Genomic DNA, 288358 nt, shown 5'->3' with positions numbered 1-288358 from the left:
GCTGACATTGGCTGGGCTGGCTGACCAGTGAGCTCCTAGAATCTGTCTGAATCTGTCTCCTAAATGAACATGCTATTCCATCCTACTTCTTAGATGGGTTATTAGAATCAAACTCATAGCCTGAAGCTGTGTGGTAGCAAGCCCTTTATCAAGTGAGCTATCTCCCCTCTTCACAGGCTTCTTTTTTTTTTTTTTTTAATTTGAACAAAGACATCCATAAGAAATGCAAAGCTTTGGCATCTGCGTAAAGCAGGTGGGGCACCTTGTTTGGGTTGCAGACTCCTTCCTCATAGAGCTGAAGTTCTTACTCCCAAGACCCCAAACCTAGGTGCCAAGCATTGCATGGAGATCACACACAGACGAAATCTCAGACAGCTACCAAGTCCTTTGGCCCATCCTCCCCTAAGACATTCTAGTGCTGTTCTCCAAGGCTGCCTCTTTGTTGGAAGCATCTAACCAGTGCATGCATAAATCACAACTGGAGGAGAGGTGCGCTCTGTTGCCCCTCCTCGACTCATTCATGCATGGAGTTCCTTCCATGCATCTGTCGCTGCCATTCCAGAACCTTCAATGTGGAAGCATCCTTCAAGGTCAAGGTTGGGGGAGAGAGACCAACTACAGCCACAATAATGCTTCAGGCATATGAGCGTCGAGGATCACACAGAGCAGAGCCAAGAGTGCATCCTCTGCCTTGGCTCATGGTCCCATGCCTGGATATGGTAGACATATGGAGGAGATGTTTTGGGCCTAAGACTTAACTCTCTCTCTCTCTGTCATACACACACACACACACACACACACACACACACACACACACACACACAGGGCAGGGGATATGTATTACAGCATATATGTGGAGACCAGACTACAACCTGTAAGAGTTAGTTCTTTCCTTCTAGCACATGGGTTCCTGGGATGGAAACTTGCCTGGTTGTCAGACTTGGTGACAAGTGCCTTTACCCACTGAGCCATCTGGCCAGCTCCATTGCCTAAGTTCGTACTCATGAGACTGTCAGAAATGCTGCTGGGGACCCTTTCCTTGTCACCTTCCCATGAAGGATTCTGAGCCTCCTGTGGGCTGCCTGCTCCCCTAGGACCAATACAAAAGTGGTACCTTCGCTTATCCTCTTCCCTTACTGCAGGGTCTGGGGAAGGGAAGGGAGAAGGTTTGTCAGAGAATAGAGAAATAAAAAATGGGTATTGCAATAAGGGCTTCCCAAAGCTCGGTGCTTCTCATCCTAAGAAAAAGTCACTGGTGAGGTGTGGTCAGTGCCAGGGATACTGGGCACTTGTGCCCAGTTGGGAACAGGCTTGGTTTGTTTGGTTTCAGTAATAAATGTGACTAGGGTGGGCACACAGCAAGCTTGCTTGTTTCCTTTAAAATGTACTCTGTTGTTCTTTGATGTGCTTCTGTGGTGGTGTGTACCTCTTCAAAGCACCCCGACAAGCAAGCGCAGGTAGACTTCTCATAAGCTCTGCCTTCATCGCTAAGAGGCCCACCTCTTCAGAGACTGCTTTCCATACACTGTAGCAGCTTTACACTCAGCAAGCCAAAGATCCTGCCAGCTTCTCTGCATTCTATTAGTGTCTTGTGATCCCTTTGGGGGAGGTTGCTTGACTTCCCTGAGAGAGTCTCTCTTCTGAGGATACAAGTAGTGTCTTAGCAAAAAGTTTCCTTCCGTCTGCTAGTTTTGAATTCAGATGCATCAAGTGCACCAGGAAATAACTCGGTGTAACCAAGGAGGAAAATCACCCAAGGGACGGCTGTCATCACCGTGACTTCATGCCTGTAAACCGAGGCCTAGCCAGTTGATCCAGCATTACGGGTGTGTGCCAGTTGGAGTTCCCAAGGAACAATGCCCTTCACTGTGCTGGGTGCACATGGGAAACCGGCTTGTTTTTGTTTTCTTTTATGTCATTCCGGGGTATAAAACATGATGCTCTGTTCTTTATCTGAATGCCACGGGACAGCAAAGAACTCTCCTTGGTCACAACTATATACCTATTATTTCCAAAGCTATGCAAAAATCCAATTACGTTCTTGAACCTCTATCCCGCAGTCATTGTGCTGATGGCCTTTTCTTTCATAGGCAAGAAAAGCAGGTTTTCTCTGTGAAGAGGAGGTAGACTTCAGGAAGTTCCCAGAGCCATTTGACAGTTGCTGGAATGGAGAGGAAGAGGAGATAAGAAAGGGTGTATTGGGTGAAACACAGAATAAGATGCATACACACCCTGGGTGTGTGAAAAAAAATGAAAAGAACCAGTGTCAGTCCAAAGGCTCTGCAGGTCTACCTGCACGAATCAAAGGCACACAGGTCATAAAAAACTTTCTGTGCTCAACTCACCATTGTGTTAGAATTTCTCCAGTCTACTTAACACCATGAAAGTGTCTAGGGCTAAGGAAAATATTTTCATTTGAGTTAACTGCAAATGGCTTCAATTGCTGGAATTTGGTGGCTGTGGAGAAAATAGCTACATTTTACAAAATCTGATTTAAATCGCCTGTTCTATCAATTCCATAACTACACTCCCATAATCCTTGACCAATTATGGGAGGAAAACTTTGGCCTATTTAGGGCATGGTGAGAGTTTAATGAAAAACAGTGAAAGATTAACCTGATCTAGAACTTGACTATAGCATAGGCTACATTTGCTCAACAGACTCATTTTTTAAGGGTTTCTAGCTATTACTTTTTAGTCTTGTTCCTGTGTGTCAGAACCATATTGGCAGTGAGAATTTAAACATTTCCTGGATCTTACATAAGTACTTTGGCATGAGGTGGAGGCATAGGAAGGGCAGATACTTTTTCAAATACTGTGCCAGTTCATTTCTTCATACAGACACCATGGTGGTCCTGTCTCTTGAGGACACACGTGTCTCCTGGTGGGTTTTGACACACTCATTGTTTAATAAAAATGAACCTGACTGCTCAGTGCAAGAGAGAGGAGCTAAGTGTGGTATGTTTTCTATTTGTTGTCATGACACACCAACCACAGACACAGGTAACACCTAGCCCTACCCTTCCATGCATGAGAGGTCACAAAAGGCATCCCTACTGAGATTGCAATTATCCCAAGTCACAGGAGCCCAGAAAATTATTAAACGTAATTGGTAGCATAGCTCTTTAAAGATGTTGACATAAGGGCCGGTGTCCAGTGGAAAAGAAAGGGTTAAGTGCTGTGGCAGAGACTTGGGAGCATACTCATCACCACTGTAAGAATTCTGTGTTCCCCTCCCACGTTTTCTCTGTTCCCTGGAGTTAAGTGTGTGTGCTGCTGTCCCCCTGTATTTGGTTTGGTTGATTTGTGAGGCTAGCTCTCAAAGGAGCCAGCCAGGAACTCACTATGTGAACCAGTCTAGCCAGCAACTTGAAGCAACTCTCTACCTCTGCCTTCTGAATACGAGTTACAGGTAGACAGTGCCACACCTGTCTGCTAGTCTATATTCTTAACATCTTACATTCTCTCTTCCTTCTGTTGTTGGCAGTGAGGAAAAACTGTATGAGTGGAGTGACCTGGATGTCTCAGACAGCAAGTACGTGAAGAATTGTTCAGGAGAGTGGCCCAGCCCTTCCTTGTTAGGCTGTGAAGGTAGGGTTAAATACATAATGCTGTATTAAAACAGTAAGATTGAGAATTAGGAGGTGGGGTTACTTTTGACTCGGTTTTAGAAAGCCATCTCTGGCACTCTTTGTATAATAATACATTTAAAAAAAATAATGTGGGTGGCATGGCAATTTGGTGTTTTAGAGACATCTCAGGGTTAGTACAGTACAATCAGCCCTGCTATTAATAATACAATTTTAATGGATTATGATATTAAACTTAGAAATGCTGGTGTATTTAAGTGTGTGAGAGGTTTCCCCAGGGCTCGTGATTGAACTCAGGTTTCAAGGGAATGCCTGTTATACAGAAAAATTATTTGACCATAGATAGAATGTTTAACTAAATCTTCAGTTTGATAATAAAAGAAAAGGAAGCTGTATAACTGAAAAAAGCAATGGCTTAATGTACTCTGAAGCTATGGCCACAGGAACCATATAGAAGAACAACCTCACACCTAAAAACAGGCATAAGTGCTGCATAGGAAAATGTTTGCTTGTAGAAGAGTAGCAAAGAAAAATCAAGAAATGGTCTTCATCCTAAATAGAAAGGCCTCAACATTTGCCTGGGAGGGTTTCAGAACTGCCATGGGCCAGTGATTGAAGCGAGCTTCCCCATTGTTGTTTCTGGATGAGTTTATTGCAAATATTCTGTCCCTTTTAGACAATAAATAGAGTGTGCATGTTCTGCAAAAGAGACAGATAACTTCAGCGGCTTATGAACCTGTGAGGAGCCATGTTTGTAACTTACTGAGAGTCAACTAGCAGACGTCACCGTGGAGTTGTTGTTCAAGGTGAACACTGCCGGGACCTTGAGAGGGAATGAATACATTGATATCCACAATGACAGGTGACAACCAAGGTCGTTTGTGCTCAGCAAGTAGTTTACATGTTCTTTATTTCCCAACTTCCACTGAAATTGGCCTGCGGAGATGTAGCTAGTTCTGGCCAGTCGAGTATGAGTGGACGTGAAATATGTGAGTTTGGGTTCAAAGCAGTTAAGAACGTTCTATACCTGCATATAAAGAACCACAAAATGACAGAGAAGTAAAATAGGAGCCCTGAGGCAGGTACAAGAGCTACACACTAATATTTGATTGGCTTGAGCTGTGACAGGGGCAAGAAATAAATACATTGTTTGTTATATTAAACCTCTGAGCTCTTAAAGCATGGCTTTAAGAAGTTGTTTTTAATAGTCTTACTAATAAATACAATATTACCGTCTCTACTGATACCCTGGCTCAAGGAAAATGTTCATTTTATTTCCACAGAAATTTCTATATCATTCAGGCTCCTAACCACATACTTCTGGAGCCATAGTCTATGACATGCAAAGATGATCAGGGAATGTTCTTTTCCCCTCCTCTCTAAAATTTCACAGTCCTGTTCTCTCGTCTGCTTCCCTATGTGACAGCAGATGATGACACCACTGTTCAGGCCTTCTGAGGTTGCACCCAACTAGTGTCTAGGAAAGCTTTGGGTGTCTGAGTAATGAAGTGCCGTGCACCCTCCTGTTTTGCATTGGGACTTTTGAAAAGATCACTGATAAGCACAGTTTAACTGAGCAACAAGAAGCTACCTGTTCAACCAGAGCTTCAAAACGTCTCTCTCCTTGGTGATGAGATCTGTCTTCCTTAATATACTGTTCTACCATGGCTGAATCCAATGGATAAAAACTAGTTTGTTGTTGTTGTTATTCTAATCTTTCTTGGCCTCTATGTAGCAACTGAATAGTTGTCTTTTAAGACTCTACTTCTATCTCTCTGTCTCTCATTCATTTTTATGATCTTCCACTCTCCATTTCACTAAGAGGTAGGGATAGACTAAACTAAATCCCACTGAAGACCAAATCAATGCCTCTAAAATTTACTGTCACAACCTCTGTAGTCTTATTTTTTATTCAGTGCTGCTTAGAATAAAGCACTCATAACTATCTGTCTCTCTGCTCTAACTTATTAAAATTATTTTGATAAGTTAAGTTAATGAGGTTAGTTTTGAATATCTTGATAAAAACTGCCAACCAAGTTTGATGCATATAAGGACATACCACATACGTATAAAGTAGATAACTGGGTGAATTGATGCAAATCCAAAGGGGATCATTTGAGATGTAGACACAGAGAACTGGAGGGAGGGGATGCTAAGATGCTCTTCAAGTCCACGAATGAACATGAGCTCAGCTACAAAAAGCAGATGGGTCAAGAAGGAAAGTGGTCTAGGAGTAGATCACCAATATTTATGAAATGGAGGGGAATTATTGCCAAGACTTTTGAAGCTGATGTTCAGAAAAATGAAAGGAACATTACAAGAGTAGAAGTTCATGCTGCATAGAAGCCAAGTAAAAGAAGAACAAAAACTGGTTTTGTCCATTGCTTTTAGCATGGAAGATGCCACTGATGCACTGATGAATGTTAGAATAGTCTCAGTAAGGCCATATGTCTGAGTCTCTAAAGGGTAAGAAGTGAGGGATGGGAGTAGACAACAGTATTCCAGAAATGTGATAGCAAAAGAAAGAGAGACAGAGAGACAGAGATGAAGAGGGAGAGAGAGAGAGAGAGAGAGAGAGAGAGAGAGAGAGAGAGAGAGAGAGAGAGAGCTAAAAATCCTTCTTCTACTTCACCATCTATCTAGCTTGTATTATAAATCTTCATATCTGTATTTGTGCCTCCACTGACTATACAGCCTCTCTTAGTTAGGGCTACTATTGCTGTGATGAAACACCGAGATCAAAGAAATTCATGGAGGTAAGGGTTTATGTGACTTACACTTCTCCATCACAATCCATCACTGAAGGAAGTCAGGACAGGAACTCAAACAGGGCAGGAACCTGGAGGCAAGAGCTGATGATGTAGAGGCCAGGGCACAGTTCTTCCTAGTGGCTTGCTACTTCTAGCTTGCTCAGCCTTCTTTCTTCTAGAACCTTGGACCAGCTTCGCAGAGATGGCTCTACTGACAATGGGATGGACCCTCCCCCATCAATCACAAATTAGGAAAATGTTCTACAGGCTTGTCTACAGCCTGATCTTGTGGTGGCTTCTTCTCAGCAGAAGCTCCCTCTTCTCTGCTGACTCTAGCCTGAGTCAAGTTGACATAAAACTAGACAGGACACATAACCTGCTACAATCAACTTGCTATTTGTCTTTTACATAAAGTCAATAGCTCTGTGCTTTTTGGACACTGCTCACTTCCCTTATAATCTACTGAACTAGTTTTTAAAATGTCTTGGCTGGGAATTTTCCCATTCACATAATCATGAATTGATCAATAAAATGTAAGTAAGTTAAAGAGAACCTTTCAAAGTTCATCCAGGGCACCGAGTTAAGACTCCATATATAAGATGATATACTTTATACAATATGGATTATGTTTGATACATACGGTGCTCAACACAGCATCTATTGCTGTGTACTCGTTACATGTTTGATGAAGAGTTAACTATCAACACACAAAGACTATTGAGAATATGGACCAATGAACATAGGACACTACCTGAGTAGGAAAAAATTAAGACAGAAATTCCTAGGAGGAAGCCCACAAGTCCATATGACAATAAGTCGTTTAATTCAGATGGAGTGTCATGCTCATTTGTGGAATATCAAAAAGCAAGAGAAGCAGCCAATACATCCAAGGGATCCCAGAACAAGGCAATAAAAAAAGTGATAACTTCCTTTAAAAGTATTTTCTATAAAGTGGTATCTCTGTACCTGCTCCACACCAATCTCCTTTGTGTTTTATTTAGCTTATCATCCTGAGTAAATATATTTGTACAGGTGAGGTTTCAAAAATAAAACAGAAGGCAGCAAAATAAGGTAAACTTACAGCAGTTAACACATTATTTTCTGTATATTGCTTTTCATTTCAATTGCTAGCCATGCCAAAAAAAAAAAAAAAAAAAATAGAAATGCATAGTCAAAGATGAACATTTAGAGCAAGGAATTCAAACTTTTAAAATGTTCCAGTCTCTGTGTGATAGAAGTGCTGGTTGTTCTTTGCCTGGTGATGTGAACATTGTTCCAGGATATTAACTTACCTTCAAGATTTTTAATTTTTTAAAAGATACATTTATTTTTAATTTTATGTGTGTGAGTGTTTTGTCTGCATGAAAGTCTATGTACCACGCACATGTCTTGTGCACTCAGAGGCCAGAAGAAAGTGTAAGATCCCCTGAAATTGGCATCACAGAGGGCTAGGAACCACTATGTGGGTGCTGTGTGGTGAACCCATATTCTCTGTGAGAACAGCAAGTGCTTGTAATCAGTGAATGAGCTGTCCCTATAGCTCCATGTTGAAGACTTAAACTCATGAATAATGTTGAGAGAAAGCAATTTTAAATATACTTCTTGGACATTTCTGAAAGACAAACAGTTTCAGTGATGACTAGGAACATACTTCTTGGTCTGTTTTAAGGGAGACATGTAAAAGAATGGTGGGGGAGGGGAGGGGCTTGTTACCTAGAACCTTTTACCAGAAAAAAAAATCCCAGGACTCGAAACTCACTTAGAAATTTCAGATCTTAAATACAATTAGAAATTTATCCAACTAAGGCAGCATGATAATATTCTTTTTAACTATCTTAATGTTTAGAGTGCTTCTCTGCCTCTTTTCCATCTGTCCCATCTTTTGTCTTCAGACCCACAGCTGCTGTAGCCGCAAAGCTCTCTGCAGTATTCCCTGCTCAAGACAATAAAGCCAGGAAAGGGAAGAATGGAACTCTCTAGATGTGTGTGACAAATTCAGTTATAATTCCAGCACGCTTTCCAAGGAAGAAATTTCTCTCTGGTCTTGGTAGCATGGCCCACTGGCAATTTAAATGGATGAGATCAACTATCATAAAACCTTTATGCAGCTCATCAAAGACACTAAAACAGATTGCTGTGTGTTTGGCATATATACTGAATGCACGCTGATAGTACAGCCTAAGTTCTGGGATAAAAGAACTACAGCAGTATTTTTACATTTAAAATCTCTTAACTTAATATTCACATTTATTAAAACAACATGTGTTAATATTATAGTAAAATAATATAAAATAATAATCTATTTTACATAAAATATTTTGTCCTTTGTCTATCCCTACTTATGCATTACTTCCATATTCAAGGCAAATATTTTCATGTTTGATTTTTTTACTGGAGGAATAGTCTTGATTTCAGTCACTTATATGTAAGGCCTTTTAGTTGATTTTATAGCAAGCATAACCATGGTCTTTCTGAAATTTCATCAGAAATTCCATTATGATATTCTCAAGTTGAATATGGGGGGGGGGCGGGTGAACAAAATCATTCTTTGTCACTTTGGTTTGCTAGAACAGTTTGGATGAGGACAAAGATGTGGGTAAGTTAATCAAGTAAAATCCAGTCTGACTCATCTCCACAATTAATGGTAAGCAGTCACATCATCCTTTCAGAGAGCACAGCATGACTTCTATTTCCCAGAAGGCCACTGCCAACATTCCAGGATTCAGCAGTGCATACTGTAGCTTTTTTGAAACAAATATTTAAATGATCAAGGTTGGGAGTTGAGTGGCTACAAATGATCAAGGATGAAGTAGAGGTTTATGATTTTCCTGCAATGATATAGTTTCAAAGGTTTGTATTTCTTTCTTTTTTTTTTATTTATGTTATTACCTATACAGTGTTCTGCCTGCATGTACACCTGCACACCAGAAGGAGGCACCAAATCTCATGATAGATGGTTATGAGCCACTATGTGGCTGCTGGGAATTGAACTCAGGACCTCTGGAAGAACAAATGGTGCTCTTAACTGCTGAGCCATCTCTCCAGCACCAGGTTTGCATTTCTATAGCTACCTCAGCACCAGAATTTATCTATTAAACACAAACAGGTTATTCAAGTGAGTAAAGAGGGCTTCTACCATCTCTGTGCTGAATTCTTAGCTAAATAGAGTAACTAAGACAGCACCATAAGAGTTAACAACACCGTCCACAGTTCATCATGTGGAATTGCATGACTACGATTCTAATGCAATTCCCACAGGTGACACTTCATAGATGTGGTGCCTGGCTCCATCTATTCGATAGTATACCCATAGCATATACATCTGCATATAAGTTGATCTATCAACAACTATTAAATTTGTTTTAAAGTTTTATAAATGTGTTGAACAGGCCAACCTCATAACAACAAAACACATGCATTTAAAATACCAAATTACTAACCCAAGAATGTCATCAGTGCCGTAAGCTAAAATGATAATTTTGAAAAGTGTTAAGAGTTGGAATTATGTTGACTATTGGCTGTAGAAAGCCTTATTTGAATCGCCCATGTATGTAGCACTTCACTCTCTTTTGTAAATAAGAAAGTATATAAACAATGTGTAGCACAGGACATGAGAATTATTAACAAGGGACATGCACCATTTATCCGTTCATCACATTTCCAAACAGTTTACGTCAGTAGAGTCTGATTCCAAGGGATAATTTATTCACAAAGCTTGTTCTCTTAATTCATTTTTATTATACTGTATTTAAAACCTTGGACATCTGAATTTTGATTGACATAAATGTTTATGATTACAAATGGCACAATATCCAAATGATGCTGTAGGACATTGAGGATCAGTCCAGACAGACAGACAGATAATAGTTCATAGATATTTTAAAAATAAAAGATTTATATGCATACAAAATTTGAAATATTTGTATATATGAAGTTTTTAAGACCCTAAGAGTTCGGATAATGGGCTAGTGCACTAGAACTGTGTACTGTTATTCTTTAGTAGCAATATGTGATTTTAATTTTTTTCAATATGTGATTTTATAAGTTTCCACCAAAACTAGGATGAAATGAACAGTAAGACAAGAAGTCAGACACACTAAGGACATTTTAAAAAGTAGTCAGGACCACAACAATTTAGGATGCTGTGAATGCTCAAGTATTTAGAGGCTAGTCTCTGGCAGCGTGAGGTGAGTTATGAGATAGGTCTATGACATAACAAGATTGCCTCACATGTGACAGAAACTTCAGCAAAACATGATAAGTGGGAGCAAGAATGAAGTCTTTCCCTACTATACAGACAAAGAGCTGGGCATCTTTTTTTTTTTTTTTTTTTTTTAATCTAAACAAGTACTGGATCTAAGGAAACAAGATGTGGGCCACAGACATATAAAGGAAATGCCTGTGAATGTTTGGGAAAATCCACTGAACCCTTATATATTTGTTAAAGTAAGAATTGCACAAAGTGTGCTCTGAATAATGTCTCTTTCACTAGAACACAACAGAATATTGTTGACAAAACTTATAGACCATTGAAAGATAGAAAATAGATGGTTGTAAGGTAATCCAACTCCCCTTACTATAAAAATAAAATGAAGGTTTAAATTCCAGGAATACTATAGAATTTTCAAAACTACATATCAGGGTTTATACCAGATTTCAATCGAATTGGATCCTCAGTCATCTTTTCATTCCTTGGATGACCACTGAGTGAAGGTACTTCAGGCAGAGTCAACTTTATATATACTTCAAAGGTGCCCAAATTGCTTAACTACTGAAGGATTGCTATGGTTTATATGTGTCAAATTAACATGTTGAAATCCAAATCCTCAAGGCGATGGTTTTAGGCAGTAGAGCTTTTGAGAGATGAGAAGTTCATGAGGGTGAAGCTCTCACAAAGCCAATAGATACTTGGTTTAATCAGACTTTGAGCCACTGAGACAAATGCCTGAGAAAAACAACTTTTAAGAAAGGACTATGTATTTTTGCCTCATGGCTTCAGAGATTACCAATCTGTAGCCCTCAGTTCCACTGGTTTAGAGACAGGGATGAGACAGAACCTCACAGTGGCAGAAGCCTGTGGCAGAGGTCAGTCATCTCATAGACACTAGCTAACATGAAAGGGAGAGAATGTTGTCATTAAGAAATTTGCCACAACATATTTAATGTTAGGAAAGTTTGTTAGAAAGGGAGGAGGGTAAACAGAGATGGGGCACCCCAGAAAAGAGAGAAACTGAGAGAGTCAGAGAGAAAGAGCCAGAGAGAGAGAGAGAGAGAGAGAGAGAGAGAGAGAGAGAGAGAGAGAGAGAGAGAGAGAGAGAGAGAGAGAGAGAGAATAGTGGTTGGTCCTTTTATTCTTTTATTTCTGGGGCACAGCTGAAATGTGTCTGGCACACACCTGATGGCAAATGATGATGTCAGAGGTTGGTAAGCAGCCTAAAGGCAGGCTAATGGATCTGCTTTTGAACTAACACAGTAGATGGGAAGGAATAGGCTATAATCAAGGACTCATCCCTAGTGACTTCATTGTACCTAATTCCTCCAGCTAGCCCAGCCTTCTAAAGTTTCCATCACCTTTCAAAATAGATCCACCTTCCAGGTGTTCAGGTACCTGAAACTTTAGGAGACATTTCATATTTAAACCACAACAATGTCTTTAGAAAAGAGACCCCACAAACATCCCTTATGTCTTTCTTCCATGTGAAGTGAGAAGGAGGGGGAGTAGATTATAGTCTATTAGGAAGCCAGACTATCATGAAACATGGATTCTGATAATGCCCTATTCTTAGACCTGCCATCCTTCAGAGCAATGGCAAATAAATTTCTGTTGTTTATAAGGCTGCCTACTCTGTGATATTTTCTTATAGCATCCTGCAAGGCTAAAATAAGGGTTGAGATAAGAACTGACTGACTCATCAAAAGCTGCAGAGCCTCAAGCAGTTTCCAAGGAATCTAAAGCAGGTTCCATAAACATTTTGTATAACCCAGTGTGGTCCCCAGTTTTCAGTTTTACCGTCTCGATCTCCCAAGTGCTAGCATCATTAGTGCGTACCATCATGTCTGACTCACGCCACTACTACTTTCTGAGCTTAATTTATCTAGAGTCTGCTTTTTTCCCCCCAGTCTATAGAGGGAAGTATGGAGACATGAGGATTCAATGTCATCATAAGTGAGGAACCAGAATACATAGTGAAATACTAACTTCTCTTTCTCTCTGTGGTGCATTCCACATAGTGTCTTAAGAAGCCATGGGGAAATGGAGCCTCAGTTGCTTACAATGAAAGCCTGATCATTAGTGTACAATCTATTACAGCCTTTCCTCCCTTTCCTATTCACATACATGTGTGTTCTGTGATCACATGACAGGTAGTAAACCATTTACTCAAAGTCTCTGTCTGCACTGTAGACCACCCAAGCTAATATGCAACAAATAAAGGCTAGCCGCTCCCCCCCCAAAAAGAAAAAGCCGTTTCTTTTCTCCTTTTTCTCTTCTCCCACCTCTGCCTCAGGAAGATGTACCTTGTATAAGTCATTTCATAGCTATTGACTTTGAACTTTGATTTTAAAAGAACTTATTACCTGCATTTTACAGACAGGAAGAAACAGATGTCTGTGGATTGTCTCTGTGATGTTTTAGGACAACTGCTTCTCCCCAGATACAAAAAGGCTACACAGTGGGAAAGAATACACCTTTAGCATTTCCCCCAGGTGCTATGGGAAACTCTGGTGCCAAGTATTGACCTTGTATTATGTAATATTTAAGAAAACAAGCATGAGAGACCAGAATGCAAATATACTTATAATATAAACTATGTTTTCAATGAGGCTAAATTTGTCATCTGGGCAACTTTTATACCTAAATTAAAGTATGCGGATATGTTTGGTGAGCTGTGAGTAGCTCATGACTGTACACCTAAGCACCTAAGGTGTACAGTCATCTGGGCGTGTAACCTAGATATTTGCTGAGATGCTCTGCTGTTGTAGTGCAACCAGACATTATTAATCATAGCTGAGTGACAGGGAGACTGTACCATATAAGACCACCCTCAGTGAAGCCATAATAACCCTGAGGACTAGCCTGGTTTACAACTGCTCTGTTGCAATTAATCATTACATTGTGCGCAGTGTACAATCTTCCACAGCTCTGTCTGATATTGTCCAATTTACTAACATGACTTAGGGACCCTGGGACATAAATTATATTTGTTGTTCTTAGATAACTAGGAAAAAAAATAAGGAAATGTGTCACCCAGGTTCATAGGAACTATAGGTAAATATATATATTTGTTGTCAGCTAGCTACAGAAGGAATATAGTATTGAGAGTTCAGAGGCTTCATAGATTCTAAGCCTTCTGGGTCTCTAGAACTCTGTTGAACATTATATAGTCCATAGAGTACAGCAGCTGTCAGCCTGGGCTCCATAGAGAGGGTCAGTAAAAGAAGAAAAAAAAGAAAAAAAAAAAAAGAAAAGAAAAGAAAAATAAAGCAAACATGCAAATGAAACCAATAGTTATACATCCTTGGACTATTTAGTTTCTGATAAACAGTAACGCTGAGAAAAATAAGTTATGAAGAGTAAAAGATGTGGTAATTACCACTTCATAATTAAAACAATACAAAGTATGTTCTCTAACAAAACAATCTTCACGGTCACGTGAATCCCGTCACATAGATGCTGAGAATATATCTAAGTCATACGTTTAGGAGAACTGCATAAAAACCAAGAATCACCGAATCACCAGAAATATTTGCTTGGGAAACTGAGTAATATTGGAAGTTAGACGCAAGGCATTCAAGTCAGGATCCAGACCTAGAGATGGCTGTTTGAACACAGGCTGGCCAGACATGATTTAGGTCAGCAGTTCTCGACCTGTGGGTCTCGACCCCTTTGAGGTCGAAAGACTCTTTTACAAGTGTCACGTGTAAGACGTCCTGCATATCAGATAATGGCCTTACAATTCATAACAGCAGCAAAATTACAGTTATGAAGCAGCAATGAAAATAATTTTATGGTTGCGTCACCACAACATGAGGAACTGGATTGGCGGAATGCAGCATCAAGAAGGTTGAGAGCCACTGGTTTAGGTGATTCTGCGTATGTGGTGTTCCATGTAATTTTTCCAATAAATATTTCGCTGTATTTTCAAGCTAGTAATTGAAACCTGGTATGCCAAAGGCATTGAACCTGCCTAGTGTTTAAACATTTAAAAGGATAAAATAGAGGGCTGTGTTGCTATTTTTACTGTTGTTGAAACTCTGGCATGAAAAGACGATGGTGGCTCTGTGCTCCACATCACAAAGAGAGGTGCACTGTATCAGCCATAAAGGGTAGAAACTCTGAACTTCGTTTTTGTATTTAACTCAGAGAGATAATGCCACTTGGATTCTAGATTTCAGTCATTTAAACTTGAATTCTACAAAAGTTTCCTTTTTTAAACTTTGACTTCTTGGGAGTTTGAGAAAGGAAGGAGAGTTATATGCAAATTCTGCACTTTTACATTTCCTTGACATCTTACTGCTAGTATATATGTAACTTGTTTTTATGAGCCTCATTAAAAATGTGGGCATTCCCAACTTGGAACAGTTGGAGGAGAGGGTGAAGATGCTGCCTTGAGTACAGCCTCTGAGTTAATTTAGTTCAATTAGTGGCTGCTCTGAACCAGTTGATGTTTGACTATTGGAAGTTTCGTGGACATAAAGAGATTACTGGGTGGTACAATCGCCCCCTTATGTGAGGTGGACACATTTCAAGACAGTGGATGTTTGCAGTCATGGAGAGTACAAAGCCTTGGGTAAACATTTTTACAATTCGTACATAGCTAACATAAATTTTAATTAGTGATTAGACTCAGTATAGATTTAAGAAGAATTATTATTACAAAGTGCCTTAATAAAAGATTTTCAAAATAGTTTTAATATAGGAATTATTTCTCAAATGTGCGCACGCATGTGTGTGTGTGTGTGTGTATGGTACACATGTATGTTCATGTTGTGGCAAGCATGCATGTGAGTATATAAACAGACCTATCAGCCCAGATTTTCTTTTCTTTCCTTTCCTTCTTTTTTCTTTCTTTCTTTTTTTTTTTTAGGCAGGTGGTAGGGATCTAACTCAAGTCCTTATACTCGCATGGCAGGTACTCTGACAAGTGAGCCATCTCCTCAGCTTCTATGTCTATCTTTTCAGACCACATTGGGTGACAGGTGACTGAAAGTATACAAATGAGCTGCAGCTTGGGAGGGAGTTCTGTGCTGTGGAAATGGACCACGCCGATCAGGGGACTTTCCTCACACACCGCTCACCTTCGTGTCTAGTAGAACAGCTCCCATCTAGATATGCTGTGAGGAATGCACAGCGATTCTCTCCAGTTTCCTTTCCAACAGACTTGCTTTTATGCAGCGGGCCGGGCACCACACCCTTATTTCTTCCCAAGAAGGTTGAACAGTTCTACCGCTGGGCCACATTGTTCAGTATCTTTCTTTCTTTTTTATATTTTATTAATTTATTCATATCACATCTCAGTTGTTATCCCATCCCTTGTATCCTCCCACCATTCCTCTCTCCCTCCCATTTTTCCCCTTACTCCCCTCCTCCTGTATATGCTTATAGGATATCAAGTCTCTTCTTGGTAGCCTGCTATCCTTCCTCTGAGTGCCACCAGGTCTCCCCATCCAGGGGATGTGCTCAAATATGGGGCACCAGAGTTCGTGTGAAAGTCAAACCCCACTCTCCACTCAACTGTGGAGAATGTCTTGTCCATCAGCTAGATCTGGGTAGGGGTTTAAAGTTTAATGCATGTATTGTCCTTGGCTAGTGCCATAGTTTGAGCAGGACTCCTGGGCCCAGATCTGCCTATCATAATGTTCTTCTTGTAGATTTCTAGGACCCTCTGGATCCTTCTATTTCCCCATTCTCCCATGTTTCTCTCACCTAGAGTCCCAATAGGATGTCCTCCCCTCTGTCCCACTTTCTTGATAAGTGAAGACTTTCATGGGACATATCCCTTGGGCTAGTGTCCAGATATACGTGAGTATATACCATTTGCCTCTTTCTGCTTCTGGGTTAACTCACTCATTATGATCATTTCTAGTTCAATCCATGTGTCCACAAATTTTTGGAATTCCTTGTTTATAATAGCTGAGTAGTATTCCATAGTGTGAATGTACCACAGTTTCTTTATCCATTCTTCTACTGAGGGACATTTAGGCTGTTTTCAGGTTCTGGCTATTATTATGAGTAAGGCTGCTATGAACATGGTTGAGCAAATTTTCTTGTTGTGTGCTGGAGCATCTTCTGGGTATATTCTAAGGAGTGGAATAGCTGGGTCTTGAGGAAGCCTATTCCCAGTTCTCTGATATAGCGCCAGATAGATTTCCAAAGTGGCTGTACTAGTTTGCATTCCCACCAGCAATGAAAGAGTGTTCCTCTCTCTCCATATCCTTGCCAGCATGTGGTGTCACTTGAATTTTTTATCTTAGCCATTCTGATAGGTGTAAGATGGAATCTCAGAGTTGTTTTGATTTGCATTTCTCTGATGAGAAAGAACATTGAACATTTCTTAAAGTGTTTCTCAGCCATTCGATATTCCTCTGTTGAGAATTCTCTGCTTAGTTCTGAGCCCCATTTCTCAATTGGGTTATTTGGTTTGGTGGTGTTTAATTTCTTGAGTTCTTTATATATTTTGGATATTAGACCTTTGTCAGATGTAGAATTGGTGAAGATCTTTTCCCAGTCTGTAGGCTGTCGCTTTGTTCTCTTGACAGTGTCTCCTGCCTTACAGAAGCTTCTCAGCCTCATGAGGTCCCATTTATTAATTGCTGACCTTAAGGCCTAGACGGTTGGTGTTCTGTTCAGGAAATTGTCTCCTGTGCCAATGTGTTCCAGACTCTTCCCCACTTTTTCTTCTAACTGACTTAGTGTCTCTGGTTTTAAGTTGAGGTCTTTGATCCACTTGGATTTGAGTTTTGTGCATGGTGACAAATATGGATCCAATTGCATTTTTTACACGTAGACGTCCAGTTAGACCAGCACCATTTGCTGAAGATGTTATCCTTTTTCCATTGAATAGATTTGGCCTCTTTGTCAAAAATCAAGTGACCATATGTGTGTGGATTCATATCTGGGTCTTCAATTCGATTCCATTAATCAACCAGTCTATTGCTGTGCCAGTACCATGCTGTTTTAATTACTGTTGCACTATAGTACAGCTTGAGATCAGGTATGGCGATTCCTCCGGAGCACCTTTTATTGTACAAGATTGTGTTAGTCTTAACAGCACACCAACCTTTCCTGTGGTAACAAACAATGCTAATGAATCAATGGCTATGATTATGGACAGGGACTTTGCCAAGCCAGTCTGAACTGGGCAATTCCCCAGTGGATCTCCTTCGCCCCAGGTGACTCTTGTATCAGGTTGGTAACAGAAACTAGAATACTGCAGTTGTGAAAGTAACCTACTGCTCTTTTTTAAAAGTTGCTTCTTTTGTTTTCAGATGGTTGTTTTGAATATTCACTCATTTCTTTTGTGGGATGCAGTGACACGGGCATGCATATTTATCAGTGCGAATGAACATGTGCCCTGGTGCATGTGCAGAGATGAGACACTATCTTCCGGGAGTCAGTTCTCTTTCCACCATGTGGACCCCAGGGATCGGAACTCCGGCTAACTTTACCTGTGAAGCCATCTCTCCTGCCCAGGCTACTTTGTTTGATTCATTTGAATTTAAAATCACTGTGTCTAAGTCTATTAGTCTGATTTCTGTTGCTGAGATAGAATACCATGCTCCCCCCCCCCCCCCCCCCCGCCACACACACAAATAACATAGAGAAGAAAGGGCTTATTTTGGCTTTCAGTTCCAAAATGATACAGTCCATAATAATAAGCAAAGCATGATAACAAAAGCATGAGGCCCGCCTGACAATCAGGAAGCCGAAAAAGATGATGCTTCAGAACAAGAAGTGGAGATGAGATTTAAATTCTCAGAATCCAACGCCCAGTGACATACTTCCTCCAGGAAGCCCTGACCTCCTGTAGGTTCTAGAACTTTCCCAAACAGCACCACCAGCTGGGTATTATTCTATTATTTGTTTCTATGGGGGCATTTCTCACTGAAATCATCACATTCTGCTCCTGCTCCCATTGGCTCCTGGCCATCTCATGATGCAAAACACATTCAGCCCAACTTCTAAAGGACCTATCATATGTTCACATTCTCAATGCCTTCCACAAGTCTGAAGTCCAGTGTCTCTTCTGAGACTCAAACCAGTCTCTAGGCTATGATGCCCTCCATGTTTGATATCTGGGGTTCAGGCTCAGTGGGACTAAATGACTCTGCCCCTTCTTGCTTTGTTCTCTGCAACATCCATGATGTCTCTCAGGCTGGTTCTTCTCCGTGTGTGCAGTTCTTCTTGGCAAATGTCCACCATTCTGGTATCTACAACATCTTGGGGTCTCCCCTAAACCCCAGGCTTCCTGTAGTGGACTCTCAGGACTTGCTCACAGGGACTTTGACCCAGTGCCTGGTCTCAGTAGCTCTCTGGAACCACAAAGGAAAAACCCATGATCTCCACTGCCATGCCTCTTTCTTGTCTCCAAATCCAATGCCAAATTAGCAGGGTCCAGAGTTTAGAGCAGCTTGGGCGAGAATGACTTCTCTGAAGAACCATCATTTAAGGTAAAGATTGGACACTGAGTAAGAACTAGAGAAGAAGCCACATCACATGGTCCACGCAACAGCAGCACCCGGAAGGTAGCAATGGGAGAATAACCGTGGGTTTGAGTCTAGCCTGTTCAAAGTTCCAGGGTGTTCGGGATTTAGACCCAGGTCCTCAGGCTGGTTCTGTAAGCACACCTCCAGCAGCACCATTTCTCTATCCACATGTTTAACTTGAGGGATAATAAATCAATTGTAAATGCTTCACTATTTAGGGAAAAAAATGGATCAGAGATGAGCCAGTCACTTCTCTTATTGCTATGGCAAAATGACTGGCAGAACAACAGAAGGGTGGTTTATTTTGGCCCAGTTTACAGGAATTTTAGCCCATCAGGCCAGGGAAGGCAACAGAAAGTTAATGCCCAATAAAACACACACACACACGTGCATTAAGAATGCTATTTACAGGCTCTTGTCACTATGGAGGGTCTAAATAGTTTATTATGTCTGCAAAGGTTTGGGGCACAGCATAAAGTAAAGGTTTAAAAGAGTTGATTTTGATAGCTCAATATTTTTCCATTTTGTGTTTGTAATAAAGCCATGAAAACAGACAATACACGAACTTACTGCAACACAATAAGAGTAAACTATAAAAAAAACTTGCCTATTCGTGTTAACAATGAACACAAATTGGAACTGGGCCATCTTTTTATAATCTTTTGTTGGTTTAGGCACAGAAGCTGGAATTTATCAACATTCTTGTTGACAATGAATGCTTGTCATTTATATTACCATAACGACAACAAAGCCATTATAGAACATTATCAAACATATACAGAAAAGAAAAAAATATTAATGTCACATCAATGAATACATGTGATGCTTGAGTCTTGCATAAGATGTGTGAATACTGCAGCAAATAATTAATCTTCACATAAATTCTTCCTTAAGTTTACATTCCCTAAAACTCACACATATTTCCCTCTGCTTGGCATTAGCTATATTATATATGAATCCTGAGCAAACACCATCCCATCAATTTTTTTTGTATAATATTCTTCTTTTAATATTTCACATCTCATTTCCTTCTTAGTAGATAAAAATATTTGAGCAGAAAAACACAAATTAACATGTGTTTAGAATACTTGATTATAAACTTTTCTCAACATTGCCTGTTAAACTGTGAAAAGAGTTGCCAAAGAAAGAAAGGAAGAAGGGAAGGAAGGAAAGAAAAAGGAAAGGACAAAAGGAAGAAAGGAAGGAAGGAAGGAAGGAAGGAAGGAAGGAACTATCTGGGGAGATGGCCCAGTTGATGAAGAGCTTGCAAGGAGGATCTGAGCTCAGTTCCCAGAATCCATAGGAACACAGGTTAGGGGTATCCGCTCCCAGCACTGGGGACCCAGAGACAGGCAGATCCCTGGGACTACTGATTGGTCCCACATCTAACTTCCAGGCCAATGAGAAACACTGTCTCAAAAACAAATCAACAGAGAGGGTGGCTAGGACTGGAAGGATGATAGCCAGGGTTGTCCTCTGGCCTACACACATACTTGCATGAAGACGAAAGAAAGTCTCTCCAAAAAGGTTAATTAACAAGTACATTGGTTTGAGTTAATCATGACCTCCAAACTCCTGAGGCCAGATTCAGTGTCAGGAGTTTCTAGGTTTTAAGCCACTTAGTCCCCTTCTTGTTATAAGTCCAATTTAGTCCCCTTCCTAAACTAGTATATGTACTATCTCTATAAAGACATCCCTGGCACATAGTAGGTCTTTAGTCAGTGTTGGCTCTACTGTGGACATCAACTTTTATTTTTATTAAAACAGACAAAAATACAGAGAAAACAAATGCAGGCATGCACTATTGTGGTTTTAAAAGCAGAAAGAAAAATGTATGAGAGACTTTATTTTTATTGCCTTAAGCAGGAACATTATAGGGTTTTTTATTTCATGCTATGCCTTTCCTGAATGGGAATCAAGCACTGTGTTGCATAGGTGCTAGCATTTACCCATGTTAGTAATCACCAAAGAGGCCAGACAATGTATTTCAGCTGGGTTATCTTGCATTAGAGAGCTGCAGGTGTGGGGCCTAAACTGCCCTGAGAAGGAAATGGCATTTCCACTTAACTCTAGGTCTCGTGGGTCTAATCCCTTGGGGATTACAGTGCTTCTCTCTGGACCCAGCACCGCAAACACCTTTTTGCTTTGTGTTTATGGCTAATGGCTAACAACATCCAAACGGAACTCAGTCAGGTACAGTATCCTGACTGTGTTGTGTGCCAGACTACCACTGGAATTCTTCATCTCTGTCCTTATAGCTTAGAGCAGTTAGTCTGCACTGGTAATGAGGTCTGTCGCCAAAACGGCCTGACGTCTAGGTAGGCACAAGAGCAGAAGGGACCATCCACTGGAACAGCTAAAGCATTTACGACACAGCTACAGAAGCTAGAAGCTGCCTCTTCTGAAAGGGAAGTAAACCTTCAAATGAGGACTGCTCCTTACCTCGGACCTCATAGCACACAAAAGCTGTTATTAATTACTCCATTGTATTGTAATGATTTGAATTCCTAAGTCCCCTGCTAGACCTTGTACCATAAACATTGCATCTTTCTATCCCGAGCATTCAGGATTGTGCATGGAATCTCTTTAAAATGGTTGAAGGCTGCGCCCCCAGCCCTCATATCAGCAAATACATTTGAATTCTTCAGGCCTAAGTTTTCCATGGGTAAGCAACTGAATGCAAACCCCTGAGATGTACTTACTCTTAAATTCCCAGAGCAACAGGTTATAATTTGCATGCAGGTATGGGCGGGTGGAGGAAAGAGAATGTTTTGTTTTGATACCTTTGCAAGATAAAGAAATTGTCTAGACTTAATTTGAATATTCTTTTAGTTGCTTTTTAGAGAGTTCATATATCTGCAAAATTGCACACAAAGGTAGACTTAAGAGAAACACAGGTTTCCTTCTTTCCTTTTTTTTTTTTTTTTTTAATTTATTAGATTTACATCCCACTCTTAGCCCCTTTCCTCCCAGCCTCACTCTTCCTCCCTCCTGCCCCCTCTTCCTCTCCTGTAGTTCTCACTAGTGTTTTAGAATCAGGCATGTCCAAACTAGAAAAGAACCTGGTCTCTACTTTTTATGTACTTCGAGAATCCAGATGAGAGAAAAATAAAGTTGTAAAGTAGAAACAAACACATTGAAGTTCTTGTCATACAAGTTGTTCACTTGCTAGAGTTACACCAAGATATTTTATATTATTTGTGCCTATTGTGAAGGGTGATTTTCCCGTAATTTCTTTCTCAGCCTGTTTATCTCTTGTATAAAGGAGGGCTACTGATTTTTTTTTTAAAGTTAATTTTGTATCCAGCCACATTGCTGAAGATGTGTATGAGCCGTGAGAGTTCTCTGGTATAATTTTGGGGGTCGCTTGTGTATACTACCACATACACCATCTGAGAATAGAGATATTTTGACTTCTTCCTTTCCAATTAGTATCCTCTTGGTCTCCTTTAGTTGTCTTATTGCATTGCTTAGAACTTCAAGTACTAAACTGAATAGATACGGAGATAGTGAGCAGCCTTGTCTTGTTCCTGACTTTAGTTGACTCGCTTTAAGTTTTTCTTTATTTAATTTGATGTTGGCTATTGGCTTGCTGTATATTGCCTTTGTTGTGTTTGGATATGTGCCTTGTATCCCTGATCTCTCTAAGACCTTTAACATGAAGGAGTGTTGGATTTTGTCAAAGGCATCTTTAGCATCTAATGAAATGATAAGTGTGTGTGTGTGTGTGTGTGTGTGTGTGTGTGTGTGTGTGTGTGTTTTCTTTCAGTTTGTTTGTATGGTAGAAAAGGAAATAAAATAGACACCTGAAGTAAATGGAGAAAGAAAACTGGGCTGGGAGAGGGGGCGGGGAGGGTAGCAAGGATGGGGATCAGGTGTGTGGTGGGGACCAGGAGAGAGAACAGAAATTGGTATGGGCATCTCAGGGTAGCTCCTAGACAGGGGAGTCCTAGATGAGACTCCTTGCAACAGAGGTTAAAGAGCCTGAAGTTGCCACTTCCTGTAGCCAGGTGAGACTTCCAGAGTAGAGAATGGGACATCAACCCACCCATAAAAATCTTCAACCACAAATTTGTCTTGCCTAAAAAAAAGTTTAAGGATAAAGATGGAACCAAGATTAAGGGAATGACAAATCAATGACTGGCCTAACTTGAGACCCACCATATGGGAGAGAGTCAACCCTTGTCACTATTAATGATACTTTGCTATGCTTGTAGACAGGAGCCTAGCGTAACTGTCTTCTGAGAGGCTTCAACCAGGAGATGATGGAAACAGATGCAGAGACCCACAACCAAACAATAGGCCAAGCTTGAGAAGTTTTGTGGAAGAGTGAGAGAAAGGATAGAGGGAGCCAGAGAGGTCAAGGAAACCACAAGAAGGCTTACAAAGTAAACTAACCTAGGCCCATGGAGGCCCACAGAGACTGAACCACCAACCAAAGAGCATACGCAGACTGGACTAGACTCCCTACATATATGTAGCACATATGTAGTTTGTTCTTCCTGTGGCTCCCCTAACAATGGGAGTAAGGGCTGTCTCTGCCTCTGTTGCCTGCTGCTGGATCCCTTTCCTAGCTGGGCTGCCTTGTCAGGCCTCAGTGAGAGAGGAAACACTTAGTCCTGTTGTGACTTGAGGTGCCAGGGTGGGTTGGTTCCCCTTGAGGGCCTCCCTTTCTCTGAGAAAAAGGAGAGGGAGAAATGGGAGGAAGTGGACATGAGGGTGGGACTTGGAGGAGAGGTGGGAGGGGGCTAGAATCAGGCTGTAAAGTGATTAAATAAATAAATAAACAAATAATAGGGAAAAACACACATTGACCATTGCAGTGAATCTTCTGCCACTCGGGGAATCCTGACCCGGTTCCTATTGTTGCTATTGTTTTTAATTGACTCATTCCTACATTTCTGATACTACATTTTGCTAGATCCAAGAGGGGTTTTGGCTTTCCAGTTTGCCTCCTCTCTGAGGCTGCAGCAGAATTGCCTGTTCCTTTCAGCCTAGATCCTTATCCCTAACTCCTAGTCTCTCGTGTGGACATTCCTGACTTCAGAGATGACTTTGGATAAAAAGAGATATAGTTTGGGGGATAAAGAAAAGTGAAGTTGATTCATTTGCTGTAGAATTTTCTTACTTTTTTCTACTACTACTACTAATAATAATACTAATCATAATCATAATTCTTTTCTGTTTTCACAGTGGGCTTATTACCATTTCATCATACTATCAAAGTCATCTTTTTCTGCCCTCATTAAGGAGGGCACTTTTCCCAACTCAGTAAAAGAATGTTCTCTTAGGTTTTTTTTTTTTCCTCTCTCTGCTATGTTTAATTCCTACCTAAATAAATAATAGGAACCACAAGGTCAGTCCTTGAGTGCCTGGGATCGAGCAGGTGACTTCTAACAGCAGTGAACCCAACGACTAAGTTGGGAAGCTGGAAACAGAGAGGACAATCCTGTTCTGTGCTCTGATGTGTACAAGGGGTTACCGTGATGTCGTTCTCTGCTGCTACTGATTTTATATAGATATCATTCGAACAAAAGCGCAATGAATAGTTTCTCTATGACTCAGTCCACTTGCACATTCATCTTTGTGTACAACCATAGCTAGTTGATGATGTCTGCATCACTTTAGGGTAATGTTAGTTCTCTAGCTCAATGGGTCATGGTTACGTACAGCTCAGGTGATAACTCCTTTGCACACAGACATTCCAGTAGCTTCAGTGCAGTCTCTAATTTTGTAAATAGTTATGGAAACTGTTGATGAATCTCACAAAAGATGTCACTTTATTTGATCAAATTTCCCCAAATTTCATTTTCTCTTTTTCCAATCTCCGATTGCTGCAATTGATGTCTTCCAAGGACACTGTTCTAAAACACAGTTTGGGAGCTTCTCGGTGTTTAGGTAGGCTCCGCACTATCCTGAATGAGGTTGGTTGTCACACCCCTTTGAAACGGGACGTGCAAGTATTTGGCAAGGATCACGTCTACTTGGTAGAAAATACCTTGCCCACATCAGGGCTGCCTCCAGACTCCCACAGCCCATTCTACTGCCTCACTGTTTTCTCACCAGGTTAGGTCTACGAGAAATGAGAATTTATACATATAGGACAAGTGAAAAGTGACAATTATAAACTGACCAAATCGATGTCGATCAGTGAGTGCCTGGGAGAATATGGTCTGGGCTTTGAAGAAAAAAAATCTTGCCATCACCCTCCTGTCTGAGGCAGCTCTTGTGCTGTGGTCCCTATCAGAGTGTATCCAATACATATTACCTTATAGTAAAACCATCCTAAGCCACGTAGAGCTTGTTCTGGCCTCTGGATAAGGTACATATGCTATCAATAAAGGTGGATAACATATATCCACTAGCAAGCATTGCTGAGAGAAAACCTAAGTAGCATCAGTGGGACCTTTCAGTGTGGAAATCCACCATCCTTAATAAAAATGGTGTGATTCTTATTTCCAAATCTCTCATTTTCATATTATGTTCGGTACCTAGAAACTCTGCACACCATCCTGTTTATCGTGGTCAGACCTCACAATGTATCAAGGTATGCTATGACAAACCAATAATTCCTTCTATATTAAGGGTCATGCTTTAGTGTTGGAGGAGTAATTTTACAGTATATGTTAATATGGACGAAGTATATCTCCTGGATATGGCTCAGGGAATGTCCTTAAGTAGCAGGGTGCTAGAGCCCACTCACCATGGTACCATCCTATATACATCTTGAGTCATGTCTGGGTACATAACAGATGAAGTCTTGACAGTATATGAAGATGCATATGATAGCAGTTAGCAGTGTGTGTGTGTGTGTGTGTGTGTGTGTGTGCCTGTGTGTGTGGTTATTGCTTTAAGCTTATAGTATTTCCACTTCAAAAGATGTAAAGAGCTCATGAGTTCGCTCCCTTTATCCTTGTCACAAGTTCAATATGCAGATTATGAGAGTGAGGTTAGGCAAGCCTAAGTAATTACTAAAGGCCCGCAGATGGGCTGTGGCTAGCCAGCACTGCAATGTAAGTAGCCCACCTCCCAAGGAACCAGGCATCTTCAAGTGTAGCCATCTACCGCTTCTTGCCTTAGTTTTTTTTCTCTCTGCATATTTATAGTAAGACAAGAGCCAGGCAGGCAGATATGAGAACTGTGGCCAGAGTTAGTTCTGGCCAGATGTTTCTCAAAATCATGCTTTCTGCTAACTGGCTAACCTGGCTTTATGAAAGACAGGAGCTAAGAAATGACCTGAGACAGGGGTGTTGACACAGTCGAGAGAGGCTGGCTTGCTGGCGCTGCTTGTCCTTACTTCTTCTGAACTCTGTGCTGACTGACCTCATGCTGGTAGTTTCAAATCAACTGTAATGGGAGTATGTGCAAGAGAAATCAGAAAATGCTGCAAGGTAGGCTTCCTCCCGACAGATGTTTAAGGCTTATCTGCCCAACCTGCTCTTGGGTCCTTCCTACCATTAAGATGGAAACTTGACACCTGTCCAAGGGTTTCCAGACCACACTACCTCCCTAAGCAAACTTTAGAAGGTTTGGTCCCTACTCTGTCATCCATAAAAGAAGAGAGAGGAACACGGGGATGTTCTCCAGGATGCTCAGAAGTACCTTCAGAACATTTAGCCTAATTCTTACTTCGTAGTCACTCCAGCATGCAAAGAGAAGAAACGATGCATCCTTTCGCTTTGCACAGTAAGTGAGGCTGAGGGAGAAGAGACTGCTGTGGGCAAGTCTCCAGCACTCGTCCTTGTATGGCTGAGACCTTTTCCCTTGTAGACGAACCCCCAAGGCAGTACGACCACCACCACCACCCACCCCCAGCATCTCATTCTAGCTGGTTCAGCATTCGCTTAAAAAGGCCTGGCTGGGTTCTCTTACGAGGGAACCTGTCTTCATCCTGGTTTTGGTTTGTCTTTCTGGTTGTTCCTAGGGCAAGCCATAAGGCAGCAACAGCAGCCACAAACTCCTTATTGTGTATATTCAACAAGAAGTAAACAACTTGAAAACCAGTAGTGACAGCCACCATGCCAGTGGCTCTTCTGGCCAAACCTGTCTGGGAACAGAGCCTGGGGGTTTTCTAGCCTCAACCCTCCTCCACCCAGCACAAGGCCCTCAACTACCAGCCAGTGCTCAACATCCTTGGCTTTATGGTTTGTCTATAGTACATTTCAGGCCCAAGCTATCTTTTAAGTATTTTACATATAAGTACCACACATTTGTCTTCTTTTCTGCTTTCAGATCATCAAAGCAGAGAAAGCTAGTGATATTATTATTATTATTATTATTATTATTATTATTATTATTATTATTATTATTAAAACTGACCTTAAATAACCTTGCCAGGCATGCTATTTTACAGATAAATGTGCTGACACAGAGATGTGAGGTGATTAATCTAAGATCTCAGAGTGAGGGAACAGAGTCACAGCCAGGATCCAGGACATCCTCACTAAAAACCTATGCCGAGCACAAATGAAGCCTGGCCTCCTCATCGTCTCTCAAACCCACCTAGAAAGGCTTCCCTCTTCGTTCCTTAGGACCAATGTACCACCATCAAATCTTGTGTATCATTAGTGCATTCTGTCTTTCACTACAATTGCCTTTAAAAAAAAAAAAACTATTTTTTCTTCCCACTATAATAAATATCTCTTGAACTGGACACACACCTTTCCTCTTCCCCCAGCAGCTGCTATCTTAGGGCCTTGAACTTGAGGCGTGCTTAGTAATTATTTACTAAATGGAATTGGATCGACTTGAGCTTTGAGTGTACTGTGGTGTTGGTGGCTCTTAGCTGCGTGTGGGTCAGAAGAAGCTAGAATGTTTACTGGAATACAGATGCAAGAATTCTAGAGAGGGTAAAAGGACATGCATTCTCACCAAGCCAATCAGTCCTGAAGTGCCGGTGAATTCGGGCTCTTTCCCATCTCTAGTCTGATGAACAAAGATTCGGGGTGTCTTCAAGTTTTGAAAACTGCACAAAGTTCCCAGTCCACCCCAGGAATCATTAACAAAGCCTTAGCTTCGTTAGTAGAAGTATCCAACTCAAAAGTACTCAAATTAACCATCGGGGAAAGAATCAAATTCTTCAGGTCAGTGCGGTTCTCCTTAAAACTCTGCATCTCCAACTGAGGTCATACTCTGCAGGAGGGCAGAAGACAAGCAGTAACCATGAATCAGTTGGATTCCATAGGCATGCAGACAGGCATTTTAGAAGGAAGTAAAGCGTTTGGAGACTTCCTTACCACAGACTATCTTTTTTTTTTTTTTTTTTTCATTTAATCCAAGTTTGCACATAAGCAGCAGAGTCATTTCAGATTGTATCTACCCAAGGCTCCCCTTTCAGGGGCTCAAAGTGACGCACAGGCAGGGGACCCAATTCTTGGCTCACTAGTTTAGAGGAGTGTTCAGATTAGCTGGGGGAGTGTTAGAGCTGTAGTAAAGGAGGGTTCTGAGGGGCTGGTATTTTGATAGTTCTGGGTAGGGAAAGATTATAGACACTTGTCTGGTTCCGGGATGCATGGCCGATCCACTGTGCTAACCTACCATCTGTCTACAGTGCTGTCTGCAGTGTGTGCATTTGTTTATGTCTGTCTCTTGTACGAGACTGTAAATCCTTCAGCAGAAGATGAGTCTTTTAGCCTTGTATTATCTGGCCCTTTGCCAGCTCTCAAGTCTGCATCCAGGCAGCTTTCTCTCTCCCTCCCCAGCCTCCTGCCAAACTGCTCTTTCTTTTACTAAGGTGCACCACATACCAAGTTTATTCTGTCCTCTAGGCCTTCTGTGTGTAGGCATCACAGGGCTGCCATATTTTCACTGTTCAAATTTCATATCTGCTATCATCTCAAGTGACTCTGACCACTTTTACCTAAATGTGACATTTCCTGGTCACTCTTTCCCTACTTCTTCATTTGTTTATTTTATCCAATAGGCTTCTTTTTGAAATATATTTTTATTAATTCTTTGAGAACTTTATACCATGGATTTTGATCACATTTGCTCCTCTCTCCTCTCTTTCTCCCTAACTCCTTTCAGACTCATCCCACACGTCAACACCAGCCCCAACTTCATGTCCTCTTTGCTAAAAATAGCCCTTTGATTCTAACTTGTGCTTCCCATATATTCATGGGTGTGGATCTGTTGGTACCTGGTGGACCCAGTAGGGACCACATCCTTAAAGAACATTGATTGTCTCTTCCCCAGAAGGCAAATGTCAGGATATCCTCAGGTAAGGGTGAGGACACAGAGAACCCCTCCCCTCTCTGTGCTAGAGTACTGGCTGCTTTGTGCAGGTCTTTTTCAGGCCATCACAGCTGCTTGAGATTCTGAGTACATCATTCCTGGCCCGACCAGAATACATTGCTCTACTTTGGCCCTCCCAGACCTCTGGCTCTTACGGTCTTTCTGCACACTCTTCTGAAATGGTCGTTGAGCTTGGGGGTAGGAGGGTGGTATGATGCAGTTGTCCTACTTGCGTGCTAGTGCAACACTGACACTCATCTCTGCGCTTGCGAGTTTCCACGTTAAGCAGCACCCACTGCACAGATAAACTTCTCTGAGGTCTGGAAGCTGGACTAACCTGTCGGTACATATGCAAGTGTGATGCTACATTCATTTAGCACAGTAATGGTAGTAGGTTCACCCCTGGGGCTTATGAGCTCCATTCCCAATCATGAGTTCTTGGTTAGACTTACAGTAGCAAACATGCATTTTCTTCGTTGGAACAGAAATCAGAAATCAGTTGGTTACTTCCCACCCATAGCATTCACGCCACCATTTTATCCATGAACCTTCTATCACTGTGACAGCTGACTGGGCAGGGAGGAAGTGTCCTGTTCTGTAGCAATTTGACCTCTACACTTCCTACGGCCAATGTGTGTAGTATCTTATAGAATGGGATCGTATCACTGAGTTCTGGTGAACGGAAAAGGGCAGTGGCAGTTGCCTATGTTATTTGGGGGACAGTGTCTCTCGGATGTCCCTGACCATCAAGTCAGGGGAAGTATGCCACACCCCGAGTCATTCTGAATCACTCTGCAGTAGGATTGCCTGTGCATGAGTACAAGAGCTATGGATTTAGCTAACTAAAGTTGTACAAGGAGATATATATCTTGTCCACTAAACCATTGCAGAATTTTTCAAAATTCATTTATTTTTACTTATGTCTTACCATTTGAATGGAATGGTGATATTCATTTTCTTTCTTTCTTATTTATTTCTAGTTACTCCTTCACAGCCTATAATGAGCTTCTTAAGGGTAGGTAATGTATCTTCTGTATTTACCACCCTAACTCTAGTGACTGGAAGATTATAAGTGTTCAATAAAAAAAAAATCACTAACAAAATTACTAGTTACTCCAGTGTCTCATACAATGTTTAATAAGTACTTATAAAATGAAGGAATGCTCAAACAGCTGTAGGATGTAACAGCACACGCTGATGCTTCTGGAAAAATTGTTAGAGAGAGAGAGAGAGAGAGAGAGAGAGAGAGAGAGAGAGAGAGAGAATGTGGACTTATATGAGCTGTGGCACATGTGTGAGGGTCAGGAGAACATTACATTTGAGTTAGTTATTTTTACTGAACTCAGGTTATCAGCCTTGGTTGCAAGCTCCTTTACTCACTGAACCATCTCATCAGCCCCACTCAAGAGGAATTCTTTACTCCACTAAATTTTTGGTTGGTCCTTCATTCAAAAACCATGATAATTTAGATTAACGCACTTCAATAATGATGTACATATGTTTTTGTTCTACTTACAATTGACAAAACACAGTCAGAAGCATTATCTAGTTAAATAGTTCAATAAGGCATTTGCATATAAAAATTAATAACTCAAATGACCCTAATAAAGACAGAGAATAAAAAGAAAAACATGAAGCACTCTCAATAGAACTCTGAATTTTTTAAAGGCAAGAGCTGGCTAACAGTGGCTCAGACTGACAGTTACCGTGAGCAAATGAAATTTTGTGTTATCTGCATATTCTATTTAAAGAGAATAGCCAAATGCTTCTATTTTACAATTAGTTTTTAAATATTGATAAGTAACCCTCTAGCCAACTTCTAAAACAAAAGTAGACCAGGTTCAGCTAGCTGCAATGACTTTGCAGTTTCTGGCATAAACCACCAATCTTGCACTCCTTACTATCTGTTAGCCTATAGTAGCAGTCCTCTTCAGGCATTCTCATTTTTCTTTTGTATTTTTTTCTTGTTTATTTCTCTTTCTTTTACCCCAGAGGAAACAAATCTATTCTATATTTTAGCTCCACAATAAACACTCTTTTCTGCTTCTTGAACAAGTACCACAATATCTTCATGAATCCCACCAAATTACACAACCACCCCTGAGCATATTTCTACTCATGTAACTTCATGGGGCTTCCCGCTGTGGTTACATCTATATCTTGTGTTATTCTTCCTGTGACGTTAACTCAGAGGACCACGGAAGGGTTTATTTGAAAGGTTACCTTTTAGAGCTGCTTATCAACATGATGTTGGCTCGGATACAAAAAGGATTTCAGATGAGGTTTTCTATTTTATGCTGTTTAGAAAAAATGATTTTCATTATTTCTTTTTCTTTTCCTCGGTATCAGATTAGTGTAAAATGTTCATCATGTTGATCTCAAGTTTATCGTAGAAAATACTTCTGCATTTTACTAACAAAGCTCAAAGCACCATAATAAATGGACCTGGAGTTGGAAGGCTCTTGACAGTGTCACCATGGCTATTCTAATATGCTCACTATAAAAACCACAGCTCCCATACCTTCCTGTCTCTAATCTGATTTTTCTCTCTTCTCTAACACTCCCTTATGACTTTCACTGGGTTTACAAGTGACACACCTTCCGTCTGTGCCAGCCTTCCCTCACTGTACCCATGTACAAAAGCAGGGCCCCTTTGATGCTGTCTATTGTATTATTCCAAGACTGTGAACTTGATACACTCACCAAAGGCCACACCTTCCCTGGCAAAGCTAAGGTCCTAGGCTGTGAGCAAAGACTGGAGTGGAAGCTGCTTAGATGAGAGCATGCCAGCCTGTCTTAACAGCCTGTTAACAGGGTAAGGGAAACTGCAGAACACTTTAGTTGGTGAAGTAAAGAGACCAACCTAAGCTGCCAAGTTGCCCACATTAGAAGAGGTGTGTGTGTGTGTGTGTGTGTGTGTGTGTGTGTGTGTGTGTGTGTGTAAAGATTCTTCTCCCCACCTGTACTTCCCCCCATCCTGACCCCTAAAGGGGGAAAAAACCCCAAATCTCCTCTCACAACTGATCAGTTTTCTATTATCCATATAGTTAATGCTAAAAATCAATACTCAGAAATGTGACTGCACAGACAGGGCTCCATCCTGAGAGTAGTCGCTAGGTAATTTATTTATTTATTTTTAATTTTAAAAAGGTGTTCGTTTCCTTTCCTGGGAGTGTGTAAGAACGTTAGCAGGGTGAGCAAATGTCACCGTTATGGCATTCTCTAGAAAGGCACAAAGGTGCCTAGAACGCTTTGAGGCCTCTTATTTAAACAACGGTCATGGCGAGACATTTTTAAAGGTTCCTCAATAAACAGGCTAGAAACAATTTCTCACATTTGTTCTGTGTCACTGCTCAAGCCCCAGCTTTTCTAGATAGATGGGTAGGCTAAGGCTAATTTTTCAAAATAATGCACCATCCTTGTTCCAGCCTAAGTTCTTCAGACAAAGCCTTCCTCTAAAAATGAAACTTCCTTCTGGGTCACCAAGTGCTGTGCAAAGAACAGTATTAAACCTCTAGGAGGCAAGCTATCCTAAATACATGGAGGAAACCAAGAACAGGAAACTTTGCCCACATGTATAAAATGACACGGCCTCCCTGCTGTGCAGAGGTTGGTGTGTGGTAAAAGAAATTATAAAGGGAAGCGATCTCATGCACAGGGAAAGAAAAGTGTGTAGACCTGAGGGACCCTATCCACGGGGAAGGAAAAGGACATAGAATTGAGGAACCACATTTACAGCAAAAGAAGAGAGTATAAGAGGTGAGGCATCTTGTTCACAGGGAAGGAAAAGAGTTAGAGGTGAGGACCCTAATCCATAGGGAGGAAGACAGTGTAGAGGTGAGGGATATCACCCACAGGGAGAGAAGCGGGTGCGTCCAAAAAGTGATTTTAGTCTGTACTCCCAGAATTATCTGTTTTCACTTTCAATTCCAAGAAAGACTATGAGTGATAGGACTCCACAGTCACTTAGTAAATATCAGAAAACAGGGATCTTGGTTATTTGAGCAAAGAAATCATATGATCATTGCTTTAATATAAGAATAGTCACCATTCCTCTAAAGAAAATAATGAGAAAATTTATGCCAAAAAGCCCATGTATCTACACACTCGAAATATGTATGTGATTGTGGTTTTTCTCATTAGTATGTTGTGCATGACCAATGAACATACTTGTCAATTCTCAACTAAGTAACGTATTTACCTACAGTCTACCAAGTTACCTTTGTTGTATGCAGTTCTTTGTAGCAGCTCCCATTGCCCCTTACTCAGTTATCTACCTGGGCAGTGTTTCTCAGATAACAAGTGAGCTGGAATCCCCTGAGGATCTGACTGAAATGTGGGTTCAGACTGAGTAGGCCTTGCTTGGGTGGGGCCTGAGAATCTATGTTCCTAACTCCCAGGTGTCATAACCGCAGGTTGAGTAACAAACACTGTAGTTAGCTTACACCTTGTGTTTGGTTCAAGTTGTCAGGTTTTCTTTAACCATCCTTTCTAGTCTGCCCATTTGCTCCCACTTCTTTCTGGCCTATTCCGGAGAGCACCTCTTTTCTAGAGAGATGCCTTGCTCTGCCCAGGTTTCTACTTCTATCGTTTTTGTCAAATCCTTTGGCTTCACTCCTGTATTTTGTTACCCACTAAACCTTGGGTGTGCCCCTATGCCACAGGCAATGTCTGTATCTAATTAGGAAGCTTTCCAGTCTTCCAGAGCTCTTTCATTGCATGTGCTACAGGTATCTAACTCATTAGCATGTCCCTTCCTGAGCAAGTTCAAGCGGTTCATTTCCCTAAGACATTTTCCTGGATCCCTTGTCTTCCTCCTACAACTATCCCTCTCCCTTGGAAGTGCACTGATTGTCAACCACAGTTCTCTGACCTTTCCAAAAGGGGTCATGCCTCCTGGAGCATCATTCCTAAGAACAGACCATTTCCTTCCTAACGGGGAAGGCAGCTCGGAGTCACATTTCTATTCACTATGTATGGAGAGCAATGTATCTCATAAAGCTCAACTATGCTTCCTCTTTCAAGTAATGTTGATAGTATTTACTAATTGGGTCTTTTCCTTCCCAAATGAAGACAATTGGCTGGTTAGTCATAGCAACCAATTGCTATGTCATTGACTTTTATTTATGTGAATTATAAACTCACCAAGATAGGAAAAGAAAAATTTCAAGGTTGGCAAATACAAATAGGCAAAAGGCTATGACTGTAACATTTATATAATTACTAATTATTTCATGGTCCTTCTTACTCTATGTAATAATATAAATGTATGTGTAAAATTTAAAAAAATTTAAATTCTTCTTACGGGAAATAGGGATGTGTACATCATTTACAGTAGAATCTTTATGTTTATCTTGGATAATGCCAAAACGATCTTTGAGTACTGATATAAAACTCCTTGGGAGAAAGTACCAACCAAGGACAATGCATGCAGCAAACCTAGACCCCCTATTCAGATCTAGCCAATGGACAGCACATTCTCCACAGTTGTGTGGAGAGTGGGGACTGCCTTTGACATGAACTCTAGTTCCCCCTATTTGACCACTTCCCCTTGGTGGGGAGACCTGGTGGCACACAGAAGAAGGGGAAGAAGACTATCCGGATGAGACCTGATAGGCAGTGATCATATGGTGGGGAAGGAGGTCCCCTCTGTCACTGGCTTAGGGGAAGGGAATAGAGTGAAAGAGGGAGGGGGGGACAGGAAGATACAAGTGAGGGGATAACAATCGGGATATAATTTGAATAAATTATTTAAAAAATAAAAAAATTTTAGAAATAAATAAAATAAAGGGAAAAATAATGGGAACTATGTTACATGCCCTTTTCCATCTTACTGCATCTGTGTCATACACTTAGCAGCTGCCAATGAAATGTATCTGCTTTAGAAAGACAAGCTAAATAGTGAGTATATCAAATTAAACCAATGTCCATATCCATGCAGCATTATTTATAATAAGATTCTGCATCTGTATATCCACCAGTGGATGTATAGATAAGGAAAATATGGTGCCCATATTCAGTGGAATGCTTCAGTCTCTTAAAAAGAAGATTGCCCTGTTATTGATGACAGCAACAGATAAAACCAGATGACATTACAATAAGTAAAATGTGGTAGGCACAGAAACATAAGTGCTCCACCATCTCACACACCTGTGGAATTTTTTTTCAGTGGTCTCATGGAAACAGAGAGTGCAATGGTAATTACAAGGGATGAGACTACAGAGTGGATTTGCTTAGGGGAAATGCCAGCCACGCATGTATGCACATGTGTACACTCATACACACACCATAAGTATTTGAGATAAATCACATGTATGTTAGTCCAGTTTAGCCATTCCACATACACATATATTTCAGAATATGTTTCATATGATAAATCTTGCTAGTTAAAAAGTAATTAAGAAAGAGGTTAAGGTTATTCTGCCTTCTTTATGCCTACGCTGGAACCTGAGCAGATACCAAATAATGTATTAAATAAATTTTATTGGATGTTGACATTGAAAATATCATTACGTTGAATATCTGTACCATATCATCTTCCTTTTAAAACACTTGCTTTCCTATACACACACACATACACACACACACACACACACACACACACACACACACACACACACACATTGGCAAGGACTATATTACTTTTTATCACTTTGAGGGTTTTCTGACTGTTTTTGCCCAGTTTATTTTACAGGCTTAGAGTAAGCTCTATTCTAGGGGCAACTCTTAGCCTCATCTGTAGAAAGTTCCAGGTGCTGAGCAAAGTTCCTTCACAATGGATGTGAATTTAAACATCTCCAGCCTGGTTGAAAGCACGGGTCTAGTTCTTTGCTTGGCCTCATGGATCTTCATGCCATTCATGCATAGGCTAATATTCAGTCAAAACTGCAAAAATGTAACTGAGATCCCTTCAGAAAATTCCAGGCTTGAAGTGGAGATGGAGCGTGGGTGCTAAAAAACTGACAATCTTAAAATCATACTTTCTGGCCTGTATTTCCTCTTTTCTATTACCTTGATTCTGTTGTGAGCAATACAGAGACAAATTGAGAATGTCTCCCTAACCATCCCAAACTATAAATAAATTCGGTATTCTCTTTTCTTCTTTCTCTATATTAATATGTAGAGTTTTATATAGTTATACATTATGTCATTTCCTCTAAACATGGACAAGCTTTTATTCTAAAAGCTAGGCTTTCTAATCTTGGGTTCTGATTATAAAACCTTATTCTTTCCTATTTCTGATCTGTTATTTTATGTGTGTTATATTCCTATCTGCTTCATAAATCTTCATTATTCTGTTTGTTCTCTGCTCAACAATCAGCTTCCTTATTAGGCATCAATGCTCTATTTAGTTTCTATTTTTGTGCTTGGTTATATGGTGCAGAAATCTATACTGACAGCAAAGCATATTTTGATTATGGTGTCAATGATTAGGGTCTTGTACTACCAACATGGCCATCTTTCTTCTTAGTTTTGTGGTTATTAATATCAAGAGAGTGAGTCCAGTACACATTATTAACTCATGTCCAGAGACAAAATTTTTATTATCAACCATAATAACTCTGCAGTGGAAGAATCCATCATTTCAGAACCCAAAGAAGTGAAGTAGAAATGTTTTTCACCTTTAAAAAAACATAACATTATGTTAGTATACCAGATTTATTTCCATCATATTTAATAGCCTTATAAAATAGACACTATAGGGGTGGAAGAGATAGTTCTGTGGTTAAGAGTGTGTTCTTCTCTGGAGAACGCAAATTCAACTCATAGCAGCCATGTGGGTGGCTCACAACCACTTGTCACCCCAGCTCTAGGGAAGGTCCAATGCCTCTGGCACCCCTCCCAACACAGGCACCTGCACTCATGTGCACATACCCACATACATAAACATACACATATTTTTAATTTTTAAAATATCCACAAAAGTTTTTAGAAGAAGCCATATGTTCTTACACAGACCTGAAAGGCTCTGGTCATTTGCATGTTAAAAATAAAATGTATGGGCCTGAAGGGTTAGCTCATTCTGTAATGTGCTTGCTATAAACCTGGGGACCTAAATTCACCATCAGCAACCACATAAAAAGTGCATAACAGCAAGCTCCAGCAAGCCTAGCACAAAACTGTAATCCTAGCTCTGGAAAAGTAAGGAAATGCCATTCCTTGGGATTTACTGGATGGCTGATATAGCAGAATCAATGGACTCCAGTCCCAGAGATAGCCTGTCTCAACAAATATGGTATTGAGAGGTCAAGGAAAAGACTAGAGACTGACTCCTGGCCTCCACCTGTATACAACAGCTCACACACACACACAAACAAACATATATACAAATATATACAATAAAAATAAGTAAGTAAATAAACAAATAGTTATGCCAAGAGTCCCTGGTGTCCTTCTATGGGAGACTGTCATAAGGCACACCTCAGCTGCATTTAGGAATTCTAACTTGAATGTCTTTCAGAAATTGTCCTTCGGAAAGAAATAGCTAATTTTATCTCTGACTTCCTCTACAGACTCACTCCATTTCTGTACGGTTTCTTTCTACATGCAAATAAATGAACTCACCCTGTGCCCAGGTGTGGGAAGAGAACTTCAGGTCCCCACTCCCAAGAGTCTGCCTTTCAGGTGAACAGAGGTTAAATGATGCAAGTGGGTCGGGAGAGGCAAAGGTTGTTTGCCGGGTTCCAAGTGCCCTCATCACTCACCACGTCTAAATGTGAATCAGCATTGTTTGGTCTGCCCTGGGTTCTTTTTCATGGAGTTCATAGTATCCTGAAGATAGCATTGTTTCTCTCGGTGGAAGGGCCTAAGGAGAGAAATGGACATAAAAAGTGAAAAAGACAAAACAGAACAGCATATCTAGGCCTCTCTAGTAAAGAACCCAAGCTGTTTAAACAGCCCTTTCTTAGCACACACCAGCCCTTTAAAAACAGAGATGAACTGAAAGTCCACCAGGGCACTTGAGCTTTGGGCCTGGAGTGGTGGCTGACATCACTGTGATAGAAGGACACAGGGGCATGAGTGCTTTACTTTCTGCATCGGTAATCTCTCTTCAGGCAAAGGGCCAACTGATTACGATCCTTCTCGAACATTATTTGAAAACTTCAAATTCACATCTCTAGACTTTGTCCTAAGCACTGAGGTGGCTGGCTTTAAGAGCCTACACGGAATGAGTCATGTGCTTGAGGTGATCCTGCTGGGAAGCCCACTAGGCATGCTCCTGAGTTACCTGACAGGCTGGTGAGCAACAACCAAGAAAAGCACCTAAAAATGAAGGGCTCACCGATTTCAGGCCATCTAGAACTCCAAAAGGCTTTTAATTAACTAAAGATTAATTGGCAACTAGGGAGGGGGGGTTAAGTGGTCAAGGGTCGCATGAATGGCATGGAGGCATCATTAGGATCCAGTGCCCTGAGTAAGGCCCTTAACAATATCTCTTGTTCCTCTATATGTAGGTATCATAGAGGTACAAGATGTCCTAGTCTGTACAGCATAGTCTCTAATATGTCTACAGTGGCTGCATATGAGGTTGTTTGAATGTACATGTTACATGCATGGACATACACAGCACTAAAACTGCCTTCCAAGAAATGGTATATCTGTGCAGATAACATGACGGTTCTTCCGTTTTCTCTGGGTTATGACCACTTATTTACATCGTGACAACAAAGCGAGATGTTCCTCTAACCCCCAAATGGCAAAATGGGGTTATTCAAGAATGGAAAATTATTATTATTTTTTTTTTTAACTCAAGAATTGTTAGCTGGAAAGAAATGGTACAGAGTCTATGGGAAGGAGAAACAGAAATGGAGAAAGGACTGCTTGATTGACTTAGAACGTCTCCGAGCCTTTGCTTAGGTCTGACCCAACTTCAAGTCAGTCCTCCTGGTCTTTGAGTTGTTAGCCCATTCCTGAAATTTTGCACAGGCATTTACTTTGGGCACTGTCAACTACACAAGAAAAGCTCTCTTGTTCCTCAGTGTCCAGCCCGTTGTTACCTTACCAAACGTTCTGTTGTTCTCCGTCAGTGTTTGGTATTCAACTGTGAAACACATTCATTTTTTTCCCCCTCCAACTGCCTTCCCAGGAGGAGAGAAACCTACTATTTGTGTTCTCCAGGAAGCGACCCATCATAAATCCAGCAGAAGATTCGGGCCTCTCATGAAAAGAGGTTCCATTTCCATATTATAAAGGCTTGGAATGGGAACCAAGCCTTCCAGAGCACCAAAGTTTTTCACATAGGAAATGTAAAAAGAGTGGAGGCACAGAGGCCCTGTTAGGAATCTTTTAACCTGGATTTCTAAATGCTAATCTGTAGACACTCTAGTCCCTGGACACTGTGATTATAAACAATAAAAAAGCATACGTTTTTAGGAGAATATTTGTCTTTATTTGGATTTGCTATTCTAAAGAGAACCACATTAAAAAGTTCAGGAAGCTGTAATGATGGGAAAGATGGAACCCAAGCACTCTTTCATTCATTCAGTCCCTAACCAAATAAGAACTACACTACTAAAAGTTATATTATAGAATGGTATTTAATAATATGGAAATCATATATATGTATATATGCAAATAAACATATGTATAGTTGTTAAATGGAATAGGTAGGGTGATAGTTATTTTAGATACAGATAAATTATTTGAAATAATATACACCAAAATTTAAGTGCTGTTATTGACTTTTATTTTCTTCCTTCATTGTAGAAAAATTATAAATTTTGTATTTGGAAATGTCATAAAATTCTATGACGTTATTGTAATTGGTGTTTTAATTCTGTCAGGTCTATCTCTTTTCCACAAAATCTTACATGTCTTACTTTCATTTTCTTTCTAAATTATAGCAGTGACAATGGGTATCCTTATGGTATGTATGTCTGTGTGCAAAGGGATATGCTTGTTCATGTTGTACATGCGTCTATGCATGCATGTAGAGGCATAGGTTGTCACTGTTCTAGCCTTCTCCACCTGATTCTTTGAGACAGGGTTTCTCACTGAACCTGACTCCCACTCATTAGTCTAAACTATCTAGTTATTAAGCACCAGGGTTCTGCCCGACTCGGTCCTCCAGGGCTGGTATCCAGATGTGTGCTGCATATACAGACTTTATGATTACTAGGGGCGTAAACTCAGATCCACACTTATGTGCCAAGCACTTTACACATCGAGTCATCTCCCTAACCCTGCTCCTCTTATTTTATTTAATCTTACAGGAGTAACTGTTGATGTGTTACAAAGTTTGAACTCTTCCATAGGTTCTGGATATACTTTTATAGAGCTTGAAAAAAATATGTGCCTTTCCCCTAGGTCTTAAACTATGAGTAGATTTTATACCTAAACACTTTCTCTGACTATAATAAGAAAATCCCATCCTCAACCCCAAATTCATGTGTCACAATGCATTCCATGAGGCACAAGTGTGTTTCATGTTAATAAAAGCTCCTGGCTAAATGAATGGAAGAATAGTTCTAAGAACAGAGACTGTTGCAGATCATAGAGACTTCCCCTTGGCTGAACAACTATTTAAGATCCATGAAAACTGATAGAAAATTGTGTATAATTTCACAAACTCTTAGGCCCATTGGGAAATTATTGTTAGTCATGACCCACAAAAGGATTTTTATTAAGGAATATAGACATTATTACTTAAGCTTCCACACTATTCTCCTGAGAGCAAAATGCTTTTGGGAATGATGATAATTTTAAGAAGAAATGAGCTGATATCACTTAGCTGTTCATTTGTCAAATAATATTCATTGATCTGTAGGAGAGACTCCATCCCTGCCCTTGGAACTGAATCTTATAAACCACTGGTAGAAGGAGTATTATCTAAGAGGTTACAAAAATAAGAACTTAATTTAAATGTTTGAAAATGTTTAGAGATTATAATAGTAGGGGAAATTTATCTACCTGGGGCCCAGTCAAAGTCAAAGATGGAGACACTTGTCCCAGAGGAAGACCAATGTGAGTAAAGTAAGTTCAAAAGAATTTCATGATTTTTAAACTATTTATTTTATGTGTGTATATGTACACACACACAAACACACACACACACACACACACACACACACACACCAGAAGAAATTAGAGAGCTTATCAGCTGTGAAGTGCTCATAGGACCTAGTTGATATTATATTTGTCTCCCATAGTGTCTCATGCTGGAGACACTCAGGAACGAAGCAGAAATCACTGCAGGATTTTGTTCCTTACTTAATCTAAACTAAACTTAGCCCTTGACTTAGCTCTGAGACTATGGATGGAAGCAATGGATCTTAGAATTAGTAGGCTTTCACTCCAAGAAGGAATGCTAATATTCCAACCTAAGCCAAGACTACTTCATAAATTGCCTTTCTCTTGAGCAAAACGTGCATGTAGATGTTATCTAGTTAATTGAACAGCAGCTTTTTCAGAGAGTGGAGTCACTATTTTGGCTAGGGAGGACCATCCAGCTTTAATTGTGTATCTCTAAGATTTATCAGGCTGATGTATCTTCTTCGGTGTTTACCTTTCAGTGTGTGTACATCACAAATAAGAGATCAGTCATCTCTTAAGAGATTATTGGGTGCTTTTTATGGAGGTGACACAAGTAGAAATTCACCTTATTTAGGTCTTCAAGCAATAAGTAGGTTACTTAAATATCTTACAAAAGTGTGAAGGTGCTAAAAATAACATACCTTGCCAACTTCCTAAGCTGACAGAATCCCCGTTGCCCAGCAAGCACCTTGACTGTAGAAGAAGCGGTAAAGAAGACTAGAGACTCACTGAAAAGACACATTCTTCAGTCAGGAGTCCACAGAGTGCATGCTTCTGTCCTGACAAACTTAGAAGCCACTCCAGGGAATTCTCTACTTTTTAACTCAAGGAGTCTCGACTACCTAACCTCTACATCTGGAATCATAGAGATCACTTTAGGATTTCTTCTTTCCCTAACCACCTCATTACCTTCAGCTAGTTTTTTTTTTTTAATAATGAAAATTCTTGATTTTATATTTCATCTAAATAAATAAGACTTGAAATCTCTATCAAATTTCTCTTCTCAGCTGTAAACATTAATTTTTCACATAGAATATTTTAACTGTCTTCAAAGCCAGTCATCTGACCTTGGGCTTTGGAGAGGTCTCTTGCCAAGACAGCAGCTTGATGCCAATCTGGATTGCTAATCACCTCTAATTCCTGCCCAGTTGTGTTCCACATTTTAGCTCAAGTTAAAGGTCCTTCATGACTGTCTTCACCACCCTCACCTTCTGTAGATCTCTTTTGACTACCGTTTCAGTGGTGAGCTATGTTCTTTGTCAGCGCATGCTGTTTGGTGACTGTCATTTCTTCGTTGTTGTTGTAGATGATACCTATAGCATAGCTCCTATTCATCTTTCAAGGACAACCTCAGGTAGTATCTCTGGAGGAAGAGCTCCCCTGACTCCTCCAAACTGGGCTGGGTGAGAGCTCCTAGGCTCTCATGGATTCCTGGGGGCATGCCTCGGCTAGTTGTTTCTGAAGCTGCATTGACGGGACACACACACACACACACACACACACACACACACACACACACACACACACACAAACACACACTATTCTCACCAGGGGTTGTAGTGAATGTGTCAAAGTCAGGTCTTTGCTGTCCTGCATCCCTAGCACTGCACTGGAACCAGCTGTAGTGCATAGTTACTGAATAAGACTAAGACAAATGTATGCTGAAGATGTTCAACAGAAGTGAACCAAAGGTCCAACGTGGCTATATATATATATATGAAACATTTAAGGACCTTTTACAGATACAGACGCCATAATTCACTCCAGCCCATTCAAATCAGCAGCCTAGGAGGTGAGAGGGTATCTGAGTATTCAGACAATCTTAAGTGGTATGTATGCCTGAGGCTAGGACCCAATGGCTCTGGGTTCAATGGGCAACAATTTGCTGGCACATCAGGCAGATAAAGCATTGATGCTGACGGCACCTCTATTCACGAAACTCAATGTGATTGCTGCTTTTGTGCTTGTGTTTTTCTCAAGCTGCACTCCCCTCTCCCCCATCGTAAAGGTTTTTTCATTCTGTATGCATACGACTTGGCCTACCAGCCAAGACCTAGACCATGGTCCCATTGCTTTAATGTTCATGAGAGAGCATCCACTAAACAAGCACATGCATGCACTATGAGAGAACCCTAGCAAGTGGAGGGAGAGAAGGGTGTTCAGCTTTCATGAATATGCACAGCACTAGGATTGAAAGTCTTTTCTTCAAATCCTTCCTGATTCTCTTGAAATCTGACTTTTGATATTCAAGCTATTCTTGTCTCTTTGTCTATGCTGATCACAGCAATGAACACTGAGAATAAACAACATAGTGTGTTTGTGTGTGTGTGTGTGTGTGTGTGTGTGTGTGAGAGAGAGAGAGAGAGAGAGAGAGAGAGAGAGAGAGAGAGAGAGAGAGAGAGAGAGACTTACATAATTTTATATGTCTTACACTGAATGGGAAAGGTTAGTTTGGAATTACTATTATCAAAATTACTAGCATTTGTGGGAGGAGTAAGAGACTAAAGTTTTCCCTTTAAGGGTACTTTTTAAAGCTAGGTGCAGTCATTAGTTCCTATAAGCAGGAGAATTTTTACATTTTTACACAATGAGACCCTTTTCAAAAAAATAGTAAAGAGATGGGGAAGGAGGATTTGTAAGTGATGAACCAAATGTCAGGAGAAAAATGCCCTGAAGTATTGAGACTTCAAAACTGATATTTGAACTCAAACGCAATCTCTTTTTTAAAAAAAAAATTTAATGAGCTATAAAATAAATAACATTTAAATATTAAATAAATTATTTACAACATGAAAAAATACTTTATCTCCACACATCTCTTTAGGTACAGAAATAAGACTATCATGAAAAGTGACAACTGAAAATCTGAAGCAATCAGAAGGCTCTGCTTCCTTCGCGGAAAAGGAGGACCAATGCGTCACTTCCGGTGAGACTTGGCAGTGACTCCGCTGTTATCCTGGGAGGAGAGAAAAGTGTCAGAGAAAAGTTGACGTCCAATGTGGCTTTAAGAAAATTTCTAAGAGTTAGGATTTCTGTCGGCTTCTTTCCGCCCCCCCCCCCCCCCCCCGGGATGCCCTATGAGACACACTAACTATTCTCAAAGAAAACCGCCACTTTTGCTTGACTCTATCTTTCATTCCTTCTTAGAAAATTATCGATGTGGAAAACTACAAATGCTCATGCCATTTACAATCCTGCTTAATAAAAAAGCAACTGTAGTCAAGAAAAAATAGTTTTCCCAACCAAATACATGCTGTTAGACAAAATGGAAACCTAAGATTATGTGTCTCAGTATTTATGATATACAGTTAATTTAGGATAATTAGTACCAGGGGTATAATAATAGTAGCTACCAGCTAATAGGCAGCCACCACATGCCCACACAGCACATTTATATCCTATCCCATCTGTACTCATGCATTGAGTCTTAGCCTAAGTACAGTAAGCTGATGTATTTTATTTCTAAGATTTAATGAATACTGAGTATAACATTGGCATGCACAGTTACGCATTTCATGAGTTATGCACAGTTACCCATTTCATGAGTTATAACCATTTGGAATGTTTATTAAAAATAAAACCTCCAATTGGGTAGACTTAGGGTATATATTGGAATTTATATTTAACAATCATCTCATGGAACTATTAACTCCAGTAAGTTAGGAATACAACATTATCTTTCCTAAATGTCTGAAGACATGATTTTTTTTTTTGGACTGGACCAATTTTCATTGTGTCCCTCTCCCTACCCAGCCCCCACTTCCCTTAACATCTTCTTCATTAACTCTTTATCATGTGCCTTTTACCTACAACATGCTTATGTCTTCCTACTTAAAAATGAAACTATAGATGTATACCAAACTTCTCTCAAGTGTGTGTCCCTTCATTTCTTTAAAGGAGCATTCACACTCTTGTCACACGTCCTCTTTTTTCATGTGATAAGCTAGCCTTGGCCCTCCACCCTGTCATTACTGTTTTGTTTCATCCAACAGTCACTGGAACCAGGCCATTTCTGTTTCTAAAGTGACCTGTTCACCTCCCAGTATTGCCAATTTTCATAATTGCTCTCCCAACTTTCAAGTTCTTCCCTGCGCACAAGGTCATGCTGGGTACATGACCTCTCTCAGCTCCTAAGAGCATCCAACGGATTTCTCCCATTTTTTGGGAATGTTTTCCCTCCCATCCCATCAGTTTCTTTCTTACTATACATATTTTACTTCCCTCAATAATTTGATTGCTTGTAGTTTCCCTCTATCTATTAAGCGTTATGTTCTTTGAGAACCAGTCTGGAGTTCCCCACATCTACATCCCTTCTACAAAACCGAAGGCGATCTTCCTCCAAAAATAACATTTCCCTAAAACAGCCATCCATGCTCATTCATAAATAAGGCTACATTTCCTCCTTTGCCTCGAGATAAGTGTTTCTGTTTTTCAAAATTATAGCATCTAACTGGGAGCTGAACTTTTAAAGCCCAAACCTGCACTGTCTTCAGCTAGGCTATGGCACGCACGTTCCCAGTTTCTTGTCGAAGCGTCCTTCTTTCCTCCGCTTCTCCTTCATATTTCCTTAAGTGTCGTTTCCGAAGCCTTTGGAGAACACAGAATGCCACTGTTAGCAAGTCCTACCCACCTGTGCAATGGGGGTTTTCATGAAGATGAGGATTTCTTCCTGTGGCTTTGTATAGACAGCCACCACACGTTAGTTGGTTGCACCAAACCAAAACCCAAACCCAACTGCAAAAACTTGCCAATATTCTTGCTCAGGGGTACAAGCAATCTGCCACTAGGTAAACACATTTCTAGCACATTAAAATGCAAGTGCAAACTTTCACACAATGTGGAACTGGAATGAATAATTAACTGTTGGAGGCAATGATGTACAATAAAAGGCCTCCATACATATAACTGAACCTATATGAATAAACTTAAATTTCTACCGAGTGAATTTAAATTATTAGACTTTTAAGAACTGTTTACAAAACAACTTGTGTTTTGTTTGTTTCCAAATATAAATGCTTACTTCTAATTTTATTTATCACTGCAGTCTATTTTTAAAACCCCATAGGATAAAATTTCAGGGATGCTGTCTGTTATTTTCAGTGACTCCTGAGTTAGTCCACCACACAGCATCGCTAAATCCCAAAGAACTTTTGTCATGTTTAAAGAAAAATATTCATGTCGATTATCAAAAAATTTCAGTAATTGTGGCTTAAGATTATTGTTGATTATGTTTCACATGCAATAAGAATTTGAGAGAAAATAGGGGGAAAAAGTCACTTCTTAAAAGTGACAGAATTGAGCTGGGCCTGGTAGCACAAGCTTATAATCCTAGGCCAAGACAGGTGATCAAAATTCAAGGAGAGCCTGGGAAAGTTGGATCCTGTCTCAGAAAGTAAAAGCAGCTAGAGGTGTAATGTAGCTCTGCCTCTAAGTACTTGACCAGCCTGTATGAGGTTCTGAGTTCAATCCCCAGCACTGCCACAAAGAAAAGAGTACCAACATAAAACAATAGTCATTCTACATTCTTCCAGAGGCCTAGAGCATTGAAAGCCAAAAAACTACAAGTTCACTTAGCTCACATTCCTTTCCTTTTCATGTCATCTTCCTAACTACATTTGCGTGCCTGGCTTGAGGCACTGGAAGGAACTCCAGGTGTGCAAAACACATTTAAACTGCATGGCAGCAAACTTCATGAGCACAATAAAATAAAATAAAATAAATAATAAAATAAAATAAAATAAAACAAAACAGCTTTTATGTGTCATTTTATCGCTATCTGATTTGAATTTAAGATTGCAGTAAACAATGGCAGTAGAAAAGTTCTGTATCCCCGAAGTGAGGGGTCATGTACATGATCCAGTTGTTGAAAGCAATTTACCAAGACCTAAAATTAGAATAATGAATCCACCGTTTCTTCAAGCCCTGGTAACAGTGAGTCATCCTGCAGCCACGCAGGCCCTCCTCCGGCTTCCCCTACCCACTGGCTTTTGACTGACAGACAATACCATCCTGATGCACCCATCAGTGTCTATGACCTACAACAGTGTAGTGTGGGCATTCTTTGGTCCTGAAGCGAGGCGTGGGATCTGCTGTTGCCCAGGGAAGATGGGAAGATGCTGTGGGAGGACCACAGTAACAGAGTTTGTCCTTGCTGCCTACGCCATGCCACCGGGAGGAAATACTTCGCTTTGTTTCTCAATTACGTTCCCACACTATTATACTCTCGATGAGCACAAAAATAGGTCGAAACTATAAAGCAACCAGCACCATGCCTTCATGTTATAAGCGCAGAACTCTGCATAAGACTAGGGTGGTGGTGGTGTTATTTATTTGCTTTTGATTTTAATGGCAAAGAAGCACGTTTAGTGCCCATGAGCTTAATATTATCGTAATTAGTTTCTGAGAAGTTTTACACTTAAGTTTAAAAGTGTTCACAGAAAATGCTAGCACTTTCTGAGTTTCAGGAATAGCTATCATCAAAAATATAACATGATCAAAATATCAATTTTTTAAGCTAAAAACCATTCTATGTCTGAAAGATGGCTTTGAACGACATTTCAGTGGTAGTCAAAGTGATATAGTTTTTTATTCTATTCTGCTCGTGGTTCACATGCCACAAAATAACTCTTGAAAAATATGACAGTAGCGCCTGATGGGAGTATTAACAAGAGTTAAATTCTCAAGTTGTGCTGTACTTACCGGACTGTGATAGCAATGCCAATAGCTGCGAGGCTTACAACAGAGACGAAGATAGCTACAGCTGCCAATGTGATCTTAGATAGGTCACTGTCATCCCCGCTGTGAGTCTTCATGGATTTTCCTCCACACCGTTCACCAAAGTAATCATGGTGACATCTGTAACACACATTTCATAAATACAATTGCTGGGAAGGTCCCCTACGTACGTCTCTAGCTCACTACTTTTAACGAAGCAGCCATGGCTTAATTTCATTTAGAAAGGCCACATCATTGCCTGTACTGCAAAGTCACGAGACAGTGGAATGCATTCTAGTCAAAGATCTTTAAGAACAAGTTGGGATTAGTTTGGGTGTGAATATGATGGTCCAAGAAGACACAGTGAGTCACTCTTTGTGTTCCTTTAGGACCGACTGATGACTTCAGTGTCTGCTATCACAGTTAATACATTCCACTGTCATCTAGTTTAGTGTTAGTGGCTTGGGAGGGTTTGGGGACAGTAGAACAACACAAAAGGTTCTGTGATAAATACTTAAAGGTTCTTTTTTATTTTAAGACTTAAAATAAATGTATTGGCATATGTATGTACACACACACACACACACATACACACACACACACATTAGATAATAAAATGATGCTTTTACTCCAGTAGTTAAAAACTATAGTCTGTTTGCCCTACTGTTTTCAGCCTTCAAGCTAAGAACCTTTTTTTTTTTCTAGTTTTACGGGCTGGCATTTTAATCAGGTGTACAGAGATGATGTTGGCTCACAAAGCCTACATATTTCTGGCCCTTGGTTTACACACTGGAAAAGTCAATGGTTTTCTGTAGGTGGGAGTTCCAGACATAGTGTAGGAAATTGGGAATTTAATGTTGTGCTAAACCTACTTGCATGTCACCCTTTCCAGATCCTCGATGTATTTGCATTCACCATGGATGCAATAATTCTGAAACTCGGCAGTACACGGATTCTTCTTCTTCTTTTTATTTCTTCTACCTTTTCCACTTTTGCCTCCCTTTTTCTTTCTTTTGGGTTTTTCTGAGGTCTTTTCTCCTTCTGTCTTGTTTCTCTTGGGCTTAATGACCTGTTCAACTGGAGAAAAAGAAGTTTGACAAGTTCAAGTCAGACTGTCAACATTCTCTTTTCCTCTTCAAAGTTATTTGCAGTACAGGAGCCACAGAAGTCACAGCCCTGAGAACTACCTTTGCATCGTTACTTAATAGGAGACACACATGCCAAACCTGCAAAGAATATCTACATCAGAAAGTACCTTAGCAATCCTTGTCACAAGCCACTTTATTTTACCTACATATGGATATTTAGATGTACTGTAGTGTACCTCACATGATGTAGAGGTAAATAAATAGCTCAGTAAAGGCCAGAAACAAGTCCTAGGACAAGCAGCTGGAAACCACAGTGCTGGCATGTATGAACCTGTTTTGTTGGTTTGTTTTCCCATTATATCATTGTCTTTTTAAGAAAGGCAATGCCATTGATTAAGATGTGGTGTGAGACAAATTGGCTGATTTTACTTCCCCACACATGTCTCAGGCTCACTAAGTTGGAAGCTAGTGGGCACTACTTGAGGGCAGAGAAAGCTGGAAAATACTTACTACTGAAAATAATAATGACATTCTCCATGGTTGTGTGGAGAGCGGGGACTGCCTCTGACATGAATTCTGGTGCCCCCTATTTGACCATTTCCCCTTGGTGGGGAAGCCTGGTGGCACTCAGAGGAAGGGGAAACAGGCTATCCAGATTGGATTAGACCTGATAGGCTGTGATTACATGGCGACGGAGGAGGTCCCCTCTGTCACAGGTCTAGCGAATGGGAATAGAGTGGAAAAGAGAGGGAGGGGAGAATGGGAAGATACATGTGGGGGAAAATAACAATTGGGGTGTAATCTGAATAAATTATTTAAAAAGTAAAAATTAAAAAAAAAACCAAAAATAACAAATACCTTTTGGGGGGCACTCGTTTTTGTGTTCAATCTATTTAAAATAGTGCTGAAATACCTGTCCCTGATGCCTCAGACGGTCACCTCAACTTATCAGATCTAGAGTCTTCGGACTACAAAAGGTATAGTTAATTACATGCTAAAAGACAGGGAGGCAAAGGGCTGACTTGTTTAATGCTGTGCACTCTGTTGTGTTGATCCTTGAAGAGGTGTGTATGGCAGAGTATTTAGCAAACAGAGAGCACTGAGAAGAGAAAACACCACTAGTCCCAAAGGCTTTGCAAGCGCCCATCACCCAGAACACAGCAGAAATGTTAACAGAAGGCTAACAGGGGTGACAAAGATAGGTCTTAAGAACAGGACAAATATGAGGAATGGTTTTAGTGGGTGACTTTAATTGCATTAACAAAAGCTGAATTGGAAGTAATGTTAAATAAATGGCCATGCGGTGTTTTATACAGAGACTTTCTTCTGATTATTATAAAGTGCAAGTTAGAATAAGCCCCCTAGGGAACCTGTTTGAAATGAATATCGCTACACGTTATGAGGTAGATGAAGTCCAAGCTAAATATCAGGCTCCAGTGCTGAAGAGTTGCAACGGCCAGAACACCCCTGGGTATTAGCAAACAGCCGTTCAGATGCGTTCAACCAACAGTCTCAGCTTAATACACAGAGCAGCAATTCTAAGCACTAGCCACTTGCTCCACTAACAATTTATTTGACTTCCAGAAGTGTTAATAACCTCACATGTTTTTAAGAGACCGGATGCTAGACACCTTGATGGTCCAATCTAATCCTCTTTTCCTCTACTTACATTAACAGCAACAAGAAGAACCAGAAGCAAGGCAGTGAAGCAGAATGCTCACTGAGGTTTGTTTTTCTGTTGCTTACCCCAGTCTAGGTCCCTGTCCCTCACTCACTCGTCCTCAGCTCTGGGAGACTCCAAAAGAGGAAGAGTCAGGGAAGCTGCTAGGAAAGCCTTAAGGGACCTTAAAGAACTCTGAGATCGCTTTGCCTGCCTCCTAGATCTGACTATCACTGCTCTCTTCTTCCCTTGAAATGCGAAGTGAACCAGGGGGTAGTGAGCTTTTCATCTCTCTCTCTCTGTCTCTCTCTGTCTCTCTCTCTCTCTCTCTGGATCTCATTTCAAAGAAAAGGTGTATATTTTTAAAAGATCTGTCTGATAAGAGCAAAAGGGGGAAAAAACTTGGGTGACTAGTTTGGATAAAAATAAAATCTACATGTGCTCCTTTAACATTTCCAGAGGTTGGTTATCATTTCTACTGTTCCCTTATTTGTGTTAAAATGCAATTCTTTGAAGACAGGTAGGGTGGGGGAGGGGACACTACAAGGCCCACAGGAATGGTTAATGACTGACTACCTCTGCTCCCGGAATGGAAGCCATGTGGCACACGGGGAAAGAACACAGTCCTTGGAACCAAGGATTGAGGATCGAATTCTGACTCAACTACTTGTTCCCAGGGCCAGAGTCGCAAAAGTCAGACATACTCAGGAGACTTTAGTTAATGCCTTAAACCTATAAGATGCAACCTACACACAGCTCTTAAGGGGATCTGCAACAGTCACACCTCTTTGCTCAGATACACCCACATCTCACAGACATTTTCATCTCCTCCACTCACCTCTGACTGAATCATCTATAACATAGCTGGGTATTTGAGGCTCATTATCATGCTCGTCTGAGTAGTCATAGTCCCCAGTGGAGAGTTCACTGCCAGAAGGCATTTCACTGATGGTAGAGACCTCGCTTCCTGCAGAAACCGCAAGTCCACCAGCATTGTGGTCCCCCAAAAATGGTCCTCCTTTTCCAGAGGTGGTGCCATTGAGCTCCAGCCCAGCTGCATAGTGGCCTGCAGGGGAGAGAGACTTAAGAGATGAGCCTGTGTGTCTCCTCGTATCAAAGTATCAAAGTAGCCATTGGACATGTGTTATCGGGCTTTGTTTTGTTTTGTTTTTTTGACTGAGTCACTCATAAAAGCAACTTCACGGCTTGCCAAGAGACAAACTCAGCTGCTCCAGTTACAGAGTTCCTTTCATCTGGATTTTCTTTTCCACAGATAGCCTACGTGAATTTCCACCGTTCAAAAAGTCCTGCCAAGTCAAGGCAGTAGAATCTCTTAACAGGCTATGTCTTAAGTTGCCTCTCCCTTCAGGTCTGATTTGCTTGTGTTTGTCCCTATGCTCTCCTGCCTCCTTTTAAAGGGGCGGAGTGTCAGGTTGGGGGGGGGGGGAGGCTGATACATTTTAACATTTGTTTACAACTGCTCTTAAATCTGTACATAAAATGCAAAAACGACTGCCAAAGCAACTACTTTTCATTGTCTTTATCCATTATTATTATTATCACATAGAGAAAAAGTTCAGCACCCAGTAACCTTTGGGGAGCCCTGAGTACCAGTCCTTGATTTCTCTTGATTTTTAAAATTCGCTCAAAACAGCATTGGCAGTAGCAGTGCTGTCAATCTCTCTCTCTCTCTGTCTCTCTCTCTCTGTCTCTCTCTCTCTCTCTCTCTCTCTCTCTCTCTCTCTCTCTCTCTCTCTCTCTCTCTCTCTCCTGCTTTGAGTCTGCTTTAGGAAGGTAAAAATAAAATTACTAGATAGAAGAATGGAGTCAGAAGATAAAAGAACCCTCAAGTCCTCCTGGAAGGAGGAGACTTCTGTGGAAATTACTTCACCCGTCTGGACTTCGGTTTCCTTAGGTGTCAAAGGAAAGGCTGGGCTAAAATGACCTCTTAGGTCTCCATCAGCTGAAGTTTAGTGTAGGTATTCTCCAACAGCCTGATCCTTGAGTCATGCTAGAGAGTCCCATCTGCTTTTCTCACCCTCCTAGCATGAGCAACTTCAGGGGAGGGAGCTAAGGGGATCCACTCCACCACCACCCGCCTGACTGTCGGACAAATTTCCAGACGTCAAAAGGAGTGACAGCCCAGGCGCCTGCTGGAGACTGCCAGTGCTCACCTGAGCCTATGCTCAGCAGCAACAGCACCAGGAGCGCCCACAGTGGCAGCGGAGCTCTCATTGGTCCCGCGGTCCGACGGCGTCCGGGTCTCTGAGGCAACACGACGGCGGCTCCTGGCAGCAGGAGCAGCGGGTTCGCGGAGCAGCCGCAAAGCGCCGGCGCGGGGAAGCCCAGCCCGCCGGGCTCCAGGCGGCGGGAGCGGCCAGCGCCTCGGGCTCGGTTCAGGATGTCGACGTCGGGGCGGCGGCCGTAGGTCAGGAGGGAGCAGCGGAGCGAGCGGGGCCGAGGGTGCAGCGAGTACCTGCTGCTTTATAGGCCCGCTGGAGCCACCGCCCGTGACGTCATGGTCGGGCTGTGGGTGGAGGCGGGCGGGAGGTTACTACTCCAAACCCCAGCAGATAGCAGCCGGGAGGAAGTGGGAATCCAGCACTGGCGACAGTGAGGGAGAAAGTTTCCCACTCGTGTTCTAAGCTCGAGTGGTGCTGGGAGGTTGACAAAGTCCCAGTGTCACAGGGCCTGAAAAACTTCTGCATATATGGTTGATGTTAGCAGGACAACAAGCCAGAAGATTAAGTAGCTAAGTCCCATGTTAGGATATAGAGCTTTAAGGAACATCTGTGGCTTAGCTTACGTAGTATGAGGACTTCACTGAGACCATGCCTCCACAAAAAAAGCCTCTTGACTGATTTCTGGGTTTGCTGTGACAGCCTAGGGCCCTTTCCCACCTGGGCTCTAAAAGGCTCCAAATGGCAGGGGGTAAGGAGTAAGGAGGATGTCAATCAAACACTCTCTCCAGGGCCTAGGGCCTTTTTTCCCCACCTGAATTCTAAAACACTAATGACCCAATTATAAGACACCCTCGGGGCGGAGGGGGGGGGGGGGGGGGGGGGGGGGTTGGAGGAGGCGGGCAGGTGGTCTTCCTCAAGGCAGTATTTGCAGGCCATTTTACCAATGTCAAATTAGGAGCTTAAGACTTTAGCCAAACTGGCACGTAGGAGGCTAAAGTGAAAGTTGTAGGAAGAAGTCCACCTGGGCTCTGAGACCAAAAACCAAGCAAAGTGTAAAAAGCTAACATTCGGCTAAAATTCTGCCACTGGGCAGAATGAACACTTCAGACACACACACACACACACACACACACACACACACACACACACACACACACACACACACACACACGCCCTTTTCCACAGTGATAAAGAGATAGAGGACTGGAGTGACCTTTGAGAAGAGGGCTGCTGGGCAGAAGAAAGTTTCACTGAAGGGGAAAGCGGGCAAGGTGATGTAGGTGGGCGGGGCCTCTGCTGTTCAAATGAAAAGAGTCCAGTGAGGCATCACTTCCAGCCCAAGAGGAAACCGTAATGATGACACATCCATGACTCTGGCGCCCAGGCTAGAGGATCTTGACTTCCAGGCCCACTTTAGACTACAGAGCAAATGTGAGGTCTATATGGACCAGCAGAAAGGCAACTCAAACAAAGAAAAAAAACCAACAAAAACAAACAAACAAACCAAAAACAAACAAACAAACAAACAAACCAAAACAAACAAACAAACAAACTAAAAGAAACAAAAGGAAAAACAAGAAAACAGCAATGGGAAACCGGGAGGGCACTTAATTAGGATAAAAATGAAGGGAGGGGTGGTTGGTTCGTTTAACTAACTTTCATGTTCTAGTAGCTCAGAAATGGATTTGTCTCGGTTTGATGAAAACCAGGAAGACTTTCTCTAAACTGTTACCCTGACCTGGAGATATACCTGACTCTCTGATTGTGCCCCAAATAGCCTTTTTGGGATGTCAGTTGCCATGTCTTTTTCCTGATGCTGGGAAATGTTTTTAATTCTTAAAAACAACCAAACAACCCAAAACCCCAACATTATCACAGGGAGTGGGTTAAATGCTAACACAGGCTTGCTTGGATGAATGAAATACAGGCACCTTCGCTCCTATTCAATGTTTGGTGAAGGGGTATTTTGTGGAAATGGTGATTTCCTTTTGTATAGAGAAGAAGATTTGGTAGTGGTGAGCCGCTCCTTGTTTGTTAAGAGCCCAGTAGTGTAGGCCACATATGATTAAGTAATTCTACCAAATCAGATAAAAGGAATTGATTCACAGTGCCCTGGGAAAGGAGGTGGCAGGTAGTTTAGTTTGGCCTGTAGGTATCACAGACTGCCCTGGGGGTAGGTGGGGGGATGGGAAGGGCCCAGGGAGGCCTTCTGAGCAGGATGGAAAGAAGGTACGCTTTAGGGTGGCCAAGCCTGACCGATGAAGGCAAAGATGCTTCCAACCATTCTGGGGTGGGATGGGAGCCTGTTCTTTCTCTTTTAGTGGATGTGCTGTTTGTGACTAAGAACGATTTAGTCTTCTTGTCCACAGAGCTCAGAAGTCCTCCTACAGGGCTACACAGGTTCCTAGTCTCAAAGGTTTTCATTTCTGTTGTTGCTCTAGCTCTATTACATTCTACTGTTTTTTTACATTTTCTTTTAATTTTCAATTAACCAGTACATATCACTTTTATATACAGTGTACAACAATAACTTGATCATGCCTAAAAGGCAGCCAGGGCAAGTGTCTTTACATATCTTTACTTCCTGTTTTCTTAGTTATTCTTTTTCTTAAATTTATTATTTATTTCTTTTACACTAATGGGTGTTTCATTATGTATATTTGTGCGACAGGTCTGTGCCTTGTGCTCGGTGCCTGGTGCCTACAGTGGCCAAAAAAGAACACTGAATTTCCTGGAATGGGGGAAACGAACAGTTTTGAGCTGCTATGGGGTTGCTGGGAATTGAACATGGGTAGCTAGCGCTCTTACCTTCTGAACCATCTCTCCAGCCCCTTACTTTGTCTTAAGGTCTATACAAGTTTTGGATACCTGTCGTCAGAACCAATTTGCTTTCTGTTTGGAGTAGAAGTTGGCTGTTTCCATGGGAATTCCTTGGTCATTTTCTGTGGTTGATTATATAATTGGAATGAGCTAATGGCGAGGAAGCGGTATATATAAATGCAGGTTTATTGAAAGCAATGTGGGAGGGAAAGAAAAGAATAGAGGGCAGGGAGGTGAGCAAAGGGCAAAGGGCAGTAGAACCAAAATGTCTGATTTATATAGTGAGTCTCTGAAAGAGAGAGAGCCAGACTTAGGTAGAGGGCAGGCCATGCTAGCCGCACCCTACAGGAGAGCCTAACATTCTGATTTGAAATTCTGGAAGGAGTCATTTATATTTCTGCCATATAACCTAGTTGTAGCTCTCGTAATAAATCTAGGTTTTCATACTTTAATTCTACGACATGCTAAGTTAGGTAGTATTTTAAGACCCTCTTCTGAAGACAGGAGTAAAACACCGAGTTTTTTGTTCAATAGATTCATGACTGAAAGAGTGAGTAGGATGAGGGCCTAGTATGCCTGGAGTGTTTAGTACAGCCTAGCCTAGATCTTATGATGGTCACTTTAAAGCCTATTGAAAAACAGAGCTCATCACAGGGCACGCATAGTAACTACCCTCAGGATTTTCAATCGGTGAACTTTGCACTAGTTCCCATGGAGACATTTGGGGCAGCTCAGAGTGTTTTGAGGTGTCATACCGGCACGGCAAAGCAGCACCCATTGATGTGTCAACATTCTGGGTCATCTGCATGAGTAGGAAACCAATTCTGTGTCATGTAAGACTCTGCGTTCTGCAAAGTAGGCTGATGTCAACAGATTTGAAGTTTCCCTTAAGTTGTGTGAGGTTTAAGGACAGTCCTGGGGCAGATGCTCCCAACCAACCACACCCATTAGTGTCGACTATCTGAATCCCATTGCAGGTGGGTAAGAAAGAGTTTAGTTGATTCTACTGAAAGATCCCCTATAAAACCAAAAGTCTCATGTGCTTGTACATGAAGCTGATACTGAGTTTGTATAGGTAGGGCTGAGAGCTATTCTGAGTCAACATGAGATGACTACAGTTCTCCAATGTAAATAACATTTCATATATTATAGCACACACCTTGGCTCCATCTAGATATCCTTTAATTTGCCACTCTTTGTCCCAAAATTTGTTCAGGCCAAAGAATATATCATTTCTATTTCCTTAAAAGCAGTCAAGATCTGGCCTGAAGATTAGAGTTGAACATCTTAACAAGCAAGTAAAGTGAAATGATCATCCTTTACCACTGTTACGTCATGCTTTTGAAAAACCAAGGACTAGAAAGTGGGACTGAGTGTAACAGGTAATTTGACAACCCAGAAACAACAATAACAACCAGAAATATAATATACAAATACTTAACAGGTCCAAATTATGGCAGTTAGACAAAATCAAGGATTTCCCAGGACTCTATGAAGCCAGCTCCCCTTTACCAAAGAAGCCATTCCCTTTACCACTGGCAGAAGCAAGGAACTGCTCTCTGTGGTGGCTGTTAGCATACCAAAGAGCATGCTGGCCTCTTGGTTCCCTCAGTGTCATAAATGCCTGTTGCACTTTTCAAAGTCCATGCTGGCATTCTGGCTCCTCTCAGCTCTTCTCAGCCCACTCCTAACCCTAAACTGCTTCCCTCCCTTGGCTTCTTACACCTCTTACAACCCTGATATTTTGGCTATTCCCTCTCTCCCTCTCTTTCCCTTCCTCCCTTCCTTCCTCCTTCCCCCATCTCTCCTCTCTCTTCCTTCTCTTCTCTCTCTCTCTCTCTCTCTCTCTCTCTCTCTCTCTCTCTCTCTCTCTCCTCTCTCCCCTCTCTCCCTCTCTCTCCCTTCTTCTCTTCCCTTCCTTCCTCCTTCCCCCATCTCTCCTCTCTCTCTCCCCTCTCTTCTTTCTCTCTCTCCTTCCTTGCCCCCTCTCGTCTTCCTTTCTTGGTCCCTCCCTTGCCCTCTCTTGGTCTTCTTTGCCTGCAAGCTCTCTCGCTCTAGCTCTACCTCTCTTTTCATGACCCAGTTTAGTCTACTGGTCATGTTCAGTCTACTGCTTTCCCTCTCAACTCCAGACACTTCCAGCTGCCTCTGTCTGTTCTCTCTCTCATATATATCTACAATAAAAACATTAAAACTTCCCCTCAACCATACATTGGAGAGGCCATTTACATAAAAATTGACTTTTTTATGTTGTTCATGGAGCAGTATTCTGGGCATAGAGGCTAGAACTTCAAGTAACTCATAGTGTCCTTGCGTTTAAGGGCATTTTGTTCAGGGAAAATAGCCAAGCCACAGATAAACAGTATGTAAAAATCTTGAGTAATGAAACATTTTCTACATGATGTAGAAGAATTCAGATGGGGGTATGATCCAGAGGCACAGACAGCAGAAGGCCAGGAGGCCACTGGGAAGTGTAGGTCTTAGATTGGACTTCTAGGCAGTGGAGAGTTTCAGGACACTGGACTTAGACATTTATTTCGGTAAAATTTCTACTCACTGTTTCTAAGCATCACTAGCCAAGGCTTTCTTTAGTGTGTAGTTAAAAAAGTGAGCTGTTGGACTCAGTGAGAGTGCTTCAAACGGTACACTCAATTCTCCCTTCTGCCCAAGCGCTGTCCAAGTCTGTGCACTTAAAAAAAAAAATAGGCCTTGCACAAAAATTGAGACTGCAGCTAAGTGCTATCAGTCACCCACCATGCATGGGTTCAGTATTCAGCACCAGAGGGGGAAAGTAGAAACAAAGAGAGAAGAAAGGAAGAAAGGAAGAAAAGAAGGAAGGAAGGAAGAAAGGATGGATGGATGGAAGGAAAAAGCTACAACTGATGTATGTACAACAAAGAATCAGTCCACTAATAGAACGCAGATGGGGGATGGGAGTCAACGTTTCTGCAAGCAGAGAGATCACAAGCTGGCAAGGCTGCACACCCACATGTGTGCAAGTTTTGTTTGAATGGCGAGGGGGAAGGATGAAGAAATTGCAACAGGAAGCCCAAACTGATTGCAGCAGCAAATGATCCAAGTACAGAAAGGCACAGATAACCTCAGAAACATGCCGTGAAATGACTGCTTTTGAACACATGAGGAAAACCCACCATTACATATGATTCTTTGAGAATGAATAAGTCAAGCTGAATATGATGGCACAGCCCCTTAATCTCTGCACTCAGCAGGTGGAGAACAGTTGATTTCTGTGGTTCAAGGCAAGTCTGGTCTACACAGTGACTTCCGGGTTGGCCATGGCTACATAAAGAGACTCTCTCTCAAGACAAATTATAATCTACCAATTACAATCATTAAACACTTCTATGCTTTCTACTTTTATTTCCAAAAAAAAAAAAAAAACAAAAACAAAAAAAACCCCACTTCTTATGTACTTGGCTTTTCCATAGTGTGTTTACATGTTTCTTGTTTTCTTAGGGTTTTTCTTAACAGTTTATCCCTCTGCTTACCGCACAATCTAGTATTGTGTTGTGACCAGTCTTTCATAGTTGCTGAAAAACTCCTATTGGCTTTTTTCTTAAAAGTTGACAGGAACAAAAGGCCAATAAGGGGTATGTTGTAGTTGCCTGAATGAGCTGCAGTCACTGCATTTCTGCAGTATGGGTGTGAGTGTTCTCTTTCACATTTGTGTACCTAAACTTTCTTGTTTCCAGATTTTACTGTGCTCCCAGTGGGCTTTTGTTTCAGTATCCAATGAGAATGGCAATGTTGTAACATTATAATAAATAAATGACTAATTTGGTTATGGAAGCCATTCCTGTCTCTCAAGCAGGAACAGTTTAAACCACAGTAGAAATGGCCTCTGTGTGCTTCTACAGCCCAAAGCTTCCTGGCTGTGTGCTGAGAAACCACAAGAGAACACACAAACTATGTGTGTATAACTCAAGGCAAAGGATAAATCCAGAGGCAGGTTATGAAGTCTGCAAGCACCCTTGTATGACACAATATTCTTCCTAAGATAGATAGTTTTAGTTTAGACATGAAATTAAGCAGTCAGCAATGACTTTGGCAGTTCTAATAGCTCTAAGTTCAGTCCTAGATTTGTTTTATACCTTTTATTATGTTTTGTTCACTTAAAAAATATTTACTACCTTTATTTCTGCGTGTGTGTGTATGTGTGTGTATGTGTGCACATGAATGTATACATCTGCATTTACGTGCCACAACATGCATGTGGGAGCAGAGAGCACTTTTAGGGAATCTACTATCCTTTCACTATGTGGGTCCTAGGACCATGTAGGACCTAAGTATTAAACTCAAACCATTGGTTGTGGCACCATGTAGCTCGCCAATCATCTCACCAACCCAGTCTTGGTTTACTTCTGAAGATATCAAATATACTGCACAATACTTTTTAACATCAAGTTGCTAGAAACACTAGGAAACTCAAGCACCACCCTTGGAAAATTTCAGAAAAAGTTGACTTTTCATAGTGCATTAGCTGAACTAGTCTGGGTATCGTGACAGAGATCCTACATAGATGATGGACAACACTTTTAAACAGTTTTAATGAAATATAAATTTAATCAAATAATGAAAATAATGTTCATACTTATTGAAATAGAAATATGGATGCCTCAAAGATACATTTTGCTTAAAACTGTGCTGCAGTTTTTACTCAGAAATTTGATGCAGTTTATACTCAGAAATTTATCATAACCATGAGAGATCTGGGGTGACTTATAAACACACCATATTAAACCCCATCTTTCTAAATCTACCTAATTTGGGAACATCTTTGAAAATGGCCTATGCAGTACTAATTTGAAAGGTAGAATTCATTTTTATTTTTCTGACAATGCTGTAGCCTATAGTATATATTATTAGTTTTGATCATACTTTCCAGGGTGAAGCTGAATCTATGTCATTATTTCCATGTTTATAGTTTTGAGGGTAATCACACTATCAGGATGAAAGAGAAAATGACAGTATGTAAATAAGTTGTACATTAAAAATATATATGGTATTTTAAAGAGTAAAACAAGGAAAGACAGGGAAAAGGCATAGATGTATGTTAACTGACATTAAAGAAATTTATCATATTCCTCATAGTTGTTACACAAAACTTTTAAAAACATGCATCTATAATATGAAACAACATTTATAAATACCTATATACACAATGTGCATATGTAAGATGTCTAGGCATAGAGAAAATCAGAAATGATGTGTAAAATATTAATGATCTTATCTTTCACTTAAGAAATTGCTTTCCTCTGTATGTCCTAATATTTGCATAGCGGTTGAGTTTTACTTGTATTTTTTATGGCTGAAAGCCCAAACAAGATGAGCTGAGACCAAGTGGCTCTGTCTAATTCCAGTTGATCCATCACTCTCTCTGTTTTTTTTTTTTTTTTTTTTTTTTTTTTTTTTTTTTTGAGAGAAAATGACCTCGGTGTCACCTACTTTTCTTACACTAGGAGAGTGGCCCACCAGTCTGTGCTGTCATTCTCTGAGTGTAGCATGTGGTCAAGCCAGCAGGATCCAGATTTTAGTATGACTGTGTTCCCTTTATCACCCAGGATAAATTACTTGAATGCTTTGTGGCTGTAGCCTTTTCACCTCCAGAAGATGATGATAAGGGTCCACACCAGAGGGACCTTGTGGGGCTCAAATGGAATTGTGTGTATAAAACGCTTGTACTGCTGTCCGATATTTTAGTATTATTCCAAATACCCAAAGCATTTTTACTATCATTAATACTGAATCTGAAAAAAAGCCCTGTGGATTCAAAGGAACACTTTCCCAGTGGGTATCTGTAGAATAAGACAAATAAAGTACAGTATTTTATAGCTTGAGTACATCTGCTTCTTGTGAAAAATAAGCCTGTGAGAACTCTAAGCTGTTTAGAGTGCTAAAGGCAACAGGTGTGAGCCCTGTCATTAGCATCCTGTCCCAAACAACTCCCATGGCATGGCGCATGGCTGGCATTCCCCCAGCATCCTTGCTTCAAGCACCACACTCCACACAGGGGTGCCTTTTTCCATGCCTCTTGTTCCACTGTGCAAGATGCTTCCTACTGTGACGTCATCATGTCATTATTTCTACTAAACCAGGTCATTTCTGCTATGAATGCAGTCTTTTGGTAGTGAATATGTTTTTGTGATAAACCGACATGGTCTGCACTCAAAGGGAAAAGCGAGGTTTCTTTGTTAGTTTGATTTTTCACACCTATACAAATTAACATGTGCACACTTCTTTTAAGTATGTGTTTTATCTCTTTCCTTAGTAATCAAGTCCTGGTATTATGCCCACTATCAAGGTGCTTGGCTAACAAACATTATATTTTCCAGAATTTCTTGTGGTCGATGTGACCGGTGTGACTAAATATTGTTCGTTAACTGCATGGAGCTTGCAGAATTGATGGTATAATTTCCCTAAAGGTCTACTGAAGGGTACTGTTGCAGGTGTGGAGCACACTCCCCTTGGCTTCCCTCTCAGGCCCTTTCCAGCTACCTAGCAGAAAGAACATCTGGCTGAATCTCCATAAGCCATGTTAGGCTATGCAATGACCCTCAGTCTGCAAGGCGCAGGTTAGGTTGGTGGGAAAAAAAGGAAAGAGCTGGAATTCCTGACCTGAAACAGACACTCCAGCTGTATGTATATACATATTTTACCCTTAGACTTAACGTAAAACATTTTATTCACATAAGAGAAAAACTTCTGTCTTGGGAATTCCATTGTTACCTAAGATTTTATAATTAGTGCTGCTGAGGCCAGTGGCAGATAACCAATCTAGTAGCCAGCTGTCTGTGTTGTATCCAGTGATACATTCCATCTACACTAATGTCCTCCAGGCAGAGACCACCAGGAGCCCATCTAAAGGAGGCATTAAGAAAGACTCTCTGTGCAGTGCCATGGTTGTTTGTGAGGTCATTTGAGTTTGTGCTTGCTGGCACCAAGAGGTTTTGGGGGAATTTGCTTCTGATTGGCTGCTACGAGGATGCTGACATATTTCTCTTACCAAGACATATGTAGATTGATAGGCCAAGAGAGGCTAAAACTATAGTAATCAAGACCCATCAGCCACTCGTAAGTCAGGTGAATGGGATGTTTGGGGAAGGTGGTGGTTTGGACAATGATCCTGTTTACCAATGTCCAGTCATGAGTATGGTGATCTTACCCTTGCCATAATCCTCCATGGCCTCAAATGGCCTCTGTGGTGTTAGTGGGTCAGAGAAATTGTCCTTGGTGGTAGAACATAAGGACTTGGGCAGTAGTGCCCGGTTACTTTGAGGACCAGGAGCTGGTTTTTCTTGCTCAACTCTCAGGGTGCTCAGAGCACCGAATGAACCAAACAGCAAGTACTTAGTAAACAAACCAAGAACACTGAATTATGATGTTTATTCCACAGATACTATTTGAATCAATTTATATTCATTATATTGTCTTTATTTCATTGTTATCATTTGAATTAGTTTATGTCCTTGTCAAAGACAAATTTACATGAAAAGATTATATAGTAACAGTATTACATATTTAATGTAATTATCAGAGCTATGGGAAAAGATACCTGGAAAACTACTAAGAATGAAAATTAACCATATACAAGTAGGAATAACATGCAAAAATAGAATCAGGGAATATTTTATCTATTTGTTCATCACCCTTATTTCCAAGGTCCATTTTAAATGCACTGGTATACTTAGTCAATAATATTATCTATCGTGCAGTTCCATTATTTACTATACTATAAAATAATTCATAATTTACTGTCAATTCTGAAACTAGCAGCTTGGGTTTACATTCACTTTACAGTAAGTGGTTTCTCTGGCTGGAAAGAATCTCTTTAACTAGTAGAGGTTATCATACAATTGAGATAACATTTATGAGCAGCCATGCTCTAAGCATTTGATCCATTTGCCTCCTGTGAGCATCTGTAAAGCCCTGTACGGCTACTTTCAGTCCTGTCTCACACAGGAAATCAGGCAATGAAGTAGTTTTCTTGGAGTCACGTGGATCTTGCAGAGAAGTTGTTTCTAAGCCCAGACCTCTTGCTGCCCCAAACCTGATGCATTTGATCCCTATGAAATAATACAGCTAGCACAGCAAGAGGCATACAGTAGGTGCTCAAAAGTGTTTTTAAACTGGAAGCTAAAGCCGGATAAATTGTTGGCAGTATAGACAGACTGGCATGAGTCCATGACTAATAGAGAAGAGTAAAGTCAACGCTGCACCCAGGTCTAAAACACTTAACAAATTGAAGGGCAGATGTGAGCACAGCTGTGCAGTCATCACTAATCAGGATCGTCTCCTAAAGAAGCTCTCTGCTATTGCATCATTAATGAATAGAGCACCCAGCTCACACAGACCTACAGACTTTCCATTGGAGTTTGTCTTTATTGGTTGACCTAGGTTCATGCAAGCTAGACACATTCTTACATCCAGGCCTCCCCAAAGCCATCATTCTGGCCAAAAGTCTCTAAGGTAGGTTATTTCAGTCCTTTTGTATGTGAGTCTGATTGGATGCTTCTGGAAGTCAGCTTTCCTATCCCCAAAAGACTGTGTTGAGTTCCTCACCTCCATTCACTGGGTATGTATTCAAACACCCGTTACACCAGGCACAGAGGAAGACATAGGAATAAGTAGAGAATAAGACAATACTTTGTTTTTTGAGACTTCTGAATATATACCATATTATTTCAGACCATAAGACACACTTTTTTCCCCCAAAAAATATGGAGGCAGGGATTAGGGTGCCCCTTATAGTCCAATTGCATTTTTACTGTTTTTTCTTGCTGTAAAACTGGGTGTGTCCTATGGTCAGGTGCATCTTATAGTCTGAAAAATATGGTACATCATCCGCCTACATTCCCCTCCTTCCAACTGCCCACTCCTCCAACTCCTTCTAAACTTTATGGTTTCCTAATCTTTAATTGCTATTGCCATATATGTGAATTTATAAATACAACCTGATGAGTTCATTTAGTATATGTCTGTAAGGCTGACCACTTAGAATTGGACAACATATCAAGGAGCTTGTCCCTGGAAAATACTGATTCTTCTTCGGTCATCAGTTGCTTGCAGCTTTATAGTTCTGGGTGGGGTCTTGTGAGATTGCTCCCAACTACACTGACATGTCAGCTGGCATTGTCATTTTTTTTTTTTTTTAGTTTTTATTTAGGCAGCCATATTGTTGTAATTTCTTGAGTGGAGCCTTTTTTTGTTAACATCTTGCAGTGCAGAAATAGATACAAATGAGAAGACTGCATTTTGTTAGTATAGAGGATTAGATGACCTTGTAAATACATTTAGTGGAAGCAGAAGGAAGGAAGATGCTAGTATCCCAGGCAAAGGGAATCACACTGGCAAAGGCCTATATTCAGTGAACAGCTAGGCATTAGCAGCTGGACCGCAGCCAGTAACCTGACCAAGTATAAGAAAATGCACCTCCTTTATAAGGCAGATCTGAAGTCTCATCCTCACAGCAGCGAATGTTCTTCTTTGGTGACATCTCTTCTGTATAATAGATCTCACACAGACCTGGGAAGCCTTGCCCAAGCAGTGAGCGAAGGTTCTCTAGTCCTCATCATTTGACATCTTGCTCTTGTTTCTTCATGTTTGCAGAAAGACTGTTTCCTACCAAGAACTGTGATTATGGAGGTTCGGTGAGACATGACTTATTTCAGAGACAGCCATGTGTAGCACCCTTCCCACAAATGTCAACATGTGTTAAGAGTCACTGTGTGTCCTGGTCACAGATTACCCACAATCCATGGATTTGGATTTGAGATTATTTGGAAACTTACACTGTTTATATGTATACGTTCATGCAAAGAACCAAGAAACGATTTCCCTAGAGCCAGCTGAAGAGAACATTCTAAGAATTTTAACACAGAAATTGTTGAGATATAAAAGAGACAACTGTAGAATAGAATTAATAAAAAAAAAAATAGCTGAGGATCTTGAACCTAAAGACAGCATGTCTTACATATGGAAGCTGATGGGCCGCCACTGTGAGGCAGTTTCTTTTGTGAAGAACCATTCCATCATGGAGGGAAGCTCCTTCAGAACCATGGTGTTCTAGTCTGGAGGCCCCTTAAAATTCAGGAAGTTCACAACCTGACACATTTCAGGAAATCCCTGACACTTACTAGATGCTCTAGGTCCCTCCATGCACAGCGTTGAGCTGTCTGGAAGAAACAGATGAGCCCCGCTGTCCGGGAAAGGCTTGATTAGGACAATTGAGCTACTTGAAAATGACAAATCTCTGACCTGTGGAGCTGCCCGCAAGTCATATAGTGAGTGAGTTACACTGTTCCCGCTTCTGTGACCATCACCCACGCTGGGGTGGGCTTTTTGGGATTCATCTGTTTTAAGACATTTTTTTCCTCTTCTAAATAACACCCCACCCATACTGCTGTAAGTAGTCCCAATAAATTCATTTGCACAGCATTTGGACTTGGGTGGTATTGTTACTTTAGTCTGTCAACTTTAGTCTATCAAGGATGAGTAGACATTTGTCCTTCCCAGTAATAGTGTTGTACAACTCTATTAGCACCCAAATAAGTACTGACAGAACAAAAGATGATGACTCTGAAAAGAAGCGTGACTGCATGATCCTAGGCGTGGACAGCAAAGCCTGAAACTAAGGCTGAATAGCCTGAGGATGGAGCATTCTGGGGGGAAGGTTCCTACCTGGCTACCTCTTCCTCTATGATAAGGAATCATGTGCCTTCTTGCTATGTCAGACTTGCTATGTCAGATTTGCAGGGTACAAACGATGTGTGCCAAGACATATAACGGAGGCTGAATCCTCTCTCAAGAAGGAAACTGCTGATGGGGATTCCATGAAAGAGAGTGATCCTCGTAGCATGGAGTGACCTGCCTGCTTAATGATTCAAGTCTGTACAACGAGTACAGTACTCTAAGAACAGGTGGAAGTTTAGAACAAATTTTTTTGGTTCATGAAAGTAATATAGAAGGGATGATAGTACAAACAGGCTGCCATAGAGGTTATATGGCCATAGCTATATGTAAAGACAAGTGTGTCTAAGGCTAATACAGCTCTTCACTGGGAATGTGCTTGTGCAAGAGCGGATGAGGGGATGTTGCCTTCCTATTTCTTACGGTTGTCAGTGAACAAAGACAAGCCTGCTAGTTTTATATGTGCTGAAGAGCCTGTCCTTGGATCCAAAGCATGGAGGCCATTGAAAGAGTTGGACAGTAAAGAGAAAAAAACAACAAAAACAAAACAAAACAAACAAAAAACAACAATGTGAGTAATGATTAACACAACAACAAGCCCCTCCCCCCAAAGAATCATGTTGTTTGTTGTCCAGATTGCTACTGTCCGAAGGGTCAAGACAAGGGCTGATGTATCACGGTCTTGGGCTAAGCTGGAGCTCTCACGTTAGGTTGTGGTCTTTGTAAAGTCAGAGAGACTGTAGCAAGGCTGCATGGCTTTGATCAGCATATGAACTGGTTCTACCAGGTGCTAAAAGCCGCCGTCAAAACAGATTAGAGGTGCAGACATCTCCACTGCACCCCCACTCCTCCCTCAGGGTGGAAAGCTCCCCAGCTACTTTTCTAACAGAGTTGGCTAGTTGTCCTTGTCCCTCAAAGTGAGGGTCATGCAGGGTGACTGAAATCTCCATATTAACTTGCAGATTTATTGTTGTTCATTTTAATTAGTGTTAAAAAAAAAAAAAAAAAAAAGGTTTTGGGCTTTGGTGGGTCCTGGAAGCAGGTATGTTTTGTTTTCTGATGGACCCTATGAGAGTCAGGCTGAAAATCAAATCTGTTGGCGGACATAACATAAAATGATATATGTTAAAAGGACTAAGCTTGTCCCTGGGGTGGGCTATACCTTCCTCATGGATAGAGGGTATATATTTCTTGACTACATAGGAACTTTGGGGCGTGGGGGTATATCACTGGGACATCATTTGAGAGTTTCTCCTGAGGATCGGAACTGGGAATGTAGTCATCTGTGCTTGGGAAAAATAGAAATTGAGTCCTAGTAGAGTGGTGAATATCAAATAGTGTCAACTGCCTCTCTCTCTGTCTCTCTGTCTCTCTGTCTCTGTTTTTGTCTCTGTCTCTGTCTCTCTCTCTCTCTCTCTCTCTCTCTCTCTCTCTCTCTCTGTCTCTCTCTCTCTCTCTCTCTCTCTCTCTCTCTCTCTCTCTCTCTCTCTGTGTGTGTGTGTGTGTGTGTGTGTGTGTGTGTGTGTGTGTGTGTGTGTGACAAAATTGCAAAAAACACCAAGGAGTCAAAACAGGTAGAGATTAGTTCTCCAGCCTACAGACCTTTCAGCAGTCTACTGTGATCTGTGAAAAGTTGGCTGCTACTGTCTACTGGTGCATGTTGTCTGACACTTCCACTATGAAAAAAATAGAACCCAGAACCCACGCCTGAGTAGAATTTGGGGCTATAATTCCCTCTGTCACCCTTAGTAGCGCCTAGTATAGTATTGTAGCAGCTAGCCTTCAGGAAGGAGATACTTTTTGCTTAATTATACCCTTATTTCTGCAAGTCCTGCAACCAAAGCATAGGGCATCTTCAGCTATAAGATTTTATATTCATAGCTTCTTGGCCTGTTGGTTAAGATCAAGTACAAATTTAACATTCACTTCTGGAATATAGCCAGCACCAATAGCCTTTATTAAGTTGGGAGCCTTTAGGTTCTTCTATGGCCAACAACTAGAGAGGTGAACAACCCTTAGCACTGGGATTTGTAGTTACAGATCTTGTTGCTTTAGGAAACTGTTAGTTTTACTTTTTTAACATTTATACACCAAAGATATTGTGGCATTTTTCAGTCACCTTGTTAGTTATCGTATGTGTCCCTGGGAGAGACAAAGAAATATGACTATTTCTTTTAAAACTCTACCAGAGAACCAAACATTGACATCTCTTTATTTCTGTTTCCAGAACATAGCTGGTGATGACTCTTGGTGAAACTTTCTGTTATAGAGGGGAAAAAAAAAAAGACAGAAAATGTGAAACAGAAAAATTGCCAATGAGACACTGACAGCTCCTGGGATGGGGGTATGGTAACCATCCACTAGAAAGACTAAGTAAAGTAGTTTCCTTTATTCACACCACAGTGTTCACACCGCATTGTTCACACCACAGTGTTCATACCACAGTGTTCATACCACACTGTGCCACATTTCTCTTTTTACTGAGCAGTAGAAAAAAGTGATGAGATCTTGTACAACATTAGATGTTCCTGACGTTTCTTTTATGGTGTCCCCTTAGCTACTCGATTCCATCTGACACTTGCTCAGCGTAGATGAGAGTGGACTGTCAGAGTACTTCAGCAAGGTTATCTTCATAACCCCTATTCAGCACAGGATGGTGGCCCAGGCTTCACAGTGTCCTGCTCATCCTCTACAAAAAGGGTTTCATTATGTGCAGAAAACAAATTGCTCTAAGTATTTATAGAGTTAGACCAAAAAATTTATACCTTTATGAGATATGATTAACTTACAAAGGGTACAGGAGCCAGATGTAGCTGTGAAATTATTGGTAATTTTAAGTCAGGTAAGACAAAGATGCTCCTTAAGACTCAGAATGTTCTGAAAGGAGGACTTTTAAATCAACAAATAAACAACTCCAAAGCTTCAGGAAGTTTCCAAAACTGACCAGATGCATTAGGTCCCTCCTATCCCAAGTCTAAACAGTAAGGACTGCTGAGAGTCCTGCTTGGACCAGCCAGGCTGCCTGGAAGAGGTAGATAGATCAGCTAAAGTTCTTAGAAAAGCCTCAGACTGACTGAACTGCTTGGAAAAGACTATCTCCAACTTGTTGAGGCGCCTGCAAGCTGTCTGTGAGCTCCAGGATTCCAGCTTTTGTAAATTGTTATCCATGCTGTCTTTATGACCATGCTACTGGCCGTGTCTCATTGGCAATTTCTGTTTCACGTTTTCTGTCTTTTCTTTCTCTGTAACAGGAAAATTCCACCAAGATTCACCACCAGCTATGTTCTGGAAACAGAAATAAAGAGACGTCAGCGTATGGCTCTCTAGTAGAGTTTAAAAAAAATAATCATATTTCTTTGTCTCCCCCTTTGAAGGTGCAAAAATATTACTTAAGAGAGAGCAGAAAGAATCTAAGAGTTGCAGGAAGGGGTAAAGTAGTGTGTGGCAATTTCCTCTGAGATAAAACCTTCCATCTTACAGGGAATCTCGTTCTTATATTTGGACATTTGTAGCTCATGCAGCCTCGAGCTCTGGTGGGACCAGACAGTATTGTGAGTTCAGGCCTCTGCAGGATCAGAGAGCAAGGAAAAGTGACAGGAACCTTAAGGGGTCAAGGGGTGGTGGACATAATTAAACCATCTCATATGCATGTTAGAATGTTGTAACAAAAGCCATGGTTTTGTACAATTATTGTATTCACAAAATAAACAGGAAATAATAAGCACTTGTGTGTTCATTTTCCAGTTTCAGTACAAAGGATTGTGACCTGTTAGAACATAGCCTGAGGTGGATTCGCATCAGATGTAACAATCCTTTCTCTTGAACAATTGTCATTTCCACCTCGCCCATTGCATGTATTGTTTTCTCCTCCATGTTTCTTAATTCATTTTCATCACAGGGAGCTTTACCTGACTTCAAAAGGAGGAACTATGTGGGATTCAAAGAAAGAGCCAGCCTTGGATTTCTATAAACATGGCTTGTATTGTGTCTGAGTCATGGCCATACTGTTGACTGTTTACTCTCTCTGTTGTCAGCACTATGGCACTAGGACCAATGACTGGGAAGTGAGCTGCCTGCTATTCTTAGGTTGTTACAACCAGCTCTTGATGACTTGGGGACTCATTGTGTATTATGTGGAGCTTTATTTTTTAAACCACAATGTACCCTAGGAAATGGTCTCATACTGGAGCATTAAGCTCTTTAAAACCAGAACTTTTATCATGCTATCAGAGCATAAATGAACGGAAAGAGAATGTAAGTGGGCTGTCTGTTGAGGTTAAAATAGTTGCACAGTCTTTGAGGGTAGAATTCTGTAACTTCTATGGTATCTTCTAACCCCTGAAGATTTCAGTGATATTATTAAGTGAGAAATTTTAAGCACTTATTTCATTTTTGTGGATGACAGTTTGTAGTAAAGTTAAGAAAAATCTCTATTTGAGAACAAACATCCCACTAGTAAGCATTTACCAAAGACCATGTACAGTCTAGGCATCACCTTCTTCCCCACAATGACCCTGAACTGAACAAATCTCAAATGTACATTCAACACCCGAGTATGAAAACAAATTGTGGTGCAGTTCTACAATTGACTAGCATCCAGAAAGAAGAATGATCTATCGGTGACAGATCAACTCTCACATGCCGTGAAAACAGACCAGAAACTCAGAAACACCAAGTGGAGCAATTCACCCAGTGCCTATTATGGTAGCTGAGGGAAGTGGGAAACTGATTGGGAAGCAGTCTGGAGGGCTTTCTGAGGTGGCAAAATCTATTTTGTGATGGTTTTAGAGTCATGGTTGCATGGGTGCACTGTCTATTTCAAATTTTTTCACTCTGAGATTGGAGTCCAAGACTAAGACTAAATGGGAATGCATTGCAAACAGACTCAGCTTCCCAGTAGGGTGAGTAGAGACGTCTCTGACTCTTAGAACTATGTAAGCTCATGTTTACGGTATCACAGCGGGATCAAGGAATGCACTGCTCAGAGAAGAGCCAGCCCTACTCATGGCTGAAGTTGATTTACCACACAGGTCGCCACTAACACTTAATTATTATTTTTTAAATGTTTGAATATTTTCATACACATAATTATTTATTGGGGGGGTGTGGTACACACACATAGAGGCTAGAGGACAACTTGTAGGCATCAGTTTTCTCCTTCAACCATGAGAGTTCTAGAGATCAACTCAAGACACCAGTCTTGGTAGCAATTTCCCTTGACCCACCATGTCTTCTTGCGGGCCCCGCTGACACTGTAAATTCCCTCAACACCACTAGAAGCACAGCTAGTCCAGGAAGCTGGAGCAGGAATGGGACTGTTGGGGAAAGGACAATGAGAGCCACAGCCAGGCACACTGGACTGAGGTACAGATCCAGGCCTAGCTTATTCTCTTGCTGTGGGCTGAGCTCATGAACGGACAGGATTACACTATCTCCTCCTTTCATGGCTTCTGCTTACAATCAACTCCCATCTCTTCTTTTTCTCATCCCATCTCCACACTGCATACCCCAGCTTGTAGGCTGCCTAGCTTCCTGGTGTATATTCCCTTTAAAAGGTATAGTGATTAGTCAATAAATGGGCATGTTTCCACCCATGTTCCCATCTTCTCTGTGGTTTTTAGGCCATCATGTGTGAATGTGATATGAAGCACACAATAAGGGGCAGAGAAAATGCTAATGGGGCTGGCTTTACTTTCCCTTCGTCATTGTCCATATGGAATGTCATTAAGCCTGGAATAAAAATCAGTTTTAATTTTAAGTTATGTGATCTTAGGGTAATTGGAACCCATTCTCATTAAATGATGTTATGGAGTGTTCAATAGGGTTGTTTCTTGGAGCAGTGATTACAATACATCCACGGCAGATATCACTGAAAGTTAGTTCCTTTCACACACTGTATTCTACATACACTGTTTATGTCTATGATTCAAGCACGGATAACCACTGATTTTCTCATAAAGTAGAGCTCAGGGAGTTTTGTACAAGAGTGGGAGAAAGGCTTGAGGGAGATGGAGGGGTCAAGGACACCATAAGAAGACCTACAGAGTAAACTAACCTGGGCCTAGAGGGGCCCACAGAGACTGAGCCACCAACCAAAGAACATGCAGAGGCTGGACCTAGATCCCCTACACATATATAGCAGATGTGCATCTTGATCATTATGTGGGTTCCCTAACAATAGGAGAAGGGGTTGTTTCTGACTCTGTTGTCTGCCTTTGGTTCCCTTTCCCCCAGCTGGGCTGTCTTGTTTGGCCTCAATGGGAGAGGATGCACCTAATCCTGCTTTGACTTGATGTAGCAGGGTGCATGCGTTGGTACCTATGGGGGCCTCCCTTTCTCTGAGAAGTAAATAAACAAACAAAAGAATGAATGAATGAACGAACAAACAAATAAATAAACAAATGGAAGCAGAAAGAAGGACAGTGGGCCTGGGTTGGATAAGATGATTTAGTTCTTTTCATGTAAACATGAGGACCTGAGTTCATCATCCTGACAAAGCTGGTCACAGCTGCACATGCTTGTAATCCTAGCATTGGAAACGAAGAGCAAGATTCCTCAGGCCTGATGGCTGGTGGATCTAACAAATTCAATTCCAGTGAGAGACCATGTCTCAAATTATAAGGTTGAAGGTGACGAAGGCAGACATTCAACATAGACTTCAGGCCTCTAGATACACACATGTGCTCATTGTATTCACACCTGTGCATGTACACACACACACACACACACACACACACACACACACACACAATGAATTAAGATGGTTCCTGGTGATGCAAATAAAAATATTTTCTCTGGAGAAGAGAAAAGAGTAAGCAGTCCAAAGAGACACTCCTCAGAGCTTACTCATCTTCTGAGTTTTAGCTAATAAAACGGCCAAGCCACTTTGACTCACTTCATGTTTTCTCCTCACATCTGTGGCAGCCTTCCACAGAACGGTCATATCGTGGCAACACATAAGCCCTCTTTGTGGCTTCCAATAAAATAATGGCATCAGGCATAATCTCCAATCACATGCAATCGTCCCTTACATCGCGTTTGTTCCACGCATACAATGACGCAATACAACATCAGCTTAGTACCTATTCTGTGCAAGGAGCTTTTACAGATGGAGATAAGCTGTGGGATAGACACATATTGTATGGACAATGAAAAAGTAAATAGAGACATTTAGTTCAACTGGTGATAAGACCGAAAAGATCAAGCGATTGGCAGGCTGAGGTGAGGGTGATTGTGTGTGCTGCTGTGGAAAGGGTAGCTCTCACTGGAGCTGCCTGAAGAGTACCAGGGAGACAGCTGCTCTGTGAAGGTTTACAGGGGACAACATTCAAGGTGGAGAGAGTCGCAGATGCAGAGCTCTGAGCACAAGGTTGCGTCTGTGTATGTTGTGGTTTCCTAGAACACATTACAAGCATGCAGGTGTGGAATCAGTAAACATGAGATTATACAATGAGTGGAAAAGGTGGTGTTGCCAACATGTCTACCTGCACCAGATAAAAAGGTTGAGCGAGACCCCTTCAGAGGCCAGTGAGCAGTCTCCTCACAGTTCCCCATAAGCACGTTGGTAAATCGGTTAGTGCAGAGGGTTCTAGCATGTTGTGTCATGTGGTTTTCCCTAGCACTTAAGGAAGAACCCCAGAAATGCAGGGATGGGGGGGTTCTGTTCATAGATCCTCCTTTGTCCTCACCCGCCGGCGGCCTTCCTGCCTCACTCTCTGCTGAGGCAGCTGTGACATTCTTCATGGAAAAGGAAATGACATCCACCTTCTACGCCCACCTGGGAACACTGTGATTCCATTGGCTCCAGTTGTTTTGTTTTTAATCTCACCCCTACTCCAGTCTCTGGTCCTGCCCACCCAGGATGAGAACACAGAAACTCATTTTGGAAAATGTGATCTTTGTGATCCCTAGAGCTAACTTTGCTTATCTCTGGGTCATTTTTTTTTTGTTTTGTTTTGTTTTTTTTGTTTTTTGTTTTCTTCCCTGTATGTAGCTGTGCTCTTATTTTCAAAACCAATATAAAAAAATTTTAGTTTCTTATTAACATGTGGTTAATCCCAGAAGTAGATAAATCAGAAAATAACTATCATTTCCCCCAGAGAGGAACCTCATTACTACATGCTAAGAGAGGAACACTTGGCATTTCAGGTGCCCCAGAAGCCTTGTCTACTACAGACATACCCATGTTGGCAAATGGCATTGGTAAAAGCCTTTACTCCATAAGACAGTGGGTAGGTAGAATAACTCTTTACTTCATTTTCCTTATTGTAAAGCATCCTTCCAAGGACTGTCCTCATTACAAAGATGATACTGTGCATTTAAAGTTAATTTGATTCAGTGACACAGTTAATGGCATCTCTCTCATACAAAGGGAATTAGACTGGCTGGGTGCATCATGGACCCAGGGATAAGATAAACAGTTTTGGAAAGGGATATGATATCACTCTTCTCTTTAGGAAAGCATCTCTCTGTCTTGGAGTGAGAGCTCCAGGCAGAGGAAATGGGAAGGTGGGGGAAACATGGACCAGATCCAGGGGAGCCGGTGGCTTCGGGAGAAAGAATGAGTCAACTGGCATCAGAGGGCATGCTGCCAAGGGATTGGGGGAGAGGGGGGAAAAGCAAGGCATGGAGCTTTTAAACCATCTCACTCCCACACCCATGGATACACACCAAGCTTTGGGGTAACAGAAACAGTTCTGTGTCCTAACAGAGTGGCTGTGTTCCCTAAGCACTAAACCATGGCTAGAAACTGGCTTGGTGCTGGAGGAGAGTCCAACATACCGAAGCCAGGGGAAGAAGAAAACACAGGAGCAATTCAGGCTAAAGAGCATTGTTCCTTGTCAGCACTTAGGACTCCTAGTTAGAAAGGATAGGAAGGAAGAAGTTGTCAATGGGAGAAAAGAAATACAAAGTGTATACAGCACTAAGTTAGCTGTAAGCCAAAAGTTGCCTCTTCAAATTAGCTATGGAATGCAGTCTTGGTTAGTTGCTTCCGGAGACCCGAAGTCTCTCTGTATCTTGTGTGAACCATTTCAGTTTTTAGTGGACACACACTGGAAAAGTTTCCCCCAAAGAGTCACTTCTGCACATCAACCCTTTTTCGCACACATGACATTTTCCCTAATTTTTTATTCTATGTGAATTCAAAGTTACCTCTTCAGGGTTAGAAATTCTTTGAATTTTTATGTTATGCTTTCTATCTAGAAGATACTGAAACTATAGAAGAATAAAATGATTAGTGCATATTAATCATATATGATAATGGTTTCCCTATGATGTTCTGCAAATCTAGGTAATGCACTTTGGTGGTGCTCACTTTCCACTCCCTCCTCTTGTTGTTTGTCCTACTGTTGCCCACTCCTTCCTTTTCCCAGTGAGCCCCACTTCCACATTCCTGCCTCTTTTCACGTGCACATGACCCAGTGAGTTTCCTTTGGGGTTGCCTTCATGGCCAGGGGCATCTTAGCAGTTGCTACCTCACTAAAGGAAGTGTCTCCCCCGCCCCATTGACTATTCTCTGAGTATAAGTCCTCAGGGAGAGGTGGAGTCCCAAGAGGCCCTCTCCCTAAAGGATTTTTAAGTGTTCTGCTCCCGTGTTTTAAATTAAAACTCACAGCAACACAATGTGAGTTCACGAGAGCGGTGTTCAGTAGCTCAGCAGTGTGTGTCCACGTCAAATAAATAAATGAGTAAGACAACATAGGGTCCCAGTCTTCCTCAAGTTAACAACTGTCATTTAGAACACCTATTTAAAATTAGCATGCAAGGTACGATATATCACTGTGGCATTTCGAAACAGAGTATGCTTTATTGAGTTCCCTTCTTCCTCACTTCCCCCTCCTTCCTGCAGCCCCACCACCCACCACCCAACTGCCCCTGAATCCCTCCTGCCTTCTCTCTTCCTTTCCTTTTCCGTGACCAGCATCTTTCCTTAGATGCTAATATTATCCTATCTTGGCCTCCTTTTGTCCCCTAGTTTTTTGGTTTTGCCCACAATTAGAACCATTTGCCTGTATCCGAGTATACTTTATAGTCTTAGATCATCATATAAAAGAAAATATGTCTGTCTTATCTTTCTGAATTCAGGCTACCTCAGTTCATGTATTTTCTGGATCCACCCATGCACAATAACAAGAAAATGGGACCAACTTATGATGTCCATTAGTGGATGAGTAGATAATGAAAATACGGTGTTAGGCACGATGGGATTATTTATTTATTTTTTTCAGTTTCAATATCTGTTTTTTATAAAATGTTTGCTCTAAAGAAACTCAAAAGTACTTGGAAATAAAATAAAAACAACTTGGTTTCAAAATGTGCATTTACAATCTCCAGAAACATCTATTATACTATAACTGGGATTGTGTCGCTCTAGTTACTCGGAGACTTTTCTACAGGAAGAAACAATGACATTTTAACAGTAAGATTGGGTGTGATTTGGCTTCTAACTGAGCACACTAAAGTGGATGCCACAGAGCCCCGTTACTCCCCAGAAGTATTGGTGAAAGTAAGTGAGCTCGTCACACAACCCTGTCTTTACCTTTTAGTCCCTTTCTTCTATTTTCACTACTCATTAGCTACACTGGCTACCTTCCATAGTCAGGAGGGAGTCACACCTTTTCGGGTCTCTGATCCCCACCAAAGGCATCCCTTCTGCCAGAAAATAACGTTTCTCCCTTCATTTAGTTAAGATGCGTACCCCCTTCAAATACGCTGCAATTGCCGTCTGCACTTCCTCATTGCACACCCGTGGATCTCCTCCCCGGCACTGTTCATCGCTTAGGGCACAATTTTGAATTCTATAGCTACACTCCAGAGATGACCTATCTGCTGCTGCATCATGTGTTGGAGTATTGGCTACTGTTAAGGAGGTGGTAGCTTCAAGTGTGGCCTCTGCTTATAATCCCAGCACCTGAGAGGTTTTACAGAGGAGGCCTCCATGAGTTCAGGCCCAGTCTGGACTACAATATGACCAAAAAAAAAAAAAAAAAACATTTTTTCAAGATGAGTAAAAAAAATGGGGGGGGGCAGGGGGGAAGGAAAAAAGCAAGCAAGAGAGACACAGAAAGGAAGGTACGGTGTGCAGTGCGAAGTAGTTCCACTATTGGGGTGATAGCCTTAATGCTGACCCTTTGGCGTATTCTTTTTTGTCATTAGATGGGGGTTCCAAATATTTGGTCCTTTATTCATATGACTCACCTACTACTTCGTACCTCTGTGCCTGTTGTGACACAGACAGTGCAGCCAAACAGGACAGATGGGGTTACTTGACCTTAGATTTTAATCTCCACAATATTCTTTATAGAATATTCAGCCCCAGTATTTTGTTATCAAGACAGAACGTCTGACACCTAATGCAGTTTCCTCACTATCTGTTCCCACGCCCCTGAGACAAGGCATTGGCTGCTCTTCAGCGGATTACCACTGCAGGACTGTGCATGCACTGACGTGTCTGTCTCCAAACGAAAGTCTCGAACATGGTAGACCCCCAGTGTGTCTTTCTTATAAATGAAGAGTTCAGTTACCCGACCCTCGCCTGAGCTCTTGGTCTCCGTAAACCACTGTATTCTGGCTCACAACCCGATACCATCAGCACTGGCTACAGCCAGAAAAAAGGCCGAACCCACTGAATCACACACAATGAGCTGTCTGACAAGATACACAGGAAGTTCCAATTATACTTATAATTAAAGTCTAATTGCTCTAACTGGGTGTATATTTACCTAATAGGCCTGGAAAAATTAAAAACTAAATGACGACTCATATTCTTTACTTCTGAACGAGCTACTTACTTTTTTTTTCCCTGAGACAGGGTTTCTCTGTGTAGCCTTGGCTGCTCCGGACTCACTTTGTAGACCAGGCTGGCCTCGAACTCACAAAGATCAGCCTGTCTCTGCATGCCTGAGTGCTGGGATTACAGGGGTGCACCACTGCGCCCCAGCTCACTAATAACTACTTTTAATGAAAAAAAAATGTTGGGAATTCTCGGTTATTCTAAACTTCTCAAATGTTATCCTTTTTCTTGAAGATTGTGTAGAAGAAAAAATGTTAATTTCATCATTCACAAAGCTTGTAATTTCCCGTCTGGCACAGGGTCCTAATCTAAGCAAGGAATATCAGAATTGGATATAACCTAAAACAAACAGAGAAACACAGAGTGCAAAAACTCCACAGTGATTTCAGAATAAACATAGTTGTTCTATGCATTAATGGTTAGAGCTGGAGCTGTGACGTCAGTTGGTACAATGCTTGCCTATCATTCTGGAAGCCCTGGGTTTGATTTTCAGTCTGCATTAACTGGAGAGGAGGCACACTCCTATATGACCTGCACTCGGAGGAAAGGCAAGGGATCTAGAAGAAGTTCAAGGTCATCCTCAGCTACATAGCAAGTTAAAAGCCCTCTTGGGTTCATAATCAGAGGCAAAACCATAGTGATAGTTAATGAACTCATTCACATTGGTGACTCACTTTTAACCCATGTCTTCAAAGGAGCAGTGGACTTTCACACAGAAAGAATTTTGGCCTTTCACTGACTTCAAAAATTAGTTTCCTGTTAATCAAGACTATAAACTTCACCTGGGGTTTACTTTAGCACAGACTAGGACAACTTAGAAGAACCCAGGCCAGTATGCGGAATGCTGGAGCAAGCTGTGAACTTTGATTCAAAGCAAATAATGCCATAAATTCTATAGCTGATCCGGCTTTCTCAAGGGCTGAGAGCTACCTTATCGGCCTGAGGGAAGGCAGAGAGAGCAGACTCGGGGTACATGCGAAGGCATGTCTAAGCCTTGCACTTCAAGTGCCAAGGCAAGTGTGACACATTAAAGAGAGAGATCTGCAGCTGCCGTTGTGGTCATTAGAATTGTGGACTCAGAGCACTGGGAAAATAAAGTAAGACATGGTTTGTCCCATAAGGCCCTAAAGCTGGGACTGAGAAAGAAAAGGCCTTTTAAGTGTTACGTAATTGAATTTGTGATATTTGGATAAATCAGCTTGTTTCCAAAGACCTCTTAAACAAAAAATAAGAACAAACTCTGGAATTCCCAAGAATGCTTGGAAGCACTCAAATCTTCAAGAAGGAAGGGAGACTTAAGGGGCTCTGGTATGGAGAGTGGTCCAATGAGAAGCCATAGAATCCATCACATATCCTGGCTCCCAACGTGGGCAGTGCACCCTATTCGTGGCTAAATAATAGTAGTTATCTCAGAAAGGACTAAGTCAAATAAGCAGATAGTGCTTGAGGGTTATAATTAATGATGGAATGAGAAAAACTAATAAAAAATGTTTTTAAAATGCATCACATGGTCTAGGATTTCAAAAGCACTCATAACTGTACATAGTAAATGATTTATCACCCTTTTCCTGGAGTTCTCTTGAGAGAGTCATTTCATTCAGACACTGTGTCTTGATTGACTGACTATATTTTGTAATTATTATTGACATAAAAATAACATGCAGATCCTATAAAACAAAACTCAAGTGTTCAGTTTAAAACAATAATTGTGCCACAAAGGTAAATGGACTGCCGTAAATGCTCTGGAATGTTCCTTAAAAGTGTTTCAAAGAGAGCCAGTCTACATGTCCGAGTCCGGGGAGGCTTCTGAGAAAACCCGGTATAGTAGCTTTGACTTGAAGACTGAACAGGAGTCACCATGGCAGGGTCAAGGGAACAGTTCAGAACAGATAGATGTGGCTTTGTGTCTGGTAGTTTGCCTGAGTGAAGAAGATGATCAAGCAAAGATCAAAGTGGCAAGAGTTCAGGTGGAGCCACACCATGCAAAGGCCTGAGGATCTTTTGTCTAGGATGCCAAGGGCTATGTTGAAGGGCTGGGACAAGATGAATAATATGATGTCACCACCTGGCTCAGTCACCAGCATGGGCCAGAGCAGAGACCATTTTTTTTGAGCTGTCTTACAGTTTCGGGTCCAAGTTTACCTGCTAAAGTCACCTTGTTGAGGCATGAAAAGTATGGGGTGAGTTGGGGTTTTACGACATCACATTTTAGTTCCCACTCATATCACCTAAAAATATGTGCGTACTGAGGGATGAACTAATAGCCATGGATGTCAGCTCATACACTCTGAGCAAGCACTTGCCAAGATTTCTCATGTCTCCATGACCATCCTTTCAGTACCTGGAATAGAGCAAGGAGCCGAACATGTTGCTGTCATTGGTTGAATACTCTGGTGGGGAAGGGAAATTAAGCATGTATATAAATATATAAAATGTAAGATGTCCATGGAGAAAAAAAATCTAAACAAGAGAGAAAGGGAGGGGTATAGCTGTGGGGTAGTCAGAGAAGCACCTTCAGATGGGACAGAAATGAAAGCCATGCCATTATAAATCCTCACAGAAAAGGCTGGAGATGCTCAGTGGTCACGGAGATTAGCTACTCCTCTGGAGGATGCAGGTTTATTTCCAGCACCCTTGTCACAGCTCACAACCATCTGTGACTCTAGTTCCAGGGGATCAGATGTCCTCTTATGGCTTCTTTGGGCACCAGGCACACACATGGTATATAGGCATACTTGTTGGGAAAACATCTAAATACATAAAATAAAAGATTAAAAAAATAAATCTCCGTAGTGATAATTTTGGACAGATTGAACATGAAGGTCTGTTAGAGGCCTTTGAAACCAGAGATTCAAGAAACCTTAACAGGTCAACATTCCTGTAACCCTGGCAGGTATGGTGGCACAGATTTATAATGCAAGCACTCAGGGAGCTGCTATCGGAAGAGCTTAGGATTGAGACAGCTTGGGCTATATTGAGAGTCCCTGCTTCAGAAAATAGCATTTAATATGATTCAATCATCATTATCAGCACACTGCCACCATGTATCTGTGGAAATGTTGCTTAATCCTTCTGATAGATACTCTATTGATGTTTTTTCCAAAGAGACAATTACGTTAGATCCTCCCAAATCTAAGTATGGCCTACTTCTGCTTGCCATAAAAAGTTAAGAAAAATTTAGTATTTAATATTATCAACAATCAATGAAGTACTTGTCAAAAATGTTCAATGCCCTTTCAAATTTGACTCCTTGGACCTAAGCTGGACTCCAGTTACCTGCCTTTGCAACAATACCCTAACTGACTTCTTGCTTAGTGAAAACGACCTGATCTGCTTTGAGAACAGTGTCATTGTAATGCTTGTCAATGCTTGTAATGATTGGGGCTTAAGACTCATGGGCTTATTTTCACTTTCACAACAGCACATTTGTGTTTCAACCTAAAACATCTCTAAAATAGAATTTTCTAAATTATAAAAAGCACATTCAAGCCTAGAAGAAGAAATGCTAGCGAGAAACGCTCTAATTCTGGGAAACTAGTGACATGAGACCAGTGAGTTGAAATCCATTGCCGTATAATGACAACATTTTGTCCAATAAAATTTACTTCTTTATTTGGTCTCCAGGTCTAATCTTTTTCCATTCTGCTAATAAAATTTCAGGAGCATCACTTCAAATGCATGCAGTTTATGAGGAATCTGGTGTCCGGTACTCCTAGGGAATAGCATCATTGTATGAAGAAAAAATAGTTTGTATAAATATTAATATAGGTATTTGAGTATACAAATATAGACATTAAAGCTAATTACTGACCATGTTTCAATATTGCAATGTTGCAGTAATAAATGATGATTGTACTTCTTCCGGAAATGTTCAGAAGTGCTTCGTGACAAAGCATTCTGGTTTGTAATACACAGGCCATTAGGGAACAGAAAGAACTATACTTCTACCTTCAAGTACCAATGCTGCCAATAGAGATCTGTTTCCCTTTCAGTACAAACTGTTGCAGCTTTGTTTCAAGTATCAGTTGGCATCATTATCTTAACAACACGGCAGCAGCTGAATTCTCCTTCTCTGTTTGCATGCCAAGATGAGTATGTCCTCTTAGTCGGTTTTCCAGGCTTTCAAAAAAGCTGCTGGATCACCATCCTGTTCCTCCTCAGAAAAGGAAAGTGATACCCAATGTGTGCCCGCTCTTAGATTACATAGGGTTTCTGCCCCCTTCCCCCGCAATCATCACTTTTTATTACCTCATTCGAAAGGACAATGTGAGATTGATGTGGATGGACTTTGAGAAACATATAACCTAAGATTGGCATTTGTAGAACAGCAAAGAATATTAACAAACAAAACACTAATTTTAGATTGGACTCTGAGATTCTAACTATAGCAATTCAGCTGGAGGATTTGCTGTGATGAATTTTCCAAGGCACCTTTTAAAGTAATTACGGTCATTATGATAAATAACTTGAGTTAGAAGTAGAACTTGAAAGTAGACTAATACTTTCCCGTTCTTATAAATGGTGTTTAGATTTGGACAAAAGACTCACACTAACTCCCACCCCACCCCCCAACCTCCCCACATACACTGGGTCCCAACATGACACTATTAGTCACTATTCTATTGCTGTAAAGAGACACTATGACCAAAGCAACTCTTATAAGAGAAAGTATTTAACTGGGGACTTGCTTATTGTGTTTCAGAGATTTAGTAATTATCATTGTGCAGGGAACATGGTGACATGAAGACAGACATAGTGCTTGAAAAGTAACAGAGCTGCCTCCCAATCCACAGACAGAGAGAGAGCCTCTTGGTTTGACATGGGCTCATGCAATCTCAAAGCCCACCCCCCAGTAACATACATCCTCTAACAATCCCATGCCCCCTAATCCTTCTAATCCTTTCAAACAGTGCCATACCTGGTAACTAAGCATTAAAATCCGTTCCTATTGAAACCCCCAAACAGTCTTTCTTCAGTCAGCTGTTGTAAAGGAATTATCTTTGTTTCACACCAAGAACAACTATTTCCACACATATTCTCCTCCATTGCCCAGTTACCTAGTTAGTATTCCTAAAGAATGTTTGGTCACAAAACCAGTAACATTAGATTCTAAAATTCAAAGTAGAAATGTGTCCTCTACAAGTAAATTTACTTTGGCTAAGCTCTCTGAGTCTACCACACATGTAGACCTTAGTGAACAAGGATGTGAGCTGAGGAAGGCAGGGGGCCTGGTGGTCGGTCGTTCCTTCTTTATCTCATTCCTTTCCAAGGATAGTCTTGGAATGAGAAGGGTAGTGAGGCTGCCTGTTAGATGGCCTATCTTCAGATGCAGCTATCATTGTCACAGGCCTCAAGGAGGCCTTATTTTACCTAAAGATGGAGTGCACACTCATCTGTTCTTTACCTTAAAGAATGACATAACGTCTGACACCACATCAGTTTAGAGGAGGGAAAAAGTTGAGATTTTCAGGCTTTTCCTGACCCCTTCTTTCGTTTCGGTATAACCTCAAGGAAGGCCATCTTTGTTTCCCCAGAAGATGCCATTGAGAGATCCTCCCTTCTCTCTCTCTCTCTCGCTCTCTCTCTCTCTCTCTCACACACACACACACACACCACAAATACACACAATTTTATTTTAGTCAGTTTTTAAACTCCTCCTCCTCTAGGGATATCTTCCGTACATTGGATATATACATCCATATTAAATATTGCAAGTGGAAGGCAATTGTACACACAGAATATCCATAGTTCCTCTAATGGGGAAATTATTGGTTTACATGGTTATCTGACCAAGGCATTTGTAGCGTTTACTAAGATAGTAAGTTTCTGAAGTTTTGTATTGCCAGTGCCTTCCCATGATTGTGCGACTTGAGTTCATTATAAGAGGAAGCTCGCAGGATTGCAGCAACCTCAGGCAGGCTGGCTCTTGATTGCTCATTTGACAGGGCAAGGCTCCTGTATATTTTGGCTCTCAGCAGTCCTGGAGCTCTGCTGAGGCACATTTCTGCTGAGGTGAGGTGTGGAGTCACCCCAGAAGCGGAGATCCGAGTGTCTAATTCATTTCCTTGAGTAGAAGCTCCTTGCACATAAGTTCATTGTGCCCACAGTGCCAGGGACATATGGGGCACGGAGGAGTTGCCCAAAAGAATTCACTGAAGCAAACCTAATGACTCAAGACGTTTGCTCAGGTTACAGCATTTATTTAACACGTCTAGGAAGTATGAAGGCAAATAAGACACAAGAATTAACATACGGAACTTTTGCTTTATCTGAGGAAAGTTAAAATTACCAGTAGATATAAGGAAGTGATAGAATTGCTTTTAGTTTGCAAAGTATTTCCATAATGATTATTCAATATGATACAAAGCTGTGAAAATGTTGAAACCTATGGCATAATAAATAAATATAAAATATTTATATGAGCCAAAGAAAAAGCAAAGTATGTACACTAAATATATGTGAATGGTTGTTATAAATAATTGTTCTGTCCTTCAGGATATTCAATGTCTACCTCAGCCACTGCTCCCTTGGAGCCTACAGGCCCTTAAACAGATGAGGCAGGGAATCTGTGAAGTCATCTTTTCTGCCTGGCTGCACAAAGAAACAACAGCAGGATTTTTTTTAAGTCACCACACACAGGCCAGGCTTCAGATCATTGCATTCTCATATCAGTTGCCTGGATGTGGACTCTAGACATTTCTCTTTTATTCTGTGACTCTGTGGGCGGGGCCATTGTTCTCAGCCCTCTTATCATCGTTACGAGGAACTTCTAAATAATGAGTTTTACCCCAGGAAATTCTTGACTAACTTTCTTAATTCAAGCAATGTGTGGTCAGGATGGACATGCGCTAAGTTAAGGGGTAAAACATTTATGCTCAGTTATGTGGGAAGTACGGCAAGAAATGCTATCTATGTTTGTGATTGGCTGTTCCTCTTATCTTGTGGCATCTAAGTCATAGTCACTTTAATGGGCTGTTTGGTTTAACTAAAATTTCCCAGTTGTAGATGTTTATAAAGACGACAAGAGAAGGTTTTGATCCCTGAGCATCTGACATCTTGAGCCTGGACAGGAAAGAACACTCTTCTGGAATTCTTGATCACATGAGCTTCTGAGGTCACTCTGAGTCATTCCCTTCCTGTGGAAAAAGCCTAGGCACAGACAGCATAGCGTGCAAGGGTGCATAATTTCAACACATGCAAGCATTCGTACAAACCACCTTCAAAGGGGGCAGATTGAGTTGCCTCAAGCACATCTCACAGGATTTGAACAAAACACTGTTATTTCAACCCGCCTTGAAAAATACTTCTAAAGTGTGTTAAATCCCTTGGCATGTTAGTTTCGCAGAAATTTGGAGGTAAATAGATCTTTCTGATAGACTTCTATCAGCTGTTCATTTAAAAAGTATGGAAGATTCTGCTCCCTCGCAGCAGACATAAAATTATAAACTTCAATGTCGAAAAGACTAAATAGTGATAACACTGGTATTACAACTGGAGAAAATTTGTGTGTGCTTTGGGATTCAGTCAGAACAAAGACTTCTCGGAAGAGGCCAGGTGTAAACAAAGGCTAAAGAAACTACAAGCCCGACCCAGCTGGGTGCTATCAGCAGCAACCCAGGTGTTTGGGAGAACAGACCCATTCTCCTCCATTCATTTTTTATGGATCTCTTTGTAGAGAAGTCCTTATGCCTCCACATAATGTCATTTCCTCTCAGATGAATCCCATAAACAGTAGCTGAGGGAGGGCATTGGTTTCCCTAAAATTATCTTTGTTTGTTTTAAGCTTAGGTCCATCAGGCAGAGCCAAACAAATGCTCATAGGCTGAAGGCCAACCACAAGGATCGCCTTTGGAAGAACAGTTTTCACTCACTGGTCCATTGCTTAACATTCTTGCGTATCTTCTAATTGGTCACAGCCTAGAGCACCAGCTGAACTGTTGGCCCATCAGGGATGAAGTCTACATCTGGCTGAAGGCAAGAGGGGCTGGGGGCTGAACAGCTGCTTGCCATGTAGAAGACCTAGGGCCATTCACAGCAGCAAATACACAACAGCTTGAAGACAATGAAAAAGGAACATAGGCTCAGCCTATCTGGCTCCTCCAAGGACAGCCTCCTTTTTGGTAGAAGGGAAGACAACACGCAGATGCCAAATAGCTACGGAATATAATATCATGTTCTTCTCCCGACAGTCATAGACCTTCGGGAGAGGGATGATGTTCATTTCAAAACCTACCGAACAAAAGTGACTTGAAGTAACATTAAGTTTAAAATATTTTCACAAGTTATTTCTTTTGCAAAAATGAGAATAATTTGAGAAACAATTATCTGTGTTTTTGACTACTTAAGTGTACTTTGCTGGTCACCAGCCTACTAAATTACTTAGAAAGAAAGGTAAATTGCTGACAATGCCAAAACAACAAAAGAATAAACAATAACACACAAAAAGGAAAAAAAAACTCCAAAACCTATAATATATTAGACTTAAATCAAAACCTAAAGTCTAATGTGAATGCAAAAGCACAAGCCAAACATACAACTTACATTCCTCGATCTAGAATTTTGCCAAGTGAACTTTCTTACAGATAAGGCTCCAGCTGTCCACTCCTACCCCTTACCCCATCTTTCTACCTCCCTTCTCCCAGCCCCACCAGCATGAGGCACAAATTAGCAACTTGCAAACATATAAAACTAAAAAACTCCAAACTCTTTCACAATCATTTGTAGTTTGTGAGAGAGTCAAGACTTTAAAAGAAGAAAATTTAAATTTAAAGTCTTCTTTAAACGAAGAAATTTTAATCAAGTCCCTAATGAGATTGTCCAGCAGTGGTCCCTATAAATTGTGCCGGACGAGGACAGGTACAGACATTGCTAGAGTGTTCTATTTTCAAAACATGGTCCCAAATCCTGAGTAGGGTCTTCTGGTCCCGTGGAATTTGCCTGCTCGGACTTCAGTGTGACCACCCACCTTCTGCTCCTTTCAGTCTAGACAGGCCAAGCAGAAATTCTTCTAGAACTTCAAATCTTACTTGCTGCCCTCTAAGGTTCTTTCTCAAATTCTCTTCTCTACCCAGATAGGACCTGCTTAGCCGAACTGTATCAAGGTTCAGTTTAAATATTTCTTGCTCTGGGTCACTTCCCTATCTTCCCGGAATTGTTTGAGTCTCTCTAATGCGCACCAGCATTGAACTCTATGGCTCCTCTTGTAACATTTCACACCTCTGTGGATTCCTCAACACCTGTCACTTCTAGTTATAATGATACATATAATCAATTAATGCTTGCTCAATATCGGCAGCGGCTTCCCGGGGGAGCCTTACTATTCCCATTTCCTGTTAGCTTAAGTGAGAATTGGTTGTATTGATTAGCTAACCCAGGGAGACAGTAAGTAATAAAGGCAAGAGTCTGGCCCAGGCACTGTGAACCATGCTACCTGAGCTGGTCCGGTCCTGTCTGTCTTGTTTTCCATTCTACGTCTTCATCTCAAATGATTCTACATGCACCTGAAACTCTGACATAGCTGTTGAGGGTAGGAAGAGGTAACCTACGAAACTAAGAATAGGATTAAAATTAAAAGACCTTTGCAGCTGGCAGCTAGGCTCTGGCATTCCCCCACTGAACAGAAATGATACTCAGAGAAAACTCGGCGGGGGGGCGGGAGGGACCATCCATGAGCAGAGTGAAGCATGGCAAAAATAAGCCACTTCCCCAAAATGCGAACACAAGACAAGGCTGCGGTGCCATCCCAAAAATCATCAAACACCGTCTTCTTCTCTCAGCTCATGTAAGCGACTTTAAAATGTCCCGTTCTCTGTTATTATGCTGGTACCCAGTATGGAGCAAATCTTTCTTCTTTAAATTGTTCCCCCAAATAACCGAGCTCAGGCTCAACCCCCGTAACAAACCCTTGCTAACAGTTATTTTTCCCAGAAATATTCCATCTGACTGTTTTTTGTGGCAAACACAGGGCTTTGCCGAACTCCACCTGTTCCTACTGGCCTTTCCCTGGGAGGAGGGAGAACTGACCAGGTCAGATGGTGTTTGCTTACCAGTGCCCCCTATGAGGTAGTGCTAATGTTCTTATTTGTCAATTAGGTTGGTTGTTTCATTTTACTCAGTTCTCTTAGGCCTGTGCGGGCCAATGAACTACTATCAGCTTCGGTTTATCACAGGAGGATTCTCCACTTTCAATTGACATAGCTTGAGAACTGACTTAAAATACAAAAAGCCAAAAAGGCCCAATCCTATTCCTACTGTTGTTGCCCTTTGGGAAGGTTCTCCTGAGCTGCTAGAAGGACAAATGTTTCAAACAAGAATGTCCTATGGCTGGATGGCTTTATAAATTCTGTCCCATGAGGTATAGAATTTTCTGATGTTTGGGAAAATTTGCAAACAAGGCAACCACTGTGAGTTGCTGCCTTCCTCATCTTCATAATATGCCCTATTTCTATGCACTGCCTCCCTGCTGGCCTTCCAAACCTTTCCCTGTCTCTACATATACACTCTAGCATGCTATCTAGGGTGCTCATCTTCCATAGTGTTCCAGGGTCCTTATTTTCCCATCATTCAGTCCTCTCCTGAAAAAACTCCTTCAACTCAGGGCAATCTTTCTTTCATATGATACCCAAATGTATGTTAAGGGAGTGGAGCCACTAACACACTGGCCATTTAAGAGGAATTCGTTGTCTTCTTTCCAAGATTTGTAAAAGGGAAAGCCTTTCATTTAGTTCCTGCCAGCCACGTACTGTTAACAGAATCTGCTAATTCTATGAGTACATGCTTATACAATTATGCTGCGTTACAGAAGTGTTGCCGTCCGGGAAACCTCCTCTTGAAAATGTGCCTGCACTTTACGGAGACAAAGGAAAAGTGTGATGCAAAAGCGAGTCAGCTTTACCTGCTGCCAAGTGGAATTAGGCATCACGGGCCTCCACATGTGTCTTCAGGCAAGTGTTCCACTGTCTGTTTGGCTTTACTTTGGGGGTGCATTAGGAGCATGGGTCATTGTACAGTAAGAGTGATTCATCCAACATGTGCGCAGAACTGCTTATATACTACTATCCATAGAAGTGAAAGATAAAGCAGCCAACCAAGATGGAAGAACTGTAGATTCCATAGGCTGAAGATAAATAACAGTGTTTGAATGCATCTCACTTAATTTAGGAAAAGAATGGGTGCTTGTTGGGAAACTTAAAGGTTAAACGAGGTTGAAAGTATGGCTGATGAAACATTTCTAGTAAATCTCAGATGACTCACAGACCCAAAGGTTGTTGGATGTTAAACAGTATCAAAGAGGAAGGTGACATGGAGTGTTCTGAGAGCAGTGCTAGGACTCAGCGTTTTCTCTCACTCTTGCTGGCAAGTTCATCTTTCCTGGGCTGAGGTATTCCTTCACTCCTATCAGAACTACTTGTTCGGGGTTCTAGTGTAAACTGAAGACCGCTGAGACATCCTAACTCATGGACTGAACAAAATCTTGATTCTTGGACTTTCCATTGAGAGACAACCATTGCTGAGCTAGCCTGATCACCTCCTGTAAACCATTCTATTAAATCCCCTTCTACTATATATAGGTAAATTCTATAATATATATATATATATACATATATATATACATGTATATATATATAAAATGTGTGTGTATGTGTATGTAAACACACACACACACACACACACACACACACACACACACACACCCTTTTTAAAAGAGAATCCAGACTGGTAAAATTTCTTAATTTTGATTTTAAAAGGCAACTTCTTATCCTAAAACAGTTCTAAACGTTCATTGAGATGTTAGGCGACCATTTACCGACTCTTCAGTTTCCTCCGCTAATTCTTGAAGAGTTGTCTGGAGAGCAGTGGCGCCTGGGACTCTCTGTGGTACACAGATCAACTGAAGCCATTTGAAAGGATTGATTTAAGAGTGGCAAGTATATTATTTTTGTGTTTCTCTAGCAAGTTTCTCTCATTGTGAAAGTGCAAAATTCATTTGTAGAAATTTGTAAAATACATGAATGCTTACAAAATTGATATTCTCACAATCCAGAGATAATCATTAGCCCTGTTTTTTACATATTTGTCTAGCCCACTCTCTCTCTCTCCCTCCCTCCCTCCCTCTCTCTCTCTCTCTCTCACACACACACACACACACACACACACACACACACACACACTTTCTTCTGTGCCTTTCTGGATCACTTTTTTTCTCTCTCAGCAATAGTATCACAAGCTTTTACACAGCAAGAAGACACCCCAATAAAACCTCTCTTCAAGAAACAATTTGCCCATGAGCTGTGTAGAAGGAGGAGGCCAGCACTTCTTAAAGTCTTTCCACTCAAATTCTTTTCTGTCCAAGAGATTTTTACATGACTCCTGATGTACAGGTAAATACACAAACGGAGCAATTACTGATACAAATCATGAAGACATTTATCTTGAAGCAATTATTTATCATATAAATAACTTGCCATTTATTAAAGATGAAAACAAATTTGCACTCTAGTAAATTGGACTCGCTTATTTCTTTCACATAAAGAATTAGATCTTGGCTCATTTGCAGCGTTTTTCAGAGTTCATCAACGTTTTAATTTTATAATCATCAATGATGAGATCACTTGCATAATATATACATGACTGGAGGCTCTATATTAATCCCAAGACAATGTTCGTTTAATGATTTTTCAGTTGAACTCATGTCAACAACTCAAACAGAAACTCTAAAAATCAAACATCTAACACAATACAATTCCAAGACATACTAATTTGATATTTACATGCCACAAAATGATGGCAAGAAAATATTAAATATGCTGTTATCCTATAATTGAATCATTATATTTGTAAGCTGTGTGTATTCAGTGAAAAACTGCAGTTAATATCATACCATAGTCTCTGATCTGAGTCAAGGCATTTTACACAGCAGGAATGGATCTCAGTGATTTGATGGCTAGTGCAGTGCCAAATGAGCCTTTGTGTGTTTGAAACCAAGGCTACAAAGAGTCACATGATGTCAACAACTAGGCAGCCATTACTGTAAACACTCTGGATTCATTACATGTGTGAAGTTGGATTGATTTTTGCTGACTGTGCCATGAGAGCCTTTCCCTATGGCCACCTATTTGAAGGCCTGCGTTCAGTTACATGATTCTCCACTAAAACCCACCTTTGAAGACGCTGGGAGTTACGCATCATCTTCTTCACATCCCCTGTCGTCAGGTCCCTCTTGGTAATGACTGAGCAAAAGCCAATAGTACATAGGTTATTCTGGCCAAACCAGATTCTCTCCTGGTAACCCCTGTGCCAGCTTGCCTGTTGGCCAAGATTTTCCGACAGCTGAGCCCCAATCTGAAGTTCCTCTTACCCAACACCCTTTATATTTAATTTAGTCCATAGCAATCAAAATAAATGAATGAACCTCTAGGAAAAGTTATTTCTTAGAGAAGCATGCCAAATAAGAAATATCGAAGAAAGGATGGATTAGAAAGAACTGTAGGTGACTATTGAATGCACAGGGTAACATGTCAATGAGAAAGTATTTATGTTTTCTAGAAACAGCTTCCTACATGTTAGTCATTGACTATAAGGAGAAAAAGTGGTAGGCTTCCAGCACTCCTGACTTAACCTGACAATCAAAATTAAAATCACAGCATTGGGACAAATTGACATTTTGTGGCTTTTAATATATTATTATTATGATATCATATCTGGTGAATAATTTAGCTCAGCATATTCTTTGTAAAGGAAATCAATTTTATCATAAAACAAACTCAAAGAAGCACCAAACATAGGACATTTCAGAAATATGTTGTAGTGTAACCTTTACAAATGAACATCAAGACCCAAAAATGAAGAGAAATGCTAAAGAGCTTTCCAGATTAATGTAAACTAAAGAATCTTGACAATTGAACTAAACAGGATTTTATTCTGCTTATGAGTTTATTGATAGTGCTGGGTGCTGAACCAAAAGCCTTGAACAAGCTAAGCAAGTACTCAAACACTCAGTAAAAAAGAAGAAGTAAGATAAAAATAAGAAAGCTGATAATATTTTAATGTGGAATAAACATCTGATTTTGATTTTTATTGATAACCTACAACATAATATCAATAAGAAATAAACATCACAGGAAGAAGAGATGGGTCAGCAGTTAAGAGCACTGATAACTCTTCCAGAGAGCCCAAGCTCAAGTCCCAGCATCTACATGGCTCCAATTCCAGGGGATCTGAGGCCTTCTAGCCTCAGTGAATACCAGGCATGGATGTGGTATACAGGCATACATCTAGGAAAAACACTCATATATATATAATTAAAGTAAAAAAAACTAAATGAAACAAACACTGAAGTACTCAGAGACAAGGCTATACAATATCTAAAATTGTCTCAAGTTCTTTGGTGAGAAAGAATGAAAATAATGTAACAAGAGGACGAAAGGCTTCAGAGAAAACCTCTGGAATAAAACGTTTGCCACTGCCTCCTTAGGATTAGTATTGGCATGATTTTATGTTCAATTCTGTCATTCTGAATTTAAAAGAATTACTAAAAATTGTATCAATAACAAAATTTTATACATTCCTTGCTCTGGTCTGGTTATTTATTCTGAGGAAATAATCAGCGATATTGATATAGGTGAATTCATCAAAACTTCCACACAACTATGGAAAACTGAAAACAAACTATATACCCAGTGTGGTATTGTTTTAAGATTAGGCCACAGAGCCAACTAACTAGGACCCTAAGGAGTCTGAAGCAACAACCAAGGACCGTATATGGACTGGACCTTGGTCCTCTACGTAGATGTAGCCAATGGGCAGCTCAGGCTTCATGTGGAGCCCCTAGTAAAGAGAATATGTACTGTCCCTAACATGGACTCTGTTGCTTACTTTTTGGTCACTTTCCCCTGGTGTGGCTGTCTTGTCAGGCCACAGGGGAAAAGGATGAGCTCAGTCCTGAAGTGACTTGATGAGCTGCAATGGGTGGGTAGGAGGACTCCCATTTTCTGAGGAATAGGGAAGGGGGATGAGGAAGGAAGGGTGGGACTGGGAGGAGAGGAGGGAGGGGGCTAAGACTGGGATATAAAGTGAATAAATAAATTAATTAATAATGAGAAAATAAAGTCATGTAGGGCCTATCTGGATCCCCTTATTTAGGATTGGGCATATATCATATATCAATATATAACTTTAAAGCATCTTTTAATTATTTACATCACATATTTAGGATTTTCTAAAGTCACTTATCTGTTTATATTTTACGTAGTCTTTGGTGTTTGCATGTGACAATAAAGTTTTTCTCTCAAAAATATCATTAAATGCTACTAAATGATATTTAATGTCATGAAATGTTGTTGCTGAGTGATGACAAGAAAACGCAGCATTGTGCATATAGAATGACTCCCTTCTGTGAAACCTGGGCATTGAGATGAACCAGTGACCACATGGGAAACACTGCAGGTGACAGAAAAGGGTGGCAAAACTCTTAAACTTATTTTTATTCTGCAACATTTCAAAACCTTGCTGAAACAAATCTTCAAGTAAGTAATTATAAAGTAATAATTATCCGGAAATTTGCATAATTATAAAATAATAATTTAAAATGTATTTTTCAAGAAAAGATGCCTAGACAGCAATATGTTTTATGGAACACTCAGTTTCTTGTCCCCCCAGCCCCCAGCTCCCAACACACACACACCCCATAGCTACAACTCTTCTACATTGGTGCAGAGTTTTGCTCCTATGGGCAAGCACACTTACATTTCAACTCCCAGTTTCTCCCACTATGAAGGGTACACCTAAGAAACCCTGCTGCACACCCTGCTGTGTGGCCTCTGAGATTTGTCTCATAGGAAAGTATCTCAAGCCTAAAGCCAAAGGCTAAATGCTGTGGCCAAAAATAACGCACTAGGCCTGACCAGCATCTGTAGCAAAGCATTCTTAGGTAGCAGGCTGCATTTATGTCAAGGACTTCAGAACAATTCAGTTTTTCCCTCTATGATTTAGTTTCCAAAGCCAGTTTCTCCCACATTATTTTAGGACCCAAAGTTCAGACGGGGGGGGGGGTGGTGGTAGATCCATATAAGATTTCTTCGTTTGAGATTTTATTATAATGTAGGTTGGCATTGTAAGGCAAAGTTATTATCATGTTGGTCATAAATGGTAAATTCTTCCACTATGTATCATAGAGTGGCAAATAGTAAGAACTCACACACACACACACACACACACACACACACACACACACACACACACACACACACACAATTAGCTATGAAGTACTGGGCGTTAGGTCCCAAACCATAGAACACAACACTGGAGGGTGTAGACCTGTTGGAGAGTTGTAAATGACACGAATTTAAAAGACAGGAAGTTGTGGACCAGCATCTTGTTACCTCTTGTCTCAATCATAAAAGCCAGCTAAGATTTGTGTCCACTAATCCAAACTGTCCTTTCATGGCTCAATGTGTGTGGCCCAGGAGCCACCGTGGGTTCCGGAAGAAATAAAGTTTCAGTGCTGCTCCTGTGCATGATCTGCGGGTCAGCTTTCTGTTCCACTGCCCAACCCATGTATACAGAGGCCCCGCCCACTGATAAGGGACGTATTTACATTCCCACAGCCAGGTTCTCCCACCGTAATCTAGATGGCATCTTATGTATGCACATGACTCACACTCACCAGTCCCTTTCCTGAAACTCAGGGACAGAGCCAGCTCTCAGATACCTGTGACAGGAGTGTCAGAGACCAGAGAAGAGTGATCCAGTGGCTTTCCTCATCATTTCAATCAACAATTTTCACCTCTGAAGTCTTTTCTTGACTATCAATTTTATTTATTTATTTTATTCTTTCTTTATTCTTTATTTTAGTTAACTTTTTATTTTTTTACATATATATTTATATCATTTCGCATATACACAATAAACTACCTACAGCAAGAAGAACCATGACACAATCAGGAATTATATGAATGTTACAACCTTAGTGTTTTGGCTATTTGTATTTGGCTTTCAATTTTAATAAGCACAGAAAAAGTCTGAGAAAAGCAGAGGGTCTGGTTAATAATAATGCTGGATAATGTGCAACAGAACTGTGGGGAGCCTGCCCTTCGTTCTTCTGATTCTGGATATATATATATATATATATATATATTCTGGATATTATATATCTATATATATATATCTTATATATTATATATATTCTGGATATATATATATATTATATTCTTATATATATTTGGATTATTATATATATATATATATATATATATATATATATTCTGGATATATATATATATATATATTATATGTTAGCAGTAGCCATTACCACATCCTTTAAACTAGTGCAATCTGGCCTCCACCTTCCTGATCAACTGAAATACTCTTCCAGACTCAGAACACGCATAAATCAAACCAGTGAACCTTTTTTTTTTTTTCCTTCCTGTTTCTTCTCCTAATTAATTTTGTACTTGACTGGTTACTGCTGAAAATCATGCAATATTTTTTTTTTCTCCTGAGTTTCGTATCATGTTTCCTTAGGTGTCTTCTTGTGTATGCCCATCAGGAAGTCCTCCCGACTTAAAGTAGTCACTACCTACGTCCCAAACTCACTGTTTATTATCATCATCATTATTACATTCATCATTGCTTACTCTCGCTGTTATCTTTGCCCTAGCCATATGACAACCTAGGGTGCGCTTAAATTGCTCCCAGCTTACTTATCAGGTTTGAGTCTCATTCTTTTTAGTCTGTTTCCACAAAGTGATTAGACTAGCTATTTTTTTTTCTTTCTGAAGTGTAAATGACATGGCTACCCTATCTATAACCCTGTCATGATTTCAAACTGAATGCTTACTGAAAGACAAAGTACTTTTCGAAGCTTGTATCCTGTAAATTTCTACTTGACTGTACCTTTGATTCTTGTGCTACTGTTTATAGAACATTCTCTGGCCCACAAGTGATCTCACTGTCCATGAACTTTAGAGCTCTTACTATCCCGGTAAGAAGCAGGAGGAACACTTGGCTCTATAAGTTGGTTTGGCCACATCTGTCTCTCTGTGTCTGTGCTCGTACGTTATCTCCATAGAGACGCGTCTCTGAGTAGCTGAGATAATGCAGTCTCAAGTCACAGCATGCTCTGCAGCATTACCTTATTCATCACTATGCAGGAAAACCTGGGTACATTATGCTTGGTCTCCACATCCCCGTCTATGGAAATAATCACCTCATCAAATGGCTCAAACGCTATTTTAAGCAAGTTATATTGTTATAACTTTTATTTTGAAAGATTGGTAGTGTTTGCTGCTATTATTGGCATGAATATTTATATTCTCTTTTCTCTCATTAGAATATAAATTCCAAGTTTTAACTGTTATTGCTTAGCCCTAAGATGTGGTAAAAGTAAGACGCATAAAGAAATCTTAATATTTGAATTCTTGAATGAAATGATGAATATATGTTTCTTTTCTTTGTCTTTAAGAACTTTATTATTATTATTATTATTATTATTATTATTATTATTATTATTATTATTATATCATCATCATCATCATCATCATCATCATCATCATCATCATCATCATTGGTTTGGGTGTTTCTCTGTATAGCCCTGGCTGTCCTGGACTCTTTGTAGACCAGGCTGGCCTCAAACTCACAGAGATCTGCCTGCCTCTGCCTCCCTAGTGCTGGGATTAAAGATGTGCATCACCACCAGAGGGATTCTTTTCTTTACCAAATTCTTTAGGACTTTTCTTTGGATGCCAGTGTTTATTTGCTTGTTTTGTTTTGTGTGTTTCCACTGGCTTCCTTCCCTGGAAGTGTTTCTCTGGCTTCAACAGTCGTCACTATGATGGGATTCCCACCTTCCTAACTTTATTCCACACCAAAGCTCCGTCATGAAGGAAAACATAAGCTCTTCTTTGGGAGGAGGTCTTGGAATTGCAAGGGACACTGGGTAAGTTCGTGACTTTGCAAATCACAACCTATTCCTCCATTTGTGTTTTGTCTTGTTCTGGTGCCTGGCACTGATCCGAGTGCTAAGTGAGTGCTACCACCCCAGCCCAGTCCTCTGATAGGTCATAATTACCTCTGTCTACCTGTCTTCTCGGTGTGTGCAGGTAAAGAGTCAGTAGATGTAAACGTGGCTTGTAAAGTCACAATTGGACATATAATTTCGAGAGTCTTTCAAATACAGCCAGCATGCTCTTTCTGCCTGTTACGTTAGATTAAACATATTCAAACTAGATTAGTCTCCTTATTTTCTGTTGCTTTGTTCCAAACTTCGTTGTTTTTTTTCTCATTTTTATATCAAACCACTTTAAACATTTGACTTTCCTTCTGTGCTTTGTATAAAAGTCCCCTTTATTGTTCATTCCCTCAGACAGTACCTGTCTAGTTTTGCTCAGTTTATCCTCAACACATTACAAAACTCCATTGGCAGGTCTCATCGTCTTTCTCTTAGACACTGTTCTCAAAGAATTACTCTGAATCTTCCCTAAACAGCAATTGGGTTAGATGTTAACTAGTTGTCATGATTTCCCATAAATTGACTTAGTGACTTAAGCAACTCAATTTATCATCTTACAGGTCTGCACCTCAGAAATCTTATATAGGCCCCACTGGTTAAATCAAGTTTTTGTACAAAGAATAAGAATAAGAATAAGAATAAGAATAAGAATAAGAATAAGAATAAGAATGAGAATGAGAATGAGAATGAGAATGAGAATGAGAAGGAGAAGGAGAAGGAGAAGAAGAAGAAATCAAGGTCTTACTGGGCCCCACCCTTTTCTAGAGATGTTATGGGAGAATCTGCTTCCTTTCTTTTTTGAACTTGCATTGGTCACCAGTACTTCTTGGCCCATGGCCCCCTCTTTCGCCAGAATTGCCATAAAGTTCTCAGATCGCATCTCAGATCACACTTCTCTGACCACAACTGAAATGGCTCCTCAATTTCAGATACTCAGATTATTAGATTTTATCTAATTAGATAATCCAGAATTATTCACACTTGTGTATGTGTGTGTGTTATATGTGTGTGTGTGTGTGTGTGTGTGTGCGGCTGCGTGTGGGTGCATGTACATTAGTGTACTTCTGTATATAGAGGTCAATGTCAGGCATCTGCCTCTATTGTATTGCACCTTATTTTTTATGCCAGAGCTCACACAGAACCTGAAAACTACCAATTTGTTAAGTCAAGCTGGGCAGAGAGCTTGAGAGATTTCCCCTCTCTACCTCCCCAGCACCAGAATCACAGGTGTACACCACCATTACTGGACTTTTATGGTGGTGCTGGGGATCCGACTGAGGTCCTCAGGCTTGCTTGCAAAGTGCTTTACTACCTGAGCCTACCTCCCCAGCCCCCTAGTCCAGAATTCTACAAACCTTATGCACTTTTGTAAATTCATACTAGATATTTGTTGTTCATTTGCTTAGTGCCTATCCAGTCTTCTCTAGAATTAGCACTATATCTTTCCTTTGGGGAATATTAATTAACCAGTTTGCTTGTTTTATAGTAGATTAAAAAGCCGTTTCTTTGCTCAAGTAAAATGTTCTTCCTTGGCAAAAGAGTAAAACTGTATGTTCCAAGTGGGGCACCATGCTCCGCCCTGCTAAACCCCTGGTACCACAGATGTAAAATGGGTGGAGTTTACTCTTTGCTTTACAAGTCACAAGAACTGCCCTCTTCTCTGGCTTTTTTTTTTTCTTCAAGTTGATGGAATCTTGTGCATCCCTCCTACAGATCATTGAACTTGGCAGTTGCCTTGTGACTGTGGAAGGTGACAAATTAGGTACATGGTGGGACATATTCAGCTGGAACTAGCAGAGGTATGTAGGCTGAGAAAAATCACTGCATGATGGCAGTCAATGACACAGGGCCACATGGCCTGAAATACATGACGGTAGCTATGTACAGAAAATGGTCTGGGTGTACTCCAGGGTCAGGGCTTACACATCCACCATGAAGAATGAAAAGATATGGAAGAAGACACAGCTAGAGACCAGCTGAAGGTAATGTTCTGGTAGCCAAGAGGTAAAAGTGTTTCTAGTTTTTCCCTTTGCCCTGAAGCCTGTCAGACTTTTTGAGTCAGTCTGCTGGTTCTGTGGCATCTCAAGAAAGCTAATTTACAAGAATTCTTGCCCCCTCCCCTGCAAAATACCCATCTGAACTACATTGAGACCAACTCTCCACCGAGTTCTGTTGTCTCTGACATGGTCAGAACTGCTGTGACTTCAGGGTCATGAGGCCTATTTCTCAGGGTAGCTGCCTCACTATGCTCCGGCTAGTAAAGTCTCAGGGAGGTCAGAAATGAAAAAGACCTCTACAGGGTATCCATGTGTGTGGCTTAGCAGCAAAGTATCCATTTAGTACATTTAGTACATTTGACTCCTAGAACTACAAAAACAAAACAGAACGTGTCCTGGAAGTCGTTGAAGCCACATACAAGGAAGAGGATGTAGCTTAGTTACTGTTTTCTGCTCTGCAGAGCCAGGAAACTGAGCCTTGGGGCATATGTTAAGAAATCCTGAGACAATCCTGGCCAACAGAGCTCTTCAAAACCCACTTGTCATAGGGCACATCGAAATGTTCTCTGAAAATATTATAATGTCTAGAATTTCATAATCGCTAGGAAATTCAAAACTTTAATATATCAGCCTTTAAAATGAGGCATATGTATGGGATCCTTCCCGAACTAAGAGCATTGTGTTTTATATTGCCACACACTATAGCTGTGATGCCACCCTGTGTCCCCTTCTCCTCCTTGTAGCAGCCAGCCTGTTGCTAGGCTTGGGGGAGAGAAGCTTAGCTGGGCCCTATGGGTGCAGTGCAGGGCCTTGGTCAGCAATGAGTGCACAGGCAAAGAACACGCACACCTGGAGACAGCTTCAAAGACTGGTTCAGCTTATGGGGAAGGAACAAAGGGAGGGCCTTTATGTCCCTGGGGAGGTGGACATGGTCTCTGGGGCAAGGTTTGTTTGGCCATGTACAATTGACCAAGACCAAGATTTGACCCTGTATTAACCCTATAGGGTCAGACAAGGATTGAGGCCTGATAACTGTTAGGGTAGTAAATTCTTACTGAGGCTGATGGTGCGGGGTGGGGGGGTGGGGGGGGATGGGCGACTTTCTGGCACCAGGTTGGGAAAGAGGAAGGAGCCAATACCTGCTGCCCTGAACTGAGGTGTCCAGGGTTGAAGCTCTCCTCTACCCTGCCTCCTTAATCCTGGGCCATTATCATCCCAAACCGTGACCCTGTTTCAACCACCCTAATGTACTAGGACACAAATAGGATAGAGAAATAGGAAGAGAGACATCAGACTCTTTATGTATTGCACTTTTATTTTTCCATAGTGATCTTTGTCAATTCCTAACAAAAATAAATAAAAACTGACAACAACTTGTAAATTATAGTCTCCTTCACTATGTTAAGGTACATAAACTATCAAAACTGATATTAACTGCAAACAAATTGATACAATTCAGAACCCTGATACAATTCGTTGTCCAATCAGTTTTAGGGTGAACACACTACAACGTTATGCTCCATTAGAATCTTTAATAGAAACTTTACACGAGTGGTTCTTCAGACTCACAAAGTGCGATTACAGAGTGCAAAAACAGCACAAAGAACAGCGGGCTGTAGTTCTTTCGAGAACATCAGGTTTGTATAACAGAGACACCATCGAAACAAGCATCCTTCAGGTCCAGCATTACCATGTACCCCAGAAGTGCCGTGTGTGCTCCCCTTCCTCCCATAACATTGAAAACATTTAAAAATATTGAGCAGCAAAGCAGACTTTTTTTAAAAAAAAAAATTTACAAAGTAGAAACTGAAGCAAAAACAACAAATCTGGTCAAAAGGATTTAAAGGCAAACTTTACATTTCACTGACTGAATGAAACAAAATTACACAGTAGGTCATGTCGCATGTTTACTGGGTAAAAAGCGGGTATCTTTTGGTGGCTAAGTTTAGTTAGCTGTTTTCTCAAGGACTCAAAAATAAAATAAAGTAAAATTAAAAACAATTTTTTTTTTTTTTTTTTTTTTTGCTTTTTCCCCACAGACTCTTGACAGAGAGAGGATGTGAAAATATGTAAGAGAGCAGGAGAGGTACAGTGTGGCATGGGGTCTTTGTGTAGCAGAAGTCTAAGTCTCGATTTTAAGGTAAAACTTTAGTGTCAAGCACTGAGCATAATGTCCTTATTTACATATGGCACCTATTGGGGTCTTAGATAGTCTTGGTAGAAGATTGCAAGCTACGTAATTCTGCATCTGGGATTGCTTTGGTTCTCAAAGCTGTTCTCCTGAAAACAGCTTCAGAGGACTGGTTCAGTTTATTGGGGGTAAAGGGACGTCTTTATGTCCCTGGGGAGGTAGGCTGGGTCTCTGGGGCAAGGTTTGTATGGCCAGGACAGGGTGTGTGTATATATATATATGTATGTATTCTTGTTGGTGTCCGTGTGTGTGTGTGTGTGTGTGTGTGTGCGTGTGTGTGTGTGTGTACACAATATAATGAGACATCAGTGTAACACCTCCATTGACTATAACCTTTTTTTATGTTTACTTAATGTAATATTCACTAAAACAATGAGTTTTAAAAGCATGTTCACCCAAAACCTGAAATAGTCATCATTCTTTTTCATTCCTAATATGTTTTTATGGGACTAGAGGTGTGGCCCAACAGTAATGTTTGCTCAACATGTGTAAGGCTCTGAGTTTAAGTCCCAGATTTGAGATTATAACAAAAACTTACAAAGATGTAACTCCTTCCTGAGTTCTTTCTAAAAAAAAAAAAAAATTAAAAAATATACAAAGCTACCCCAAACTTCTTACGTCAATGTGATGTAATTTGACTAGAAATGCTCATAGTAGAACAATAAAGCAATATGTTAAAGCCTCATTCGGCTTCTGTAAATTAACTGGCTGTGTTTAACCCCAGCTCTTGATAAGCTTTAAACTTTTGTCTGGAGAAGCCACAGTCACTGAAAATAGGCCAGCTTTCTCTAGGCCAGTTGGTGTCAGTGGGATGTGAAATGTGTCCTTACACACTGGGCTTCAGCTAAATCACATGGCAAAGAACTATACTTTTTACATCTCCCTTTCATTCTTCTTTGTCTTTTTAAAAATGAGTGTGTTTGGGGTTAACAGAAAAACAGCTGTAATTCCGTAAAGGATGGGGCTTGTGTCTGCACACACACGAGTACAGGAATGGGTGTGTGCATTGTTCATTTTGTCTGTCTGTTTCTCTCGTACTAAGAGCAGGCCTTTGATGAGATCCTTGTGAAGCTTCCAGGATTTTTCATGAGTGTCTCTATGGGCAACACTGGTTTGTTCCCTTGCCCTCCAGAGGTCAGAGGAAACTCCTATTCTCTTTGTTGCCTGAGCTATGCCAGGAAAAAGGTGGAGGTAGGACAGGCCCTCCCCGACCTGGTATGTGTCCCAGAGAGTTTCCACCTAAGAGTGAGCATTCAGGGAGGCATCCTCCCAGGAAAAGCAAAGGCGAGCCAGCATGCCTCCTAGGCCACTGCCCAGAACAGTCTCAGTGAGTCACAGAGACCCACAAGCTGCAAGTGGAGACCAACCTTCTGTCTTTCCATAAAAGCAAAGCAGTGGCATGAAAAGGGGACCACATTTCATCTTCGCTTCCATGAGAATGCATAGTTATCTGATTTTTAAAAGCTATCAAATAGGTTTCTCCTTTGGAAAAATACATTGTGATTTACTTTTCCCGTATTTTCCTCAGTTCCTGTGTTTGGATATATGTATTTAAAACGTAGCTTTAAAATCTGAAGTAAGATGTTGACTTAACCATTTGTTAGTTAGAACACACACACACACACACACACACACACACACACACACACACACAAAACCGCCTTTGAAGCCTGGCACGGTAATGTGCACGCATATTCTGTACACATAATCCAAGAACCGAGGAGGCTAAGGCAGGAGAGTTACCGTGAGCTTGGGGCTCATCTAGACTAAAAAGTAAGATTCTATACTAAAAAAAACAAAATAACAACAACAATAACAAAATAACAAAAAGCAAAGCCAAAAAAAAGTCCTCTTGAACATAAACCTTTAAAAGCACATTTCTATGTTAGACAAGATCTGACTAGCATCCTATTATATTTTAAAATTATGCTGAATTCAGTTTCAATTCTGATTTGATGTTCTAATTCTTCAGTAAATTCCCTATAAAAATTAATACTCTAAAATAGAGTTCAGATTTATCTCCTGACTGGCACTCAGCAACAACCTCACATGATGATGGCTTACATAGGTGTGATACCCACTGTTTGGGTTAGCACATGGGTTGTCCCTTATCCCCTTGAGCCACCTCTGTACCCAATAGCAGAGATAGTAAATCCTCTCCAGGATTAGTTGGCTCAAATGAATGGTGGAGGCCCACAAGTTGTGTTTACCTCCCCTGAGTCCCATTGTTACAACTGTTTTAGTAAATGATGATATAGTCAAGTCAGTTATCACAGACATGGGAAGTAGAAAATAAATTACTTTCTGCAATTGATTTGACCATATCACTAGGCTTGCCAATCACTGTGCCAAGCTATGGTAGAGTCAAGTCAACTATCAGGCATGAAAAGTAGGAAATAAATTACTTATGCAATTGGCTTAACCGTATTACCAGGCTCACAGGAATGTCACTTGCAGACACCTCCCAAGCAACAGGCTGGGCATTGCTCGCTCCAAGCAGTGCATCAGCTTAATGAACTTTGAAGCTTTTCAGTAAAGCATTGCACTCAGGAAATTCTTACAAAAATATCAATTTTCCTTTGATATTAAATATTTTACATATAATATATTAGCAAATAGTCTGTCAAAAATAAAACACTTTCCAAGTGTATTAAAAATATACAGTTACTGACCTAGCACATGACCCAACATAAATATTATTAACACAACAAAATATTAACATTAGCCAGGCACACTGTGCGTCCCTGTTCATAATTTGATGGCGCAGTTCAGACTTGTGGCAATACAGCGTCCCCTGAGGTCACTCTCTCATATTCTTTCTTTGATTTTTTACTTTTTCGGTTTTTGTACCTGCAAATAGTCAGAAACAAAACAATATATAGTTAACAGATACAATTAACTATAATTGACAGATATAAAAGCAAACTCTGAAACAAATACATGGACTCTGAGAGCGTATCTAAAATGTGCAGACTAATTAGGTTTGGGTCACGGGAAAATCAAGAGAAGAAGAGAGCGGAGTCTTGAAGTCCACCAGGTTAGGTAAGAAATGGACTTGGTTAAACAGTGCCATGGAGGGATTTCTCCAATGCCTTAACAGGAGTGCAAAGCTGTGAAACAGCAGGAGAAATTCTCCAGCATCTTCCTCCATTAGTGTCCTTTCACCTGTATTAAGGTCTGGGACATCTGATTAGGAAGGCATTAACATCAGATGGCTACTCAGAACAAAATCCAGGCAATGCTTTCCTGGGAAAAACTCACAAAAAATTCTTGTACCAAGTTTCAAACTAAGAAAAACAAACTGGCAACATTTTTATGGGCACTATTAACTATTCATACAGGTCCAGGCAACTAAAAGAGCCAGACAACCTTTAGCTATATTTTTTCCCTCAGTTATCACTTTACAATACTATACCTGTAGGGACAGAACTCTAATTATCATAAGATGAGAGTTCCTGTCTGTGTTTTCTAAAGAAACAAATGCCCCTTGTTTCTTACATGCACATAGGCAGGATGAAGCCTGGGTGTTTGCAACAAAGCATCTCAGTTAATCGCAGTGCAGATGCCACCTCGTTCCTCTCATGCTATGGTTAGATTTCAACCAGTTTGTAGGTCTGTTACTGCATAGGCATTGAAACCAATTGGCTTACCATCTGCAGAAATAGTATGTGGATCCGGCAATTATGACAAGAAAGAGAAGAATGAGAATCACTGTCAACGCAACATATTCTGTGCTCAGGGGCTGATGAACAGTCAGAAAGAAGTGTTCACATCGCATCCCGGTGTAGCCCACCTCACATCTGCAAGAAAGCAAAATTGCGAAGAAAGTCAGTTAGTTTAAAACGAAGCCATGCTATGAGTTAGTGTTACAAGAACCAAGTCGCCACTGTGATACAAGAAACCAGCAAGATTTGTTAAAAATTATAAAAATGAATTTAAAAATTTGAACTCAAGAGTTGACTCAATATTAATAAAATGGCTTCATATAGCTGCTAGGCCAAACTGCTGTGGCAAAAGGACACTCTATGTGGCTGCCAAGGCACTGGTCATCTAGAATGGTTTAGATAGATAGATAGATAGATAGATAGATAGATAGATAGATAGATAGATAGAAAATAGATAGATAGATTGTCCGTCTGTTTGTTTAATTTACAATCAAGTCTTAAAACAATGGCTGATAGGGAGTCGCCATTGTAGTGAGAGGAGAGGCACGTGAAGTTCCCCCACCATCATGCACCCCAAAGAATCTGTCCAGAATGAAATATTCTACTTGTTTTCTCATCTCAAAGAAGTAATAAAGTTTGTAATAATAGGCATGAAATATGTTTCAACAGCCCTTAGAGATATAGTAAATACAGAAAAAAAAAAGGGAGAGAAAATGTAGGCTTCAGAATCTTCATTTTAGTCACCTCACCTGCAGTGATTTTCACTCATGTCCACCAGGTAGATGCACTGTCCATGCAAGCAGTAGCCGTTCATGTCAGAGCTACACTTTGTAATTGACACCTGAGCCACACGGGGATTGTCCTCCATCTCAACTGTGAAAGGAATGCAAAGTTCAGTGACTTGTGTTCTGGGACTTGGATGTGTAATTATCCTTTCTCTAAGCAACTTCAGCGGACAGGTCTGGGGTCAACACTGGGGAATATCCAGGGGGCGGGAGTTACTCTAATTACCATATTCCTCCAACCAATAAGACAAACACCTGAATGTACGACAGGATCCTACTAATAAACATATACTTAAACATACAACAGGCTAAACAAAATGAATCTTGATGATTTAATTTTGAGAAGACAGAGAGACACATATTTACAGACAGACAGCAGATACACACACACACACACACACACACACACACACACACACACACACACATACACACACACATACACACACACCATACTGGGATCATTCCCTTCCCCCAACTAAAACTTGTCTTTTATTTGTAAGTCTCAAGCAATTCTGAAATCCCTTACTCTTAAAATAATTGAATTATAAATGAAAGCATTCATTGATTCAGGAGAGAATTAACTCTAAAATAACCCTTGATTGGGTACGTATTTCCAAATCGTTGAGATTACCAACCAAGAAACAACTCTCTTGAACATCTCTTGAATGGACACCTGACCACAAACTAGACAAATTTGGGAACAGTCTATTAAAGAAATACAACAGTGACGTTAGAGTTTTAGGTAGAACCAGCATTTAGGGTGGTGTTGTAGGTCCATCAGCAGAGCCTATGCTTGTGTAGAACATGCAAAGCCTAGCATTAATCTGTGCCAGGGCATGAGCTGGATGTGGTGGTGCACTCCCACTTGGAAGGTGGGGACAGAACGATTAGAAGGTCAAGATCAGCCTCAGCTGCATATGCATTTGAGGCTAGCCTTGGACACATGAGATGCTGCAAATAAATAAATAAATAAAGTGATTTGTCTGAAATATTTAAAATTATCCAAAGAAATCATGCTGGTTGGAGTACTCTTCCCTGCCCAAATAATCACCAAAGAAAAACAGCGGTGGTGGGTGATTGACAAAATTCCAGAAAGCTTGGAGGTGATGGGCAAGAAAGAAGTAGAAAACCTAGAGCACGCTTTGGAGTCAGTATTTAGCTCAGACCAAAGCATAGAGAGGTCGTTCTCTTGGACCATGTTTCCCTTTGGGGAACAATTACTGCCCATCACTTGCCTTTGTCTTTCTACCTTAACATGACACCGATTGACACTAGCACTCCATAAATGTTTCCTGAACACTACGACTAGGACATGAGAATATTTGTTTCTCTTACACACTACACCTATCAAGAGAAAATGTGTTGTGTATGAAGTTTACACTTTCTTGTCCCTCATGGGATCTGACCCTTCAAATGTTTTCCAGTAATGGCTTCACACTAAGTATGATCTTCCTCGTTTTCTGGCTTTCCAAAAGTCAAGTCTCTATAACTACATGTCTTATCTTTCTCCCCTTATTGTTCCTTTATGTAATTTCTCCAGATCTATAGTTAATGATTAGGTTAAAAATAGACATGGTAGGTGTTCCTTTCTTGTGTTTTTGTCACACATGTTTTTATATTTATATTTATTTTAAAATGTGAAAAGCCTGATGCTACTTTCATGATGTTAGGCTTACCTAAAGCTGTACAATTATCTTCAGATCCTCCTGGGATACATGAAGGAATCACTTTTGTGCTGATAACTGCTTGAAGAAGGTAGAAACCTAGTCATGGAAGAAAATAAAAATAATGCTTCAATGAAAGCAGCTTTCACATCATTTCCCAAGTCTTTGAGATAGATAGATAGATAGATAGATAGATAGATAGATAGATAGATAGATATGATTTTTTAAAGAAGTTTATCCAAGTGACAACAAAAAATAATTCATGGAAACAGTTATATAATTGAAAATAAGTTATCCTTCCTACAAATATACTTTAATTTACAAAATATAATCTAGATAAAATGAGAATATTGTTGCCATTTACTATTCATGGGATTAGCTCCAGGTTCACCCACAGATAGTAAATTTGCAGATGTTCAAGTCCCTTTCATGAAATGGTACAGGATTTGCATATAGCCTGAGTTTGTCTTCTAGTGTCCCTTAAGTCGTCGCCAGATTACATCTAAAATCTAATGCATGTAGATGCTATATGATATCTGCTATACTGTGTTGCTTGGGTTCAGTACAGACACTATTTTCAAATATTTTGAACCCATGGATACACTAGAGCCATCGGTTTGTCTTATCTAATGCAGGAGGAAACTGGTGAGGCATGCCAACCTGTGTAAGCCCTAGCATCCAGTCTTTGCCAGCACACTGAAATTGAAACAACTGTCTCATTCACTAAAAAGATAAATGTTGGAAATTAGGCATCAGGATGACTCAAGCCATTTCTGACCTGTTTGGGAGGCTTGATAAGAAGTGACTTTTAATTATATACTCGTTTACACAGGAATGTTTTGCCCCTCCTGTTTAATCTTTGTGTATTTGCGTACCGTAGGAGTTACTCTGATATAGTCAATACCTATTCATTTTTTAAAATATATTTTATTAATTTATTCATATTACATCTCAATGGTTATCCCATCCCTTGCATCCTCCCATTCCTCCTTCCCTTCCATTTTCCCCTTACTCCCCTGCCCTATGACTGTGACTGAGGAGGACCTCCTCCCCCTGTATATGCTCATAGAGTATCAAGTCTCTTCTTGGTAGCCTGCTATCCTTCCTCTGAGTGCCACCAGGCCTCCCCAACCAGGGGACGTGGTCAAATATGGGGCACCAGAGTTCGTGTGAAAGTCAGACCCCACTCTCCACTCGACTGTGGAGAATGTCCTGTCCATTGGCTAGATCTGGGTAGGGGCTCAAAGTTTACTGCACGTATTGTCCTTGGCTGGTGCCATAGTTTGAGCGGGACCCCCGGGCCCAGATCTGGCCATCATAATGTTCTACTTGTAGGTTTCTAGGACCCTCTGGATCCTTCTATTTCCCCATTCTCCATTGCTTCTCTCACCCAGAGTCCCAATAGGAAGTCTTCCTCTCTGTCAATACGTATTCTGGTGGTAGTAGCAGTAGTAGTAGTAACAGCAGCAGTTGGCCAGCCTCAACACAAGCCTTGTGGAGGTATTGCTCTGCTATCTGTGTCTATGCTATCTCACTTCATGCTCTCAGTGATGCTGAAGAAGGCACTATTAACTCCACCAGCCATAAGAAAACTAAGCATAGGGAGTTAAATAAGTTCTCCCAACGATACATGGTAAAGGGGCCACAGGACAGAATTTAGAAACACATAATAATACTTATAGTGACTATCACATTGGAACACAGTAGACTACCTAGAGCAGAGTGTTGTGTACATCATAGGCAAAAGGAATGATGACATGAAAATGATTTGAGAAAGCTTGAACTATGTTACTTGGAAAAGGTAAATCACTTTCCCAAATATTAATTTTTTTCTTACAGAATTTTAGGGAGTCTGAAGTGAATTTTTTTTTTCAGAAATGCCTGACTTATCAGAGATTGCCATAAATATTCCCAACAGTCAACTTGGTAGCGCCCTCTACTGGTATACAGTAGGATGTCTGTAATTTGACATTTAAAGGCATCATCTAATCCATATGAGGAAAAAATGATTTTTTTTTTCATTGATCAGAAGAACTTTGAAATTATTAACCAAATTGCACAGGGGGGTGTTCTGAACATCAAGGCCTGCTTCATGGTGATTTACACCATGTTTCAAACTTAACACAACAATCCGGTTCATGGTAAAGAATCGTATACACCCCAAGTGAGTTCAGTATGTGCAAATTAAATGTCATATACAAGATCACTCATCAAGTGGCCATAGCATCAGTTTTACATTCTTTCAGTGGTTTGAAATCACTGAAAGCTCTAGACCAGTGGTTCTCAATCTTCCTAATGCTATGACCCTTTAATAAAGTTCCTCATGTCCTGGTGACTCCCAACCATAAAATTATTTTTGCTGCTACTTTATAACTGTAATTTTGCTACTGTTATGAAACATAATATGAATATTTGATATGCATGATATCTGGTACATGATCTCTGTGCCATTTGACCTCCCCAAAGGGGTCACGACCCACAGGTTGAGAACTACTACTCTAGAAGAATCTTCTCTCCAGTCATGATTCTCCATGCAGTAGGAACTGCTTTTATAGACCAAAGTTTATCTTTCTTAAATGACAGAGGAGGAGGAGAAGTAGAAGGAGGAGGAGGAGAAGAAGAAGGAGAGGAAAAGAAGAAGAAGAAGAAGAAGAAGAAGAAGAAGAAGAAAAAGAAGAAGAAAAAGAAGAGGCAGAAGAAGAAGAAAAAGAAGAAGAAGAAAAAGAAGAAGAAGGAGAGGAAGAAGAAGAAGGAGAGGAAGAAGAAGAAGAGAAAGAAGAAGAAGAAGAAGAAGAGGAAGAAGAAGAAGAGGAAGAAGAAGGAGAGGAAGAAGAAGATGATGTGATAATGAAGACATGAAGTCTGAGATGTACTGTCAGGAGATGAAAACTGGTTTTCACATAGTTTGAGGCAGAGGTGGGTGAGTTGGAGGAGAAGCTGAACTCTTGTCCACATCAGTTTTGTCCCACTTCTCAGTATGGTATTAACGCTCACTGTACCAAAGAATTAACCCCTTTAACCGAAACAGTCTCCTCAACACATACCAGACTCCTAATAGTACATGACTTTGTCCTTGCCTTCTTCCCTGTACTTCTTTAGTCAATGAAAGGCCCAGGAGGAGACATTTCAATTCTCTCTCTCCAGGAAAAGCATGTGTGTGTGTGTGTGTGTGTGTGTGTGTGTGTGTGTGTGTGTGTGTGTATGTGTGTGTGTCTGTGTGTGTATGTATGTTTGGGGCGGGGAGGAGGCAGCCACTAATTTCTCTGTCTAAACTCATTATCCTTAATTTCAAAGTCACATGGGGAAGAAAACTTGCTGATGCCGAGGTGAACATCTCCTGCTTAAAAATGCTTCCAAATGATAATCTGCTGCAGGCTGCAGCTGATCCCAGCTGCTGCTGTTCAGTGTTTGGCTGCTTTTTGGTAAGCATTTTAGAAGTTGTTAGTTTGTCTCTTATTATAATAAGCTCCAAGTTGCCCAGGACACTGGTGAGGTATTTGTCTTTGGAGATGGTGTGATGTTTAGCCCAGGGTGTGCCTCCCCGGACACTGGCTTTCCCTGGCCTGTGACACTCCTGTGGAGACAGTCCATCGCTCAGGACAGTTTCTGTGAGACTTGATGTGGTAATCCACCAACAGGCTATTTTGCAGGGGAGATAATAAATAATCATATTAAAATGTGAGTTCCCACCAGTGAATGGCCAAACTGGGTCTAAATATCCATGTACAGCTGAGCTGATTAAAAGCAGGGGTCTTCACTGGTCCCTCGCTATGTCTGTCACAAGACTTTGAAAACTTGAATAGAAAAATGGACATGGTGATTAGGATTGAAAAACCCACCCACTGAGGACCGTAATATCTACTCCTGCACTCTCACACCCATTCCCCCACCCCAGGATTGGACCTAGAGCATTGCCTATATGAGTCAAGCATTCTATCAGTAGCTGCTACCCCAGCCCAGTAGTCATTATTTTAATAAAGTCCTAATGTCATATCCACATAGTTACCTAGTTTTAAGTTTTTTTTAATAATGTTGGTGGGTTTGTGTATAACAAACTATGATTCAATGCAAATATTTTACTCAAGTTTTTGGTTCCTTACAAAGGATTCCTGCTAATAAAGTCATTCCTGGGGTTAAATATTTTGGATCACATCTCTGTCAAAATCAGATGAGGTGACAGCAATTGGTACTAGTTACTAACTTCCTGATGAGGTCTACGCAAGGTGACATAGGTAGATGACCTATACAAACTGCTGTCTTAGAACTTCAACTTCACCATGAAAAACAAAGACAAAAACCACTTCAGATACTACTATCTGGGTCACAGGTCCAAACGGGTTCAGGAATCTGACGGTCCCTATTCATCTCCTCCTTCACCTTTTGGAGGTTGCATTTCAGTGAAATCTCAAATACGCCAGCAGGAAACGGAACCACTGACTCACAGGATGCAATTCGCCTCTTCCCGGTGAGTCAGGGCCCAACCTACACCCTTAAGCAATGGTGGGGGCCGTGCGTGTGCGTGGGAGAGTCTGAGCACTGTCACCGGAATGGGGATAGCCCTGACTGCCGTGGGCCCTGGAGTGCTAGGACCTGTTTGCCCAACAGCCAGGGCAGAATACCAGACACACAAAAGTGTCCTCCTTGCCTCCAGTTTCTTCTGACCTGCTTCCTAGTGGTGACACTGAGGGGCTCATCTCCAAGACCAAAAGAGATGGGCTTCCATGACTGGAAGAGAAAGACAAAGTAACAAAACATTGCCGACCCTAGGGTGCCGAAAAAAAAATTGCTTCTTTAGAAAACAATCAAGCAAATAAGGATAGTCTTAAATAAACGACGTTGGCGAATGACAGGTGTGCACCTTCTTTTCCCAGTGAAGTCTTTCAGAATATTTAGACCAGAACAGCAAATTCAGTATGAATCACATTACTTGCCTGGCCCAAACAGGGAGCCCAAGCCGATTAGAATCCCTTTCTCAATGTCACAAGGTCTAGCCTGATCTAGAACTGTTAGTTCTGCTACCCTTTCCCAAGGAGGGACTGTTGAATTTCTTAATTAACACTAGACCTATTGGATCCCGTGCACTTAGAAGAAGGGAAGGAAGTGAAGACACAACTCTTTTTGTGTTAATTTCACGGTTTAATAATGTCTTGCTTTTTCTTCGTTAAAACACCCAAAACAAAAACAAAACAAAACAAAGCAAAAACCCTGTCAAATGATGTCATGGAAAGATCTACTTTCTGTACTTTCCAGTAACAATCTGTATTTCAGATATTACGTGTATATTATGTATATACTTATATTTAACATATATACTTAAGCATCATTTAAAGATAAGTATAAAAACTATATTTGAGATAAAAACAGCACAAGGGATTGATACAATACTTATATCCAAATATCTTCTTCAATCTTGAGTTTTAAAAAGTCCAAGAAATTTTTCTTGGCAAGTGGCAAGGAAAGATTTAATATGACATGCTTTTCAAGTGTATGCATTAAATTTTATCCCACAATTTCAGTAGTAACTTCTAGACCATGCTTTGAAGTCTTAGCGTATTTGAGGTATATGATACAATGCTAAAGCAATTCAGGTTAAGAGTGAGTTTAAACAGAAGGGAAAAACATGTGTTTTACATGGTACATGGTTGATATCTCATGCATCATACAAGTGTTTGCATAATAAAGGAAAATAAGACTCTTATATTAGGGGTAAAGCATTCATTTTGGTGTTTGGGGATTTTATGGCTTAGAATTCTAAGGATGACTCATGGTTTTCCTAAAAGCTGAAAATGCATCTATAGAGTATTGCTTTAATTCTATTGGAATTTTTTTTTCCTTGAGGTAATCTAACTTGGGGGACTTTTGGTGTTCGGAAATTTAGTGTCTTAGAATTCTAAAGATGAGACTCTCTAACATGTGTTTCCTTACACCTCGCTTCTACCCCCAGCGATTCAAACCAACGATGTAAATGTTTAATTTTGAAAGAGAAGCCTCATAAAAAGATCAACAGTTGGATTCTAGTGTTGTCGTTTGGTGACTTTTTACTATAGTCATAGTGATGGCTGAAGCTTAAGAATATTTCATCACATTTCCAGAATCATGCTAACCAATTTGCTTTCACTGTAGATGATGGAGGCCAAACGTGAATTTTCCACAAGGATTAAAATTTTAATCAGCGAAGGCACACACGACTGTAGATAAAGTCATTTAAACACCCTTTGATGTTGCTTTAAAAGACAAATTCTCTCAAATGTTCAAACATCCACTCTCAGCCTGGGAATAGAGGCATGTGTTACTGCATCTCAGCATGAATGGGTCATTTTAGTCCTGATGGTTATTCAGTTTTACCTGAAGAACTTACATAATAAAAGCACATATTGGAAGGCACTCAAGACACCTTCTTCCTGAAGATGCACTTTCTGAGTCTATAGACTTGGCTCACGTTGGAGAATGTGAAAGGCACATGTCCAAGAAGGATTTATCTACAAGAGAAGGAAGGTAGCTCCCCCGTGTTTCTTTTTGATTGCATGCATGGAGGGATAGTTATTCAAAACATATCTATTGGGCATTTTCTATTTGTGATACTTTAAACAAGATGGCGAATGGAAGAGCATAGTTCCTGTCTTTCATAAGTTAGTGGAGTTCTATACTTAGAGTGAGGATGAAGAAAGCAGAGAGTATATGAAGAATGCTAAATATTCCATCAGAACATAGCAAGTCTACAGAACCTTTACATGTGCAGAAAGCAGGCAGGACCACAAATTTGTGGCATTTGTGAGTGAAGGCATGAAGGGAGGACTTAGCAGGTGATTGGATTTGATTCTAAAGGTCATACGTCACCTATATGTCTGTATAGAGTGGCTGGAAATACAGATCTAGGGTAAAAGAGTCTGGAATAAGATGGTGACACCCACTTCAAAATCAAATGCAATATCATTGTATATATGGGAGCCTTTTACATATTCCAAGGAAGCAGTATGGAATGAAAAATAGAAAATTGGGGAATTGTTATTAGAGACAGACAGAAATGGTCAAAGAAAGAGAAAAATAAGTGGGAGGAACAGGGTGAGTTTAGTATTGTGAACGGGCAGAGGTGTATTGGGAGGAACAGTGCGCCAGCTGGCTGTGCAGTGGCCGAAGAACTCACAGGATTTAAGCGCTGCTGAAACCAGCAATGGGCACTGCTAAGCTGATGGGTTTTGTAGTGCTGACGTAAAGCTCTGTTTATGTTAAACAAGCATCCTATCACGGAGCCCCCAAAGATGATTTTTAAAACACTATCTAGACTGCCTCTAATCTATGTGTCTCAATAATTCAACCTGTGAATTATGGCTGACAATAAAAAAAAACACGTTATATTAGTGGTTCTCAACTAGGGGGCAATTTTATCAGCCGAGGATGTTTGACAAGGTCTTGGGGGGTAGGTGGGTGTCTGATTCTCACAGTAGGAGGTGCTACTGACACCTAGTGGGTAAAATCCTGTTTGGCTGCCAAACAGCCTAACAATACCAAAACTAACCCATCCATATCTGTAGAGCCAGTATCAAAAATCCTGCCGCAGACTCCCAAGATATGGGCTCCAGTTCTAGCTCAGGCCATTTTGTACCCTACTAAGAAATTCTTTATCTCTAGAAAGAGAGCAGGAAGTGAGGTCAGGTGGAGAGAGGTGCAGAGCTTAGGTGAGATAACTGCTCATTTCCCTACTGGCTATCCGCCATGCAGTCACTGTTCCATAGTTTCTCTCCTCTTCTGCCTCTCTGCCTCTCTCTCATCTCCCTTGGCCTCCCCCTCCCTCCTTCTCTTCCCTTCCTCCCCTCCCTCCCCAGCTCTTCCTTTCCCCAGCCTCTCCACACACACACGCACTCATAGCTCAGATGTACATGAAATTGGATAAGCATACTATGAGTGAATAGATTCTATAACAAGAGAAACAGGGGTCCAAAGGGTGGGGAATGTATTAGATTTAATTGGTGCTGACCACTGGATTTTCAGGAACGATTGATGATTATTTCGGCATACCTTGTGTCTCAGGTACATACCCAAAGAAGCGCTGGTTAAGGACAAACCGTATTGGTGAGGAGCAGATAAGGTTTCAATCTAATTCTGAATGCAGCCAACACAGGTATGTAACATAACCTGCTGCTTCCATCATGTCCCCACTAACCCTGTCTAGAAGCATTCCTTACTACGAGGTCTGATGAGAGCAGCGTCCGAGGAACAGGTCAGCACAGTGGTGGCTCGTGTGCTTCATTGCTAAGCCTTCCAATTAGAAACTGTAAAGTTCTGATACACAATAGATGTGTCTGTACACCCAAGCTGTGTGGCCACAACTTCTGTATCTCATACTTATAACTCATGCTTTTGACCTAAGAGGTTAAGCACTAACTTTTTTTTTTCTGAACAAATGTCAGGTGATCTTGTGTATTAGAAATAGTATGCTATTTAAGTAAACCATTACTTTAACCTAGAGTGCAATTGAACTTTTTTTTTTTTATCTGCTCTCTAACTAGACACCCAGACTTGTACAAACTGTGCCGCCAGAGGACACCGAATCTGTCTCATCGCCTCATTTTCTTTTTCAAATGTCCCAGGATTGCATGGCCATACCAAGGCTGTCAGGTCACACCTCGCTAAGGTCCTCACCTGTCACAGCTTTGCAGGGCCTTCCCATTGTCTCCTAGTGGAATGTTCCTAACAGCAGTTACGGCCACATTAGCAGACCAGTTGCATGAGCCTATATTTAGAGTGCCAATGGGGAATGCCACACCTTCGTTTATAATCTCTTTGGATAGGATTCTTCACATCTGCCTCTCATCTCAGGAAATGGGAGATTCACAAAACTGGACAGGAAAATCCACAATTACATGAAGACATGAAGAATAAAACTTTAAGATAATCCCTTCCTGATTACCTAGGTTAGTATACATTTTGGAAAATAAGAGAAATAAAAGACCCAGCTAGCTTCGATGATTACTTTATAATGAAATTCCTATCTAAGAACTATATGAATACAAATGTGAATATTATGTAAAAAAAAAATCAACTATTTTAGCCCAGGTTGAAAGAACAGATGCACGTTTTCTCTGCTTGGCTTGGCGCCAGGAGCCAGAGAGCCCACTTAGAACATGTTGCAAGGCCTGGTGCAGTCCCAGGTAATGCTGGAGTTTCTCTAATAGAACCTATTAATTTCTACCTCCTCACCCAGCCTTTGGACCCACTGGCACCTGCTAAAGAGTGACTTTGACATTTTTCACTTGCCCCCAGTCTCTAAATCTTTGTAAGGTACTTGACTTCACTGAGCCTTGGTTCCTGCATTGGTCAAAAGTGCACTGTGTATCTGGCTTTATTCAGTGATTTTTTTTTAAAAAGGGTAAAACAGGGTGATAGGGTTTAAGATGCCAGCCCAGGGCAGGCATTTGGTAATAGCTCTTGTCCTGATTCCTGGATCTGGACTCCAGTGCTGAACCAGACACCCCAATGATTTAAGCTGCTCACGTGGCAAGACAATGCAGAATACGCACGGAGTACCCAGGTCACAATGCAGACAGGAGAGTCCCATCAGCATGCTTTCTGACCATGTGTGCCATCCTGGGTTACACTAGGTAGTCATAAACTCTCAGGGTCAACAGAAGGCAATCTGATTGTCTCACTGGGATTCTGTTTCTTGTATTTTGAGAAAGTCTATTTACTCTGCTTAATTCTCCTACCATAAGGTAAAGCCAGACCAAATTGCCATAGAGATGTCACTCATAAATATCCTCAAAAACCCATTCAAAAATGAATGAAAATAAACATGTCTCATCCTCTTTGTGATCTTCCAAAACCGGAAGTGACAGTTCAGCTATTAAATTACAGATTATTCAGAAAACCATTCTTAACTGGGCTATTTTTACCCCTTTACTTAATGTTCATTAAACTAAAAATGTTTGCCAACTTAGACCTGACGTCTCTCAGCTTATCATCTATTTTTTTAATGGAAATATGGATCAGTTCCCTCATGCATAAAACAAAAACATTGCTATCAAACATTTATAAATATAATAGTAGTGAAATGACTGTATATAGCTACTTGCAACTGCATGCAGTGGGGATAGGTGGTGGAACTTTACTCTCCTGCTCATAAATGCATAGACATTCCACAAAAGCAATAAAAATACACTTAAATCTAAAATGTCACTTTCCTTTGGGGACAAAGTCCCTCAAAGATTCCTAGGCAATCTTTGCTTAGGGGAAGGGCACAAATTCCGACATTATAGGTGGCCTTGCCCTTGCTTTTTTCTTTTTTCTTTTTCTTTCTTTCTTTTTTTTTTTTTTTTTTTCTATATGCTTTAGCAGGAAACAGCACAAAGCAGACTACAGAGCTACAATGTGTAACTCAAACAGGAACTTTTCTAGAGACCAGAAGTATCTCAACAGACTGGGAAAACAGAAACTGACCCAGCTCATTTGGAAATGGGCTTGGCGGCTGATGAAACAGGTGAACTATAATTAAGCACTGTAATAAAGGAGTTAAGCACTTTTATGACAACACACACACACACACACATGCATGCACACACACACACACACACACACCACAGGCACTAGGTGGGTAGAGACCCGGTTATTCACAGACTCTCGCTATCTCACCTTAGAACGTTCACTGAGGTGGGTAGAACAGACACTTGCGTTGTTTGGACACACCTTGGGGGGGGGGCAGAAGCCACCACACCACTGTGACCTCTAGGTTCATTTCTAACTCAAGGAAGACTGTTACCTTTTGGAGTTTATCCTTTGCCCAGAAACCTCAGAGCAAAGCCAGCAGAGCCACATTGTTTATAGTCACTCTTCAAGCAAGGCATTTTTTCACCTCCTTTTTGTCAGAAACCACAGATCCAATTTCCACTTGGGCTCTTGCTGTTAGGCAGGTAAGCTCTAATTATGCATAGTATGCGCTTCATTAGGGCTCCCGAGCCCTGAAAGGTGTGTCAAAATAAGAATTTAACTGCCACATCCTGCACAGATAGAGTCTTGGGGAAATTTGTCTCATTGCAAGTTCTGGAAGAATGTGACACTGGCAACTTTTATTTCCTTATTAGAATGTTCATCTATTGGGAAATTTCATATGTAGCTCTAAAATCATGTGATGTTTAAGAAATTAGGGGACATTGACTAAACAAGACAAAGCAAAGAGAGAGAGAGAGAGAGAGAGAGAGAGAGAGAGAGAGAGAGAGAGAGAGAGAGAGAGAGAGAGAGAGAGAGAGAGGGAGAGAGAGAAATGTTACAAACAATGGGGTCTCTTCCACTTGTGCCCCTGCCAAAGAGAGAGAGAGAGAGAGAGAGAGAGAGAGAGAGAGAGAGAGAGAGAGAGAGAGAGAGAGAGAGAGAGAGAGAGAGAGAGAGACAGACAGACAGACAGACAGACAGACAGACAGAGAGAAGAAGAAGAAAAAGAAGGAGGAGGAGGAGGAGCAGGAGAAGAGAAGAGAGGGGGGTAAGGGGGAGGGAGGGGGAAGAGAGAGAGGGAGGAAGAAAGAGCTTGCTAAATTACAATATTTACAGTCTAGGAGTCAGGTGCTGCTGGGGAAAGCTGCAGGACAGCAAAGTCTGTTGGCAGTTTCCTTCTGAACCTGCTGGGGTCTCCTGGTCCCCAGGCGCATCCACGAGTGCCCCTGTGTGTAAACTCGGTCCTTTGCACAAAGGTTCTCTAGAAGGCTGAACCAATCTCTCCCTGCCCCACCCCAAGAAAGTAAATCATTATCTATAAGAAGTTCTTTCCGTACCTTTGGAGTTCTAGGACTGTCGCATTTTCAAAAGAGAAAACAAAACTCTTCAACTTAAAAAAAATTTTTTTTTTTGCCCAGTAAAAGATATTAATTTATGCAGTATATAGACCGGTAATGAGTTTATTGGTGGAATGCAGTTTTCACATCAATCCGTCCAGCACCACTCCAATCTCGGCAGTAGGAACGACAGACTCACGGGAGATATCCTCTTACAGAGAGTGCACTTAACCTGGTGGACCCCTTCTCTTGGGAGTGGCCCCGGCTTACCTAGGCAGAGCAGCACCAGGAACCTAGCGCCAGCGGGAGTCTCCATCCTCTTCTCTCTAGGCAGCTTGCAGAGCATGGGGTGGCGGGCGGGAGCCAGGAGCCTACGACTGAGCTGGAGCGAGGCTGATCCAGGAACTGGAGCCAGGACCAAGTCGCTGTGACTCCACGCCAGCCAGGCAAGTGAGCTCAACACCCCGGGACGGCGCAGCGACCTTTATAAGTCTGGGGAGGTGCTTAGGCACGCGAGGGCTTACTAGCGGGTTGTCCAGAGTTTCCTAACGCCAGCCCCTGGGGGAGGAGTGGTGACCGACAGACCGGCCAGATGTCATCCTCCCTCTCAGGAACACCTGAGAGGAGGGTTTGAGGAATGAATGTCCTTCTAGTGAGCCTCGGACTACTCCCCAAATTTTTCCACCCTCCCTGTCTTCCGATTCAAGTCCGAGGAGGTGGGGAGCTTGGACCAGATGGGTTGGTTTGCTTCTTAGGGTCATCTGCAGGGTAGTGGGTGGCTTTGGTTGCTGTGGGTGACTGTTGCAGTCAGGGCTGTGTTTCCAGCGCATACTTTTGGAGAGCTGAGTGTGTGCCTTGCCAATTTAGGGCCGGAATAACTCCCTGCTTGGGTACATACTTGAAGCTTGTCTGTGGCTCCAGCGCTGTGCTTGCTCCTATTCAAATGCCCGGAAATGCCTTTCGCATTCATGCCTCCTATTCTCAGCCCTTCAGCTTCCACTGTGATTCAGACATTTATCACCTCAAAGTTTAGTAATTATGAAGAAAGCCCTATATTGTTTTTTTCCGTTCTGTCCTATTTGCTATCTATTAGTAAACTTTTGAGTTAACAACTCCAAGCACTGCCTCAATCCAACCACTCCTTTATACAACAACTTTTATTGACTTCCCCATGCCTTTGGAAGAAGGCCTGTCTTAAGTGCAAACTGAGCCAGGCCTTACCTCAGCTCCCACTAGTTTGCCAGACAGATCGGCTCACTTCCTCCAGTCTGGACAACTCTTTTTCTTCTTCATCTCCTCCTCCTCCTCCTCCTTCATCTTCTTCTTCTCCTTCTCAATCCCCCTACCTCCCACCTCCCACCCCCCACCCGGTTGCTGATGGAGTCACACTTGAGGGAATGGCTGCCCTTTTTGAGGAACTAGTCGGAATTAGTCTAAGTCCTTCTCAAGGCCTGGGATGCTTAAGTTCACATGATTTTGAGGTACCTCTTCCCTGGATTCACAGACGCTAAATCAGGCCCCCGCACTTCTGGTAAAAAAAAAGAGTTTATACACTTTGGCTTTTCCTTGTAAGTCTTGTTTTCACTTCTGCACAGACATAAAGGTCCACCCTCCCCGCCCCCTACTTTCTGTTATATTTCCCTGGATGGCTTAAGGATAGTCAACTTAGCCCACAGATTTGTATGGAAAAGAGAATATTTATGATTATGGCTACTGCCTTTCTTGATTTTCTAGCTCAAATCAGAAACTGGACTGTTTTGCATTCTTTTTCTTGTTATCTTCTCTCTCTTAGCTCAGGGCCTTTGGATGTGATGTCCACACAGTTTGTTTTTGGAAAGAAACGTTGCACTCTTTGATTGTCTGTGATTTAAACATTCAATGGAAATCCTTGAATAGCCTGCTCGGTCTCTCTAGCTTGGCTCACAAACAAAGGTGAATTAATAGTAGCTAATTCATGGAGGCAATAAGTATTGTGTTTCTACTTCCTGAAGTTCCCACTCTTATAAGCAAGGGCCCACTCACAGAAAGTGCTTCCTGGTAGTTGATCAATACTTAGGATTTCAGAGGAATCCATGAACAAGAGACTAGAAATGGTCAAGCTTTCTCTGTTGACCTGAGTCTGTTGAGAGGGCAGATGGCAAGGAGCTTCGCAGTGATTTCTCTTATGTACAGCAATGACCAGAGCCCAGTAAGATCATATTGGTAACAGGCTGTGGTCTTGTGGACTGTTGCTGGGTAAACGAGAAGTTAGGAAAAGAGACCTGGTTACAAAGCGGCATTGGTCTGACAGATTAGAGCTGAAAATAGAAGTAGCTCAGTGCCCTAGGAATGAAAGCAAAACTCACAAAGATCAGCAGCTTCTCACAGTGACTCCGGCATGTGCTTGCAAGAAATGCAAGGGTGGCAGGTACTTGTAAGAAATGCAAGGGAAAGGAGAGGAGCCCCTTCATCCTGCTGACTGCCTTCTGTTCAAATGGAAGAATGGGGTGAGAAGGTAATGGTATTCTGCTAGCAACACCTGGCAGAGGGCGACGTCAACATCATCTGCAGACAAGACAGGGTTTCCCTCTGTGGCTGGCGCATGCCATTGGGGGGAAAAATCCTCGCAAGTTTCTCAAAATTTTCCACAGCACATGCCTTTCAGTTGGCTGGCTTCTAACATGGTGTGAGGAAATCTTTTCTTTATTGGTGCTATGTTTACTCAATTTTGTAGCCATTACTTTTCGAGAATGACTCCATCATGACACATCAGGCAAGATTTGCCACTGCCTCCGCAAAATAGTATTCTATTTTTTTAAATAATTAGCAACAATTTTCATTAATCTCTCATTTAAATATATATACATAGTATAAAGTACAATCATATTTCCTCTTAAAGATGGAAAAAAAGATTCTAATGCATGCAGAATAGTTGGAAAATATAATAACTTTATAATTTTCCAGCTAAAAAATGATTCTAAAACATCAGCCAACCCAGTAATTCCTAATTTTTAAGAAATTAATGGTCTTAATATAATTTACAGATTATATGTACATATTTAATAATACTTAATTATAATACTGAATCTTACCATGATTAGTAAATATATTCATCTTTAGAAGATACTGAATTCACCATGGCACAGTAGCATGTGCTTTTATTAATTGTTTGCTCAAATTTTCATATGTGTGCTCTCTCCTTCTACCCTTTCTTAACTCCTTCCTACTTCCTATAACTCTTCTTCTCTCCTATACATCTCTTTCTCACATTTCTGTCCATGTGTTTTATTCTATGATCCGCTGGGCCTATGTGACTTTGCTCAATGTCATTTTCCCCAGCTCCATCCATTTACCTGCAGATTTAAAATTCCCTCGTGCATGTATGCCATCTTCTTAGTATCCATTCTAGGCTGCTTCCATTCCCTAGCTTGTGTGAGAACAGCAGCAGCGATGGTAGATACGTAGGCAGGCATCTCTGTGGTGTGATATAGTGTGTGAGTGAGTGCGTGTATGTGTGTGTGTGTGTACGCGCGCGCGTGTGTGTGTGTGCGTGTGTGTGTGTGTGTGTGTGTGTGTGTGTGTGTGTGTTATTCCCAAGATGGCATAATCTCCAGACTGACTTCCAAGCGACTACACTAGGTTCTATTCTTCCTGGTAGTGTACAAAGGCTCCCCCTTCCTATCTGTGCCAGCATCTGTTGTCACTTGTTTTCTTAATGGTGCCACTCTGACTAGTATGAGGTAGAATCTTAAAATGCTTTCAATCTACATTTCCCTGGTGACTAATAATGTTGAAATTTGTGTTTTCTAGCCGTTGGCATTTATTCTTTTCATTGCCCAATCACCTAGCCCCCTTTTTCAATGCTATTTATTTTTATTAATGTTTAACTTTTTAAAGTTAGTTTTATGCTCTAACTATTAATATTCAGTCCAAGATATAACTTCTAAAGATCTCCCCCCTACTCCCTCCCACACACACATGAAACTGCTTCTTAACTCCATCAATAGTTTCCTCTGCTGAACAGAAGCTTCCTGATCTGATAATAGGTGGTCTGTCAGATGTTGCCCTGACTTCCAGAGTAAAATTTCTCCCATGGCTTGGGGGGAGGGGGTGGCATGGGGAGCCCAGGGCCAGGTGGGCTCACTGAAAAAATTCCACCAGAAATATAAAAGTATTAACACCAACACTGCTCAACTGTTACATAAAGTAGTCTTCAATTCTTTCATGAAATCAGCGTCACACTTATACCAAAGCCATTTAAAGATAAAAAATTATGAAAGAAAGAAAAGATAAATTTACACCATGATCTTTCTGCTAAATGTAGATATGCATCAAGCTACAGAATTTCTTGACAAAATACTCACAAACCTAGTTCGAGTCTTATGCAGAAGAGTGTCCATGATCAAATTGGCTCATAAACCAGTAAGCGCCATTTTTTACATCAGCGGGCCAAAAGACAAAAATCACATCATTTCAATAGTCACAGGAAAAGCCTTTGATAAAACTCAATATCCCTTCATGAGTAAAGTCATGGAGAAACTGAAACTGGATGGAGTATTCCTCAACATAATAAGGCTATATATGTCAAAGCTATCACCACCATCTTGTTAAATGGAAAAGGACCCAAAGCATTGCCACTAAGATCAGGAGCACAAGGGTGGCTACACTCTCCACTCATTCAATCCTGTGCCTGAGGTCTTAGCTAAACAAAAGGGAAATAGAAGGAAGGGAAAAAGGATTACAAATGGAACAGAATGGAAGACCTACACATGCACTCATGGAGCAATAGCTGCCTGCTTTTTGACAAAGATGCTAAAAGTACACACGGAAGAGAAGATGGCGTCTTCAACAAACACTGCTGGATATCAACACACATAAGACTGAAACTAGATCCTAATCTCATTCTTAGTACTAAATTCAACTCCAGATGGATAAGGGACCTCAGCACAGGATCAGATACTCTAAAATGACTAAAGGAAAAAGTAGGGAATGCGCTTCGACAGAAAGGCATAGGAGACATTTTCTGAATAGGACTTTGATAATACAGGAATTGAAACCAACAATCAGCAAATGTTATCACTTATTTAAGAACTCAATACATAATAGACATGTGTCCACTCTTGAAGAAGATGCTGAGATAATCTATAGAAAAAAAAAAAACTTAAGGCAATCCTAACCAAAGGTCTGCATTGGCTGGTTTCCCACTGCCTCGGCGCCTGAAAAATAAATAGCTAAAGTAAGGCACACACAGATATAGGAAAATGTTGAATATCAATTATTTAATATTTAAAAAATTAGGTTTTGCATATGCACTCTTTTCTACCAGTTAGTAAATTTAGACTCTACCCAGCAGGGGATCTGGACAGATGCTGGGACTTGCTGTTGGGCTCTGGGTGGAGCTCAACAAGGAGACCATCAAAGCCTGCAGATCTGGACCCAGGCGGGTCCTACACAAACTGTTGCACCAACCAAGAACAATGCATGCAGAGTTTCTAGACCATCCCCCCCACCACCCCTCCTCCCAGTTCAGATACCACCCACCAATGACAGCTCATTCTCCACGGTTGTGGGGAGAGCGGGGACTGCCTCTGACATGAACTCTGGTGGTCCAAATTTGATCTCTTCCCCTTGGTGGTGAGGCCTGGTGGGCACACAGAAGAAGGGGATACAGGAAATCCAGATGAGACCTGATAGGCTGTGGTCATATGGTGGGGGAGGAGGTCCCCTTCTGTCAGAGGTCTAGGGGAGGGGAATAGAGTAGAAGAAAGAGGGAGGGTGGGAACAGGAAATACAAGAGAAGAGATAACAATAAGCATGTAATCTGAATAAATTATAATCAATTTACAAACTCCAAAACAGCCACATGTTAACTACATGAGGATTTTAAAAGCAAATTCAATTTGAACAAATAGTTTATGCCTTCTGCATTTTAAAATGTAAGTTAATAATAACTAATAAAATAAAATACAAAAATTAAATCTAAACTTTAGGCAACATTTTCCCATGATTTTTGTGGACAATTTTTTTTCCTTTTTGACATGATCTCTCTATGTACCCCATTGTCCTATAACTCACTATGTAGACCATACAGGCGTTGAGCTCACAGAAATCTGCCTAGCTCTACCTTCCAAGCTCTGGGATTAAAGGCTTGCCACCATAGCCAGTTCAATTTCATATCTCTACCATTGATCAGTAGACAATAATGTTGTTTAGGCAAATCTCTCATGGATTTTTTTTATTCAGCACAGTAGAAAATGTAAAACCAAACAACTTTTAAATGTTAAGTAACTGAATACTAAACTGTATTTTCTTGTTATCTCATTTGATAACTTACAAAGAGGGCTGGTAGAGGCTCCTAACACATTCACAACAGCACATTCTACCCGAGTATCTATTGGACAGTGTAGACGGCGGCTAGCAGATTGAATAAGTAAACGAATGAAAACATAATTGCCATGGTTTTATTTATACTTAGAACCGCAAGTAGATATTCATTCTTTAAATTAGGTGTACCAAGGCTGGAGAGATGGCACAGAGGTTAAAAATACTGGTTGCTCTTCCAGAGGTCCTGAGTTCAATTCCCTGCAACCACATGGTGGTTCATAATCATCTATAATGAGATCTGGTGCCCTCTTCTAGTGGGCAGACACACCTGGAGGCAGAACATTGTATACATAATAAATAAATATTTTTTTAAATTACATTTGCCAACCCAAAAGAGCAACCAGCATTCATAAGCAATGTTTTATAACTCACTATATAGTATAAATAGATTTTCCTGTATCTTCCTAAAAAAAAAAAAAAACTGCAAGGAACATTTTATATTTCCATTTTACAACATGAGACTAAAGCAAAAGATTAAGCATGTTTCTAAAGCTAGACTTAATGAGTCATGCTTGTAATCCCAGCACTGGGGGATGGGGGGTACAGAGGCAGGAGAATGGTCCTGAGTTTCAGGCCAGTCTGGTCTAAATAGGGAGCTCCAGGCAAGCTAGGACTACATAATAAAACCACATTTCAAAAAACTAGAGCTAGAGAAAGGGAGGGAGAGGAAGGGAGGAAGGAAGGGTGACATAGGGTGCCGAGATTTGTCCAAGGCTTTTGCCTTATAAACAAGGGTGAGATTCAAACTGTAGTGTGCTCTAGCCTGTTCCATTTAGTGAGCCTAATGTTCAAGATTTGCTTCTATAATTGATGTGGTTTAGTATTCAGTTACTTTCTAAAGTTTCTTGGTTTTACGTTTTTCTACTGTTTCAATATATATTGAAAACAAATTTCCTTTCTGAGTTTTGAAACCAACCTAATAACTGGTTTCCACGAAGACTATCTTCCTGCACCCAATGTGCAACAGCGGCTGAGTCAGTGAAGGACGGTGTGGCTGTATTTACTAGGTGTTCCCTCCTTTTCTTTCTCCTGACACATGGTATGAGTCTACAACTCAGTCTCATCACAGGCTTATGTCCATCTTCCGGCCACTGTCTTCTAAGTTTATGTATTTGCAAAAATGAGTTTGGTTCCTTGTCTTTGTCTGTAACAGAGTTAAAAGTTCTGGGGCTTCAGGGTGTGCCTCTTACGACGTCATTATGGAAACATTCAATCAATGAGTGCTGAATCAAAAAGAAAATCCATGAGAGACTTAACATACATGTGAGTGTGTGTGTGTGTATGTGTGTGTGTGTGTGTGTGTGTGTATGTGTGTGTTTGTACGAGCGTTTTCATTGTACTCCTTGACTCTAGAATAATACGGCATCAGGGTTAGTTTCAAAGATCTGCCTCACCTCTTTGCAGAAAGTTTTCATTATCTTTTCTCGTGATGAACTTTCTGTTTCTTCCTTTGAGGAAGACGATTGATTCTCATCGCCAAAGCATTTACTAGATTACTTTTCAATGTTCATGTGTTTATGAAAAGTGTTTTATTCTAAAAAACAAGAGTTACATTAAAAGTATGTAGGGCCTAGTTTTAAATATCTGTGTGTGAGTGAATGTGGTGTGGGGGGTGTGCAATAGAAAGAGATGGAAACAGAAAGGGAATTAGCAGAGCATGGTGGCTCAGGCCTTTAATCCCAGCACTTGGAAGGCAGAGGCAGGTGGATCGCTGTGAGTTCGAGGCCAGCCTGGTCTACAAAGCAAGTCCAGGACAGCCAAGGCTACACAGAGAAAGCCTGTCTCGAAAAACCAAAAACCAAAAACACCAATAACAGAAAGGGAATTATTTAGTGGGGGAAGGAGCCCAGTTATGTGGATGAGAGCAGACTATAGAGAGTGATGGAGCGATGCTAATAAGAATGAAGTACAGTGACGTATACATGAAAATGCATAATTACAGCTATTTTTTTTATATACTGACTAAAAATATTGACTTAAAATATTTGGGAAATGCCATAAAAATGTTACAAACGAAGAAACAATTTTTTTAAAACTACCTTTAAAAGCAAGGTTAAAAATATGTAAGTGGAATTCGAACCTCAGACCCTTTTTTTTTTCTCCTAGTATGGTCCTCAGTGACTAAGAGGAGAAATCAAGTCCTTCCCTGAATGTGGCAGTCTGACCTCTGTGCTCTCCTATGCCGTCTCAGGCCCTTGTTAGCAGGATGGAGCCACATGGATGTCACTTTAAGAACTGAACAAGATTAGGCTGTACTCAGAAGTGCTGACTGGGTATCCTAGAGAAATAGCACAGGTTAATAGCCCCAGGACATGCTAAAGTAGTCCACTCGATGAGCTAGCCACCCAAAGCTTCTAAAATATATTGTCTCTCTAGGGATATGTGCTTTCTTCTTTCCCCCTTTGTTTACATTTTGTGGGTGTGGTCTTTTCAGGAAACACTGAAGGGGGTTTAGAAATGAGAAGTGAGAAGAAGAAAAAACAAAACAACAAAACACGATCCTTTTGTGGATGAAGAACACTGTCTTGTTAATGTATGACCCAGACCACAGTCATGAAGAAAGTCTCCCTTTGTCTAATAAGGGAAACTCCACACATTTAATGTTAGAAAGTGTCTTAATTTAGGGGTTTATTGTTGTGATAAAACAAACAAAAACAAAAGCAACTTGGGATACAAAGAGTTTATTCCCTCTTAGAGTTGTGGTTCAGTATCCAGGGAAGTCAGGGCAGGAACATGGAGGCAGGAACTGGTCCAGAGGCCATGGAGGAGAGGAACACTGCTACTGGCTTGGCCCTCATGGTTTGCTCTGCCTGTTTTCTTTCTTTTTTTTTAAGCATCCAGAACCACCAGCCCTAGGGTGGCACCACCCACAACTAGGTCGGCCCTCCCACATCAGTCACCAATGAAGACATCCCACAGAGTTGTCTACAAACTAATCTGGTAGGGACATTTTATCATTTGAGGTGTCCTCTTCCCAAATGACTCTGGACTGTGTCCAGTTGACGTAAGAGTAGCCAGCACAGAGGGGAAATTTCCGAACTGAAGCATGGGTCTCATGCAAGTTTTTACTTTTGTGATATTTATGTAAAGCATATTTTTATGCCACTTTAGCTCCCGTTTTTTTGTTTGTTTGTTTTTGTTTTTGTTTTTCGAGACAAGGTCTCTCTGTGTTAGCCTTGGCTGTCCTGGACTCACTTTGTAGAACAGGCTGGCCTCGAACTCACAGTGATCCGCCTGCCTTTGCTTCCCGAGTGCTGGGATTACAGGCGTGCGTCACCACGTCCGGCTAGCTCCAGTTTTGTTTTTGTTGTTGTTGTTGTTTTGTTTTGTTTTGTTTTGTTTTGTTTTTGGCACTTCTATTCATTGATTATCCTGGTCAGCTTTCAATGAAAATCACATCTTAAGTATTTCTTTCTCTTGAAATCTTCACTGACTCTTCAGTCCCTGAGATGTCCTTCATCACACTATGCCTTTACCAATCTTAAGACTCAACACTTCTTTGCAGGTTTGATGCTTTCTTTCTTAAACCTGAAAGTAAAAGCTCTAGAATGTGGTGACCACGTCTCTTTCTTGCTTTTTAAAAACTTTTATTTATTTTGTTTTACTCACTTTACAGCCTGATCACAGCCTCTGTCCCTCCTCTCCTCCCAGTTTCACCATCACACCCCTTCCCCCACTCCTGCATCCTGTTATCCTCAGAGAAGGGGAGCCCCCACGCCATTGGGTACCAATCGACCCTGGTACATCAAGTCTGCAGTAGGATTCGGCACATCCTCTTCCACTGAGGCCAGACAAGGCTGCCAGGCTCTGAGAAAAGGATCCAAAAACAGGCATCAGAGTTCAAGACAGACCCCTTTCTAACTGTTAGGGGACCCACGGGGACCACTTCTCTTTCAGTCATGTGTTCTCCATGCTTTACTTGGTATATAGCTTGCATGGGTGAATAAACTGATTGATAAATATGCACCGACCTGGAAGACATTTGTACTTATTCTATGCTATATAACGAAAACAGAACTATAAGTTATCATTTAGGAGGCACTTTTAGGAAACCATGCAAACACTAAACTGAAAAGCATAATGAACAAGTTTGTTTTGTCCTTAAGCTAGAACAGTGTAAGGGGTTTTAAACTCGAGTTTCCTTTCTGCCTGCACAGCTTTCATGTATCAGCTCCTCTACATCGGTTTTCTCTGACGTTTTGCTCAAGTCTTTCTTTCCTTTTCCCTTGTGTTACCCAATCGGTTAGTAAGCTCTTTGCTTTCTTCCACTTCCCCATACAGTAAGCTCACCGCGCGTATGTCTCCTCTACCCAGCACGCAAGGACCCTCGGCTTGCACCTTTGACCGCCCTTTTTTCCCCTTGATGCCATACTCAAATTCCCTGCGCTGCAGTGGCTTTCTGTTCCCTTCTCTGTCTCCAACCTCTTGCAGTATGATTACCATTCAAGGACCGTCTTCTGCAAGGCGCCCATTGATGTTTCAGCCTTTGTCCCTCTTCCAACTCCTCCCAGATGCTCTTAATTTCCCCACCAACCCAACTACAATCCCTTTCTTCTTTCTCTCTTTAGAAAGCAAACAAAATGTTAGACAAAACAAATTATATTTTTTAAAAACATAAGACTTTTAAATTATAACAAAATATTTCTCTGTCTTCTTTAATTGACTTCCATATTTTTGGTTCCTCTTTTTCTCTTGTGTACTATTATTGTGTATTTATATACTAAAACTTCAGTATAGTGAAGTTTTCCTTCAAAAATTATCTCATTTGAAAGTCTTGGTTTTGCAGGTTTGTATGGTTTTTATTCCAACTTTGAAATCCTGTAAGTCATTATTTATTCATTTTATTGGAGAGCTTGCCTGACATATTGACAATAGTTACAGAGTCTTAGCTGCCTACACTTGCTGTAGACTTTTTACTAAATAATTATGTGAACTTGGGGAATATGTCTCATATTTCTATGAGAGACTAAAAAAAAAAGAGTTGTGAGGATTAAGAACATAGTAAAAAGAAGTGTTAGGACATTGCCTGACACATGAAAGATCTTCTATTGTTCATATTAGTGCTGACTTTAAAGCTGCTTTTGTGGTCTGTGGGATAAAGCTCAGTGCTAGAGCGTTTGCTTTGTAGGTTTTACGCTCCATGAGTCATTTCCACAACATGTTATTGTCTTTAATGAGAGATTCTAATATTTTTTTTTAAAAAGTGATCCTTTCTGGTGTCCGGATATCCTGCCATCTCTAGTTGGGTGTCTTCTATACAGAAGGCAGTTAGCACATAGTTGTTGGATGAATTTATGGATTACTAAAGCTGCAAATTATAGGAAGAGAAGGAACTGACATTTGGACAGGGTTGTCCTATATCTGGTGGCGATCAGGCATGATTATTGCAACTGGGATTCCTAAGGCATTAACCATGTGCTCATTGTCTCAACTAGATCCTGGACCAGTTTTGTTAGACACCTATGATGGTAGAGAGGAATGCCCATTAACCAAGCCACTCAACGCTATTCTGAACATCTATCAGCACTGCCCAGGAATACTCCTGAAAATATGGTGCTGCTGAAGACTCCGCAGCGTTCTCAAACATGCTTAAGACAGTGGCCGGACATTAGGCAAATCATTTTGAGAAAACACTGCGCAGCCAGAGATGGGAAATCAACATGACTCCCACTGGTAAGTCAGCAAGTAGGAGCTGAGAGCCACAGGCATCATAGGAAAGGTCTACTTGCATTTGATGTGCGTAACATGGAAGTTAACACATGATTGTTGTTGGATCCTGACGTCAGCCCATGCATAGTCAGTAGCTCCAGCTCCCCACAGCACACTGTTTGGTCTGAATTCTACACAGCTGCAGTAGAATTTTTATTTTCACTTAGTTCAAAATATTTTAAGATTTCATTTAAGCCTTTCTTGATTTGTGTGTTATTTGGAAATGTGCTTGTTACAAAATATTTGAGGATTTTCCAGTTATCTTTTTGTTGTTGGTTTCAAGGTTAACTCCAATGTCCATTTTAAGTACTCTAAAGTCATAATAAATTCTTATCGGGCTTTTCCCCCAAGAATTTATTCTGATGAATATTTCATACACATCTCTGCAGCTACTGGATATGTTCAATAAATGTCATTTAGATCACCTGTTCCTCAGGTAAGTATGTCCTTACTGATATTCATAAGTGAACTCTCAGAAACACACACACACACACACACACAATATTTGCATCTTCCCATGATCTCTAAATTCATTGACTAATAATAAATGCACAACTAATTGGTTTTGTTAGCAGAATTTTTGCTGCCAAAATTGGCAGCACCAACAGTGCTGATTTCCCTGGATAATGGGAATTAAGGCAAAATTATCAAATGGCTTTTGATAAATACAGTTAGTTTACTCTAACCTTAACTACATATCTCTTATTTTGGATTACACTTCACACACAGGTGTGTGTGTGTGTGCCCATCCCTTTTACAGCTGCTTCCATTGTATCCCATAGGTTTTGATAGCTTTGTTTTCTTTTTCATTTGATTCTAGGAATTGTTTCATTTCTTTCTTGATTTCTTTAATGACCAATGCGTCATTTTTCCTAATTTTCTTTCTATTGCTGTGATAAAACAACATGTATAAAGTAACTTGAGGAAGAAAGTTTATTTCAGCTTACAGCATATAGTCCTATAGTTTATACGAAGCAAGAACTGAAATTCAAAACAGGAATCTGGAGCCAGGTACTGAGGCAGAGGCTGTGGAGGAATGCTGCTTCCCAACTTGCTCTCTGTGGCTTGCTCAGTTTGTTTGTTTATACAGCCCTGAACAACCCATCCAGGGGCTGTATCACCCACAGCGGGCTACTACACCTCCATCAGACATTAGCCAAGAAAATGCCCCACAGACTAACATACAGGCCAATCTGATGGAGGCATTTTCTCAATTGCAGTTCCCTCTTCACAATGAACCAAGCTTATGTCAAGCTGACAATAAAGCCAACCAGCACACCGTTCAGTGCTGTGTGTGTAGCCTCCACGAATATGTGCATGTTCTGTGGTTTCTATGGCTGTTGATTTCTGGTTTCATATCCTTGTGCTCAGAGAAATACACGGTCTTATTCAAATTTCCTGTGTTTGCTGAAACTTGTTTTGTGTCCTATCATATGACCTCTTTTAGACACAGTTTCAAGAGCTCCTTGGGAATCTACAGTGTTTAGGTACAATGAGAATGGTCTGTAAATACCCATTAGATCAACTTCATCTATGACACCACTAGTGCCAACATTTCTCTGTTTTTGTTGTTGGATACTAAAGAGACGTACTATTATTATATCGGGGTTAATCTGTCTTTACATCCAGTACTTCTGGTTATATGAAATTGGATAATCCATGTGTCTATATTTAGAATTGTTGATGGATTGTTCTTTTAATAAGTGTGTAATGACCTTCTTTACTCTGACTAATCTTGATTGAGGTATATCTTGTCAGATATTCAAACTACAACGCCTACTTGCTTTCTAGTTCTATTTGTTTAGAATGCCCATTCTCAACTTTTCACTCTCAGGATGTATTTTTCTTTGATTGCTAGTTGCATTTCCTCAAGGCAGTGAACATATTAATCTGTTTTTTTTAAGTATAATATACTAATCTGTGTCTTTCGATTGAGGGTATTGAGAACAATACCATTCAATGTTATGAGTGAAAGGTGTTTATTGATTCCAATCATTGGGTTGATTTTGTAGAGGTTTATGTTTTTCTGTTCCTTATTTTTAAAAGATGTCCTAGCATGGTGTGAGAGCAAGAGGTCTTTTGGAACCAATGTCCTGGAAGCGCCCTCATTTAATGGATTTTTCTCGATGGAAAACTCATGCTGTTCTTATGATTAGGAGCCAAGAAGGAACATGCATTTAAGGACTCTAGAGAGAGTGGTATGAATGCCCTTCCCCCAAGCAGAATGAAGCCCTGATGAAATCTTTCTTGTGGACTGTGGTTAGAGAAAATCTCTGTGCCTGTTCCAAAGAGGTGTGCCCCACCATTCTTTTGGGCTTTCCTAAGACTTTCCAGGAGCACGATGGGCATGTCCATCTACCTCTGCAGAGAGAAGGATTCTTTCAAGTATTCTCTGTAGCTCTTGCTTCCTGGCTATGAAATCCTTGAGTTTGTATTTATCATGGAAAGTTTATCTTTTTCCTTTGACTATTGATAGTTTTGCTGCATATAGTAATCTGGGTTGGCAGTTAATGCATTAGAATGCATCATCCTATAATGTCTTCGCTTGTGGAGTTTCTGTTGAGAAGCTGGCTGTAATTCTGATGGGTTTACCTGTGTATGTGACTTTGCGTTTCTGTCGTGCAACTAACTTTCTGAGTTTTCCTTTGTTCTCCACGTCCAGAACATGATCTGTATTGTCTGGTGGAGAGGCTCTTTTCTGGCCTTTGTTTGATATTCTCCGTATGTCTTCTGATTTCAGATGGCCATTTCCCCCCTAGATTTAGGAATGATAAATTCAGCTGATTACTCCTTCCTTGTGTGGCGGGTGTTGCACACTTCCCCAGTTATTTTCACCAATATTGGCCGGAGATGGAAACTCCAATGGGCACCATGGGCTGCTCCTCTACAGAGCCCCTGATTTAATAAGTTCTGCTTCAGCTATTGTCTCTTGAAAGAATGGAGCACATTACTTATAATCCTGCCTGTTTTCTTTTACCATACCATAATAGGCTTTTCACCTTCTGCCTTACTTGGATGTTCCCATCACAATTTCTCAACGCCTTGTCACTCCTGAGTTCTTGTTAGCTAGTACCTGAGGGGCGCTTTTACAGAAAGGCTCTTCTACTTACAAGGAAGAAAGGTGGTTTCTCTTTAAGAAATTGCTAATGTTCTTCAAATTTTATTATCTTCTTATTCATCTTAGGACCTTTGGGAAACATACAAAAAACTAGGTAAAGTTACAAAGTTACTCCAGGTCATTTGTAAAATGATATGAAGAAAACTTTACAGATTAGTATGCAAAATTCTTACCTGGAAATATTTATGTCAGCTATCTCTTTCATTGATTGTGTGATTAGGGCCTGGGACTGAGCATGCTCAGGCATGTGCCTGCCTTTTAGTGATGTCTTCCCTGTGTGAATATGTATGTTTCCCCAGAACTGGCCTTGATTTCTCTGTTTTGGGGAAAGATCACCTTACAAATTTTGTGCATGTGTTCCTGAAAGCACCGAGCCCTTCTGTATTCCTTTATCTTAATGTTTCTATTTCTTTGCATTTGGAGGGCAGTGGTATTTGCCTGGTGGCTGAAGGTCTCTGAAACTTCTTTCCTCTAAGGTGAGGAGTGATAACTTTTAAGAATTATGTTCCTCATTGGAGTTGATTTCTTAGCAGCATTCTCTAAATGAGCTCAATTCATATTTTTTTCCAATGTTTAAAATACTCCATTAAAGGTGATTATAAGAAGCCAAAGGCAGTAGGACATTCTGCTTGTAAAGTCAGTGTTTAGGGAGGTGAGGCAGGATGGTTGATTTGAGATCAAGGGCTTTCTGGTCTACACAGCAAGTTTCAGATGAGTTCAGGCTTTAGAGTAAGACCTTGACTCAAGAAATAAATTCTTAACCGGGTGTAGTGGCACATGCCTTTAATCGCGGTGCTCAGGGAGGCAGAGGCAGGTGGATCTCTGTGAGTTCAAGGACAGCCTGGTCAGAAACCCTGTCTCCAAAAAATGAAAAATGAAAAAAGAAGAAGAGGAGGAGGAGGAGAAGGAGCAGGAGGAGAAATAATTTCCTTATGAGACTGAGCATACTTGACATTAATAACCAGAAGACTATCATTATTCAACCTCTATCTGTGAATATATTTTCTTCTTGGTGCCACACATTCTCTCTCTCTCTCTCTCTCTCTCTCTCTCTCTCTCTCTCTCTCTCTCTCTCTCTCTTTCTCACACACACACACACACACACACACACAATCTAAGAATGCAGTCTGCTAATAGAATTGTGCAGAACTGACTTGTGTGGGGGAAAACATCTGTGGGTAGTACCTACAGTTCTCGTATGCATGAATGGAAACACTGGTAGCATTGGCGCAAGGGGCCTATGAAATATCATTTACTATTTATCACTTAAGAATTCAGGAGTGGGGGCTGGAAAAAAAATTGTTCAGCCACTAAGAGACTGTTGCTCTTGCAAAGGATTCAGGTTTGATTCCCAGCAACCACGTGGCAACTCACAGTCATCTGTAAGCCCAGTTTTAGGGAATCCGATACCCTATTCTGAACTCACGGGCACTACATATACATAATGGACCAACACCTAGATTCATAATAAATAAAATAAAATACATATTTAAAAATAATTCAAGAGTGAACACTAATTATAACAGAGCTACGGTCATAGAAATGTCTAGTAAAATATACTCAGTACTTGTTGGAATGTTTTTTCGCCATATATGTATTGGTTAACAAGGCCTCATTAGAATTTTTTCATTTATTTACTTTTAAGAAATTTGGTGCTTTTTGAACATGCTCACCTATTCCTTTTCATCTCCTTTTAGAGAATTGTGTGTCATGTCTAAACAAAGCAGCTGAGTAAATGCCTGATTCATGTTGGCAGTATGCTCACGAAAACACCAAATTAACCCCAAGAGTGAGCCTGATTCAGTGGCAGCTTTGTACTGCAGCCGGGGAGCACAACATCAAGTCCACCTGTTTACCGGAAGCTGCCGTAGCTTAGGCAATGAGGAGCACACAGGGTAGTGCTGAGAAGTCATGACACCTTCAGCTGCTCATGGTGTGGTGCGTAGCCTGACAGCTGGGGTGGGACACAACAGTCAGGAGGCTTCGAGAAGATTCTCCAGCAGTTCCTATGAGCAGGAACTGATCCCATTCTTGAAGATTTTTAGATAGAAAATGGACAGACTCCCATGATGGGGAAATGAATTCTCTGCTAAAGTGATTTTCTTTGTTCTCATATCACAATTAATACAGATGATTTGTGTGACCTCAAAGGATATGGAGGTTTCTCCATCAACAACCAGGTAACTAATTCTGCAGCAGACACCAACTGGGGATGCCTAATCCAGCCCAGTACTGGCACTACTTAGAGCTGACATCAGATTCCACCGGTCCACAATTGGGTCTTTCCAAGTGTTTATTTATCCAAAAGTTCTCTACACCCAGACTTCTTTGTTTCTCTTTCATGAGGTCTCCATTGCCCACTACCATGAATAGATAGTGGTACAAAACCCTAGCAAGGCCTACCAGTTTCAGCATTCTGCATGTTCTTTCTGTGCAGCGTCCTCCCTCCAGGTTATGGAAAAGATTCCTTTCAAACAGAAAGGGCCTCACTTAGAAGAGTGGCTCAGGGCATGTTTCTATAGGCAGTTCCAAGAACGAGAGGTGACATAAGATTAGAATTTCTCTGAGCACGTTTGGCTCCTAGAAATTCTACTTCCTGTGGATTTCCTTGGAAAAGAAGTTATAAGCTAGGGAATACAGATAAAAATTAAATCCTGTGGGGTGTGTGTGTGTGTGTGTGTGTGTGTGTGTGTGAGAGAGAGAGAGAGAGAGAGAGAGAGAGAGAGAGAGACAGACAGACAGACAGACAGAGAGACAGAGACAGAGAGACAGAGAGAGTTTTACAACTGCAATTTATGCTTTAAGCATAGGTTTGTATAAAGACCACACCTTCTTCAGGATGTTTTATTTATTTTCATTTTATGTGCATAAGTGTTTTGTCTGCCTGCATATGTGTCTGTGTACCAGCACATGTATGGCTCCTACCCTTGGGGGCCAGAGTCATTGAATGTACCTGGAACTGGAGTTAGAAATGGTTATGAGGCAGCATGTGGGTGTTGGAAACAAAGACAATGCTCTGAACTGTTGGGCCTCCTCTCTAGACCGTAGAACTCCATCCTTGAGTTTATGCTCTCATACTATTGCCTTGGAGTTAAAGCATTTGAGTCGTAGCTTAGTCTGCATAGCGATAGCAGAACACACACCATAGGAGACTTCTGAGGTCAAAGAAAGAACCTCACCAAGGCAAAGAGCTAAAGAGAATTCCTGGGACACAAAGGCCATCTGAGAAATGATACATCCGTTCTCCCCAAGACTGCAAGACTCCCCCACAGCCACCCCTGTCGACTAAAAAATGACCCTTGTTCCCGACGAAGATTAGAGATAAACAGCATGGGACTAAGTATTAAGAGAGGGCCTCTCACAGCATGACAAAATAAAGAAAACATACCAGATAGAAAAGTCCTCATTTATGGAGAGTGTTGCAATTCTGTGACGGTCAAAACAATGCTTTCACATATCAGTTTTTGGAGTATTGGTAGTGTGTTTAATTTACTCATGGCTGAGTAAAGCAGAACGCCGAGGGGGATTTTAACATTATGAAATACCAGTAGGTGCAATATAGGACTACATTTTGCTTTCAACTATTTATCCCGTGCTGCTTACCCAAGCACGAGGGAGAGGAACAATGATTTAATGGCTCCACTGTCTGTTTACTCATAAGCACGACAGCTGTCTTCATTTGATTGCCTGGATTGACGTCAGCTGTGTGTTATACACGCTATAAGATAAACTTCATGAGCCGGAGCTTGTGTCAGGAAACATTTTAGAAAGTGTAAACATTGCAACGCTTGTGGACAGCTGCATGCTTGAATTCTTATTCTGTTCAAGGGCACAGCTAAGTTATCACACAAGATGAAAAGTCCTGAGGAGCAGGGGAAATGCACAAAGATAGTCACAATCTGGACAAACTGAAAGGTTGTGTAATGTGTAAATTCTGTAGCAGCCTGCGAAAGTACAGGCACATAAATCACACGTGAGATGAATAAAAAATTATAAGTGCCCACTAAAATTAATTGACCCAATGATTTTATTGCTGATGTTTTAATACAATAAATTTTACTAACAATTATTTTTATGGTAATCACTTCATTTCTGTGGTTATACGTTCTGTGATTCCAGTTACCAGTGGACAATATCATGACACCAAATTACTAAGTGGAAAACACTAGAAATAATTCACATATTTTTAAATGTGTGCCCTCCTGAGAAGCAGGGTGGACCCTCCCATCATCCCATTGCACTTTTTCTGCAATGTAAGCCACCCCTTTTCCATGTATCCATGCGGTACATATGGTTTACCCCTACTAGTTGCTGAGCCACTAGCTGTCAGTGTTATGCTTAAGTAACCTTTGCGTACGGATGGAACACTGAACCAAATACTTCCAGCATAGGGCTCAGCTCAGTTCATCATGGACACACTATATTATTTCACATCATCCAAAGAAGAAGGGAAAAGGGGCAGTATAAAAGCATATTTACAGAGAAAAACCTTTCCACATAATTTTTATGAGTGTGAATGCATGTGCGTGTGTGTGTGTGTTTGTGCACGCGAGCATGCGCACGTGCGCACACGTGTTTTGAGAAAGGGCTCTAATGTGTAGTCCAGAACCCAGGCTGAGTTTGAACATCAAATTTTCCTACCTCCAGCACTGTTAGCACACAAACATACCTAGCTATAATTATTCCATTGTATTATCAGTTATTATTTTTAAATTCTTATAGTTTCCAATTAGTTGTTTCAATTTTACCATAGATACTCAAATACTTCCTGTGTAGTCAAACACATCCAGGGAATCTTAAGGTGTATTTCTTGTGGCTGAGAGTAGGGCTATTTTTCACTATTCAACCAGTTTTTATATTATTATTTTGACTTTCTTTTCCATCCTCACTAGTTAAACTAATTATGTTGAGTCTGTGGTTTAAGAGAGGATAATTTACAGAATAAAAACAATATTATTTGACACACAATGAACTGTGATTGTGCTGTTGGCTCTGTTGTGTTCCCCCAAGTTTTGAAAGTTGAAGCAGACCCAGAGCCTCTGAATGTGGCTGTATTACAAGATAAAGCCTTTAAAGCTTTATGGTTCTCAGCCTGTGGGTGGCGACCCTTTGGGGTTGCCTAAGACTATTCCAAAGCACAGATATATTCATTATGATTCACAACAGTAGCAAAATTACAGTTAATGAAGAAGCAAGTATAATTTTATGGTTGGAGGGGTCACTACGACATGAAGAACTGTATGAAAGGTCGCAGCATTAGGAAGGTTGGAAATCATTGCTTTAAAGAGATTGAGTTAAAACGGGGCCTTTAAGAAGGTGACTTTTGGATGTGCAGAGATACTCCAGACAGAGGGAGCCCTGACTGCACAGACCAAAGAACAGAGAGCAGCTGACTGCAAGCCACGATAAGTGGCCTCGGAAGCAGAGTCTCACTGGGACTTGAGATACCAGGAGAGATGGCCCTGCTGTGTGGGGCCTTCAGAAGAGACACTGTGTGTCCGTTAGACACAGTCTGACAGGAGCACTGATTCTCCTACCATGAAGGTGCTAATGTATCCAATGAGTCTGCTATCTGTGAGTCTTCAGGGAGCAATGTCTCCTTCCAGTGCTAAGGTGAATTAGTATATTCATGACACTGTACTCCAGGAAAGTGTCACTATAAAATATTATAGAGCTACAGTTATTAACTGTGTATTTATTAGAATGAGAAGATAAACAATGAATGGCAACTTAGAAATAAAACTTGGAAATACGGATATAAAATAAATATAAAGAATACATTTTTGCATCATACATTATAAGTTGGTACTGATAAAAACAATGTTTTTATTTTTAATTAAAAATCTTTTTAATTAATATTTTTACATATACATTTATATTATTATACATATATAAAATAAACTACATAGAGCAAGAAGACTAATGAAATAATCAGGAATTATATTAATGTTATATTCATAGTGTTTCGGCTATTTGTGTTGGGCAAACTTGAAGAAAATATTTTTCTATCTTGGTGAGTCTAAAATTCTGAATGTAAATCAATATCCATCATATTTCATCATTATCAACTTAAAACATCCATCTAGAACTAAATACATCTTAACCCCTCAACAACTAAACTTAATTGTGAAACTAACCTATTTGCTCTTTAACCCATCAGAGAGAGACTTGAGAAGGAATAAAATTAATTACCTGAGTAAAGAGGAAATGGAGGTTAGCAGCTTCCAAATTGAAAAAAGTGACGGAGACAGTTTGCTACCTGAACAGTCACCCGTAACCCTCTATAACATTGGAGCATCATCTTCAGCCTTCTGACCCAATATATCTGACAGACATATTTGTGAGGCAGGAACTATTGAGGACTTGCTTACCCTATCATGGCAGGAAAAAAAAAAACCAATGCTTTTAAAAAGGAGTAACTAAGATTTCTTGTTATGCTCTCTGGCTCATAGACTCATAAATTTCAATGTTTGGCCCATAGGGAGTGGCACTATTAGGCCTTGTGACCTTATTGGGACATGTGTGGTCTTGTTGGAGGAAGTGTGTCACTATGGGGGTGGGCATTGAGGTCTCATAAACTCAAGCTATGCCCTGTGTGGCACTCTTGCTTCTGTTGCCTGTGGGTGCAGATGTAGAACTCCCAGCTGCTTCTCTAAAACACTTTCTGCCTGTGTGCCACCCTGTTTCCCAGCCATGGCGACAACAGACCAAACCTCTGAAACTGTAAGCCAGTCCCAATTAAATGTTTACCTAAAGAAGAGTTGCCATGGTCATGGTGTCTCTTCATGGCCACAGAACCCCAACCAAGACACGATCTACAAAAGAAACATTTAAATGCTAAAAATGTGCTGACTATTTTTTTTGTGTGGATTAAAAAAAAAATCTAAACAGCAACAACAACAACTTTAGTTGTAGTAGCAATATTTAGCCATGAAAACATTATTTTTATATTCTGTGTTCAAAGAGAAAGATACACCAAAACTGGGGGAAATGGGCCTGCAAGATGGTTCATTGTGTAGAGACTCCTGCTGCGCAAGCCTGGAGACCCAAGTTTGATCCCTGAAACCCACATTAAGGTCTGTGGGAAGAACCAACTCCACAAAGTTGTCCTTAGGCCTCCACCCACACCATAACATGTGCCCCCCAACACACACACATCATGCACAGACACACCATAATAGTAACAAATACAAAGATAAAGACATTGTGGAATAAATATTTGCAATACAAACAATAGGGGTCTAATGCCTAAAGTATTTAAATTTCCTACATGGAAATAGGACATGGTTGAAGTGTCCCTGGAAAGAGAAGCAGTCTCTGAAAATGGGTAGGAATCTCATAAAATAGAACTCAAATGGTCAATAAGTACCACGTGAGATGGTAATTTAATTTTCTTTGTTTAGCATATAATCTTGAACCCATAAATATAAAGGAGGAAGTCTCATAAACATTTTAATGAAATAGAAATATTGGTAGAAATGTCAACTGCTTTACATGCCAAAATGAAAGGAGTGGGATTAAGAAGCAGGCAGCTGTAACTGGTTGCCCCTGGAATGTTCTACGTCTTGTGATATTGTCCTTACGGAACAGGAGCATCCTTTACCATGCTCGGTTATGTGGCTATGGTTCTCATTTACCCAAGAACTACCTGCGTTTCATTAGCCCTCAACAACCTTCGGGGAACAGCAACAGGGATATCTTGTGTCTTTTGCTGTCTTCTATCTCAGGACATCCAGAGTTCTCGTTCTTGCTCTCTCCCTGCCTCCTCCTCTCCCTCTCCTCCTTTTTTCCTTCTCTCTCTCTCTCTCCCCTCTCTCTCCTCTCCCCTCTCTCGCTCCTCTCTCTCTCTCTCTCTCTCTCTCTCTCTCTCTCTCTCTCTCTCTCTCTTTCTTGAGCCTATATATGTGCTATATATAAAGTCTTCTATAGGCCAGGCTGGCCTTGAATTCACTGTATAACCAAGGCTGTTCCTAGTTCCTGATCCTCCTGCCTCAACCTTGTAGTGTTCACAGGTACTCCTGTCAGTTCCAGATACTTCCTTTCTTTCTTTCTAGCTATCATTTCTTGATAAATTTAAAGCACTTAGACATTTCAAAGGCTTACGCACTAATTATTTATATAGCTAACCTTAAAGTCATAACTTTTTCATTCACCTCAAGTTTTTCTAATGAAAAAAATGAAAGTATACATAAAATATCTACAGTAACGTAGTCTTTTGTGTATGCCGCATTCTAGGCACTTTTCATACCTTAGTTCTATGTTAACTAATAGACAAACTCATATGTTAATTAATCCTCTCTGAGTTATCACCTATTGTTTTCTCAATCATGGGTGAAGAAATTGAGGAACTAGAGATGAGGAGCTTGTCCAAGATGGCACATTTTGTAAAGAGGGCTGGGCCGTCCCCCACTGGAGTCCTTCCTCTTATAGTGAATTTTGCATGTTCCCTGCTCCAGTTTTGTTTGCCTCCTCCTCTCACTCGGAAGCAAACTTAGAATGCCTGGAGATTTGTTCTCGATTGCATACTTTGTGTGTGTGTGTGCACATGCGCACGCGTGCTACGTATTTTCCATTGGTCCATTGTTTCATGTTCAAATTTTCATTTGTAACTTATCTCGACATTGTAATTCTCGTTATTTGACCATGTTTGATACCCACCAGTTCTAGAGCCTGGCATGATCTGTTTTCTGTAGTTTTGCAACTACACGCTGCTTCCCGTTTTTTAAATTGTCTGTCAGATGTTGTGCTTGCAAAGTACTTGCAGTTTATTTGTTTAAAAAAGATGAAAATACCTTCAAAATAATCTGAGGTGTAGGATTTAATTTACGTTTCCTTCTGTTCAGTGTGGGGAGCGGCATTATGTTAGGTCCTATAACCCTGCCCGACCTTATTCTATTGGTGCAGTCTCCAGAGGCTTCTCAGTCCCAGCATCCCCTACCACACGCCCCCGACCCCCAACACACACATTCATCTAGACATGATTTTAATATGGTGCCAAAGTCCCCACATGCATCACCGATCTGCTGGACCTTCTCACCTGCCCTTCTGGGCCTGGCAAATGAACACAGCAGAAAATATCAAAACTAAAGGGAATGAAAGTCCTCACACGCCATCTTGCTCTTTGATAACTGGTTCTCGTCTGGTTAGCTTTCTGACCTGCGAGCACGTGGCTGGTAATTATGGCTTTTCAGGTTGACATCAGGAAACAGAAGTTCTTGCATTTAAAAAAATTGGTTTTTAAAAATATCCTATTTATCCCATATAATTTTTAAAAATTAATTCATTTTAGTTCTTGCTTTCTGGTTTTTTTTTTTTTAATGTTTTTGTGTTTTTCTTGTTATTTGAGTCACAGAACATTGGTTTAATTAGCATTTTTCCACGTTTTTCTCAGTTTTCCAATTGAATGTGCCTTTGTAGTGGACTGTAAATGTCACCGTATACTTGATCTTTGGGATTTCTATGTTATAATGTGCATGTTACTCAATTAAATTTATTGATTATGCTATCAAAATCTTACTTATGAGTTTTTTGTTTGCTTATGTAATTTTTGAGAGGATTTGTAAATATCTGTGATGACACATTTGCCCATTTTTCCTGGTAATTCTCTCAGCTTTTATGAAGCTTGGGCTATTGCGTAACTAAAAGTTTGGGATAGCTACAGCTTCCGCTGCTCTAGCATTTGCATTTGTAAGTAACATTTCTCCTGACCTGAGTTAAAACGTCATGCATCGAACTTTGCCTCTCTTCAGTGATCACCCGAAATCCAGTGTTCTGTCATTTGGTAGCTATGTGTCTCTTTCTTGAGTAACTGAACTCTTATATATTATATTTATTTTCTCCAATCACTAAATTTTTGGGGGGTATTTTCGAGACAGGTTTTCTCTGTGTAGCCTTTGCTGTCTTGAACTCACTTTGTAGACCAGGCTGCCCTTGAACTCGCAGCGATCTGCCTGCCTCTGCCTCCTGAGTTCTGGGATTAAAGGCGTTTGTCACCATGCCCAGCTTCCAATCACTAATTTTCAACTATTTACAATTAACTGTACACCATTCTATGTTCCAACTTACCTCTATTACCTCACTTTTTTCTACATAACATGATATTTCTTTTACTCTTTTATTCTTTTCTGCATTATTGGCCAAAAGAGTATTCTTTGGTATATTTTACTTAGTCTCTTATTTTAGAAGTGAAATATATCATTTTTCCTTAAAGCACAAATATTTGCTGGTAAGTGCATGCTTAGATTCATTCTAAGTTTTAGAAATTTGCAGCATGATCTTTTCTGAGAAAACTTGTCCATTCTTTTTTGAACAAGACCTTATAATGCTTGAAACGTTTTTCGGAATTTTGCCTCAATTTTCCTTGTCATCACCTCATAGCACTAAGTTACAGGACGCTAACTGCCATATGTTGCCACAGACCATGTTTAGTTACAAATTGTTGTATTTATTTATTTACCAAACATCTGGTTTGTTTTACTCTCAGTCCTACTTACCTTGGATATTTTTCACCCTGTGTTCTTTCGTAAATATCTTTCATTCCCACTGCAGTCATTTCAATCAGATTCTTTGGTAGTGAATTTTTGGTCTTTGAGAACTGAAAAATATAAAACCTACATTCTTTCACTTAGATTTGCTGAAAAGAAAAGCCGTATGTTATAGGTCTTAGTTACGAGCTCTATGGGAAGCTGTGTAAAGAAATAAGAGCCAGTTACCATATCCATCAGTCTTCGCAAAGGTGGAGCATTGGTTACACCATTGATCGTATGGATAACATACTAATGCGTAAATGACTTTTGCACTGCTTAGATGACATGCTTGTCAGAGACACTCTATGGGAGGAAAGATTTATTTCAGAGAGCTTCAAAGGATTCACTACACTGTGGCAAGGGTGGGGGAACAGCATAGTGTAGTAGTTCCTGGTGTTAGTGAGAAAGATGAGAAAGGGGAGAGTGTCGAGGCACAGAGAAAGAGTGGTCCCTGATCTGATTTCTCTACAAGACCCTATCCACTCATCAGAGTATGTCTTCGTGTGACTAAACCATAAAGGGATTGCCTCATCGTTTAGGTCAGAGTGCTCGCGACATATCCTCTAGAAACTCAGTCGTGAACATACTTAGAGGTGTATCTTACTAAACCTCCAAATGTTCTTAATTCAATCAAGCCAGTCACGAAAATTAACCATCACAATGCTAGCCCACTAGTTGACACTCAGACATAACGCCTTAAATAATGAGAATCCACTCCTGACTTCACATGAGGTCTGTGCCTGTCTCATAATGCAAAATACATTTAATCCATTCTATGGGTCTTCACAGTCTTAATGGGTTCAACATTCAAAAGTCTTAGTTTGAAATTCTCACAAAGATTCCATGCAATTGGCTTTGTTGGTCTTCTTGTGAAGCTCCTGTCACCTCCAGGTCCTTTTCTCTTTCCTAGCCCCCCTCCCCACTTTTCTACAAGACTTCCTAAGTATCACCTAATGTTTGGTTCTGAGTTTCAGGATCTGTTTCAAGGTGTTGCTCCCATAAGGTTGGTCTTGAGTTAGGCCAGGTATTGGTTGGGCAATCCCTCAATGTCTCTCTGAGGGGCCTACTGAGGGTCAGCAACCAAGGACCAAGCATGGACAGAGATATAGGCAATGGTTAGGCAACTCAGGCTTCATATGGATCCCCTAGTAATGACAGCCTTGCCAGCCACAGGGGACGAGGACAAGCTCAGTCCTGATGTGACTTGATGTGCTGGAGTGAATAGGAAAGAGGGATCCTCTCCTCTGAGGAATATGGAAGGGGGAGAGGGAGAGAGGGTGAGCCTGGGAGGTGAGGAGGGATGGGCCTATGATCAGGATATAAATTTAACAAATAAATAAATTGATTAATTAAAAATATTTGAAGCAGATTGTTAGCTTCAAGTCCATGTGAAATGGGGTGAAGTGAATTTTCCAAAGAGCAGAACAGATACAGCAAGAAAAGATGATCTGGGCAAGATCCAAACCCAGCAAGGGAAACAGTCAAGCCTGAACTCCATGCACAGCATTGAGAGCTTGGAGCCCTTGCTTCTGTGATTATCAGGAAATATGGTGAACCCATGATGTTTAGTTTTATTATAACAGAACTATGCTTACAACAAATGGATATTCTCTCTGAAGTAGAACTGTTCACGTTGAAGCTTTTTCATTTTGTACTTTAGAATTTTCAATCAATCTGAAAGCTGAATAGCCCTCATGCTTCTGAAAAGGTGTTGTTTGAATTATGCCACAAATAATACAACTTACTAAAACAAATGGGCTAAAAAAAAAAAACTATAGACCCTCCCACATGTCTGCACAGCAGGATTTGGCATCAGCTCGAACACCAAAACTTATTGTAAAGAGAAACTTTGTTTATCTCATATGTTCTAGAGAGAACTCTTGTCACATTGTTTTTTGTTTGTTTGGTTGGTTGGTTTTGTGGTAGTCACACCCACAAACACTAATATCCAAGGAACCTCACATAGATGACATACAGGAAAAGCTAGGACACATAATTTATCTTCAATAAGTTTTGTGCTTCCTGTTTGAGTCATATTGCTGTTGACCAAGCTAGAATAAGTGTATTGCAAAAGAATGAAGCCAAAATTTAACTGTGGTTGGATTTTTGCATCAATGTTCTGTCCGTGGAATTCAAGTAAGATGTTTTAGAAGCAATATCTTAGAAAACCTGGGGTGCTGAGTATTTCAGATTTTCTTCCATATTTTAAAAACATACATTTACAAAATGACAGAGGTAGAGCAATATTCTCCTGGTAAAGAGAATGACTTTCCACCCCTACCCCCATGTACGTCATCAAATATCTCCAGCAGCTCCTAAGGATAATGGGGTGTGGGTATACTATTGAAAATGTGGGTTCCTAGGTATGCCTAATGATATCCTGATTTTCTCCATTTGTATTAAAACCTGGGAATCTGCATTTTTAATGAAAATCCCCTACACATGACTCCTTTATCTGATAGATTTTGAGACCTATCCATAGAGGGCTCAAGCTCCTTTACACAAACACAGCTCATCTTCGTGGTGAACACATTCTTCCATGGTATAGTAGCAAAGGCAAGGGACCTTCAAATGGTGTCACCTGAAGATTAAAACTCTTAAACATGATCTACAGATTCTGATTAGGAAAATACTAGCAAATATGGTTAGGTGTCCCTGTCCCCACCCTCCTCCTCCCCCCAGGAAAGTATTTACATGAAGTTAGCTAGAATATACATAGATTTAAAGAGTTTCCGAATCATTAAAGGATTTTGATTTTAAGTAACTATAACATATCTTTCAGAAATTGCTCACAATTTTCTCTCTGGTTAGATAAGAAATATATAAGATTGAAATTCAAATAATCTGAGGGCTAAAATGTCATTAATAAAAGTAGTACATAAAACAAAAATTTTTCAAGCTATATATAATCAAGTCATTAATAACAAAAGTGTTTACCTAGGTGATTTGAACATTCAAATTTAAATATATATATATATATTTTTTGTTAAATAAACCAACTTTTAAGTTTTTGTGTTAAGATATGCAATGCGTTCATTTTCAATTTTCAGCTTTGTTTTTAAAAATTCTTTATTGTGATGTTAGTATTTTATTAGTATTATTCATACAGAAAAATATTCAGTTTTATGTTTGAGAGTAGATAAGCATTTATGCTCCTCTATGTCTACATATGTGCAGAATAGCTTTTAAAATTTTTTCTATTCCTAATTTATTATAAATTTTCCAGAATCAAGAACAACTTTTGCTATCTTTATACATTTTAATATTTATACCAAGTCCCTGGATGCCCTGAGAGTCTTGAAGCCGAGTCTTTGAAGGAGCAGTGTAGAGCCCACATACAGCTCAGAGTGGCTTTGCTGAGAACTATCCCATCCGAATTGTGAGTCATGAACAGTTGCCTATGTGTATAAGCCCTGCTGGACTTCCCCAGTTAAGGCAATGAGTGAGAAAGCAAATCCTGGATTCATATTTGTAGCCAGTAGCTCATGTTTCAAAAATAAAAACCACTATCAACTTATAAGGTTACAAGAGATATTTCCCCCCTAAAGTACTTATGGAGATATCTAGCAAGCATATGCCATTGTGTCCCCTGTGACATACTGAGGGTAGTCTTTACCCAGATCCTCAAGCCAAACAACGCGAAGGGCCATAGTCATTGACCATCACTCTGAAGTGTGATGTCATTACTCTTGCATTTTTCTGATCACATCTGGACTTGGAAAACTGTCTTGGAGTCATAAATTGTTACTGCTTTGAGCTTTCTTTAAACAAATAAGCTGAAGCAAAAAGGCCGTGTGACCAGGTGAACCTTACGTGTATCTGTCCTGCAAAACCTCAAAGCAACAAAAATTTCAGGACTGTCCATATTAACCACGGAGTGAATTCTATGGTCTACAAAAAGGTGAATATTCGAGTCACAGCTGGTGTATCTACAGACCTAGGGCACAGCTAGAACTTCTATGCCTGGCTTGACTAAGAGACTGTGCCATGGTTTGAATTGGAAATCCTACCAGCAGGCATTTTGGACACTGTCCGCAGCTTGTGGGGCTAATCTGAGGGCTTTTGAACCATTAGTAGTTGGCAGGAGTAAGACGGATCATTGGGTTGGGATGCTCCTCCTTTTGATCTGCTTCCTCTGATTTCTTTCTGCCACCCTGAGAAGAGTCACAGCCACATGGTCTGGCCACCAACGAACACTGCCACCGAGAGAGCCACTCCAGTAGCCACGCCTTCTCCTCCAAGACTGCCTGAAGTTTCTCTGAAACTGGGGTTCAAAATAAACAACCCTTGCTCACCCTGTCATGGTGTTCTGTCAGGTACTACTATGGTCATGTAGATGCTGTTTAACACGTCTAAGGTTTCATTCTGTTAGTTTAGGAGTGCAATCTGAGACAGTGATAAAGTTGCCTCTGACGAAGAACGCCACTAAAAATTCCAGGGCTGAAAATGCCTGCCTCTCCTTTAAAGGCAATATCTAGTATTGAGGGTGCTGGGAGTTTTCCTGTTGTCACCTAAACTTAGATCTTCAAAAACAACAGCAATAACAACAACAACAACAACAACATCCTAAACCTAAACACACAGCAGAGGTAAAGGGAAAAATCTAAGTAAACTTCAGAAGGGCCCTGGCCACTGGGATGTAAAAACAAATGAACAACTATTATTTTGACAGGGTTTCGTATGCTTTCTTAGCAATCATAAAACGCTGGAGGACGAGTGTGTGCTGAGCTGGTCTAAGAAGCATCTGAAAGATACTATGCCTGCTTACCTACAGGAGGCTGCCTACCCGCTCAGCAAAGTGGGACTCAGCACCACTCCGGCTCTGCAGGAGGCTCTGCCTGTCTGGCACAGCTCGAGAGTTCCCTATTCTGGTGCTTGTGGTACCCGCATGATTATGGGTTCAAGATGGGGCAGCTGATAGACGACACCCCTCTTGTTTCCAACTGACTTCCTTTAGTCTGATGGGACCCTCTTTCCATTACATGCTTAGTGAACGAACTCCTTACCAGATTCTTGCTGCAGGTTGGGCTCATCTCCTCGGGAGTCCACCCCAGGGTCTCATGTCTGCTGAATACAAGCCTTATTACCAACTACGTTTCAGATCAGGATGGGCTAATTTATCGTCCAGTTTGTCAAAGGGAATAAAACATTCCTGCACTGCTGGAACACTTGTTTAAGCATTAACAGTGTTGTCAGAAGCATAAGATGGGGTGGATGGATCATGAAGGAAGCAAACAGACCTTGTCTTCTGCGTTAGCTCAGGAAGTCAGCAACTTCAGCACAGAAACTTTGTTATATTTGTTAGTTTACCTAAGAAAATTCTGCTTGTGAAGTCTTCTGTCCATTTATAGCTTGATAAAGGAATGAACAAGCAATACGTACGATAACAGGAATTTGAAACTATAGTACTGTGAGGCCTTGGAATTGTGTCCTTGCCACTGTTACCAATTTTTGGGTAGATAACAAAGTTTATGACAGTTTCTTTACATTCCTCAGATCTTATGTATTAGGCAAAACACTTCAAATGCTTAATAACTACAACTAAGTCTTCAGGTTGAGAGACAAAGTCTGTGATGGTTTCAAGTCACGGTTTTGTTTCAATGCTTGTTTCAGAATGAGTTTCTTCTGACGTAATGGAACAATTTGTGCATTCGTAGACTTTTGTAAGTGCTTATGGAGGATTCATCTGAGACAAATACTATAGAGATGCACAAAACTGTTGAGCAGAGCTATATGGAAATACACAAACTATAAACACTCATGCACACATAAACCAGTTTCCTTGGCTCATGTTTGTGTTATGAGCCAAAACCATTTTTATCTGCCATTATAAAATTCCACCCAAGTCAATAATCCTGCCTCAATTATTTGAAAATAAATCACAATCTATACCTCTGCCAACCCCTGCTTTCACAACCAAACTGTAGGTCACTTTCAAGACATGTTTCTTATTTATAGTATCACTTAAGTATATCTCAGCCATCTAGAATGTAGAGAACCATATGATCATCATCCACTTTGCTTGTTTGTTTTATATGTCATCGATGACGTCTTTAAATATAGTTCTGTAACTCCAATTTTCCAGTAAATTCTGTATATAGTTTTGTTCTACTTTTTAGTGTGGTTATTTTTAGAAATATATATATCACCTCGTTATAAACTTAGTATAGTGAGGGTTTAAATACCTACTGAAAGGGCACTATTGCTGCTAGTTTACGTACGTCAGCTAGCTAATTTAATTTCATTCTCAAATGGTTCTATAAGCATATTCTCCCACTTTATAATCGAAGGCATATGACTAAGAAGAGTGCAAATTCTCATTTCATCATAAAGCTAGCAAACAGTTGGAATTCAGACTACTATTGCAGACATGCTTCAGATAGCCTTGACCAAGGTTAGCCAAGGCCTTGACATGCTAAAAACAGTAGCTTCAGAAAGGTCAGCCCCCACCTGCCTTGCAAATAGACAGACTTGAGATCACTCCCAAGTTCCATGACTTAGTAGAAGAACGTCGTTAAACACCTTGCCTAACGTCTCTAAATTTTAGTCCCTAATCTGACAAGGGACAGTCATAATAAAGTACCCAGTGATCGCCAAGTGTTTATACTATAAACAGATGACAACCCTTTATGAGTGGCAAAGCTTGCGTGAAGAGAAGTAAAAACCAAACAATAAGAATCACAACAATGTTCTTTTGTATATTTCTAGGACCCTCTGGAACCGTCTATTTCCCCATTCTCCCATGCTTCTCTCACCTAGAGTCTCAATAGGATGTCCTCCCCTCTGGCCCAGTTTCCTGGTAAGTCAAGACTTTCATGGGACATGCTCCTTGGGTTAGTGTCTAGATATAAGTGAGTATATACCATTTGAGTCTTTCTGCTTCTGGGTTAACTCACTCATTATGATCATTTCTAGTTCAATCCATTTGCCCACAAATTTTGGGAATTCCTTGCTTTTAATAGCTAAGTAGTATTCCATAGTGTAAATGTACCACAGTTTCTTTATCCATTCTTCTACTGAGGGACACTTAAGTTGTTTCCATGTTCTGGCTATTATGAATAAGGCCGCTATGAACATGGTTAAGCATATGTCCCTGTGTATGACGGAAGGATCTGGGCCCAGGGGTCTTGCTCAAACTATGACACCAGCCAAGGACAATACGGGAAGTAAACTTTGAACCCCTACCCAGATCTAGCCAATGGACAGGACATTCTCCACTGTTGAGTGAAGAGTGGGGACTGACTTTCACACGAACTCTGGTGCCCCATTTTTGATGACGTCCCTTTGATGGGGAGGCCTGGTGGCATTCAGAGGAAGGATAGCAGGCTACCAAGAAAAGATTTGATACCCTATGAGCATATACAGAGGGAGGAGGTACCCTCAGTCACAGTCATAGGGGAGGGGAGTAGGGGGAAAGTGGGAGGGAGGGAGGAATGGGAGGATACAAGGGATGGGCTAACAATTGAGATGTAACATGAATAAATTAATAAAATATTTTTTAAAAAGAATTACAATAAAAGCCAGACTCCCAAAAAACAAGATTGAGGTAATGCAGTGTAGAGGACAGAGCTAAACCTCAGTCCGTTAAGCTGAAGACACTTCTGCTGATCGGTTTGTCCTAGAGCCAATAGTACTTTCCTCATTTCTGTCCCTGGGGACCAGAAGATGCTATGGAAATTGCTAATCACTGTGCCTTGTCTTACTGAATGACACTTATTGTTACTGTCACCACTGGGACTTAGTCTAGAATATAAATATAGTCCATAGTTGCCCTCCTCATCTCTGCCTGCACTATGTAGAGTAGAGGGACTACTAAAGATGCTAAGGCCCTAGGAGGATCTGTGCTATTCATTACAGTCAGGGGAATGGGAGGCAAGCTGCATGCTGCTGAGTAAAGAGTTCTCACTAAGTATGGTGCACAATTAGAAGTCGGTGTCAGGCTTTGAACTGGGAGGTGACCTTAGCAGGCTAGTGTGCTGAGAAGACACATCTAACAAGTACTGTAGCCAAAAGCGGCTGAGGGTGTGGGCAGGGCAGTGTCTGAGTCATCAGATGCCACCCTGCCAGCTCCCAGGTGAGTGTGTATTCTCCTACCAAGTGCATTCCTGGGCAACTCTTTGATCTGAGGTTACTTCTGGCCTGTGAGGTTTGCAGTACAACAGGGCCCTCTACAGGCCTCTTGCTAATTAAATGCAGGGAATTTAGATGAGGAAAGACCTTCACATTAATCCAAACAATGGAGTTGGCAGGTTCCTAGGAACCTTGAATTGGCAGCTTAAGCACCAGAGGCCTATTGCTGTTGAGGACAAACTCCTAACCACAGCTATGCAAGAAGAGACAGTTCCTTGCTTTCTCCTCACAGGAAAATACCTTGGTTTCTACACATGAGCTTGATTTAAAACAAGCACATGGAAGCCAAAGGTAATAATGTCTGTGAGTAGAATCTGCCTAGAGACCATCACATTTTCATCATGTTTCTTATAGCCAGGAGGAAAATAGGAAAGTCAACTTTACAGTCTAACTTCTTCATTTAACAGAACATCATATCCAAAGGACCCCATGGAGTCAGACAGGCCCAGGACTGCATGAGGACCCTTGTACCTAGAATGACAGCCATTACACAAATATTTTATCCATTGTTATCTTAACTCTACCCATCAAAATTTCCAATTTTTATCTGAGGGGCAATCTGGGGAGGGGTAGGGCATAAGGCAATGGAAAAGAAGGCAGTTTCTACTAAATTCTGCTGAGAACTTGGATGTTTTACTTCTTGTCTCCTGTCATCAATGCCAGTCAAGTGTGCCCAGTGACATTAACAGTGCCAAACAACACTTGTCGGCAGAAGACATAAAACGTTGTCAAGTGATCTCTTTGTCTCTTAAGTCCTTAGGATAAACCAGGCTTTATTTGCAGTCTTTGGTCTCCGGGACTCACCTGCCAGCAGGTCCTTCACTTTTGTTCTCGCCCTACCCTGACAATGGTATGCATAACTTAATCTGAAGATGACAGGGGATTTCTGTGGCTGATCCATGACAAATGCTATTACATAGACTATAAAGAAAAGAACCTTTTCATTTGTAGATCACTTGGCTACCTCTCTTAGGTTCACTGAGACGTTAACCTGCAACATGGACGTTCCACTGTTGGGAAACATCATCTAGCTATGGCATAGACCAACGAGCTGAAAGCTCTTTGTCCTTGGACAAGTCTGCACAATTAAACATGTATCTGTTGGGTTACTTAAAGCAATGCTTCCAAAGTCTGGTGTACAAATGGTAGCACTAGTAAACCAGTATGCCCACCTGATTTGTTAAAGAATTTTTATATCGACTCAATACCTTTAAGCAATTTTAAAGGTCTAGAGAGCTTATTCTTTCCAGAAAAATCTGCAGCTTAATTTGCTGCGTTTTTGTTGTCATTGTTGTTGTTGTTTTGTTTGTTTGCTTTGTCTTTCAGACAGTCTAGATAAATGACCCAAGCTGGCTTTGAAGATTTAAGATCGCCCTCTGTCTCTCAAGTGCTGGAATTACAGACCCGCCTCTGTTCCTGGCTTCTCATTAGCTACTCCTCACAAGACTAGCCACCCTGTTAGAAGTAGCTGCTTGCCTTTGATCTTAACTGCATTTCCATGCAGATACCTGGCCTCCTGTATCTGAGGCATAAAAAAGCAAGAAAGGAAGGGCAGGAGGTGTTCAGATAAGACTTGACAGAACAAGGCAGTCCACGTTCTTATCATGTCATCGCATTCCTACCCCATGAGCTGTTTCTTTAGAAGCGACAGGTATTGCCCACAACCTCTCACATTCAGTTACTGAATGAAGTGAAATAAAACGAACAGCATGCATTTAAAAAAAAAAAAAAAGCATGGGTCCTCTCAAGGTTGGAATTCTTAGGTCACTAGTTGCTCAGAGTCTCCCATGGTCACCAATTGATTTGAATGATTAACATAAATATCATCCAGGACTTGAAAGGTAATGGTATTAGAGGCTCTACTGGATAGATAGATCTGTGCCAAAGGCTTGGGCAGAAATGTGGACTCACCCAGAGCGGCAGTGCCAGACTCTGACAAATTCAATTTCAACACTTCCACTGCATCTTGGCAGATGCTCATATCTGATGTCATCAGCCCATGATGTAATCCAGAAAGAGTGGTATTTTGCAATAGAGATTCTGGTAACCCTTCCCAGGAGTGTGGGTTGGGAGCTATCAATATTTATACTGCACACAGATAGCATGCAACATTTTGTAACGTAGCTAAATGGCTTACTCACAAGTCTTCTGCATACATGAATTGTCCTTGTGTTCAACATCAACAGTTTAAATTGCTGATGTTTTTCTTAGGCTTTTTTTTTTTCAATTAAACATAATGAAGGGAAATCTTATTGACGTCACCAAAATGGACATGTCAAGATTAAAGGATTAGATCTGCATGCTGGCAGGAAATTCCGAAAGATGGACTTAATTTATAACTATGAAAGCATGATTATAGAAAAAGCTAACTAAGGGGCTACAGTGACAAGCTGTTGTAAATAATTTTTTGTGAAGTTACTAGCTTAGTATGGCTGATACTACAGGGTTTGCCACACCCCTATCATAGTCTGAAAGTACTACATAAAGAAATACTCATGAATGTGGCTGACCTAAGAATATACAATGAAAGAATTGAGAGGCAGACACAGGAAGAGGCCGAGGGGGAATGAAAGAAGTTGAACTTCTTGGACGGTTTGGTTTTGTCATAGACAGTAGAAGCGTGTCATTGTATCATCCACCTACATAGTTGAGAATGTAGTTCTGAGGAAAAGGCTTTATTGATTTGTTCTTTCCTGCGTCTTATTGTATATGTATCTCCGTTTTTCCCATGTGCCCAGATGCTGCCAGATGTTTGCTCTGTTCCACAGGTGTGCCAGAGACTCTTTTCTGCGAAAGCAACCCCAGTAGCAAGATTACAAGATCATTTTATACAATAGCCCATAAATAGCTTGCATAAACTGTGGTCTAGGTTTCTGTGTTGTTTTGCTGGGTGTGTTTTATATCATTAATAAACAGTGCTCTGCGAGTGGAGAAGATTGAACACATATCACTGGTTTCTTGTTTTTGTTTTATTTCTGGTTAACATTTTGCTTTGGCTATCTGGAAGCCACAACTCTCTGATGTTCTAATTTTGGGCTATTGTGTTTGAACTGCGTAAGCACTTACAGACAGCAAGTGTGTGTGACCATTTATGACATCACTTCCCCCAGAGGTCGGTTAAGGGGTTTCTTTTTCTTTTCCTCAAGAGGGAGGTAGTTTTTGCTTAATTAAAAGTAGGCCTCCAGTGTGTTTCTTCCTGGACTCTCTTTGCTCTTTTTACAACTTTTGAAATGCTCAGGAAGAGGTAGCTTTCTAGGTGTGGTTGCTGGAGTCGCTGGGTGGAACCACCACTCCACACCCCTTCGCGTGATGTAACCCAGCACACGAAGAACGTGCTGACATGCAAAGCAGCTGCATTACATTCCTTCTGGAGGAAAAACAAAACCAAGGAAACACCTTCTCTCAAAGGAAAGGAGAATGTAGTCTTCTTAAGGAGTGGAGGAGAAGCCATGATATATGCATGGGGCTCATGACTGGCTGCTGTTGTAATGATATTCAAGTCTGATTGTACTTAATCTCACAATCAAATTGTTCTGCTTCTGAGGAGAAGCAACAAGCCAGTAGTTCTAGAGTAAATCCAGAAAAAAAAAAAAAAAAAAAAAAACCACAGTCAGCAGCTGTTATTACTTTGTAATTTCATTTTGTATTTCCTTTCAAAATAAATTATTATTTTACAAACTGAACATTACAATATATACTAAGGAGAATATCCAGAGGTATTTTGGGGTTAGAGATGGAATTGATAAGGAAATATTAAGGAATTTCACTTGCCATACAAATCTAGGAGTTTGTTGTTGTTGTTCTTCTTCTATAGTTCAAGTTTAGAAGTGCAAGGGTCTTGTAGAATATGGAACCAAAGCCCAGAGAAAGTTAGAGACTTTCCCAAGACTGGATCATGGAGCAGGAATACAATTCCAAGGATGGATCATGATTCCCAAGCGTTTCTACCATTGTTCCATTTTTACCTACGTCCAATACGTTATCAAGCAAGCAAAAATGCTCACATTCCACATGCTGTTTGTCGTTCCTATATCTAGTTTTGGCTTTCATTTTGGGATCGATTGTAGGCTGTTAGTCCATTAGGTGAATTCTAGGACTTCGCGTGATGGACATCTAGTAAGCCTCCCGATGGAAGGATGAGAAGAAATGGTGAGCACAAGTATCAGGGGACAGATGAGCCCAACACAGGGTTTATAATCCAGACAGAAACAGCCACTTTGCCTACTGTGGACTGGCTGTCCAGGCAACTTCCACTCCTTGGGAATTCACTTGCATATTCCAAACTTCCCAGATAAAGTTTGCAAAGTGTTGTCACAAGCTGCAATTGATATAAGCCTGCCTCTGTTTTCTCTCAGTGTTTTGGCTTAATGCATTCTTGGTTCAGCCAAGGAGCCAAATTACCTGAAATACCATGAGGACAGAAGGCTTGCGATTAAGTCCATTGAGACAAGTGGCCCAAAACGTTGAGTAGATGAAGAACCCAGGAGTGGCGTCACAGGAGTGGTAGACAACTAAAGTGAAAACTCCCATCTGAGATGGTCTAGAAGCACAGAACAAATCTTCCTGCAGTGACAACCACCACCCAAAAACAAACCCAAAGTAGGGTTGTGCACTTGGCTTCTGTTACTGTAGCTCATTTACATGACTTCCATGGCACCCAAAGATGGCCAAAGCCAAGAACCAATGTTCAATTACTTCATTGCGACACAAACCTCCATTATTTTCAAGTTAGTCACATTTTGCATCATCTGAAGATCTCTCTTGGAGTCCCCATTGCTTTTGACAAATGACTTGATGAATATGCCTTATAAGGTCTCACAATGATCTCCCTCCAGAGCAGATGATATAAGGTGATTTCATATTTAGACACCTAAAACAGAGAGAATGTTGGTTTCCATTACAGTGTTGTCTGTGTTGGCCATTAAGGATTGCACATACAAGTTTGTTGCTGTAGCATATCACACACACAAGTGTGCTGCTGTAGCACGTTGCACACACAAGTGTGCTGCTGTGGCACATTACACATATAAGTTTGCCGCTATAGCAGGTGTTACATACAAATTTGCTGCTGTGGCAGGTGTCACATATAAGTGTGCTTCTGTAGGAGGTTACACACACAAGTGTGCTGCTGTAGGAGGTTACACACACAAGTGTGCTGCTGTAGCAGTTGCCCACAGTACTCTATCTAGATGCCATTTATCCACTGGTGGCTGCATCACTCAGTAGTAGGAAGTAACCCATGCACAGTGACATCCCGCTCTAGAGGACCACCCACCGCCAACAAGGTGCCTTGACAACAAGTTTCTGAGAGATTAGAAGACCCTAATCTGAGCCCACTGTGATTACCTTGACCCATGGTTGACTGATACAGGATATTAAAGCTAAGAGCAACTCCTCTTTGGGATGGGTCTATGGTGCCATCCACATTCTGTCTCTCTATCTCTCTGTGTCTGTCTCTGTCTGTCTCTGTGTCTGTGTATGTCTGCCTGTGTCTGTCAGTCTGTCTGTCTGTCTTTGTCTCTGTCTCTCTCTGTCTCTCTGTCTCTGTCTCTGTCTCTGTGTCTCTGTTTCTCTCTCTCTCTCTCTCTCTCTCTCTCTCTCTCTCTCTCTCTCTCTCTCTCTCTCTCTCTCTCTCCTCTCTCCTCTCTCCTCTCTCTCTCTCTCTCTCTCTCTCTCTCTCTCTCTCTCTCTCTCTCTCTCTCCTTGGAATCAGGCTAAGACTACCCTGGAGCTGAAGCCACATCTCTGCTTAGAAGCTTTGGGGTATGCTGTCTACTTTCCTTGGCTCACTACAGGTTTTCTTTTAGATGCCACCCTGCCACCACCACACACTGAATCATCCCCCCTTCAGACTTTTCTCCTACAGAGCCTAACCTTCCATGCCCATCTTACAAATATCTACAGATTGTCCCCCTCCTCCTTTTCCTCCTCCTCACATTCTTCCTCCTCTTTCTCATTATTCCTTTTCATCTCTTTGGCAAACATAAAGTGAATATAGCACACATTCAATTATTTTATAGGTATTTATTAAGCAAAACAAACTTTTCTAATTTTGGTCATGAAGTTTTACTCATTTTTAAAATGAGACTAGTAAAAGTACCAGAAGGGAAATATAATTGCTCTTAATCTGTCTCTCATTAATTCTTCACTTTTTTTTTTAGTTGTGTTCATTTAAGGAGCTATAATTAGTGTGTGGAAACTAAAAATAATGTTACATACATAACTAATGTAAACTTGCTTGAGGATTAATTTCTTAATATTGAGTTTTTAGCAGTATACAATTTTGCTGAAACTAACTCTCCTTGATGTCCATAGGGAAAGCCCATGCTTGTCACATATTTTCACTCATTTGACACTTATTTCTTAAAATTCTTTTTATTCAATACTATTTGTGTACCATTAAACACTAAATGTATAGCCATCAGTAAGATATATTTAATCTCTGCCTTCTAGAGGGTCGCTATCCTTCCCACTTAGAACTTTGACTCAGGCAAACACAGAACAGATAGCAAGAAAGGAAATTCCAGCTGTTCTGTTGCATCAGAAGGTTTTGTTGTTGTTGTCGTTGTTGTTTTGTTTTGTTTTGTTTTTAACCACTTGTCTGGATTTATGAAAAGGCACCGAAAATGTTACCATGGGTCTTCTTAGACACACATACCAACAGCAAAGAACTCAATACTTATTTGTCACATGAACAAACACAACCGATCTCGTGCTTTGTATTTTCCATACCTTTTTCTGACGTAGCAGTAGCAGACAACAAGAAAAGCACTAATCAACAGCCCAACGCCAATGCCAATCGCAATGTATTTTTCATAAGAATCCACAGCATATGAAGTTAGGGTCAAATGCTCACATCGTTCTCCCGTGTAACCAGTAAAACATCTTTACAGAGAGAAAAGAATATACGATTGTAATGCCTGCGATGACTAACAGGCATGTGTTTCAAAGAATGAGAAAAGAGAGACATTTACGGAGGCGCACGAAAGCCAGTCCCTTCATGAAACAGCCTGCGCCTCACCTGTCATTTCTGCAAGGGTTCACATATGCCCCCATTGCTAAGAAGGGGAGGGAGAGTGCTTGTCAAGAAACTTATCAAATCAGTGTGATGGTCAGGGTGGGCGGGTGTCATGGTAGCTTTAGGACTTGATCTTCCTGAATAACTGTTGTTGTAGGGGCTCTGTCTCATCCTGGAAACCTGAAAAAATTAGTCACCTTTGCATGTTGTTAGGGATGCAGTGACTGGTTCAATAGTTGTAGAACATTAAAATCAGGATTCCTAACAAGCTCCAGGTTCTGCACATGCTACAGTCTGGGAATCACAGTTTTGAGTAATATGGATACGTAGTGAGGAGAAAAAAATGACTTCTTCATATTCAAAGATGATGGATGGTCACATTCAGATCAAGCACTATTTTCCCCCACTCTCTAGACATCCTATTCTTTTTAAATTATTCTTGAAGTTACGATATAATTACAGAATTTCCCCCACATTCCTCTCCTCCTCAGCCCTCCCGTGTATTTAAGAGGATCGGGGAGTTTGCTGTGAGACTGTGTCTCCTAGAAATGAGAAGCAACACCCACGAGGTCTTACCAACATGGCTCTCTAACCTTGACTCGAACAATGACATCAGTAGACCAGCTAATGTGGACTAGGGTTGAGGTAGGACTTAGGACGTCTCAACCCTACACAGAGAACTCTGGGTGACTGAGGGATGCTGACAGCAAGAGAAATAGTCTTCTCCAGGGAAGTGCATACCAACTGGATACCAAGCACTGTCTTTACTGTACAAGACAGAGCTATGCCTGTCACCTTCTTCTGTCTCTAAGACTTGCTAAATTCTTTTCAGTTACCTGCAAATGGCTTTCTTCAGTTCATGGTGGAATGCACATACTCCGTTAATGCAGTAACTATTAAGGTCTTCCAGGCAAGGGTGGGATAACTTCAAAGCTACAAGTCCGTCTACATAGTCAGCTAGAAAAAGGAGATGCAATAAGTAACAGGTCAGTGTATCCACTTTCATAATACATGTTCAGTGTATATATAAAGAGATCTTTTATTTTAAGAATATTTTAGGCGCTTTGTTCTTTGAAATGCAGATTTGGCTCGAGGGAGGGTTGTTTTATCCAAAAGATTGGGTTCATGTCTATATGTACCTTGTTAATTAATTACAGGCGGAGGTGGATTAATGGTTGCCCCATTCTTTTAGAAACTACACACCAAGGCATAGAAATGAGTTGGTCAAAAGGTGGCAGCACTGAGTCTAACTTAGGAGGCAATTTTGAATAATGTTTCCCAGACTTGTACCCAATACTAATTAGAAGAGAGGGCCTCTTGTCACTTTGCATTTCCCCTGCACAGTTGTGGCGGCACCTAGGGAGACCTGGGTGTAATTTTTCTCTATAATAAAAGAGTTGTTTGTTGCCTCTGTGGAAGAAAAGATGAACATCCCCTATTTTAGCCTTCCACAGACTGCCAAGAGGTGCTCATTAGAGAGGGGAAATTCTCATTGACTGACCAGAGAGAGACTGCTATGACTGAAATGCAGCTGGAACCAGTTGTGCGGCTCAGAAGGGCACAGCTAATGGGGACACCGCCACCTACTAAGTGAAAGTTCTGTAAGGTAAACAGGTACTGTGGAGAGGTAGGAAAGCCACCAGGGCAGGATCTAAAACAGATTTTTTTTCTTTTGTCCCAAGACTGCAAAAATGGCCACAGTATGTAGCTAGTGATGAGAAACCTCCTCAGGGGACACCTATGTCAGGAATGAGTGTCTTGGGAAAATCACCTCGGTTTCTGGATGCTACTGGTTCTGGCATGCTAGACGTAAAGGCTAATGGCACCATCTCGGGCGCTTGTGTAATGGGAAAGACTTAGAGAAAACCGCATAGTTTTACACTTTCTTAAGCAGAGTTAGTGGCATATTGTGGTGTATTAAGTGCATAGGCACACCTCCTCACTATTAGTCATCTGTCAGGCTATACCATATGTGCATTCCTACAGGGGGTAGGGGAATCCTACTGAAGTGTCTGCAGAAAAGAAAAGAAAAACAAACAAACAAAAACCCAAAACAGACCGTAAAGCATTCCCTTTCATGTGAAAAATACTAAAGGTCTATATACTAAGGTAGCAACAAGACACCAAATCCCTCTGCTTTGAGAACACACACCAGAACTTAAAATTGGCGTTCAATTTTCTGACTGCAGTATCATCTCTTTAGGAATTGTTTTGGAGACTGAGAACTTCTCATTCAAGTTGTGCCAGGGTCCTCTTAGTTCAAGATTTCCCAAGTTCACTTCACCAAATCATAAGAAGGATTTTCTAGAAAATATGAGAATTTGAAAGAAACCATTTCCAAAGAAAGGGCACCCCAGAGAGACTAACTCTTCTCTTGTGGAGAAGAAAATAAGTTGTGACTTCACTGAAACATTTAGAAGATATAAGATGTGCATTTTAAGTTAAACAGCTAAAGGGTGGGGTAAGCACAGTGACAGGTGCCTAGCATGCAATTCACCAACATGAGAGAGAAAAGGGGTAACGGTGGGAGAGCTGGATACATGCTGTGACATCCTCCACGGAGGTGAAACCATGCCTTTAAATTTTCTACACATCCTGTCCTACAAATTAATATTCAAAGACAAAATGGACAACACCTCTTTTAGGTGTTTAGAATTATTGGCAAAAATGAAGAACAGTTAGATATTACTCTCTTTCATATTTGAAATGAACTATTTAGCTTCATCTCCCTTTATTGGCTAGCCCTTGAAATCAAGATAAGACGACTTTCTGTGCCCTGGTCACAAACTATATAGTCTTTCCATGAGAGACGTCTGTGACAGAGTCATAGCTAGTCAGACACAGGTCTTGACAGACAAGGAGCTTTTCAACTTCATCTCTGGTTCAAGCGGGTTTGAAAGCTGTGCCACGGTGCAATGCTCAGCAGGAGCCAGAGGCCTCTGTGGTGTGCACAATGGCATAGAAACTAAACACATGACCACCTCCAATGACAAAACAGGTGGGAGAGGTGAGGAGGTTCAGAATAGGCTAAAATGACAATAAGCAACAAGAAAAGACCTTTCCAAGATTAGAGGGAAAAACCACTGCTTCTTGTAGCTATCATTTCTGTGACTGCTAAGCTTACTGTCACAGAGCAAAATACAATGTCTCTCCTGGAGAATGTCAAAGTCATATGCAATCATCCTGGGTGTGACCGGGTCACTGGGAGTCGAGCAGAATCCCTGCAGAACTCACGGCATGGCTCAGGGGAATAGCTGGATACAGTTTTGGCTCACACTCAGGGGGATAGCTGGATACAGTTTCGGCTCACACTCAGGGGAATAGCTGGATACAGTTTCGGCTCACACTCAGGGGAATAGCTGGATACAGTTTCTCTCACCCTTGTTTCCCTTCCTCCTTTTAAAAAAGGCAACCCTTGGCTGGCACATCTGCCTGTCACTTCAGCTTATCATCATCTTTCTGAAATAGCTGCTTACCTAATAAACTCCTAATTAAAATCTTTCCAGTGTTTTCTCTATCACAGTGCAATTTTCCATCAGAGTTTGGTTGTTTTTTTGTTTTGTTTTGTTTTGTTTTGCTTTAAGAAGTCGCTTGAAACAGAGTGGAAGGGAAATACCTTCTGTGTCATTGACTGTCCTGTTGCCTTGCTGAGGTGGGCTGGGAGGGACTGAGTGCACCTCTGCCTCTTCAGTCAGGGCCGCGGTCATGGCTGTGGGAGGGAAAAACGTCTTTCACAGGTGAGCTTTCTTTGTGCACAAGCAAAGTGGTTCTAATTCTGGCCTTCCCGTTTTCTGTTCTGGCTTGGTCAAACCGAGAACCTGACAGGGTCTCCTTCTGAGCTGCCCCCTTGACAATATTACAATTACAGAGCATTGACATACACTCATTCTTAAGAGAGTTCACTATTTACATATTTTTTCTCTTTATTAATTTATTCACATTACATCTCAATTGTTAGCCCATCCCTTGTATCCTCCCATTTCTCCCTCCTTCTCGCTTTCCCCCTACTCTCCTCCCCTATGACTGTGACTGAGGGGCCCTCCTCCCCCTGTATATGCTCATAGGGTATCAAGTCTCTTCTTGGTAGCCTGCTATCCTTCCTCTGAGTGCCACCAGGCCTCTCCATTTACATATTAATTGTCAGCACGGACAGCTCACTGTAGGGCAGTAGCTGCTACCAAGTTCCCTATGATTGCTTAAAGCAACCATTTCAGCCTTCTTTACAAAAAAAAAAATCAAAAGAGGAAAAAGAAGAGCATATAGTCCATAAAAAACCCAAGTAATCCACACATTCCCTTTTTCTGATAATTGCCAGGAACACCCTCAAATCCAGAGAACTAAATCTTTGCATTTTACAGCGGCATAAAGTTAACACAACAAAAAGGAAATTGAGTACCTTTAAACAGGAGGCAGACTCCTATTGGAACCTCCAGAGCCATACCCTGTCGCTGGTGAACTTCTTTCCCCAGTGCTCCTAGGACGAAGGGTGGAGGGTTTTATTGCCCGCTCCGAGTCTTTCTTCCATTTATATTTCACGAAGCGTCATTTGGCAGTTCTTACCAATCCAAAAACTATGTGCTCCTGGCAGCAGCATGAAGCCTGCAGGCACTCGCACACTTGATTAGAATACCAGCTTTATCTGGAGATGTGATCAAGTTTCCTCTTGAAGCACTGGTTTCCTGTCACCTGTGGGCATAATCGTGCGTGTAAAAGTTCTTGAAACAACAAAAACGAGTGCGGAAACGTCGCTGCCACTGTGAACTGAACCTCAGCTTTCCTAATAGGCTATGAAGGACCAGAGACAAGCTGCCTGCAAACCAGCAGGCATGATAACCTGTTAGGATCTGTAAAAGTCTCCCATGCTACAGTCAGTTGCATTGCTTTTCATTATAGCCTTCGAATAAAGTACTAAGCATATTTTAAAAAGTATTTTCTTAATATGGTCATAAAGAAGAACTGAATTTGTGTAAAAAAAAAAAGCATGTTCGGTATTCAGTTTTTGTCATTATTTAGCTGTACTTATGATAAAGTTTGATAAGTAAAATTACTTCTAATATTGCAACATTAACCTTTATGTCATCCTGACAGTAACTGCTTTATGAAGAAATAGGATGAACTGCCACATTCTAGGATCAACATTGCTCAAATCTGTCCTCAGAATAGGTGGCAGAGAATCAATATATTATTAATATTATAGCTATGTATGGTGGCAATAGTCATCTTAGATTCTTCATTGAGGTAGCCCCTAGTTTGGGTATATCTAAAGAATAGCTAGTCTTAATTTTATACAGCACTCAGTATTTGTCCACTGTTGACCCAGCAATGATTAAAATAAGACTATAAAAGTCCAAATGTGTAATTATGCCTATGACCTTTTGTAAAAGCTACAAGAGCTACTTGTAAATTTTCACCTGCCCCAAACATCTTTGAATATTTATGAATACTGTTTGCTAAAGTGGCATGCCTTTCTACCTGGAATTTCATTTGCTTATGTTTTCTGAACCTTGAGAACTTGCTCCAGATTGGTTATCATGTGACTCATGTCCAGCAAGCAAATTAGATTTATCAGAAAGGATCCCTCTCTGCATTCAAATAAGAACTTGGCTTTAGAAATCACACAAGCATGAGCTTGTTGTACCCATTACAGCTTGGGCAATCACTTACCGCAAGAGTCATCACTTAAAAGCTAAAAGAGCATGTACCACTTGGCTTACTTGTGTCTCTACACTGTAGCTCTGGTTTTATGATCTTAACTGTTTAGTATATCAATTTCTGAGCATTGTTTTCCACAAGAAAATAGTAGTTGAATTATAAACCAAAGACTTCTAGAACCTTGTGGAGAATTTAAGACATAATTAACTAAGGGTTAAAATACGATCACAAGTCTTTCGAAGTTTCTAGAAAGAAATATTAGTATCCTCTATTTACCTATCATCTCTCTCTGTGTCTCTCTCTGTCTCTGTCTGTCTATTTATCTATCTATCTATCTATCTATCTATCTATCTATCTATCTATCTATCTATCTATCACCTATGTCCTTCTTGAGAAAGAGACATAATCAAACTGAGAACTCCATGACACATTAAGCAAGTTTTCTACCAGTGTCAAATACACTTGGCCCAAACATCTTTATTTCTTAAGACTGAGCTATAGATTACATCTCTGTAATAAAAGTTAACTGGAAAAATGGCTCAGCTGGTAAAGTGCTTGCCATGCAAGCATGGGAACCTGAGTTTGGATCCCTAGCACACCTGAAGTATCAGTGCTAGGAAAAATGAAGAAGGAAGATGCTTGGGCTTTTCTGCAAGCCAGTCTACTTGGACTGGTAAGCTCTAGGTTCAGTGAGGTACCAGCTGGGTGTTGGTTGGATGTTGTCAACTTGACACGAACTTAGACATATGTGGGAAGAGAGCATCTCAGCTGGGAATTGCCCCCATCATGTTGTCTTGTGGACATGTTTGTGATTGTAATGATTTAATCACAGGAAGAGGGAAAATTAAATGAAAATCTGATCTTGCTTTATTTCGGTTTGTGAACTGTGTCCATTTGTATGGTATATGTTACACTAGGACAATTATGTAAACATTTCTGTGCTCTAGTTTACTCATCCATTAAAAAAAAAGATTAAGAGGAAATCTTTAGCTCTCAATAGCCATCTGTAAATATTGTATAGGGTAAAAGAATACAAGATGGATAGTGGCCTCCAAGTCTAGGAACTTAGTTGTCGGCATGGGCTGTTGAATCCTATATTTTCAGCACGTCATGAGCATCCATCCCCTTCCAGGATTTGGATTACTTCATGACTGTTGCTTGTGTATTATGTCATTGCCTCACACTCAACATGTCTTAAATTGAACTTATTATCCCTTCTCTCAAGTCAGCTCCTTTATAACTTCCTTGTGATAGTGGGTGATGATGTCCTCTGGCCTTGATTGCAATCCTGTTTATTCACTTGCTAAATATGGCCTTCACTCTTGTTCCTCATGGTTTCTTTAGTCCTTCATCACTCTCCCAGACACTTTTGTCATTTCATCTGACTACATTTTTAAAAAATTCTACTTACCTTTCTTTGTATCACAGTGCAACGTCCATCATTTCTTTAAGGCTCTCTGGGACATTGTAGGGGGAAAGTGTATCATCACACTCCTCCTTAAGGCCATCATATAGCTATATTTTACAGACTCCAAACACCCCTGAATGAAATTATACCCATTTAACCGATTTTGTCTCATACATATGAGGAAACACTCCTATCTCCACTACACACTTACTCACACTCATCTGAGCCCTCTCGTTGGCACACGTGCACCTCAGTCAACTGAACTCAGTCGTAGCAGAGAGTCTTGCTAACTCAGCTCATGGACACCCCATGCCATGCCTTGGGTATTTGTGATGCAGTTCCTGTTCCCATGCCTTGATGTCAAAGTCTTTGTTCGATTATTCCCAAGAAAATTGACAAGTCAGGTCAGCAAAAACTTCTCCCTCTGTGGTATCAAAACAACCTGACCCATTGATTTGCCCATCTTGGTGACTCGGTTATAAATCCCTCCGTGCCGTTGCCTGTGAGGAGATAGGCTCCACCTGCGTCCTCGTCGGTCGAGTCCACTGCACTTGTTTTGATGACCGTCCTCCTTCTCGAGTCAAAGATCAGATGCTCCGATTTAGAGCATCAGAATGTTTCTCTTAGTCTACGGGAAGACTGACCCTTAAATAAATAATATACCGACATAATCCTTTTCATTCCAGCGGGCAGGGGAACACTCATAACTATGGTCCCCGTATTTTAAAATTCATCATTTCTGGCTATTGGGTTTTTTTTAATCCAGGCTCCTTTAAAATTTATTTAAACCACGCCTTTTCTAAAATGTTTGCATGCAAATGTGGAATTTACAGCTCTATCAGGAATACTCAGTCCCCTGGTCTGCATCAGCATAGAAATCATCCTGCTGTCTTTTCTCTCATGTTTTGGAAACTTGATACATTTTCCCCAGCATGTGGTAAATGAACAGCTAGCAGGGGCAGTGAGACAGCTCAAGGGGCAGACATGCTTGCTGCCAAGCCTGATCTATCTTTCTCATATACCCCCAACACACACACACACACACACACACACACACACACACACACACTCACACATACAAACACACATACAAGCAGACACACATAAGCACACATACAAACATATACACACACACGCAAGCAAATTAATAGGAAAAGCAAAAGAAATATGTAACAAATATCTGAACCTAAAAAACCCTTGCAAAGCTATCTTAATAAAAGAATATAGTTATAATTCTTTTTCAAATTGCATTTATTGGACAGTTGAAATATTGGTTATAAACAGCTAGTCTACTTTCATACAGGAGACACACTGATAGAGACATGCATTGAACAAGCAATCATTATTGGCACATAAACATATTGGGATTTGGGCATGAAACCACAGGACCAATTATATGGCTCTGGCCATTAAATAGCCTTCATTTAATAGTCACCTGGATCTCCCAATTTGAAGTGTGTTAGAAACACAGCCTCTGTGTTAGGAGCCAAATGCTGTTCTAGAAAAGAGAAGAAATGTGCATGGAGACTAGCTTTTCGTTATATCTCAGGGTTAACAAGATGAAAGTATTACAATTCTATCAGAGTTCTGCTCCCCTGGCTGCATCACTTACAGTTCTCCAATGACAGATTTCACTCATCACCATCAGCATTGTATTTGGTTGATATGTGTGTGGGAACCACTGTAGCTTGACTGTGTCTGTTCGACTGTGTTGAGATTTTGCTGCTACCATCAGTGAAGCAGAATGAATGGCGTGGGAACCTAATGTGCGTGGCTTTCTACTGCACCACCTAATGTGCGTGGCTTTCTACTGCACCACCTAATGTGCGTGGCTTTCTACTGCACCACCTAATGTGCGTGGCTTTCTACTGCACCACCTAATGTGCGTGGCTTTATACTGAACCAGTGCTATGAATGGTGTGGGGACCAGCACGCATGATCTTACACTACACCATGTCATCAGGGTTAGCTTTTCCAAATATTAGTGCTGCTTTTAGTTTCCTTAAATAGTTTTTGTTTCTTAAATAAAACATCACTTTTCCCATAGCAGTGCCTTGTAGAATGCTGGAAGATAGCTGGAATTAAGACTTGATTTTCAGCACTCTGTCTTCCTCTTAGTGGGTGAGGAGTTTTTCACAGATAACTTGGAATATAGACTATATAGAAAATCATAATAACTTATAATAGACTATATTAAAAAAAACCATGGCTATAACAAAACTGAAGTTACAGTTCATGGCCTCCATTTGGCTGACAAAACAGTTTTTTAAAACGTACTGTGTGACATTTAGGTTATGTCAAAAATATATTTATTAAATATGAACTCTTCATTTTTAAATATTATGAACAAATATCCATAAAATAAATAATTGTTACCAAAATTTCATTGGAATTGTTTTTTTTCCTAAAACTCAAACTCTATTAGCAAGAAATCCATAAGGTTGTTTAATCAGTCCCACAATGATTCCACTCATGAAAAAATAAATACAATGTAGAAATAAATAGCTTTGTAGTAAAATAGAAAGGATTTTGCTGGTTGTCAAATAAGTAAGCAGAAGTATTCGTTTTGTGTCCTCCCCATGTGACCTAGTAGATGATGGTCTTTGCAGCCAGGAGCGTGTTCCTCAGAAGCATGGCCACCGTCATGGGCCCCACACCTCCCGGGACCGGAGTGATAAAGCTGGCTTTCTTCTTAACAGCTGGGGAGAGGAGACAGAGCATTTCCTCATTTTATGTATATCTAAGAACATCATCTTTTCAGTACATTCCATAGTGTATTTTCCCCACTCTACACAGAACTTTACCTACCTTTAATCATTTGTAAGATGAAAGAGGCTGCAATGAAAACAGACAGACAGAAAGACAGAGGCGCATGTGTGACACACACACACTGACTTCATTCTATGATACTTAAGGTGGACACAAAAGCATATGCTTTATTTTCTTGCAACTCAGCTATAGTCGGCCTTATATGAACAGAAACAATTAAGCTATGATCACTATGATTACCTGTCATTTTATTTTGTTATAATATATAGAAATAAAGTAGACTTATAGCTTATGTACCAGGAGTCACATAGTCACATGGCACCAAGACCTTAGACATATTTCAAGGCTGTCTCTAGTCTAAGCAACAGGGGCTGCTGGGCGTGCTCATGAGGGGAGAGAGAGAAAGAGAGAGAGAGAGGCAGAGACAGAGACAGAGACAGAGACAGAGAAAGAAAGGGAGGGAAGGAGGGAGGAATGGAGAGGGAAAGAAATAGAGCTGGAGACAGAAAATAGAGACAGATATACTCTGAAAGCTGCCATGTTAGTCATAGCAGCTTTCTGTAGCTGGCCTCTAGGGCAGTGAGCCTATGGTGAGCCTATGACAGCTAGAGGATCTGTGATCTAACAATTCCACTTAACTAATTCAAAAGGATACAAACTTAGTCACAACAGGAAAGCAGGACACAGCCATTCCTCCCTCTCCTCTTTGACATGACAGAGGCCATCACAACCAGGTTTGAACAGTCCTGAACTTCCATAGTCACACCTAATCACTGTATAGTGTTTTTCATGGGAGTGTCCCAAATGGCTGAAGGGTCAGCACTGCTCTGAAAACAATCCCAGTGGAAACAACTACAATATGTCAATTTTCCTACTTTTTTTTTTACCCCGAGCCTCACTTGCAGTGTAAGTTACACGCTACACTTAAATCACACACCTGCTAAAGAAGCAGCGTGGGCTGTCTTCTTCCCTGGGTCTCATGATCGTCTTCTTACAAACTGTTTTCTAACTCCATACGGTTACAATCAGGCTCAAAAACGATCTGGTGGAGGGACAGGCACGGGAATGGCTGTCACAAGAAATGCCTGCCTGACGGTTTTAGCTCCAAATCTGCGCTTTCTGCACAGGTTGCTAGTGGAAAATACACACACACACACACACACACACACACACACACACACCCTGTCCTGCCAGCTGTTCTTTATAGCCATCTTCTTGTCTTGGCTTCTCTGCATGGTGACAAGCCTTCATTAGCATCCGTGGATCGCTCCACATTACTCAGTGGGCAGAAGACTAAGCCTTGCTGTGAACACAGCTGAGCATCCAAGTGCTCTTTCGGGTTTTTTTTTTTTTTTTAATGTGGAAAATGAAGTGGCTACACAACAGGTAAGGTCTGTACACACAGCAATAAAAGGGAGGTGATAATAAATTTGATTTTTAAACACCTATTAGGTTTTTCTGTCTTTTTTGTTGTTTAATTTTCCTGAGTGGCTATATCTAAAAAAAATAAGTTTATATATTGTTGGATAATACTAATGTAGTTTGTGGTCTAGTTACATAAGGAACAGGGTATGAAAGTACTTCTTTCAGCACATGGCACTGGTCGTCAATGTCGATGAATAAAGAACAGGTGTTCACCTGGGGCGGGAGGGAGTACCTATGCTCCCGGGATGCAGGAGGCTGTGATAAGAGAGTAACCTACACCCAAAAGCTCAAAGCCAGCCTGGACAATAAAACCTTGTTTCTTAAATAATAAACACATAAGCAAATAATGACTATTCTCTATGAACAATTTTCCATAACTACCTTAAGGCTACATGTTTGTGAAGTACCACAGATGGCTTGAGGTGAAATTAGTCATGAGAGAAGATACACGTTCATGCTTGGTACGGTGAAATCCATCTTCCCTGATCATGTCTAGAAGAGAGGAGTTAACGAGCATTGAATCATCAGCACAACCACTCATTGGATGTTTCCTTAAGGGAGGCAAGCTTTGTACTTGCTTACAAGGGAGATGCTGTGTGTGTCTGTGTGTGTGTGTGTGTGTGTGTGTGTGTGTGTGTGTGTGTGTGTGTGTGTGTTGGAAGCTTCTCTGTACTTCTTTGCAGGAAGCACAAAAGTATTAATGGGCAAAACTTCCATTCAGAGATTACTTATGGTGACTCTAGAGGTTGGTTATTATGTGTTCACGTATTTAAGAAAAATCACCAAGTATTAGAGATATCAGCAATTTCATGACCCACTAAAGAATATGCAGTAAAAATCAAGAGTTAGGTTCAGTTCCATAAAATCATCAAAATTTTAGAGTTATTGAAACTGACAATTAAGGCAAATAAAGTACCTGTTAAATTCTATTGTCTGTGTGGACTGCAGGAGTGAGTCTTAAACAGAAACAACCATTATATTTAAAGCAAATTCTTGAAAATGAGACTCTTTTTAGGAAAGGCAATAATTACCGCAAAAATTTTATTTGAATGACTTTCCCACAAAACTTTAGATGCTGCAAAGTAACATCTGGAGATTTCCTTGGGCGTAGGAACATGATTCCGACTGCCGGGAGACTCAGCCTTATGCACACTACGCCCTTTGCCAAATGTGCCCTGCTCTCCTTTTTCATCTCCTGACCATGTGGTCTTCCTTCCCCGTCTAATACAAATGCCACCAGAGTTGGCTAACTCCCTGGGCTGAGATAATTGTCTACTCATTGGCCCATGGCATGTACAGAATAGTTTTTCAGGGTCAAGTCCTGAGTGTATTAGCAAATCATGTCAAAGGAAGTCAAGCTGTAGAGTTTCCTTCCCCACTCTACAGATTCTAGGGTAAAGCACTGGGTATCATAGCCTGAAGAGGACGATGACTGTGCTGGAGAAAGAGCAGCATTTCCCATATGAACAAGGTGGACAAGCTTAAAGGCTGATTGAGATTGCTTTTGAGATGGAGATTCATTGTTTTGGAGTTATACAGCAGTTTGTTGCTAGGCAACCCCTCATGGGCGGACACTTTTGACGCCTCTACTGTGTCACAGTTGGTGATGTCTGGTTGGCCGAATCAAGGTTCATCATAACATTTAAGCTCTAGGGGATAGGATAAGAATAATAGCAAAGTCATTTGGCAAAAAAGATGTGCATGCACACATGTAATCCATGACAGCTTTTTAAAAATATTTTTATTAATTTATTCATATTACATCTCAGTTGTTATCCCATCCCTTGTATCCTCCCATTCCTCCCTTCTTTCCATTTTCCCCTTACTCCCTTCCGCTATGACTGTGACTAAGGGGGACCTCTTCCCCCTGTATATGCTCATAGGGTATCAAGTCTCTTCTTGGTAGCCTGCTATCCTTCCTCTGAGTGCCACCAGGCCTCCCCATCCAGGGGACGTGGTCAAATATGGGGCACCAGAGTTCGTGTGAAAGCCATGATCACTTTTTATAGTCTCTGATACAACTGTTGGTGTCCCATCTGCCATTTCAGCCACAATATCTGTAGGCCGATTTATCCTTCAAACGGATCTGATCACCTCACCTATAGACATTTGTGGAATTGTCACTAATACTAGAATAAAATAAAAATTATCCTTCATTACAAGCAGGATCTATTGTCCTCTGCTCCTATTCCCATATCTGGTTATTATTATTCCTATGCACATTACAGACTGGCCCAGAGAGACCCATAGAGACTGTCCATTGTGCAAGACGTAGTTACTAACCCTTGGAACTCACAGTCTTATTAGAGAAATACATATTTTAAAAATGCAATTACTCAAGCAATAATTGTGCAGTAGCTGTGGTGTATGCTGAGTGCAGTTAGGCTCTGTGGGTGTGCTTGGAGGACCTACCTAGGCCTAAGCATTATATATAGATATGACTCAGGTAGGCTAGACTTCCCAGGTAAGAAAAATAGAGACCAGGCAGTGCTCTGGATAGGGGAGTCATGTTTGCAATCAGAGTGGAAAAGGAACTTCTCTTGGGTGGGAAGTGGCTTGAATCTGACAAATGCCACAGGAAGGCTGGTGTTGCTGCTGTGTATGTAAAAGGTGGCTACAGGAGAGCATATGGAAGAGGCAGGTGGTTTGTAGAACATTGCATTTATAATATCACCCAAAATAAATGGTTCAAGTATTCCTGAAAGGAAGAATGAAGGCAGGCTTGGCTTCATAACCATTCCCATTATACTTACTTGAGGAAAACTGTCTTTATAACATCAGGATAAGAACAATAGGCAAGGAGCAAAGTTACTTCATGTTTAAATGGAAGTGATGACAGGGCTGATGAAAGATACTAGGTGTCCGGTCTGTACATGCACCTCCAAAAATGCAAGGGTGACATGTGGTCACGGGGTGTGGGAAGATTACTCATGAGGGCTATGTCTGGAGACACACGGAATGTTAAAGTGCTCTTTAACAACTTAGGCAGAACAAAAGAAAAAGGATGTGATCGTTAACCTCTGGGGCAGCAACAGCAACCCTGCTTCATGACAGGGTGTCTCCAGCTTGTGATCTCTGTGTCATTGCTTCCTCTGGAAACTTTATGGTCCTGGTTCCCAGGGCTGGCACTTAAGAATCAAAATTGTCATCGAGGATAATGTCATGTGGAACATTCTCCAGTTCCTTGGCAGGTAGTGAGTTTTTAACTTCAGTGGCACTGTGTAGTCCTCGATGGTTCTTCAATAAGAGAATGGATGCACCCAAACAGAACCGATTCTGCTAAATATTATGAAAACTAATATTTTATGAAAAAAAATCTGTGTTTGGATGGAGCAACAGAAACTAATGGTATCAGTTCTCTTGTGGTGTTGTTTTTCTTTCTAGTTTGTTTGTCATCTTTAAAGAAGCCCTCTGTAGTTCCTGTTGGACTTCTAACAGTGCAACAGCAAACTTTTAGAAGCAACTTAACTTTAAGGGCAGTATCGCACACACACACACACACACACACACACACACACACACACACACACACACACACACACATGTCTCACTTCTCTCGTGTGGTTTCAGCCTACTGGTATACATATATAATTGTCTAAATTAAATGGTTGGAGAAGTTTCCCATGCTTCAAAATGCAAACTACTTAGGCATGGCTTCTCAAATGTACCCACTATAATGAAGGGAAGACAAGCTTCAGGAAAATGAGGGACAGGAGTAACAACCAGAAAAACCTGAATGGCAAAGGATAGGAGAAAAACTATGACTCAGGAGGTAGCAAAAACACTCCACTTTCTCATATGGGTGTTATACAACACGCTTAAGTGCGCGCTGAGCCGGAGAGCGAAAGGCTCCTTAGCATGTGGCTCTCTATTGAATTTTTGTATGGCAACAGCATCAGGTGTGACTAAGGTAATGTACCTTGTATCTGGGTTGGTTCTTTTTTGTTTTTTAATTACATTTTATCAATCAGTCAATTGAATTACTCTCTGTGTGTCTTCTTCTCTGTCTCTTTCCCCTCCATTTCATCTTTATATTAAATGAAATCTTTATATATCTGGCTAGCTATTGCACAGATGTGAATGCCTGACACCGTGCCAGCCATACCACTTAGACAACATTGAATGGAGCCATATAGAGCCTAGTTACCTGGATAAATCAAGTCACTGTCTATGAACTTACTCATCACCAGTGAAGCTTCTTGGCTGGTCACAGATGATATCAGCTGTCACTGCATTTTTATTCTGGTTGGCAAGAGTTTAACTACTGTTATGGCGTTTCTATTGACAGCTTGGGAACTGACTAACATCTTCCTTTCACAGCATCTTTTTAAAAAAAAGATTATCTTGTGCCATCTTTCACAATCATTTCTCTCCCTTCCTCCAGTGCCTTTCCTTCAGGCACAGAACAGTGCTATCAGTGGTGAGCTGAGAAACTACCCAGAATGCTGGAGAGTCTTCCAGATCTCCTGGCAGGGCCTTGCACTCAGTAGTTTACCATAACCAACCTAAAGTAGATGATAAATGTCTTTCTCATAGGCAATTTTATCTTAGGATTCTGAGAAACAGCTACAAAAAAAGAATCTCATTATAGTATCAGACAATTTTACAGAAGCTTTGCACATTTTCTTCATTTCCATGGATAGGTTTCTGTGCTTCAACCTTAACTCTATTCTATAAAATTATGACCATTCCATGTCAACAATACCCTACTGCCTAGAATACGTTTAGAGATTTATTTCATTTCAAAGACCCGTACTTCATCAACACTAGCTTGTCCTCATTGTGAGCATCAATGGAGGCAGCTGGCATAGAGATCTCACAGTGCACCCCATGGTTCCTCCCTCTGCTCCTAGAAGTGACCTGTGTAGGTACTGTAAACATGGTATTTCCCAGAGAACTACTTTTGCAACCCTAATTGCTCAACTTACCAAGATGGACCATCTCTTTGTTAAAGTATTATTCTCCCCTTATAGTAAGGCTAGACTGTGGGGTGGGCTGATGACTGCCTACCCTGAAAAGCTGACAGGTAAGCCAAGCTGACCAAGCACATCATCAACTGAAGAGAAGGACACTGCCAGGTGTGGTGGCGCACGCCTTTAATCCCAGAGGCAGGTAGGTGGATTGCTTTGAGTTCGAGGCCAGCCTGGTCTACAAAGTGAGTCCAGGACAGCCAAGGCTACACAGAGAAACCATGTCTCAAAAAACTGAATTGGAAATGAGGTGTAATTCGAGGGCACTCTATTACCTTAGAAACTGGGAATATTCTCTACTTCCGCATGTGGTAGAAAGCACTCTGAAGACTAAGAGGCACCAAAAGTCTTTATTTAAAATTAAGTTTGACATACCCAAAAAGGACACATTTCAGGGGCTTTTTATTGTTTGTGTGGCTGTACGCCCCATACTCGGAATGCACCTTGCATGACACAAACAATTCATCCTGAAGAAGTCAATGACTGGCCTAGTCTTCAGACACATCATGTGTGTGTACGTCCTATAGGGCCTCCTCATCCCCCGGCCCTGTCTTCATCAGACAATTCCACCGGGGCTGCCTGCCTGGTCCATCCATACCTAAACAGTCTGCTTTTACTTTTAAATGTTTCTGGCTTTGCAATAACTGTAGATCCAAATGATGGATATGTTGCTGATGATACAAATTCAAAAGTTTTTTGAGAAGTTTAATTACTTGGGTCTCTTAAACATAAAAAATCTCAAAGCTAAGGATAAATCACCTGCTGCCTCTCAACTGGTTTTAAACAAACCAATGTAGCCTCCTAACAGGCTCACAGAGATAGGTACACACACACATACATACATACATACATACATACATACATACATACATACATACACACACACACAAACAGACAAAAGTCCTTGATCATAATATATACTTAGGGCTTTTTTCTGCTAACAAGCAAAAACCTATGAACTGTGTTAATCTCCTACTACAAGCTGTGAAAAGATAGATAATAATGACATAGCCATACACTGACTTATGAAAATACAAATTTTGCCTAGGCCTCTAAGTGTTTCAAATGCAGGTATCAGGCCTTGCGTTTTGCTGGAGCAAATAGGATCCCTACCGAGATAGGTAAACTCACAAACAGGTTCCAGAGCAGGAAAACAAATTCAAAACTACCATGTTGTTGCTGACTTTTAAACTGCTTTTTACTTTTCCTTTATCTGCGCTCATGTAAACTTTCTCATGGACCCAACTCATGTCTGGGCCTCTTCCCTTTACAACTGAGACTCCACATCTGTGTTTTCTCCTACAGTTTTTTCCTGGATCCCAACAGGATTGGTAAAGCTACACTTTTAACTGGCAACAGAAGACAACAACCAAAGAGGAACATGTTCCTGAATTTCAATCACATGTAAACTGTGTGTCACTTCTAATTCTCACCCAACTACCAAGCTTCTTTTCATTGCAGTGACACCCTGTACCATATTTTGTGGACTTCTTTTCAAATTATTCAATGTATTAATAATATTTTCAACTCTACTTTTATGATGTTAAAAACAAGCCTCCTTTATATTCATTCCTGTAAAACTAAAAGAAAATGGCTTTTTAGAAAATATAAATACTACCTGGGAAAATTATTGATGGTAATATAAACTAGAGGTACATTTTATATGGTTGGTAATTGCTGGCATCTTAATGCTTACTGAAACCGTAACTGCCCCAATGGTAGGAGTACAATCAGCTCCGTTTACCAATGGCCTAGCTAAAAGTGTTTCAAAGACAGAAAGAACCTAAGAAAAATTAAACATAGCCCCCCCCCCCCAGAAAGTCTGGATGCCTGTAATGAAACCATTGATTGGAAGGGAAATGAATGCAAACTTAAATAATGAGTATTGATTACCATAATTATTCACTTATATTTGTATGTCTGTTTTACCTTATATGGATAATATAAATATCTGTGGCAATTTGTTATGAAGCATTTAGATGGAGTATGGTCTCAAAACAACTGTACTACTGATCTTGGAGAGCTACAACAAGAAATATATTCACTAAAATATCCCCACTTGTCAAGAGTCCCTGAGTAACAGTTTGCAGCTGAATTGTGAAGTATGTTATATCTAAATCCTTTTAACATTTTACATGATCAATCTTTTAAAACCCTGATAAATTTAACATTAGCAGCTATTATTCCTTTAATGCTTCTAATAGGTTGTCTCTGCATCCAAAGAAGCCAGAGATGATTGATTGCCCAAGAAAAAGCTGGTTATGTCACCTTGGTGCTACAAAATGAGGAATGGAGAGTGGCTGGAGTCCAGATGTTCTGCAGTTGCTTTCTCAAGCACGCTTCCTGGCCCAGATGTTATAACGTGACTTCAAAAGACTCTAGGCATAAGGTAAAACCGAGGAAGACGGTCCTCCAGAACAAAACAAGGCCACAAGGGCAAAGAAGTACAGAATTCAAATAAGGGGGAAAAAAGTACTGTTTGTCAAGCTCTACTTACTACTATCTCTGGTACTATCTGAGCAATATACAAACAACAGTGAGAAAAATAAAATAGGTTCTTGAAGTGAACCTACAGTCTCAAGTCTTTCTACCTTCACTCTCCTTTCAGGTCCTCCTGATACTCAGGGTTGCATTGTTTGAGGCACAAGACCATGGAACAGGAAGGCTAAAAGTTGGTGTGGGGTAGAAATACAAAATAGACCGGACAAGAAGCTCACACTAGGAAGGAGTAGTCTAGTTGGAACCAACTAAATAAAAGGCAAGATAGTATAAAAGATATTGTCAGCTAAGCACGCAAAGGAAAGCAAGAAGAAGATGAGAAGACTCGTGAATATAGTCGGGCTGATTCCATGACGGTTGGATGAAGAACAAGACAGAAATCAAAAACCACTCAAGGAGAGAAAATCAGTAAAGAATGAGGTGGTGAGCAAAGTGTGAAGTCACAGACTTCAGGATCAGTAGTGCAGTGGGAAGGAAAAGGTGAGTCATGTGGGCAGGTCCACCCCTCGCTGTGAGCAGTGTGCTCAGCAGTTCACATGCATTAATTCGCTCGTGCGCTGCGATTATTCCACCTCCCCTTAGTGACATTCTCCTAACATAGGCGTCATTATCTTCGTTTTTCCAGTGATAAAATCAAGTCTCAGAGGTGAGGTGATTTACCTAAGATCTTAATTGTTTTAAGCAGTAGAATCAGGATTCAAACCCAAGTCAGACTGGCTCCAGCGTGTAACTGCCCACGGAAAGTTAGACACAATATAAAAAAGAGTATGGAGTGGAAGGTAACTCCGAGGTTTCAAATGTAGAATGTTCTAAAAGAAGAGAGGCTAGGCGAAGGTGTGGTACCACCCCCAGTAGTTTTCTAGAAGAGAAATAAGTGGCTTCACTGCCCTGTGTTGTCTTAGATTTCAATTTTGAGGAACAAATTTCATGGATGGAGTTCCAAGATTCGTCATCCCTTTCTGGGAACCATTTCTTATTCAATGAATATTCTTTCAAAAACCTCAAGTGTAAATCTGGGGCAAGTTTACACGTTTTTATATCATACTCCTGTTCTTGAATAAGCTACTTTACATCATAGTTTTATCCCCAGATAAACTGCATTGAGCATACTATAGAGTACCAACGCTCTATTTCCTCCCTTTTCTGTGATCTCTACTGTAGCTTCCACTTGGAAAAATCCCCCTCCGTCCCACACCACTCCCCACACAGCTGTACATCCTGGACAGCCCCCCTCTTCCCTTTCCCCACACTCTACATCAGCTATATACCCTGGCTCAAACTCACTGACCTGGTACAAATTGTTTCGCGACGATGATGGAACAGGACCCTCTACTCACACTCATGGCAAGATCCTTAAAGCCATACATGCTTCTTTTTTATTTTTTCACCCCTAATCATTTGACCAATCATCCCAACTCTCCTTTTAACTTATATCTACCATCTAACAACCTCAGAGTACTTAAACCCATTACTAGCCTTGTCCACACCCCATCATTTCTTACTTGGATAATTACAATAGCCTCTTAACAGATACCCCTGTTTACACCCTTATTCTCAACAGTCCAGAGAGTGATCCTGTTGAAAACATGTCAAACACTATGCCTTTGCTAGCCATTTCCTAAGAGTAAAACCCAAATGCCTTTCTGTGGTCTTTAAGTGCCAACACAATATACAATCCCTACTGCCACCTCTTTTGTGGTTCCCCATAGCATCTTTTCCCTTATTTACTGTGTCCAGTTACAATGGCCCCCTTGTAGCTCATCCAAACTACCAGGCAGAGCAAGACTGGATGGCACACACCTATAATTCCAATACTGGGGAAGCTAAGGCAGAAGAGCCATGAGTTCAAGACCAGCGTTGGGAACTTGGTGTGTTCAAGGTCAGCCTGAACACGGAAAGACTCTGTCTCAAAGATTACGAAATAAAACCCCTAGACATGATCTGAAGATCTTGACAATGACTCCTCTAGTTGTCTGGAATGATTCTCCCTCATGTCCCTTAGATGACAGATCCAACATTGGGAACTTTTTAGTCACTGCCAGGATTCTGGTAAATGGAAGAAAGTTCCCTATGTATGTCCAAGTCTTTTCTCTTCTTCACGCCAAACCTTCCCTCTCTGCTCACTCTCCCAAAAGTTTCAAGTGCACACTTAAAAGGAATTTTCTCCCTAGCCTACTTAACTTTGACTTCTGCTTATATATATGTTCCAGTATCCTGGCAGGTTTCCTCCAGGCAGGACAGCGCCAAAGCATAACCCACAGATCTTCCACTCCAACCTCACACACTGTGCTAGCTGGACCTGCATTGCTTCTCCTAGCCAAAGATGTTCTCAGAACCTGGACAGCAACAAACGCAACAGCCTTCTCTTCCTAGAATTGGCCAACATTTCAGCCTTTTGGCCCCTCCCCTATCGCCACCCTAATGTCAGCAGGAAGTAGCCAAAGATAATTGATTTCTTTACTCCTTATCCATTTATTATCAACAAAAAAGGTGAAATGATGTGCTTCAGGTTCTTCCAGAACAAACAGCTCTAGGCTCTCCCAGCACTCCTCGGTCCCTGTGTGCTGCAGGGCATGGCTGGCACACCCTGCCCAGCAGGGGCTTTCCCTTCCTCTTTCCCACATAATCTGGACATTTTGGTTCTCTCCTCCCTCTCCTCACTCCCCTCTCCTCTCTCCTCTCTCCCCTCTCCTCTCTCCTCTCTTCTCCTCTCCTCTCTCCTCTCTCCCCTCTCCTCCCCTCCCCTCCCCCCTCCTTGCATGGCTGCCAAAAGCTGCTTCTAATGAACCTATATTTATATACTTTAATTTGCCTTGCATGAGAAGCAATCCAATGTCCTCATTCCTACCTCACCACTCCTCCCTAGCTCCTCATTGTTTTTAATTATAGGAAAAGGGAAGAATGTTAGTTCACAAACCAGTATGCTGGCTTGCTTCTTGGTTGCCTAGCAACCACTGATGTCATCACCTGCCCCTGCCACAGCCAGGAGCCCAGGATAAGAGACCAGCCAACTATCCCAGGGCTCTCTTACCCCCGCCCCTCTCTGCCTGGTTTTCTTTTCCCTGCCCCCATCTTTGTCTCTCTCTTACTTCTCTCTTTGCCTGTCCCTCTGTCCAGCTAATCCTCTGTCTGTCTCTTTCCCACTTTGTACTTTTGATTCTCTCAGGGCTCACTCAGACTGTATCCTCTCTCCCTCTCTTCCTTGCCCTTCTCACAATAATGAACTTCCTCATGCCTCACCTGTTACATAGCGAGTAATTTCATAATGATGACATACATGGTAATCTCTCTCACTTTTCAGGTTAGCAGTGAGCTTGGCTCTGATTACTCCTCCAAGGCACCTTTAAACATCAATTCGTTGTTTGATTATTTTGTGTTTGTTTGGTTTTAAAGCTTTATTTTTTTTTTAATTTCATGTTGTGGATGTATAAGCTATAGCTCTTATTTTAAAGGGGTAAGACATACTTTATTCTGGAGTCATTCTGAGTGACTATGGCCTGAAAAACACAGATTTAGATTACCCAAATTCCATGTTACAGTGTAGAAGTAATTTCATAAAGTTTTATATTTCACAGAAAAATCAAGTCATAAATCAAAACAAGCCTGAAATACATCAGTAGGCACCTCAGAAGAGTGATTAAAGCAAGATGGGAAGGCTTTTCTATAACACCCAAGATGCTCTCTGAGCCTTTATGCTCGGTGGAAGCTGGTGTGCTTAGTTAATAGATTCTATTAGCCACAGATGTTAGTTCTAGCAGAAGTGGGCAAGGAATGGCTATTTCAGAGGGCTAGAGCTAGCCCCAGATGAGGTAATTAACCTCTGGACTGGCAACATTGCAACCTCTCTCCATAGCACTGGCATTCTAATCAGCCAATCAATCTCTGTAGATAGAGCTTCTTTTCCTGAGTTTGTGTTCACTGTGTGTGTGTGTGTGTGTGTGTGTGTGTGTGTGTGTGTGTCTGTGTGTGTGTGCGTGCACATATTTGCCTTAGAATTACAGCTCTATACCATGGATACAGTCCCCTCAGAGGCCAGAAAAGAGTGTCAGGCTTACCAAAGCTGGGCTTACCGATGGCTATGAACTGCCATGCATATGCTGGTGATTGAATCTAGTTGTCTGGAAAAGCATCCAGTGCTCTTAACTGCTAAGACAGCTCTCCAGAACAACTTAGTTTGTTTTATTTTGTAGCACTATACACTATTTATATACTATAAGATGTATTTATTTGCTTAGTATTGCAGATAAAACTTTCTCTATTTAGGCCAGAATTGTATATCATGGGATGGATTCATAGCAAATGCTCAATAAATAATTGAAAACTGAATGAATCAAAACTGAAGGCTCCCAAGGAACAGTGTGTATTTACATTCTGAGGGAGGTATAAGGTGGCTTGTTATTCATTCAAATAATGCCACACATTTCTACACTTCTGCTTCCACAAATATCTATGTCCGGGGAGAGAGGACTATGGTGGAAACAACAAGGAAACTTTCAGATTAGTGTTCTCAAAGCTGACAGGACTCTGTTGCTCACTCTCTCCTCGCCTTACCATGAAAGAGCACATGGGTAAGAAGGCAAAGACAATATGCGTGCCAGGGTGTGATGCACAAAATTGTGCTCTCCCCATCTGTATGCCCCGGAGGCTAGCCTGCCAGCCCCTGCTCTCTCCCCGACAGACCCCAAGAATGTGCCTGTATCTGGAGATAAGGTCTTGGAAGACTATCTCTGTTGCATGAGGTCATTATAGGAAGGCCTAATACAAGAAGGCTGATGTCATCACAAGGGTGTGGGGGGCGGGGCTAGTCCATAGACACTTCCAGAAGGAAGGCATTGTGAAGCTAATAAAGATGAACAAAGATGTGCAAAGGCGAAAGGGTACAGTAGGACGCCTCATGCCATCTCTGCCTGGGCGTTAGGCCTCCAGAAGTGTGCGGAATCCACTGCTGCCATGTAAGGTAACTCCTCTGTTGCACTTGGCTTTGGCAGCTCTAGTAAAGTGCTATAGACATTAAGATGAATGATAACAGCATCCTTGAGTGAAGAACTGCTTAATGTCCTTGACAGCCTGAGTACCTAGACTTCAATGGGAGAGGGCTCTGGCTTGATGTAATATATTTCGATTTACCTTTGTTACAATAATTTATCCTATATTCAAGCATAATTCCTTACAGGAACAAACGGAAACGACCAAATTGTTAAAGAAATGGAAAATCAAATGATGGCATAGTCTTTAAATACGTCTGTGCACTTGAGCCTTATGGAAAACACTTACGTACATAAGTCATCTTTTCCCAGCTATAATATATGCAGAAATAAGACATCTAGAAGGGGTGATAAATACATATAATTGAGACATACTGCATACAAGTGCAAATTTTTCAAAGAAAAAATAAAAATTTTAAATTTAAAATACTATTGGTAACTGGGTGTGAAGTCTGCAATCCCAGCACTCAGGGAGTCAGAGGTCTCCTGGTCTACAAATTAAATTCAGGACAGCCAAGGCAAAAACAAACAAACAAACAAACAAACAAAAACTACTAGTGGTATCTGAGGGATAGATTTTCTTTTTAGTAAAATGTGGCTTCTTTCCTCTGCACATTTAAGTTAACTTCACGGAGAGTTTTTTATAGTTATCGCTATCATTTCTACTTACTGTCATGTAACCTGGAGACAAGTTAAGAAATCCCCATTTCAGACATTAAACCCACATACTTTATTTATGAGAAACACCATTCCTGCTCCATCTTGTTCCCACCTTGCTCCCAGTCTTTCCCTATATGGTTTCTGTTTAACATAAACCTGCAGAGAGGCATGGCCAGGTGTTAAGAGAAGGAAGAGGGAGGGGCAGGCAGTGAGGAGCAGACATTCCAGTTCTTTCCACTCCATCTCAACCCCTTGTGGAGCAATGCTTCATAAAACTGAAGCAAAGCCATTAAAGCATCCAACATCTGTAGAAGCATCTGTGTGTTGGGCATGAGGTATAGAGGAGGCCCCAGAGGTGACCAACAGGAGCAGGGCTAACTGAATTAGCAGAATGGGAGGTCGTTAATTACATGTTCAGCTGACCCAATCCATTTGGTGAATTGCAGCCATAAAACTAGCGTAATTATGAGTGTCTGGGACTGGAGACTCTGTTCCAGCTTGTAACTCAGAAAGTGCTACTCGCCCATACTCTGTAATCTCTTGTTTGTATCTTTGGAATATAGTCTGCTTTGTCATGAATGTACGGCGTAGATGTCAAATCTTCAACTGAAAACAGTTGAAAAAAATTGTAGGAGAAAGTTAATAGACCCATCATAAAGCAGGAATCTACAAAAGAAATCTTTATTTATCAAATATATATTTATCAAATGTAATCTTTGTTGCATGATTATTGACAGTGAAAAAAATTCCTAGCCATGAAAAGACTTTTGTCACATAGATGCTTTTAAATACTGCCTTGAGGGGTTAGAGAGATGGCTCAGCAGTTAGGACCATGTAGTGCTCTTACAGAAGACCCTAGTTCAGTTCCAGTTGGGTGACTCACAACCAGTTCTACCTCCAGCTCCAGAGGATCCAACATCTCTGGCCTTCCCTGACATCTATGCTCACATGCACATATAATTAAAGCTAATCAAAATGTATCTTTAAAAAAGTAACTACTGCCTTAAGTCAGATGGAAGGGGTGTTCTCAGAAAGCTGAAGGAGAATGAAAACTATTGGTCAGAGGCAGAGGCATCCATCAATATTCCTGATTCCTATACTCACGGGTCAATGCAAAGTTAAACACTAGTCCAACGCAATGCTAATTTTAAGGTTCCAGTTGTTCTTAACAGCACCTGAGAAAACATGGCATTGCAAGCAAGGCTTTCTGAGAAGCTATGGGATCTCCACAGGGGTTCTAAGAAAGCAAAATCTCCCACACTGGGCAGTCTGTATGGACAATGCTGCAGTGGGGAGGGTGTCATACTGGAATCAAGCAAGCTAAACAAGTATGAGAAGTGCTTATGGTATTGAATAGGAATCTGAGCTACACCGCCTCTAGCTTGGTGATGTTTTATTACATGTTCACATGGCTACAGCAGCAGAGATTCTACAGGACTGTCGTGCTCTGAGCGTTGAAGCTATGGACAAGCAGTCCGAGCAATCAGTGCAGGCAATCAAACTCGTTCAGTAGCCTTTCAAGTTATTTTGTCAAAGTACAGAAAACTATCTTTCTATAATGTATAAGTACCTAGAGAATTGAAAATAATAGTAAAGTTAACACTTATTAAAATCCATTTAAAATAGAAGCTTTAAAATGTAAAGTTTTTTTTTTTTTTTTCTCTCTACAAAACTCTATGGAGAACAGTCTGGTACATGGGGCTTCCTACCTGAAGAAAGCATCCATTCCATACCTCCGCACGTTCTCCTTCCTTCTGCACTTCCCCCAAGGTCTCCTTCCTTCTACACTTCCCCCAAGGTCTCCTTCCCTCTACACTTCCCCCAAGTTCTCCTTCCCTCTACAGCTTCCCCCAAGTTCCCCTTCCCTCTGCACTTCCTCCACGGTCTCCTTCCCTCTACAGCTTCCCCCAAGGTCTCCTTCCCTCTGCACTTCCCCCAAGTTCCCCTTCCCTCTGCACTTCCCCCAAGGTCTCCTTCCCTCTACACTTCCCCCAAGGTCTCCTTCCCTCTGCACTTCCCACAAGGTCTCCTTTCTTCTGCACTTCCCCCAAGGTCTCCTTCCCTCTACACTTCCCCCAAGGTCTCCTTCCCTCTGCACTTCTCCCAAGGTCTCCTTCCCTCTGCACTTCCCCCAAGGTCTCCTTCCCTCTGCACTTCCCCTAAGGTCTCCTTTCTTCTGCACTTCCCCCAAGGTCTCCTTCCCTCTGCACTTCCCCCAAGGTCTCCTTCCCTCTGCACTTCCCCCAAGGTCTCCTTCCTTCTGCACTTCCCCCAAGGTCTCCTTCCCTCTACACTTCCCCCAAGGTCTCCTTCCCTCTGCACTTCCCCCAAGGTCTCCTTCCCTCTGCACTTCCCCCAAGGTCTCCTTCCCTCTGCACTTCCCCCAAGGTCTCCTTCCCTCTGCACTTCCCCCAAGTTCCCCTTCCCTCTGCACTTCCCCCAAGGTCTCCTTCCCTCTACAGCTTCCCCCAAGTTCCCCTTCCCTCTACACTTCCCCAAGGTCTCCTTCCTTCTACACTTCCCCCAAGGTCTCCTTCTCTCTACATTTCCCCCAAGGTTTCCTTCCCTCTACAGCTTCCCCCAAGTTCTCCTTCCCTCTACAGCTTCCCCCAAGGTCTCCATTCCTCTGCACTTCCCCCAAGTTTCCCTTCCCTCTGCACTTTCCCCAAGGTCTCCTTCCCTCTGCACTTCCCCCAAGGTCTCCTTCCCTCTGCACTTCCCCCAAGGTCTCCTTCCCTCTGCACTTCCCCCAAGGTCTCCTTCCCTCTGCACTTCCCCCAAGGTCTCCTTCCCTCTACACTTCCCCCAAGGTCTCCTTCCCTCTGCACTTCCCCCAAGGTCTCCTTCTCTCTACACTTCCCCCTAGGTCTCCTTCCCTCTGCACTTCCCCCAAGTTCTCCTTCCCTCTGCACTTCCCCCAAGGTCTCCTTCCCTCTGCACTTCCCCCAAGGTCTCCTTCCCTCTGCACTTCCCCTAAGGTCTCCTTCCCTCTACACTTCCCCCAAGGTCTCCTTCCCTCTGCACTTCCCCCAAGGTCTCTTTCCCTCTACACTTCCCCCAAGGTCTCCTTCCCTCTGCACTTCCCCCAAGGTCTCCTTCTCTCTACACTTCCCCCAAGGTCTCCTTCCCTCTGCACTTCCCCCAAGGTCTCCTTCCCTCTGCACTTCCCCCAAGGTCTCCTTCCCTCTGCACTTCCCCCAAGGTCTCCTTCCCTCTACGCTTCCCCCAAGGTCTCCTTCCCTCTACAGCTTCCCCTGGCTCCCAACAGTTCACCTTTTGCCCTTTTGATGTCATAATATGGAGGGAATTCTTTTAGGGCTTTATTCACAGTTGTAAAACAGCATGATGCGCTCTGGGACACTACCACCCTTTCCCTTACAGTCATTTACATTGAAAACCCACTCCCAGCAGTGCAATCTACTTTCCATGCATGGCCCAAGTTCTTGCATTTAATGAGCCAGGATTCTCTGCAAGGAAAATTTCCTTTACATTTGAATCTACCCACATCTGTCTGCTTTGTACATCTTGGCGGAAGTTATAAGGAAACTTTTACACCTGTGGCAATTCTTGGCCAAATGCTACCTGTGAGACTGTGGTGTGACCCATGGTAAAATCCCTCCCCCTCAATGGGGAAGAGGGAACAAGGCCTCACCTCAGGTTAAGCCCTAATGAACAACCTGCCCAGCAACATGTCGAAGCCTATTGTCTGGGTGGCTGGGTCTCCACCTTAGTGACAAGGCTTTTCTCACCCTCAGTGTTCCTGATCTGTGGATCTGTGAACCAGCTGGATGATGGCAGGGGAAAATATAAAAAACCTTATGTGTGTATTCCAGATAGGATCAGAATATTCTGATCTTTGGACCTCCTTCCAGAAGTTTCTGTGCTTTTATGTGGTCATTTGGCAGTTATCTGCTGAATGTCCAAGACACTAAACATTAAAACTGAAAACGAACACTGATAGACTGTAGTCCCCAGGGGGGACTCAGTCTGAGATCTCCAGCAGGTGTTGGGAACTGCAGACAGCACTTAACTACATAGCCAAGAGGCTTCTGTCTTTACAGAGCTACTTGTGATAAAGTTTAGTCTGTAAATCAGCCACAAAAAATGAGAAAAAGGATAATTACAACACCATACTATAATGGTTTTGTGAATATATATCCTCTTTCAAAATATCTTACTGAGCAAGGTACGGTGATGGATGCGTTTAATTCCATCATTTTTGAGTCAGAAGCAGTTTAAGTTTCTGTGATTTTAAGGCCACTCTAATCTATGAAAGGTGTTCTAGGCAAGCTAAGCCTATACAGTAAGATACTATCTCATAAAAACAAGTGTGAAAAAAAAAGCAAACCCACAATATTTGTGATATGCTAGTGCCTTTTGTATGAAATAAGATGATACCAATTTGTTTTTCTGGTTTACTGTGCTACAAAATCAGAATCCTGGTAAATGGGGGTAAGGGCTGCTGTAATCAGTGTTTAACTGGAATGCAAAGAGGATGCAGAGCTCTAAGTGGCAGAGCTGTATCTAAAACAAGCCTGCCAGTTCTCAGCCCAATGCTCTTGCCTTCCCTCCTGCATTTGTTTTTTTTTTTTTTTTAACATTTCCTTCTTTATGCCATCAGCTATTTAAATGCACAGACCTAAAGCTTGATTAAATGCATGCTACCAAGTCAAGTAAAGCATAAACAGCTCTCACAAACTCTCAGTTTTAAAGTTTTCAGGCTATCTTCCTGAGCAAACTGTTTTACTTATTTCAAAATAAGAAAGCAGGTGAATGCCCTGAGACCAAAAAATACCTGCTGAGAAAAAAAAAAAAAAAGCATTGTGCTGGGTAAGCCTGCCCTGGAAGTCAAAGCTGTGAACTATAGCCATCTCTGCTTTTCATGTCTGCATGTATGCAAACGTGCACAACACACATATGTACATATGAAGAAGCCAAAGGACAACTTGTGGGAGTGGGTTCTCTCCTCCCACTGTGTGAATCCTAGGGATTGAATTTAGGCCATCAGGCATAGAGGCAAATGTCTTTACCTGCCGAGCCCTGTTGGAAGCCTGGGATGATCAGTATCAGCCCTAAATTATTTCAAATATGACAGGGTCTCTTCATAGTTTAGAGTATCCATGAATCTAAGACTATCACTCCTCTGGGGACATCAGTGTAGGTAAGGACCTGACAAAGAACTGGAAGTGAAACTGCTTGGGGTCAGATAGCGTGAAATGTATGTGGCTAGGGGTTCAGCCTTCTTTTGTAGAGAGAGGCTGTGGGGTTGGAACTGTTTCGTTACTACTATACTCTGGCTGCCTTAAATCCTTCACTGACTGTGCAAAGTTAGCTTAGGTCCTTTCCTTCATTCTCTTTAAAGCAAAATTTCAACATCAAATTTATTACCTAGACAACTATCTTGATCTGAAACCGCGTTTGACTCCCACTGTAAGAGTGAAATAGAGTGCAAGTACTATGGAGAAGAAAGGAAAATAAGGGCAGGGCAGGTACTCAAGCTGGTTAGAAGGAAGGGAAGGCAATTTAGAGGCAGAAATAAGTGGCACTAAGGATGTTTGAAAAAACGCCACCGGTGGACATTATTTTATAAGATTACATAAGACGCATAAACAATACATGTGTGTTCATATATATATTTATAGTTTAAAAGGAGTTGCAGCACATGGGTGATAACGCCCCCCCCCCAAAGACATAGCATATCTAACAAAAGCTCCACTAACATGCATGGGAACCCTCCCTTTTAATTTTTGGTCAGGGAGGTCCAAGAGAATCCAAAGGCATATGGGCTATTTCCATTAGCCTTGGTTGCCTCTTAGGACTGGAAAGTAGGATGCTGTTGCTTAAGACACCACTCTTCAGACACAGGACTTAGAGGAAGCATCCTGGAACAGCTGTAGAAGCCTCCTCCTTGAAGACTAACTCACACAGTATCCAAAGGTGCTATGCAAGATATCAATGGTGAAAAAAGAAGTATTAGTCCTGCCCACTTGTAAAGCCCAGGAACCACAACAATTATCTAACCTCGACAGTACAATAGTGGCACTTATATCTTGGGGGTAACCAACAGTTGTATGGACTTAGGGTCCATTTACTAGGATGGAGTTCACGTCTGATACTATACACTTTGTCATCTATATGTGGCTGGAGAGACCATAGGACCTAGAAGAGAGCCTACTACTGCTGTTTTCCTAAGCCAATGTAATTTCTAATTATAATCTAAACACTTGTCTTCATACCCACAGAAAAGTGTAACTCTCTCCCTTCATCGAAGAAACTTCTTTTTGTAGCTGACAGAGGGTACTACAGAGATCTACAAGTGGTCAAAATACAGAGACTAAGCAACCATGGGGGCTACAGCCCCGGTTGGTACACCTACAATATAGCATCTATACCTAAGGCTCAGGGACCATCTTAGAAGATGTGTGTGTGGGAGGTGCTGGTGGAGGGGATGGAAAGATAGTAAAAGCTAGAGGACCAGGCTCCCTGCTGCTAGACAATGTTTTGTCCTCATGAAATCTCAGCAACACAATTGCCTAAACAGGATCTACATAACAATAACAGTTAAATGTCAACTTGGATAGGAGAAATTTCATAAGGCACCACCCCACGATGAAGAGCTACAGGCAATAAATGGGTGCTCCGAGAGGGAGGGTCAGCCTTCTAAAGGACCATTTCCCTGATAGATTATCTAATCCTAAATGGTCAGTCCTAAACATATGTAAATGAGGTACATCACTAATTGTCTCATAGGTTATATATACATACATACATGCATACATACATACCCACATACATGTGTGTATACATGTTTAACAATATATTACTGTATATTATATATATTATCATGTATAATAACCCTAGAAGAAGAGATCATGAGTTTGAAAGGGGGCTCAGGAGGAATTGGAGGGACTAAAAGGACAGAAATGGTGTAAATAAAGTACTTGTATGAAACTCTCAGTGTGAAATGACAGTCATAAAAACCACAGTGATAAGGCTGACAAGAGGGCTAACTGGGTCAAGTTGCTTGTCATCAAGACTGATGACTCAGTGTTGATCCCAGGGACCCACATGGTGGTAGAAGAGAACCAGCTCCCACAAGTGGTCCCCTGCCACCCACACGCTCGTGCTGGCTCACAAGTGGTCCCCTGCCACCCACACGCTCGTGCTGGCTCACAAGTGGTCCCCTGCCACCCACACGCTCGTGCTGGCTCACAAGTGGTCCCCTGCCACCCACACGCTCGTGCTGGCTCACAAGTGGTCCCCTGCCACCCACACGCTCGTGCTGCCTCACAAGTGGTCCCCTGCCACCCACACGCTCGTGCTGGCTCACAAGTGGTCCCCTGCCACCCACACGCTCGTGCTGGCTCACAAGTGGTCCCCTGCCATCCACATGCACGGGCTGGCACATGAATGCCTCCCATGTCTGAACAAATACATGCAACGAAAACTATTTCAAAAATAAAATCAATTGTTTCACTAAACATACACAATAAGAAAATTAATCTTAATAGCAACATCGACAACCCTGGCATCTAGTTCTGTAATCTCAGCTACCTGGGAGACAGAAGGAGATGGATCTCAAATTCAAGTCCAACCTGGGAAACCTTGCAGATCTCTCTCTCTCTCTCTCTCTCTCTCTCTCTCTCTCTCTCTCTCTCTCTCTCTCTCTCTCTCATACTCTCTCTCTCTCTCTCCCTCAAAAAGAAAAAGAAAGAAACAAAGAAAGAAAAGAGAAGAAACAGACCCTGTGATATAACTCATTGGTAGAGTGCTTGCCTGCCATGCTCAAAGTCTTAGGTTCTATCTCAGAGAACAAACATACAGAAAAGTGGTTGATGCAGCTGGAAAGGTGAGAGAGCATGGGAGGGAAGAGAAGGAGGGGTAAGAAAGGAGAGAGAGAGTATGCAATATGTTGCCATCCCTCAGAGTGAATGGTGACTAGTGAGAACACAGGCAAAGTTTCTTTCTCAAAGCAGGAAGGTTGGAAGCAGGCTTCCCCCTTCACTTATCTAGAGGTTCGGCTTCTTACCTTCGAAGTCCACATCTCCTACAAATTTTGTCTTCCCTGTCATAGGATCTTGGACATAGTTGATACCCACATCAATTACTGCTGCGCCTTCTCTCACCATGTCAGCCGTAATCAGCCTGGGAATACCTGTGAGCAAAACAGTTGGAAAGCGCTTAAATCCTTGCACTTTGTTCTGTGTTTAATGGTATATAACTACACCCTTTGCAAGTAAGAAACCAACTTCACTCCAATTGTTGATCATCAGGAGGAAGGACAAGACAATTAAGGAAGTGCATCAGGCTTTTGAGGAGCAACAGGGCCTGAGCCCTCCTCTCCTCAGAGACTGTGAACTGGCCTGGCCATGTGGTACTTGTTTGGGCAGCATCCCTGTGTCTAACACAAAGTCACAGAAATGAGAGAGGCTCCCACTGTTTCAGAGGAGAAGGAAAACAACTTGAAAATTGGAAAAAAGAAAGTGCAGAAGGGGGAAGGAAGGTTGTGAGAATCGTAATTCTCTAGTGTGAGGTAAGCAATGCCGTGAGGGCATCTCACAAACTCCAGACAGAAATGCCACCTTTTGCTGTTTTCTTGTTTCCTTTGATTCCCATGTCTACCATCCTTATTCTTATTCCATTCTGGTTAAAAAGAGAGATAAATAGAGATACTGTCTATGCCACTGTCTTTGATCTCTGTGGAAGGATGGCAGGCTTTGTCCCCATGTGAAAGCAGTCTTGCTTGCCCTTTGGGAACACCACGGATACCCCACTGAGAGGGACACTGTGATAGACTGAGAGGAGCCATCCTCAGGAAACAGACTGGGACTCCAGCCAGGCTACTGTGTTTCTAATGGAACATTGATGGGAGGAGGGAACCAGAGGAAAGATGGACAACTGAGGCCCTAGAGAGAGATGCAGGTGGAGAGGAGAGAAGAAGGCTACAGGTTCAGACAAGGAGGGTGCTTATCCAGGAGAGGACCAGCTTGCAGGCCCGGAGACACCTAGAGATCTGTCCCAGGGAGCTGATACCTGGAAGGTTTATTCTTGTTTCCCTTTAACCTTTTCTCCCTCCTGTATAGGATAGTTGGGTTGTATAATAAAGTCTAATTGTTAAGAAACACAGCCAACAGATCTCAAACTATTTTCACGTATTGTTGCAAGTCTGGCAGTACTGGCAGACACTAGATAGCATTGTGTGTGCGTGGGGGGGGGGTGCTGTTGTTTTGCTTTGCTTTGCTTTCTTATGAGTGACTATTGAGCCTGCTCCAAACATTGCATTAACATAACAGTTAATTAGCATGGCTTAGATTGTGTGTGTTGACTGAGTTCATCTAGATGCATCAGACTTACATGGTTGTGTAATCAAAGACAGATAAATTCTTACTGTCATTATCTGAACACTAGTGTGGGTCCAAAGTGGCTCACTCCTGGCTGCAGCAGACATCTAGGGTAGACTAGGACCTCAGGGTGGGCTGCCACTGCATCACTGTTGGTGAACTCTGTCTATAGCTTGTGTTCATCACAGCCTGGCAGCTGACTGCCAAGTATGCAGAAGACAGAAAGTAGATGCAGCCAATCTCTGAAGGCTGGACTCCTGAGACTGACTTCTCAGGTTTCTCACACCCTTCTGGTGAAGAAGTGACACAGCCCATTCATGTTCGAGAGCCCCTTCTAGTGGGAGGTGAGTCAAACCATCTGTGACTTTCTTCACTCTGCAACAATGCTCTTGTGTAGCCATGGTTGGTAGGTGACCTAGTCACATTTACATGGTGTGTCCCTTGAAGGTGCTTCTTTGATATAATAAATTTAGTATAAGATTTTAAAAAGCCTATCTGTTCTGTGGTTAGAGGCCTTCTTCTAGCACTCCAAGTGTCCATTTGAGCATTCCAAAAGGCTTTATATGTCACCTTGATGTAGGTGAGATTTTCAGACCTATACAAAGATTAGTGCTCATACAGATGCAGCTACCATGGATGCTCTTTCCCTAACTGGTGAGGTACCAGCATCAGAGACATGTCTTCCTTACTTGCCAAACGGGTATACAGACTTCACCCTTTGTCAGTTCTAGTGCAGCCAACGGACCAGATTTCCCTCAGTCTCTAAAGACAGCCATTAAATCCCATTCCATCTTTGTACAGGGAGACATATAGTTACAGCTGCAGGGGAATTCTTCAAATGAAAGCACTGTGGAATAATTATTAAAATCCAACTACCATACTCTTAAGCCAAGATTAAAATCTATGTTTAAGTATTATGGGGTATCTCAGACATCATCAGACTGGCAGTGTACAAAAACCACAATTTTTAAAGCATAAGAAAATTTGAACTGCATTTTAATTCACAGAAAAAATACAAAACGGAGATACTTATGTCTCTTTTAATAATAAAAGTTCTATATGTCCAGTGTAGACATTTTGAACAATATTTACAGGTTTAAGATGAAAGTAAAATTAAGTATTTTCTACTATCTGAAGATAACAGGTATTAGAATTTTCATTATGTTTCTTTCTAGAGTTTCAAAATATTTATTCATTAGATATAAAACATGATGCTTGAATTTAATTCAGATATATTACCACTTTATCACTAAAATTAAACTGTGATGCTTTTCCGGTTTCATCAATTATTTGAGACTTAAATATTAGACCAAATTTTGTATCATATGAACTACTGTTATTCCTGCATGGCTTCCAACATTTTGTATTAATTAGTCATGCAGTGATGGTAATTTGTATTCAGAAACCCATGGTACATTTTGCAGCATAAAACTTGCTGAAATCTTCCACTGGACCTTAGAAAACAACACGAGTAAAATGTGGGTTGGATGGAAGTGCCTACTGAAAGAGTTGAAGCTGGTTAAATGGCACATCACCAAACTGCTGATGCGTGTGCCTACAATATCTCCAGAAGCCCACTGAAGATCTTTGTCTCAAGTAGTGTTCAGCACTTCCTTCACAATTGTCAAGAATTTGGAAGCACACATTAGTGCTGTGATAATGATTTCCTCTGTGTTCTTCTGATTTCCTTTCAGTCTTACTCTGTCCCACCCGATGTCAGGGGTGGGGCCCGATGTCAGGGGCGGGGCTGTTGTTACACAGATCTTACTACTCCCTAGCTCTCTGGAATCCTGCGCTAGCCTACAGTGCACATAAGCCCTGTGGCTGGAGATGAGTGGGTTCAGCTGAAGCCAATCTACATGGATCAGCTTCCAGTCAACCACCAGCTGGTGGCAGATGCTTGAGCCTCCCTGATAAGAGCAGTTGAAATGGGAAACCACCACAACCAACTAACCACACACTCCCGAAGCTGTAAGATGAGGCTGAAGTACCTGAGCTTTGAGGCCTTCTACTACCAATAGCACCAAGAAGAATTTGAAAGGAAAAGAATCTAATTCTCAATAGGTGCTAGACATGGTTAAAATTCACTACAAATGAAGAAAAGCAGTGACCATAAACAACTGAGTAGTATTTCTACTACATGCTCTGAAGGCTTCCCTTGGGAAAGCACCTTGCATCCAATGCTTGTCCTAGAACAGGGCTCTGTCAAGGATCAGAGGCTTCTATCTATCCCTGCTTGCATTTCTGTGAGCAATAATTCTGCTTTCTTTATTTTAAGTATTCTATCTCATCCAACTCATACTAGCTGTAAAAGCACAAACACTGTTTGTTTCTTAGCTGTCCTCCTGGAACTCCGTACCCTGCAGTGATGCGTTGGTGCTAAGTCTCTATATCAATTATGGACATCTATAGCCATGATGTCTTCCAAGTCTTCAGATTCTACTTTCTCTTTGATAATCAAGAAACAAGTTATTCCCTTTGCCAACAAATTCATCTCTGATCCTTTGTATATTTCTGACCCAATCTTCTACTTAAGAAAAGACAGAATCCGGGCAGTGGTAGCACACACCTTTAATCGCAGCACTTGTAAATCAGAGGCATGTAGATCTTTGTGAGTTCAAGGCCAGCCTGGTCTGCAGCATGAGTTCCAGAACAGCCAGGGCTACACAGAGGAACTCTGATATTGTCTTCTCTGAGCTAAGAACCCTTATAAGAAGTATTTATTATCAATGATACTTGAGATAATTTATTCTTAGTAGAAATCAGTTGACTGACAATATTGAATATCCCTTTTTGTGATAGCCTCATATTCACAATATGAGAAAGTCCACAGAAGGGAATACGTGTGATACATATAAGTCTTTAAACTGACTCTCAGAGCTACATCAGGAAATCTTTCTGAATGTGAATGTTAGAAAATGCTCCAGAAAAACTTTGACAGTCAGAAAAATAGTTAGAATTATTCACTTGGTCTATCTTGTTCTGCCTGTAAAATCTCTCCAACCCTTACTGTCTCTGAGGTACTGCAAATTAGGCAAGTTTTCAGTCGGAGAGGCTGGGCACATCTCCTCTGACTTAACTGTATTACCTTCTGTAAAGAAGTCCCTCAAGAAAAATATCTTTAAAATATTGAAATGCCCTTAAAGTGGTGAGAACTCTTTGTTGTTGATTTTTAAATGCAGCCTTACTCTGAGTTAAAGACCATAAATTAAGTTTTTGCACAATATGGTTAGAACTTGTGGAAGAATTAGGAATACTTTTAGGCATTACAATCTGAAAGATCTTAAACTAGTCAGCTTTTCATTGCTGTAATAAAATATCTACAAGTTGCTTATTAAGAAAACAAGATTTGTTTAACACATAGTCTGGCAGCCTCAAAGAGGAAACATTGTGTTGCCTTTAGTGAGGACCTAACAGCACATGGAATCACATCATGGTAAGTGTGAACAGGACAGGAGGAGAGAATCACGTTTCAAACAGGAAGAGTTATATGACTTTTGGGTGACATGTGAACAAATGTCCACTTACATCATGTACAGTAGCAATGACAGACCAATGAGATAGTTGCACCTGTGCAGTGATGGTCTAGTCAGTTTATTCGGATTACAAGAGTATGAGTGAGGCATTATCTACAGAAGCATGAGTGACCTGTAGACAGCTGCATCCCCAAGATGCTGACCTCATCATGGATGATGATTCACAAAAGATGCATGCCTGGATCTCCCTGCATGCCTTGCAGGCATCCTGGCTGGTCAGAGACTCTCTTTTCTGATAAATCATTACTGCTTATCTAAGATTACGAAGCCCCAAGAACCCTGTAAGTTTTAAAAATTTCCTGAAACTTGTAAGTTGTTTGTATCCTGAAATAAGTTTTGCTTAGATCCTAAGTAGTTTTTCTCCTTAAAAGATTTTTTTTAACTGAAAAATTTTGTCATGCAATATGTTTTGCTAGGCTTCCAACACCCACCCCAAATCCCAATGAACCTCTTTCCAAGATGGAATGCTTCCACTTGAAAGGAATTGCCACACAAGAGGAGAAGAAAGGAATAAGCATCAACAGGTTTGCTCTTTTCATAGTATTTGCTTCTAGTGTTACCAGGGAGTCACCCTAATATCTTTAGGAAGAGTAACCCAGGGGTCAAAGAACCTGCTCTTACACTCTGCTTCACCACAGTCCTACTACTTCCCAGTACAGTCACTCTGGAGACCAGGCATTTAGCATGTGTGTTTGAGGAAAACTGAAAAGACATATAAACCAGCCATCCTTACATCTGTATGTACTAGTTAATGTGCTACAAACCAAAGACTCCAATTGTGTAAGAAATAGAACTATTTAGAAAGCTTTACATACCAGATAGCTTTGGAAAACTGTGTCCAAAATGATTGCTGGAAACAATAAAAATATAAACTGGACTCTTATTCAGTCCTATCAACAAAAGGATCATTCATTATCAATTTATTCCATTCATTAGAGGACTTGTAGGCAAATTATTTTTGTTTGTTCCTTTGCTTGTTTTTTTGAGACAGGGTTCCTCTGTATAGTCCTGGAAATTGTGGAACTTGTTCTATAGACTAGGCTGGCCTCAAACTCAGAGATTTGCCTGTCTCTGCCTCCCAAATTCTGGAATTAAAAGCTTGTATCACCACTGCCCAGCCCAACAAATTCGTATTGCCCTGTGATAGTATTCATAAGAAAATCTTGAAGCAAATGAAGCCTAGACTTTTCTTTCCATTTGTCTTAATACTCTTAGCAAGAAATATGACAGCACACACACACCCACTTACACACTAAAGCAAAACAACAAAAAACAAAAAACAAAACAAAACAAAAAAAAAAAACCCACCAAACCCAGAGCTTCATAGTCCTGCTTACCATCTTAAAAGGCCTCATTACAAAATACAATAAAACTCAAACATATGGCCTTATGGATTTTTTTCTAAAAGGGAGGGTGTTCTCCATCATTAAATACAGGGTAAATACTTTCTGAGATACTGTAAGCAGAAAAAACACTGTGGGAAGGAGGACCTTAAATCGAAGGATGTGAGAAAGAAACACTATTGAAAGAAATCTGGTGGCACTAAGAGGAAGGATAGCAGACTACCAAGAGGAGACTTGATACCCTATGAACATATACAGGGGGAGGAGGTTCCCCTCAGCCACAGTCATAGGGGAGGGGAGTAGGGTAAAAGTGGGAGGGAGGGAGGAACGGGAGAATACAAGGGATGAGAAAACAGTTGAAATGTAATATGAATAAATTAATAAAATTTTAAAAAGGAAAATCAAATACTCACTTTCTCATTCACTCTCAAATTCTCAAGAAGGAACAGCCTGTATTTATTTTGAGGTGGGCAATATTTTATTAGCTAAAGTCTGCTGTTCTTATTCAAAGTGTCTCCTGGGCTAAATAAACTCTGAAGGGGGCAGTGTTCTTAGCCTTCACATCCTGCCCCAGACAGAGTCACTGTCACCCTTCTTCTGTGATATCCCTGGTAATGTCACACTCTGAAAACGGAAATGTCATATTAAATGATGCCCCAATGTCTCCTTAAGTCCTATTGAGTACAGACTGTTCACAGTAAAATCACATCTCACTTGACATTGATTTAAGAGTCCTACCTCTGTGCCCAAATAAAATCTGACTGAGGAGTTTAAAGAGATGCCAGAGAGATATTAAAATAATATTGCAGAACTTTGGGGGGACTACACCCACAAACATTCATATTATTAACCTCTTTAATCCTCTATCTGAGTTATGGTGTTCACTTAGCCTAGAAGCTGACAAAGAATCAACTTGATTCTTTTTTTAAAATTAATTAATTTATTTTTACATATATATTTATATTATTATACATATATACAATAAACTACATACAGCAAGAAAAACAATGAAACAATCAAGAATTATATAAATGTTCATAGTGCTTTGGATGTTTGTATTTGGAAACCTTGAGGAAAGCATCTTTCCTATCTTGGTGAGTCTAAAATTCTGAATGTAAATCAATATCTACCATATCTCATCTCTATCAGCTTAAAACATCTATCAGACCTAAAAACACCTTAATCCCTAAACAACTAAGCTTAATTGTAAGAATAAACTATCTGGTCTTCAATCTTATCAGAGACTTGACAAGGAATAAAATTAATTACCTGAATAAATTGATCCTTAAATCATCTGCCCATCCTGTTAGTCATCTGCAGTGCAGTGACCTTAGCGCTGTAAGCAGACACGTTGGCCCATTTCCTTAAAGTAACAAACTTAAATTTTATCACTCTGGCCACTGAAGCTCTACAGTCAAAGATCTATATTCTGTGATCTTGACAGTAAACGAATTCCTAGCAATCTTCTGCAAATAACAATATACAGTTGATACTGCGCCCGGGAATTTAATAAGGTGCCCTCCTGCACAGGTCCTACCAGTCAGAAGTCAGTATCTAAAGACTGGAATTTCCCTGTAATTCCTTTCTTATAATGCTGATGAAGATTTGAAAGGACACATAAATTTCAGAACACTTAAGTCAGGCTTTTAATGTGTGACTTCCAACAGTGCAAATTATGATTATGCTACTTGGTCTATCAGAAGACATGCTAATGAGTATGCAACAAGAAGCAATCCAAGTACAGCACACCAGTGACCAGACTGCACAGAAACTCTTGCAGCTGAAAACTCCTACCTTACTATTCTGAAGTTTTCAGAATTCTCTGATCAGTCGGCCACATTTCCGATAAAACAGTTAACTAGGTTTCTAGTCACTAAAATTCTGAGTCATTTAGTCACATATGAAATTGAGTTGTTATATACCTATGGTTGTGTCATTAAAATTTCTATTTTACAAATATAGTTACATACAAGAGCTCATGGCAGGCCCATGCAAACAAACCGCTGTTTTTCCCACAAGCTAAAATATGATCTGTGAATTTATTTCTGTCAGAAGAAAAGATTTGTTAGTAATTTAGAATTTAAAAATTAACTTAGGTGATCATATTAGGATGGAATAGTCTCATAATAAAGAGTAGGGTTTCCTATTCATGTGTGCTCAGAGTGATGACCTCTGGCTGATAAGTAGACCATCAGTGGACGGTTATACAGGATACTACTAATTTGAGTACTATAGCTGTCTAATCAGATGCTGTAATCTGCCATTCCTTAATTCTTTACATGAAAAATAAAACAACACACTGCTATTGTTTAAGCAAAATGGACTAAATAAAATAGGATAACAATACCTAAAGCCACAAGCACCCACGCCACGCTGTAGGGCTAAGTTGCTTTGCTGAAAGCATAGCCTTTCCCACTGGTGTAAGTGTGAGGTTACAGGTCATTAAATACAGCCCTAACTGGGTATTTTCAGACACCACTGTGGCAGGCTCAGAACTCTGTACAAACACACACACACACACACACACACACACACACACACACACACACCTGGTAAAAGGAAGCACTGTATTTACACAGTGCTTTAATTAGTAGAGTTCGAAGAGCTTTGCAAACATTACCTAATTAAACCCCACACCACTTCAGTGAGGCAATGGAGTTTTACCCATTATCCTCGCTCACAGAAGCTAGTGTCTGAGGTAGCAAGGAGCTAAGTGACTTCTTGGTTTCACAATGCTGAGCCAGAGGTGAGGCTGGGAACAAGAGCAGAACTCTAGTTCCGATAGAAAGCTAGCACCTTGGAAATGTTTATCCAGGTGGATCGCTGCCTCAGCTGGAAGTTAGCCTGCCACTGAACTGGTGAGAGTAAGTGGTACGTGCCGTGGAATTTGCCTGGATGCGTGGTTCCTTCTAGATCAAGAAAACTTTTGAAAGCATCATTTGCTCTGGAGGCAGCCAGACCAGGAGTAAAGACGATTTTATAGCTGACACTACAATATCTGAGAGAAAAGTCTGAAAGCAAGAAATTATCTGTGGCTCCACTCTGTCAGGGAAGTCAGGAGAGAAAGTAGCTGATTCCAGCGTGGGCAGAAAGGAGGATGCCAGTGACAAGTCACCAGGTCAGATCTGACTCCTCCAGCCAGGCTCCATTCCGTAAGTTCCAGACTCTCCCAGACCAGACCCACCAACGTGGGACTCAGTGTTCAACACCCAAGCCATAGAGCATCATTGAGACTGATATCGGAACACCAGCTGAACAGAACCTCCATTAACAGGAAGAGAATTCCTCGCAAGCATCCTCCTAGTCTTTCTAGGGAGTCTCAAGAAATGCTGACAGGTGGAGTTAGAGGACAGCCACACAGAACATCCTGCCCTTTCTGCTGCTTCTTCTGCAAGCTCTTTGTGTCCTGTGTGATACATGGATGGCTATGATGTGTCAGAACAATCCTGTTCACAGTGAAGGCCACATCTACAAATACCAGGAGATGGACTGGCTTGTTACAGAGCTAAGGATCTTGATCTGTAGTAGATTATATCAGCTTGCAATACAAAATTTTCGTGGGGTTTAGAAATCCATAGGGTAACTATGACGTAGTCCTGTTAGCTTCTGCCTCAACTAATTTTCCCACAAAGCTACTGAGCTGCATGTTTCCCTTTTCTTTCTAGGAGTAAATCTTACTCTCTACAAATGAATGAATGCTGCTGCCTTTGTGGATTCAGATATGGGCATAGCTTGGAGGCTGGTGAGGCAAATATCCAAAGGCTATATTGTCAAATGCCATGTTGTATGTGGGACATGAAGTCAAATGTTCCAAGCTCTATTCGGTGCATGTGTGTTTGGGTTTCCAGTGTGCATGCACGGTGTCATACACATAGGGGGCAGAGGACAATCTCAGGTCTTTCCTCAGCTGCTGATCACTGTCTTTTGTTTGTTTGTTTGCTTGTTTGTTGAGACACGATCTCTCACCGGCCTGGACTTGGCCAGCTAGGATCTTCCATAGCCACCTTCACAGTGTAGCATTACATAGGCTCTGGAGAGAAGGAACCAGAGCCCTGTCTGCAAGGCAAGTACTCTTCTGAGAGAAGTTCCCAGCCTCTTAGTTTTTCGTTGTCTTTGAAATTCATTTATTTTTATTTTGTGTGCATTGATGTTCTGCCTGAACGTATGTTTCTGTGCCACACGTGTGCACTGCCTGGGGAGGCCAGAGGAAGGCCTTAGATCCCCTGAAACTAGAGCTCCAGGTGGTTCTGAGCCACCATGTGGATGCCTGCCCAGGGCTAGAGCAGACAGTGATCTTAACCACTGAGCCACCTCTCCAGACCCTGAGAATTTCATTTAAATGGAAAATGCCTACCAGGCTAATAGTGTAAAGCAGTTAGAGGAGTGAGGAGTATGAACTGGGAAGAGAAGACGGGGCTGATCCCCACCAGGCATCCCGGCTCAATGTGAAAGCCAAGCAGGTGTGTCTCTTCATTTTAGAGATGCAACTCCGAAGACCAGATGATCTAATTAATACATTCAGATAAGGTGGATAGTTAGGAGCAAAGTCAATTTATAATTCCAGTCACCTCTTTCACACACAGCTGTAGACGTTCTTGCTTCCTCCCGCCTTTAATCATTTAAGGAGTAGCTACCCCTTTCCTGGTCTGCGGCTCACGCAAGCGACACAAAGAAAAAAGAAGAAAGAACTTGTTCCTTAGATCTGGAATTTCAAAAGGCAAGGATTGAAGGACTCACCTCAAACCAGAAAACAGAAAGGGCAAATAGGAAAAAAACAGAACAAGGTGAGAGATGAAATCTTTAACCGTCAGAGCTTCCTAAGGAAAGGTCGGTGAACCTGGCACGCCTTAGAGAGCTAGCGAGACTTCAGCACGTCACTTGGGAAACAGAAAAGTGAAGTCACCTTCTGTCTCTTAGAGGCTGGGAAAGTGACATGATCCCAAATAATTTAAAGGCCAAAAAACCAGCTTATACATCTGCCTAAGGCCCTTCCAGTGGGTTCCACTGGACCTCAGGGTGCCAGAGGATTGGCAGGAAACTGGAAGCAATTGAACACAGAGACACCATAACAACAGCAGCATGGAGAGTGACAGCAGCAGGCACATGTATGGTGATCAGGTCAAGGGACAGGAATGACGTCTGTCTCACTGGGTGAGTGTTTATAAACACATTCGTGAAAACTAAAGGTCTCCACTGCAGCTTGATATTTAGATGCGGTCTCAAAGAAAGCAAAAGGAGACGTTAAGTGGTTAGACTTTGGTTTTTACTGCTTTAAAAAATGCAATAAATTTTGGAGCAGGGTCGAGCCATGGTTTGTGAGTGTCCCCCAATGGTCCGCGAGCTTAAGGTTTGTTACCTAGTGTGGGAACCTTTAAATGGCACTGACTAGTGCACAACCATGATGTCCATGGGTACTGTTATTGGCTGGGACCAACACAGTTCATTCCGGACTCTATTTGATTTCTATGGGAGGGAATGGTTAGGAAAGGAGCAAGTTGGACCATCTAACCTCCCACTTTTTGTTTCTTCATGTGATTTTTTTTCCCACATGACTCTATTTTATAGTATCTGCAGCGATATCTTCATCACTGTCAACACTGAACTAAGACTTTTGGTCCTCAAATTTAAGAACTAAACACACATTTTCTTTATAAAATATCTACAATCAGGTATCTTCTCATGGCAGCAAAAAAAATGGAATAAATAAAAAATCAATCCACCTGGGAGCATTCAGTCTTTAAAAGCATAATCACAGCATAACTTAACTTGGCATATACTGCAGAACAATGCATGCAATAAATGTATGTATTATTTGATTTAAAATTGTGTTATGTATGGGTTAAAGCAAGAAATGCATTGCATGTTTCATTAGGGTACCAATTATTCCCATCTCACCTTCTCTCCTCCAGCAGACTAGGCTTCCTGCCAAGGGACGTGGCAGCACATTGTACTCAGAAGGTAAAAGGTCCACTCAGAATCTGGGCTTGGCTATAGAAGTCAATTTAAATTAGAGTAAGACGGAAATTGCAACACCCACTACTAGTGATCCGCATTTCCCCACTCGTTCCCTTGTGCTTCTGTCCATCCTCACCATGAAGAAGGTGACATTTGCGTGCCCAGTAGGTCCATGATCAGAATGGGCCACATGTGGAATTGATACGGTGCTTCAAGCAAGCCGTGACCGTATCAAAGGCCAGAGATGACTCATAACATAAAAGCAAGCCAATCAACTCATAGATATATGAATATGAATCAATCTGGGAACAAGTGAGGCCATCCACCAAGGTCAATCTCCTGCCAAACTACAGATTTGTGACTTATAATAGTAGCGATGGCTGTTCTTTTAATATACTGAGGTGCCTCACATTTGACCATGTCCCCTGGAGGGGGAGACCTGGCGGCACTCAGAGGAAGGACAGCAGGTTACCGAGAAGAGACTTGATACCCTATGAGCATATACAGGGGGAGGAAATCCCCCTCAGGAACAGTCATAGGGGAGGGGAGTAAGGGGAAAGGGGGAGGGAGGGAAGAATGGGAGGAAACAAGGGATGGGATAACCATTGAGATGTAACAAGAATAAATTAATAATAAAAAATTTTAAAAAATAATACTGAGGTTTTGCATGGTCAGTCCCACAACAATAGTACCAATAGGCTATAAATGCCTTACTATTGGTCATAATTAAAATACCCGTGAACATTTTGACATATACTTCCTAAGTTACAATATATTACATACGTGCAGTAAAATAGCTTTTCAACTGATAGCCAACATCTCCACATGTAGTGATGTGGAAAGCTGGTTATTATCCCTTCAAAGCACTGTACACCATGACTTCTCATTCATGGTATTCAATAAATCCATTTGCTCTGTCTGAAAATTCAACAATATAGGTAAAAATTATAGAAATGTACACACATAGCAGATATGTAATTCAGAAAGAACAGAAATAAAAATAGGAACTTCCATATGCCTGAAGTTCAAATTTATGTTTACAGTTCAAAATGGTAAAAACCCATGTTCTGTTCTCTACCCTTTAAATGGTAATAATTATGAAAATAAAGCATCTCTCAATGGTAATCCTCATTCTCATCCTCCTAGCAGCCTCTTTGATATTCTTCTAATCTTCCAACCTTTAGGTCTCATTTTTTTTCTACATTGTGGACTCATGAAACACAAAATACACACCCAACACTGCAGTGATCTTAACAGATGTGCCTGAAATAAGAGAATCATATGCATATTGATATGAATTACTTAGAATAATACAATTTATAGGTTGGTAGTTTGAGTCCAAATCTATTCATGGCTAAATTATTATAATGATTATATATTCTTTAAGCCTCTAATATTACAGTATGAAATCAACTTGCTTTTTAGTGCTAATTTCACTTTATTTTTAGCATAGATGATTATGTTGTCTAAAAATGAAGTCAGCCAGCATGGATACATATATCGCTGCTTTTCTTTACTTGTTTATACTAGATAGGACAATAGCAATGTTAAACAGGAGTTATGGGTGGGACTGTCTTTGTTTTGTTCTTGATTTTAAGTGTTATGTAGCAATTTATTATATATTCCTATAAAAGATTCCATTTTGTATAAGACACAGGATGTTCTAAAGGGAGCAGAACATTCTATTCTGCAGGGAAGCACATGAAGATCAAGAAGCAAACAACTCAAAAGCTTCAGGAAGTCCTTGAAACTGAGCAGAATTACTGGACCCTTTTTGTCAGCCATCATTCATGCTGAATGGGTTTTGGTCATATGCTGGTCTGAGTCATTCCTGTTCTAGTAAGTAACCCCTCACCTATACTCCTTTAATTAACTTCAGTAACACTCACTGGATTACAATGTTGGAATTTAGTGGTATCATTCCTTGGGTCTTCTGACAGGTTTAGAGGTAAGCATACATTCTCCAAGCCATCAGCAGAATCAATGCTATAAAAATATCCTTCATCTACAAAGTTCATCCTCCCATCTTTTAAATTTAATTTCATGTTGTTTATTTTACAAGGATAAGAACACTTAACATAAAACTTACCTTCTTAGCAAGGGTTAACTATGCAACAGAGCTCTGTTAACTATGGACACTGTGAAAAGCATGGCTCTGGGGTATATAGATGTTTTTTCACATCTTCCCAGGAATAGAGTTACACAAGAAGAAGCATTCACTCTTTTATCATTAAGACCAATGTTACTTCTAAGATGTTTCCAAATACTTTTCATCATGTAGAGAAGTCCCTTTTGCTGAAAATGTTTATATCAGGAACTAGTGATATATGTTTTCTAAGGTTATGAAGACTTTGTAAAATTTATATTTTGGTTTTTGGTTGCTAACATAGGAAATTACATAAACCGACTTTACAATGTTATACTGATCTTGGATTTATGGGATAAACACCATTTTATTCATGATGCTTTATCATTTAATGCAATGGGCTAAATTTGGATTAAATTCTTTAAACTACTTTACTGAGGTGTGAGTGACATACAAAAACTCTGTATCGAGTTAATGTGAACAACTTAATGGTTTTAGAGGTAAGCATACATTCACAAAGCCATCAGCAGAGTCAATGCTATAAAAATATCCTTCATCTACCAAGTTCTTCCTCCTATCTTTTACATTTAATGTTATGTTGTTTATTTTACAGGGATAAGAACACTTAACATAAAACCTACCTTCTTGGCAAGATTTTAACTGTGAAATGTAGTTCTGTTAACTGTGGACACTGTGATAAACATGGCTTTGGGAATGCATTCCTCATATGTAACTGAAACTTTACAACATTCAAAACCATCACCCCTTTTGCCCTCCTCCGAGCCCTGAAGACCATCGTTCTAGTGTCTGTTCTAGTCTCTCTCGGAGTCTGGGTACTTTAGAGTCTCATGTCATCATCTGTGTTTGACTTACTTCACTAAGCATGCTGTCCTTCAGGCTCATATGGTCACAAATAGTTGCGGTTTATGTGAATGTATGAAAGATATATACTTGTGTGTATGTGCTTATGTGTACACATGCGTATGAGCCCAGAGGGGATGTGGCTACCTTCCTCAATGGCTTTCCACCTTAGTTTTTGAGTCAGGGTCTCAGTGAACTGGGCTAGTCTGGCTTGACATGGGCTAGAGTTCATCCTGTTTCTGCCTAATTCTGGGGTTCTCTGTATTTATGCCATTGCGTTCATCGTGTGTGTGTGTGTGTGTGTGTGTGTGTGTGTGTGTGTGTGTGTGTGTGCTGAGCAGCCAAATTCACGTCATTATGCTTACACAGCAAATACTTTACCAACTGAGCCATCTCCCCAATGTTGATTTTCTTTCTCTTTATGGATGAATAATATTATATTTACATTACATTTTATTTATCCATTGACCTATCAGTGAACAATTAAACTACATGTCATGATTATTGTGAGTGGTGTTCAAATGAGTAAGCGAGTATGGGTAATTCAAGATACTGATTTCTACAGGCTAGATCGCTAAATTATTCTTTGAGAAACTGAGTGTTTTCCATAGTGTCTGTATCAGTTTTCGCTCCAGCAGTACAAGGATGCTTTTGGCTGTGCCAGAAAGTGTGATCTGTTTTCATAACAGCCTTGCTAATAGGTATGGTGGAACAGTGCAGCTTTGATGATCAGTGATGTTGAGTTCTCGTGCTTCTGTTGGTCAGTTTTTTCTTCCTTGGAGTAAAGGTCTGTCCTGCTCCACTGCCCAGTTTGAAATCAGGTTACCCTCCCCTGGCCTTGGCTTTAGGTTCAGAAGGAGAGCCACGAAAAGGAAGGAATTGTGTTGGGAGTTCCTCACCTCTTCAAGTAGCTCTGTGTGCAGTTATTTTTTTCTTTTTTACAAACAGACAGACAGACATAACCTGTCTATATGGTCAGTAAAGGGACTGTGACTCGGTTCACATTTTGAGTGAATGCATCTCACTATTAGTTGTTTATATAGTTTGGCCACTCGCACTTTCTAAGATGTATGATTTGCAAATCATGCCCCCATTCTATAAGCTGAATTCTCATTTTTAAAAGCCCTTCAAGGACATGTTGAGCCTTTGTAGCTAACATCTGTCTATGTTTGCTTCTGTTGCCTATAGTTTCTTGACAATAAATCATAAAGAAGTTTGTTCAAAGATAATTATTCGGTAGGCCTTATTTTGCCATTTACAAAGTGCAAATTTTCCAATGGGACAGAATTGATTGTCCATTTTTCAATAAAGAATTAAATCTTGGATCAGTATTTTGTATTTCAGGACTTAGAATATCTTCCATATTTGATTTCATAACCTTCATTTCACATTAGCATATATGATAAGATATAGAACTATGTGTGACACATACAGAGACTATTGAAAGCCACCTGCACTCAGCACACTCAGAGAAAAACAATGTGTAGTGTAGTTGACTGTCTTACACTCATATGAGTAAAGCTAACACTCAACAGTTCCCTGTAGTTCTCAGGCTTTGTAATAAAGGTTCATGTAAAAATAGGCAATTATTATTATTTGAGAGCAAATGCATTTACTCAAAATTTGAACAGAGTCACAGCCCCTTTACTGACTATATAGACAGGTTATGTCTGTCTGTCTGTTTGTAAAATAAATACATAAATAAATAACTGCACACAGAGCTACTTGAGGTGCAGAACTCCTAACACAACTCCTTCCTTTTCATGGCTCTCCTTCTGAACCTAAAGCAGGTAGCCGGGTGTACTGCCAGACTCCACAGCCCACTTCAAACACTGCCTCTGAGCCATCTGTAATACAAGCACTGGTGTGTAACCCTTCAGTTACTGGTTTATTGCTTTTCTGGGTGTAATTATGTCCATGAGCGCTCCTGCAAGACCGCAGCTGAGAATAACTGACTTCAAGTCCAGTGAAGCCATTTGCTCTCTGCCAGTCGGCACATGTCTGGAAGGAACGCTCAGCGGTGCCACAGCTTGCAAGCCCACAGGAGTGATGAGCTCACCTACAAAAGGGCTCACATTCCTACCCACACTAGATGGTGGACTGGCAGTGTTTTCCACTTCCTCCACTGAAGGCACTCATCATTTGCTCAGTTGTTTCTCCTCCTGCCCTCACCTCAAACTCTGCAGGTGCCAGCCCTGAGTCAACGGTGCTGATGCAATGCCATATTCACTCTTCATAAAGTGGGACAGCCCCAAACAAGGAGTTAAGAAGAATCCAAGGCTGTTGGGTTAGAAAAAGGCTGTCTTCCCTTACAAAGACATCCTCACCTTCTAGGAAAGAAGCGTCAACCAAGATGAGACCCTGGCCTCTGGAGAAGAACTCATTCGTGAGTTGTCTTCTGCTGAGAACAAGGTTCTCCGTCAGATTCAAGAAGCACAAAGCACACTCCTGGCTGCTGAGGTCTCAGTACAGTGGGGGTCACTTCAGTCACATTCCACTGTAATTCTCAGTAGTCCCCACATGTCACATCTCTCCTTTTATTGTTTGGCTGTGTATAAGGCATGACCAACAGAACAGAAGGTCCAAAACTTGACCCATACTGCTCCGCCTACCTGATTCGTGACAAAGAACCATAGTAGAAAAGGACAACCTCGTTTTAAAAAGGTGGGGCGAACCGGGTGAAAAAACATTATCTGCATTTAGTACGATGAAACTAGATCCTGGTGTCGCAGCTTGACTATCAGCCCACCCAGGAGTTGGCGAGGTGGATCAGTGGGCAAAATGCTGGGTGGTTGTTGCAAACAAGTCTAGTGGCTTGAACTTGACCTTTGTAACCCTCGTAGGTTAGGAAGAAAAACCCTGGCTCTACAGGATTGTCCTCTGCCCTCTATAAGCATGTATACATGACATATAAATCATACGTACATACACAATAATAATATTTTTAAAATTCGCCTCAAGATGAATCGAAGACCCTAATTTAAGAACAAAGATTTTTCTACTGGAAGCAGAGGAGCAATGTTACCCTATGTGGAATTATGTATTTATATTTTATGAAGGCATATTTTATGTCCCAAATAAGTACAATAAACAGCATTTTCAAACTATAAATTAACACTTGATATAGTAAACTAAGACATAGTAATCTTTATGGAAAAACCAATAAACTAAAAAGAGGTAAGTCCATTTGAAGTATGGTAGAAAACTGCTGTAGTCCCTTCTTTGGGGTTGCTTTATTGGAGCTATGAAAGCTAGAGGTAATATTTAAGAGATATGTCCAAAAGTAGATTTTCAATCATCTGATAAACCAGGATATCTGTCATGACCTGATTCACCAATATGTTAGAAATGTCTTAAGATACCCCAGATGCAGCCAGGCATGGTAGTGCATGCCTGTAATCCCATAAATCAGGGAGGCAGAGGCAGGCGGATCGCTGTGAGTTCGAGGCCAGCCTGGTCTACAAAGCGAGTCCAGGCAATCAAGGCTATACACAGAAACCCTGTCTTGAAACACACACACACACACACACACACACACACACACACACACACACACACACACACACACAGCAGACAGTCCTGTTTTAAATAAGAAGATAACCATCCACTAGCCGAGGGAGACAGAGGTTGCAGTCTGTGCTATTATGAAGCACCCTATGTGTTGTAATTGAATCCACAGTGTTGCATGGACAGCCCAGGTGTGGACCAATAACAAGCCATGGAGAAATTGAACAGAACAGACAGATGCTAGGAAAATCCACAGAGCCCATGCACAGAAGGTAGTGCTTCCGGTATTCGGATCATAGCCTCCAAAGAACAATAGCGAACTCAGTAGCTGTTACAAGTCAAAAGGAGAGAAGCTTCGCTCAAAAGTCATCAAGCTGTAAACAACTGAGAAGATCATTTCTTCTGACTTTAAAAGGCAAACAAATAACTTTAAAATAGGCAGGAAAACTGCATGTTTAGAACTGAACTCTCCTTGGTGGGTGAAAATGAAAGGACAATACAGTGGGCTGAGGGTGAAGGCTGGAACCATTTTGAAACCTGGACAAACCACATAGCAGAAGCAAATAAAACAAATTGGAGGCATTTAATTGTCATGACAAATCTGCCATGCATTAGAGGGTACACAAGCATGGAGAGAAAATATTATGAATCTGAGTCAACAATTCTAGTGGTAGGACATGAATTTGTCTGTGATACAAGATATATTGTGGTTTGTCAAAGATCTGGTGCTTCTTACATGCTTCTAACTGATGAAAAAAGAAACACACCACTTTCCCCTTACACAACCATTTTGTGCAATTGCTGAAGAAGGAAAGGCTATGTTCAGCAACACTACAGAGAGGCAAGAAGACAATGGTGTAGAATTTAACTTGCACAGTTAAAAAAGAACAGAACGTGACATTCACCCTGTAAGTAAAAACATTATTGTGCAGGCTTGCTTCATGCCTTGCCTGACGTCACTGTTGCTTTTCATTACTCCGGAATCTCTCCCAAATACCAAAGCTGCATATCTCAACCAATCCCTAAGAAGTTCTTCCCAAATATATGAAAACTGCCTCGAGCTCAAATCGAACTTCTTACCTCTTCCCGCCCATTCACTGCCATCGTTCCTGGTCCTCTCTTCCATTCTCTATGCTCCTCTTTGCCACCGTGACACCATGTACACTGTTTCCAAGGCCAATAATGTCTTTCCAGTTCACTCACTGCCTCTCTCTTTCATTTCTACATGGTTTTCTGTTCATTCAAAACCATGTCCAGTTTCGCTTTTACCCAGAAGCTTTCCTAAAATTTCAACTGAACATATGATTCCAATCATAATAACTATGTTAAGATTGCCCATGACATAAGGCCCAAAGCCTACAATCTGGGTAACCTATGTTTCCCATCCCTCAGCTAAACACTCAGTTTTACTTTCCATCACTTACAGAGAGGCACCTCCCAGTTTTAAAAGTTAGTGCTGTTCTTTGATACAGTCATAACACCTTGACAGTTCAAAGCGGTAAAAGTACCCTTCTATTCTTTCTAAAGAACCATGGTTCATGCTATTGGGTGGGACCCAGTTTAATGATTTAATCTTCACATTCAGTGGACTATACCTCTCACTCCTTTTCTGGTCTGCATTCTCATATGTATCTCTTTTTTTCTCTCTCTCAATAGACAGACATATAATAGCTTTGCAACAACATGCTCATAACAACAATGCACTATAAAAATCGCATTATTTTACTCTGTCAGCGCTTCTCTCCTCTCTGCTGGTGTTTATGATTCTTACCACAAGGCCACAAGGCCAAAGAAGTGTGGAAGGAAGGGCTCCGATAAGGGGGTCAAAGGTAATGAAGCTCTGCTTGCAGTGCCGTGTCTAGTACCTCAGCATCAGAGAGGAAGCCCACAATTAAGATCAAAGCAGCCTCTTCGGTCTCCATGTCTGCTGCTAGTAGGGGTCTCAGCTAGAGTCACCCCATCTCCTCCCAGAAGCCTACCCACAGGCTGTGGGTCTCCAGCCTATCTCAGAGATGCCCCCAAGCCATGGGGTTCTCTTTTCTCTGCAAGCCTTCTGTCCTGCTCCCCACCTCCACCACACCCCACTCCCCCATCCCACTCCCCTCACCCCACTCTCCCCACGCCAGATCCCCATCTCATTTCCCTCAGCGTCCCCTCTCCTATCCTGTTTCTTCTCTTCAAGCACTCCCTCTGTCTATTCTATTTCCCTTTCTCAGTGAGACTCAAGCATCCACCCTCAGGTCCTCCTTGTTATTTGGCTTCGTTGGGTCTGTGAATCATAGTATGGTTATCCTGTACTTTATGGTTAATATCCCCTTATAAGTGAGCACACACCATGTGTGTCTTTCTGGGTCTGGGTTAGCTCACTCAGGATGATCTTTTCTAGTTCCACTAATTTCCCTGCAAATTTCATGATTTCCTTAACCAGACTGGACTCCTAAGCAGAGGGAAGAGAACACCAACCCACCCACTAAAACTGTGACCTAAAATTTACCCTGCCCGCATGATGTGCAGAGATAAAGAAAGAGAAGAGATTGAGGGAATGTCCAACAAATACCTGACCACACCATACAAGAGAGGCAACTCCTGGCACTATTAATGATACTCTGCTATGCTTGCAGACAGGAGCCTAGCATAGCTGTCCTCTGAAAGGCCCCACCCAGCAACTGATTGAAACAGATGCTGAGACTCAGAGCCAAACACTGGGTGTAGCACAGAGAGCCGTGTGAAAGAGTCGGAGGAAGATTGAAGGACCCAGAGGGAACAGGAGCTCCATAAGAAGACCAACCTGGGCCCGGGGTGCTGAAGGGGTCTGAAACACCAACTAAGGACCGTGTATGGACTGGACCTAGGCCCCTGACACATATGTAGCCAATGGGCAGCTTGGTCTTCATGTGGGTCCCCTAGTAAAGGGAGTGGGTGTTGTCTCTGAAAAGGACTTTCTTGCCTACTTTTTATCAGTTCTTCCTGGCAGGGCTTCCTTGTGAGGCCACTGTGGTAGAGGACATGCTCAGTCCTGATTTGATTTGACCTGCTGGGGTAGTGAGTGGGTGAGTCTCCCCTTTTCTGAGGGAAAGGAGAGGGGGATTACAGGGAAGAGAGAGGGAGAGTGGGACCAGGAGGAGAGGCGGGAGGTGGGCTAGGATTGGGATAAAAAGTAAATAAACAAGTTAATTACTTTAATTAAAAAGATTAAAGTAGCCAAGATGAAGAAGTATTATTTGTAAGGTCCAAGAAGGGCCAAAAGAGGTCATTCTAAGTAAAGATTTAAACAGACTTCACAGGCTGAGAAACTGATGGGAAAGCTCTTGATCAATAACACTTGTGGAAACTACTGATTAAGATAGCAACCACTCCCAGGGTATCTAACCTGTGGGTGGAATCTTCCATCCCAACTCATCCCCATCTCAAGCCCCTGTGTCACACTCCGGTGTTCTCTTTTCATGTTTAGAGATTGCCTTCCTTCATTATACTGATGAAAGCCCATCTGCTTGAGGGCAGGTTATTCTCTCTTCTATGTCCACATTGCTTTGATCCATTTCAAACTAGCATGTGGTACCCAAACCTGGAAGAGGCTCTGGGGTCCTGTATCCCAAGCCTTACTCTCCAGGCAATCTTTCCTATCTCCCCTTTCCCATCTCTCTCTGTTTACTGATACCCATCCCACCTAGAGCATGGCAAATCTCCGGCTAAAGGCTGTCAATTGCTACTTGAAAGCCCATGTCCATCTTTCTGAAGCCTTTATCTACATGAGCAGAACAAGGCCCATTATGTGGTCGTATTGGTGTGCCACATAAACCCACTTTGGGTCTTTTCCTCTTCTGCCTTCTATCTCCTCCTCCTCCTCCTTCTCTTCTTCCTCCTCCTCCTCCTCCTCTTCCTCCTCCTCCTTCTCCTCCTCCTCTTCCTCCTCCTCCTCCTCCTCCACCGCCCCCTTCTCTCCATTGATCTTCCAACCTCCGAAGCAGAATGCCTTTGCCATTTTTCATTTTCCATTTGCCACACAGGCAGCACATTCAACAGAGAAGGGAACAATAGGGTGAATCTTTGCCAGTTACTCATCTGATAGGAGATTAACACTTAAAGTACATATAGAGCTCAAAAATCAAGGCCCCACAGAGAATCAATTGATTGAGCCAATCAATAAAGGGGCAAAAGTTCTCAAAGAAGAAGGATCAATGAGCAACAAATACACAAAATATACTTAACATCTTTATGTATTACTAAAGTGCAAGTCACAACTTACACAAACAAAAAATGCTAATAGGAATGGAACTTGGGGGGGGGGGGAATGCCCTATGGGCTGTTAATTTTAATATGAGTGGAGACAAAGGACTTCAGAGAGCTGGAGTGACCTGTCAATGTTACCCAATTAATAAGGAGTTGAGCTGGGATTTAAATATTTCTCCCTTCCCAGGGCTCATGCACATCCCTCTGTATCATTACAGATAACTGACAAATTTGAGATAAAGGAGAGAAGGAGTTCTAAATGGAGAAGCAGAGCCTTGCTAAAGGGGAGAAACTGGAGAATGAGAGCCAGGGCATGGGAAGCGTGGTCGTTTTGGTGCTAGCATCGTAACCGTGCTGCCGTCGTTCATAACCTCTGTGGGCTGTATGGGAACTCGCTGTACTCCCAGTGTACATAAGCTAGGGAGTGAGCAGACTCTACCCATGTCCTACCCCTTGGAATTGCACTGTTCAGGCGCTTGGAAAATTACTAACCCTACTCCAGGGAGTGATAAGTGCCCCAGGGAGAAAATCCTTTGAGATTCTCCAACGATGACTGATGGCAATGTGCCATAGAGTTGATTTGATGTGAGAAGTGTTAGAAGGAAGTTTGTTGGTCACCTGGTGTCATCAGAGTGTGTGAATATAACACATCACTAAACTGACCTGCCATTTGTCCTGCTTTTTTTTTTTTTTTATTATGGTATCTATCATGAAAAGTGTTACAGTGGAGATGCTAAAGCCAAGGCTGAGGTGGTTCATCACCTTGCCAGAGAGGATGGCCTAGAAGACAAGATGCCATTTTCAGCCCTGCAACAGCTGCACACAGAAGTGAACAGCCCAGTGACTCAGCGTTCATCTGGAAACCGAAGTCAGAGTTTACTCGAATGGGTGGAGGGACTTTGGGAAGTTCCATAACAAATTGCTGTCCTGTCTGAACAACAATCTGAAGGACTTTTCCACACTTAGTACATGCCTCAGAAGAGGACCCAGAGGCCTCTACTGCCATCTTATAATGTATGTCCTGAATTCGAGGTTGCTGGTCCCTCCTCCATGGCCTCATACAAAACTGACTTTGCCTTGCCCTCAACTACTCCTTTCCTTTCAAAGTATGCTTTATTTTTATTATTAATTTATTCATTCATTTTACATTCCAATTGAAACCCTGCTCTCTGCTCTCCCACCCATTTCCACCATACCCCTCTCCCTGCTAGCAACCCATACTGGCACATAGAAGTGCATCAGGACCAAGTGCCTCCTCTTTCACTGAGGCAAGGCAAGGCAGCCCTGCTAGGGAAATGAGATCCAAAGGGAAGCAACAGAGTCCAAGACAGAGACAACACCAGCTCTAATCCATTAGGGGATCCACTTAAGGACCAAACAGCCCATCAGCTTCATATGTGTAGGGGGCCTAGGACCAGTCCATGCATGTTCTTTGGTTGGTAGTTCAGTCTCTATGAGCCCCATGGGCCCAGGTTAGTTGGCTATGTAGGTCTTCTTGTGGTGTCCTTGACCCCTCCAGCTCCCTCAAGCCTTCCCTGACTCTTCCACAAGACTCGTTGAGCTCTGCCTAATGTTTGGCTGTAGGTCTCTGCATCTGTTTCCGTTATCTTCTGGATGAAGTCGCTCAGATGGCAGTTATGCTAGCACTGGGGGATACTGAGACTGAAGTGACCATATCCTGTAGCCAGGCAGGACTTCTAGTGGAAAGAGGGGCACACCAAACCACCCACAAAACCCTGGACCCAAAATTTGTCCTGCCTACAATATATATAGGGATAAAAGATGGAACAGAAATTGAGGGAATGGCCGACCAATGACTGGCCCAACTTGAGACCCACCCTATGGGAGAGACCCAACCCCTGACACTATTAATGATACTCTCCTTATCTTTGCAAATGTATACTTTAGACAACTATAACAGACTATTTTGTCTTCAACTTCAAACTTTCTTAATCTTAACATTTGTACTCAAATCAGCCCACTCTGATTAACACTGTGAGCGATTCTTTATAAAGAACTTATTTCTTTCATATGAGTTTATTAACTGTAATACAATGACAACCTAGAAATATTAGCAGTTCCTCAAAATAATGTTACACTATACAAAATCATCTAATAACTGGAGTAAAGATTTCATATTTTAAAAATTACAATCTTAAGGCATATCAGCTAAGTTTAAACCGATTTGAAGAAGCCCTTGTTTCAAATATAACTCAAGATCAGTGCCCCACACTTTAATTGGCAGTTGCTGTGATCAGATGGTGTGTGTGTGTGGTGGGGTGGAGGGGCATACACATTTATGTACCTAAGTAGAGAGAACAGACTGACTTCAGTGTCATTCCTCAGGTACCATTACCTCTTCCTTTTGGACACAGGGTTTGGTCTTTTTAAAAAATATACTCTATTAATTTATTCATATTACATCTCAATTGTTATCCCATCCCTTGTATCCTCCCATTTCTCTCTCCCTCCCATTTTCCCCTTACTCCCCTCCCCTATGACTGTGACTGAGGGGGACCTCCTCCCCCTGTATATGCTCACAGGCTACCAAGAAGAGACTTGGTCTTTATTATATGAAAACTCCCCTCGTAGTCTAGGCTGGATGGACAGTGAACAACCCAGGGACATGCCTGTCTCTTACGCCAGCAGCGGATTAGAAGCATACTCTATGCTGCCTGGACTTTCTCCACATGAGTTTTGTGTAGTGAACTCAGATCTTGGTGTTTATAAGGCAAACACTTTACTGACTGAACTCTCTTCCCACTTCTGTGATATTCTAAGTGTGTACGTGACAAGCTCTAGAAGAGAAAGAAAAAAAGGAAGAATGGTCATCAAGCCCATTCCTGCCATATGAGAGTGACAATGACCGACAACTACAAACAGGTACTCTGAGCCCTGGAAACGGATTGTCTCTAGGGGCTCAGATTTGTAGCTTCCTGAAGCCTTGAAGCCTCTTCTTCCTAAATGCAGAGTTTTACACGGTCTGATTTTCCAGTCTGAGACTCAATGAATTCCACATCTCAGTTCTGGGGGATGTATTTTCAAGAGTTATGTGGCATACAGTTAGTCCTATAAAACGGATGCTACGGGAAACTGGAAGGATGAGACCAGGATGAACGTAAACTAATATTGCTCATGCTGCAGGCTCGTCACACAGTATTTCTTCTTTTATTTGTTGTCTACTAGCCCGTTTCCAGATTTCATCACCAAATTCCTCACTGTCGTCGCTAGGAGATTATCAGTCTTTCTGACACATCACGCACCCCTACTCCTGCTCTTTCCAACTTCTAGATGGGACCGCTTCCATATATGCCGACATTCCAGTTGTGACACCGACCCAGCCCTCCCAGTGTTAGCTACCTGTGCCATTAGATCACTCGCTACCTATTTAATACCTGCTGCTGATTGTACGTGTTGCTTCGCCACACAGGATGCATAGTGTGCTCATTTTAGTAATACTGTATTGCTAGTATGTATTTATATAGACCTCTTTTTAGTGGAATTCATGCTTTCTGTTATTACTGTAATTACTAAGAGCTCCATGTTTTATTCCTAAGTTGTCCTGATGACTGTTGATTATTAGTGAATAAATTAGTGGAAATGTAACAACAATTCTTGTCTTCCATAAAATCTCAATGTTCTCCCCAGGAACTTTCCCATAACTAAATATTTATTTATTCAGGTTGATGTCAAGGCTACGTGTGAAGCTGTCCTCCAGCACTCAGTGTGTCTTTGTAACTAGTGAGGGGGCATAACAGGTGGAGGACAAGGCAAGTAATACGTTTTTATAGCCATTCTCTTCCTTCAAAGTGTCTCCTAGCCATGATGGCCTATGGCCAAGTGACCTGCACATAAAAGAGGACTGGATCCTCTGGTGGCAAGAGACTTCTCCAAGGGAGATGGCTGTAGTGGAGGAAGTCATCAGCAAGACCTTAGGCATGCACCTTTCTGGAAAAGCTCAATTCTTTCTTTTCTACCTCTCTTTATTTTCCTTTTCTGTCTTTTGTAACACCTTAGGCTTGATTCTGATCTAGGACTTTAAAAAGAAACCCATGGGAGAAACTCCAGGATGACAGCAGCATTGGGCACCATGACTTGTGACATATAATTTGATCCAGTCACAAGAGACTGTCAATAGGTCTCACAAAAGGAGATGCCGTTTGTCATGATGACAAGACAAGACATGAGTACAAATACATGCTGAGAAACTTTCCTCCACCATAGGGAAATATACATTTAATGTTATAATTGATAAATGAAAACTTTGAGGCATGGCTCACAGTTTCTAAGTCACTAATATTTAAAACAACACTCTCAAAACATAAATATCATCCTGCCTAATATTAGTGGGAAAGGTGACCACTCAAAATCTCTGTTCACCAAATCTTAAGTCTTCTGTGTGGATACAAGCATTTCAAAGATACTAACATGTTATTTGTTGCCTAGGAATGCATTGTTGCTATAGCAGTGTGTCACTGATTAGTCATCTGTTGTCTGGAAACACTAATTGCATCTCTAAAAAACACCTTACTTCTGTCAATCTTATTCAAAACTTTGCACTTGAGTATAACCTCTCATAAGTAAGTATAGCAGCTTTCCCACAACTTCTTTTAGAAAAGGGAATACTTCTAGTTTCACTATACAAGGAACAAATTATTGCTCCTTGAGTTACCATTTTAAGAAAAATGCCTAATAAGTAATATAATTAAACTTGGTTACAACTAATTTAAACTGTCTTATTCTTTTCGTCAAATTCAATTTCACGTGGGATGTTTTCTTTCCCTTTATATTTTATAAATCCTTCTGAAGTTTAGAGCCTGGATACTAGTAACATATGACTGACAGGAAAATGACAGAGGCCATCATTCAAGCTTCGGATACGGCAAGGGATGCAACAATTAACCATAAATTAGAAATAAACACTATGTGCCAAATAAGGCAGAAAATGGAAAAAACAAACAAAACTGGACCCAGTAAGTGAAACTGTAATAGCTTTTCTTTCTGCATCTGCTCCTGGCTCTATGGAAACGACCCTTGATGGTGTGACTGGAGCATTAGAAGCCGGAGCTTATCTCCTGCTCTCCATCCTCGGCTCATACCAAAGTTCCCACCTTTGAGAGCACATGTGAGGTGACCTTGGCTACCTTCTCCACAGTATTTCTTACACTGCCCTTCATAACAAATTAGTGGACAATCAAACCCAGAAGAGTATACACAGTAAACTCCCAGTATCTCCAGTTTGGACCGTACGGCATGCACCCTCCTGTAAGAACTTTCTCACTCTCTTTTCTCTGCTTGGATGTTGTTCTCTCAGACGTTTTCCTTGAAATTTTCTTCCACTTTGTATGGGCTACAGGGTCTGCCTCAGAGCATCACATAAAGAAAGGTTATCAGGGAACTTTTACAGAGCTGTGTTTGGGGCTGTTGAGAGCCTGGGCTTCTAGAGACTATTCCTGAAGAGGCGGGGGAGGGTGTGGCTTTGCTACCGTGCAGTAGGAGCAGAAGCTGTGAGAATGGGCTTGCCAACAAAAGACAGACCCAGAAGAAAGTAGCAGAATGGAGGTAGACGAGAAGAAACAGCCTGCACTGAGCTTTCTCTCCTTTCCCTTCAGATTTCCTGCAGTGTCAAATGTTGGCAGAAGCACGTGGCCAAAATATATAGGCTAAGCTGTCCCCGGGCCAGGTTGTCCACAGGCTGTCCACGGGTCAGGCTGCCCATGGGCGAGGCTGTCCCCAGGCGAGGCTGTTCCTGGGCCAGCCTGTTCCCGGGCCAGGCTGCCCACGGGCCAGGCTCTCCCTGGGCCAGGCTGCCCATGGGTCAGGCTGCCCACAAGCGAGGCTGTCCCAAAGCGAGGTTGTCCCCAGGTCAGGCTGTCCCCAGGCCAGGCTGTCCATTGGCCAGACTGTCCACAGGCCAGGCTGTCCCTGGGCCAGGCTGTCCACAGGCCAGATTGTCCACAGGCTAGGCAGCCCATGGGTCAGGCTGTCCCCGGGTCAGGCTGTCCCTGAGCCAGGCTGGCCACAGGCCAGACTGTCCATGGGCCAGGCTGCCCATGGGCCATGCTGTCCATGGGCCAAGCTGTCCACGGGCTAGGCTGTCCCCGGGCCAGGCTGTCCCTGGGCGAAGCTGTCCCTGTTCATCTACCTTCCTGGATCAAAGCAGAGCAAGGTAAAGTGGATCCAGTGGGCAGATAAATGATCAGGAATGGCACTCTAATCAATGGCCATTTCTTGAAAATTAATTTCCGTGATCAACATCTAAAATGATGTCTCATTCATATTCTTTTCCTTCACTAAACCTCACTGTAGCACTTATCTTTAGCTGGCACTATTTTAGATTGATCAGTTTTTTTTATACTGTTTCCCACAAAAACATAAGTCTAAAATGGGTGAGTTTTGCCATTTTATTAAATAGCATATCTGTCCAATTTGAAACCTCTCCTGCTGTACTGCAAGAGGTCAGTGATTATTGAGTGAACAATCCCAACCCTCCTTCTGCTATCTGACAGTATTCACGTCTGATAAACATCAGAAGCATGCTGCAGATTCTCAATATTTCTATGTAAATCAGTCCCACATATGAACTGCACTCTATCCTTCTCGGGGAGGGTCTAAAATATCATTCAAGTTACCTTATTCACCCTATTGATTAAAACACATACATTTAAACATGTTGTAATAAACATATACATAGTCACTATTTTTTCACATACTTTCCATCACTCTGCACTCTGCACCACTGCACTCGTTACAATGGAGGTAAGAGGTGAAATGCACAGAAGAAACGTAACACGTTCTATAGACAACGTGCCTGATGTGCTTTTGCCTACTTATGCCTATTCGGCATGATATTTGATCTGTTGAGATATTTTAAGAACGCTAAAGAAAAAAGAGCATGAAATATTTATGTCGTTCAAAATACAGCAAGAGTTAATTCTTAAAATTAGCAGGGATTCCCCTAGAATATTTTTTTAAAAATTCTCTTCCTAACAGCTTCAGTGACAGGGAGCTCAGCAGCTCAGGAACTGGTGGCTTTAAGTGGCTCAGTTGATGATCAAGTTATGTTTTGTTTTTCTTTTTCTGTACTCTTTTTTTTTTTTTTTTTAAATGCAATACTTGTGTCTTCTTTATTTGACTTCTTTCATACAAATCAGAGCCTCTCAGTTTGTTGCAGCCAATTTCACACACAACCCTTTGGGGAAGAGCCCTCTCTCTCTCTCTCACACCAGAGGCTCCCACAGGGGCCTGCTCTAGCTGACTCTTAGCCTTTGTCTCAAGCTTAGGTGCGGTCACAGTTGCATGGTGGTTATCTGTCTCTTCCTCACTTAGACAATGGATTTTCACCAACACAATTTTAAAGATCAAATCCCTTCTCTTTTTCTTTTCTTTCCTTTCCTTTCCTTTTCTTTTCTTTTCTTTCTTTCTTTCTTTTCTTTTCTTTTTGGCCCCCTAAACCATGAGACATGAGATGTCACCAACCAGAACTGATGAGTTTCTATACGTGTTGCTCAGTCATGTTTGTCAAAGCAACAGCAAAAAGTGCACATTTCCCCCCATTCTTCCTGTGTATTACAAAAGCCATTTGTGGTTTACATAAAGTGTTACAGACGCTAACACAGGTATGAAAGACCAGCCGGATGAGTATACAGAGACAAAATTCCATCTACAGAAGTTAGTCATTCATACATTTACCTGTGTGTGTCTACCGTATGTTCTTTCGATGCGTCACAGGTCAGGACAGGAATGACTCTGGCATGTCATTTCAACAAATAACAGAGTCACTACAGACTTACCTGCGGCCACTATGATAATATCTGCCAGCTGAGTGTGGGTCTTCAGTTGTTCTCTGGGAGTGTACCTGTGAGCTATTGTCACTGTGGCATCCCCTGCAATGCAGAAGAGTCTCCATTAAGCATTAGTGGCTACCACGCTTTCCAGAATTTTACAGAGGTTCTAAACGTATTGCACTTTTTGCTGCTACCCAGGAACAGGAAAGTTGTTTTGAAATGATTAAATCATGTTAAAATAAATAAATAAATAAACTCTAGATGAACAAAATTTTAAAACCCGCCTTTCAATTGGATACATGAAAAATCAAATGAGGCTAAAATGAGCGTAAGAGCTACCAGTCCTTGGATAGTTATTCTTTTACATTTTGCATTGACTTGGTATAAATCAGTATTAGGGTTACAAATCAGTTGTATACTGGTGTATTAATGACAGGGGAATAAGTATATAAAGCAACAAGATAAATGTTCTAAGAATGGATAATGCACTGCAGAAGAATAGATGAAAGATTAACCCTGCCAAAAGAACACGTCAAGGAAGAGCTCCCAAGGGAGACAAGGTATCTGTTAATGTCCCCAACATGAGTATAACAATTCTGGAAAAGGAGAAAATGACGTTTCAAGCAAAACTGGTAAGGCGGGATAAAGCACATTAGCTGGGGGCTGTGTTTAGGGAAAGCAAAGAGGATAAGAGCAGAGCAGGGAGCCTTGGTATGAACACTTGTGTGGGTTACACATTAATGAGGAAGGGAAGCAAGCCGCTGTGCTATCTCAAGGTGTAAACATAGGCCTGGGAAGAAAATGGGGCAAATATGGTAAGGAGAAGCAGGCCAGGGAGGGACTCCCCAAAAGAGTGGCTGCTAAAGACTCGATTTCTCATCCCTGCTCCTGAAAGATGCCGAGTCCTTCTTTCCTTCCCAGGTGGCAACAGCCACAAAACTATAATCTTGGCTTTAGATAAATGAAAAACCATATTTCTCCAACAGAATCCACAGTATGTACAAGTCACCAGAGCAGCAGGCAGTAGATGTCACACAGATTTAAATCTAGGAAGGAAACACTTGGCAGCAGTGGCAGACCTTTGAAAACGGCCGTCGACACACTTCCTAAAGGTGATGGGCTCACCTCCAAGACACACTGTGGATGGCAGGATGGCAGTGAGCTAATACACGGGATGACATGGAGGAATAGTCCCAATGGGAGCGCCAGGGAAGCCGTAACAGGAGTGGAAGGCCAGGCAGCGCCTCCACCCTAGCAACCAACAGAAATGCCGTGCAAATAGATGGTCTACAAAACTCCATCCATCCAATGATGAGTAATAAATAAGAAGGATTTGGTGAAGCATCTATAAACAGCCCCACAAAGGACAAGTCTGAGGTAATTTGGGGGAGGTGATGAAACCAAGGATTCCAGTGGTGACTAGCCTAGCCATAATGACTCTGCATTTACCCAGATCAATGGAGCCCTGCACCAAAGCAGTAAGATTTACTGTATGAAAAGTTTCAAAGCAAAGAAAAGAAAATATTTCAAAAGTGGCAGAGATAAAAAAAAAAAAATTAAGATGCCGGGCATGGTGGTGCATGCCTTTAATCCCAGCACTCAAGAGGCAGAGGCAAGTGGATTGCTGTGAGTTCAAGGCCAGCCTGGTCTACAAAGCAACTCCAGAACAGCCAAGGCTACACAGAGAAACCCTGTCTCAAAAAAAAAAAAAAAAAAAAAAAAAAAGAATTAGACAAATGTGAAAGCAAAATGTGTTGTAGCTAATTTTTACTGATATATGAGCAAACAACAAAAATTTGTTGTGAAAAATTGAACATTATGCACAAACACTATAACATTTTTTAAAAGTTAGAACTTGAAATAATAAAAGCCATCAGGAAGCAGCTTGAATCCAACCAAACTGATCTATAATGGTCAAAACTGACAAATTATGATGCTTCTTGATTTTAAAGACAAGGAGAAAAAAATCCTATAATCGAGAAGGCAAAACTTCAGATTTTTATAATCAATCCCCCATCCCACCCCCCCATAAAGATAGAGAAAAATCCCAGAAAAACTGATATAGAGAAATTGGAATGCAAGGAATTTCCAACCAACCAGTCAAATTAAAGTTAGGAGTTGTGTCTTTTCAAGGTGGCCTTGATTTCTTGGGTGTTTTGTGACAGGAATTTTTTTGATTTAATATTTTCTTTGACAGATGTATCAGTTTCTTCAGTTGTGTTTTCTGCATCTTAGATTCTCTTCCATCTCCTGTATTCTGTTGGTGATGCTTACCTCTGTGATTCCTGTTCTCCTCCCTATGTTTTCTATCTCCAGGATTTCCTCTATTTGTGTTTTCTTTATTGGTTCTGTTTCTATTTTCCAGTCTTGAACTGTTGTATTCATTTCCTTCACCCATTTGATTATGTTTTTCTGTATTTTTATAGTGATTTATTTGTTTCCTCTTTAAAGGCCTTTATCATCTTAATAAGCATAGATTTAAGGTCATTTTCCTGTGGTTTAGCTGTGTTAGGATATCCTGAGCTTGCTGCCATGTTGCCCTGGGTTTTGTTCATTATGTTCTTACACTGGCCTTTAGCCATCTGGTTGTCCCTGGCATTTGCTGTTCCTGAAGTTGGCTGGGTTTCTTGGGTATGTGGGGTGGGGGGGGGAGCCCTAGGTCATGTGCTGGGGGCTGGATCTCCTCATGTAGCTTACAGCTCTTCTCCACTGGCTATGTAAATAGTTGGGTCTGTAGATAGGGAAATATCTGTGGGTTTCCAACCTGTGTCATCCTGTGATGTCCTGCAGATGTGCTCCTGGTACTCAGAATCCACTGGGCTCCACCATCTTGAAATAAGACCTTGTACGCTCCTATTGTCCAGCCAGTCTCCACTGGGGGACAGGTAGAACTGAGGACCAGGGGCTGGGACCTTGTTCCTGATATCCAGGAGTTGTCCATGGGGAGGTGGGAGGAATCTGGGGTGCAGATGCTGGGGCCATATGTTTCTGGAACTCAGGATTCATGTTCAAGTAGGCAGAAGGCACCAAGAACCTAGAACCATGTTTGTCTTTGGACCTAGGAGCTGTCTTGTCCTAGGGGCCTGAAACTGTGTGATACTAGCTCCTGGGATGCCTCTTATCACTGGAGAAACACAGATGTTGGAGTTTTGGAGTGAGCTGGCAAGGTGTGGAGAAAGGGGAACACTCCTCCATTGCTGGTGGGAGTGGAAACTTGTAGAACCACTTTTGAAATCAATCTGGGCTGGTACTTTCTCAGAAAATTGGGAATGGCTCTATCTCAAGACCCAGCTACACCACTCCTGGCCATACAGATGCTCTACCATCCAACAAGGACACTTGCTCAGCTATGTTCACAGAAGCTTTATTCGTAATAGCCAGAATGTGGAAGCAACCTAAATTTCCCTCAACTGAAGAATAGATGAAGAAACTGTGGTACATTTACACAATGGAATACTACTCAGATATTAAAAACAAGGAAATCATAAAATTTGCAGGCAAATAATTGGAACAGATGCTGAGATTCACAGCCAAAGATTGGGTGAATGATAGGGAATCTTATGGAAAAGTGATGGTGAAGGATAGGAGGACGTGGAGGTGATGAGACCAACACAGCCAACTAACCAGGGCTCTGAGGGGCTTGAGGAGATTCACGCACCAACCAAGGACCATGCATAGACTGACCTAGGCCCCTTACACAAATGTAGCAGATGGGCAGCCCAGGCTTCATGTGGGTCCCCTAGTAAGGGGAGCAGTGAGCAGGGAGCGGGGAGCAGGGAGCAGGGAGCAGGGAACAGGAAGCAAGTGCTGTCTCTGACATGGATCCTCTTGCCTAATATTGTTATCACTCCCCATGGCAAGGCTGCCTTTCCAGGCCACAGGGGAAGAGGATGTGCTAAGTCCTAAGCAACTTGATGAGCGGGGGTGGGTGGATGGAGGGGGGTCTTCCGTTTTCTGAGAAGTAGGGGAGGGGAGAGGGAGAAGAGGGAGGTAGAGTGAGACTGGGAGGAGGAAGGAAGGGGGCTACAATCAGGGTGCAAAGTGAATAAATTAATTAATTTTTTGAAAGATTGAGAATTGTGAACAATTTTGAAAATTCAAGACCTCTGTGAATATAGTTCATGGTGAAAGGATCTCGTGCACACATACGCTTGGATTTGAGAAAATATCCAAAGGACTGTTGGGGAGATGTGACATGCTTTATTACAAAAACAAGACTTTGGAAACATGTGAAGATCAGGCTGATAGGCAACCATGGCTAAGTCATGCTGAAATTTAACTGCCATGGCAACAGTGTGAAGCGGTGAGACCCAAAGGGTTTGTTTAGCTCGTGGTGGATCTTGTGATTAACGCTGCTGTTGGAGTGAATTCCTTATAGAAGATGATTTCAGCACCGCCGTCTGCTAACACGTCCTTCAGAGCATAAAGAGATGATCTTTGCCCTCCACAAAATACCCACCTGTGGAATTCTGCTAACACAGCAAAGCTGGCTCAGACACAGACAAATGTAATTGCTATTTGCTTAGATTATGTAGAAAGAATACAATATACAAAAGTAGATGAGAAGGAAAGGCAAAGCCTGCTGGTTGCTCATATATAATGGGAATCAACAAGTTGTTTTAAAAGCTAATTAGCCAAGAACACAGGCATATATTTCAAAATACAAATTTTCTGAAAGGTAAGCTTCATTGATTAATATTAAGTGAGAAATAAAATCTGAAACCAGAAATAGTGGGAACATTTTATCAATTTGTTTATAGAATTAATAGACACTACACAAAAATAGAGAATCCAATCTAGTATATGTCATAATTGAGATAGTAGAAACCTTAAATATGAAAAAAATAGGCAGAAAAGATTAAAAGTAAAACAAACAAACAAACAGAATAGAAAGTATGTCAATAATTCTGACCGTATGTTTACCATAAAATGAATGGAAATTTTTAAGTCACCTATAAAGAATAATGGAAAGAGAAATTCAATATTAAATAGAAAAAGATGTACATGCTAGAAAGCAATGGGGTGGCATGGCGTGGTAGCACGAGCCTTTAATTCCAGGGTTTCGGAGGCAGATGCAGGAGGATCTTTGAGTTCTCACATAGTGAGTTCCAGGACAGCCGGGACTATGCAGAGAAACCTTGTCTCAAGGAAAAGTGAAAAACACAAAACAGGTGGGGTAAGGTAGATGTGGCTGGAATCCAGCACTCATGGTAGCCAGGGGTTTCCAAACTGAGGCCATTTTAGGCTATATAAAGAGCTTGGGGCCTCCCTAGGCTACATAATGAGTGTAAAGCTAGCCTGAGATACACACCAAAATGTTCTTGCAAAAATTGCTTCCCCTTGTGTCTGTTGTAAAAACAGTACAGCTCTTATCTACTACTTTTCTGCTACTTTTCTTTTGGAGGATAGCATCTAATAGATTCTAAAATTACTACAGAAAGCATGAAAGAAACTAGGAAAAATATGAAAAGAAGAAACAACTAAAAATCACTTGTCAGCCTCTGGTCTTCCTTAGTCTATCAGTGGTGCCACCCTAGTCTCAGATAATTGCCATAAAAGCCCAAGTTTCCCTTTGTTTTTCTTTACATTTTATCCACTACTAGTTCAACAATCATCAACCCCAAAGAGCTGACTATGGAGCACTCACTCACTTCCTGGCTCAGCTGCCTGTTCAGAAGGGTCCTTTTACATCCTAGGCTACCCAACCCAGTGTTCTCTTGTTCAAAGAAGAGTCTCTCAAATTCCTACGGAAAACTAAAATAGACTAAGAATCAAAGTCCAAATTTCCCATTCTATCAGTAATGGTGATTCAGCAAGGAATTGAGAGATAGCTAGCACCACAGTGAGTTACACATACACACACATACACATACACACACACACACACACACACACACATACACACACACACACACACTGTGAAGGTCCATGCAAAATAAATAAAATCTGAACTTCAGTCTTCACAAAGAATTATCATAGTCACATCACTTCCTCTTCAGTAATAAGTTAATTTGATACTCTAAGTTTGGCTAGAAATGCTCATGGCAGATACACCAAAGTCACATTTAGACTTGCCTGACCAAAGTTTAATGACTCCAATGGTAACAAAACCATGGCAAGACTCTTGGGAGGTTATTTGGTAGCCCTGGTGACATCAGTAAACAAAACACCAACCAAAGGAGTTAAAAGCTGAGGTGTTCAGACCTCTAACTCCTGCTGGAGAGCACTTTCATATGATTCCTGGTACCCATCCTTCTGAGCAAATATACTTCTTAGTTGCCATTGCATGGAGGTGGGATTAAGGTAAATGCAGAGAAATCAGTTCATACGTATTGTAATATTTCTAGTGACAAATAAGAGCTGTCTTATTAGGTATATTAGTTGAGGCAGTGACATCACAGGAGTGTTTTACCCAATGTGCTGGTGAATTAAATAAGTGATATGGAAGAGAAAAGTTAAGGACAGACAGCTTCTAATGAACTCATGGTGGCCATTACTAAGATAGTTAAGTAGTTTTGTATTACTGTAACAAACACTTGTGAGAAAATCTTTGGACTCATAAGTTTAGAAGTTGCAGCCCATGTTTAGATGGCTCCCTTGCCTTGGGTGTGTGGTGGAAGCTGTGCTAACATAGAATCATTTATTTACCTTATAGCCAGAAGCAAAGCAAGAAGAGGAGACTAAGGTTCCATGATTCTCCTTGAAAGCACACAACCAATGACCTCAAGGCTTCCCATATTGGAGAGAATATGCCCCACCCTGCTTAGAGAGTAAATCTTTACCACATGCATCCTCAGAGGACCCAAGGGGAAGTCAATGGGAGAAAAATCAGAAATAAGTGCTCTTAAATGGAGTGTGAAGTGTTTACTGAGACATGCCCATGAAACTGTTACGTGGCTGCATAAGTCTACAGCACAATTGGTATTTGGAGTTGTGGGGCTGCAAAGGATCACATAGGAGATGGGTCTGGATAAACATCTAAGTATGGGTCAAAGTTGGTGTTTTTGAAAAGTCACTCTCAAATCCAACCACAAATATTCCTCCATGCTTTCTAAAAATAGTGGTACTTTGTGTAGGCTCCTGGGTTCTCATCTCAAATTGTTGAGTGCTGGCATTGGGAAGCCATATTTTTAAAGGCACCTTGATGGTGCTGAAGCTACATGGGATTAAGAACACTGGGTGAGAAGATGAAAGAGAGAACAGCCTAAAAACAGAGTGAGCAGAAATGTGTACTGAACACTAAAAGCCGTAAACATGAGTAGTTGCTTTAATCTGCACTTAAGTGACTAGAGAAATGGTCCTATTAAATGGACTCATGGTCTTAACTTGAAAAGCATGTCGTACATACTACTGAATCCATTATACAGTTTTCCATTTATAAGAACCCTTAAGAAAAATTGTGTTCTAGTGTTAGAAAAATATTTTATTTTTTTTTTCCAGAACATGTTTTTATTTTTAATCTTACAGATACTTATTTGGGTAACTACTCCCTTTTTTCCAGCTGACAAGTTTTAAAGATGAAACTAATGACCCAGTCATAAGGATTTAGATTCAATGAAGTAAATTCAGTAAATACACACTCGGCTCCAATAAATTAAAAGTAGGATGCTTGACAGTGAGCGTATAGCCATAAAAATGTCATGATGTCTATACTTTTAGTAGAAGTCTTAGTCCAGCCTTTCTTTTTCCTTTTACCTTACCATTTCTCATTGTACATTATACATACATATTGTCTACTATATTGCCATTGATCTATGAAGATTGAATTTTTAGTTTAAATACAGTCTCAGCATGTAAATATTAAAAGTGATCTTAGAGCCAAGGAAATGATCATTCAGTCAGCAAAGAGCCTGTCACGTGAGCATGAGGACCTGAGTTTGGGTCCCCTGCACCCATAAGCATGATGGCACACACCCCTGTAATCTTAGCCCCTGGGCAGTGAGGGGAAGAGATGGAAAGATCCCTGCAGCTCATTGGACCAGCCAGGCTAGCCAATCAGTGAGCTCCAGGAAGAGTGAGAGATGATGTCTCAAAAGATAACAGAGAGAGAAGACTCATGTTGTTGACCTCTGCTCTACACACACACACACACACACACACACACACACACACACACACTGCTCTGCAGTCTCAGGAGGACACAGCCATGTTTAGTTTAGTCACTGTTACATTTTGCATATTTATCAACAAAGGAAGCAGCTCCTCTGTAAGAACTATGATGTTTTGTTGTGAAACAGTGGCTTCTCTCAATGAATGAGGTCAGCATCGACTTCCCCTGCCCTACACAGTGTCCTGAGGGCCTCTCTTCCCTTCCTGATATTGATGTGGCCTCTCCCCCCCTTACTGAACACGAGGTGGCCCCTTGGAGTAGTGGAGCATTAAGTCAGCCTTTTATATAAAGGCTGACGATCTTAAATATGAAAAAATGATCTGTGGGGGAGTGTCTTAACTACTTCTCTCTCTCTTTCCTTTCCTCCTTCCAGTCAAAAGTTTTCTCTCAACAAATGACAATTTATATTCTAAGTTTCTATATGTTGCCTTACTTTGTGCAATGTTGGCCCAGTGTTTGGCACATAAAGTATTTTAGAGATGTATTGGTTGGATGAATTCTATCATTGCCTATGCACTATTATGCTAAATTTTATAAATACAAAGCCTAAAATGCTGTCATCAAGTTCACATTTGGCTGGGCACTGTGGCACATGCCTGTAATCCCAGGCTGAGCCAGGACAATTGTTGTAAGGTCTAAAGCCATCCTAAGTCAGGGTTAGGGTTAGGGTTAGGGTTAGGTTACAAATAGAGTTCCAGATCAACCAGGGCTATGTGATGAACCCTTATCTCATACTGCCTCAATCCCAAAAGAAGTTCACATTTACTTCTTTTTGTAATGAAGGAGAAGGGGGAGAGAGAATTGGCATATGACAGGATCAGGCCTGTGATGGCAGGCTGTGCAAAGCAACGTCTGGGAAGCAGGAAAGGAAAGGAAATTAATTCTGGGAACAAGGGTTTCAGACTAAAGGACCAGGACTTGGAACTCCCAGTGGCATGAGGAATGAATGGCGTGTTGGGAATGGCATGCAGTTCTGTGACGTCTCAGCATAAGGTGGGGAAGAAGTAGATGGTGACGTAGCTGAGAATTCAGTGCCTGCTGGGAAAAGTGTACAGAGCTCAGCGACAGGACACCAAGTGCTGACAGGGGAGCCGATGTGTAGTGTCCTGAGGTTATAAGTAACAGAAAGAGCAAAAGAGGATAGAGAAAGGTTTGAGTTTTGCTTCGTAACTTGTTTTGAAATGTTAACATTTATGTTTATATATTACGAGTGGGAGGGCAGGCGGGGCTTGCATGTACCACAGCATGTGAGTGGAGGTCAGAGGACAACTTCCACGGAATGCTCTCATCTTCCACTACATGGGTCATAGTGATCAAACTTAGGTTGTTGGCATGGCAGCAAGTGACTTTCCCCACTGAGCAGCCCAGGAACCTTGCTTTCTCGTTTAAACAGGTTTACTGTCACTTCCTATCTCTATTGTCCAATAAGAGTGCCTAGTTCCAACTGCGTGCTTTTTAGATACCAGCTGGCTGAAGTTAGAAACATTGGCAGTAAGACACTACTCCTATTGGTCAACCGAGAGTGGGGTAAGAATAATCCTTTTTTTTTTTTTTCCTAATAACTACCCAACCTCAAAATTATAAGTTAATGAAGCCAGGCCAACACAGAGCATCACAGAATCTGAGTTGTTTGAGACAATGAGGTAAGAGGAGCAGAAACGAAACGTCTGCCATCCCCTCTGTCCCAGTTTGGCCATGACTTCTCCATCCCACTCAGGGCCACCAGGACTAAGAGTTTCAGTCCTGATGGTGTGATGCTTGACATGCCTCCTGCATTCTTAGGCATTGTTCCTACTTGGCCCTTCTCTTGGAAACCTGAGGAAGCTTGGCCCCACCTGTTACTGGACAGAGTTTAATCACACATGCCACTCCCATCACGTTGCACTGCTGCAAGCATCTACTACTAGTTACGGCCTCCTGGGGGTAGGAGATAACGCTCCCAGCCTGGCAAAAAATATGCATTTCCAGAACTGGAGTCAATTTTCACAGTGAAAAGACACTGGGTGTGCTGCCTAATTTTATGCCAACTTGATACAAGTTAGAGTTGTCTGGAAGGAGGGAACCTCCATGGGGAATATGCCTCCATTAAGACCAATGGAGAGGGACCCAGCCCAATGTGGGTGGAACCACCCCTAGGCTGATGGTCCTGGGATCTGTACCAAAGCAGGCTGAGCAAGCCACGATGAGCAAGGCAGGAAGCAGCAACCTTCAGTGGCTTGCTCCTGCCTCTGGCTTCCTCCCCTGATTGAGTTCTGTCCTGGCTTCCTTAAATGACTGACCACAATGTTTCGTCACAGCAAGAGAAAAACCCCTAACTAAAACAGTGGGTTAACAGAAACTCCTGTGGATTTCCACTTAGGCTAGGACAATGAGAGACGATGAAGCTCAGCAGGAGGCCAGGCTGATTGAAAATATCAGATGCTGTGCACCACGTGCTTGGAGAAAACACGCCTCCTCCCAAAGATGAATCTGAAGACTGAAGACGAAGAGCAGAGCCTTCAGAGGAGAGAGACTAAGCCTTCGCTCTTAATGATGCTACAACATTTTAGTTAAAGAAAGGTCATGTAACCCATGCCATGCGGCTCCATCAGTCAATTTTAGGTAAGATGTGCTGCTAAAGAGTAAAAGGAAGCAGAAGAAACTTTCTCTAAATGAATGGGAAATAAAATTAGATCCTAAACTCTATGGGTGGGGAGTGACAGCTATGATGTCTTGATTAGGGCTGGGGCTCTCTGCTATCTTGATGGAAAAAATGGTTTTAAAGGTATTAGAGGGTTTTCTCCAGGCCTCCTTCCTTATGGGAACGCTAAAAACAAAAACACTGCTAACAAAGTTAGTGGTATTTGGTTTTTATTCTCAGAATGAGAAACTGCTCCACTTTATACATATAAAAATGAAGGAGAGAAACCTGTTCTTTAGGATCCCAAGTGTGGGATCGGAACGGTCTAGTGAGAGAACAGGTGATGTTAATTCACTAGCAGGGCAACCACCTCATGCAGGAGCTTAATTGCTACCAGATGAAAAAGATCCTGTGAACAGACTCTGGGAGGAGATATATAAACGAGCCCAGAACTGGCGGCTGGGCGGATTGAAGACTTGGGATAGATTTGGCTGTTCATCGCTGCCCTTCAAGACGCTCCTAAAGAAAAACCACTTGAGGGAAGGCTTCAGAGCTCCGGCTCCTGCTGAGGCTCTGGGGTCTGGTTACCCCTGGTTCCAGTGGAAGAAATCCTGTGGCTCCCGACCAGAGAATCGTTCCTCGGGACTGATATCTTAAGGTTTTGTTTTTGTATCAATTAATCCTCATTTCCTACTGTTTTGGTTAATCAGGTTATAATTGACGTAGGCTCGGTCAATAAGTTGTTAATAAAATATTTTGGTTAAGAAAATTGAGTCTAGGGCTGGAGAGATGGCTCAGAGGTTAAGATCACTGGCTGTTCTTCCAAAGGTCATGAGTTCAATTCCCAGCAACCTCATGGTAGCTCATAACCATCTATGAGATCTGGTGCCCTCTTCTGGCCTGTTAGCTCACATGCAGTATAGAATACTATATAAATAATAAATAAATCAATCTTTAAAAAAAAAAAAAAGAAAATTGAGTCTACATAAAAATGTCAAAAAAATTACCCTATAAACTCATGACAGTCACAATGGTCCTTAAATGTCCCAGGAATTACTAAGTTTCATAAGAAGCCACTTTCTACTGTTATCGTCTGAAGTCACTTCATCCAAGCCTGGGCTCCCATAAGTAAGCAGAACATTTGCTTATGGCTGAACGCCTAGAAACCCCTGCACTTCCATGCTGTGTCCCCTGGCATCACTTACTTCCACCAAGACTGTGGGTCTATGAGGATAGAATCTCCTTCTAGAAACTGTGGTAGCTGAACTTCTCACCAAGCCCCTGCAGTTCCTGTGCTCAGCAGCAGGGGCCCAGTCCCTCCTCCCTCCCTCCCTCCCTCCTCCCTCCTTCCTTCCTTCCTCCCTTCTTCCTTCCCTTCCTTCCTTCCCTTATTTCTCCATCTCCTTTCTCTCTCTCCCCTCCCTCACTTTTTTCATTCATGTTCATTTATGTGTTCTTCTCTCACACAGTACATCCTGACTGGAGTGGTTCCCTCCCTCCACTCCTTCCTGTCCACCCACCACCACACACAGGTGCACAGTGCACCTTTGCACTTAGACATTAAGGGGCATCTCACTCTTGAATATTTCAAGCCCCAAGTTAGCTAAGAGATTTTTCCATACAAAGTACCCGAGCTTTGTGCTCTTACTATCAAAACTTTAGGTGATCTGGGAACAGACACATATTAAACTAAATGACAATATGGCTATTTTTGCTGTTGTTTGTTGTTGCTTTGGTGAAAGTATATTTGTCTTTGAGATAAAAATGAATTATTGGGATTCTCAGTCTCTTCTTATTGGCAAAACAATATACAGTGTGTGCTAAATGTTCAACATCGTGTCATTAGGACAAATTCTACAGATATAGATGAGCAGCTAACCTTCCTTCATTATCTCCATTAGCTAACAATGCATGCAATTACTGCTCTGCCAGGCAAAGACATCTGAAACACCAACTTTCCCACAGACTCCATATATTCAGTAAGCTGCTTGCTACAGCTCATGATATTAATAATATGTCACCATGCTCCTATTCAATGTGTATAAGTTAAACACTACCCATGTGGCAAACTTCTATATCATTTTAGTATAGTTTGCTACCTTTTGGATACAGTAATTGTAACAGCAGAAAACTACCACTATAATAAAAGTAAAGGTAACTAACTGGTTTGTAAGCAACATTATAGCAAACTCCACATGTATTCTATTTTTAGCATTCATTAAAATGGAGACGTTTTATTGAACAAACTATAACATGTTTTTAAGGTAATCAGTTTTGACCCCATAATTCTCTCCTCAAAAATCATTACTGTTAGGAACCAGGCCAGCAGACGCAGCATCACTAGCCACAAACTGTGAAAAGGCTCACTGTCCCCATGAGCCACGTGCGCCTGTCTCTCTCTCTCTGTCTCTCTCTCTCTCTCTCTCTCTCTCTCTGTCTCTCTGTCTCTCTCTCTCTCTCTTTCTCTCCCTCTCTCTCTCATCCCCACTACAAGCCAGCCTTTGTCCCTCTCCCCAATAATCTCTTGTGTAAGATCTGTTGCATGGTGTGGTTTCTTTGGCATTCCTTGGCCCTTAATCTGCCAAAGCACTCCTCTGTCACAAAACCCTACAGTTGCCGCCATCCATTTGTGTTTATTTTGATGTTTTACTGCATATGTATGTATCCAAAATAATCACATAACGCAAAAATATGTAAGGTAATATTTGCAGCATAGTATTATATAGCCTAAAATTGACTTAAAAGGGGATAGATTTTCTAAAGTAGTTTATAAATACTTCATAATTGAAATATGACAAGAAATTAGCACATAACATACCGAAGCCTATGATAAAAAGCATGTTGTCAAGTCGTATTGGAATATTATGTAGGACATAGCTAACTGTGGGTTCATAAACCTTTTTAAGCTGAGTTTATTCAAATTCTTACCAAAACAAGCCTAAATATGACTTTTAAAAGCAAAACAAACAAATAAATAAATAAAGCTTGGTAGGAAAAGAAACTAAATTTCAAATTAAAGCCAAAGAAATCATCATTGACCCCGAGGCATGAGGCATTGTCCTGTAAACATCTGAGCAGTGTGTTATAGGTCATTAACTTAAAAACAATTGAAACACTAGCAGCTGCCATGGCTACACATGCATGCTGATTTTCTTAACCTACTATGTGCCAAGCAGTAACACCTGAAATACATTGTAACTAGGACTTCATTAACTAAAACTTCTTTTCACTTAATTTTCACAATAGTTAAGTAAGAAAGATGTTAATGTTATGCATTTCAGACAGACAAAAAAAGCGAAAGTCTACAAAGGGCAATTGGTGGATGAGGTCACAGGATCGGCGATGTGTCTATGACTTCATTGACACTTCTGGCCACAGTAAGTTCTCATCTCTAGCTCCCAATCCTAGGACCTACCCTTCCTCAAAGTCCACCAAGCCTTACAAGCTCGTTTCTTTATCAGTAAAACGGAAATCCTAATCCTAGGTACCAGAATTACCCAAAACCTGGCTGGACAGTTTCTGAGAACATGTGCCTCAAAACACGGGGCTCAGAATGATACCTGGCGAGAGAGAGACAAGAAAACGAAACGTTGAAAATCACACAGACTTGGTGTCATTTGATCAAAGTTTCCATGAAGAAATAATATACCCTTTTAACACTTCCCCCGGCTTTGCCTTACTTAACATATAACTATTATACCAAGGAACGAAACGTCTGCAGCTGTAGAAAGGGTAAACAGCAGTGGGAGCTGGAAGGGAAGAGCGAGGCCAGGATGCAGCCTTGGATGGTGGATGCGCTGACAAGTGCCTGGAGTCACTATCCAGCACTGACTTACTGGGAACCATACACATCTTCATTAGTCCCCTGTGATAGATTCTTAGAACAAAAATGAAAGACAATATTCAAAAGCTTCGTGTTCACACTCATTATCCATTGCATGTTTTTTTCCAGACAGGGTGTCACCGAGTAGCTCTGGCTGGCCTAGAACTCACTATGTAGACCAGACTGATCTTGAACTCACAGAGGTCTGCCCGCCTCTGCTTCCTGAGTGCCAGGACTAAAGGTATGTGCCACCACACCTGTCCATTGCTTTAGATAAGTTAACATCGTGTTTATTTTTCATAGGACTTTGCTTTTTAAAAATCTCTTCACATGAATTATGACAGCCAAGACCCTAAAACAAGACTTTCCAAAATAAATTGATATCAGGAAACTAGAATTCAACATGATTGAGAATATTTTTAAGTAGTAATTTTTAAAAATCTCATACAACTATGTACGATACTGTGTCTATGGATGGGCATTTAACTGCACCTATGTATGGTAGTTTGTACACGTGTGAGCATTTAACTATACTTATAGTGTCTATACCTGTGGTGTCTACATATATTGGCAATTTAACAAAAGTTTGCCCCTCTTTTTGTAATTGAAGAAGCCAGTTAAGTGCTTAGAAGATAAGGCAAAATGTCTTAAGAAGGAAGACTGTTCACTAATAGTCCCCGTGAGCATCACTGGCACATACCCAGACTAAGAACTGCTTCTACTAAAGCTATGAACTTTGGTCTGAGTAACCTTTGGTCCCCTGCCACAGCCTTGGCTCAGGGAAGTGTGAGCAGTGCCTCTTGTCCTTTCTACCCTGTCAGCAGTCCTCACGGCGGATCTGCTTAGCATCCAGCTGTTAGACAGCTGGAAATGCCAAGGTCCTAGGAGGGTGGTAAACCAGCAGCCACTGCATGCTCTCAAACACTTTCTTTCTTTGTCTTGAACTCTCACTGGGGTTTTGTGGTGAGTTGTCACCATTCCTGTAGCCCAGTACTAGTCGTCTCACCCAGGTAATCAGCCTTGAGCCCTGAGTGCCAAGTTCCTTTTCTATTAGGGGAACTAGCCAGCTGACTTGGGATGTACTAAAGCGTTTTCCTACCCAACGCTCAACTTCTAACAGCTTTGAGAACTGAATTTTCTGAAGTAGTGACTTTTATGGGTCTAGTGGCTTTTATCCTTTTTTAATGTCTGTATTGTTAATGGGCTTTAAAAAACGTATTTACAGCCATAATAAGAAACAAACAAACAAACAAAGCAAAAGAAAGGGACCAAAGGGATCACATATTTTCAGCAGTTGTGATTTGAAGAAGAATAGATCCCATAGGTTACTACATTTGAATATTTGAATATTCGCCCTATTGGGGGAACTGTTTGGGAAATATTAAGAGGTGTGGCCTGCTGGAAGATGTGTGTCACTGGGTTTTGGGATATCAAAGCCTGTGTCATTCTGAGTGTGTTTTCAACCTCCTGGTTACTGTCAGGGATGTGACCCACAGCTGTTGCTCCAGCCACCTGCCACCTCCCGCGCACCATCATGAACTCTAACCCTCTGAAGCTGGAAGCCGGAAATAAGCTCTTCCACAGGCCACTCTAGTCATGGTGTTTCACCGGAACAACAGGAGAGCAACTAACACGTCAGCCATTCCTTTTTCACTTCCGAAGCCTTTACACCACGAGATGAGAAATAAAGGGAACAGTCAGCTGCAGGAACCCGTAAGTGAGAGGAGTCACGCCGTCATCGTACGGAGAACACACCGCGCCCTCACAGACCCGCACTCGCTCACCTCCAGGGCGCTCATGCTCTCCGTCCGTGTGCAACAGCATGGCGATTGGCATACCCACGTTCTTGGATCTTCCTGCTACAACCACATTTTTCCCAAATGTTTCAATTCCTTAAAAAAAAAAAAAAAAAAAAAAAAAAAAAAAAGAGTCTGTTTAAGTGTATGACTAGCAACAAGAAGCAAATTAAACATGGGAAAAAGCCAACTGAAGCATTCTTTGAAATTTTCTAATTAAATTTGGATTTCATGCCCTGTCTGTAGCATGACCTCATCAGGTTATTTATAAATATTTCTTTTAACGCTGTTTGGAATTGCCGTCTCCACTCCCATTATATCTTCATTTAAAACCACAAAAATTGTCAAGTTGCCATTAAAGTCCTTTTAAATACCACGTTTCACATGAAGTGTACAGTCCTAAAATATATTAACTGCTAATGAGAATAGACATTCATAGAATAAGCACAAATGGCGATCAGACTTCTAGCGAGGCTGCGATAGCGCAGAGTGAGAGGGTCCTACACTGCACTTCACGGAAAGAGACAGTATGCTCACGGAGTTATCTCTCTGCCTTTTGTGGGCACTATCTCTTTACAGGTAAAATGAAGAAATTGCGACCGAGGCGTATCCAACTACTGACGAGCAAGAGTGCGGTTCTAGAATCTGTTTTCTCTTGGAGAGTTTGTCTAGCAATTAGAAATCGGCAGATTAAAAATGATACGATGTTTCCCAAAGGGAAGTAAGTGACTGTGGTACAGGCAGGAAAGGCATTGATGTGCAGAGCGGCAGAACTCCAGGAACGACCCGCCAGCCTGTGAGCAGAGGATGTTTCTAGCACATTTGAAGCCTACATATTTTTAACAAAAACTATGGTCAATGGACATGGTTCCTATATAATTGACTCATTGTCTTTTCTATACTTTGGAAAGATTGTCATCAAAATAATAACTCAAAAGCAGGAAGGCACGACCATATTTGGAAGGCTCACCCATTACAGCTACAACTGTAGTTGCCTATCACCTGGCACATGTCCCTAATTTCCTTTTATTCTGTCTTGTTCTGTCATGTTCATAAACATATAACGTTTTACAGACTTTAGTTTTATCCTTATCATTCTCGTCACTTGTAGACAAGGGTAGTTCTGTCCAATCAAGGGCAGTTGCTCACCTGTAGTTGACACCTGTTTCCCACAGACCCAAGTTACCAACCTGCTCTTTTTATTATTTCCCAAACAGCACTGGCAGTGGCAGGTATCAGAGAACGCTGGTCAAGGCACAGTCTTCCAATATTGATAATGTGAAATCCATCTACGTCTTTTTCTGGGGCAATTCCATTGCATATTGCTCTCTCGTCCACGTGGTCTGAAAAGCAAATACGATTGGTCTCCTTTAAGATTCACGTGCACGTGGAAGCCTGGAGAGTGAAAAATGTCGACTTATAGCTGGATCACTTATGATTCAGGCTCCAAAGGACATAACGTAATTATTCTTTTCTTGCCATCAAAATAGTAAAGCAAAATGCGCTTAACTGATCGCTGTGATTGGTTGCATGGAGAGTATAGGCTAGTAAGGGCTCACGGTGGCTGCACTGGTGAATTGTGTAGAGCTGAACACGTCCGAGGAAATGCAGCAACTGTAGGTAGGAGTCTTCGCCTCAACATGCATGCAGATTTAAAGGGTTTTGATTCACTTTTCTTCATTACAAGATCTTCCCCCGCCCCCAGTAGACTTCCGTTAAAAATGAGGTAAAAGAGAAAGCAACAGAAGATACCCAAATGTGGTAAATAAATTCTGCTAAAATATCTGGCTAATGTGTTAACACCGTATAGAAGAGGCAAAGTCCCAGGGACACACACGAGAGGACTTTCCAAAAGGAAACAAGGTTGAAGATGTGGCGTACCAAGCAAGAAACCAAGCTGAGCTGTCAGTCTGCTACAGGCATTCCCAACCCCCCCCCCAAGTGGCATATTTAATAGGAAATTGCTGACCTTTGCCCCTGAAGGTCACAAGAGAAAGGCATCCACCGCCACCATTTCTATTTGCCATTTGATTGGCGGCAGTGGATAAGGAAAAAGAAAGAGACCTAGAAGTCTCAAAGAAAGTAGCAAAACCTCTCAAAAGTAGTGCAGTTGTTTATTCTGGATATCTAAGGAATGTATAAGGTAACTGCAAGAATTAACAAGGTCAACTCAGCAAGAACACACAGCACAAAGTCAGGACACAAAGACCAAGTGCATTTCTTCACGTGCACTGCAGTCATCGGAAGGTAAACTATATTTAAACTACTGTTTACGATGTCTTACCAACAGCAAACTTCTTAGGAACAAGCTTTTCTAAACTTGAGAGCAACTCCTATGATACAAACTACAAACGATTCTTGGCAGTTGACAAAATAAACACAAGTTATTCTCGGCCGTGTACTAGAAAACTCGGGATACATCGATTTCTCCAACCTGACCTCTAAATCCATGGGATTTTAGTATTAATCCTATATGGCTTCCATTAGATTCCAGAATATATTGGGAATTGGGTATACATTTTTAAAAACACCTATATTCTCCGATATCAATTTAAGGTGAAATATTTCTTTCATGCCTTGAAAAATCAAAAATTCCAGGCAGAGCTTTATGCTAACGGGATACGGTTCATATCCTTAGCATGTATGTAAGGTTTTTGAAAATTCATTCATTCAGCCACTCAACTAATATTTGAATGTATTTCATGGGGCTAATGGAACTTAGGGTACGTGAGTGAACCAACAGACGAAATTACATTCCAATGACATAAACAGCTGCCCAAACAGCTTAGCTGTAGTCTCAATAAATAGTCTCTGGATGCTACATTAAAAAGAAATCAAGACAGATTAAAAACTTGAAGTGAGGGGGCAGTAGAGGGAAGGGAAGTGGGTCTGACCTCACTGAACCACTCCACCTCCAATTCGAGTCTAGTGCGAAGGCTGTAAATGCTGCAGGCAGGACACTCTGGCCCAGTGGTTCCCAATGTCCCTAACGCTGTGACCCTTTTATACAGCTCCTCACGTTGTGGGGACCCCAGCCTTGAAATCGGTTTTGTTGCTACTTCATAACTGCAATTTTTGCTACTGGTGTGAATCATAACATGTATGTCTGTGTTTTCTGATGGTCTTAGGTGACCCCTGAGAAAAGGTCATGTGTCTCCCAAAGGTTCTCGGGACCCACAGATTGGAGACTACTGCTCTAGGCCACTGAAGGGGTAGGCCTCTTCCTCCGCCCATCTATAGCCTCGCTCTCTTAAAGCCACAGAGACCACTCGGGATGTCTAGAGACTTATCTTGCAGACATCCTGTGTGGGGTTAGGACCTGTGCATCCTACGAGGCTCTCTAAGCTGGCCTCCATCTGGTCCTCTCCTCTTCTCTGGTGCGAGCTGAAGCATATGCTGCCACTAAACATGACCGCAGTCCTCCAAAGAGGTTGGAGAAAGCCCTGTTTTCTTAAGCCCTGTTCAGTCCCTGAAACACTGTATAAAGTGATTTCTGTCAAATATACAGCACCACCTTTGAAACACCATATGTTTTCTTGAACAAAATACTCAGAAAAGTGGGTTTTTTTCATATTAAAATTTAAACCCACAGTAAATAGAAAGAAATATTGCTTTGGGGGTGTCTCAAGAAAAATAATTTAGATTCTGATTGTTTTTTAACTATCCCTCTTCCCTGAGTGTGTGGCCAGAGTTGTTTTTTGTTTTTTGTTTGTTTGTTTGTTTGTTTAGCTTAAACTAACAATACAGAAGACCAGAGGAAAGCCTATAAATTCATATGCTTTAATTTTTTAATTACATTATTTTTCACATTCCTTGTGTACTGTTTTTATATTAGGCCCCATTCTCCTCCTCCAACCTCCCCACACCCCAGTCCTGCCCCTCTCATGTCCACGGCCTCTTCTACTTTGTTATTGTTACTTTAACTGTTATTGTTTAAGTCAGTAAGTATGGAAATGCAACCTGATGAGTCCATTTAGTGTTGCTCATATATATTTTAAAAATGCTTTAAAGGAAGAAATATACACTATGCAAATAGCATTTTGAGATGAATACACTAAAAAACATGATAAAGTAAAAAAAAGCAAAAGATGGAGGGAAAGGAGAACAGTACTGTTGCTTTTGAAATTCCTGAATTTGAAGGTTTTGTTCGGGGTTTTGTTTTGTTTTGTTGAGAAGCCATCTCAAAACAGATTATGCCCATAAATTTAAACAATAAAACACCCTCTTAGGATGGCTTGCACCTAGGAACGAAGGTGAGGACACATTAGTGGTTACAGAGACCAGCCTTCCCTCTGAGATATAAGTGCTCTCAGTGATGTACTGTACTGTCTCGATAAAGCTTTGACATAGTTTTAAAAGATGCTTGTTCACATCAAAGTCAGTCCCTTTGGTGGGGAGGCCTGATGGCACTCAAAGAAAGAATAAGCAGGCTACCAAGATGAGACTTGATAGCCTGTGACCATATAGTGGGGGAGGAGGTCCCCCTCGGTCATAGACCTAGGGAAGGGAAATAGGGTGAAAGCAAGAGGGAAGAATGGGAGGATACAAGTGATAGGATAACAATTGAGTTGTAATCTGAATAAATTAATAAATTTAAATTTAAATTTAAAAATATGCTTGCTCAATGCTGCCATCTAGTGGTAATACCCTTCACTTACAGGACAGTCTGCTTTTTTTTTTTTTTTTTTTTTTCCTTCTTTTTTTCTTTCTTGTGTTTTTCTCACTTTAAAAAGTGACTTACAAATGTTTTAAGGTAAAAGACGACCTTTTGAGAATGGGATTATGAAAATGATGTCAAAATTATTTGAAGCAAAAACTTATTCATTAAATATTGTTTTTTCTTTTAATGACTCTTAAATTGAATAACAATAATTCACAGCTTATGAGATAATAATTTATTGTCATTGATATTATTTTAGTGCACTTTGTGTGCGCATGTGTGCATGCATGAATGTGTTCATGTGTGTACATGTGTGTGTGTTTCATGTGTGAAAGCCGTAGGTTAATATTAGTTTAACCCCCTCCTCACCTTTTGAACTGGAGTCTCAGTGAACAGGAAAATGTTAGTTTGGTAAGATAAGCTAGAGAGTAGGTCTCAGAGGCCCTTCTGCCTCTACCTGCCAGTACTAGTGTTAAAGGCATGCACCACCATGCCCAACTCTTTACAAGGGCACCAGGGACCCAAACTCAGATCGTCACTCTTGCACAGCAGACACATAGCCAACTGAGGCAGCCCTTTCATGACACAATGTTGATATTGATCCCAAGGTGTGCAAATTTTAGAGAATTTTTTATCTTCACAATAATAGATATATTCAAATCTGCCACTGAAAACAAAAGCTACCGCCTTGACAGTAACCTATATTTACTGAATTACACGCATTATCTATCTATTAACTCATCTCCATTCCTCTTCCAACCTGTTTTTAACTTCATCCTGGTTCCTGTACCCATCATCCCTTTGGTACCTTTTCTGAAAACCTAAGTCTGAAAGATTTAACGGTGACAAATAATATCAAGTTGGTGTTTCTATGCATGAAGTAAACCAGAATTTAAAATTACTATTCCGTGGCGGGTCCTCCTTTAGGCTATTTTATTTAATGCTCAAAACCTCTTATGAGGCAGCAAGGAATTCATTCATTCAGCCACTCAACTAATATTTGAATGTATTTCACGGGCTAATGGAACTTAGGGTACGTGAGTGAACCAACAGACGAAATTACATTCCAATGACATAAACAGCTGCCCAAACCGCTTAGCTGTTGTCTCAATAAATAGTCTCTGGATGCTACATTCTTTACTTCTGAGATGGGGAGACTGAAACAGAGGGGTGACTGGTAGACAGGATGTATTGGTGGGTGTGAGGCAGAAGACTCAACCCCAGACAACGTCATTATAAAATCTACCTTGCCAACACCACCGTCTCTGAATATTGAAAGGTAGGGCACGAACACGTTCACTCCAGACATTTACAGAGTCCACTAGTTTATGCTGATATCTGGAAATATATTAACTATGGCTAAAATACTAGCATGGGAATCAGTCCGCCTGGGTTCAAATTCAGTTACTCTGAAGGAAAGAACTTACTCTCTGTGTTCTTGTCACCAAATACAAATAATGATAGCTTCACCCCCACAGAATTACGGTGAGGATTCAAACTGAGGATGACGGAACATAAACTCTTCATACAACAGACTTAGTTCGGTGGATGCTGACCACTGGTATTTTGGCTACATATTACAGGCTGTCCATATAGAAAAATATCCTCTCTCAGGGCATCCTCACATTTGCTGGGGTCCCCTTACCTGTCTGCTTCTTATTCTAGGAACACAGGACCCAAGCAGTTTGTCTGTGGAACAGATAGGTAACCAGTGCCATCTACTGGCCATTAGTAACAATGTCACCAAGTAAATGTCACAACGGCAACATGTTTACTATTTGATTTTGTTAGGACAAACTAAATATAGTCCAGTCAGAAATGCTGAAAAAGAAAATGTACTAGTTTGGAAAATAACTCTAAAACATTTTAAATTATATGTATTTGTGGTATGTAATATGAGGCTCTGCCACATTGTATACTGTATATAATGGTTAGCTCAATGTAGTCAACATATCATATACTTCTTTATGTACGGTCAGAATATGTAAATCTGCTTTTGCGGCAATATTCATCACTGTTTCATGGTGCTGCACATTAGGTCTCTAGAAGTTATTTGTTATATCTAACCAATGTATTAAATCCTCTGGCCAGGACTTCATGTATGCACCCCCAGTCGTCAGCCCCTCATAACCACCACTCTATGGTAAGTTTTCTGCAGACTCGAAATGTTTATTTGTTTCTGTGCTTGTGACATGGTGTCTTGTAGCCTGGGCAGCCGTGACGACACTATCTAGCCAATGAGCCCTGACCTTCCTGCCTCCAAATGCCAAGCACCCCAGGCATGATTTATACCCTGAGTATTAGTGTTTAGTTCGGTATTTGTCTTGCTGTGTGGTTTGCTTCACATGCAGGGCCTTTACACAAGCTCAGGAAGTTATTTGTTTCCTTGATGCTTGGTTGGATGAATATGTCTGAATTTTGAGGATTAACCTCTGATTAGACGCAAGGTTCACAAACATCTTCTCCAATCCCACAATGTTGACTCTTCACTCTGTTGGTGACTTCTTTACTGTAAACCAGTTTTTAAATTTGGGGTTTTCTCACTATTTTTGCTTTCTTTCATGTTGTCACACCCAAGAATTATTAGCACAGACTGGATGCTAAGAAACAGGCCCTCTGAATGTTCCTTTTTTGTAGCTTGCAGTTTCATTTCCACATTTAACATAAGTTTAGTTACTATATTAGTTAGTGTTGAGTTAGAGGGTGATATGAGTCTAATTTCATTTTGCATATGTATATATGTTTCCCCCAATACCTTTTCTCCAGGTCTGAAAGATACAGTTGGCCTTAAATGGGGCTCACTCCTAGCTTTCCCATCTGCTTCACTGATGTCAGTGGCAGTACCGTTTTGTTTTGACTGCTGTAGTTTTGTAGTAGTTTCTGAGATTAGGTGGCTTGATGCTACCATCTTTCATCTTCTGCTCAGCCTTCCTTTGATTACTTGGGTCTTTTGGGCCTCCATACTAGTTTGGGGATATTTGGAGTGAATGTATCCATGCTATCCCTTTGGCTTTTTAGAAAGCGCACAGGAGTTTTGAGAAGAAAGTCACTGAATTGTAGATGATTGTGGACAGTATGACACTCTTAGAATTAACACTATAAATAGTTCATAAAACTATTTAAACACTGTGGGGGAACTTTCAAATGAAGCAAAGTGTGAGTTGATAGCTTGCTAATTAAATTACAACCCCGCCCCCCACACACACACACATTTTTGCACGAGCTAAGCAATTGTCAAGTTACTGCCAAATGCTTTAGAAATGTTTTTAATGTCAATAAACTTATGGTCATGCTTAAAGCTCATTTCCCTATGGCATAAACGGAAATATCCCATGTATTTGGCTCCTTCTTACTTTTGAAAGAAGATGCTTTTAACATCTAAGTAATATTCCATTGTGTAAATGTACCAGAGTTAGTTTATACATTCTTCAGTTGAGGGACACCTAGGTTGTTTCCAGATTCTGGCTATTACAAATAAAGTTGCTATGAACATAGTTGAGCAGATGTCCCTGTGGTATGGTGGAGCATCTTTTGGGTATAGCTGGGTCTTGAGGGAAAGCTATTCCCAATTTTCTGAGACAGCACCAGATTGATTTCCAAAGCGGTTGTACAAGTTTGCACTCCCACCGGCACATCCTTGCCAGCCTGTGCTGTCACTTCAGTTTTTGATCTTAGTCATTTTGATATATGTAAGATGGAATCTCAGAGTTGTTTTGATTTGCATTGCCCTGATGACTAGGGACACTGAGCTTTTCTTTAAGTGTTTCCTGGCCATTTGATATTCCTCTGTTGAGAATTCTCTGTTTAGATCTGTACCCCAATTTTTAATTGTATTATTTTGTTTGGTGGTGTTTAATTTCTTGAGTTCTCTATATATTTTGGATATTAGCCCTTTGTCACATGTACAGAAGACATGCATGGTATATACTCACTCATCAGTGAATATTAACCTAGCATAGATGTCCTCTGAGAGACTCCACCCAGCAAGGATCAGGACAGACGCTGGACTTGGAGCAGACTCTGGGCAGAATGCTGAGAGTTGTATGGAAGAATGGGGACAAAGGACCTAGAGGAGTCATGAGCTCCACAGGGAGATCATCAAGGCCGGAGGGTCTGGACCCAGGGGGGCTGCACACACTAATGCACCAAGGACAATGCATGCAGAAAACATAGACCCCCTGTTCAGATGCAGCAGATGGACAGCTCATTCTTCATGTGGGGGAGGGAGAGTAGGGACTGCCTCTGATACCAATTCTGGTGCCTGTGATTTGAACACTTTCCCTTGGTGCCGCGGCCTTGAGGGCACACAGAGGAAGGGGATGCAGGCTATTCTGATGTCACCTGTCAGGCTGTGGTCAGATGGTGGGAGAGGAGGGGGCCCCTGTCAGAGGTCTAGCAGAAGGGAATAGGCAGAAGAGGGAGGGTAGAAAAGGAAGATAAGAGCAAGAGGGGGTAACAATTGGGATGTAATGTGAATAAATTATAATAAATAATTTTAAAAAAAAAACAGAAAGAGAGAAGGAGCTGCATCAGTACGTTAGCTTTACCAGGATGCAACTGCAGCTTTATCTGTCAGAGCATTTTGCTTACTGGGAAACTTTGATAGCACCTAAGATCCCTTATGATTTAAAGTTTTAAAGTGGTGGTTCTCAACCTTCCAAATGCTGTGACCCTTTAATACAGTTCCTCGTGTTTAAGTGATCCCAATGAATAAAATTATTGTTGCTACTTCATAAGTGAAATTATGCTACTGTTATGAATCATAATATAAATATCTGATATATGAATACGTGATATGAGATTCTGTTTGGGGTTTGAGAACCACAATTTTAAAGTGATGCCACAGTAGAGGCAAAGTATTGAAAGTCTGAGATTTTAAACAAAATAAAATCTTCAGTATATATTGATATTATGTCTTTGTATAACATAAAACAACGCAATTAATTAATTTAAATATTTTCGCATGTAATAGCATCAAGCAGCCTTGTTTTCGTCACATGAGATAAGAGTTTGCCTACTACATAATTTAAAATTGAACAACGATATGTCCTATACGATACCAATAATATCGCAGAGTTTAGACATAAATGAATTTCAGAACCACAGTTTAGTGAAATAATATCAATCCCCCTGTAACATAGTTCAAATTTCAGCTCTTTAACTACATTTCAGGTAAATTCACTATGACTACATAAAAGCTATTGGCTCTTATGCTCAGGAACCCTGTGACAGCTGAACATGCCAATCCTTGGCCAATCACATATTTCCTTCAAATATCTGATTGAGCATTGAATGTTTCTTATTCAATTCAAGTATAGATGTAAAGTGTGTCCTCACTATGTATCACAGACTTACACCCACATGACACTGTACAAATACATAATAGGCAAAGGGGATTGGCCTATAAAGGCAAAGAAACTACATGTGATAATGCTCTGTAATGTCTGTGAGTAGATCAGATTAGTAAGGAGAGGCAGGTGTCACCTATGCTTCCATGATGTCGAGGTAAGGACTATGTTGTAGAACCCTGGCATACATAGGAGGAAGAAATGACTTCATCAGGACTCAACCTGGATGTCAATGGAGGCATGCAAACTGACTGGAATGTTAACACAGCATCCTATGAGGAGCTGTAGCTGGGACTGAGGCAAGTGCCAATAAGGGAAGGGGCTGTGATGAAAAGCCAGGGAGAATCCTAAGGGAGGCAACACCTTCGAAAAGGGGCTCTTAGCAATGTCCATGATGCTGCGTGTTCAAATAAAAGGTGGCCCGCTTAGAAAGGAATATGACGAGCCAATAATTCACCACGCCATTGAAAAGGTGTTGTCCCAACTCAATTGTACATCAATGAGGCAATCACTCTGCAAACTAGTCCTGACATAGTTTCATTTTAAAAATAAACAAAACAAACAAAAATAAGATACTTTAAATCTTGCATCTAATGTTTTAAGAGACAGTATCATACAATTGAGACGTAATATGAATAAATTAATAAAATATATTTAAAAATCAAAAAAGATAGTATCGTGAATAAATATTAGCTATACCACTTTCCATTTCATAACTTCAAACCACAATAAGATAGCTTTCCACACCTGAATAGATTTTTAAGTGACACAGAAAATTGCTAACTTCCCCATTGTTTGTTGGGAGCACTGCCTGCCTTCAGTTGGCAGGCTGCTGAGGCTGTACCCTGCTGTACAGAAAGATATGTCTTGCCCACACCTAACTTTTCCATGCACAATTTTTCATCTTGTAAGTATAAATCATTAGGACACTGTTAGCTATTACTATAGCACTGAGGTAACAGCCAGTCCTCTTCTGAATGTCTTTTTTAAAATATATTTTATTAATTTACTCATATTACATCTCAATTATTATCCCATCCCTTGTATCCTCCCATTCCTCCCTCCCTTCTGCTTTCCCCCTACTCCTCTCCCCTACAACTGTGACTAAAGGGGACCTCCTCCCCATGTATATGCTCATAGGGTATCAAGTCTCTTCTTGGTAGCCTGCTATCCCTCCTCTGAGTGCCACCAGGTCTCCTCATCCAGAGGACATGGTCAAATATGGGGCACCAGAGTTTGTGTGAAAGTCAGACCCCACTCTCCACTCAACTGTGGAGAATGTCCTGTCCATTGGCTAGATCCAGGTAGGGGTTTGAAGTTTACTGCGTGAATTGCCCTTGGCTGGTGCCATAGTTTGAGTGGGACCCATGGGCCCAGATCCGCCCATCATGTTCTACTTGTAGGTTTCTAGGACCCTCTAGATCCTTCTATTTCTCCATTCTTCCTTGCTTCTCTCACCTAGAGTCCCAGTAGGAAGTCTTCCCCTCTGTCCCACTTTCCTGATTGGTGAAGACTTTCGTGGGACATGTCCATTGGGCTAGTGTCCAGATATAAGTGAGTATATACCCTTTGACTCTTACTGCTTCTGAACATCTTATAAATCGCCCTCAGGCCATGACAAGCCCTTTCTCCTGCCCAACCTGGATATACAAAAGGGCACCAAGTACCTGGAAGTGGCAGCTGAACTAATATACCACTGACTCTTGGGTCCATGTTCAGCTGATCAGTGATATCCAAAAGTTCCTCCTGAGAAACATTCCTCGGCTTCAGAATGAGCTCACTGCAGATTCCTGGGAGAAAACCAAACACAGAAAGTCGCTTGAATACCCAGAGAGGATTCTCCTATGCAGTATTCTCCCATGGAATGCTTTTACTTAACCAAGTCTTCCCTGGTGTGTAACTGTTGTCTTCGTCCCTGTGCCACCGGAAGGAAGGCTCTTCTACAAAGTCAGTGTCCTAGTCACTAGGAGGAGGGATTCTCTGTCAGTACACAGAATCTCTCCTGATTCCTACGCTCCTCTGTCTGCCACTCCAGGTGACAACCTGAACGGACTTGTAAGACCCCCTCTTAGAAGACTTGAAGATGCCAAGTGAGACAGGAAATCAGTGAGGTTTATGATTCAGTTCAAGCAAATGTAATAAACAGGCTCTTTAAATGCAGAGTCCTGTTGCGTCACCCACAAAATATGAAATCACAATGAAAAAATTGTATATGAAACCTGAAAACAGTAAGAAATTCATATAAGCTTTGTAATTGAATAATCTCTAATAATAAGAACCCATGTTATCTGAATGGGGCTAATTGGATAATTATCACTCCTGATTGTGTAACTTTATGTGATAACAGAAACACTTAGTAACAATTATAGCTGACACACATACCCACCTACAACAGAGGCAGCTTTTATCTTATTCCTGACGTAGGTGTGGCTTGCTGGATTATCTCCCACTAAAATGATACTGAGGTGAGGCCTTCGGTTTCCAAGAGCAACCCATGACTCCACACCTTGTTGTATTTCTTTCTGGATTTGTTTGGCCATTTCCGTTCCTGAGATGATAATGGCTTCATGTCTGTGGGAAACAAAACACTAAGTATAATATTAAAAAGCCAATAAGGACCATTAAACTGAATAAATATATATTACAAGAATGTTACAACCATGGAGGCTGGTAAGATGGCTCAGCAGTGAAGAGCGCCTGTTGCTCTTGCAAAGGACGGAGCAGGGTCAATTCCCAGAACCCACATGGTAGCTCACAACTGACTGGAATTTCAGTTCCAGAGGAGCACATGCCTTTTTCCAGCCTCCACAGGTTCTGCCTCACACGGTATACAGCCATGCATAAGATAAAAATAAATATTCAAACTACTATGAACATTGAAAATTTGACTTTTCTAACTTCAGGTTCATGAATAATATTAGTGATTTCTGCGATTATAGTTCTTCTGTACTTCTACCTTACAATTTGCTTGCTCTACACTGAATGTGTTTATGTCACCTCAAAGTCTAAACTGCTCAGTTATGAAGTTAGGAGGGGAGCTCTTGAGAGCAGGTTAGTGTGGAGATCTCTACAAACACCCAGCAGAAGGAAGTCAGCTCAACAAGACTCAGTAGCGAGTGTTAGTTCAAATGTTGAGAGCCTGACACTGGGCAGTTTATTTTATGCATATGTAGATACAATACAATTGAGGGAGTTTCTTAATGATAACTAACTCAATCCAGTGTGTTCAGAGATCGAGGGAATGGCAAACTATTGACCACCAGCTCAACTTGAGACCCACCCCATGGGAGAGAGCCAAGCCCTGACACTATTAATGATACTCTGCTATGCATGCAGACAGGAGCCTAGCAGAGCTGTCCTCTGAGAGGCTCCACCCATCAGCAGATGGAACCAGATGCTGAGACTCACAGCCAAACGACAGGCTGAGCTGGGGGAGTTTTGTGGAGGAGTGGTAGGAAGGATGGAGGGATCCAGAGAGACCAAGAACACCATTAGAAGACCTACAGAATCAACTAACCTGGGCTCACGGAGGCTTATAAAGATTGAACCACTAACCAAAGAGCATGCATGGGCTGGACCTAGAGCCCTACACATATGTAGCAGATGTAGACCGTGATCAGCATGTGGATCCCATAACAATAAATGTGCCTAGTCCTGCTGTGACTTGATGTACCAGGATGGGTTGGTACCCATGGGGGAGCCTCCCCTTCTCTGAGGATATGAGGTGGGGGAAATGAGGTATGGTAGTGAGGATGGGACTGGGAGGAAAGAAGGAAGGGGGACTGCCATCAGGCTGTAAAGTGAATAATAAACAAATAAGTTTTCCTGGTGGTAATTAACTCAATTCGGTGTGTACAACAATCTTAAGACATGATAATATTGTAACTCTTTTTAAAGTAGATGTGACCTCTTTCATAAACATGGGGATACACACACACACACACACACACACACACACACACACACACACACACACACACACACACCACCGAGTCTATTTGGTGCTGGGTATTTAGTACTGATCACTTGAGACTAGTAACCTATCAGAGGCTTGTCCCTGAGGAAGACCGGTTGTCCTCCTCTGAGCAGCTATCAATTGCCTTCATGTAGGGCTGAGGCCTTAGGAGATCACCCTGTCCACACTGGCATGTCGACCTTTGTCAACATGTAGGTCTTATTTAGGCAATGTGTATTACCAAAGAAACGGGAAATGTGAGAAGGGATTGTGGTGAGAGGAGCTGTGAAAGGGGGCACAGGCTGGCACAGAATCTATGAAGGGGGTTGTGGGAAAAACAAGAGAGCTCTTAGCTGGGGAGCAGAGAGGAAGGCAAAACAGAGGAAGGAAAGAGAGAGAGTGGGATAAAGAACATTAAGGATGATTCTTTTCTGTTTAATTAAAATATATACTATATTCAAGTATGTATATGCAGATATAAAAAATTTAAATGAAATTTGAATTATTTAAATGAAGTTTCCCTTGGGGTGATAATGCCCCCCCACACCCCACACACTATCTAACAAAAACCACGCCTACCTTGGAGTCGCTGATTGGGGGAGTTCAAGAGACCCCAAAATCAATACAGGCTCTCTCTGTTGCCCAGTGTTGCCTCCTAGAAGGTAAGGCATCAGTTGCTGAAGACATCAGTTGCTTTGGACACAGGACTTACAGGAACTGATCTGGATCGGACCTGGGAGCCTCCAATCTCTGCCTCTTAAAGTTTCATGTGTGTTTTCCTCCAGCAGTTTCAAGGTCTCACACTTTTTATTATTATTTTTTAGTTGATTTTTGTGCTGGATGAGAAATGTGAACCTAGTTTTATTCTTCTGCATGGGGAAATCTAGTTTCCCCAGTACCTTTTCTTAGACCTTGCCTCTTCTCCACTATTTGGTTTTGACACCTTTGTATCACACATACACATGACTTGTTCTTCCTTTCTTATTTGGACTCCCCCTGCCCCCCCCAACATTTACTTGGCTCAATTGCTCTAGCTTAGACTTTCAATACCATATTAAAAAGAAGTGGACAAAGAAGATGCCTTCACCTTACTTCTGATTTTAAAGGGAAAGCTTTTAGTCTTTTCAGCATTAATCTGTGGATGTATTAAAATAAAGTTAATGTGCTGAGGCACATCTCTATATTTAATTTACTGAGTTTATATCATAAATGAACACTCCATTTTTTTCACATGATTTATCTGCCTGCAGCTAATGAGACAATCATAATGTCTGGCCTCCATTCTATTAATGTGTGGCGTCACATGTATTTATTTGCTTAGGCACTGAGCCATCTTTGCATCTCAGGGACAAATCCAGTCTACTATTTACACCATCCTTTGAATGGTGGTTGAATTGTTTGCCCTTGTTTTACCAAGTATTTTTGCATCTGTGTTCATTGAGGAGGACTCTGGTTCATTTTCTTGTGGTGTTCTTGTCTGGCTGTGGCATCAGTGTAATTCTGGTCTCACATGAGTTTAAAAGGAATTTAAAACTATTTCTCCCTCTTGTACTTCCTGAAGGCATTTAAAAAGTATGGTATCACTTCTTAAAAGTTTGATATGGTCATCAGTAAAGCCATCCGGTACTAGAATTGTTTGCTGCTGTTGAAAAAAAGGTTGACTATTTATTCAAGTTCTATATTCATCAATGCTATTTATATTTTTGTATTTCTTCATAATATAGTCTTGATAGTTTATATTTCTAGAAAATTTTTGGTTTCTCCTTGCTTATCTGATCTGTTACCAGTAATATTTCAATTTTAATTACAACTTTAAATTTTATGTCTATTCATGGAACTTTCATATTTCACCCAGTTATTGAGACCTAATCTCAACAAACCTACTGATACCTCATCTCAAGAAACTAATAACAACAATCAAATTTTATGCAAAAATTTTAAATGTTTACACTCTAGCCTGTGCATTTGGGAAGTATTCAGCTGATGATGAATGGAATGTTCTGTGTGTGTTAGGTTAATTTAGTTTAAGGTGTCACATAAAACTGTTTCGTGTCATTCTCTATTTGGACGATGCGTTGCCCAAAGTACAGCACTGCAATCCCTGACCATCATTGGCCTGGTCTCTAGTTCTGCCTCAATATTGAATATATATATATATATTTTATCTTCTTGACAAAAAATTGACACATTTGTCTCTTTAATAGTTCTTTTTCTACTTACAACCATGCTACTACTACATGGACTGTTTCTTTCTGATTCATGTTCAGCCAATGTGTTAACTTTATAACTAAGATGCCTCTCTTAAAGACAGAATGGAGTTAATGCTTGTTTTAATTTATCCATGCATGCACTCCATGCCTTTTAACTAAACAATTAATTAATTTGCACTTACAGCTAATAAGTAAAAATTTACTACTGTCCTGATGTTTTCTTGTTATACATAGATCCTACAGTCCTTTCTTCCTCATTTTTTCCTGATAGCTTCATGGAGTGTTCCTTTGAATGGAATGACTTGTTTTCTTGCATTCAAATTTCTTTTACTTCTGAAAATCTATCCTGGCTACCTGGCTACAGTGGGTCTGTCATTTCTTTAAGATTCCCTTTTCTGTTCTGAGATTTTTATAATTTGTATATATATATATATATTGTATATTGTATATATTTTGTATATATAATAATTTGTATACATATAATATATTTGTATATAATTTTCATAAGTTGGTTCTTTTGCGGTTCATCCACTGCTTCTTTCTTCTGCTTTATCACACTATCTCAGATTTCTGTAGACTTTTTGTATCATTCAGCAAACTGCCTCATTTCTACATGTTTCTTCTCAGTTTCCTCCACTTAATTTTGTTTCATGTATGCTTTTCTGGAGCTTGCTGAGCTTAGGATATTTTGAATTCTGTTACTGAGATGAAATAAAGATGGTATACAATTTTGCTTCTTAGCTAGTGGTATATTTTGATGACTGTCTGTGATGCATTGATTACTATGCATGCAATGCTGTGGGAAGTTATTTCAGCCTTGCAGATCAGCTTCAATATAGACTTTTCATCAGCCAACCCACTAGGAGATTCTTAGCCTTGTTTCTTTAGCCTTGCTTGAGTTTTTAGGCGAGCGAGTGCCTGGACCATGCAAGTACTTACTAAGTACCCAGGAGTCAGTCTATTACCTGGGTCTACCAAGATAGACCTTAAGCTTTGGTCTATGGGGACAGCCTGGCTACAATGTCTAATTGGATGACTCTGTCAACTGGATATAACATCAAGGCAATGTTTATCTCTCATAACGAACTTAAAATAAGTTCATTTATTAACAAATCATATTGTTGTTGATAGTCTTAATAAGTGTTTATATTCTTAACTTTTTTTGATAGTGATGAGTGAAGCCCTTAGGTAGGCAGGCCTGTGTAATGTATCTATGGGGGCAGATCCGGAGCCTGAATCCATTCAAGATGACCTGAAACCCAACTCCATCTAGGTAAATCTGATACTAGGACAAGCTTTAAATTAATTTCATGGTTATACAGCCTAGCACTAGAATGAGATTGGTCTTGAGTCTGTAGGGAGTTGGCTGATGATGGTGTCCATTATGGTAAGCCTGGTTTCTAGGGCCAGTATCTGCAGAGATTCACCTATGGGTAAAGTCTGAGGCCTGAGACTGTGGAATACACTGTAACTGATGTTGGTAGATGCTGGCCTGATACTGGAGTGGGCCTAGAGCTGAGTCTCTTGATGCTGATCTGGAGTTTGTGGCTACAAGAGTCACCCTAGCATTGGGAAAGCCCTGAAGAAGCCTAGAGGAATGGGGGCTCAGGCTGCTGCAGAAGTCAGTCTTTCAGCTAGCAGAGATGTAGACCATGGAGTCGTGTGTACCAACCAATAACCAAAAGCAAGCCTGGAGACTGAGTCAACTGCGGTTGGACTAGAGTGTGACTACCAGCACTTGCTTCACACCAGCCTGATATTATAAGTCTGGCAAGTGCAGGGGTTTGCAGCAAGGCTGAGTGCTGCTTTCACTCTTCCCTCCTGCATCAAAGTGTGTGCTCCATATTGACGCACTGGAGTTTGAACACTGGGCAGTTATGCAGATGATATGAAACTGGCCTTCTTACACTCTTCAATGCACCTTTTCTTATTTTGATATTACAATATGCTGCCTCACCGTTTCACTGGATTCAGGAGTATTTGCAGAGGTATTTTCAGTTATGGAAAGTTGTTCAAGTTGATTCTGTGAGGGGACTACTGGAAAGACCTACGCTGCCATATTGTTGGTGTCATCACCCTTTGTTCATTGAAAACACTAGTTTTTCCCATCAATGAATCAAAGTAGATGATATTTCCAGGATGTACTCCGTATCCTCACTCACTTAATAGTTGTTTTGAAAAAGTATTCTAAAATTTAAAGTTAAATTCAACCATCATTGCTTCTAGGCTCTGCATTTCTCCTTTTCTTACATGGAGAAAACATGGTTGTTAATGCAGAGTGTCTAAAAGCTGTCATATTTCAAAACCTTGTATTTTGTTAAGGATCTATAAATAGGAGAGATGTTCTCTTCAAGGAAAGATGTTCTCTTCAAGGAAAGATGTTCTCTTCAAGGAAAGATGTTCTCTTCAAGGAAAGATGTTCTCTTCAAGGAAAGATGTTCTCTTCAAGGAAAGACGTTCTCTTCAAGGAAAGACGTTCTCTTCAAGGAAAGATGTTCTCTTCAAGGAAAGATGTTCTCTTCAAGGAAAGATGTTTTCTTCAAGGAAAGACGTTCTCTTCAAGGAAAGATGTTCTCTTCAAGGAAAGATGTTCTCTTCAAGGAAAGATGTTCTCTTCAAGGAAAGACGTTCTCTTCAAGGAAAGACGTTCTCTTCAAGGAAAGACGTTCTCTTCAAGGAAAGACGTTCTCTTCAAGGAAAGACGTTCTCTTCAAGGAAAGACGTTCTCTTCAAGGAAAGACGTTCTCTTCAAGGAAAGACGTTCTCTTCAAGGAAAGACGTTCTCTTCAAGGAAAGACGTTCTCTTCAAGGAAAGACGTTCTCTTCAAGGAAAGACGTTCTCTTCAAGGAAAGACGTTCTCTTCAAGGAAAGACGTTCTCTTCAAGGAAAGACGTTCTCTTCAAGGAAAGACGTTCTCTTCAAGGAAAGACGTTCTCTTCAAGGAAAGACGTTCTCTTCAAGGAAAGATGTTCTCTTCAAGGAAAGACGTTCTCTTCAAGGAAAGATGTTCTCTTCAAGGAAAGATGTTTTCTTCAAGGAAAGATGTTCTCTTCAAGGCTGTCAGATACAAATAGCCAAAACACCGAGAATGTAACATTCAGATAATTCCTGATTGTGTCATAGTTCTTCTTGCTATAAGTAGCTTATTGTATCTGTGTGTAATAATATAAATGTATATGTAAAAATCAAAAAATAGTAATAAAAATAAATAAAACTAGGGATGCAATTTATGTCTAATACAAAAAATTATCGTAGAGTAATCACTATTTGATGACTACAATCAGATTCCAGAAATGATAAGGATTTGAAAAATTATTTTGTAAGTCAGTTTATCATACCTAAAAACGATTACATTTCATTTAAAAATCTGATAGAAATTGTTAATATAATCAGCAAGTGGATCAAAAAGAGGAGGCACTTTCAGTCTTCGAGTTTTAGGCAAATTGCAATCAATGAATGGAAAGCTTATAAACAGAAACTTATCCTTCATAAAGCAAAGAACTAAACTAATTAAATAATAACCCACTGTGCAAGTAACTTTTAAGTTATATTGTTCATAAATCTGTTCCTTCCAAAAGCATATGTTAACTCTAAAATTCCAGTCCCCGTGAATGCGACCATATTTGGAAACCGAGCTTTGCTTGTGTGTCTCAAGTGTAGTATCTCGTCACAGAGAAGAGCCTTATTCCAATATGACTGTTGTCCTTTCAATAGACACACAGGCTACCGTGTGAAACACTGAGGAAAGACTGGGGTGTGCAAACACAGCCTAAAGAACTCCAAGGACCACAGGTAAAATCTAGGACCTGGGAGAGAAAGCAGTGCACCGCTGTAACTTGGTCTCAGACTTCTAGCTTATGGGAGTGTTAAGGATCAATTCCTGTTGTTTTACTTTGTTAACAGCAACTTCAGTAAATGTGTGCCACTGTGCAGTAGCCCCGCTCTCCAGATTCTGAAACCACAGAGTTTCACATGCCCTATGTATGTGAAGTTAAGCTGTCTTCATACAACTTACAACCAAGACAGCTTCTAAATGAATAATGTGTAAGTCACACAGGAGCACTCTGACTGAACAACAGTTCCCATTTAGGATGGAGTAATGAAAGATGATTCAGTATTGCCTCATGCTACTTAGGGCCGCATGTTTTTTAAAACATGCTTACTTCTGGAACTTTTCATTGAACATTTTCAGGTAACTGAAGTCATGCAAAGTAAAACTAAGGACAAACAGAGACTTCTACAATCTTTATCTAAATGCTCCAGTTCATGAGGAAAAAAAAAAAATTGAATGACTGAGCTCAAAGTTTTCTTGTAGATTATACTTTGTAATATATAAAAATGCAACCGAGAAGAAAATTTTACTACATCTAAATATGATCAAGTTGTTCTAAAATCAAACAACTTATGTGATGGCCTTATCTTTTATTTTCTTTTTTCCCTTTTATTAAACATAGATTCTTTTCTCATTCAATATAATCTGAATAAATGTCTCCTCCCTTTACTCCTCCCAGTTCCTCCCATCTTCTCTTTCATCATGATTTTATTTCATGTATTGTGGTGCAAAGACACCTCAAAGGGAGACAGTAGTCACCTGTGAATTTATGTAAACAAAAGTATCTTTATATTTCAATACAAAATAAAGTAAGATTGAGACTGTTCCATGTAGAGTTTTTTCTAAGCTTAACATCTGTAGATAAAATTAATTTAAAACTAAAATTGTCACTATTTGGCAAAAGAAAACTTTTAAAGTTGAAACTTGTAAGACCATTGCAGAAATTTTTCTTTTAAGATTAAGCACATGCTCAACTTTGCCCAGAAGAATTTAAGTATCACCATTTAAAAGGCATGATTAAGAACGTGGTTCAAACTTGTCATAAATACTAAGAGTAATTACTCAGCCTTACTAAAATTTAACATTCTAAAAATTTATAGGAAATTATTGTTTTAGTTTATTAGGATACAAACTGTCTTAAACTATTGCTAAGTATATTCTGAAGACACTATTTCACAGGTTCTGTAATATGTTCCTAAGACAACAAATATTCTAAATGTGTAATTTTCATCATTTAAAAATCATTTTTAATTCTCAAAAATCTGCCAATTTGGTCAAAACATCTATGGTCACCAGTTCATATCAAAAGTACACTGATCCTGACCGGTTAGACACAGCTCTCCCAGCACACCCGTGCTCGCTTGTTCGGATTCATTTCCTGAAATGACAGAATATCTTGATCAGCTCCCATGAAAGGCAGGGAGGCTCTCTCCCAGTAGCCTCTCTTCCCTGTTGCTGCGCTAGCCTCTAAATGCAACTTTATTACTAAGCAATAAATCACTGGCGACAGCTACAGGTGCGATAGAGCAGCACTGTGCAATAAACATTGCCCAACTGAAACCAGAAGGGTTGAGTGTAAGCCTGGTCCACGCTGGAGTAACATGAGGATTGACAAACTTAATTGCTTCCAAAGACACAGAGTTACCTCGTGTGTGTAATGAGAATGCTCCCTGTTGACCTTACACAATAAGATTAAGAGTTGCCTGGCTACTTTACAAAAATGGTTCTACTTCATAGTTCTCTTAAATAACAGAGGTGAGTTTGCATAGCCTGGAGCCATATGAGAAGAGAGTCATCCCCATTTGGCCATGCTTCTAAGGGCTTATCTGTCTTACTTTTACAAATGTAACTTTATTAAATTACAGTTACTATAATCAAATACACTGTACAGTCTATGATAAACCAGAGCAGAGCAGTAAACAAGAAAGATAACCTTTTGTATATCAACATACACTTCCAAAAGCAGCAGAACTTAGTCAAGGCCAACGGTGCAATGACAAGTCCCAAACCGTTGCTTCAAATTCATGTTTAATTATGACGTTAACTAGAGCACCAGTGACCAGCTTTAGGATTCATAAAGACGAAAAGACCTAACATCAACATAAACTGCTCCAAGGTCTCCACGAGTTCAGCTCAATCAGTTTGTGTGTCTTGTGTGTCCTGAGGCACAGCATGGGTTAGTTGAAGATTACGCTAAAAAATATTCAAGAGAACCAAGGCCAAGTCAGATATGGACTATGTCTAATAAGGCTAATAACAATAATTCTGAGCCTTCCGTGGCACATTTCTTTAAGTACATGAGTAGTAATGAGAGGTAAGTTTATGACCTTTTTATAGGTGCCTCAATTTCCCACCATAAGTATTTCACTCAACCCTTGAGGAAATTTTATGAAAAACCATAATTTGGAAATAAACAAAGACATAAAGCAAAGCACGGTCTATCATGAATGATTCATTCCAATGTCAATTTATAGCTTGCCAATTTAGAACCCTAAAATAAAACCAAAGGATTAGTAATTGCCAGCAATAAGCCTGGTTATATAACAACTTTTCCAGAAAAGAAATTGATTTCATGAGAATGCCTGCTTCACCTACAGATGTCCTTGAACACATTCTCAGAGAACTCACTTCAAATATGAATACATAGAGTTACAAGGGAAGCCAATTTTATTGAGATGGCATAAAAGGTAAGACTAATAATAGCAAAGGGATGAGTATAGATGATGTTTTGTGTTGTCTTAATCAATCATGATATTAAAATATTTCTAGGTGTTTGTGACCTCACAAGTGCTGACTGATGATCATATTAGTGTGATTTGTTGTCAACATTTACAAGGGAAGGATGCTGAATGGAGGAGATGCTAGTGACCTCCTTTCCAGGTAGGTTTATAGGTTGCCTTGATGCTATCTATAGGCTCCTACAGGAAGATATGCCCCAATAAGGTAATTTGAGAAACTAGGAATAAACCTGGTTATGGTCCGGGTTTAAGAATGAATATTTTGGGGGCTGGAGAGATGGCTCAGCAGTTGAAAGCACCGACTGTTCTTCCAGAGGTCATGAGTTCAATTCCCAGCAACCACATGGTGGCTCACAACCATCTTCCGGCCTGCAGGTGTATATGCAGGCAGAGCATTGTGTACATAATAATAAATAAATAATTCTTTTTTTTAAAAAATGAATATTTTGACCAGATATAAACTTGAATATTGAAAGGACAGAGGCAGTCGGATCTCTGTGAGTTTGAGGGCAACCTATAGAGAGAGCTTCAGGCCAGCCAGGATGACATAGTGAGACGTGTCTCAGAGAAATAAGTATATTTTGTAATCTGAGGGTGTAGTTCTCTGGTTACTGAACTTGCATAGCATCTCCAAGGCCTTGTGTTCAATCCTTAAGAACACAAACAAACAAACATCACTTCTGAAAAAAGTATATATATATTACACACACACACACACACACACACACACACACACACACACACACACCACGGGGCCTTTAAGGGGAGAAGAGGCTTTCCTTTCCTTTACAACCTGGAAATGAGATTCATTAACAAGAATAAAAAAGCCAGGGAGAGAGAGCCCTACTGGACAGGATGATGAGAGGGGACGTACAAGGAGCCTTCAGAGGAATCACCCAGTATTCAGCTCTCATATCTTTTCCTGGTGTCAGGAACCCCAAGACCACATGGTTTGCTCTGGGGTAGCTTACTTGGCAAGGAGCATGGAGAAGTCAGGCACTGGGCAGGACCACAGATTGGGAGCTAAGAAAGCACAGTACAGCAAGGCTTCTTAAGTGTCCCACAGGATTGAAGGAGGTGTGGCCTGGTTTCTCCAGGCTGTGGGATCTGCCCTCTTACAAGTGGCCAGTGTTTCAAAGGGGCAGGCCCATGTTCTAACACTGTTAATCTTAAATTTTGTCTTGAAAATGTTACATTAGCACACTATCTCTGTACAGCTGAGACACAGCTGAAAAGATAAAATTCAAATAGGAGACACCAAATGGTGAAACATTTAGTCTTAGTTTTCAAATGTATAGCATACCTGCTTAAAAAACAAAACTGTTGCCAGATTACTAAGTTCAACAAGAAACAAAGCCAGGCCTGGTGATGCACACCTTTAATTCTAGCACTTGGGAAGCAGAGGCCGGCAGATTGCTGTAAGTTTAAGGCCAACCTGGTCTGCAAAGGGAGTTCAGGACAGCCAAGGCTACACAGAGAAACCCTGTCTCAAAGAAGAAGAAGAAGAGGAAGAAGAAGAAGAAGAAGAAGAAGAAGAAGAAGAAGAAGAAGAAGAAGAAGAAGAAGAAGAAGAAGAAGGAGAAGAAGAAGGAGAAGAAGAAGGAGAAGAAGAAGAAGAAGAAGAAACAAAAATCACGTGTTCATCTTTGCCAACAAAACAGTATGATTTTGAGAAACTGTTTTGATAGCCTTTGAATAGCTCTCTCTAGACTGAAATCAATCTATATAAAATCAGCTTTTATAACAGTCCAAATTAGAGTCTGGGTCCTTTAAGCTTCAGGGAGGATAAAAGGTTTTCAAAGCAAATGACAACTCGGTGTGGAAAGGCAATCCCAAGAATGCTAAAAGGGAGACTCTGAAGACTCAGGACAGTCACTGTGACGTCCATGGCTTGAGGGACCTCTGGGCAGCAGCACAAGCCTGGAGCAAATACATGGGATGCCCCTGAGCTGCTGCTGCAAAGGAGTGGGAGGCACGGAGCAATCTCAACAAGCCCTGCAGAGCTGTTGTGGGCTATCTGCAAATCTGCTTTGAACCTGGTGTTAGATAATGGGCAAGGTTTGTGAAATTCCTGCCCCAAAGGGCTAGGAAGCTGCTAAGCTCCTCGTGGTGAGAAGCACTGGCCCCAGATTCACACAATGCTTTAAACCAAAGCCATTCTGATGTGAAAAGTCCTCATCACACCGTACCTGAAAGAAGGAATAATTTAAGCACCAAGAATGTTTTTTAAACCTTTTGACCATGTAGATAATTCATTTCAGAACAAAAGAAGCTTCAAAAATTAGAAAGACAAAATTAGAAATGATGTATTGACATTGGTTTCCCTCAATTATTAAGCTGTAATTTTTCAAGAATAAACAGACTAATGATGGATTTTAAAGGGGAAATACTGCAAGATAAATGGTAAATAATATTATTAAATTTTATAGCTTCCAAATTCTACCAAATAGCATATCTTAAATTTCAACGTACTAAAATAATCACCTGTGTAAAGAACACCTAGTGTGTTCTAAGTTTCTACTTAGACAAATATAAAAAATTCAAGACTTTTTTCATTTAAAGCTAAAATAGCTAAAAAGGATGATGCATTTGTTGATTTAAAATATTTAATATCATCATGGAGTGTATATATATAATCAAGGATAATTTCCGATCAAAATATGCTATGATTCAAATTTCATGTCAACAGGAATGATGTTAAGTGTGCAATCACTATGAGGGACCAGACAAATAAGGTGTCAGTAAAAAAGATGACTGAGTGGGGAGGCAGACAGTGGCGACCTCTGGAAGATGGAGTCTCTTCTCTCTGCTGGTCCTAGAAGAGAAAAGAGACACCAATAAACACCAACACACTGTCCAAATTCCTCCCCACCCGAGATACACCTGTCTGCGGGTGTTTCTCCTCCTTACAGCCAGCCGCACCTTCAGATATGGCATTGGGTGCAAAAAGAGATGTCAAAAATTGCCACCTTGTCCCAACTTGATTAGTATAGTACTGCCTTAAAAAAAAAAAAAAATATTACAAATAGCATTTCTTTTCATGGAATTGTAATCTGCATCAAACAGAATGGAAAGCAGGCTGGCACAAAGTAGTGTCTTTTATCATTACATTTTTTAAAAAAGCCTTCTATTTTTGGTTGTGAGCCTAGCCTTTAATGGCTGAGCCATTTCTCCAGCCCACCTGGTGGCACTCAGAGGAAGGATAGCAGGGTACCAAGAAGAGACTTGATACCCTATGAGCATATACAGGAGGAAAAAGTCCCCCTCAGTCACAGTCATAGGAGAGGGGAGTAAGGGGAAAATGGGAGGGAGGGAGGAATGGGAGGATACAAGGGATGGGAGAACCATTGAGATGTAATATGAATAAATTAATAACATTTTTAAAAATAGCATTCTAAAACCCACTGTATTGTCAGCTTCTGATTATAAAATAACTATACCGAGGCCACTAAATGTACTCTCTGTGTATGTGATATCAGAGTTCAAACCCAGGGCCTACCATCAGACCAAATTACAAGTTACAAGATGAGAAATGCCCATCAGTGGATGCCTATGTGCTTGTGCGGATGAAGCATGTGGCTACAGCCAAATATTGGGGTTGCCCCTGTCGCCTGTGACTCATTTAGTAGGCAGTGGACATGGAGCAAGTGGGGAGACGGAGACACTGAATTGATGAAGGAATGTTAGCCAACTTGTACACCCAAAATATTATCCTCACTCGAGAGACACCGCACTAAACACTTGAAATTCCAAGCATAATGATTTAAATAGAGCGCCTTTAGTAAATAATCCTTTCAATGTTGTAAATGCAAACAGAATCCTACCGAATCTGTTTTTCCATGGGAGCAGAGCACTCGGGCAATGTCAAGCGAAATAGCAAATCTCAACACTACTACAGTGTACAGCACTAGAATTCTGAACCACTCTCATTTTTCACATATGCTTCTATGACCTAGTCATTATAAGCCATCTCCGAAGGTAAAACTACAGGAAATACTTTACATTCCAGCGACTCAATACTAAGATCTAAATTTGTAGGATGGGAGAGTTTATTTAAATTAAATAAACAGCATGTATGGGCACCACATCATTGCTTACTTTCCTTGGGGACACAAAGTGACTATAACAGGACAGGCGAGTCTCTGGCCATCTAAGCAAGCTGTAAATGTAACGTTACCAGAAGCCCTGAAAGTTCACAAAATAAGTTTTTTTCTGAATTCACTGGCCCTGGGTAGGACGCTATGAACTGCTATCCCATGGATTGGATTCTCCAAAGAACACGGGAAGATGAGGCAGGGTATTCCTGGGCACCAGCGTGTTTTTTCATTGTCCTAGCCACCAACCAAACCCAAGGGGACCAAGCAAAGTAAAGGACTAACAACTCCAGGGAAGTTGGCAGGTGCCATACAGAGAAAGGCTGAGTGGCCAGCGTTGACGTTCACATGAAACCACTAAGACATTTAGACGTGGGAACGACTTCAGCAACGCGGGTGACAAAGGAATACAGAAACTGAAGCGCTCGTTGACTGTCTACACAACGCCTACTCTTGCTGGCACAAGAACAATCCGAACAAAGCCAGGGTCCAAGCGAGCTGCCCACGCCCACGGCCCTTTCCCTGACCACCTGGCTGCACCACGACGCCGCGTCCCAACCCCACGCTCGCAAGCTCTCCACGCCCAGGCCCCTAGGGCCTCCTCAGGCCCGGCCGCCGCCACGCGCGCTCCGCCCCACGCGCGCTCCGCCCCACGCGCGGCCGCTTCCCGCAGCTCCTACCCTAAGCCGCTGCTCCCGAAGCGTCGCCACGCGCGCTCGGCTACTCCCGGGGCCCGCGCAGGCCCACGGCCCAGGAGCAGCAAGAAGCCGCGGGCCCGAGTCGCCATGGCTTGTCGCTGTCCTCGGAGGGTCCCCGCGGTCAGCTCTGCGGCTCTCCCGGGGTGGGGGGGGGAGGGGGGGGCTCAGCAGGGTTCCGGGGCACGGGGCGGGGCGGAGCCCGGAGGACAGGGAGGCTCGGCTGGTGGCCGCGGGGTGGCGGGTGACTTGGCTCTGGCCTGCGCGCGGTCGCCACAAGGAGAACAAGGAAGGCCTCCGCCGTTCACTGCAGGCTGCACTCCCCTCTGTCCCCAAAGCCCAGCGCCAGTCCCCCTGGTCTCCATGGTTACAGGGAAGGCGACTTGGAACAGGAACTTTGTTTCAGGTCCTAGCTTTTAACTCCCCGTGTGACCTTAGGACGCTTTGAAAAAGAAGACGTGTCCTTGACACGTCTAGAAGATCCATTGCACTCCAAGAGTTTGTGGTCCCTTGAAGCAGAGTGAGTTTGCAATGAGAAACAAAAGTTAAAGCCAGAAAAAAAAAGGTCAAATCTGCCGCAAAGCTAACAGGAAATATTCCTCAGGAAGTCAAGGTGTGGCTGTGAGGACCAAGGTCTGTCTGCTTCAGAGCTGCTGACCCGACTGAGGGGAACTTATTATGGAAAGTTCCAGATACTAGAGAGCTTGTTCTGTAAAAATCCTGTCAAGAACAAAGTTGCATGGTCTGGCTGATAGAAAGCAATTACACCCAAAGGAGCACCAGGAAAAAAACTTACAAGAGAATCTTGGCATTGAAACTTTAGGTATAACACTTAATTGTAACGTATAAAGATTTATAAATTGCTGTTGTAGGGGGAAAAAAACCTGCCCAGAGAATGAAAAATCAGGAAGAAAGCTACTGTGGGCTGGGGTGTTTGCCAAATGTGTATTATGAATTTGCACCCAAATTATACAAAGAACTGAAACAAATCACTGTCCCCGGCTTTAAATGGGGTCTGGGACTTAACTACCCACCAAGCCTCCTTTTGGTTTGTATATTAAGATATTTGATCCATCTTGAAGTGGTTTTTCTTTTTCTTTTTTCTTTTTCTCTTCTTTTTTTTTTAACCTACAAAGTTATTTTTTCTGTTTCACAAAATTTGAAGATTAATTTACAAACATTTTAAAATATATTTTATCAATTTATTCATATTACATCTCAGTTGTTATCCCATCCCTTGTATCCTCCCATTCCTCCCTCCCTCCTATTTTCCCCTTACTCCCCTCCCCTATGACTGTGGCTGAGGGGGACCTCCTCCCCCTGTATATGCTCATAGGGTATCAAGTCTCTTCTTGGTAGTCTGCTATCCTTCCTCTGAGTGCCACCAGGCCTCCCCACCCAGGGGACGTGGTCAAATATGGGGCACCAGAGTTCGTGTGAAAGTCAGACCCCAGTCTCTACTCAACTGTGGAGAATGTCCTGTCCATTGGGTAGACCTGGTTAGGGGTTTGAAGTTTATGGCCTGTATTGTCCTTGGCTGGTGCCATAGTTTGAGGTTTTTCTTTTCTGACAGAGATACGTGTGTAAGCCTATCCTTCAGTAGATGGACATCCGGTTTTCCAAGCATCGTTTGTTAGAGATGTTGTCTTGTCTCCCACACATGGTCAGCACTTTTTGCAAGAATTAGGCGACTGCTGCTGTGTGGGCTATTTCTGGGACTTCTCTTCTATTCTCTTGGTTTATATATCTGTCTTTGTGCCTGTACAATGCTGATCTTGTTACAGTGACCATGCAGTAAATACAGATATCCAGATCAATTCAGTTACAAAATGAGAAAATTGTGTTAGCACTGTCTAGGCCAGTGGCTCTCAATCTGTGGGTCACGGTTCCTTTGAGAGACCAAATGATCCTTTCGCAGAGCTCCCCTAAGAATATCCGAAAACACAGATATTTATATTATGATTTTCAACAACAGCAAAATCACAGTTGTGAAATAGCAACGAAAATAACTTTATGGTTAGAGGTCACCACAACGTGAGGAACTATATTAAAGGCTCACAGCAATAGGAAGGTCAAGAACCACCTAATACTAATCAAAGTAGGCCCATGACTCTTGCCTTGAACACTGACCCCTACAAGATTGCATTTATTGCTTATAAGTTGCATTCTGTGGTCTGGTGGTTTACTACAAGATGCAGGGTATAGAACCCGTTTTGTTCTACCCACACGTATTTCACTGGGATTACTGAATACAGGATGCTTTGTCTGGGTGTGGAAGAACCTCACTTATATCTTCCCCTGACACAGTGTGCTGCAGGATGGCCTCAGGTGATGGCCATGGGAGACGGGCAGCTGGCCTAACTGTGACATTTGTAAGTGGTCTCCTCATCTCTATATTACTTGCGTTCACTTGCCTGCTGGCTTTCCCTACACCTCCTTAAGACACACTTACACGCCAGTCTTTGTCTCAAGGGCCACCCTCATCCCTTCTGCGCCCAGTGATTTGTTGACTGTTTGAAACTGGCCTTTGAACAACACTGGGTTGTAGATAAGGGATTTCACCCAAAAGAGAATGTTTTTTTTTTTATTTAGCTTATTCAATATATTGATATTCAGTATGATCTACATATTCGTCTGAATAAGATAACTCACCTGTGAGTTTAGTGGGGACAATTGTGACATAGGGCATTCCTAGGATTCTACCACATCACATAAAATGTACAGCGCGGAATCATTCAAATCTAGAGTTGACCCTTTGTTTATTATCTAATCTGAGAAAAATTCTATCACCAAAGAATGGGACCATTAAAGAATAAAGTTGCAATGTACATTAACAGTCTCAATTGGCTTCATTGTCAACTCTTAAATTGGCCAAATGTCACCTCATAAAAGAGAAAAAAGGAACACATCTTTGTGTAAGAAATTGTGATACTAGATAGAGCACTCATATACATAAAACAAATAAATAATTATTTAAAGGGCATATGCTTAACCATGTTCATATGGCCTTATTCATAATAGCCAGAACCTGGAAATAGCCTAAGTGTCCCTCAGTAGAAGAATGAATAAAGAAACTATGGTACATTTATACTATGGAATATTACTCAGCTATTAAAAACAAGGAATTCCCAAAATTTGTAGACAAATGGATTGAACAAGAAATTATCATAATGAGTGAGTTAACCCAGAAGCAGAAAGAGTTACATAGTATATACTCACTTATATCTGGACACTAGCCCAAGGGGCATGTCCCATGAAAGTCTTCACTTACCAGGAAACTGGGACAGAGGGGAGGACATCCTACTGGGCCTCTAGGTGAGAGAAGCATGGGAGAATGGGGAAATAAAAGGATCCAGAGGGTCCTAGAAACCTACAAGAAGAACATTATGATGGGCAGATCTGGGCGCAGGGGTCCTGCTCAAACTATGGCACCAGCCAAGGACAATACATGCAGTAAACTTCAAACCCCTACCCAGATCTAGCCCATGGACATGACATTCTCCACAGTTGAGTGGAGAGTGGGGTCTGACTTTCACACAAACTCTGGTGCCTCATATTTGACCACGTCCCCTGACTGGGGAGGCCTGGTGGCACTCAGAGGAAACATAGCATGCTACCAAGAAGAGACTTGATACCCTATGAGCATATACAGGGGGAAAAGGTCCCCTTCAGTCACAGTCATAGGGGAGGGGAGTAGGGGGAAAGCAGGAGGGAGGAAGGAATGGGAGGATACAAGGGATGGGATAACAATTGAGATGTAATATGAATAAATTAATAAAATATATAAAAAAAGAAATTGTGATACTAAACAGTGATCACCTACCAATTTTTGTTCTACATTAGTATTATTTGTACAACACAATGAGACAATTAAGAAGCTTTAAATGTTTTAAGACAAGGTTTGGACAACCCTGTAAGACAGAGAAGAAGTATAATTAAATGTCTTTAAAACTTTAAAAACAAAACAAAACAACAACAACAAAGGTTTTGAGCAAACAGATTGGTTTTATGGATGCAGAAGGACTTGCAAACTTTATCCAAACCCAGAAAGTAATTGCTCATTTCGAAGTTACTTCCTTGTATAGTGGGTCAGGGCAATAGGAAACCTATTGAGTTAATATTGGATTGTTTCACATTACTTACATTACTTACTACTTTATTAAAGCAGAAAGAACAACCACGACAATTGAGACAGGCGTATTTGGGAAATTTGATCATTATCTCTCAACCTTAGTTTGGATAAATGTTATCCAAAGCCTCCTGTGTTAAAGGCATAGAAAGTTCCCAGTCAATAATCCTGTTGGAAGGTGATGGAGCCTTTAGAATGTAGAATACAGTAAGATGTCTTTAAATCCCCAAAGAAGACTGCAAGACTCCGATCTCTGCCCCCTGTGTGTCTCTGTGTGTCTGTGTGTCTGTGTCTCCTCTTCTTTGTCTCTCTCTCTGTCTCTCTGTCTCTCTCTGTGTCTCTGTCTTTGCCTCTGTCTCTGTCTCTCCATCTCTCTCTGTTTCTCTGTCTCTCTCTCTCTGTTTCTCTCTGTCTGTCTGTCTCTCTCTCTCTCTCTCTCTCTCTCTCTCTCTGTTTCTCTCTGTGTGTATGTGTCTCTCTCCTCTTCTCTGTCTCTCTCTGTGTCTCTGTGTCTCTCTCTCCTCTTCTCTGTGTCTCTGTCTCTGTGTCTCTGTCTCTCTGTCTCTCTCTCTCTCTCTCTCTCTCTGTCTCTCTCTCCTTCATACCTGGTTGTGAGAAGAAGGAACTACCTCCTCATTTGTGTCCGCCCATCCTGTTGACTGTCCAGCCTCAGGCACCGGCCAACCACACCTGTCAGAAGTTCATAGGCCAACCCTCAAAACTCTGAGGCCTATGTTTGACTGTGCCTCTTTGTTAATTGACTCTTCCAAGATGTTTGCTACTGTATTTGGAAGGTGACTCACACACTCTAATCCTGTTTTCTCTAAAGGTCAGTAAATGGCTCAGCTGCAGCTTGGCACCTGGAGTACTGGATATATGTCTTGCTTCACCTTTTTAATGCAGTGTTGTGGTCAACTTATGTTTATTATCAGGCCTATGCTTACTTTTAAAGGCGGTATTCTAACTCACTAGCAATCAGTCAGGACACAGACACCTGTTATATTTTAAAATAGCCTTAGTTAACCTGGGGCAGGGCAGATATTAATCCCCTAAACTACTTCCCATGTTGGGGCAGGTTTAGGATCCCTGCCCCAACCCCATGTGTTTCTAATAATTTCTATTGCTCTACCTCCCACCCATAATCCCAAATACTTGCTAATTATCATCATCTGGGCCGATCTCCATCCAAGGGGCCATGTGCTTACTCCTGCCTAATCCCTGGCACCAGCTCCTTCTTCCTCCTGTTCTTCTCCTACCCAAGATTCTCTCTGTCCGCCCCCCCCCCAAGCCCATGAACCTTAGCCACGCCTATCCTATTTGCCCTGTCCAGGTGTGATGGCCCTCTATTGGTCAAACAGGATGTTCCTTAGACAAGGTTACATAGCAACCCCAAGGTTGCAAGCAGTAATTAGCATCAAAGTATATCAGACCTACCTCCAACAACCCAGTGTGTGCAGAAGCCTACCCTCCTGTAATTTTTTTTTTTTTTTAGAAATTTATTTATTTATTATGCATACAGTGTTCTGCCTACATGTACACCTGCAGGCCAGAAGAGGGCATCAGATCACATTATAGATGCTTGTTAGCCACCATGTGGTTGCTGGGAGTTGAACTCAGGACCTCTGGAAGAGTAGACAGTGTTCTTAACCTCTGAACCATCTCTCCAGCCCCCCCCCTCCTGTAATTTTTAAACAATGTACACTATGCTTAAATATTCCCCATGATTATCTTTTGCCATGCCTTCATCAGAGCTCCATGATAACTGCCATTCCTGTATGCGAACTCTAAAAAGGAAACTGGGTTTAAATTTTAACGTAAGTTTGCATTATGAGTTGTTGTTAACAACTGTATACGTGTTCAAAACAAATTTTCTTCCAGTGTCGCATTAACTGTGTATTTTTCATGCAATTTTCTAAAAGCGTTACTCCAGTTACTGCTTATCGCTAGTACGGCTTTTGATACAGGGTAGGGCATGTTTGCAATGAACCGCTCAGCAGCCACGTGTTACTGTATATAAAGTTACATGCTGGGTTTGGTAAGTTGCACAGCGTTCTCCAAGCTGCTGCCACGGAGCGCTTATTGCATATTTAGCGTTGTCTTTGATGGTCCTTTTGTTCTCTTGGTTTTGTTTGTTTGTTTGTTTGTTTGTTTGTTTGTTTTTTGTTTTTGGTTGCTTTTTTGTATGTTTGTTTTAATCTCTGAACAGACCCTCGGTTATTGTCGGACAGCAGCTGAATTAAGTGGAGAATTCTGTGTTCCCTTTTCAGATTTCTCTTAAGTTAACTCTGAAGTTTTGAGTGCTTTTCACAAAGCACAGAGTTCTACCTAAACCCTCAGGACTCGTGAAGCTTCTTAGCTGTAGACTTGGCCATCAGTGAACTAGGAGTATAAATAGGAAAAATGATGGTACCAGCGATGCTCATTAATAACGGTAGTGGTAACTACAACAGTAACAGTAAGAAACAGTAAGAATGATTCAATTTGATATCAACTCATAACCTTAAAGGAAATAATACACTAATGGCAAATAGCTTCCTAACTTCGTGAAGGTTAGGGGATAAAATGTTTAAGAAGTTTGTTGAGAACTGAATAGCAGCATTGGCTAGCACTATCTCCATTCAAATATGAGCTGCACTGGAATGCCTCGCTAACGCAGTAAAGCTAGTTAAAGGCATAAGTGACAGTGAACGAAAAACATCAAAGTGCCTAAGTGACACATTCTATAAGTGTCCACAAAGAAAATTCAAAGTAGATGCATCATTTAAACAAATTACACTTCAAACGTCAGAAAATGAAGTCTGAATGATACTACTTATAACATCCAAATAAAAGACACAAAACTTTCTAGGAACAAGTTTGAGAAGAAATATTCAAGAAGAAGATCTTTTAAAGGTTATTTTAAAAATTTAAAGATCTTTATTCACACACTACATGAAAATTATAAAAACGATTTACTATTTTAAAGAGTCATCAATTATCTATCTTCAAACTAATATATAAATTAAATATAATTTCATTCTAAATTACCATATTCAAAATTTCTGTAACTATGTGAAACGATACTCACACATCTTTATTATAGACTGCATTTGTAAAAGGGAAAAGTACATAGAGACCAGTAACTATTATTAAGTCGTCAAGTGGTTAACAGTCTGACAGCGTTGAGTCTGAAAATGACCAGCAGGTGGCAGAAGAGGAACGCTAGTGAATTGCTTTGGTCCAACCATCCCAACCCAGAGCCACCTTTGCAGAAAAAATTTTCAGTTGGACACACTGCAAAGATGGCTGGATCTTGGGGAGTCCAGTAGCAGTGGATACTCTGCAGCGTGACTCTTGCATCTATGGCTTAAGGGGACATTGCAGAAGGAGGACGGAAAGATTTCTCCACAGAGAAGGTGGGACATCGGTCTGCACTTGATCCTCATCCCCACAATGAAGCAAGTGGTAAGAATGAGTGGCCTTCCCCCTCTACACAGGACTTCTATGCTCTCACTAGTGTCTCTTATCTGTCTTCTATCAACATTAGAATTTATCAGCCACAATGCAAAATGATGAAGGTTCATTCAGATTCTGTTAAAGAGAGCATCCATACACACAGGAATGGGGCGATGTTTTCATTCTCACAGCAGCAATATTCATGACAGGAATTTATTTACTTAAAATTTTTGTGATTTATTTCTTTGTTTAAATGAACTTTTCTCCTCCTTTGCCAATGATAGAACCCAGGGCATTACACATGTTGATTAAGTCAGCTGGGGCCCTAGCCTACAAGCCCTTTCTTTATTTGAAGCCTTACCAGTGATTTTCGTGTATTTATTTTTCCCTTCTTAGAGGTAGCAAGTTTAGGCCAATAGAAACTGAACTTTCTTCACTTGAAGTATTTGGTTTACAAACAGCAAGGACATTTTCTTACTATGTTCATAGCAGCTTTGTTCATAATAGCCAGAATCTGGAAACAACCCAGGTGTCCATCAGCTGAAGAATGGATTTTTAAAATGTGGTACATTTACAGAATAGAATACTACTCAGCTATTAAAAACAAGGAAATCATGAAATTTGCATGCAAATGAATGAAACTAGACAGGATTATCATAAGTGAGGTAACCTAGACCCAGAAAGACACACATGGTATGTACTCATAAGTGGATTTTAGCCATATAGTCCAGGATAACCATACTACAATTCACAGACCTAAAGAAGCTGAGTAACAAAGAGGATCCAAGTGAGGATGCTCAAAATATTTGGCTGAGGAGAGGGAAGAGGGTAAGAGAGGGAGTGCAGAGAGACATGAGGGTTCATATCAGACCTGGGGGGAGCAATGCAGGGAAGACAGAGGGCATGCAGAGAGAAGAGAAGCCTTGGGCAGAGGTGTCTCTGTGAGGATATAAGAGAGACTCCTAGTAGCAGAGGTCATGGAGACTGAAGAGGTCACCCTCTACCTAGACAAGAGTCCTGCCAGAAGGAAGGAAACAGAACCCACCCACAAAAACTTTGACCCAAAAACTTATCATGCCTACAAATGTGCAGAGACAAAAATAAAACAGAGATTGAGGAAATGTCCAACCAACGCCTGGCCCAACCTGAGACCTACCCCATGGAAGACAGCCAACCCTTTGCACTAGAAAAGGCACTCTGCTGTGCTTGCAGATGGGACCCTAGCATAGCTGCCCTCTGAGAGGCTCCACCCAGCAGCTGATGGCAACAGATGCAAAGACCCACAGCCAAATATTGGGTGGAGCTCAAGGTGTCTTGGGGAAGAGTTGGAGGAAGGAAAGACACAAAGAGGACAGGAACTCCACAAGAAGACCAAAAGAGTCAAGTAACCAGGGCCCAGGCTGAGTCTTTGGAGACTGAAGCTCCAACCAAGGACCATGCATGGACTGGACCGAGGCCCCAACACAAATGTAGCTGCTGGGCAGCTTGGTCCTCGTATGGGTCTCCTAGTAAGGGGAACTGGATTGGGGGGGGAGCTAACTCTGACATGGACTCTGTTGCCTGCTTTTTGATCACTTTCCCCTGGCAGGCTACTTCACCAGGCCACAGGGGAAGAGGATGTTCTTAGTCCTGATGTGAGTTGATATGCTGGTGTGGGTACGTAGGGGGTGTCTCCCTTCTCTGAGGAGGAGGGAATGACAAATAAGGAAAACAGGGAGGGTGGGACTGGGAGGAGAAGAGGGAGGGAGTTATGGCCAGGATGTAGAGTGAATAATTAATAAAATTAAATTTAAAAAGAAAAATATTTGGTCAAGTACAAATCACTATAAAAATTGTCTGATAGATGAAAAATAAAACCTTTTTCTACTTTGATGTCAAAAAGAAAATAGTTTGGGTCTGACTTGCTCAACGTGAAGATGAGTTTATAATTAGTACAGCATAGCTAGTAATTCCATTTTTACATATATATTCTTGGCCTCTATAATAAATATAGCTGGAAACTAGTACTAAAATGTTGAGTTTTGCCCTATTCATAATAGCAAAACTATAAGCAACTCAGATTTCTAGCCCTTGATGAATCAAATAAATGCTGAAGTGAATTTCTACAAAGTGTGAAGTGTACATACAAGCCACTGAATGTCAGGATGGACTGTTGTCTATAAAGCACATCTCATTCATCCAAAGGTCAAACATAAAACTAGACAATTGTTGAAAGTCTGTTGATGGGTTAAATTTAGTGGTACATGTGAGACAACACTGTCAAGATAGAGCTGCGGTGGAGAAAGTGCTAGAGAGGGATTGAACCTTGGGAGGGAATAGAGACAAATGGGAATCCCAGTAAAGTTCTGGGACTGTGCATGGCTGTTCATTTTGTTCTTGTTTCTAGAATTGTATATATCATACAATTGTATATATGCACGGATATAACATGTGCATGTATACATAAATATTTTATAGAAGCCTTGATATCACAAATAAAAAAGTAGATTTTCCTATGATCGCATTTTATACATTTTTTTCATCTATAATCTTATGAAATTACAAAGTTTGTAAATATGACAGCGAGGTGGCCCAGAAGGTAAAGGAGCTTCCGGCCAGTCTGATGATCTGATTTGGATCCCAGGGATCCACACAATAGGAGAAAACTGACTCCTGACAGCTGTCCTCTGGGCTCCGCAAGCCCTTCATGGCACTCACATGCCCCCACACATAAACATACACAGAAATAAATGAGCACAAAAACATAAATAAATAAAATGACAAAAAAATAAACCTGGAAAAGTATACAGTTTTTTCTACATCCTCTATTCACGTGCATGAACGAATTTCAATAGTCTATAAAGATACCCACACAACCTTATTACTTTCTGTATGTATGTGCTTATATGTAATGTTGCTCTTCATTATCAACTCGATGGAATTAGAATCACCATGGAAACATACCTCCTGGTGTGTCTATGGCAGTGTTTTTACAGAAAGGCTTGACAAAGCAGGGAAACTCACCCTCAGCATGGGCAGCGACATTCCATGGGAGCAATATACTAAAAGGGGGTCCGGGGAAAGGAGAAGGGGAGTGGGCTAGCAGCACGGGTCACTCTCTGATGCTCGACTGTGAATAAAGCTTGAGCAACTTCCTCATGCTCCGGCTGGCACAGCATCCCCCACCTTGAGCTGCAAGGCAGAATAACCCCCAAGTGGTTTTGCCAGGTGTTTTATCACACCAATAAGATGCTAGCTAAGGCATTATGGATACTCCCTCACACTCAAATGAGCCCTGTGCATTCTAACTCACACCCTACTAGTGCTCCCCTGCCAGACACTGCCCTTGCTTTTCTTTAGTCTCCCACATTCCTGATCAGGTACATTGTAAGCGTTCCCATTTGGAAAACACTGTTAGAGTCCCTTGTTTTAGCCTGATGTCTCCTAGCATTTAATTTCTTTTTGGCTACAGTAAAAAACAAGTCAAATGTCAATTGGACATTTTCAATAAATGGGAAGGGGAGAAAAACAGATGCTTCAATATGCCGACACCGCAACTCACTGTCACAGGTATCAACTGTGTAAGACAGATACAACAAAACTGAGTGAGGCTGATGACAACCACACTGTCTAACACTAGTGAATATTTAAGATCAGTGTAACAGGCCCTGCCCTAGTATTGAACCTAATAACTCAACATTGAGAGAAATAATCATGAAGAACTCACCAAGGTCTAATTATTTGCTAATATAATAATCAATATGAATTTAGCAAAGGACAACTATGCGATGCTGTTGGTCATACCTGAGGTGTTTAATGTAGGCAAGGCAACAACTTATGTAAGTATAAAATCGTTGCTTCAGGCAGAGGCGGTGGATCTCTGAAAGTTTGAAGTCAAGGTGGTCTACCTAGCAAGTTCCACATCAGACAGTCCTTTATGGATAAACCCTATCTCAGACACAGCAGAAGCAAAACTGCCTCAATCCAGTGAAACTTTATTAATGCAATAATTTTACATGAGCTCTCAGTTGAATATAATAATTTGACTCATTTCCTAAACAGTCTAAATTGAGCTGTAGGAATACTACCACCAGCGCTCTTAGTAAGGGAAGTGCGGATCCTACACTCAGAATGACTAGGTAGTTAGAGTTTTTCGCCTCTATGTGGATTTTTGTGCTTAAAAACCTGCCTGGATGCCCTGCTTTAATTTTATCATCTCGCAGTTTCTGTTTCACTTGAAGCCAAAAGCCGGCTCCGGGTACAATAGCTCACACCTGTAATCCAAGCCTTTTGGGGGCTGAGATAGGAGGATCAAGAGTTGAGGCCAACCTGGGTATCTAAAAAGGCCATGTCTCAAAACAGGAGACAAGAACTCAGTCCAGCTAGGCTTTGTCTTTTCTAAGTGTCCTGTGGGCAGAATAAAAGGATAAAGTGTGGAAGGGATGCAACAGAGAGGGATGCTATCTCTCCTCGGCAGCTCTGATGGACTCGGGTACCACACTCTCCAAAGCAATTTATTGTCTTGTCCCTCCTTATTGAAAAAGAAAGAAAAGGTTCCTAGACATAAGCCAACAAGGAAGTGGATTTTATTCCCCAGTGTGTTTTATTTGGAAGGGAAAGGAATTATGAGATGCAATAAAACTCTTAATAAAGTCATGACCTTTTCTTGAGGAGGAACTATGGAATTTTATAGAAAGCAATGACATTTGCAGTTAATTTAAAGAACACTTTAATGAGAAAATTGTGTGTGTGCATGTGGGTGCTTGCGTGTGTGTGTGTGTGTGTGTGTGTGTGTGTGTGTGTGTGTGTGTGTGTAAGGCAGAAGCAACATCATGCTCAGCTTTTATGTGGGTGCAGTGATCCAGACTCAGACTCTCATGTTTGTGGGGTGTACACTCTGCTGACTGAGCCATCTCCCTATTCCTGGAGAAAGTTTTTATTTATTTTTTTTTCTTTGAGAATAATCCATGTTCCTACAAAGCAACTTTCAGCGTGTTGCAATAGTCTTTCTTTTTACGCCATTTTCTATAGCCATCAAGATCTAGTGAAACCCACCTTCTGTGTGTAGGCTATCAGGACAATGGAATTCAGGACATATGAACAATTTGTATTTGGTTAGGAGCTATATGCTGTTTCAGTGTTCCGAAAATTGAATTACTAAAACTGAATCATGAGTTCCAATTCTTCTGTCTTGTTAAATGACTCAGTTATACCATATTTACATACTTTTCCTGCGTCAACAAACCAAACTTTTTAGGCGAAAAGTTACTAGAACTGTGAATACCATGTCACTTAGTAATCTTGAAACTCAAAGTATCTCATTTACCTGACAAGGAGAAATAGCATTCAGTTTTATGGAAAGAGATTAACTTAGTGTGGTGTGAGTGGTCTGACAGGAGGAAATGGGGAAAAAATGTAGATTTACTTGCTAGGGAGGGTGAGGGAGATAAATGCAGAAGAATGAGAGGGGAGGGTAAAATAACAGTAAGGATAATATCTGAAAGAGTCATAAGAGTGCCAGGCCACCAGGCAAGTCCTCTCCTGGATGCTGTTCCTCAGGGTATGAGCTAGCATTGATGGCCAAGGGACAGGTCCAGTGAATCACTGCTCTCTCTCTATTTCCAATTTCCATATACACACCCTTTCTTCCTGTTCAGGTCGGGAGGGTGCTTTCACAGGCTCAGCATTGTTCCCGGCCTCATGTCTGGAGGTTCAGTGTGCTCTTGTCTGTCTGGGAGTTTTAAGTTAAAGCCGGCATGCTAAGAGGGCACTTAAGCTTGTTGACCTTAGAAGAGCATTACATTTCAGGAAATTAACCTCTCTCTCCCTGAAGGTTAGGAGAGCCCCCCCTCGTGGTGGTCTTTCACACTGATTAAGCACCCAGTTTCATCTTCATTGTGCAGACTGAGTCCTGAGGAAGAATCTGCCACATTACTGCAGTTCAAACCCAACTTTATTATGAGAGAAAGCAAGGGATGTTTGTAAAATAAATAAAAGCATAAGAAAATAATTTAAATGAGAGCCTTAAAAAAACTACCTGTTAAATTTTCAAAAGCTGTTGTGCTGAGCCTCAAGTTGGTTGTAGTGAGGAAAATACATTAAACAGGGATTCTTTCCAAGACCAATCTACATAGATGTGGAAAAGAAATGTCAAGGTGCTTTCTTGAAAGAAACAAGGGAGGGTCCAGCTAGCAGGGGTCCCTACAGAACAGATGGTTTCTTTTGCATTCTCGACACCTTGGGTACAGTGGAAGAAGCAGAAAACAAACTTAAGCGTATTTATATTTTTAAATAAAGGTTTTATTGTTTTTTTTTTGTTATGTGCAAAAGCACATGAATAAATAAATGTCTCTACTTCAACACACGAGAAAGCATGACAAAATGATCGCTAATCAGGCACTGTGCCTTACAAGGGAGACCGAAATTGTCTACAGGATATTCATAATCCACAACATCGCCGTTATTGAAAGCCCAACAACAGAAATATTGTACACATAATATAGAATCAGTGAAAAATAAATAGCTGCTTGAAAGTGATCTGACTGCATTTGTTCGTCCGCCGATCTCTATCATAGTGTGGGTATGATGTAGCTAGTGCCAAACTCACCCGCCCCAGAAAGCAATGAGTGAACAGATTTCAAAATGCATCACCCTCTAACTACATAAGCAAAACAACTTTAATTTAACACAATCAACATTATTAAATTAAACCTCAATTTCACATATGAAAATGACATGTTATGATATCGCAGTGAATTAGCAAACATACATCTTTAAATATAATAAACCTAACATTATCTTAGCATAGAAAAATGAATAAATAAATAAATAAATAGGCATATAAGTAAACAGATGAACTCTCAGACGGTGAGGCACGTCAGGCACAATGCAGGCTTCCCAGGTGCTGTTTGCTTCTCTTTATCTTCAGTTTTTCTCCTTGAGGTGCAACAGCCCACACCCATTCTTTCCTGGTCAGTTAGCCTTGCCTCTGATGAGAAAAACAGTTGATTTTAGTAGGTAGTTTAAAGATTGATTGCAAAGCCATCATCTGTTGACTTGACCCTGGACCTTGTTTTATTTTATGCTCCAAATGCAATCGTATCTAACCTGCCACCAGGGAACTGTTCCCTGAGCCATGTCTGCCCTACCTAGCAATAAACACTCTGGATGCTGCGATATTAGGGTTGTAGCACTGGGGTTACCATTGTGCTAGCCTCAGACTGGCCAAATGATATTAAGGATAACTGGCTCCCCTCAAACTGTAAACAAGAGGGGCGTGGCAAACCCTTCTTCCCCTTCAGGAAGCCTCAGAGGCACACCTTGACCAAACCCAGGAGTTACCCTTTACAGCTCAAAGACCTAGAAAGCGCAGGGTTAAGTACTGTATCATCATCATACACCAGAGGCTTTTACCAATAGCGTTCGCTCATTGGACTTCATTCTTAGGGACACACACAGCGGCCAACAATCAGAGTCGAACTTTTGAGAGTGCAGACGGTAGAATTAGGTTGTTTCCTTCTGATACTAAAGCCAAGCGATGATCACAAGGCAAAGTTAACTATAATAATCTAGGTTTCTGGTCCGGAGTTAACCTTTATTTTCCCACCGGCTACAATTTTCAGGAATCAGATGCCAGTACTCTGACCAAGGCTCCAGGCAAGTGTAACCACAACTCACTTGTTCAGGATCTTCTGGATGATCTTCTGAACCAACGGGGCTTCAGGATTGAGACAAACTTCTTGACCATTCTTGAGAGTTGCTCTGCAGAAAGAAGTGGAGACCCTTGTAAGTCACCAGGTTCCACTGGGGGTGAGCATGGGGGCATAAGGAGGATGTGGGCGGCGACTCTAGCAATGGCAGAGGTAAGGGGAGAGGAGGGGACGACAACACTCACATGACTTCTGTCTTGGTGCAGTGGGGGCCCGGGGGTGTCACGGTCAAGCTCTGGATAGTCTTGAAATCAATCCTTTGTAGGGTCTTCAGGCACTGGCATCGCAGCTCACTGCCTACAATCGCCCACCATGGGAGAAGACACTTGGTCAGAGGGGCTGCGGGTGGCTGCGCCCACCTGAGGCTTCTCTCGGGATGTAAACGGGTCTCACCTGTAGCCTGTTGGTTGGTGGCCAGCAGCAGGAGCAGCAGCAACATCGCGGTACGGAGGAGTGGGCAGGTGCCTGGGGCCATGGCGCTGAGCAGAAGTGCAGCTGGAGTTTGGAGCTCAGGGGCTGGCTGGAGGCTCTGAGGAGCAATCTGGGGCTCTGGGGCCCAGCGAGTCCCTTTTATGCACAGTGGCTGGAAAAGCCCGAGCCGCGGGACCCGGGAAATTCCCTGAGTTCAAGATCCCGCATCAGAAAGGACAGCGCCCCGCCCTTGAGCTGAGTGGGCTGGGGACACGCGCACGTGTGCTGCATGCCTCATCCTACTGCCCTGCCCTTCCACTGTGGGACCCTGGGATGTCTTTCCTCAAAGTCTCCAGAAGAAGGAAGTGATCTCTGCGGTGGAGGGACCACCTTCTAAGGCACTGTGGTCACTGAGTGACTCCTCGAAGGAGCGATGTCATCAGTGGAGAAGTAACAGTTTGAGGAACTTTAGTCATTAGGGCTGGAGGGATTAAGGTGTGTGAGCACACAGGGCAGGGGGTGGGGGCGGGGCATGCTTCTCCGTTAGTTACATACTCAAAAAATTTCTAGATGAAGATTTACTCATATCTGCATAAGTGCAGTGTTGAAATACCGTCATCTCAGGCTGTACACAAGACTGCTCTTTTTTCCTGGTGTGTAGCGAGCACGAATAAATCACATTTTGTGTCATATCCTCCCACTGGGCTTGCGGGGGGCGGGGGGAGGAGGATGTGTCAAAAGCTTAATTCATGTTTCACCTAGGACATAGTGTTGTAATCTCACATAACTTCCTCAGTGAAATTCTGGAACTTCCGAGGCTTCAGTGTGCCTGTGAGCACCACACAGGGTGTAAGAGGTTTTCATGAATTCAGAAAGTAGAAACATCATGGTGGTTGTCTCCCTCGGAGCATCTAGGGGAGGGAGGCAGTGCTGCGAGGAATCTCAAGGAAACAGTGAAGTCACCAAAGTCAGTGCTGACACCTACAGGGAGTAGCGCCCCGCCCTACACTGGTCAACATAGGAAGAAAAAAAAAAAAAAAAAAAAAAAAAAAAAACTCATTCCGGAGAAACATCTAAGGACCAGGTTACAGTCTCAAAATTCCTCTCTTTTCTTTTCCTTCATTCCTTTCTTTTTTTTTTTTCCGTTATCGAGACAAATCTCGTTTCTTTCCCACTTTATACAGGCTTTCTTGTCCCATTGAGTTGAGTTCCCCTCTGGAGAATCATATTTTACCTTCCCCTGTTGTGATAAGCTATTGTAGATTCTCAGCTCTAGCCTTCGTAGTTCACTAGCTTGTTTTCTCACCCTGGGTTTTAATTCTTGGTCAGATAACATGCAAGTTTTAGATGGTTTGGGTGTGGGTCTAGGTACAGCTCTCTGAGGGTCCTGTAGTCATCTCGCAGAGAGGCGAGTTAAGGGGAGCAAGACTCAGAGCTGCCATGTGGTCAGTGTTCTGCCACAGTAACTGGGACATGGAATCCCACCTGGTCTTTGATGCTGTGCTGTCTTGTCTTCAAAACGCATTTAAGTGGTTATCTCAAAATGTTCAGATGGATAAATGTTAATATGTTAAATATCAGTGTATATTAAAGGCTAATATTTAAAAAATTGTTTTTGCCTCCATATTGCTATAAACAAGATTCACAAAGAAAATTAGTTTTTGAAGAATAAAAACCATTTTCTATTAGGTTTTTATTCGTCTTAGGAAATAATTAAGGCATGGGGTGATGACACACACTTTTAATCCCAGAGCTTGGGAGATAGAGGCAGGAGAATATCTGTGAGCTCCAGGTGACCAAGGGCTGTATATTGAGACTCTATTAGGATATATCTCTTATCTAACTTAATTAATTTTATTAACTAAAACTACAAAATGTAAATGAAAGTAAATATAGTCCTCTCAATTATTAAGAAAACTCTTTTCCTGAAATAACTTTTCCTGAAATAACTAGTTTACATAGTTTAGGGGAGTTGCTGTTGTTTAATGTTTGTCTCTCAGGGCTCAGCCTTAACTCTGCTAATGTTTAAAACCGGTGAATTTCTGTAAAATCCCTAGGTTTTATTTTACTCACAGTAAGACTTTTCTTTTGTAGAATGAATATGGTGTATTTAATTTAACAAAATATGTATACTTGTCCCCCCCTCCCCAATTAATATATACTTTCTTTTCAAAATTAAGGCCAGTGGAAATTGGAGTTTTCTAAGAGGCATTTTATACCTAGGCATTTTGTTTGGAGTTTGCAGGGATGAGGCTCGCAGCCTTGTGTCGACTTAATTTGATGACTTTATCAGGTTTTAGTAACTGAAATATTTGCCTTCCATATTGCAGGATGCTGTTCAGCCTGTTAGGCTCTATGATGTCAGAAAACAGAAAATATCAGCTGTAGTGATTTCTAATTACAATCTGATATGTTAGCACAAGGAAGCAGAGAGGTAAAGCACCAGGTTCCTACAGTAGTCACCAAAACATAACATGTTTCAAAAAGCAATATATACTATATTTAGCAATTTACTATATAACTATATAGTAAAACAACTGTTGCTTACCAAATGGGGTACTAGCACTTTTTCTTTTTACACAGAATCTGTCTTCGTAGGGAATCCCTAACAACTTTCTGACTTGCTGTTTTTGAAACTTTAAAGGATAATCACATTCTACTAAAAATAATACAATTCTCTCCTGAAGTGTTAAGTACTGTCTCCATCCAAGTAGACTTTGTGTGAGTAACATGACACGTTTTGGGTCCAGACTTTAAAGTCATACTCACGCCAATTTGAAGGGAAGGGGATCATCACTAGGCATTGGTTCATTATTCTTCTGAGGCTTACCAGATTTGCTATCTTTCCGTTTTAATGAGGAGCACATGACAGATTAAGTCAAGCGCTGCGCCTGGATGCTCTAGAGGGCAGCACTTCACCCTGCTTGCTACCAGGAATCAAGATGTCTCAAGTGTCAGCCCTCTTTTGCTGCAATGATATAGTTATGTTGCATTAAATCCCTGAACCCAGGCATGGAGAGATGCCTCAGCACTTAAGAGCCCTTACTGTTCTTGCAGAAGACCCAGGTTTCTGTCCCAGCACCCACATGGCATTTGACTCTTCAACACTAGTTGTGGGGAATCCAATGCCCTGGAACTGGCCTCTTTGGGTACCAGGCAAGCACAAAGTACCCGTATATACATTTAGGCAAACATTCATCCGCATACAATAATAATGAATGACTAAAACACCTCTAGACCTCTTAATTCATTCAATCCAAAACACCCATTGAGTATATATCTCTAGTTTCTTTGCCTTTTATGCCTGATATAAGCTCCTACGTGTTGACCTTTGATGACAGAGGCCCGACTTCCCTTTGGAAAGCAGGCCTCTGGCTTCAGGTTTCTGCTATCTGTCTCTCTTCCCAGTCTTGGTTAAAGACAGTGCTCTACTCCGAGGCTCCAGGAAGAAGCTCACAGTCCCATAGAGAGTTTGCCAGTCTTTTGTGCCAGAGCCTAGATGCCTTGGTAAGCTCGTCAGTGGGCAAATGACATAATCCTGTGCAAGTCAGAAAAATTCCCTCGAGTCCTTTTTGTCAGGAAATGCTTTTCAAAAAAAAAAAAAACAAAGAGAAAAAAAAAAACAGGTCCTTCCTTCCTGCTGGGTTGCAGCTGGCAGGACAAGACCTTGGAGCTTTGCCAGTGTCTGGGAGAGGCTGCCTGAAGCTCTGCCAGTAGAGAGAATTGTGGCCTAGCATGAGTGAGAGCAGTCTCAAAGGGTAAGCCTTGCATTTGGAGACTCAGCCTTTCACGCTCACCTGTCCTTGGGTGTCAGGGGAAGATGAAACGGTTCACTTTTTCATATGTTCCACTTCACGTAGCATTGTATGTTACCAGTTTCACTTACTGATTTCGTTACGTCAAGAGGGGCATTTCAGCTTGATTTCAAACTTTCTTTCTTCAATGCTGTTTCTCCAGATTTAAAATGTGAGAGGGAAGTTAGGTGCCTTGGACGTCAGCAGAGTTCAGAGACCCTATGACCCTTGACCTCTCACTGCAATAGGTAAGATACATGTGTGAGGCAGAAGAGCCAAAAACCCAGCAAATGCTGTGGTAAGCTACATGAGACACGCTCAGTATATTTGGAGATAGGCTGCATCTAACAGCTCCCACTGTGGCTTGGTGAGCGTTGACCGGTATGCTATCGTGGAGAAAATTCTCACTTATGACAACTTTAAAGATGGTTTTCCAGAGAAAAGAGATAACACTGATGCAGGAAACCTCCTGGAGGGAGAGGACTGAGCAAGCAAAGGCTTGTCTGAAAGGAGCTAGGCATGATGCGGCGGCAAATGATGGTCATAATTTAATCCCTGCCCCTGGGTTCTGTATGCATTGTGACTTTTGACCAGGACTTAGCAAATCAGTGCACTGTGCCTGTCAGTCTCATTGTACCCCTTAGATTTCTCCACAAGTACCTTTTTCTGTCACAAAGCTGGACCTCTTGAGGTATGCCTGTTTCTAAGGGTTCCCAGCTTTTCTCTATATGTATACTGAGATAAATTCATCTTTTAAATTAAAATTCAATGACGTTTCTCCTTGTAAGGTAAATGAAATACTTCAAGTTTCAAGACTACTATGCGGCATGGTAGTCACAGTTCTGTTAATTTTTCACTTAAGGAGTTTGATTTGTTGATGCAAAAAAAGCATGTAAATATGGTATGACTGAGGCATTTTATGAGATAGCAGGATTGGAACTCATGATTCCTTTTTAGTAATTCTCCAGGAATAGGGAGATGGTTAAATCAGCAGAGTGTACACCCCACAAACATGAGACCCTGAGTCTGGATCTCTGCACTCACATAAAAGCTTGGCATGGGGTTGCTTCTGCCTTACACTCGCACACACACACATACACACACACACACACACACACACACACACACACACACACACACACACACTTTTCTCATTACAACACTCTTTAAATTAACTGCAAAATGTCATTGTTTCATTTAAAATTCTATAGTTCCTCCTCCAGAAAAGGCCATGACTTTATTAAGGGTTTTATTGCATCCCTACTTCCTTTCCCTTCCAAATAAAACAAATGGGGAGGGGATCCATTTCCTTGTTGGCTCATGTCTAGGAACTTTCTCTTTCTTTTTCAGTAAGGGGGGACAAGACAATACATTGCTCTGGGGGATGTGGTGCCTGAGTCCATCAGAGCTGCTGAGGAGAGTTAGCATCCCTCTCTGTTGCCAGCCCTTCCACACTTTATCCTTTTATTCTGTCCACAGGAACACTTAGAAAAGACAAAGCCTACCTGAAGAGAGGGTTTTGCTTCATTGGTTTTTGTTTTTGTTTTTGTTTTTGTTTTTGGTGGGAGGGGGTTTTCCCCTTTTAAACAAGGCATGGCCTCCTTAGAGACCCAGTCTGACCTCAATTCTTGATCTTCCTGTTAGCCTGTGTGCTGGGGGAGGGGCGCTGTGACCTTTAGGATTCTGTCAGTTCCTCTGGATGCTACTTCCACAGAGAAGCTATTACTGATCAACTGCTGTTTCCATGGCCAATGTGCAGATGCCACACCACGAGATTTACCCAGTGTCTATCCT

The 288358-nt window shown here is 41.2% G+C and overlaps 5 protein-coding genes across 5 annotated transcripts; all 5 read right to left on the bottom strand.

Moving 5' to 3' along the window:
- Positions 1 to 45612: 45612 nt before the first annotated feature.
- Areg (amphiregulin) lies at positions 45613 to 53118 on the bottom strand. Its single transcript, XM_051170406.1, has 5 exons — positions 52948 to 53118; positions 51612 to 51839; positions 48898 to 49102; positions 48011 to 48166; positions 45613 to 45898 (listed from the first exon to the last, which is right to left on the bottom strand). Exons 1-5 carry the CDS (start codon positions 53006 to 53008, stop codon positions 45805 to 45807), a joined length of 744 nt encoding a protein of 247 aa, XP_051026363.1. The 5' UTR covers positions 53009 to 53118; the 3' UTR covers positions 45613 to 45804.
- Positions 53119 to 103650: 50532 nt separating this feature from the next.
- Ereg (epiregulin) lies at positions 103651 to 107688 on the bottom strand (the record flags this gene model as incomplete). Its single annotated transcript, XM_051170335.1, has 4 exons — positions 103651 to 104321; positions 105122 to 105271; positions 105886 to 106009; positions 107601 to 107688. Coding segments are annotated over 4 exons (444 nt in total), but the record flags the coding sequence as incomplete, so codon positions are not given.
- A 50233-nt stretch (positions 107689 to 157921) lies between these two features.
- Epgn (epithelial mitogen) lies at positions 157922 to 163918 on the bottom strand. Its single transcript, XM_051170169.1, has 4 exons — positions 163828 to 163918; positions 161048 to 161168; positions 159926 to 160078; positions 157922 to 158063 (listed from the first exon to the last, which is right to left on the bottom strand). Exons 1-4 carry the CDS (start codon positions 163916 to 163918, stop codon positions 158009 to 158011), a joined length of 420 nt encoding a protein of 139 aa, XP_051026126.1. The 3' UTR covers positions 157922 to 158008.
- Positions 163919 to 169770: 5852 nt separating this feature from the next.
- Mthfd2l (methylenetetrahydrofolate dehydrogenase (NADP+ dependent) 2 like) lies at positions 169771 to 267199 on the bottom strand. The gene is made up of 8 exons (XM_051170653.1): positions 267093 to 267199; positions 251969 to 252153; positions 251250 to 251372; positions 240765 to 240917; positions 239563 to 239670; positions 223232 to 223324; positions 192609 to 192734; positions 169771 to 169970 (listed from the first exon to the last, which is right to left on the bottom strand). The coding sequence occupies exons 1-8, from the start codon at positions 267197 to 267199 to the stop codon at positions 169858 to 169860; spliced, it is 1008 nt and encodes a 335-aa protein (XP_051026610.1). The 3' UTR covers positions 169771 to 169857.
- A 15059-nt stretch (positions 267200 to 282258) lies between these two features.
- LOC127210951 (C-X-C motif chemokine 2-like) lies at positions 282259 to 282921 on the bottom strand. Its single transcript, XM_051170733.1, has 3 exons — positions 282753 to 282921; positions 282545 to 282668; positions 282259 to 282411 (listed from the first exon to the last, which is right to left on the bottom strand). Exons 1-3 carry the CDS (start codon positions 282832 to 282834, stop codon positions 282324 to 282326), a joined length of 294 nt encoding a protein of 97 aa, XP_051026690.1. The 5' UTR covers positions 282835 to 282921; the 3' UTR covers positions 282259 to 282323.
- Positions 282922 to 288358: the final 5437 nt, after the last annotated feature.

The sequence above is a fragment of the Acomys russatus genome, chromosome 28, assembly GCF_903995435.1.
Source record: "Acomys russatus chromosome 28, mAcoRus1.1, whole genome shotgun sequence".
NCBI classification, from domain to species: domain Eukaryota; kingdom Metazoa; phylum Chordata; class Mammalia; order Rodentia; family Muridae; genus Acomys; species Acomys russatus.
This window is presented reverse-complemented; position numbering and strand designations above follow the sequence as displayed.

What these genes read in the sequence shown, in the direction of transcription:
- Areg (XM_051170406.1), bottom strand. Translation starts at nt 53,008, where the DNA reads ATGAGAGCTCCGCTGCCACTGTGGGCGCTCCTGGTGCTGTTGCTGCTG. An exon ending in GCTGCTGAGCATAGGCTCAG is followed by an intron (nt 51,840 to 52,947) that starts GTGAGCACTGGC and finishes TCTCCCCTGCAG; the next exon opens with GCCACTATGCAGCTGGGCTG. An exon ending in CTGGAAAGGGTGACATGCAA is followed by an intron (nt 48,167 to 48,897) that starts GTAGGTTTAGCA and finishes TGTGTGTTACAG; the next exon opens with ATGTCACCATGATTACTTTG.
- Epgn (XM_051170169.1), bottom strand. Translation starts at nt 163,918, where the DNA reads ATGACCGCGGCCCTGACTGAAGAGGCAGAGGTGCACTCAGTCCCTCCC. An exon ending in GACAGTCAATGACACAGAAG is followed by an intron (nt 161,169 to 163,827) that starts GTATTTCCCTTC and finishes TCCTTTTTCTAG; the next exon opens with CTGACTATGTAGACGGACTT. An exon ending in CTGAAGAAAGCCATTTGCAG is followed by an intron (nt 160,079 to 161,047) that starts GTAACTGAAAAG and finishes CTCTCTGTAAAG; the next exon opens with ATGTTTTACTGGTTACACGG.
- Mthfd2l (XM_051170653.1), bottom strand. Translation starts at nt 267,199, where the DNA reads ATGGCGACTCGGGCCCGCGGCTTCTTGCTGCTCCTGGGCCGTGGGCCT. An exon ending in AAAAGCTGCCTCTGTTGTAG is followed by an intron (nt 251,373 to 251,968) that starts GTGGGTATGTGT and finishes GTTTTCTCCCAG; the next exon opens with GAATCTGCAGTGAGCTCATT. An exon ending in AGAGCATGAGCGCCCTGGAG is followed by an intron (nt 223,325 to 239,562) that starts GTGAGCGAGTGC and finishes TCTGCATTGCAG; the next exon opens with GGGATGCCACAGTGACAATA.
- LOC127210951 (XM_051170733.1), bottom strand. Translation starts at nt 282,834, where the DNA reads ATGGCCCCAGGCACCTGCCCACTCCTCCGTACCGCGATGTTGCTGCTG. An exon ending in CACCAACCAACAGGCTACAG is followed by an intron (nt 282,669 to 282,752) that starts GTGAGACCCGTT and finishes TTCTCCCATGGT; the next exon opens with GGGCGATTGTAGGCAGTGAG. An exon ending in TGCACCAAGACAGAAGTCAT is followed by an intron (nt 282,412 to 282,544) that starts GTGAGTGTTGTC and finishes TTCTTTCTGCAG; the next exon opens with AGCAACTCTCAAGAATGGTC.